At 45.7% G+C, this 251,044-nt stretch overlaps 1 protein-coding gene across 5 annotated transcripts; it reads left to right on the plus strand.

Moving 5' to 3' along the window:
- Positions 1-39,807: 39,807 nt before the first annotated feature.
- Positions 39,808-234,423, plus strand: GTF2IRD1 (GTF2I repeat domain containing 1). Of its 5 annotated transcripts, none has more exons than XM_075014086.1 (28): positions 39,808-40,036; positions 118,064-118,192; positions 123,849-123,990; positions 143,511-143,657; positions 154,055-154,238; positions 155,932-156,242; positions 157,839-157,928; positions 159,060-159,143; positions 160,478-160,661; positions 165,446-165,471; positions 168,561-168,678; positions 177,999-178,036; positions 179,731-179,811; positions 183,601-183,690; positions 185,173-185,226; positions 188,298-188,363; positions 190,504-190,687; positions 193,516-193,574; positions 193,834-193,896; positions 196,169-196,252; positions 197,927-198,110; positions 198,921-198,949; positions 214,138-214,185; positions 219,861-219,938; positions 225,770-225,962; positions 230,925-230,962; positions 232,066-232,202; positions 234,087-234,422. In XM_075014086.1, exons 2-28 carry the CDS (start codon positions 118,070-118,072, stop codon positions 234,153-234,155), a joined length of 2,904 nt encoding a protein of 967 aa, XP_074870187.1. In that variant the 5' UTR covers positions 39,808-40,036; positions 118,064-118,069; the 3' UTR covers positions 234,156-234,422. The 5 variants fall into 5 exon arrangements, with proteins under 5 accessions (XP_074870187.1, XP_074870190.1, XP_074870185.1 ...); XM_075014084.1 differs by lacking the exon at positions 39,808-40,036 and adding an exon at positions 105,037-105,338 and having other exon boundaries at positions 234,087-234,423; XM_075014089.1 differs by lacking the exon at positions 118,064-118,192.
- Positions 234,424-251,044: the final 16,621 nt, after the last annotated feature.

Below are 251,044 nucleotides of genomic sequence, written 5' to 3' on the forward strand. Positions count from 1 at the left end.
GAGCCCCTGATTGATTTTACCTGCATCTGCGCTGACTTGGGGAAAGGGCTGCTCAGCAGGGGAGTGAATATATGGGACAACTGGCTTTTTTGTAAAAGAAAAGGCCAAGAATACGGGACTTTCCCCCATGAAAACGGGAGCGCTGCTCGCTCTAGGGGTAGGTGATAAACGTGGAATGTTCTAGAACATGCATGGAGCAGAACCGTGCTTCCCTCACAGCTTCAACTGTCCCAAGCAGGCAGCGCTGAGGTGCCACATGAGGTCCCTTCAGACTGCAGCTTTGCCTGGAGCTCTGGGCGTCAAGAGGGCAATGGAAGGTGGGGTGGGGGGGGAGGCTCAGGCTTCTGGGGGGGACAAGCTGAAGAGGAGGCAGCAGCTTCCGTCTCTGGTGAGCCTGTCATTGCACCCCTTGTCAGCTCACCAGAGGGTTGCCACAGCCCCTGGTTGCAAGGGACAGTTTTTTGTTTTTTTGTTTTTTTTTGGTTAAATCTCTGTATCAGACTGGGAGGGGCTGAGTGCAGCAAAAGCACCAAGAAACTCCCCTGATGGCCTCAGGGGACACTGCTTCCTGTTGTTATTGATAATGATGCAATAGCACGAGGAGGGCATAGGGCAGAGTGCTCGGAAACATCCCTTATTTTTTAAATTCTGGGCTGGCAGCCCTGCCCCTCTGGTACCACTGCCGGCACTCAGCTGCTCCTGCAGGCATGTGGCGTGCTGCTCATGGTCTTTTCCTTTCCCTCTATCTTCTACCCATCCCTAGCAGCTGCTGACTCCTTCTAATGGATCTGATGCATCTGACGAAGCGGGTCTTTGCCCATGAAAGCTTATGCTCCAAAATATCTGTTAGTCTATAAGGTGCCACAGGACTTCTTGTTGTGACGCCCTCGAGTCTTCCCTCTGCTGCTGGAGCTTGCCAGCAGTTAGTGGGTAAATGTGGACATTCGCAGAGCTTTGGCTCTGGGTCACCTATGGATTTAAGCTGTCTCGCTGCAGAAAACACCAAAGCGGACTCAGTCAGAGTTGTGCGTGGGGTTTCCTGTGGAGGCTATACAGACTGAGGCTGGTCAGGCATCTGGGCTCCTGCTTTCTTGTCATAGGGTCTCGGCTGCATGGCATCTATGTGCCAGGAGATGTCAGGAAGGCAGGGGCAGCCAAAATATTTGCAGGGCCCAAGGCAGCATGCTGACAGTGGGGCTCAGCCAGTGGGTGCTGGATGCTATAGTTTAAATGAAACCCAGCTGAGGGGTTACAGAGACCAGGCCAGGCATCCCCTACCAACTGTCGATTACAATGGAGAACAATAGACCTGGGCAGCGAAAGAAATACTCTAAAATTTTTGCCAGTTGGAGCACTGGGCCCTGAATGTGTGGAGCCCAAGGAAACTGGCTGGGCCTGCAGGAAGGGTTGGTGTCTAGTAGTGAGGGAAGGTCAGTCCACCCAGGGCTCAGAAGGCCACTTCTGTGTCAGCACACTTAATTATGTCTTCTTGTGGCACCTAGGAGCCCTCATTCTAGACCAGGACCCCACCATGCTAGGCACTGTGCAGGGAACACAAAGATGGCTGCCGCTCTGAGACACTTCCTTCTAGCTTGAGCTGCTTATTCCATGGCCTGGCTTCCAGCCCCTCGGCGTCAAAGGTAACTGGCCCATTCACTTCAATGAGCTTTGCCTCTAGTCCCAGGTGAGGATCTTTACTGGCAGTGGGACCATCGGGGTCAGATTTTTAAAGGCAGATGGGTGTTTGGATGTTTTTTGAAAAATCTCCTAAAATGTCTAACTGCCATTGAAAATCCACCTGCTTCCCACCCCAGCCAGATGCGGTAAGGGCAGGGACAAATGCTCTGGGAAACATGCCCTAAACATTTTTAAAGCAACTTTGTTGTTTTCACGTTTGGTTTCACGTTCAATTTGATATTGGCTTTGAGTGACAGGTCAGAGGAGGCATGTACCACTTTTGAAACAGGTCTCTATTCCTGAACTGGGAGTTCCATGAGGTAAGAGCACATCTGATCGTTTTGTCAGGAGAGGCTCAGAATGGAGGTTCACATTCTGTTCCTGGCGGTGCCACAAATATGATGTGTAAATCCCCTTATGCCTCGGTTCCCCTGCTCTGTTATGGGGAGACAGTTCCCTTCATCTATGGGCCTGTTTGAGAAGCTTGCAGAGTTAATATTTGTGATGAAGCTTTAAATCTTCTGCTGCTGGTTTCTAGAAAAGGGTGAGTCATTGCTAAATGTCATTACCAATGCCTGTCATAACTCATGTCCTACCTTCTCTGCTAGCCTGAGGCTGTTGCTTCTCCACTGTAAACTGAGGTGTGAGCATTTTGTATTGGGATTGCTATTAGGGCTGTTGATTAATCACAGTTGACTCACACGATTAACTCAAAAATTTAATCATGATTTAAAAAAAACTAATCATGATTCATCACTGTTTTAATGGGACTGATAATAGAATACTGATTGATTACAAATATTTGCACTGTAAGAATGATAAACAATGAGGTATTTTTCAAGTCTCCATGTGCGAGGGCTGAGGTGTAATCTCCTTGTCGTGCAAGTGCAGTTCACAGAGGTGGATTTTGTTTTTGTTGCATAACTGCACTCAAAATCAAAAGCGTGTAAAACGGTGAGGCCTACAGGTCCGCTCTGTCCTCCTCCTCCAGCCCGTTGCTAAGAGAAATGGGTTTGTCTTTGCCTTTCAGAAGTGGGCAGCATCGTCCCCCATAAATGTACCATCACTGGAAAGTGAGAGCGAGTGCCCACTTGGGAGGTCTGTAGCCGACATTGAGACATTCTGTTTACAGCCAGGAGGGACAGTGGGTGAGGAGGGACACAGGCAGCACCAGCCACACAACTACCCCCCCAAGTGACTCTTTCCCGCACCACCGCTAGCCAGGGGGAGGGTCAGGACAAACCGCCTCACTCCTCCGGCTCTGCTTCTTCCTGCGCCTGCTCCATCCACTCCTCTCCAGCTACTTTGCCCCTCCTTCCCCCGCTTCCCCAAGTGACGTGGCCTGGGGGCGCAACTGGGGCTGAGGGGCTGATGCCTCAAGCAGTGGTCAGACCCTCCCGCCCTCACTGGCAGTCACCTGATCATGTCACTGCACTTCCTGCTGGTGAGTGTAGCGAGTGGTCCCATCGTCTCCCCCTAGGATCTGGGGGAGCAGAGTGAGCTAGGGCCACATAACTCCACATATCTCTGACAATGATGAGCGTGGAAGTGGGGCAACCCCTGCTGCTGGTGACAGGCCCCATCCCCCCCAGTAGCCCCCCAGGCTGGCCAGAGGCTCTGGTTCTGCTGGCCCTTGCACCCATGGCATCTGGGGGTTCACATACCCTCTTATGCCCCCCTCAAAGACACCCCTGCATGCCAGATATGCTAAACATGCTTATGCCCCATATGCTTCATCCACTATGCCAAAGAACACGCTTCCATTTTGATGGCGCTTGTTTAAAAATCATATGTACATTAAATGTGTGACGGCACTCCTTGGGGGAGCGGGGAGAACTGTCTTTTTCCAGCTCTGTGCTACCTGCATTCTGCCCTATATTTTCTGTTATTAAAATCTGGGATGATGACTCAGCACACCGAGCATTTGACAAAACACGAGGTGCCCGTGTGAGATTTCTAAAGATAACTGCAGCACTCAGCCCAAGGTTTAAGAAGCTGAAGTGCCTTTCAAAATCTTAGAGAGACGATTTCAGAAATCTTAAAAGACTCCAGTGTGGAAACTACCAAACCACCAAAAAAAGACAGCCAGCCTTCTGCTGGTGGCATCTAATTCAGATGATGAAAATGAATATGTGTCGGTCTGCTCTGCTTTGGATCATTATTGAACAGAACCTGTCCTCAGCATGGACGCTTGTCCTTTGGAATGGTGGTTGAAGCATCAAGGGAAATATGACTCTTTAGTGCAAGGGTGGCCGACAGGTGCCCCACCAGTCCAGAATCCAACCCCCCAAGCATTTTTATCCAGCCCAAAAAGCCTTTTCTTATGGCAGTGGTGCCATTTTACCTAAGCCAGCAAAGTAAGCGTGGGGTGTAGTCAGGCTGGGGCAGGGATTGGCAGCCTGTGGCTCCGGAGCCACATGTGGCTCTTTAAGGAGCCACTTATGGCTCCAGATGCTGCTGCCACTGACTCTGCTTGTAGCTCCAGACACTGCTGTGGCTGAAATAATGGACCTAAATTTAATTAGTTTAATGGTCGGCAGGGTGGCAGCAGGGATCCAGTCATTAATCCAATTTCCATTATTTCAGAGCAGCAGGGCAGGGAGCTACTCATGCTGCAGGTGGGGTAAGTGAGCAGGAGAGCTGGACAGAGGGTGACCAAGTCTGCTCTTGCTGGAGCCATGCAGCCCTACTGAGAAGGAGGCGGCAGCCACAGTGGAGCAGCAGCAGCGTGTGGGGTTCACTGTCAGAGGCAGGTTAATCCTGGGAATGGGGGGACGAGTTTGGGGCTGAGAGGGGTTAAGCCTGGGGACAGGGGGGCAGGTTTGAGGCTATGTTGTGCTTAGCCCCTGCAACATTTAAAAAATATCCATGTGGCCCCCGATACAAAAGGGTTGGCTGCACATGCTTTAGTGAATTTGGCCAGTAAATGTGTTGCAACATCAACTACAACAGTGTCGAATGAATTCCTGGTCTCACATTCAGGTGAGATTGCAGCAGGAGGCAGGCAGTATTATCTCCAGCAAAAGTAAACAGATATGTTTGAGCGATTGGTGAACAATAGGACTGAGTGGACTTACAGGTGCTAAAATTTTACATTGTTTTATTTTTGAATTCCATTTTCTGTACATGTTTATACATTTGTAAGTTTCGTGATAAAGTGATTTGGTTTATAGCACATGTGTTAAGTGAATTTAAGAACATTTTAAAAAAAATTTAGTGTACACCTTGTATTCTGTGTTGGAACTGAAATCAATATATTTGAAAATGTAAAAAAAATTTGAAAATATTTAAGTAAATTATATTTTATTATTGTTTAACAGTGCAATTAATCATGATTAATTTTAATTGTTTGATAGCTTTAATTGATATTATTGTATATTACTTCATTGGGTCCTTCAGGGAGTTAGCTGTCTTGATTATGAAATATTGAATAAACATAGACTCTGTTCCTTGGAATGACCTAATTCCTTTTTTTAAAACAGACCCTGTAGTGCAGTTATGAACCCAATATATCAATGAAAGAGAGTGGCTTCAGAGGGCAGGAAAAGGACCCAGATTCGATTCCTACGCTCCCAGTCTCCTGCAGGAATAAATGTTGGAAATAACTGGCAAAACAGATAGGGAGTTAAAGAGCAGGTGCTGCTCTTAATTGATTGCTACGATACAGAGTCTTAACAGGAGTTGTGCTCAGTGCAAAGGAACCTAAATACTTTTGACCATCTGGGCCCATCACTCTGTAATCAGGAGTCAAGACAGCTGGTTTCAGTTTTTGGTTTTCCTATTGAACCACCATATCACCTTATGTTTGCCACCTGGTGCCTCGGTTTCCCCAAGACTATTGATACCAACCTTCTTTTGAAAACTCCTTAGCAATCTGCGGATGAAAGCCCAGGGCATGTGCCAAATATTTGGTCAGACTTTAGCCTCTTCTAATCCCTTCCCTTCCCTCCCCACCCAGTGAATAGATAATGAACTGCTCATAATTCTAGTTCTCATGAAATCTCTGAACATATGTAGCAGGGGACAGTTAGCTAGTTTCCCCATGCCTGAAGACAAGAAATGTTGATGCCATTCTGATTGCTTACATTATACACACACACATACAAGGAGGGACTAAACTGAGCTTTGCTAAGTATGGCAAACTCTGTTCACACAGAGATTTTTTCACACTTTTGTCTTTGTATTGAGTTGTAGATTGTGAAGAGAAAGCCAGATCACACCATGTTGTGGGGAGGGTGTTGTAAGACACTTGTGTTGCTCTAGCCCCCAGAGTTGTAGAGGGTGAGCTTTGGGGTGAGTGAGGTTCAGTAGAACTTCGTTAGGGAAATAGCACAGATCTTGCATTTAAACCTTTGAAGTGTTAATTAAAAAGAATTATGCAAAGAAGTGAGGATTTGAAACATTAATTTGAATCTCAATAAGGCATCTATTAAAAATAGCAATGGGATCAGATGGAAATACAGCCATATTATAATAAAATAAAAACATGGGAAGCAGTGCCGTAATTAGGTAATTTTGCACCTGAGGCAAGAATATAAAATTGCACCCCCTCATATATTCATAGAAATTATTTTGTAGAAGAGGTGACTATACATAATAATGTTAATACATTGTTTATGGAAATCTTATTCAATAATAAATAAATCAATACATATGTATCTTAATACATATAATCTATACATATAATTATAAAATATCACCATGTCAGGTACTATTAGATATTTGTTTATAACTGTACATTGCATGCTTTTAATGAGGTGAACTCATGAATAATTGCACTGAAATGAATATTATTCGTTACTTTGGCCATGTCTATACGAGCCAAAAACTTCGAAATGGCCATGCAAATGGCCATTTCGAAGTTTACTAATAAAGTGCTGAAATACACATTCAGCGCCTCATTAGCATGCAGGCAGCTGCGGCACTTCGAAATTGATGCGGCTCACCGCCATGCGGCTCATCCAGACGGGGCTCCTTTTCGAAAGGATCCCAGCTACTTCGAAGTCCCCTTATTCCTATGAGCAGAAGGGAATAAGGGGACTTCAAAGTAGGTGGGGTCCTTTCGAAAAGGAGCCCTGTCTGGACGAGCCGCATCAATTTCGAAGTGCCGTGGCCGCCCGCATGCTAATAAGGTGCTGAATATGTATTCCAGTGCTTCATTAGTAAACTTCGAAATGGCCATTTGCATGGCCATTTCGAAGTTTTTGGCTAGTGTAGACGTAGCCCTTGTGTTCTATTGATAAAATGGACATATTTGGTCATCTCTCCTGACCCATGGATGCTCGAAGGTAGTTCTTAGTTTATTTTACTTTCCTAAAGCTTCTTTCACAAGAAGCCACAGTCACTGTCAAGCAGAGAAATCATCACAGGGCGATTTCCAAATTTGGATAAGATTTGGCCAGATTATATTCATGAATTAACTGTAGAAGGCCTAAACTAGTCACAGATGAAACATTTGGCAACAGTGCTCACGCCTGGTGTTTAAAACGCTGAATGTCTGATGATATTTCTAAGGCATTCAAATCACTGTCATATTTAAAACTTAAATGTACTGCTGCTTTTTGAAGATTAGCAGTATCCATTTTAACAAAAGACTTGCCCAAAAGAAAACAAAATTGGACAAAATCTTCATTGCAAAGCATATTATTTTACTATACCAGTTTAAAAAAGATATGCCCCCGAGGAAATGGCACCCCTAACGAGCAGCGGATGGTTGACCATCGTCGATGTGGATTAGGGTGACCATCCATCCCATATTGGGTGGGACAGTCCCGTATTTGGGATGCCAAAAAGATGTCTTGATTTTTTTTTTTAAATGGACTAATTGTCCTGTGTTTGCCGCCCAGCTCACAGCCTTGGGGGAGAATGGGCAGCTGCCCCTTTCCTGGGCTCCTGCGGAGCACCAGTGGCTGCCACCTCCTTCCCAGCCCCCCACGGCTTGGAGGAGCTGCCTCCCTTCCCCCCTCACCATATTCCCCTGTCCCATGTTTGGGACAGGGAGATATGGTTGCCCTAGCATGGGCAGAAGCGCTGACATGGTGCGAGGCATGAGCAAACACAGCTTAGCACAGGGGTGGCCAACCTTTTTTTCATTGGGGGGAGCCACATGGCAATTTCTTACATATGCCGGGGGGCCAAACACAAAATAGCCCCAAACTTGCCTCCACATCCCCAGGCTTAACCCCTCTCAGCCTGCAACTGCCCCCTGAGATTACTCACCAGAGTCATGTCGCACAAGCCGTGTCTGGAGCCACCGCCACACACAAGTGAGCGAGCCACGGCTAGAGCCACGGGGTGCACACAAAACAGCCGCCAAGTGGTAGGGCACGTGCGCAGAGCAGGCGGAAGGTGCTCCATTTCTCCACAACACAGTTTCCCATTTGCCAAGTGTATTGGACACTGCAGGCATAAAACATCAAACACGTCACTTTGCAATAACATCGGTGGATCTAATTTTCTCCACATGCATATTTTTCAAGCATCATTGTTCAATTAGTCATGTTCCACTTTGAAGACTAACAAAATAATTTATGAGGTGATGAGCTTTCATGGGGCAGACCCACTTCTTGAAGTCTGGAGATAGTTCTGTACTGGAAATAGGTACATCTCCAGACCTGAAGAAGTGGGTCTGCCCCACGAAAGTTCATCACCTAATAAATTATTTTGTTAGTCTTTAAAGTGCTACATGACTGCTTTTCTGTTTTAAGATACAGAGTAATATGGCTACCTCTCTGTTACTATTGTTCAATTTCAAAAGTAACACAAGTATTTCAAACCCCTACCTCCAAGCTTATCCCTCTCAGCCCCAAAGGGCCCCCCACCCCCAGGCTTAAAGCCCTTTCAACCCCCGCACCTAGCTCACACAAGCTCTGTGCTGCCACTGCTGCCCCCAGCTGCTCCTTCGCTGGGCTGCTGCCTCCACCTCCTCTGCGTGGCTCCCCCTAGCCCTCCTTCTCCTTTCTCCCACCTGCAGCGTGGGCAGTTCCTTGCCCTGCTGTGGTGAAATAATGGGACTCAATTTAATTGCTTTAATGTCTGGATCCTTCCTGATAGCCGTTAAACCAATTAAATTGAGTTCTGCTCTTTCTGCATGGTAGGGCAGGGAGCCGGAGGAGGAGTCAGGCGGCAGTGTCTGGAGCCGCAAATGGCTCCTTAAAGAGCCATAGGCAGCTCGGAGCGGCTTTTAAAAATATTGCTGCTGCCAGCTCCATGTGCTGGATTCTCCACACACGAGGGGAATAAAGTAGGAGCCAGACCAGAAAAAGAAACCCAGGTCAGTTCAGCCAGTTTTAGTAAGGTATAAAGGCAGGTCGTTCTACCCTCCAGTTGAAAGATCTTCATGTGTGTATGAGTGTAGTGGGGCAGAGAGAGAAGCAGTAAGGGAGCTGTCTTAACTGTGCCTCCTCAGCTGTGTGCCTGAGGCATGTGCCTCACTCACCTCACCCTTGTTACGCCTCTGGGAAGCAGTTTCTCTGTCTCCAATCAATATAATACACAAAGCTGGTGGTCTTCTTTAGAGCACCTGCAGCTAGGTTTTGAGTTTCTATTGCTGGTGCACATTCACATAAAAAGCTTATTCCGCACATGGATGGAAAAGATTAGAAGGACCATTGGTCAGGTGCCTCTCTTCTGTAGGTTAAAGTTTCAAATCTAGCAGAGGTAGTATCTCTGAAAGGCCATTGAATGGTCTATGTGAAGTGAATTGGTGACGTGTAGGAATTGGGCTGAGATCTAGGCCCTACACGCATGAGCTGCTGCATGCCCATAAAGTCAGGTTTCCACACAGAACCCTGCTGACCTGAGTATGACTCCGCTCACACAGAGAGGGGTGCAGGGTTGGGGTGCCCTTCTCAGCCCAGTTCCTCCAGGCCACCAGCTTATTGCACATAGGCTGTTCCTGGGTGTCCACGTCACAGCTGGCCATCTTCTCAGGACTGTGGAGACCCAGAATGACCCTTGAGGTGTCCCGCCAAAGCAAGGCTGAGGGACATGAGCAGGGAATTGTGGGTAAAGCGCATGGGTTTTTTCCATTGTCCAGTGCAAATGTCTCTGTGCAGTCTTACTGCTTTGAACAGGAGAGCCAAGAGCCTTGTTGGTCCCCTGGGCAGGGTGGTGGTGGTCGGTGGTGAGGTACTCCATGCTCCCAGAAGAGATGGGGCCTCAGCTGGAAGGGGCAAGGTCAGAGACCCCACCAGTTCTCAGTGCTCCCCCATCCCACCCCTCTGTAGTGGCAGCAGCACCTGGAAACCTTGAAGCCTTTTGAATTGCTCTGGGGCAATTGCCCCCTTGCACCTCCCCCTCCCTCAATCGGCAGCCTGGTTCTAAATAACTGTGGGGAAAAGATTCAGTCCATGAGTTTTGTTGTTTCAAAGAAACCTCAGTGTCTAAAGAGCTGCTGTCTGTGAAGGTGCCTGCTGGCTCCACAGAGACTGAGCTGGCTGCTTCTCCTCCACCTTCTCCCCTCCTCCCACCTCTGCCCCGTGCGGCTCTGCAGAAGGGGGCTTGATGTGCTTGCACAGGGCTAGCTACAATCTTAGACTGGATGCTTTTTAAGCTCATGCTCTCCGTAGTCAGCATATTCGCACATGCTGGTGGAGATGGCTGTTAATTTAAACCCCAGGCACGCCCTGGTCCCATGTCACTCGGCTGAAAAGCAACCAGGGTATTAATTGCCAGACTGAGCCAATATGGACATGAAGCTGACTTCTGGTATTATGAAGATCTAGTGGGAATAGCAATGTGCTGCTTTCAAACTTCGGTGGCTCAGTCCCTATCACTGTGGAAGAGCACAAGCAGGGATTTACATAGCCTCTGAAAGACTTCAAGCAGTTTTTGGAGGGCTGCATGAAAGCTAAGCAGCAGAAATGTCGCACTTTAAAGACTAACGAAACCGCTCCGGAACACGGCTGAAGTCTGCCGGGGCTGGAGGATCTGCCGCCGCCGCCGCCATCACGCGCTTGTTCCACCACATGGTGGGGCGTGTGCGCAGAGTAGCTGGAGGGGTACCCAACGTGTGCAGCTCTGCTGAGTTGCACTTTGCCACACTGCGCTGCCCTGTTCGCCACATGGGGCGAATGGGGAGTGTATTGGGCACCGCTGATATAGATGCAGTATGATATTTTCTTTCTTATCTATCCTTTTCCTAATGAGTCCCAGGTTCTGTTAGGTTGTTTTTTTAATTGTTAATGAAATAGATATGTTCACAATGAGTCCAAGAACTCTCTATTGAGGGGTTCAGTTAATTTAGACCCCATCATTTTGTGTGGATAGTTGGGCGTATATTTTGCCATGTGCATTACTCTGCATTTATCAACACTGAGTTTCAACTGCCATTCTGTTGCCCATGCACTCATTTTTGTGAAATCCCTTTGTAGTCTGCTTTGTGCTTAACCATCTTGAATAGATTTTATATCCTCAGCAAATGTTGCCAGCTCATTGCTTACATTTTTTGCCAACTCATTTATGAATGTGTTCCACACAGGGGTCCCACTATAGACCCCTGGGAGACACGACTCTTTACTTTTCTTTCCATTCTTAACATTTATTACATAAGAACATCCATACTGGGTCAGGCCAAAGGTCCATTTAGCCCAGTATCCTATCTTCCAACAGTGGCCAATGCCAGGTGTCCCAGAGGGAATAAATAGAGCAGGTGATCATGAAGGTTGCGTCTACGCTAGCAAGTCCTTTTGAAAGATTTTTTGAAGGAAGGGACTCTTTTGAAAGATCATGCGGAGCATCTACACACACAAAGCATTCTTTCAAAAGTAAATCAAAAGAATGTGGTGCTCCTTTCAAAATTGCTCTTCCTTTCCTGTTTCGGAAAGGGGTGTCCACTGTTGAAAGCCTCATTCAAAAGAATACATGTAGACGCTCTGCAGGCCCTTTTTTTCCGAAAGAGCAATCCTCATGGGGCCTGATTTTTCAATCCCTGGCCCATTCTTTTGAAAGAGCAGATTCCTCTTTTGATAAGCTTTTTATGTGAGTGGACGTTCTCTTTTGCAAGTAGTTCTTTTGGAAGATATCTTCTGGAAGGGCTTCTTTTGAAAGATCTCTGTAGTGTAGATGTAGCTCAAGTGATTACTTGTTTCCAATTCACAGCTTCTGACAAACAGAAGCTAGGGGCACTGTCCTTGCTCATCCTGGCAAATAGCCATTGTTGGCCTTATCCTCCATGAATGCATCTAGTTCTTTTTGAACCCTGTCATATTCTTGTCCTTCACAGTATCCTCCAGCAAGGAGTTCCACAGGTAGACTGTGCATTGTGTGAAGTACTTCCTCTATTTGTTTTAAAACTGACTTTAAAGGCTAGGTTACAAACCACAGTAATTCTGCAATTTCACCTTCAAATTCTTTCAGAACTCTTTGGTGAATACCATCTGGTCCTGGTGGTTTATGACTGGTTAGTTCATGAATGTGTTCTAAAACCATTTCTAATGACACCTCAGTCTGGACAGTTCCTCAGCTTTGTCATTAAAAAATAGCTCAGGTTTGGGAATCTCACTCACATCATTAGCCATGACAACTGATGCAAATAATTCATTTAGCTTCTCCACAATGTCCTTATCCTCCTTGAGTGCTCCTGTAGCATCTCCATTGTCCAGCAGCAGAGTGGGTTATTGAGCAGAGTTTCAGCTTCCCATGTACGTTAAAATGTCTATCACTTTTTGAGTTTTTGGCTAGCTGTTCTTTAAAGTCTTTTGTGGCCTGCCTAATTATATGTTTTACATTTCATTTGCCAGAGTGTATGCTACTCTCTGTTCTCCTTAGTAGGCTTTAATTTCCACTTTTTAAACTATGTCTTATTATCTCAGCTTTTTTTTTTAAATTGGTACTTGATTGTTAAGCTACAGTGGCACTTTTTTGGTCCTATTTCTTAATATGCGGGTATACATTTAAGTTGAGCCTCTGTTATGGCACCTTTTGAAAAGTTTCCATTCAGCTTACAGGGATTTCACTTTTGGCACTGTACCTTTTAATTTCTCTTCAGCTAACCTCCTCATTTTTGTGTATTTCCCCTTCCTGAAATAAAATATCACCATGTTGTGCTGCTGTTGTGTTTCTCTTCTGCCACAATGGTACTAAATTTAATTATATTATGTTCAAGTGGTCCAGCTAAATTCACCTCTTGGACCAGATCCTGTGTTCCACTTTGGACTAATTCAAAAACTTTCTCTCCTCTTGTGTGTTCCAGAACCAGCTTCTCCAAGAAGCAGGCGTTTACAGTGTCAAGAAACTTTATTTCTGCATCCTATACTGAGGTAACGTACTTCATCAATATGGGGATAGTTGAAATCCCCCATTATTACTGAGTTTTTTATAATTTCTCTCTAATCTCTATGAGCATTTCACAGTCATCATCCCAATATGTGATGTTACTGGATTTTTACAATAAATATAAAATAATTTCTGTAACTACTGTATTAAGTTTACACCAAGTTTTTTATGCCAAGTGGTCTAAGTAGGTGTCTGTTAAAAGCTGGTGATTTATTGAATCTGTTTATGCTGTTTATGACCATTTTTTGTAGGTCAGGTTATAAATATTGGCTCTGTACCTGTATTAGAAATGTTGAAGTGTTGGGATTCATAATAGAAACTGTGGTCACCTCTCAGCCAGGAATATGGGCTAAACAGAGACTCAGACTTCAATCCACATCTCAGGAATTTGTCTGAGACGTGTCATTTGGGAATCTGGCAATGGAAAAATGCCCCAAAAGCTAACCTTACCATGTGCTCCATCACTCAGTTACATGCTCAGGAACAGAGCTCTTCCTTCCGCACGGCAAATCTATAAAAAGAACTCTGGTAGTGGCCATCTTCTCCTTTAATCCTCAGACCACTGCTCTCAGCCTCCATCTTGGGAGCAGTTTGCAAGAACATCTCTGCTATGAACTAAGCCTGTATGGACTGGGGCTCTGTCCCTCAGAAGATGAATGTGCAGCGACTTTCAAGATAGCAGCTTTTACCATCAGCTGTAGCCTGCATCAAAAGCTTTGGTTGATGTATGTAACTTAACCAGTTTAACAATTTCTCTCTCTCAACTTGTTATTTCTATTTTTATTACTAAACTTTTAGATTGTAGATTCTAAAGGATTGGCACAACATGCTGTTTTGGGTAAGATCTAAGTATACATTGACCTGGGAATGTAGCTGGTCTCCTGGAAGCTGGAAGAATCTGTGTGGACTTGGTGAAACTGGTTTACATAATCTCTCACGTGAGCAAGGATTAGTACTGGTTTCTTCAATAAAGCTGCTGGAGAGTTGGTGGGGTTTGCTTGTGTAACTCTTTGCTGGCTAGGAAGGCAGCAAAGGCGCTTTATGTGGCTCTCTTGGTTTGCCTCACTGAGGAGGAAACTCCATTCTGGGCTGTAAGTGGCCTGGTTCTAAGCAATTTGCCCAGGTTAGGTTCTCTTAGCAAAGCCTGGGAAACCTCATGCATATTACACCACCCTGCTCCATGCCTCACCCTTTTCCCACCTCTCCCCTCCAACCTCTGCTGTCTCTGGGGGAGGAACAGGCCTCACACAAAAGAGCCCTTTGCAGAAGTCAAAGCAAGAAGAATGGGATCCTCGTTACCTGGCAGACTAGATAAAATTCTGCACAATTAACCTGAGCATGAATACCTGTCTTTAAAATAATTGCTCATGATAGAGTGACAGCATGAGTACTGTTTGCTTTATAAGTCCCTGGCCACCAAGCAGAGATAGACTTCTCTTTGCTCAGAACAGAAGGCTCCCCCTCCCCACCACCACCAGTGCCAGACCATGAGCGGTAGTCTCCAAATGATAGCAATTAAAAAAAATCTGAAATCTTACTGCTAATAGCATCTTTCTCCATAAATCTATCTTCCTAGGTGCCCTAAAGCTGGAGCATTGTTTCTGTAGGGACCTCATTAGCATGGAACTAATTCAGCCAAGTTAATGCAACCCATTGTGGAAGAGCACATGTATCCATAGGACTACACCAAACTAAATTTGCCTGGTACAGCATTCCAACAGCTGAGCAGCTGTGACAGGTGGCAGTGCAACCAGAAATGCCAAGAACTAAATGAAAGGCAGTGGAATTGAGGGACCTTTTCTGATCCCTTATTTCCCTGAACTCCCAGTGCATGCAAGAGTGAAGAGCTGTTCTGTTGCTGGGGAGGGTTTTCTTGCTAATTTCACTTGATTGCATTTTTTAAAATTGTTTGTCTCCCCCAGCCCCCAATTATTTTCCTTTGGTTGGGGTTATACATCACTGTAATGAGGAACCCGTACTGGAAGTGCTGACAGCATACAGAATACATTGCAGATGGAATTCTGGAAATAAATATATCCTATTGTCTTGACAGATTCCATGAGGTGCATCCAAGCACTTTCTTTATGGACAAGTGCCAAGGAGAAAGCAGACGTCACATCAACCACCATTCTGACCTCAGACCATATTCAAAGCATAACATGTATCTGTCTGAGGTCGCTCTGTATGGGAGGAGACCCCTTCATCCCATTACTTTGACCCCTTAATTGACATGCTGAGCTTCTAGAAAAGTGATGGAGGAGCAAGCTGTCAGCTCACATCCAAATGCAGCAAGCTAGAGTCACCTCTTTGAATGCCGATGGGATTTACTTTTCTTTGAACTTGTCAGAGGTTGCCAAACCATCTAACCATATCTCCTTTCTGCATGCACTCCCAGTCCCCTGTCCTGAAGAGGACAGGCTAGTGGTATGATCCAGCTGCAGAGGAAAGCCAGTTTCTGGATTAGAACATGGATCACTGGCGTCAATTAGTTTTTCAGACCCCTAAGTGTGGCCAGACCCCAATCTGCTCCTATTGGGCTCAGTAGGAGCTTTGCCAGTGACTTGAATGCAGCAGAAACAGGGCACAAAACAGGAAGAACCCTATCAGCTTTCCATTTTCCATGTGCAACAGACATCCTCCTTCCAGCTGCCCCTTGGTTTGAGCGTGCACCCTGGGAACCTCTTGAGGCAAGGGACATTCTGCAGCTGCATAGCATTAGCCAGTTAGGCTTTAGGCTTAAGCCAACAGGGCAAGTTTGATGTGTTTTCACTCTCCAGTAGCATCCACTATGATTGGGGGCCAGAGGCCCAGGAGAGTGAACAGGAAGGTAAGAGATGCTGGCCAAGTGCTGACTTTGCTGTAGTTAAAAGCAGCATCCCTGTCCTAAGATGCAGGCTTAGAATGGCAGATCCACTCTGTTCTGGTGGAAGTCAAAGCTTGAAGAGGAATGCTCATCAGTGGCCTCTCTTAGGAGGGTCTTTCTCCTGTCTCCAGCAGTGACTTCTAGTGCACCCAGTGTTCTACACAACTTCCTGCTACCTTGAGCAGCTCAGCTCCCAGGAATGGGCTCCCCTCCTCCAACAAGATGGATTCTCTTCCTGTTGGTACCTGTTGGTAGCCTCCCAGCATGACAGCTGCAAGCCGCATTCTGATGGAAGCAATAAGGTAAGCAGGAGGAGTGGCTTGAAGGACCTTTGCAGGGTTCTTCAAATGTCCTAAGTGTGCTAATGTGGTGGGGAGGGGAGAATTTCCTTGCAGCCACAAACCACAAATGGGAAAGACACCACACTCCCCAATGCAGTTAATCTGGCCTTCCTGTCTGGTGTTCAGTTGTAGCTCAAACACACATTGACCCAAGTTATTTTAGCCACAAAGATCAGGTCTGTTTTTTTTTCTTTTTGTGCAAAAGCAAATCAGCCACTACTGTACAAGCTAAGCTCTGCTAAGCCTAAGTGAACGTTACAGATTGCTGATCAGGGCCTAGTGCCAGCTGGCTGCTTTGTCTTGTGTTTATGTGTTAAGGAAGAAAACACCCTCAGGCCAAAGTGGGTGGGGCCAGGGAGGAAGAAATAATCTCCAACTTGGCATCTAAATCCTATTTTGGGGGCTATGTCCTTACCAACTCTCAACTCCAGATGTGCAGATAAAGCCAGATGTGCAGGCTTCTGACCGCAGCTCCCTCGATGACAAGTACCGCTGGAGGTGCCATTCTGGCTTTCCTTGTCTGGCATAGGGATTCCTGGAGCCATGACCTGACTAACCAGGTTACCCGGGCAAGTCAAGGACTGGGACTGTTGGGACAGTGGCAAACCAGCAAATGGAATTTGGCAGGTGCCCAGCTCTTCAAATGGCCTTTGTATCCAAAGGGAGCACAGCCAATTGATTAACGTAGCCAGGCAAACCAGCTGAGTCCAGGGAGGATCCTCAGCTGGACTGAACAGAGAATCTGACCCCATGGAGCAACAGAGGAGTGTATATCAACTCGAAGGTATTTTGGCTATTGGTGCTTTGTGTCTTGTCAAGAGAGAAGCCAGAGTTGGCAGAGCCAAATTGGAGCTTCTCCTGCACTCAGCTGGCTTCAGAGCCAAGGTTTTTTTCTGGCTCTCTCTCTAATCACATCCTCAGACAAACATTTGCCTTTGGGCCTCAGGCCAAATGCCTTTTGGGGTAACACCATGCAACAGCCGTCTGACGTTGATTAAGATATTTTAGGGTTTGTGAGTTATGGGGAAACTGATTTTCAAAGACACAGAGAAGAAGCAGCTATTCTGAAGGAGGACATTACTTCTGGACAACTTGATTCTCCTGAAGGATAAACCCTCAGTTATGTAGAATAATTGGAAAAAGTCCATTAATAAAAATAAACAAAAGAATACAATGTAGCCTGCGCGTAAAATTTCAGGGAATTTTAACTAGCATTTCAAGAGTGTGTTCTTTTATTAAGATCATCAGGGATAAAAAAGGATTGACACAGTTGCTCAATTTTTGTAAGGAGGTAATTTTTAATTTTAACTAATAAACGAATAGTTGTCCTACTTCATTTTTCAGAGAATTCACTCCATACTCGTAACAGCTAGAACCTGGGGCAGGATACACGTTTTTTCTTTTTTTTTTTTCCTTCACGTGTAACAAGAGGAGGGCTGAATCTCCTGCTTTCAATCATAGAATCCCGGGGCTGGACGAGACCACAAGAGGGCATCAAGTTCAGCCCCCTGCCCACAATGCAAAACTCATGTAAACTTCAGCTATGGAGCTACAACTCGTTCTCCTGTAATGAAACAACTGTGGCAACCTGCTAAGGTTATTCCTTTCAGCTCCAGCAATAGCAAGAACAGTGCTATCACTGCAAGGAGGCTATTTCCTACTGTCGTAAGATGAAAGCCTAAGCCCATGCAGCACAGGCCTGGTTTGAGGCCTAGCTAAGGCTACTCTACACTATGAGATAAATTTGAATGCATGAAATGCAAATTTGTAATGCTTGGTTTTATAAATTTGCATTGGAGCATTCTCACCTCCCTACAAATTACCCACAGTTCGAGTTAGTGCTGCCACACTAAATTACCAATGATCGACTGTTGCAGCAGTGCGTTGTGGGAACCCGTCCCACAGTTCCCTCTGCCCTGTAGCATTCTGGGTTTTTTTACTGGTGTAGTATGGGAAAAAATGCTCCTAAAGTCTCTTCAAAGGCTTTTTCTTGAGGGGGGGAGCCCTGAATGCCACGGACTGCCAGGGCCAGCCCCCCATTGCTGGATATCACAAGCTGTAATCTGGTCCTATTAGCAAGATTAGGCAGCACCCTAGAATACTCAAAGAGCTCATAGAGGATGGATGTGAGCCATTAGCTGTCATCTTTAAAAGTCTTCTCCCTGGTGACAGCCAGCCCCTGAAGTCTTTGCCACGTGGGGAAGAACATCAGAGATGCAACAAGCCAGAATGAACAACTGTGGAGCGTTGTGGAATACATGTGGGACTCCTCTGGAGGCAAATAAAAATGGTTTAATGGAACCTGTTTCCACACTACCGTTTATCCGAATGCTTACATTCAAACTTCCCATTAAGCCCACTCAGGTTGTTGGAGTGAGAATATCGGCCGTAGTGCCCCCTAAATTCAAAATAATGGTATTTGACTTGTGAACAGTCACAATTTAAAATTGAACTAAGTGCCTTAGATTTGAATTTATGTTGTAGTATAGACAGAGCCTAACAATGGACAAAACCAGGTTAATGTAAAGCAAAGCTAAGCTGTGAGCAAGAGACAGGCCCCTGCTAACAGAAATTGGCATAAACAGGAATGAGAGTGCAAAACACTGATTGGTAATTGGCTTAGGTGCAGGACAATAATTGGTACAGCTCATCAGTTGAAATCGCATGGTACCACCAGCTCATTAAAAAAACCCTTGGTACCAACTCCTCAAAGATACAGACCCAGGTTCAAGAAAAGGTCTAAAATGACAGCACGATGGATAGAGATGATCTACTCAAACCAAGAGGTACAGGGAGATGAGTTGTAACTTGACAACATTGGACGGTGGCAACCTGATACGTCAATAGTGAGGTGTGATTTGTTTGTACCTGTATATAGTATGATGTCCTGGGGGGACAGTCTTTGTATGACCTAGGATGCAATGGAAATATCCCAATGATTGAGTCATTCCAACATGGTGGGTACATATGTGCAGTCGTTTGGTCGAATCTACTGACAACTTTTAGTGTATTTTGCTCTACAATAACTCTGGCCTGGCACCTTCAATCCTTATCTGACCTGTGGTCTTTGCAGGTGCTCTCAGGGTCTGCTGTGGTCATCGGGCCCACATCATTGAACACATACGAAAGCAGCCTTCTGATTAAGAACATCGGTGAAGCTAAAGACCTGGGAGAACACCACAGTAGTAAATCCTCCTAACTATACCTACTGGTCTGTCCTCTTGCTTTTTAGGAATGAAGGACTTGGATTCCAACCCTGTGGCAGTCAAAATGGGGTCACATACGTGTAGGTGGGACTGGCACTTGCAGAAGTCCTGTATTTTAGCAGGGAGTGGGCTGGCAGGTTTGAGTGGCAGGAAGAGATTATATGAAAGGATCAGCTGTTCTCATACCAGCCTCCCACAGAGTTACAGTCTGCTGAGCTGCAACTGAGGATGCAGGTCCTAGGGGGTACTTTGACCCCTTTGGTAAAATGCTTGCAATCTTGCAAAAACCATGGGGCACTGCTTCCTTGAGTGGCCCACGAGAAGCACTGCCACTACAGGATTTCTGCTTCCTTCCATGCCCTGGGCAGGGATTTGTGAAGTGACTGGCTTAAAACCATTTGGCTCCACTGTGTGTCTTTCCACCTTGGCGTGGTTTGTTCTAAGAACACAGGTGTTGCTGCACTGCGACAGGCCAGTGGCCAAGCTTGCCTAGTGTCTTGGATTTGAGGAGACTGGCTGTTTAGAACATCTTCCAAAAGACCTCCTTTTGAGCATGCCTCTGTGCTACTGACTCATCCTCCCGTGCAGGGATCTAGGAACTCTCTAGTAGAAAGACTGGGAAATGCAGGCAGGGTAACTTGGCCAAAGAAGCAGGGTTGGTTTGTTTCAGAGCCAGATGATGAGCACATGAGCTCCTGGCTCTGGTTTCGAAACTGTGAATCATTTTGCATTTGCTGTTGATAGAGAGTCAATCCTTTCCCAGCTGGAGATCGGCCTGCCCTGAAGTAGGAGGATTGATAGCCCTGGGAATGTAATACCCTTACCAAGGAATAACTACACACTGTTCCTAGTTGCAGAGAGCCTGATATTTAAAAGGGCTGAGCAGCCAGCAGGTCCCCCTGTGATGGCTACGGATGCACTTTAAAAAGAGCTGAGTGAGTTTTTGACAATCTGTCCATATGGGTTGCAATGGCAGTTTGTATAACTGTGTTGTGGTATATGTTGACACTGGGCTGGGGTGATTTAACTGGGCTTGGTCCTGCTTTGGGAAGGGAGCTGGGCTCAGTGACCTCCTCAGCTGTCTTCCAGCCCTCGAATACTATGATTCTATGACATGGCAAAGAAAAAGACATAGCTGCAAGCGCCAGAGTCTGCATCTATTGTCTTGAGCTTAAGCTATGGGACTAACAGTGTAAGATGTTCCCATATGGGCTGGATCCCCAGCTTGGAGACCCTGCTCCCTACCTGGGTTCTGCCCCAGGCATGAATGGCTCTGCTACTGTTTTCAGCCCTGTAGCAGGAGCCCTGAAAGCCCAAGTCAGTTGTCATAAGCTCTGAGAATTGCTGTTGTGGGTCTTTTTTGGCAATGTAGATGTCCCCTGTGGGTTTTATCTGCTGCCTAGTATAGTGTCTGAGCCTCTTCTCTGAAAATGAGTAATAGCAAAGTCTGGTGAACTTTAGTGAAAACATGGCCTTGATCCAGGGTAGTGAGTTTTCTGGAACATAAAGGCTACATTGCAGATCTTCCTTTAAAACTATTTGCCTCAACAGTATCCAGTGTGGTGAGGTCCACAGGAGTTTTCAGAAAGGCTTTCATGAATTTGGTATGTAACACAGACTATGTCTACGCTACAGCATAAACTCGATTTTAAGGCACTTAGGTCAATTTTACAATGTGACTGTCTCCACTGCGAATACCATTAGGTTGAATTTAAGGAGCTGTAAGGTTGACATTCTTGCATTGATCATCTGACGCGGAGTAATAAAAAGTTCAAATTGAAAAGGTCAGATAAATGCTAGTGAGGAAACAGTGCTACTTTAAATCGATTTTATTGGCCTCCAGAGATGTCCCACAGGTATCTCACAATGCCCCACAGGTGTACATTCTGTCCGCTTTCACCTCCCCTGCTCTCTAGGTGAGGGGAAGTAGGAAACAGGAAGCCCAGCTTTTTGAATTTATTTCTTTATAATCAGCACAGTGATCTCATCTAGCCACTTGAGAGAACCCCAGCAGGGAGCCATCAGGAGAGTCAGGTTCTCAGTTCATCTAGCAGGTTAGTCCCCATTACTCCACACGGCAGTTGGGCTATGGGGGTCATGCTTGTAGGAGAGGCCAAGAAATTTCTTTTCTGTGTTGCACATTTTACAGGGTAGGCTTCCCACCCCCCTGCAGGTGCCATGTGGCTGGCAGGCTAGCCACCACCCCACCTGCCAGCTGTGCAGTGCAGCCATGCTTCCAGACAGCAGCATGTCCTGGCTTGCATGAACCGAAGGCTTCTGTGCCTCACATTTTCTGGGGCTCGCCAAGTGCGTAGGGGGCTGGTTCCCCCTGCAGCAAAGATTTTTCAGGGTCTGGTTGGCCCCGTAAGGCAACATGTGCCAGCAGTAGGCATGACTAATAAGAAACCCAAGTGACTGCACCATGCCAACAGGAGCATTAGCTGGCCTCTGCTTAAGTTTGGGGGCTGGCCCCCGGCCGCTCCTATTTTCATGGCTGTCCTCCCCACCTAGGCACACTGCTCCAGCACTCTCCCTTCCCAAAGCACGTGGCTTGTGGGAACCACAGTCTCAGTAGTGGCCTGCTTGCTGCAGTTTTACTGTGCGGGAGAACACTGAGGTGCCTGTTAACATGATTCCCACCCTACCTTTCTGCATGTGGTTTGGTTTTAATCCACTGTTGTTGTTTAAAAAAAAAAAAAAAAAAAGTGGGATTGAAGGTTCCCTGCCGTTTGAAAGTTGTTCTTTCACCTGGGGAAAACTGAGGTTCCTGTTGACATGCCACAGTCATCTATTGGCTCCCAGAACACATTTTTGAAGGGTGTTTCAGCTTCTGAAGCCCCCCACCTGTTTGGCTTTATTACCCTTGGGATTCCCTGCTTTCCTTCTCTGTGAATAATATTACTATTAACAGTAATTAATAAAAATGAACATTACTTAATATTAATTAATATATTCATAATATTAATGCTAATAATTGATGTTACTATTAATGTTAATATTGATATTCACATGGATCCAGATTCTTCCAGTGTTTGGTGTTCTTTAACTGGGGGAAATCTTGTTGAGCAACCTGTTGACGTGGTTCAGTTATGGTTTGCTTTCCCCTTGGATTCACTATCTTTCCTTCTGAAAAATGGCCTTTTGCTTTCAGCAGAAGGGGACTGAGGGCAATGCAGTCTGGGAAGATGACAGTGGGTGGTCTCAGGACACATTTGGTTAAAAGGTCCATAATGTGGATGACTCAAACAATTGCTTTCACTGGGGAAAGAAACTTCTGAAAAATGGCTGTTTTCAAACAGAATGAGGGCAATGCAGTGTGGGAAGATGACATCACATACCCACAATCACTTGCGGGGCATTTTCATCCTATGAAGCACCAGTGAAAAAACCCAGAATGCAACAGGGATGAGGGAAACATGGGATAGATTCCCACAATGCACTGTTGCAACAGTCGAACTTTGATGATTTAGTTTGGATGTGCTAAGATGACATTGTGAGGAGGTGCGGATACTCAACTTCAGCTTTATAAAACCCAGTGTTATAAAGTCGATTTCAATAAATTCAGTTTTATTTCATAGTGTAGATGTAGCCTTAGACACCAGTTGGTTTCAAGCTGATGACTTTGGTCAGCATCTGTCTGTAGAAAAAAGAACCTGCTGCCTTCTACAGAAGAATAAGACCTTGCTGTTCTAATTAAATTCCTCATGAATTTACTGAAACTTTTTCCTCTATTCCCTGTTCTAAAGAAGTGTCTCTTTTATGATCTCAAATTCCGCTGAGAGACGGAAGAAATCAGCATATCAGAGAAAACAACTATCCTTGTGATGCCAGCAGTCACTAATTAACAAATTATTTTAAAAAAATCTTCATGCAGATAGAATTGTTTTCTGGCTATGCTGCCTTTTGTGAGCATTGTGACAAGGAAATTGTTTAATTTTACAGATAGGTCAGATTAAGACAGCATTAGCAAGTAGGATTTTTCTGGTTCAATGGTTTTTGTACTGCTCTTTGTTTCAGACCCTAAATAAAAGCCCCAGCCCACTCCCTTTGTCTCACTGCATTAGGCAACCCTCTCTCCATAGACAGTAGAATTGCCACAGACTGCCTGAGTCCTCTAGCACATTCTCCTGGTATATTAATTACAAAACCAGTATTAAACAGATGGTGTTGTGGTTAGGATACCAGACTGAGGCTCAGGACCACAGCTGGGTGAAACTTGGGGGACACATAGTTTGTGAGCTGAAAAAATATGTAGGTTTGGTTGACTGAAAACTATGTGTGAATTGGACAGAAATTCATAAATAATCATTTAAAAAAAAAACAACCTAGGGACATGGGTGCCAGTCACAAAATGGCCGGCGGAAGAGGAAACAGTGGTCCTGTTTGCTCCAAAATGAATTCTTTATTGACTTGCTCAGTTCACTGGCAATTTTAAAAAGAAAAAAAAATTGGAGTTGGATCAGCCTAATTGTATGCTTTGTTTTCTATTACCTGGGCTGCCAGCAAATTGAAAAATTCACTGTTTCCCCAGCTCTGGGTTAAACTCCCAGTTCTGCTACAGGTGTCCTGCCTGATCTTCGCCAGGTTTCTTAATTTTGCTGGGCCTCAGTTCCAGAGGACTAGCACTTCCTGTCTACCTTCTCCTTTTAAATTGTTTGTTCTTTGAGGAAGGGACATTGTGTGCACGCGCGCACGCATGTGCAGGCAGAGCCTAGCAGAACAGGGCCCTGCAGGCCCACAAGGGGGGTGGCAGGACAAAGAGGGAAGTTGCCCTGGAGCCTGGCATTTCAAAGGGGCCTGGAGCTCCCAGGCCTCTTTTAAGTGCCACAGAAGAGCTTCTGTGCTGCTGTGTGTGGCTGTGAGGGGCGGCAGGGGCAGCGCTGCAGTCCGGGCAGTGCTGAGACCTGGCTGCCCTAGACTCTTTTCTACCTATTGGACCCACCCCTTTGGGGGTGTGAAGCTGCCCTCCCCTTCCACGTTGTCCTGCGACCTATGTGGTGGCTGTTGGCTCCCTGGTGGCCCTGATCTTGGTTAAAACTTCCAGCTTCTATAAATAATAAAGAATATTAAGGATGTTTTTAACATCTACTTCTATAGAGTACCAGTTATAACAAGGTTATTTAATGTAAGTAATGATTTCAGCGCAGCTCTGGGAACAGCGTTTGCATATTACTGTCTGTAGTAGAGCAATCAGTGAAAGCTAAAAGACCAGTGATTTCTTTATTGTGTATGGTTTCCACAGTGCGTGGTTATATTTATGATGAGAAGAGAATCCACTAAAGAGGTTCGTTATTAAAAATTTGTGTTGCTGTTGTGCCTGATACCTAGCTGTGATACTGCCCTTCTCAGACATGGAGCTCGAAGCACATTACAAAGGAGATCAATGTCATTATCACCATTCTATGGATGGGGAAACTGAGGCACGGAGCAGAAAGTGATTTGGCCAAGATCACCTAGTGGGACACCTCGGTATAATAGGATGGTCTCCTGAATGCAAGTCCAGTACTCTATTCACTAGGCTACGCTGTCTCCAAGAGGTGTCAGTCAGGCTCAAGGCCCTCTTTTGAACAGTGGTGGCAAATCCATCGGATGACCTGGCTCCTGCCCAAAGGAGCTTACAATCTAAGGCCTCAAGTCTGCAATGAGCTCACTGGGGCCCTGCAGAATCAGGGCACAAGAGGAATTCCCACTGCTGAACCGGACCAATTTGAAGGTGGGTCAAACCTTGATCCTGTGGCTAACGTATTTGGTAATGTGCCTTTGTAAACATTTGTGTTCTTAAAACAACTTCAGAAAAGTGTTGATGCTGCAGCATATTGACACTGATGATGACTCAAATACATGTGAGAGTTTGCTTAATAACAAAAATATTGGTACCTTCTTGTTTGTCTAATTAGTATGTAAATGTTTGCTTAGAAATATTTACCTCCTAAATGTTCTAGCAATGATGTCAATGTGAGTGGAGCAAATTTGCTGTTCAGAAGCAAGGGTAGTGCAAACCCACGATACGACCCAGCAGCTCTGTTTAAAAGTGAGGGGCAGACGCAGGAGCACCTTTCTCTTGCAGCCACTATGCCAAAAGAACTTTGTGAGTGTCTAAATAACACAACCACTATTTTGAAATAACTTCAAAATAGCAGATGCCTTCTTTTGAAATTGGTAAACCTCATTGTTCTAGGATTTGTGCCTATTTTGAACTAAGTATTTTACAATAGGGGCTGTGCAGGTAGGGAACAGAGCCTATTTCGAAATAAGCCATAGTGTGGCCAGTGGCTCTGTTTTGAAATAAGCTCTATTGTGTGTAGATGCTCTATTTTGAAATAGCTGAGTGCTATCTCAAAATGCTTTCTTCGTGTGCAGCTGCATTATTTTGGAATAAGCTATTCCAGAATACCTCTCCCAGAATAGCTTATTCAGGAATAATGCAGTTGTGAAGACGTAGCCTCAGAGGCATTTATGATAGGATCACCTCGTCCATAACAAAACGTGCCCTTGTAAAGCAGCTGTTTCTAGGATGCGGAAGAGCAGCCAATTAGCACGTGGTGCATTATATAGCTGTGGGTGGTGGTGGATTGGAAGTTTTTGCTAAGGACACACTGGGACAGATCCCTACTGTTTAAAGAAAAATGGACCTGAGTTCCTCAATGTCCATGAAAAACAAGGGTGGTTTTCAGAAGTGGTAAGCAACCACCAATCTGACTGACATACTTGGTTTATAAGCTCTTTGAGGCAGGGCCTGTCTTCTTACTGTTACACAGCACTTCACACCAATGAGTCATAGTTCATGTCTCAGGCACCCAGGGCCGTAACGCAAATAATGAACAGTTCTAGTTCTGCTTCAATGCTCTCTTCTCTTGGACCAACTTCAGTGTACCCTGCATTATTCACTTCTTATTGATCTTCTCCCAGAACAGTCTGCTCAATTGTCTCTCTCTTCTATCACCATGGCTTTCCTTTCAACTCTCTTATCTAGGTCTTTTTCTGTGGCCGCATGCTTAAGCTTTCTTCGAACACTGCTCTGTATGCATTCCCTATTTCTTCCTTGCCTAGCCTCACCAAGTCTATTATTTTCTTAAACTGCATCTTACACTGTTTATTGAATTTCATCTTGATGTTTGCGATCACTAGACTGCGGTCAGAGTCTATATCCTCTCCTTGGAAAGTTTGGCACTGCTGTACTGATGTTACCCATCTTCTTCTTACCAAGATCATATCTAGCATGTTCTTGGACTCCCTGTCATTCAATTGCCATTTCCACTTCCTACAGTCCTTTTGTTGGAATCTCATGTTATAGATCACCATCTTGTGCTTCATAGCAAACTCTAGTAGTTTTTCACCTCATTTGGTTCTTTCTCCATATCCAAACCTTCCCATGACTTTCTCCCCACCTGCATCATCTGTTCCAACCTTCGCATTCCAATATCCTTCAGTGAGTACAAAGCACAGTTTGACCTGAGTGTTTTAGAGAGACAGATTGAAGAACTGAAAGAGAGATCTCCCCAGAGCAGCAAGAGTGAGACTGATATTTTGAAGGAGGAAGTAGAAAAAGCAGTGAAATGACTAAAGAACCACAAGAGCCCTGGAAATGATAAGATCACAGGAGAAATGATTAAATATGGCAGAGAAAGTATGATTCAGGAAATACATTGATTATATACTATAGCTTGGAAAGAAGGGAAGGCACCTAAGTAATGGACAACATCCATGCTAGTGACAATACACAAGAAAGGAAGTGCACTGGAGTGCAAGAAGTACAAAACAATTGTCCTAAAGGGTCATCTAGGCAAGGTGCTGATGATGATACTGACGGAGGGACTAAGATCGCAGATAGAAGAACATCTAGAGGATGAGCAAGTGGGGTTGAGGAAATACAGAAGTTGCAAACAGCTGATATTGGCACTAAGACTGATAGCAGAGAAAGCTTGATGAATGAAAGAACAAGAACATCTACACTTTTCATTGATCTTCAGAAGGCTTTTGACAGTACAGATCAGAAAGTGACTTGGGCTGTGTTGTAGTTGTACAGAGTGGAGAGCAGACTGATGTGGCTGTTGAAAGATATAAATGACGATGTGGAGGCAGCAGTAAGAACATGTAGACAGTTGGGAAGTTGGTTTAGAATGAATAGAGGTACGAGACAAGGAGATCTGATATCACCGAGCATCTTCATCACTCATCTAGAGAGAGTGATGGACAAGATCAAGGAAGAGGCAGAAGGGATATCTGTGCATGGGATTAGAATTAACCTGAGGTTCGCAGATGATATAGTTATCATTGAAGAAGATGAGGAGAAGCTAGAAAAAACTGTGCTCATGCTAAACGAGGAAGGGAAGTAGTATGGACTGATTGTGAACATCAATAAAACAAAAAAATGTTATTTGGAGATAGGACATAGGAAGGAAGATCAGTGTAGATGGGATGGAACTAGAGAACATAGAGAAGTTCAGGTATCTGGGGAACAACATAACATATGATCTAGACTGTAAGAAGGAAATAGCAACTAGGATAGCGAAAGCAAGAGCGAGTTTGAAGGCAATGGATAAGATCTGGAAAAGCAAAGTAATTAGCTTAGGAATGAATCTGAGTGTCTTGAAAACGTGTATTCAGCAGCATGTTGTGTGGATGTGAGACATGGGTGATGACAAAAGATTCAAAGAGAAGAATATTGGCATTCAAGAGCAGTTGTTATAGAAAGATTCTGAGAATAGAATGGATACAGAAGCTTACCAATGAGGGATTATATAGGAAAATACAGCCGAAAGAGAACCTACTACTACAGAACCTACTCCCTGACTTTGCTCCTTGACTCTCTGATTTCCTCACCTTGATAATATTTTTCTGATTTGTCAACCTTGATTACTATTTTTGGTTCTCTGTGCCTTAAATATTGAGTCTGTTCTGGTATGGCTGTGATCTGAAGAAGTGGGTCTGTCCCACAAAAGCTCATCACCTAATAAATTATTTTGTTAGTCTTTAAAGTGCAGCTGGACTGTTTTTTTTGTTTTGCTACTACAGAAAGTTATACAATGCAAGTTACAGCTATTGGGGCATATTTGCAAAATGAACGATGAACAAAAAATTAAGACCCTGATATTTGCCATAAAGGATGGTCATATAGGAGAGGCAGACCCCACAGAGAATGGGTAGATGAAATAGCAGATTGGTGCAGAGGTAGTCTACGGAAACTAAGCCACTCTGCACTGGACAGGGAAAGATGGAAAGAAATAGTGAGAGAGGCATCAGACACCAATGGGCGCTGAGCCCATGGTTGTTGATGATGATGATGTTGATGACTAGCCCTGCCACCTCTGAGAGTCGGGGTCTCAGTTTTCAAGGCCTCCTTTGAAAGATGTAATCCAGCAAAGAGAAATCATCCAAATATTGTATCAGCACTATCGTTCCATGCAGCAGCCTTCCCTGGCCAAGTGCTTTTTTTCTTAGAGAGAACAACAATGGGACAATTTGGTCACACAAATTGCTAAGCAATGTGGCTCTCTGAAGTAGCTGAAGAATAGTAAAGGAATTAATGAAGGAAGACCAAAAAAGCAACAATGTAAACACAGCACATCTCTGAATATAAATGAGGAAAGCCCTTTGCAGATGTCTGTCTTGTTAGGCTCCCATGTTCAGATGACCTAATTAAATCAAACGTGGTGATTTTTTGCTCTAGCTTTAAGGTGATTAGTCAAAAAGAGGCCTTGGTTTCTTCCTTTTGAGTAAGATTTTCAATGTCATTATGCAGGCACTTGACTTTTCCACTTCATATTTTATTATATGTAAAACTTTTGGGTAGCAGCCATCTTTGTACTATTTAGTGTTAATCTCCCAACCTTATGCAGCTGGAACCTCTGTAGTCGGGCACCTTCAGGAATGGGCCAGAGCTGAACTGGAGAATTTGCTGAATTACAGGAGGTCAATTTTGTCTAGTACATTACCAACACTTCCACTGCTTACTGGGCTCTTAGAAGACATATAGGGGTAAATTACAGCTAAACAGCACGGAACATTGAGAGCCAGAATTGGTGGCTGGAAACAAACTTTGTGGGACCACTTCAGCTACCACACCTATGATAAGTGGACATCCAGCTAACTAAAATCATGCCATATCATGGATGTTACTGACCAGAGAGTGCCGGACTAGAGAGATTCAAGCTGTACATACATTCACACTCCTGACTTCAGATTCCTCATCCCAGTTTATATACTTCACTATAGTCCATTGAGTTGAATGACCCTACGCCAGCCATGAATTAGTCCCACTAGATGTGTTCTGTTGTTTCTTGCCCATTTTGGATGACCCTAAAGAGCATGCCAAATTGTGCTAAGAAACCTACTTGCTGATCTGATTGGGGCAGGGGGAATGAATTTTGGGGACACCCGTGCGCTGAAGCAGACTCCAGAAGCCTGATGCAGATCTATTCAGGGGTATGAGCCAACTGCAAGAGCCGAATAGGGCACAGTTCTTTGAGGTGACTCATGACTTTTTGGGGGGTGGGGAAGAGTCATTTCTACAGGCAGGTGCTTAGTCCTTTCAGAAATCCAGGCCCTTAATGATCTCTCAAGCTAGACACGCAAAATCACTAGGCACATGAAAAATCTTGACCTGAATTGTTTTGTCCCTTGAAATCTTGCAGATGTCTAGTAACTTGAATGAGTCTCTGAGCAGATCTAAAGGCCTGTCCAAATGGATACTGGTTACAAACATTGAATTTCCATCTTCTGAACAGCATGGCTGACAGCCACTGTGGGCCTCAGGGCCAAGTGGGAAGGGGGGCCTGGCTCTGTGCCCCCAGAAGGGGCAGGACCAATGGCAGTCACCCTTAGTGCCACCAGACTGTAGTACTGCGCCCCCCGCCCCCACCGACATTGGCTGGCCTGCTTCTGAACATGACTTATGGCGACCGTAGTGAACTAGACCTGTTGGATGCAGCTGGCAAGAGGTTACCTGTGGATGAGATATGTATTCAGAAGCAGCCATAGTGTAATGTTAAGGAATGGGAGCAACAGGATTTCCCTTCCTATGGGATCAGTGAGACAGAGAGATTTGAATTAGCTGTCATAATTGCCTCAGGAGCCTTAAACTTGCTTTTGGATATCTGTATCTTACTAGGGTCCAGGACCCCAGCAAAGTTTCTACTTGTGACGATGACTGGGTTTCCTCATGGCTTTCTAGCTGACTTGCCATGTCTTTGAAAGACATATGAACCATCAGATGGGATTTGGAAATGTCACCCATGAAAAAGTCCTCTGCCTTGTAGTTTCAGTGTGTACACTGCCTTTAGCGGAGCTGTGAATGAAAATCTAGGCCATTACAGCTAATACTGCTGATCTGAGGAGTGTAGATTTTGGCTGTGAGACTGGGAGAGCTGAACATACATTTTGATGGTAAGATAACACTCTAAATATTTTTTAGAAGAATTGTTACCTCCGCTCTCTTGCTTTCACAGATCCTTCTGAAGCCCAAGTAACGTTAGCTCACTTGTATCTAGAGAAATGAACATGGGATTAAAGGTCAGAGTTAACTACTGATCCTGACTCTACCACTGACTTACTGTTTGACTTCAGGCAAGTTTCTTAACCTCTCTGCTCCATATTTTTCTAATATGCAAAATAAAAATACTGGCTCCACTCCAACTTGTTATGGGACCCTAGGCAAATCACCACCAGTAGTAGCAAGAGTAACATGCATGGTGCTCTGGTGACAAGTCAATGAGTGAGCTCTCAAAGCCCAGATTCTTACAATCTAACCTAGGGAGTGAACTTCCTGAGGAAATACAACAGATCAGCAAGGTAGAAAAGTCAGCAAGAGAGCAAGGAAAAGTGCTTTTGTAAAGGGAATAAACTCCAATCTCTTGACTGCTTTTGTTGTTTGTGCTTGGGTGCTCTTTTTTTAAAAAAAAAACATGCTGAGGAAGATGATCCTTGGGCAGAGATTAGTGACGGAAAACAAGGCCAAAGGAGCAAGAGTTTTTAGGAGTGACTGGAAAGAGGCAAAAGGAGGAGTGACAGGGCCATCAGGAGGTGTGGAAAAGGCCACCCTCATGGACTAGCCACATGTGGACACCAACGCTGAAAACTCCCCCAATATAGTTGTTATTTCTTAACACAGCATCCACTGGAGAATCACATTTCCACCTGAAAACGTTGCCGCTGTTAAATGTGACCCCCTAAAAATTACTAAAGATGAGAGGAAAATAGATGTCCTCTTTTCAGGTTTTCTCTGAGCAATTGGCAGCGCCCTGGGAACAATCAATTTTGTTGATGATCAGTTGTGGTGTTTGTGGGTTGCCCAGGGCTCCTGTGGAGAACATGATGCTCAAGAGGCAACAGACAGGCATGTGCAGAGAGAAGAGGAGAAGCCTGGACCAGAACATGTTTGGCAATGGTTACCTAGCACTGAATTAGAAAGTTTGAACAAAAGTACGGGAGCAGATAATCCTCTAACTTTTTTTTAAGGAATAAAACCCTAGTGGGACATCCCGTTTAAAGGGTGTTGCATCAGAAGATTGGATCAGTCAGTATCCGTTGTGGCTGGGACTCTCCAGAGAGAGGTACAGTTGCTGCCTCAGAGCAGTTGCTATCTAAGGTCAGTTCTGTGCTACAAACCTATATGAGTGTAACTACGTGGCTTGGAGGTGAAAAATCCTCCCCTTTAAGCACTGAAGTTATATTGACCAAAGCCCCTGTACAGACACTTCCATGTTGAGGGAAGAATATCTCCCATCAACATAGCTATTGTTGCTTAGGGGGGTGGGTTAATTTTGCCAATGGGAGAAGCTCTCCTGCCAATGTAGGAACATCTTCGCCCAAGTGCTATGGCAGCGCATCTGCATGGGGGCAATGTTTTAAATGTATTCCTGCCCCAAGAAGATAAATGACATAAGATGATTTGTGGCGGTGGGAGGGGAGATGCCATCAGGTGGATAGACTTTCCATTTACATTTACTTTTCTTACAAAAAAAAATTGGAACGCTTTGCATTTTTCATCGCATTTTACAAAAGAGGGCAAGTATCACTGTTCTCCTTTTACAGAAGCAGCAGAGTGAGCTGCTGAAGGTAACAAAGACAACAAACAGCAGAACCCATGTCTTACGGGCTAAAGACCAGTACCTCACCCACTATACCAAACTGCATCTTTCACAAGTTGGCTCCTTTTTTTTTTCACTTGTATCCATATTTTCTCTGAAATCTCCCTCCTTCATGTACTGTTTCTTGATGGGCCTAAATTACCTGTTTCTGATTGCAAATGGTCTTCATTACTAGGTTGTCCTTGTCTCGGGCTTAGTCCTGCCTAGATGCTATCGCCCTTCTGAACATATTATTGATGCCTTGTTGGCCCAAAGGCATAACCTGCCGTGACAGCAGTAACAGGCATAGTTGTCACTGAAGTAATATAAAATAAGAGCTGGTACAGCAGGGTGGAATTTCACTTTATTGTTGCAGAGAGTGACAAAGAAACTCGTTTTTGCCAAGTCCCCAGGGAGAATTTGGCTGCAGTATTTGGCTGTCAGGTCCATCACACAAAACCTCTTAGGTACCGGGTACTGAAGAAGTACATGCCTCAGCTGAGATGAGGATGTTATAAAGGAAGGTTGCATGAGATCAGGATGAGGCAGTGATCTACTTTTTTCAATTCAAGGGTGGAATAGATTTTGTTATGTACATCAACACAGGCATCAATAGACACATGCTGCCAGCAGCTGTGCGCTCTGCTGATCAGCTGGGCAATATCTGAATCTCTCTTGGGTGGCCGCCCAAGTGCTGCTTACAGGGCATACTGCTACCAGAGAATGAGGCTTGTCCTTCAGGGCAAGATATTTCTATGGACATCGTGAGGTTGGGACATCCATTCCCCTTCTCCCACAATCCCTCCAAACCTTGTCCACCTGTGCCAGTGTCTTCCCTTTCCATAGTCTGACCTCCTTGAGAACATCTGCAAAGCCCCTGTCCTGTCTATTTTTAAAGAGTCACCTTTATTGCGCTGCTCGCAGTGAATCTGGTTTCATAAGATGACTATCCTTCTCCAGCCACTAACCTTTGGTCTATGTGTCTATCCTCTGCGTCTGAGTTCTTTAGTGCGGGGAGAGCACTGTTCTGCCTGCATGTGTGGGAAACACCTAGCATGTAGCCCATTGTGCTGTAAATAACTGATCATCCTATGGGGCCATTCAGGAAATGGTGCAATGGTTTGAATCATCTTCCTGTTTGAATGATTATTGTAATTCATGTATGTGGTACTAGAGGAGCAAACAGATTGTTTGTTTAAAAAATGGAAAAGACTGAGAACTATAAAACAGCAACCAGCAATCCACTATTTCTGACCCTGTCAAAACAAAGCAGCAGAAATATAGCACTTTAAAGACTGTCAGTGCTGAGCTTTTGTGGGACAGACCCACTTCTTCAGATCAATTTCATTTCCAATACAGACTGACATGTATAAGTACAGAGGCCCAAAAAGAAAAAAAATTGCAATAAAAATTGCCAAATCAAATAGGATAGAAGGAAGGGAGTGAGAGGTGGGGGGATGTTAATTGTCCTGTCTGAGATAATTATGAGCATCAAAGAAAGGGAAGTGGTCTGATCCTGTGTCTAGAGCAAACTTTACCTGGGAGGAGTCCTGTTAGTGTATATAGTGACAAGTCTCAGAGGGTTAGTCTCTGTCTGCAAAAATGAGGAGGGGTGCTGTGGCACCTTAATGACTAACAACTTTATTTGGGCATAAGCTTTCATGGGCAAAACCAATGCATCTGATAAAGTAGGCTTTACTCACAAAAGCTGATGCCCACATAAAGCTGGTAGTCTGTAAGGTGCCACAGGACTCCTTGCTGGTTTTGTATACAGTGAGAGAGCTCCCCACCTGCCACTGAAATGCAGCCATCTCTGGGGAGATTGTCACCAAGTGACTTCCACATGGGGCAAAGTGTGACATTATTGGATTTTAAAATGAACATGAGAACCATGATTGTAATCACTGCCCTAGGTTTGCACCAAATCTTGTGCCAAGGGGGCCAAGTGAGGTTTGTAATGAAGCTGGTGATTTGCTGAATCTGTTGATGCTGTTTATGTGGTGGTATCATTTTTGTATGTGAAGTTGTAAGTATTGGCTCTGTACTTGTAGTTGGATTTAGATCACAATAGGAGGTGTGGTAGCCTCCTAGCCAGGTGAAGCTGTACTCACCTACAGGTTTTTTTCTTCTTCTGAGCAACTGGAGGTCAGTGTTGTCTAGCAGCAGTCTCAACACTTCAGCTGCTTCCTGGACTCTTGTAAGATATTGGCTACATCTGCACTAGCCCCAAACTTCTAAATGGCCATTCAAATGGCCATTTTGAAGTTTACTAATGAAGCGCTGAAATGCATATTCAGCGCTTCATTAGCATGCGGGCGGCCGCGGCGCTTCAAAATTGACACGGCCCGCCTACTTCGAAGTCCCATGAGCAGATGGGAATAAGGGAACTTCGAAGTAGGCGGGGTCCTTTCGAAAAGGAGCCCCGTCAGGACGAGCCGCGCAGAGGTGAGCCGCGTCAATTTTGAAGCGCCGCGGCTGCCCTCATGCTAATGAAGCGCTGAATATGCATTTCAGCGCTTCATTAGTAAACTTCGAAATGGCCATTTGAATGGCCATTTCAAAGTTTGGGGCTAGTGTAGACATGGCCATTTAGGGGTAAATTACAGCTAAATAACAGCACAGAACACTGAGAGACAGGACTGGTGGCTGGAAACAAACTTCATAAGACCACAGGAAACTTGGCCGCACCCATGATAAGTGGTCATCTGGCTAATTAAAACGATACCTGATTACAGATGTTGCTGGATGAGAGAGTTCTGGACTAGAGAGGTTTAACCTCTAGGTAAGAATTGCAACTCTTTTTTCAAGTTTCTGGATCTCCTGGCTCCAGGGAGACATTTGAAATCCTGATCCTCAAGTGTCTTCGAAGGGCTCAAACCCCCACAGGCAAACTGAGAGTGCTGAATGTCTCTTTTTAATCTCACGATTTTCAAACGCTTGGACTTGAAGAACTGCAATCCCTTAAGCCTCTTCCTGAAACCTCCTGGCTGCTGAGGCAGGTGAAAGGCCTGATTAGCCACTACTCTGCACCCGGTGTCTACACCTGCACAAATGGTTGTTGCACAGCTCGCAATGAGAAAAATGCCAAGGGGTTTAGAATGGAAGGTGGTTGAGAACTGAAGCTCTGGTGTTGGCCACTTTTACGAAACCTCTGAAAGTCAGCAGGGCTGCTATGTTCTGTGCCAACATTGGGCTTGGAATGGATTTGAGTTGTGGCTCTGCCTTAAGTGTATCACTGTATCAAACATCTGTACCATGTCAGCAGTATTCCTCTCTTTTGCTGTCTCCCACTGTTCCCACAAGACAGTAACTTCCCTCCCATCTTATCCCACTTCAGACGCATCCTCTGCTGACTCCTCCTGGAGGAGGCTGCTTACTTGCTTGTCTTCACTTCCATGAAGATGTGGTAAATATGAGTGTAATCAATTTCTCTGGGGTCAAGATTTGACCCCAGATATTCCTCTGTATCATGAAAAGTAAGGGAGGTCGATGGGAGAAAGGCTCCCATCAATCTCCCTCAGTAAGGACAGATGTTGCAGTCTACTGCAGATGTGTCGATTTTAGCTATGCAACTGCCCTAACTAGAATTATGTATCTGCAGTTGACTGTAGGGTCTAGTGTAGACCAAGCCTAATAGAAAAACCTGTTGGGCATGTTCTGGAAAGTTGCAGTAGATTGGATCGCATCATGCCCCTCTGCCCTGCAGCTCTTGAAGAGTCCTGGTGAAAAGTCTTCCTGACTCACTGGGGTTTGCACAGCAAAGCTGTTTGCGTATTCTAGTTGGGTTTGTGCAGGCGAAGGGGATTGGATTGCTGGAGTACTTCTCTGAGCTGATGGAAATGCACTCTAGGCAGTATTGTTAACAGCTTGGTGGAGACTGAAAAACCTTGCATGCTTCAGAAACTTAAATTCATTTCTCTTAAAAAGCTTTTTTCCTCCCTTTGGCCCTGCAGCAGTAATAAATCATCGCATATTTAAAAAATCCAGCTAATGGAACAGCTGCATAATATATGTTTGGAAGGGGAAAAAAGTCAGCAGGTTTTAAACTTTAGAGGTTAAAATACTTTCAAGTTATTTTTAAATAGTTTATTTGTTTTAACTTCCCATCACTTAATACCCAGAGAAAATTGAAAATAATAATTTGCCTTCCTATAGAAAGACCCTTCCCATTTGGCAAACACTTATTTTTCTTAAAACAAAAAAGCAATCCTGTAGCACCTTAAAGACCACAGCGTCAGTGGTCTGAAGGAGCTGGGTACCAATCCTGCCAGTGTAAGGAAAGCTGATGTCTGTGAAGTGGCGGGCAGCAGCATGGCTAGCGTGTGTTTCAGTGCGTCTATTGCCACCTCTCAGTGCATTTACACGGTCTTTAAAATCACATAAGACACTTAGCCTGCCACAGCATCTCCCCACAGACTAGGGCCGTTCAAATGGTTAACCAGTTAAACGATAGTGCTTAACCAGCTAACCACTGTAACCGAGGTCTCACCACAGGGGAAAGGGGGAAAAACAGTTTCTGGGTCTTGTAAGTGGTCTACCTGGGTGCACTGCAAATATCAAAGCTGGGGAAATTGTCCTTGTAATGCATAAGGTAATCGATATCTTTGTTGAGTTCAAGGAGATAAGTACCAAACTTGAGAATAAATTCCAATTCAGATGTCTCCCTTGGTCACCTGACGCTAAAGTCTCTGGCTATGGCCACACTGCAAGTATACACAAACTGGGACTTGTCGATAGTATCTTGACAAAACCCAGCACGTTTGCCGATAACCTTCTGCCTTTCCCAGATGAAGAAGAGTGCCTTTTGTGGACAGGTTCAGTCGACAAAAATGCTGTTTGGATGCTCTGGGGAGCCTTCTCTCGACAGACAGGGCATTCAGAACAATGGGCAGCCCTATCTGCTGTAGACGTCAGAAATCAAACTATCTAGGGTTGGCAGTTGACCCCTGTACTCCACAATATCACAAGGGGTAAGGGAAGATGGCCAGGTAAACTGATTGCAGATAAGTCAATTCTAGCTACGCAATTGCCATAGCTTGAATAGCGTATCAACAGTTGATTTATCTGCCTCATGCAGACCTGCCCTTAGAATGCACTAGCTTCTGGGTACAACTCAGAGGCATGTGTTGGATCTCAAACACAGAACAGCTTTAAGCCCCATGTACCTGAAATACCAGTCGCACCTCCAGGTCCAGCTGAGATGAGTTGAATTGTTGCTAATGGCTCCTACTAATACTCCCATATTGGAGCAGCAGCTAGTCTAAGCTTCTTGACTTGACATTGTTTCTTGTGTTTGGGTGGTAGAGCCTGACTTTCTTCTGCAAAAACCATTTTGTTGACTTATTCTCTGTCCATTGGATATAGGAGGTTGTTTGCACCCACGGTGAGGTGTGGGTTTGTGGTAGTAATGTTAACCAGTAGCTATACCCATTAACTGGCCTTCAGCAGCTAACTCTGGTGTTTAGCCAGCTGCACCAGATGAGAGCCGCCCTAGCCCGGGCAAGACCTAGGTTAAAATGGTTAAGCACTATCGTTTAACTGGTTAACCATTTGAACAGCCCTAGTCTGTGGGGAGATGCTGCGACAGGCTAAGTTTCTTATGTGATTTTAAAGACTGTGTAAATGCACCGAGAGGTGGCGATAGACACACTGTGAACCACACTCTAGCTACGCTGCTGCCCATCACTTCACAGATATCAGCTTTCCCTGCACGGTCAGGATTGGTACCCAGCTCCTTCAGACCACTGGTGCTATACAAAGCCATGGCCATGATGTCTATGGTGGCTGGATTCTAGCGCAGGCTGAGTCCTCTGGGAAAGGGAGGGAAGAGCTGGGAGTATGGTGTTTTCTGGAACCACTCCGTGCCCATGCTCTGTACTCTGCAATTGAGGGAACGGTTGGTATGTTCCCTGTGCACTGTGTGGTTCCACAGTCTCTGACCTGGACATGGGAGAAGTGCAGGCAGAACTGCTCTTGGCTACAACAGTGTTTCTCTAGTCCAAGATGCCCATGAGGCCAACTGACGCTACAGAACAGCTCTCCTGCGTTCCAGACCATTCCTCAGCCTGACCCCCATTCCCAGGCATCAAAGCAAACTGACTGCTCCACTCCCCTGGGCTCAGGAGAGGAGGGGGCAGCCTGTAGTGTGAAGCTGTGTAACTCTCTCCCTGTTTTCAGGGCCAGCTGGGGCTTCCTGTTTGATCTGCAAGCCGCTACATCAGCAGAGCACCCGTTTGCCTGGGTGGCCAGCTGGTCTGTTGGCAGTGGCAAAAGATGAGCTGTAGTAAATGTGCCTCAAGCATCCCTGGCAGCCCCCACCAAGGAGTAAGCTGCCCAGGAAAACTAGGCAGCTCTAGAGATGGGCCTGCTCTAGGCTTATATGCAAAGCGTCACCCTGGCCCTCGTTTCTCTTTGCCAGCCTGCCTGAGTGTTCCCCTAACCTGGGCTGGGCAAGGGGGAGGAGGCAGGGAGAACAGCAAGCACCTTCCAACATGTCAAAGGCCACTGCAGCCCCACCTTGTGCTCGTGGCCTCCCAAGGGCCCCTCGTGCTCACATCTCTTGCCCCCACCTACCCAACCCTGGGAGCGCTCCTGGTTTTTCTCACCACGTTCCTCCAAATCTCAGGGCCTGTGCTGCTCTCCTGTTTCACCTCCCTTCCTCCCCAGCCCCCCGTTCCATCACTGCCGGTCCCCCAGTGCCCTGTTCCAGGGGTTTGCACACGGGGGCAGTGGCATGGCTGTCAGCCACCATCTGGAAACCGCGCTTCATTGCCAGAATTTATAGTAGTGTTCAGTGCAGGAACCCTGGGTCAGTACGTTGTAAAGGAGGGTGGCACAGGGAGGCTCGCTGGGCAAGTCTGAGACCCACAGCCCTGTTCTCTGCAGTGCTTCCTATGGGCTCCTCACCTCCCTATTCTCTGCCTCCCCAGCCTCCCCCCGCTGTCCCTATTCTCTGCCCCGTGTCCTCCCCCCGGGGTCCCTATTCTCTGTCCCCCCGTGTCCTCCCCCCGGGGTCCCTATTCTCTGCCCCACCCCGTGTCCTGCCCCTTGGGGTGCCTATTCTGTCCCCCCGTCCTCCCGCGGGGTCCCTATTCTCCGCCCCCCGTCTTCTCCCCCGGGGCCCCCATTCTCTGTCCCCCGTGTCCTGCCCCTTGGGGCGCCTATTCTGCCCCCCCCGCGTCCTCCCCATTCTCTGCCCCCGCCCCCAATGCTCCCATTCTCCGCCACGCCCGTCTCTGCCCCCCTCCAGCGCGGGCCGCCTCCCGTGGCTGGGCCCCCGGGGCTCGGCCGTCCCTCCCCGCCAGTGGCGCCGGGCCATGCCCAGCCCCCCCCTGCGGGCTGGCTAAGCCTGTATGTAAATGGCAGCCAATGGATGCGGCTGTTGCGCGGGGCTGGGATTAGCGCCGGGGCGAATGGCTGGCACTCTTACTGGGATTACCGAACAAAGAGCCTCTCTCGGCAGCCCCCGGGAGCAGGGGCCCGGCCGGCCCGGCACTCACCCCTCCCCCGCTCCCCTTCCTCCTTCCTCCGCGCAGCGCAGCGCGACCCGGCGCCGGCGGGAGCCCGGCCAGCCGGCGGGAGCAGCGGGCGAGGCTGAGCCCTGCGGTAAGAGACCCCGCTCCCCCGCCGCCCCGCGGCTACGCTGGATCGGGCAGGGAGGGCGTGTTGGTGGGGCGCCCGCGGACTGGCGTCGGAGTGGGGTGGGGGTTTGCGGGTCCTCCCTCCCTCCCGGGGCAGCGCCCCGGCTCTGTGCATCGCCTGCGCCCCCTCCCCCCGCGGGGCCTGGGGTGTGTGGGGGTTGGAGGGGCCAGGGGTTGACCCCCTGTGATTGGTCGCGCACAGACCTGTCTCCCCTTCCGTTTGATGTCACCTTTGGGGGTACGCGATCCGGGGGGGTTGGCTTTAAGGGGGGTGTGTCTTTGCTTCTGTCCACTTCGACCTGAGGTCTACACTGGCGGCCTGGGGGATTGGCATCTGTCACATCTGGGCCTCAAGCAGGAGTACTAATACAACCCCCACCCCCCCAGGTAGCAGCCGGTGGCAGAAAGATGCTCAGCTCCTCTGTTCTGGGTGACCCCTTCCTTCTGTCTCTTCACCCCCAGTCTCTCTCTGCTTGAAGCGGGTGGCTCATTAGCACTCGGGCATCTCCTGCCCCAGCTAGGTTTGGCCTCCGAGGAGGTGGCAGGGGTGGCTGGGCTTGCCAAGAGAGGAAGGGGAAAAAATGGGCTAGCCACCAGCGCAGCAAGGCATTTCCCACTCTCTGTGCTGTGAAAGGCACTGGCACAGTTTAACATCGAAATTCCCCCAGGGTCACCTGGCTAGAGACTCCAGGCTTTGGGAAAACTGGTTACCAAATGCAGCTATAGGAATCCAAGAGGCTTTAACCATTTCTAAGTGAAATGGCCAGTGCACTCCCTTGGCACTGGTGCATAGGGAAGAGTGGAAAGTTCTCTGTGCGCGTGCTGGAGAAAGTATTGCATTTTTGGTAGTCGTGCTCCCTTCTCCTTCCTTTCCATGTTTATTATAATCTAGGCGCAGCCGAATGGTCCTATCGATTCATCTTGCTCTGGAGCTGGCTTCACTTGTGCATTGTGTGACTCTTGCTGGTGCTGTAAGACTCCTGAGTATTTCCCTCTCAGGACTGAATTGTTTTTTGTGTGGGCAGTGGACTTGCGATTGGGAAGCACCAAGGTGGCCTTTCTCTGTGGCTGAAAGTCAGGTGTGACCCGAAGATCCAGGAACTGAATGGCAAGGTGGATTCAGTGTGCAACCGAGCGTGTGTGTTGGAGAGGCAGTGTGCTCTAGTAGAGCAGGGACCGGATCAAGAGGCAGGAGACCTGGATTCTGTTCTTAGCTCTGTGACTGACCTGCTGCATGACCTTAGCTGAGTCCCATCCTCTCTGTGTTTCTTCCTCCTCCATCCTTTGTCTGTCATCATGTATTTCCAAAATAAGCTGTACTTCCTCTTGAGGTGTATGTGCAGTGGGGCCTCTGATCTTGTCTGGAGCCTCTAGGTGTGACTTATACTCCTACTAAATAGTAACAGATGAACCACATGTAAGTACTCTAGGGGGAACAGACATGTTATTGTATATCATGCCTTTCACCAAGAAGAGTCCCAGAACTTTAAAATCTGACTGCTGCTGCTGTTGTTGAGCCAGTTAGGTAGGCCAGGCACATCTTTGACTCATCAAGGGCCGGGGTACTCCATAGCACAGTGAAATTTGCTGTGGCATGTGCCTTTTGCTATAGAATTGTGCTCCAGATTCTTATTTTCCATTTTTAAAAGATTTAGAGCCTAATCTAGTCGGGAAGGAGACCTTCCAGAGGAGAGCAAAGTGTCAGATGATGTGATCTGGTCTTGATGAGTTTTCAGAAAGCCTGAAACAATAGCTCTGAGAGTCAGGATTGGTCCTGATCATATTGGTGATATGCTAATGTTGAAGCCTAATGATGTCAACAGTGTTACTTATTTCACTGATAGATTCCTCAGTGACATAAGTAACAGCGTGGACATCATTAGCAAAAACTCTGCTAATGTGTTTATCCCACAATATCAAATTACCTGCCATTTCTCTTCAGTTTCTGAAATTCCTAACTGTCACTGTCAAAACTAACAGAGTCTGCTCCTAATAATGTCTGTGATACAGTTCTGCAGGATGAGTACAATTACCTCATTAGGGACAATGCAAAGGAAACTTTGTTAAGATAAAATGTAATGCAAGGCATAATGTATGGATTGCGTTACTGATTCAGAGTTAATTCCAAGAGAATCTCAATTTTTAAAACTTTGTCTAAACATGCCACAGCTTTTCTTGCATGTTGCCTCAGTTTACTATGGAATACCCATGAGAACTGGGAAATTGCTACGGAAAGCTCACCAAGAGTTCTGCGCGATATATGGGATTGTAGCTACTGTACATATTACCTGCTACCATTTTTCCCTCTTTCCCTAAAACACTTATTGTTTGGGTCCTAATCCTATAAAGACCAAGTGTGAGTGTAAATGTGTACATTGACTTCAGTGAGGCTACTTGTGCCCATAGTTGTCTAAGGGCTTTGCTTATCTGTAGCTTCCTCCCACCAGGAGGCAGGGTTGAGCCAATAGTGCAAGGTTTTCCAGGTGAAATTTGGCCATGTGGTATTTCCAGGAAGTCTGAGGTACTGGTCCCTGAGACAGGCTTGCCCTGCTTATTTACACATGACAGGAGCTGCTGCGATGCCCAGCCCACGGAGACTCCTAGTGGAACCAGGGTACCGAGTTCCACTTTCAGCTGCTGCTTCCACTTACTGTTGATTAAAGTGGGAAAGTCTACAGTGGGGTGATACTCAGCCTTGGGAGCAGCAGACTCAATCCCACAATGCTTATCAATAGGGTTCTCACTTAGGGCTGTTGTCTGGGGAGAGTGAGGCAAATAAGAATTGTGCCTTTAGCTTCTGTTGGACCTGCCATGTCCTGATAATCAGTGGTATGACTGGTTCTCTCTCCTGGCTCTGAGAGCTGCTGGGGCCAGTTGCTCTAGACATAGCGATGTCCAATAGGAATTCAAAGGTCACCACACTTGTGGTTGTCGTCTTTCCATATTCGCCACATATACAAAACTTTATTAAATAATATTAGAAGAAAATACCTTCGGGCCTTTGAATTCTCGTGAAACTGTGAGATGATGTAATAATCACAGACACAAGTTCGGCAACATGACTCATTGCATCAAAGAGTGGCTAACTATGGAAAGGCTTCGAACCCTGCGTAGCCTGTAACAGCCACCCCTGACGCGGCTGGGAGTGGTGCAGCTCCAGCTGTTCCCCAGAAGTAGCAGGCAGACAGCAGCACAGTCCCCACACATTAGATGACATCATACCAAACCCCCATCCTTGCCATGCCCTGCAGTGCTCCCTTTCAGCATGGGGGGGTGTCAGTGCCCGCAAGGGCTCCCCGCTAGCTGGCAGGCTGCCTGGCCTAGGTGAGTTCAGGGACGAATCAGGCTACTTTGGGGGCAGGGCAAGGTGCAAGTGTGGGTCAGTGTCTGCAAATGCACACAGGTACTTGCAGGAGCGTGCCCGACTGTCTGACTTTGGCAGGAGCACGTCTAAGGGTTGGGAGTGGCCAGGCTGCTGGAGCTGTCTGCCTGTGGCTGGATGGCTCCAGGTGATGGGAGAGCATCCAGAACCAGAGTCGCTCTGTATTGCTGCGTTTCCACTGCATACCGTTCGCCTTGTTAGTTCCGAGTAAAGAAGAGGAGGTGTGTGCTTCAATATGTGTGTTACTCCTGAGTGTGTATCTCTGTGTCTTTAGTATGCACAATGTATGCAGTTTCCTGAAGCTGAAATTATCTCTTTTGTAGCTACTAACGACTGATTGTGTCACAACTCATGTCAGTCACAATAGTCGCGCCTGTGAGTTGCCACGCCTGCTGTGTTGCACTTGTGCTAATTGTCTTGAGCATGTGTGACAAATTTGAAGAATTATTGTTTCTTATAAGTTAGATATGTCCTTATTCACCACAGTGCAGTGTCCTATTCGCCACATGTGGCGAGTAACTAATGTATTAGATACTGCAGCTCTAGAGCAGTGATTCTCAATCTTTTCCCTACAGGAGTTGGGGGCACCCTGCTAACTAGGATTCTTCTCCATTTAATGCTATTGGAAGGATGCTATGCCTAGGAGATGCAAGAAAACTTTCCTGCTGTGAGCTAGGCGTTGGCTTCTCAGGGACAGAACTTCTGGGTTCATTGTACAAGCAGAAATCCTTATCCCTTGTAGTTAGACTCCATAGTAGAACCATATATGGTCTCCTGTTGTCTTTCAGCTTGTTAGTCTCCTAATTTTTTTTAAAATGACTTGTAGCCTATTTAATACAGTGGAAAATCACTGTCCTACACCGGTTGCATCCCAAGGCTGGAAGAGCTGTAACCCTACTTGAGCCTACTGTGGTTTAAGTAAAGAATGGAATATTTCAATAAAGCACCCACCACCTCTAGACTGCCATCAGCCAGAAAGCTTGACCAAGTTTCCACACAAGATAAGACTAGATGTCATTGTGGGTGCAATCTCATCCCCTGGATTCTTGTAATGCCTTTGGATGCCAGCACTTGTTCCTGGGAATAGAGTCTTGTGTTTTTTGCCTATTCTTTCATCCCCTTCACTGCAGTCTTCCCTGGTAGGGTTTACCTCCAGTTCAGAGATCTCATGTACTTCTTCACTTAGATTGGTTTAGATGACAGGGGGTACAGGAGTGACTCATCTCATGGGTATGGAGAAACAGTGAACTCTGTATTAGTACAGCTTAATGAAATCATACAGGCTCACCTATGTACAGCTTCTTGCATGACTGGTCCATATGATCATGTAGTTGGCCCCTAGAAATAGCTTTGCCATCCTATCTCCCAGCAGTGCCTTTGTTGTATTTTTAAAAAAAAAAAGAGAGGAGCTGATACTAGGCTGGCTCAATCCCTCCCCCACACACTAGACCATCCTGGAGCTGCGATGGTGGTGGTACTCAGTACCCGCAAGTGCCAGCCCAAAGAAAGCACTGCTCTCAAGTATCGCTGTTTGGTTTAATTAGAATCCATACATATTCTTGACTGCTGAAGCATGCAGCTCTGTTATGGGTCAAGAAGCATGAACCAGATAGGGCTTCGAGGAAAGTATTTCTGTGTTCCCCCACTTATAAGGAATGTGTTTGTTGCTTAGTGCATAGGACTGGCTTGTGTGTTACAGCACTAATGTGTAAAATCCCTCTTCCAGCAGAAGAGAGGTAGCTCTGTTTAGTCTGTAGCTTTGAGAACAACAAGAAGTCTTGTGGCACCTTATAGACTGACAGATATTTTGGAGCATAAGCTTTGGTGGCAAAGACCCGCTTCATCAGATTTATGAGTGGGGGGGTGGTTTCAGAGGGGTATTTAAAGAGTAGGGTCCCAGTAAAAGGGAGGGCCAGCCTTGACAAGGTCTATTCAGCAAGGTGGAAATGGCCCATTATCAATAGTACTTATCAAAAGAGGAAAAAACAAGTTAGATCAGACAGGGGGATGTGAGCCTCTGTCAGAGCCTAATGGGGAGATGTTAACGCCCAGGGCAGAGAAGCTGGTTTAGTAAACTGTGAGCCACTCCCAGTCTCTGTTTAATCCTTGGATAATAGAGTCAAATTTGCAAATGAATTGCAGCTCAGAGATTTCTCTCTCCATTTGATTTTTTGAAATTTCTTGTTTTAAATTTCAAAAATCAAATGGAGAGAGAGATCTCTGAGCTGCAATTCATTTGCAAATTTGACTCCATTAACCAAGGATTAAACAGAGACTGGGAGTGGCTCACAGTTTACTAAACTAGCTTCTCTGCCCTGGGCGTTAACATCTCCCCATTAGGCTCTGACAGAGGCTCACATCCCCCTGTCTGATCTAACTTGTTTTTTCCTCTTTTGATAAGTACTATTGATAATGGGCCATTTCCACCTTGCTGAATAGACCTTGTCAACTCTGGCCCTCCCTTTTACTGGCACCCTACTCTTTAAATACCCCTCTGAAACCACCTCCCCACTCATAAATCTGATGAAGTGGGTCTTTGCCACCAAAGCTTATGCTCCAAAATATCTTAGTCTATAAGGTGCCACAAGACTTCTTGTTGTTCCAGTAGAAGTTATTTTCAGGTCTCATGTGCGTGCGCACGCGCACACACACACACACACACACACACACACACACACACACACACACACAACTCAAGATTAGAATATTTTTGGAGCCAGATGCTTATCCATGAAAGCATCCTATAATGCAGCATGTGTTTAAATCTCTTGCAAAGGAGCTGAGGAAAAATACTGATCAATCTTGCCTCACCTCCGTCTGCCATTTCATTTGAGCTCTCTGACAGTACGATTTAATTTTTGAAGACTTCACTTGTGCCCTACTGACTTGGAAACTTCAGTTTGTCTGGGGTAATGGTCCAGTACAGAGGCTTCTGAACATTTATAGCTAATAAATTGCATTGTCCAGGCTGAACTTTGTCTTTGAAGGGGAAGAATTCTTTGATGCTGTGCTAAACAATGGTAGCATGATTCAGATCCAAAGTTTAGTTTTTCATGCTCATACTGATGAGGCAAAGGTTTTTATTTTACATTTCCACCTGTTTTTCGGCACTGAAAAGACACAGGTCTAGGATCACCCCTGAATTAACTGCTTCTGTTCATCTAAATCTAAATGCCAATGCTGCAAAAAAAGTGTTTGTTTCTGGAGCTAATGGAGGTTTTCTCCGTAGCCCAATATACTGGGATGTGTAAATGCTCTTAAGAATTAAAGTATGCATCCATCTTGACTCTAGGTACCACCATGATGGCCATAAGTAGCTAGATGAAATTTATGGACAGCGTTTTTTCCCTAGTTTCTTTGTCTTCATTACCTGACATATGAGCTTCATCTGCTGGATTCTGTTTGCTTGGAGCCTCAAAGGTGAATTCTGAGTGTTAGATGTCAGGGCTGTGTCTTGCAGAACATCCTGAGGTTCTGATCTTTCCTATATTTTACCACCTTGGGCCTGCTCCAAAGCCTTCCCAAGCTCACACTGGCTTTGCTGAGCTTTGGAGCTGATCTCTCTTCTCTGGACCAAAGAAATGGTATTTTTGGAAGGGTTTATTTGACACCACACCCACGCACACAACTGTGCTCTAAAAATCTATCCCTGCCCTACTGACATGCCCACATATTGCAGCCTGTGACTGGTTCAGTGTAGTTTGTATTAGAACATCCTCTTAGTACCACTCCACATGGTCAAAGTTACAGGTTGTATGTTTTGTGTGAGGGGAAAGGGAAAAGTTGGTGAGATAATGTGGAGAAGAAAAAAACTGATGTTGGTTGTTAATTGCAAGAGATAGGCGAGGACTTCCTGGCTTTGTGGTTGTTGCATTGGGCAGATATTCCACAAGGATGAAGCCCTGAGGACCCTCTCCTTGGAGGGCAGAAACCCATAGACCTACCATTCTGTGGAAGGGCAGAAGCCCTGAACTCACCATGCCCCAGTTTGGTAGGTGGAGAATGGCATGGGGCATGGTGGGCTCTGTGAGCCACAGATTAAAAGAGCCACACATGGCTTGTAAGCCATGGTATGGCCACTCCTGGTAGATGCCCTTGAGCAATCTTGGTGGTTTAAATGGGGGCATTGTGTGTGTCTTGGAAAACCTCTTACTTTAATTGTTCATCTCTAGCTATGTTTAATTAGAGGTATTTCTGACCTTACCCACTGCATTTCCTCTGATGCCACAAGCCATTCATGTTTTTACTGTTTAGTGACCAAATCCTTCTGTCACGTGGAAGACTTGCATTGTGATGCTGTACGAGTGAACAGTCAGTCACTTGTTTGTGGCATCAAAGCTGGTCATTGTAGCATTTAAGGAGTGGCCCTATAAGCCTTGTCCTCACTGGTGAGTGTCAGAGTCCATAACTCAGGAAACACTCTGTACTGTTCCCTGTGTGGGAAGATGATTTATGAGAGGGGCCAAACGTGAGCGTATTTTAGGACAGTCAAAGGAGTGCTGATTGTGGCTGGTTTGAGTACTGGTGCAGAGATATGCACACAGGGCCAGTCCTAGTGAATTTGCAGCCCTGGGCAGGGGCTGGTCTAGGAGCAGAGTGCCCGCCCGGGAGTGGGGGGCCACTGGGAGCACGGGCAGCACAGGGCTTTTTGGTGGCCCCTTGAAAGTGGCGGCTCTGGGCGACCGTCTGGTGTGCCCGCCCATAGGACTGGCTCTGTATGCACAGATAATTAAAAATAAGGCCTTGTTTGCATCTTTTAACGGTAGCCCTGGACTTTGAAATTAGACCCCTCCAGATATTACAGTCCCATGTGGATTCCAGGTTACGTAAGGTCCCTAAGTCCAGAAATGTCTAAAGTCTTGAGAGACTGTTGATGCCTGCGTATAGAAACAGTGTTTCCCATCCCCTGGTTCACAACTTGAGGTCTCCTCTCTTCACTCTCCCCATTTTCTAAAGTACCTAACACAATGATTTCTTGAGTCTATGGAAACCCTCCAGTTCACTCTACTAGGCCCCAAAGGCTCTTTGTTGATGAGGTCTCGCATCATCAATACAATCTAGAAATTGCATGGCAGTGGGAAGAAATGCAGCTTAAACTGTGTGTTTTACTATTGGTGGGGTGGAACACAGGTCTTATAGTGGAAATTAACAACGTATGCGCAGCTTTGATTTGGTGGTGACCAAACTAAGTTCTAACTTGACCTGTGTAAATGACATCTATTATTTAGTTAATTATTACTCCTGTTAGAGGAGCGGTCAGAGAACTCAACTGAGCTCTGGGCCTCACTGAGCTAGGTATTTTACATACAGATTAGAGACAGTCTTTGCCCTAAAAAGCTTACATGATAGATAGACAAAGTGTGAAGGAGAAATAGAAGGAGCATGAATTAGATGCCAGTCCTGCAAAATCTTGTGCATGTACAATACTTTCTTGTAAGTGTCCGAGTGGTACCAAAGAAACCTATAGGAGTACATGGGAGTTTGAAGTCAAGCTTGTGTACAAGTCTGTGCTGTGGAAGGTTGGAGTGTATCCTTAAGTACTTGAAGCAGCAGCTTTCTCTTTCTTTATGTACAGTTTCCACCAGTGTAATTACTTGAATAACACTGCAACCTAGTGCCATTTAAATGCCCGATTCTCCAGTCCAGGCACAAAGTGGACCGGCCTGTCCTACTGCTACAATAGAATAAGTAATATTTTACACACTTGTCAAAGAAAATTACTTATCCTGAGTGAACAGGTAGACAGAATTTTGGTAAGTGTAATGGGCTTAAACTGCAGCAAGGTAGGTTTAGATTGGACTTTAGGAAAAACTTTGTCAGTGTGGTTAAACATTGGAGTAAATTGCCTTGGGAGGTTGTGGAATCTCCATCACTGGTGATATTTAAGAGCAGGTTAGACAGACATCTGTCAGGGATGGTCTAGATGGTACTTGGTCCTGCCGTGAGGGTGGAGAACTGGACTCGATGACCTCTCAAGATTCCTTCCAGTTCTAGTGTTCTGTGATTCTATGATGGTTGTTATACGGTTCTGTGGTAAATAACTGGGCAAGATGGGGGGCAGTTTCAGGGGTGGCAGTGGGTGAAGACAATGAAAGATTACATTTCTCCACTGAATTTCTAAAGGGCTGATTCTCCTTTACATGGCCGGATCAGCATGAAGGGGCTTTCTACTGTAAACTTAACGCAATGTGGCCTTTGGAGTTTGTGGAAATTGTACCTCTTCCTGGTATTGCCAGCCATGAATTGGGATTTCGCTGCACCATGGTACTACATTGGCACAGAACGGAAAGATAGTCAGTCCCTCCCTCAAAGATCTCAGAGTCAGTCTAATGCGCCTACGCCAGGGCCCAGGCCTCGGATAGTCAGATATGTATTTATAGCAGACTGGTCGCCATGCTGTGTCTGACTTGCAGCCTTCTGTGTTTTAGGGCTTAACGGAGAATAAGTATAAATGTAGGCCTGACCGGTCCCAAATGACAGAATTTGCCAGACCAGGGTAGGCCCAGGGCTTCTGCCTCAGGTGGCCCCCTAGCTGCCTGCTCCTCAGGGGTTCCAGGATCCTTGGCTGCCATGGGGCTCCTTTCCCCTCCCCCATTCTCTTGGGCCCACCACAGGGCTCCAGGAGGTTGGGGCTTCAGCTCCTACACTGCCATGGAGGTGGCAGGGCCACGAGTTTCAAACCCTGTCCTGCAGTTGGGCAGATGGGGTCTCTATCTCCAGACCTCACCATGCTGCTGGCCACTGCTCTGACTCCAGCCCCGGGACTTTCTGGTCCTGCTACATGTTGCTGGAGAAGAGAGTACTGGGTTTAAGAGTTTCAACCTACAGTAGAATACAATGAAAAAATCTTGCTGGGTAAATAATGACACTATCCTATCCACTAAAGCGCTCCAGATGCAGAGTTAATACAACCTGTGCACTGAATGACAGTGATTTGGCTCTGTGACACCATTTGCCAGTAACGGTTTTCTTTGTGCTAATGAAAAGTAACCAAAGCTGCTGAGCCATGTTCTCAAACCTGGGACTCCTGCCGCTTACTGCGTAAGCCTCTACAGCCTGAGCTCAAAGCCAGCTGTAGGTCAGCTAAGGCTGAAGAGGAGACTCATTCTTCCTGTGTAAGTGGTCTAAGTGTCACTACATGGAACACTCAAACGCACCCAGTATGTGTGTGGGTTAAAAAAGTAGTCAGGAGCCTGAAGCCCTTTTAAATTGCCAGGCCCTGGGACAGCTGCTCCTCTTGCCCTGCCTGCCATTGGGGCGATAGTCTTCTGTCACCCTTGAAGGTAATCCACATCCTTGAGAGTTGAGAGGTACTTCTTCTGTCTACCCAACTGCGTCACTTAGGGGTGTGAATTTTTCACAGCTCTGAGTGACATTGTTAAACTGACCTAGTTTTCTAGTGCAAACAGGCCTATGTCCTGATTATCACTGGCAGCAGGAGCAGGAGAGAGTTACACCTCCTTCATTCTGTGGGACAGATGAATCTACCGCTGGTTTAGCAGATTCTTTCCAGAAGAAATCGCAGTGTAGCAGGGGCCATCTTACGATACTAAGAGCCAAGGATTTCAAAGCTCCTTTTGTGCATTAATGAATGGAGCGTTACAAGCTCCCTGTGATGCAGAAAAGTGATGTGATTCCCATTATACGTAAGGGGAAACGGGCATGGGGATTTACCAGTCCCTCTGAGCACCAACAGAAGTCAATGGGAGCGGCAGAGGCTCAGTCTCTCTGCAAATCAGGCCCCAAATGACATGCCAAAATCAGAGTGACTCCGTGGCAGAGCTGGGGGTAGAATCCAGAGAGGATGACTCAGCTCTCCCCATCAATTCACTCTCCATCCTGTACATTTGTTTGTTCCTGCATGTGCTCTAGTGTAACATTATTAATCCGTTTGTTAACAGGCCGGCATCAGCTTGTATTATAACCTAGGGTGTGATTCCTCCTGTATTTCACTTGGAGCTGGGTTGCACCCATTTGGTAAAGTCTTCTGAGATGGCGCGTATGGTGGATGGCGTAGTTGGGAGAGGCTCATGGAACAATAGGGTTGGAAGGGACCATGAGGGTCATCTTGTTCCCCACTCCCAACCCCTGCAGGATGCAGGATTTGTCGTCAACACTTCAGCCATCCCAGAGAGATGGCTTTCCAGCATCTTTCTGAATATCTCCAGGAAAGGAGCTTCCCCAGGAAGCTTGTTCCATTTCCTGCAGTTCTTATAGTTAGGAAGTTTTTTTTCCCTGCAATTTAACCTCAACCTACTATGCTGTAATTTGAACCCACTGCATCTTGCCCCTGTGGGGAGAAGGAACAATTTTTCTCCTGCTGCTGTTTGGCAACCATTCAAGTATTAGAAGACTGCTGTCGTAGTCCCCCTTGTTGCTACATTAAACATACCCAGTTCACTCAGCCTTTGATTACATTCCATCCCGTGGGTCATCTTTTGTCATTCACCTTTGGAACCTATCCAGTTTCACTACATCCTTCCTATACAGTGGTGACCAAAATTGGGTCCAACAGTTGTTTCTCCTTCCCCCATCTTTGTAGGCATTCCCACAGGGTGCTGTCAGATGGACGGTTTTCTGTTGCACAGTTTCTAGTGAAGCAGAGCAGGGCTGATTTTCAAACTCCATTTTGCCAGCCCTTCTGTTCAGGTTCTGCCCTGAGTTTGGAAATGGGTCTCCCATAATTGGGTCCAGCTGGGCCCCATGCATGCTGGGACCTTCATGGTGTACTGAAAATTGAAGTCACTCTGGACAAGGGACTTCTGGCAGGACTGGCTGCATACCAGCATGTGGGAGCTGTTCCGAGGAATTCGTCCTTTGTGCAGATAAGACCGTCGGACCATAAGCGTGGAAGGAAAGGAGAGAGCCCAATCAGAGGGTTTGTGTTTGCTTCCGTGAAGATCATCGGGTCAGGGTCACTCTTCCGGAGTTCAATTTTGTGTGTCTGGTAAATCGATCTCTCTGGGGTCATCAGTCGCCCCTGTACTCCTCGCTATCATTCCCATTGACCTCCCTCAGTGAGGCCAGACCTTACAGTTGACTGCAGATACATCAATAGCTAGAATGGCATATCTGCAGTCTACTGTAAGGTCTAGTGTAGACCAAGCTTGAGACAATCAGGCACTTTGCTTCAGCCAGGGAAGAGAAGCAAATGCCATGCTCTGCAGAAAGGGCTCTGTTAGAAGCCCATGTGCAATCACTGGGGGGGAATGGCCTTTCAGTTTGTAAAATATGGTAGGAACTGTAAGGTACCTTTCTGGCACGGAGACTTAAGTAAACATCCTTACTGGGGTGTGAGCTTTGCAGTCAGCACAAGCTGACAAGGTTTTAGACGAGCTTCATCAGAGGAGGCTTGCTGAAAACCAATTACTTTGTACCCTTTAGGGCTCTCCCAAGCTGTAATTTCATCTTGAGTTTCTGGGGACGGATGCCTAGAAAACCCTCTGGATGAAGTTACATCCATCTAGCAGCCCCCAAAGGGAGCATTTTGTTTTGATGTCTATTTTATTATTACGATCCAGTTGTAACTGCTATATAAAAGGAGTGGGTTACAGGAATTGGTAGATGCTACAGTGGTGTTAAAACTGCTGTGTAAACTGTTATGTTAAAAGCAGGATTAATTTGGATTTATTGCCAGTTTCCACTAAGATTCTGTACGGACTTATTAACTTTCCAATGTGTGCACCAAACAGTCCAATTTTTTTCTGTATCTGTGTTAATCTGTATGTTTCCCCTGCCATTGCGCTAGCTGGCTGTTTGCCACTGTTCTCCTTGACGGTTTATTATGTAGTGCATTGTGTGTTTCTTCTTTAAATACATCACTTGGGAGAAGTGTATGCCAAACATTTGAAATCCTGATGAAACAACACAGTTAAAACCAAGTGGCCCATGTGCTATTAATACAAATCTGTACTGAGAACAGTAGGCGGGCGACCTTTAACAAGACATTAAACATTTATTAAAACCATTAGAATTAGTGTCAGGTTGTATTTATTTAAAAAAATCTACTCCACTAGCACAGAAATGTGAGTGTGAAGTGAAAGGTGCTTGAATTGGTGTAGGTTATTTTCATGTCCTATGCACACAGCCAGTGTGGTGACCTGCCAGTCTCAAGTGGGTAAATTGGCACAGTGCTGGATGGCTTCTCATTAACGACTGGCTCTATCCATCTGAGCACTTCATAAAGATGGCTGAGTTCTCGCTGAAACAAGTGGGTGCTCAGCACCTCCTCACAGGATGAGCTCTGTGATATCTAATCTGGATGTTGGGGCTTTCCCCTCCAGATCCCCCATTATATTTGCAGAAGGAACATGGTTTTTCAGGTGCTGCAACTTCTCAGTGGGAAGGCATGATGGGAAAATGCCCCTGAGCTTTGTAAGCAACACCCTCTCTATCCTGCTCTATTGCAAAACATTGTTGGCAGTTGGAAGGACTTCCCTGTGGTCTCGACTGGGGAGGAGAAAATGCCCCAGAACACCGGTTGTAGGAAACAGCTTTTCCCTGCTCGAGTGGGGATAGATTTGAAGATGAAAAAGGGCTTTTCCGGCTCTGACTTTTGTGTCTGTGCACAAAACATTGGGCATAACTAGAATAGCTAAAGAAGCCTCAGACCCACTGCTGGCTGTGCTAGGGCCCAGAGAGCTGAAAAACTTCTTGCCCCTAAGGTCAGATGTAGTAACCAAAGCTTCTATTTGCTGAGTGCAGTGGCTGGCTTTGCGGTCTGCCCTATCCCAGCTCACTAGGGACCAGTCAGAGTTCCTCAGAGCCAGAGGCTGGCCAGTGCTGTTTGATAAGCCCTGTACTAATAACACCTGACTGGTCTGGATGCAATAATACCAAAGAATAGACACTGCCAATTTAAGGTGACCACAGGCTTTAAGGGAATGAATAACACAGGGGGCGAGATGTTCTGAAAAGCCTGATGCATTAACCCACTGTGCTTTCATAGGGGAGGTAAATCCTATCCCCTGCACTAAACCTGACCATGTGGGCATTAGTGCTACAAGGTGTGAATGTGTCAGGGGGAATCTTTCTTCCTGGGTACCCCGTGGCTATTGCTCCATCTTCAGAGAGGCTCCACTTGTGCCACAGCTCTCCTCCACGGGAAGGAAGGGCCATGGATCCTCTGGCTTGGCCACACCTGGAAGCTCTGCTCTAGCTGCAGACTTTTAGGAGACAGTGTTGCCTAGTGGGTAGAGTGTGGTGACCGCTCTGATTCCGGTCTGCTGGGTGACCTTGGGCAAGTCATTTTCCCTCTGTGCTTCAGGCTCAGTCCGCACTGAGGAGGAATTTGGCATAGCTACTCATGTCAGGGATGTGGGGAAAAACCAGACCCCTGACTACCACAGTATGCTGACAGAACCCCCATGTAGGTGTGGCAGTGTTGATGGAAGAGGGCTTCCATTGACATAGCTAATGTCTTTCAGGCAGATGGTGTTCCCACACCAACAGACTCCTTTGGTCAGAGTAGGCTGCCTCTGTGCTAGGGAACTGCATAGCTGTAGTCTCAGTAGTGTAAGCATAATGTCAGCGATTTCCCATCTATGAAATGGGGATGATAATGACCTACTTTTTGAGACCTACTGGTGAAAAGCGCTCCCTAAGTGCTAGGGCATGGTGTTATACTAAATGCCAGTCACCCAGCTTGTAGCATTCAGGGCCCCTGTTGTGTGCTGGAAGACAGGAGTTCTTAATAAATTAAGCAGCAATAAGATCTTCCATAGTATCCTCAGCCAGTGTTCCCTGTAAGCTGCATGCTGGGGTGGCCTTGCATGAGAGATTCAGGTACGACCTAGCTGATTACCAGAGTGCTCCCAGCCAGCACCAGGTGTTTTCTATTGGTGGTGGACAACTGCACATGCCTCGATGCACAGAACAAAAATGTATTCTGTCCATGGATGGAAAAAATGAGAGAGAACACTTTGCTCAGTCCTTTACTAGGTGTCTCTTTGTTCTTTCTAGCAACCCTCTCCATGTGGCCTCAGCTCATGATTGTTGTCGAGATATTTGCAGATTTCTCGAAAGCCCTAGTCTCGGGAGTCCTGTGAATATGTGACACCTCAGCTTGCTTGTGTTTCATTTTGCTTTCTAGCTTTGTGGTTGCAGAGAAAAGCTTGACAGGGTGATATGAGGTCCCCTGAAAGGCTCAGAAACCCTTATGTAAAAGAGCAAATAACAAAAATCCAAAACATATTGTGTGTGTGTGTGTGTGTGTGTGTGTGTGTGTGTGTTTTTTTTTCTTTCAAAATAACCTCTCAGGATTTTTAATCTCTCTCTCTCTCCTAAGTTCTGGAGACAGGACTCCAAACTGATTTTTGAATTCTTGGGATTGGCATCTGCATGTGCTTGCCAGGCTGTTGTGATAAACCCGTCCCTTCGCTGTTAGCACTGCGGCTCTTAGGGCAGAACTGCACTGTAACTTTCTAGTGCAGCCAGCCACAAATCTCTGAGCCTACAGCTTTAGACATAGGCTTGTGCTATGATGCTATAACTGGCCAAGCAGACCTTTCTGCTTGGGCTAGGAGACTCCCCCCACCGCCCCAACCCCCCACCTCCTTTACTGGGTTTCAGAAACTCAGTGGGAATATCCATACCTCTGTGTTGAGCACCAGAGCTTGAGTCTGAAGGTCCAGGCTATGGGATTTGCTGCTGTGGGTGTATTGTTGCCTGCGGCTTGTGTAGCTATTCTGAGCTAGCTTGAATCTGTTGGGCTTGGGTACTAGAGTAGCGCCCCCGTGGCAGCACAAGTTCCTTGCCCAGGTTACCCAGTGGAGTTACGCGGCCCACCCATGGTTCTCTGAAGTCTCTATTCCTGTACCCTAGCCAGCTGGATTAAAGCTTGTTGAGATGTCTTCTGGGGTTCTGGCGTAATGGGGACGTGCAACATTGAACTCTTGGGGCTCAACAGACATCCCTGCTACTCCACAGTCTGGCGAGGAGTAAGGGAGGTTAAAGGGAGAGTTTCTCCCGCGGACCTCCCTCAGTGAGGACAGCCGGGTAAGTCGACTGTAGATAGTCAATTCCAGCTGTGCAGTTGACCTGGCTGTGCATCCCCCATGTTACATAGGTTGAGAACCACCAATTCAGCCCCATTTCCGTTTGTGGGCACTGAGCCTTTTTCACGATTCTGGCCATAAAGGCTCCAGCTGGCTCTCCTTTTTAAACTCTGCTCCTTTCCCTTGGCCATGGGGAAGGTGCTTTGCCTCTTGGCCCAGCTGTGCGCAGCTCTTTGTGGGCAGCCTCATCCGGGAGCCAAGTACGGTTATTATCTAGGCAGGAATCCCTGCACTCGAGCAGCAGCGCGAGCATCTGTCAGCCATCGGAGGGAGTCATTTGAGGATGTTAAAAGTCGCAGCAGAGAAGGTGCAGATGAGAGGAAAAAGAAAGAAGACATCTCTGTGATGGCAGCCACTGAGAGCAGGGGTTGGATGTGGGAAGCCCCTTCCCCCTCCCAGAGGTCTTGCAGCTGGGAGGAGAGGGGTGGAGGCTGGGGTTGGTGTGCCTAAGCACAGAAGTTAGCATAAGGGGAAACAAGATAGCCTGGCTTCTGGCTCTGTTTCCCCTGTATCTAATCAGTCATGGCTGTACCCCTTTCAGAAGGGAATGGCGAGACATACTGAGGCTGTCCATGACAGATGTGCAGTGTGTTGAAGCCCCTGCTGGTTCCTAGGCTGTAAATTCTTAGCTAGAGCTCTGAAAAGCATAACAGCAAAAGCCTTTCTTAATCTGCCATGTGGTGTGGTTTTGTGGTTTTTGCCCCTCCCCTGCCCAGCTGGCTCTTAGCTAGCAATGGTCCAGAAAGCCAGAATGTTCATTCTGGGTGTTTGGTGCTTTCCCCCTCTGGCTTGAACGTGTTGCCTTCCCTCTTCTGCGTGCATTTGAAAAGTAGATGGAGAGGACTAGGCTTTTATGGGGTTGAGGTGCTTCTATATCCGCTGAATCTTGCTGGACTCTGTATGATGCTGTCCGGAACGGAGGCTTAGTTCTTTGGTTAATCTTGACAGTTAGCGCTTGGAGCCAGATGTACAAAGAAGCTCAGGAGTTAGATAGTCCAGGGTTCTGCACCCATCATGAGGGTCAAATGTTTCCGAAATGCTCAGCAGTGTCTACCATTGTGACTTGTGGCCAGAAGATTTTTGGAAGAGCTGGGCAGTCAATCTGCTGATATTTTTTTGGAAAGTCCTGCTGCTTACTTTGGGACCTAAATGGGAACTGAGATGGCTTGAAAATCAAGCTCTAAGTGTGCCTCATTCCTAATACAGATTGAACCTCTCTCATCCAGCAACATCTGTAATCCAGCATGATTTTAGTTAGCTGGATGACCACATTTCATGGGTGTGGCCAACTTTTCCCTGGTCCCATAATGTTTGTTTACAGCCATGAGTCCTGGCTCTCTGAGTTCTGTGTTGTTATTTAGAAGACATTTAGGGGTACCTTACAGCTAAGAGTCTAGGAAACAGGGGAAGTGTTGGTAATGTGCTAGACAATATTGACCTCCTGTGATCTGGCAAATTCTCTTGTCTGGCACTGGTCAGGTCCCAAGGGTGCTGGACTAGAGGTTCAATCAGTCTGGTGTTGTCAGCGACTGTTGCTTGTGGAGTGGGGGGCAGAGAGGTTGTTAGGATGATGGCTGTTGCTGGAGAAGTTGTGTTTAGGTGTTGCTCTGCTGTGAAGGGAAGAAGGGGAAAGGGAAACCAAAAAGTTTTTTTGTAAGAGCAAGATAAATAAGACCCTAAAGAGAGCTCGTCCCTCATCTTTTCCCCCACTTCCGGACGAAGTAGGTAGGGGGGAATATAACAGAATGTAGACTGAAATTAAACCAAGGAAAGTTTAGCCTGACTATGGGAGAAGGACTGGTCACAATGACCTCTTTCAGTTGCAGTGGTCCTCTGAGAAACACCGTCACCCTGTCACTTGGGCCATTTGAAATTGGGCTGCAGGGAACACCCTTCACTGGCAGGGGGATCTTGTGCATCTATTCAATCAGTCCCTAACAAACTAATATATTGTTAGTAATAAATCCTAACCTCCTGCAGATTGGACTCAAGTCAGTTCCTGATCTCTACTTGGTTTTCTGTCCTCTGCCACTATGGAGAGCCTGGGTCTGACCCTTCCTAGGGCAGGGACCGGTGTTGCCCATAAGCTGAGTGTTTGGGCAGCCTCCTAGGAGAATTCAGATGCCGCCCAGCTGATTAGCACAACACTCACTGTGCCCACCGCTGGCGGCCTGTGTTGCTCCTGGTGATGCCCATCTGCACAGGCCTTGGTGTATGCTTATTCTGCACATGGATGGGAAAAATTACAGGGAACGTTGGCAACGACCCTCCCCACAGAGCACTGACCTGAAATAACTCTGGGCTAGACTACTTGTTTAAAGGTGCTTTGGTTATGCTTGCGTTTTGGGCCGCTCCCTCACCTCCATCCCTCCAAGTTCAAGTTGGTTTACCTAATTACAACTATACCAAGTCTGACCAAAGGTCCATCGAGCCCAGTGCTCTGTCTTCTGACCATGGCTGGTGCCAGCTGCGCCAGAGGGAATGAACAGACCAGGTAGCCATCAAGTGATCCATTCCCAGCTTCAGACAAACAGAGGCTAGGTATGCCATCCCTGCCCATCCTGGCTGACAGCCATGGCTGGATCAGGCCAGGTTGTTAAATATTGTACTAACAAATACCTGAGGTGCAACTCATGAGGTGATGCATGAACACAAGCCCATGTGGGTTTTCATGCAGAACGCACAATTGCAAGACAGCCAGTCAGCTCCCTTGCCTGCTTGCCAGGTTTTTGAAGAGGGCAAGGTGTTGCAGCAGAGCAGATGAAATAAACGACTCTTTAAATATTTACTTTTACATTATAAAGTAGCTCTGTGTTTACCCACTTTGAGGCTCTGTGTTGTGTGTGAAGAGCTTAGGAAAGAGCTCTCTAGCTTCCTTCCGAATGACTCCCTGAGGCGCCCACTGCAGTTTCTTGGGTTTGAAAGCAGATTGGCAACATTGCTGACGGGGGAATTGCTCAGATTACCTAATTGCTTGCAACCCATTTAAGGGGAGCTGATTAAGAAATTAATTCACAATCTTAGGCTACATAGATCCAGATCTGAATACTTTGATCACAGCAGAATAGGAAGGGATACAGGCAAACGTGTCACTTTCCATCCATCTGTCGGAGGCGGGGGATAATTAAGGTGCTTCTGATGTTTGGATGATCAAGGCTCTAGAGTGCAGATTTGCATAGATTAGGGGTCTGTAACCAAAATAGCGAGAAGAGCCTTTTTTTCAAATTCAGTTATAAAATCAATACTTCGCAAGCCGCAATGCATGTAAACACGAGACAATCCTTAACGTCAGACCACACTTTTTGTAGCCCCTCTTTTGAGAACAGCACCTATGTAATGATTTGTACTCCTTAGAAAGTTTGTTGCTTTCATCCCTGGATTGGTGAGCAAATGAGGGCAAGGAAAACGCTGCGCCCGGGGACAGGTTTTTAAGGAGGATGGAGCAATGTTCGCATCAACCCTCCGTGCTCCCCCTTGGCCCACAAATCCACCCTCCATCTCTAAGCTTTACCCTGCATCCCGCAAACCTGTCCCCGCCCCCTGACTTTCCACACTTAACCCACCTAAGCCCCAACACCTCCACCCCCATGATTAACCTGCCTCAGCCAACAAACTCCTCCAGCTGAATGTGCTGCCACAGCTCCTCTGCAGCCACTGCTTCCTCCTCAGTAGGGCTGCGTGGCTCCGGCAGGGGCAGACTCGGCCACTCCTCTCGCCGGCTCTGTGGGCTTGGTGCTTCACCCATCTCTGGCACCAGCAGTTCCCTGCCCTGCCACTGCTGAAATAATGGAACTCAGTTCAGTTGGTTTAATGGCGGGATTCCTCCTGCCGGCCGTTAAACCAATTACACTGAGTTTCGTTATTTCAGCGCCGGCAGGGCAGGGAGTCGCAAGAGGAACAGCAGCATCTGGAGCCACAAATGACTACTTAAAGAGCTGCAGGTTGCTGACTCCTGGCTTAGATAGAGACAGGTGCATTTACATTTAGGGTATCCCTCTTGGACTGGACTCCCAGTCTAGAAATATATCAGAGACACCTTCAGTTCTAGGTCAGGTAAGTCCTCAGCTCTTCTCTTAGTGACAGATACTATCTGCCAGGGTATCTCTGCTCTCCCCTCCGCAGCAGCTGTTACATTTCTTGCCCGAGGCTCAAATCTGATTAAAGGTAGAGAACGTTCTAGGCTTCGTGGTGCTGTCACTGATGATATTTTTCAGGGACTCCTCATGGTTTTGGAGCCTTCAGGCAAGGTCTTTTCTTTCAGCTCATTGTATCCCACCTAATCTGTCTGATTTCGTGCTCCTCACCACAGCAGCTGAGTACCTAACGAAGTTTTCATTGCCACCACATAAAGGCCCAAATATATGTGCCCGCACAGATCTTCAGAATTTAATAGAAACTGATCACCTGACTGTAGAGCTTTGTACTGTCCTGCATGTTTAACAGAGAGTTACAGCCATCCTGTAGAATTCTAGGGAGGATCCTAAAAACACTATGGAAAGGGTCCCATCAATTTCTATAATGTGTGGTAGGTTTTTGGAGTAATTTATATAAAGAAGCCATAAATAATTTCTGTAGAATGCTATCTGTTCCATCTCTCTAAGATTCTCTAGGACTTTTCCCATAGGGCTGCTCATGAATAGCCAGTGTTGTGTTTTCTCTGGGACTATTATTTGTATTACTGAAATCCCTCACAGTGTACAGAGGGACTTATTGAGACTACACCCCATTGTGCTAGGTGCTGTACAGACTCATAATAAGAGTGTTGATGATCTTAAAATCAAAATAAATGAGACAGAGAGTAGGGAAACGGAGAGCTGGGAGGTGAAGTGAGTTGTCTGGGATCATTTAGCAGGTCAGTAGCAGAGCCAGTAGTAAAATCCAGGTCTCTGGAGTCCCACTCCAGTGCCTTGCAGTTAAGACAGTGCTGGCTGTCAACACAGCATGTGTGCATGCGCACAGTCCAAATGTACCATCCCCTTCTCTCCCCCCTCAGCTGAGATTTACCTTTATTGTCACCTTTGGCAAAACTCACCCTAAGCTTGACCGAAATACCATGTGCAAGTCTCTCCTCAATGTCAGGTGTTTATTGTCTTGGGTATTGCTTTTTTAAACCTTTCTGCTTCTGCTGACAGCGATGTAGTTACCCACAAACAAACTGTGGACATCCAGCAAGTTCAGAATTAAGACTAAAGCAAGAAGAAACTTAAACGTTTAGAGAGGATGGAAGTGTGCAGTGCAGGCACCCAGTCCTCCTGGACTCTAGTCCTGTTGGGAGGCATTGAAGGCAAACCAGTGTGACAGGTCCATTGCAAACAGTGTGATCTCCACAGCACTACAAACACTTGAATAGCTGCTCCTATCAGTCAGCCATTGAGCAAACACCAGTCTTGGGTACACTGGGGTTCTGCGGATTGACAGGTGCTAGATACTCAGCCTCCCAGCTTTCTACCTGATCATTGGTTTAGTGCCACTTGCTAAAAAGGGAAGTAAAATGGGCTTACTCGTGATTTACATGGGAGATGGAGGAAGGAAGATTAAATAGACAAAAAGAATCAGGCTTTCTTTTTCTTTTCTATTCTAGCCCTGTCATGTGTACAAAAATAATAAGGCCAGATTTTGAAAAAGACTGTGTCTCCTGACTGTAATGTTGGCACTTGTTTTTTGCATCATAACTAGTCTCAGAAGTTAGTCTGTAGCCTCACAAACACACAAGCAGTCCTACAGCACTTTAAAGACTAACAGGTTTATTTATTAGGTAATGAGCTTTCCTGGGAAAGCGTGTTACCTAATGAATAAAATTGTTAGTCTTTAAGGTACAGTCTCATTCACAAGTGAGTTACAGGTATAAATTTGGTAGTTGCTGAGCACTTGAATCTCTTATCTAAGAGTTCATTTTCCTCTTCCAGTGTATCTGCCCCAAAGGTGGGGAAGCCCCCCCCCATCTGCAAGTTTATTTGCTTGCATGAGACGCCTCTTTTCTTTTTCTATTTTTGCTTCTTGGAAATAACAAAGTAAGAGTAAAATGGTGAAAACAAACCAAAGGAGAGTTGATAGTGTGACAATACAATGAGAGGCAGTTCCAGACGTGAATAGTTTGCTGACCCTGCACCTAGGTGATTATTTCAACTGAATTAACTCTGATCATTCATTGAATGCTCCATTATTTACCTCTCTTATTAGATGGGGAAATGTGCATAGGTGTGAAATACCTAATCTAATATAATACTTGTAAAGTGCTTTTCAGCACTAGTTCTCAAAGCACTTTGTAAAGGAGGTTGGTATCGTTACCCCCTTTTTGGGATGGGGAAACAGGAACGGGCCTCACCCAAGGTCACCTTGCAGTCTAGCGACAGAGCAGGAATGAGAAACCAGTCGGGATGTCAAAGGTTAACCACTTAACAGGTTACCCCATAAGCATTGTGGTTATCAGAATGCTTCCCAGGTTACTGGCAGAGCTTGTCCAAACCCTGGTGGACAGATAGCTGTGCCAAGCTGGAGCTGTCCCAGAATGTCCAGCTGGATCCCAGCTGTGTTGGGACAGCAGGCAGGGCTGCATCTGCATCAGGCAGGTGGGGTCCCAGTCCTGCAGCAAGCAGGGCATGACTGGCCACCACCACACCAGCTGGCAGGACCTCTGCCTCAAAGGAGCCCTGGCTGCATGATGAGCAGGCAGGGCCACAGTTGTGCCAGAGTGCCCACCATAAGTGGGACTGGGGCCAGGTTGGCCAGGAACAGCTCCTGCCACACTGGGTAGGTGGGATCCTTGCTCCTCAGTCCCAGCAGGACCACTGCCCCATTGGGATGCCAGCCCACCAGCCACTAACCAGTATAAAAGTCATCGTCTAACTGGCTAACTGTTTAACAATTCTATCTCTAGAACTCAGGTTCCCGAGTCTCGATCCTGTGCCGTGTCCAGTTTCCTTCCTTTCTGTGACACATTTTAATCATCTCGGTCTCATTTCTCAAGCATACCTGGGAGATGTAGGCCTGGAATAACTTATTAGGAATTGGATCATTCCTCCATTCTCTCTGCTTTGCATTTACCAAGAAACAATGTTATGTGCAGTTCTTCATGCCTGCTTATTCAACATGGGGAGAGCGGTGTATATATGGAAGTAGTTAGAGACCCCATTTGCTAATCATGTGTGTGCATGTACATGCAATAAGAGACGGCCCCTGCCACAAAGATCTTACTGTGTAAACATGCGATAAAGGTTAAAACAGAGGCAAAACCATGTGCCCAACGTCATCCAGCAGAAAAGTGGCAGAGCCAGAAACAGCACCTAGGACTCTTGCATCCCAGTTCAGCGCCTTGCCTTGCCCTGCCTTGTCTATTTTTAGCAGGCTCTGTCTAATATACAGTAGTGGGTGCAAGTCTGCAATTGACCTGATCTCATCCTTCCCCCTTAAGGAGGAACTGAATTTGAGATGCCATTTTTGCTTTCACTTTGCCAGAGCCCGAAATGCCTGATTAAAACTGTGCAGTTAGTGCTTGAAGAGAAATGTGCCACAAAGCAGGGCTGCAGGATTAAAAGCAAATAAATATTTATACAGTATGCAAATCAGTGGATAAAATATGCATATCATAGAGAATTTGAAGTGGTTTAGTTTCAGGGCAAAGATTAGGGTGTGTTTGTGGGAGCACATTATGTAGTTTTAAAGTAATGTTTGGTTCCCAAAACCAAACCTAATCAGTTTTGCTTATTGAACTACTCTGGTTTGAGGTTTCCCGACTTATGTGCTCCCTCTATCGAGGAATGATAACCTAGATGGATTGATTGGATGGAAAAAGTCAGAGAGAGGGTAACACAAGGTGTGTTTCTTATGCAACTTGAGACTTGTGCAGCTCCTACTATTCAGCAGGTTTACACTTAAGTGCGAACAACTGCTGGCTTGGTTTCAACAGATAGTGTGTTTCAGAACACAGTGAGGATTTTATCCGGTCTGGAGTTGATCTCAACATACATACATGTAGGCAGGACCTGAGGCTGGGCATCAACCCATCACCTGCCTACAACTCCCTCTGCTGCTGTTGGCTAGCAGAGGAATTCTTCGAATGTGAATCTCTCTATTGTCCTGTGCCATCATTCACACTGGTGTGTAGTGCTACCAAGTCAGAGCCCAAGCACAGGCACGTGGTGCAGAGAGAGCCCATGTCCACTGGGTAGTTTCCCATCCTCCAACTATGTTTGCAGTAGTCACAATAGAAGCTCATTTAATTATGTGAACAATGTACTGCTGTTATCAGCTCAGAGTAGGTCTGACTTTGGGGTTCTGCAATCTGTTACCAGACCTCTTTGCCCGTCATTTGGCCCTTCTTACTCAGGTTTAAGTGCTAGCCTTTGTCTTTTGAAGAAACAAATTGCAAAACCATGGAGGAAAGATTTAAAACAGAAATACTGGTCTTGAATGTTTTGTTGCTCAACCTGGGGTATGTGTACCATTGGGGGTACACTGAGGTCTACCATCAACTCCTCTAGATAGTTGTCTAGTTTTACATCAGGCAACACAAAAACCACCAGTAAAGTCAGCACAGTCTAAAAGTTCATTCAGACAACGACTTGTTTCAACTTTCAAATGCCTTATGTTGAAATGTAAGTACAATATTTCTATTCCAATTCATTTATTTGGTAATAAGATGGTAGAAAGTCCAGTGAGTTTTCAGTAGTAGTCTTCTGGGATATTTTGCATGTGTTTTTATAAATAAGTAGTTTTCAAGTGAAGTGTAACTTGGTGGTTTGCAAAACAAATCTGACTCCCGCAAATGGTACAGTTATCTGGAAAGGTTTCTGGCACTTGTTTCAAGACCTCAGATTACTTTAGGATTATGTTTCTCAGCTGGCTGTGTGTGTACACTTAGGGTGTGTGAGAAAAATTTAGATATATATATTTTTAAACAGGTACTTTATGGGGGGAAAAAAAGAGTTTAGAAACCACTGTTCAGGACAACTCAAATTAGGTTCCAGAGTTTGACTTCCTGAAGCTCCAGCATTTTCCTCCCTGGGTGTTGTATGAGTGTGATTTTTTTTTTTTTTTTTAATTCATATTCTGGATGATGCTTATAATGGGCCAAGAATGCTGTTCTTTTGCACCATGTGGAGTTGCCCAGGGCCTGATCTGAAAGCCCATTGGATTCAGTAGCAGCAACGAAGGGTCCTGTGACACCTTATAGACTAACAGAAAAGTTTAGAGCATGAGCTTTCGTGAGTTAACTCACTTCTTCAGCATCTGAAGAAGTGAGTTAACTCATGAAAGCTCATGCTCTAAACTTTTCTGTTAGTCTATAAGGTGCCACAGGACCCTTCGTTGCTGCTACAGATCCAGACTAACACAGCTACCCCTCTGACATTGGATTCAGTGAGAGTCTTTATGATCACTCAGTTGGGCTTTGGGTCAGAGTTGAGGCTGGGTGGGAAAGAACGACAATCCAGGGAACTGTAGACCTGTCATCTTACCTTTAGTCCCTAGAAAAATCATGGAGGGGATCCTCAAGGAATCCATTTTGAAGCACTTGGAAGAGGGGAAAGTGTTCAGGCGTAGTCAATATGGATTCACCAAGGGCAAGTCATGTCTGACCAGTCTGATTAGTTTCTCTGATGAGGTAACTGGCTCTGTGGACATGAGGAAGTCAATGGATGTGGTATACCTTGACTTTTGTGAAGCATTTGATACAGTCTCCCATAGTATTCTTGCCCACAAGTTAAGGGAGTATGGATTGGATAGATGGACTATAAGGTGGATAGAAAGCTGACTAGATGGTTGAGCCCAATGGGCTCAATGTCTGGTTGGTGATCGGTTTCAAGTGAAGTGCCCCAAGGATCAGTTCTAGGCCTAGTATTGGTCAACGTCTTTATTAATGACCTGGATGAGGGAATGGATTGCACCCTCAGCATAAGGTAGGGAGACAGGTAGATACATTGAAGGGTTGGGATAGGGTCCAGGGTGACCTAGATAAATTGGAAGTTTGGGCCAAAAGTAATCTTATGAGGTTCAACAAGGACAAGTGCAGAATCGTGCACTTGGGATGGAAGAATCCCAAGCACTGTTCACAGGCTGGGGACCGACTGGCTAAGTAGCAGAGTAGCAAAAAAGGACCTGGGAATTACAGTGGATGAGAGGCTGGATATGAGTCGACAGTGTGCCCTTGTAGCCAAGAGGGCTAATGGCATATTGGGATGCATTAGGAGGAGCAGATCTAGAGAAGTTATTGTTCCTCTCTATTTGGCACTGGTGAGGCCACCTCTGGAGTATTGTGTCCTGTTCTGGGTTCCCCAATATAGAAAGGATGTGGATGAATTGGAGCAGGCCCAGTGGAGGGCAATGAAGATGATTAGGCTGGAGCATATGACCTATGAGGAGAGGATTTGGGCTTATTTAGTTTGCAGAAGAGAAGACTGAGGGGCAGTTTGATAGCAGCCTTCATCTATTTGAAGGGGAGCTCTAAAGATGTTGGAGAGAGGCTGTTCTCAGTCGTGACAGATGGCAGAACAAGGTGTGGGTTGGATATTAGGAAAAACTGTTTTACCAGGAAGGTGGTGAAGCACTGGAATGCGTTACCTAGAGAGGTGATGCAATGTCCATCCCTAGAGGTTTTTAAGTCTTGACTTCACAAAGTTCTGCCTGGGATGATTTAGTTGGGGTTGACCCTGCTTTAGGCAGGGGCTGGACTCGATGACCTCCAGAGGCCCTTTCCTGCCCTGGGATTGTATGATTCTTACGCCATATTCGGTTAGCTGCCATTTGTTTCTCTGTGTGGGATCCAGGGCTGTGGTGTTTGGTGATGTCTTGTGAGACTGAAACGTTTCCAAATGCAGCGTACGACAGCACCAATCCCTAGTGAGCTTGGAATGGTACTATCATCTGAGTCAGGATTTGGGCACATTGCATCTGCTTGGGGACAGGCAGGCCATGAGGGTAGCGAGATCAGCCTGTGTGGACAGGGGGTCGCTGTGGTCTGAAGGATTCAAGCTGTTCTATTCAGCTTTCTCTGGGCAAAGGAGGATACTGGGTTGGCCTGGCACACAGGAATCTGAGAGGGGAAGCTGAGGCACAGCAGCGCTCCAGTGATGCCCCAGCTCTGCATCCTCAACAAGAATAAAAGCTTGTGTCTGCAGGAGGAGGGTGCTTTCTTTGGCAGCTGTGCTGTACACTCCTGTTGCTATCCTCCCTTCAACAGGCGGACAAGAGGCTGCAGCACAGAGTCCTGTGCCTCTTGGGAACGGGTGAGAGCAGAATTGCTGGGGCACAGGGCTGAATTCCGTTTTAGGGATGAACTATGGGCTTTGGCCTACACAATTCCCTGAATTCAAAGCAGGTCTCTCAGCACCATCAGTGTGAGATCAAGCACGGAGCAGGGCTTGACACAGGAAGATGGCTGAGAAAGATCAAAGCTGGATCTGGATGTCCCTTTTCCACCGTCAAACTCCTGAGTTGGCTTTGAACATCTCAGCCTAAACAATTACTTTCTATTGTTGTTTCTGTCATTGTTTATTATGTACATACCTTATTGTTTCATTGAGTATTGGGATAACACACTAGCATTTACTGCCGCTATTTCTTTGATTCAGGTTTTGCCCTAACCTCCATACTGTTTCTCTCCCTTGGAGTTTCTTCTCCTTTCATCCCTTTTGCAATAACCCCACCCCCACTTGGACTTCCCAGTTTCCCATGTCTGAACTTTCCTCCCATCTCTTTGTTCTTCCCGCCTGCTCAAATGATCAGCAGCCAAATAATCCAGGTGGATATTTGAGATGTCGTCCTCCAGCTCTTAGAGCTGCTATTTCAGGCAGACTGTCTGTGCAGACTCAGGCAGGTTGCCTCGGTATCTGTTGTTGTTCACTTTGCACATGGAAGATTTTCTTCAAAGTCACCGGGGCTAGAACCACAATTTTTAATGAGGTGAAAGCTGAGATTCTGTGACTGGGGGGGTCTGATTTAAAAACAGCAAGGAGGCTGGACCTGACCTGTACAGGTCATCTAAAGCAAGTTCTTGAGCAGTGCTACCATACAGCCGTCCTGTACGGGCTTGCAAAGCAGGCAATTAAGTCTAGGATCACGAGGAAAGGGGAAGGAGGAAATTTTTCCTAACTGCACTTCTGATTTCAGATGAGACAGTGCTGCTGCATATGTGTTTGTGTCTGATAGACAAGGGGTGATAGAGAGCTCAATACAGGGCAACAAAGGCTGTGTGTTTTCATGTGGAATAAAGAACTATGAGATGGGGCTGTGTCCATAAACTGCCTGTGACCTAGCGTGGCTGGTTAGAACTCTTCTCCATGTTACAGGAAACTTGAGAGACCAAGTATGAGACTGCAAAACCTTGTCTGCAGTTTGAGTGTGTCCCACTGTTATTGATGCAGTCTCAGTGGTGCCCATGTCAGGAAAGCTGTGAGGCCCTAGTGCAGTGTTTTAAACACTTGGTCAGTTTGCTTTGTTCTGGGTAGGGCTGGATGACAGGTCTTGGGCTTTCTACCCATTGATTCCAGCAGTGGAGCGGAACCTGCATTAGCAGCTGAAGAGGATGTTTGCAAATGTGCAGACAAGCCTTTAGGATGGGACTTTCAAACCACCTTAAAGGAGTTAGGTGCTCAAATCCCTTTGACATTCCAGCGGGTTTGGGCTCCTAACTCCCTTATTGCTTTCGGGTTTCCAGTCTTGTAGTGTGCACAAAAGAGGCTCTCACATCCTCATTTTGATGCATCTGGGGACAGATGTGTGTATTACTTCAGCTCACTGGTATTCCCAAAATATCACTCCCCTTTTGGCCATCGGGGGCAGATCTCAGCCTCATAGCAGGAGCTGGCTGGTGCTCTTGAACCTGGGACCTCTGAAGCTTACTGCAGGAGCCTCTACAGTTTGAGCTAAAAGCCAGCGGCATCTCAGCTAAGGCTATTGGGGAGAGTCATTTTGTCTCTTTGTAATTGGTAGAAGTGTCACTACATGAGACAGTGAACCACACCCAGTAGGTGTGTGGGTTACACTTGCTGCATAGCTCAGAGTAAGGCCCTTCTTCTCTGACTTCCCCTGGGCACATGGCATTCAGATACTTAAGAACAGCTGACGTTGCAATCAGCAAGGTGTGTAGCTTGCCTGCCCCCCAAATTTTGCCACAATCCCCCTACCAGCCCATTTTGAAGTGGTGAACAACTTTCAGCTACGCTGTTTGCTTGTGGGGAGACTTTCAATGATATGAAGATCAGGGAGGTAGGCACCTGACTCTCCTTTTGAGTCTTTGAAAATCTCTGGCTTTTTGGAGGTGCTTGGATTTCTTAGGCCACTGTTTTCCCAAGTTTATTTGGCCATGGAATCCTTTTAAACTTGGAAGAATTTTGCCAAACCCCATCCCAGGCTCTACGCCCCCCCAGCCCCCAAACTTAACCCCATCTCCAGGCTTTTCCCCCAATCCTGTAAAACATCCTCCCATCCCCAGGCTTAACCCCTCTCAGTTCCAACCTCCCCTCCTCCCCCTATCCCCAGGATTAACTCACCTCAGCCCCAAACTGGCGCCTGGGACTAACCCATCTGTGGCACTGGTGGAGCCTAAGCTGGGCAGCCAAGTGCACCCGGTGGAAGGAAGGCTGGCATGGAGGTGTTCCACTGGCAGAGTGGAGCCTCGCCTCGCCCACTGAGGGTGTTGCTGCTCAGGTAGGGGGGGTGAGTGAGGGGGTCTCTGGGGCTCCCTGCCCTGTCACCACTGAAATAATGGAACTAAATTCAGTGGTTTAACGTCCGGATCTCTCTCGCCGCCCGGCTGGCCACTAAACCAATTAAATTTAGTTCTACTGTTTCAACAGCGGCAGGGTAGGGAGATGCAGAGGAGTCAGTGGTGGCAGTGTCTGGACCTGCAAATGACTCCTTAGAGAGCTGAATGGGAACTTTCTCGTGGAACCCTTACTTCACTTTGCAGAATGCCACTTGGGAAACACTGTCGTAAGCACAGGCACTGATGGATCATAGCCTAAGCCGTTCGCTGGTTGTGAGCCTCAGAGGTAGCACAGCTGCATCCAGTTCTGTGTGTCTTGTGACTTTTAAGCCCTGTCATGTTTCTAAACGCCTTGGTGGTGATTTCTGGGTTGAGTTGAGTGACTTGTTGCAAAGGGGCTGCATCTTTCTCCCATGTTTCTCTCAGTTTGCATAGCCTGTCTTTTGGCCATCTTAGCAATTTGCTTTGCTGCCACATACGTTTCCACTAGTCCATGCTGGCGCATTGTTGATGCATTTACTTTTCTATCTTGCCCCTTTAAATGAACAGAGCAGAGAAATGTAGTGGAAATAAACAGAGGGTCAGAGAGAGCAAATAAATATTGCTGTACTTAATTCACAACCCTTCTGCCAGTTGATATTGGTGGCCAGTTTCCATGTGTTGGGAAGGGCAAAAAATGGCAGCTCCAGCCTCACTGAGACAGTGAGTGAGAAATCTGTCCTTTTCTTAGGATGTGGTGTTGAGTGCCTCCTAGATTAATAGGCTCAGTCATGCAAGGAGTGGAGTACTTAAACTTGTGCTTGATTAAAGCGTCTGAATAGTCCCATTGATTTCATACTTGCGTGGCTCGTGCCCTTGGGGGCCATGAGGCCTAGTGGTCAGGCTGTGGCCAAACAGCTTCTGTGCCTTGAGGTGTTTCTCTTTGGCAATTTGGGGGCCTGGCAGACAGATCATTGTGTGTTTCATCCCCAGCCCTGGCGTCCCCCAGGTCTCTCAGACAGCTGAGGGAAGGATAATAGGTACCAGGCCTTTCTTCTCTCCCCTGTGGGCTGGGCAGGACCTGGTGGAGAGACAAGTCGTGGTTCAGTCCCTTCTTGCTGCTCCTACATGTCTGCTTCCCTGGGAGTGCTTCCTGCCTGGCCTTTGGCCAGCCAACTGCTGATAGTCTTGGTAGTTCAAGGCTTCAGCTGTATGTGTGCGGGGGGGGGGGCAGGCATTCCCAGCTCACATTCAGAGTCCAGTTGTCCCCTCCATAATCAGGGGATCCTGAGTTAGTAGTTCTGCAAGTTTTGTGTATAAGTTCGAAAAGAACTCATGAGTGAATGCCGTCTGGTTCTGGTGACTGATCACTGTTCACTATATCAGTTTGTTCCAAAACTTCCTCTTATGACATCTCCCTCTTAGACAATTTCTCAGATTTGTCATCTAAAAAGAGAGGGAGATTCCCAAACCTGAGCCAAATACTCACAGCTGCAAACTCTGACACAAAGAATTCATTTAGTTTCTCCACAATGACCTTATTGTCCTGGTGTGCTCCTTGACAATCTTGATTATTCCATGGTCCCACTGGCTGCATCTAATGTATTTTTACTTTTTGAGTTTTGGATTAGCTCTTCTTCAGGATGCTCTCCTGAACTGAGGCCTACAATACTAGACTAATGAGACAATTCAGAAAAATCTCTAATATGGCTGATTAAATGGAAGTGCAATAATGGTGTTGAGTGTAATATTGCCAATGTCGTATTTCAAAAACAGTCGTCTGTTTTTTAGCATCTCTGCCCCACCTCTCCTCCTGATATTGATTATTAAGCAGTACTCAGCTGTGTTCACTGTGGTATTTCTTTCTGCTTTTTGCAGCACTCAGTAACTCTGTCTTGTTGTACAGCGATGACGTACATGAACGGCAGTTTTCTATTTAAATAAGGGACAACTCTTGTGTTACAGGACTGTTGGCAGCTCTAGCTGACAGTAATATAATTATCGAAAGACCTGACTTTGCCACTCATACCGGTACCCTGTCTTCCTATTGATTTCAGTATGAATAATGGTCCACAACCAATGAGAATGAAGAGTAAACATTCTGTCCCTAAATGGGACCTGATTCTGCCATCCGTGTTCAGATAAAACATATGTTGGCTTTGTCTGAAGAAAGACTGCAGGATTGAGCCTTAGAGAATTAAATCAGAGTAGGTGAAGAGAGAAACACTTTACTGCATCACACCACATGCAGTGCGCTGGTGGGAGATCATCCTTGAGAGGGATATCAGCCTGGTGGAAAAAAAGACTATAAAAGAGGCTGCATCTACCCTTAGCAAGTTTTTTCGGAAAAGCTGGGCCTTTTTTGAAAGAACCCGCAGAGTATCTACACACACAATGCACTCTTTCAATCTGAAATCAAAATCACCCTTTCTCTGGCAGTCCTCTTCATTTCACGGATGAAAGAGAGCACCTTTTTCCAAAGGATTCTTTCAAAAAACAAAAAAAACGTGTAGACACCATGGGCCCTTCTTTCAAAAGAGCAGTCCTCATGGTGCTGGATTGTTCTATCCCTGGCCCGTTCTTTTGAAAGAGGAGGGGCTGTGTGGATGTTCTCTATCAAAAGAGCAGATTTTTATCTGCTTTTTTGTGTGTGGACACGATTCTTTCGGAAGAAGCTTTTTCAGAAGATCTCTTCTGGGAGAGCTTCTTTCGAAGGATTGCTGTAGTGTAGACACAGCCAGACAGAGGTGATAAGGGGCGAAAATGCTCAGGAGGGGACAGCAGCTGCGGGGAAGAAGGGACTTGTGCCAGTTGTGTGAATGAAAGAAGCAGGGCCAGGAAGAGAGGAGTAGAGAGAGGGGGTCTGTATACAGTGGAGAATTGTTTCCAACACCTTTCCAGTCCCCTGATGCATCTCCAGTCACACACACAAGTGAATTATGGCTTTTTTACTTTATGTCAAGTTTAAGTCTTTTCAGCGAAATGATGTTCTGACAAAAGTAGGGGTGTAATGCTGGTAGAGGCTGGTTGGCAGGGAAGGCCTCCTGCTTCAGCCTCTGCTTTTGAAGCAGTTGTGGTTTTGAAAGGAGACACAGTTGTACCAGGGTGCCCAGTACATGGACTTAGGTCAGCATGCCTAGCAGAGGGGAGTGATGAAGCGCTAGGGAATACAGTCAGTGATTTTTAACCCCCAAAAGTGAGACGTACATATTGATTTTCACCAGTGAAGAAAATTCTCCATTCACTGCACCTGGTACCCTTTTACGCCGTCCCTAAATCCATCCATCCATCCATATGACCAGTGTACTCTCAGAAGTTACCCAGGACCAAAAAACCCTGCCAAGTGGTGCGGTGCAAAGGCTCTGGTTTGCACCTCAGAAAACACCTTTGTGATATGGCTCTGACTCTGGAGTCGCCAGAGAGGGGCTGAATTTCTTTAAGAGCAGAGAACTATCCCTACCCTGAACCCCTCCAATCAATTTGAATGGGATGAACAGAATTTTCAGTCCAGGAGGCTGTTGCTTCTCTCCCTACACCCACCTTCCCCTTCCCCTATCCTGGTTCCTCGCATACCCAGTTGAACATGGCAGAAAACAGAATTTTCATCTCAGTGGAAATTCTAACACTTCATAGACTCACAGAAATGGAGGGCTGGAAGGGACCTCCAGGTCCTCTACTCCATCCCCTACACACGCCTATGCTGAGGGAAGTTTCATTTCACTTAGACTATCCATGACAGGGTTTGTCTAACTTGTTCTTAAACCAGGCATGCCAGGGATTCCGGACCCTCCTCAGAAACCAGTTCCAGTGTTTAATTATCCTCATGGTTAGAATGTTTTTTCCCCCAATATCTTACCTGCTTCTCCCATGCTGCAAATGAAGGTAATTTATTTCTCATCCTTCCCTTGGTGGTCATGGAGAACAGTTGATCACCATCGTCTTTACAACAAAGATTTTTTACAAATTGGAAAACCATTGTCCTGTTCCTCCTCAGCCTTCTCTTCTGTAGCGTAAACATGCCCAATTTGGTCAACCTTTCCTTCAGACATTGTCATCCAATGAAAGAACTCACAAGGCAACATGTGACAACACTGACCAACCATTGCACATGGTGCATTGAGGTCATATTTTTACATCAAGTCAAAATGAAATCAAATGTGTTGCTTCGTTGTCAGTTGTTTCCTTCTCTAAACTTTCTTGTTTGAGATTTTTGTTGTTGTTGAAATTGACATATTGCCATGAAAACCTTTTAGATTTTAACAAGACAGCGTTTTCAACTGAAAAGTGTTCTGCTGAAAATATCATGTCTGGCCTTTAACTGTCCAATATTGTCTAGTAAAGAATGACAGAGTATAAAGGTGTCCTTTGGACTGGACTGGACTGTCCTAGGTTTTACAGTCCTGAGGATTGCTTTGGGAATATGAACAGCAACAGCAATAATAATACATAATAATAATTCCTCAGGGAATCTTAATGAACTTTATATCTGAAGTCCATAATATTATGTCTCCATTTTACAGCTGGTGAAACTGAGGCACAGAGTGGAAACAAAACGTCTGTGGTGGAGCTGGGCATAGAACCAGAGCGGTCAGAATCCCAGTTTAGTGCTCTATCCGCTAGGCCACAATGCTCTCTCTCACAGCAGCTCCCCTGGCTGACTGTTTCAGTTCAGAGCATAGAGGAGCTGTGGCAGGCTGGAAGCAAAGCTGAGTGTAACCTCTTCTCTTGCTAAAGCGAGAGGGATGGCAACAGGCCTGATGAGGTCCCAGTGCTGCGTGCGGGGTGGTGGGGAAGAGAGCAGCAGAAAGAAACTTCAGTTGTGAGAGGAGGTTAGTGATAGAAGGCTGATGTGGCTACCGAGCTCACGGGCAGGTGAGCCTATTTTACCCTGGCATCTTCTCTGCGCTTGCTCATGTGAGTCACGTCCCTGTCCCCTGACAGGAAACAGTGTCCTCTGGAATGCATGTCCTCCTACATCATGAGAGCAGTGCTGATGTGTCACGAGCAATCTCTGTACGTATCCAGGGTCACTGTAGGACTCCACCCATGCAGCAGCCTGTGCTGTTAAATGTACACTACTATCGTTGCGCTGCTGCTTTGCAGGGGTGCACCTGCATGTGCTGCAAACTCCCGTTCCATTTCAGTGGAGACCTAGCTGAAGAGACAAGACTCCCGGGTCCCCTTCCCATTTCTGATGCAAAGTGACTAGGAGGAAGGTTTCTTACTTTCAGTGTGTTAGTTTCCGCAGCTGTGAAATGAGGCTAGTCCAACCATACCTGCTGGTATGTGACTTGGCTAGTGTGACCTATTAGTATCTGTAGGGAGAGACTTGAAAGGTGCTATGCAAAGTCAGAGCTAACCCCTAACATTATTTCCTTATTTGTTGTTGTGAACTGGTAAAACCCCACTGCTAGACAACAATGTACAATGTCAGGAAGCGTCAGAGCTAGTGCTTCTTTGGAACCCCTCTAAGCTTGTCTAGCAACAATGTTTTCCACCCCTCTGCCAGTCCCTATGGCGACTGTGTTATGATTTCCCAGTAACACTGAGATCTGATACAGCTTCTTCGTTCATAATGCTAGTCACGCTGCAGCATGCAAAATACCTTTCCCTTTTTCTCTTCTAATAGCTTTTGATTGAGTTTGGGATGCAGTTTATAAACCAGTGACTGGTAATTTTTTCCTGCCAATTCTACTGAGAAACCTATTTTAAACTGGTGAGTTTGTGTCCGGTGCAGCTGTCTCATGTCACGTCAGGGTGTAAAAGGGCAAGGGCCGACCACGTAGGCTCTGAGGCCGTGGGACAGATGATGATTTGTATGATGCCTGGCTTGATGATTTGGATCAGGCAAAAAAGCACGTCTGCTTGCTAGACTTGTTCTTACCGAGCTGATATTACAGATGGAGATACCCCTCGTGTTTTTTTTTTTTTCTGAGGGTTTGGGGAATGGATGTATCTTTTTTTCTTTCCATCTGGCTGAAAATGCTTGGTCGGTAATTGCCAGAGTTCTTCATGCCTCAGGAACAAATTCTTAAGTTATCTGAAGCGTGAGTAATTATTTACCTGTAGGGCTCTTGAACACAAGACCCCCCCTTTTTAAATGAAAGTGTGTGTAATAGAAAATTGCAGTTTGGTTCTCCCTAACTGCATAGAAAACAACAATCTTTTTATGTTGGCTCTTCTGGTGCTAGAAAAGCAGGCTAGAATAAAGATTTACAGTGTTTGGGAGGTTAAAGGCCCTTGTTACATTGTTCAAATACCACGAGATTAGTTTCCAAGGAGACAGATACCAGTTGTCATAGGCACCAGGGGGCCAGGAATTAGGATTGCGATTTTTTTTTATCCTGATCATGCAAACAGTAGCTGAAGGCTGTTGAAACTCCGGCTTTAAATAACATGAGTGTTGGCTTACCAAGAAACCAGATTCTGGAAACTGTCTCCCCTCTTCCCTCCCCTTGACCTGGTTTCTTTTTGAAGAGTCTTGGCTTGATCTCTGCTCCACGAATGTAGTAGATCAACGTTTTAAAAATAAAACTAGTCTCCTTTCCCTATGCCACTGAGGGTTAATTTCCCTTCTCAGACCCTATGGCCCCTGTGAGAGGTGGCTTCCCTTTCCCCTCTTCCTTCTTTCCTTGGTAAATTAAGAAATACAGCTTTATTTCAGAGCTAAAACTCTCCAGATCCCCCAACCAGCTGGCCCTTGCTCTGTGAACAAGAGGTTACACAGATAGCAGAGGGGTCACCCCTGGGGCATTTCTGTTTCATTCATCAATATGGGGGATGTGGGCTGGCAAAGAACTTGAGTCTGAGCCATTAGCCAGCATCAGGCTGCCATGCAGCAAAGAGCAGAGGTTTTATTTTTCTAGCCCTGCAAAGAGGAGCTGAAATTCCTGTGACTGATACAGACACTTGGTACATTTTAATGGGGGACTTTATCCTAAGGGGGATATAAACTAGAACAAGAGCTGTCAATCTCATCTAGGACCTCCCATCAAGAAAGGACATTTCTAGGAGCTCCTTCCTGTTCAGAAATATGAGGAAGGCAGAGGGATGTTCATTGTCAATTTGAGAACCCCTGAACGAGAAGCTTTAGATCCCAATCCCATAAAGTGCTGAATAGCACCTTAACCCTGACATCAGTGGGAGTTGAAGGCATTTTATTTGTGGGCAGTTTCCACCAGGATCAACCTGACCTTATTTACAGTCAACATGTTTTGTAATGGTGAAAAATGAGGGCTGTTGTCAGTCCTGGTGAATTTAGTACCTGGGGGAGAAGTTGTTGTTTCCAAGTACAGTAGCAGGGTCTTTGTACTCTTATATACATTGTATGGGTTGACCCTCTCTAGTCCAGCACCCTCGAGATCTGATCAGTGGTAGATCACATAGATAATTTTCTGGACCACAGGAGGTCAATATTGTACTAACATTCCACTGCTTCCTGGGCTCTTAGAAGACATTTAGGGATAAATTGCAGCCAAATAACAGTACAGAACACAGAGCAAAGATTGGTGGCTGTAAACAAACTTCAGGGAAACTGGGTCACACCGACAATAAGTTGTCATCTGGCTAACTAAAATCATGCTTAATTATGGATATTGCCAGACAAGAGAGTTCTGGACTACAAAGGTTCAACCTGTACTACAGACTTTATGTGCAGGATATTGTTCGCTGCATCGCTAGTCCAAAAGCAGATTTCCCTGTAACCCACACACAATGGATCAAATTCTGCTTTCATTTTACACTAGTGTTAATCTGTGTGATACAGTTGAAGCCAGTGCATTATTTGGGGATTACTTACATGCACTTACATTGGGCCTGATAGGTCTTGAAAATACCTTTCTTTAAAAATTCCCCTTTCGGGAACATGTGGCTAATAGAAGCTTATCCGTAATGCCTACAATCCGCTGTTTTGAGCTGATTCTTTTGTTGATCTTGTGCCTACACAAAGCTGAAATACTTACTGCTATGGGCACCCCGAAAGAATCCTGTGATTTCTGAAGGTAACTTCCCCCCCCATTGTAGCTTTTTTATCATCTGTTGAGATAGCTAATGAGAAATGTTCCTCATTTAGTGATCAGAATGATACAGAGCAGGGCAGCAAATGGGATTAGTCACTTAACACATGCTACTAATTTTATTCTTCTGGACCCTGGGCTTCTGAGAAGAGTGATTGGAGTCCGTTCATCACTATATTTTTATTGCTCCCGTGGTGGAGGAGGCTATAATACTGGCCTTTGGTATTGCTGGCATTCGGTCTCTGTTACTGGGAAATGGGAAGTGCCATGTTGTTTCCACCCCTCTGAGAATGACAGAAGAAACATATCGCCATGTGTATGATCACGTCTTGTGCTGACACGCTCGATGGATTCATTGTCCCCCTCCCTGCGGGGGGGGTGCATGGGATGGTTTAGAAGGGTATGTGTCTGTAGGGGGAGCTTTGTCGTTATTGAACTTGAAGGTATGTGTTTATGATCTGAACCCTCCACTTTGACAAAGAGAGGCAAAACTTGGGGGCAACAAGAAGTCCTGTGGCACCTTATAGACTTAACAGATATTTTGGAGCATAAGCTTTGGTGGGCAAAGACCCACTTCATCAGATGCATCTGCCCACGAAAGCTTGTGCTCCAAAAATCTGTTAGTCTATAAGGTGTCACAGGAGTTCTTGTTCTTCTTGAAGATACAGACTAACTTGGCTACCTCTCTGATACATGAAACTCGGAGGGGGGGGATTTTCCCTTTGAAATAAAAGGCTTGTGTGAACTCTCTACATCGGCCAAAAATACAACCAGAGCTTTGCCGTTGCAGTGTCTGCCTTTGGGTTTGGAGGAGGTGACAAAACTGAGGAGTGAGGGAGAGCTGCAGTAGGAAAGGGCAGGCACTTGCATAAGGAGTGGGGAGTTGACTCGTGAGGGCGAGTGCACTGTCTGTGCATCTCTTTCTGTTTGCATTGTAAGGCAGAATGATCCATCGTGAGGGACAGAGTTCATCACCGGGGCAGAGAATGATGCATTGAATGCTTTGCCCTGTTAAACAAGTGCTTAAGGGCTCCAGCTGATGAGCTGAAGGGGTATTTTCCCCCTTGCCAGGTGGAACACCAGCAGGATTTGTATTTGGTACAAAATCCTTGTCTCTATTGCCCTTGTTATGAGCCAGATCGTTGGGGAGGTAGGGGGAAAAGAGACCATGCAAAAGGGCAGCTAGGAGCCAGAGACGGTCTATTTGTAGGATGACATGTCTGAACCAGTGGTGTCAGCCAAAGCACACCCTGTACTAGATTTGCTTTTATGCAGGACTGTACTGACAGAACTGGCGACAGCAATGTAAGTAAAGGTACATTGAGATATTGAGATTCCCGTTCTGCTGTGTATCCAGGTCATGGGATCTCATGAATAGTGGCAGGACTTGGAACTGGGAGACTGGGTTTCTTTTCCTGTCTCTGCTTCTGACCTGCTGTGTATGGTCTCAGGCAAGTGATTTCACTTCTCTTTGTGCATGCAGTCTGTTTGGACTGTAAAGTTTCTGGGGGCAAGAGGTGTCACAGACTATGTGTATGTACAGCACCTAGCTCGACAGAGTCCTGTTAGCGCCTCTGGGCACTGTGACATGTAAATAAGTCTCTTGTTTCCTTCTCAGAAATATCTTCTTGTAGGTCTAAGCTAGAACTGCAGAGATCCTCCTGTTCTGGCCACGGGGGGTGAGTCAGAAGAATGGTTCTAGAGCATCCTATAGTTCAACACCTGGAAACATTACAGTATCCTTATGTGCATTGTGAAGGGAGAGGTGAGAATGGCATCCATACGTGTTGATTGACTACACACCAGTGATTGGCCTGGTTCATTTGACTTAATGCTTTAGTTCTTGAGACAGACATTTTAAGTTCAAATGTAAAATTGCAAACAAATTTGATTTTTATCCATCCGGCTATGTCTGCTTCAGGCAGTAATTAGTATTATTAATAAAGGTAGCATCTAGCAGGGCCCCACTGTGTCACCTTCCTGCAGGCACATACTAAGAGACAGTCTATGCCTCAAGGAGATTCTAAAGGAGCAACACAGACAAAAAGAGGCTCAGAGGAGATGTGATGTGCCCAGGGACATTCATTAGGGCAATGGCAGAGCCAGGATTAGCGCCTAGGTCTCCTGGCTCCTAGACCAATGCAATGTCCCAAGAGCTGTGGTACCTTCTCCCTGTAGATTGAAGGGAAGTGCTCTATTCTCTCCTAAATTCTGCTCTCTGGAGAAGGTGGGGATGATTAGGACTCCAAGCTGGGTTGCCTGCTTGACTTCACTCTGCATGCTGTAAATATCAGCTCTTGTCACTTTCACTAGGGCATTGTTTTTGAAGCAAACACTTAAAAGCAATAGCAAAGTAATTCAGAATGTTTTTTTTTTTCCAAAGTGAAAATGTTGCTTCCTCCCTGTGAGCTGTCATTATTTTAATTTTACATGTTCTACTGGCAACGTAGCATGAAAACATACTGGGCAAATGCAACTCCCACCGTGTCTTGTGTGATTGTAATAGTTCTGGGTGAAGGGTTATAATCTTCTGTGTAACATGCAGCCCAAATGGCCTGCAAATAGTTAGTAGCTCCTTTACAACCATATTTTAAAATCCTCTCTGATTACATACACTAATAGGGGTCCAATTTTCAAGCAAACACCAGACAACAAGAAAGCTCAGCTCCCATTTCTAGGTACCAAAATAAAATAAATGGCTGGATTTTTCAGAGGGTTTGTTTTTTTGAAGACCTGGCTCTAAGTGCCTGAATGGGAGCTGTTGGGTGCCGCATACCTTTGAAATCTGTCCCTTACCTAAAAGCTTAAATGGGGGCGGAAGCTTTTCTGATCTGAAAATCTGGCCCCGATTGTATTAGGTGAGCATGTGGAAGTCAGACTGAGCTCTGTGGAAAATCTGGCATTAGGTCCTATTCACTTGCAATAGAGTTTAGGGAACTGACTATCTTGCTGGTCTGTCCTGTCATGGGTACAATGCTGTTACAAGTGGTGGAGTAGGTGGTTATTCTTCCAGGCTGTTTGCAGGCTCATGCAGACCACACTGCATTGCTGTATAGTCACTGTGTAGAGGTTTTGAAGGATATTTTCCTGAAATCAGAGGGCTAGAGTATCTCGGGCTTTTCTAAAATGAAGATTATAGGTCTGGAATAGAAGAGATGGTCAGTAGGGAAAAGTGATGACTCACTTAGCTGCCTTTGGCTGGCACAATTCAACCCTGATTCATCCTCAGCTGCTTCATACACTGGTGAGGGGGCGGGATACATCGTATAAATGGAACACTTCTTGGGAGCCAACAGAATTGCCAGGTAAAGTAGCAGGCTCTGCACTTCCTTAAGGGGCGGGGCCTTGGGCAGAAGGGGTTGGCCTCAGCCAAAAGGGGTGGGGCTAGAGACTAGCCTCACCTCTTCAGACCTTCAGCACCATCCAGAGAGTGTGACATGGGACTCTGAAGCAGCAGTAGGGGCAGCTGGGATCCATGGGCCCTTTTGAATTGCTGGGCCCCGGTGGAGTTGTCTACCTCCCCTCACTGTCACCCCTTTGCTGGTGGGCCTGATTACCTCACTCACATTTTGCAACCCTGTTACTTCAAGGAAGAATGACTCAAAGTGGTTGAGGGATTGAGTGTCAGGTATCTCTGTTATCTATTTGAGCTACTAATGCTGTGATGTCCAACCAGTTCTGAAGCACTAGCTGCTACAGCAAACTAGCTACATTATTCTGAAAATATATTTATTGTTTTGGCCAAATAGCCACACATGGCTAGTGTTTTGGACATCATGGTACTAACGTCTCAGCATTTTTAGGTGAATCAGATCTGTAATATTCCTTCAGGTTGCTTTTTATGTAGCTGATCTTCTATTGTACTTTTTATAACAACTGTGTAACATGTTTTTACAGGTGAATAAAATTTGCACATTTGTGCTTCATTAAAAAGCAGCTGTTTGCACATCCACTCAATGTTCAGCAGCAGTCAGAAAAGCAAACAATGTTAGGAAGCATTACAAAAGGGATGGAGAATAAGACAGAATATTTTATTGCCTCTGTATAAATCCATGGACCACCTACATTGTGAATACTGTGAACAGATGTGGTTGCTTCATCTCAAAAAAGATATATTGGCATTGGAAAAGGTTCAGAAAAAGACAGCAAAAATGATTAGGGGTTTGGAATGGGTTCCACATGAAGAAAGATTAAAAAGACTGGAACTTTTCAGCTTAGAGAAGAAGAAACTAAAGCGGGGAAAAGATAGAGGTCTATAAAATCATGATAGGTATGGAGAAATTGAAGAAGGAAAAGTTATTTTCTTTTTCTCATAACATAAGTACTAGGGGTCACCAAATGAAATTAGTGGGTAGCAGGTTTAAAACTAACAAAAGGACGTTTTTCTTTCATGCAGCGCACGGTAGGTCTGTGGAACTCCTTGCTGGAGGATGTTGTGAAGACCAGGACTTTAACAGGATTCAAAAAAGAACTAGACAAATTCAGGGGGTTTAGGTCCATGACTGGCTAATAGCCAGGATGGGTTGGGATGGTGTCCCTAGCCTCAGTTTGTTGGAGGCTGGACATGGATGACAGGAGAGGGGTCACTCAATGACTACCTGTTCTGTTCACTCCCTTTGAGGCGTTGGCTACTGTTGGAAGACAGGATACTGGGCTAGATGGACCTTTGGTCTGACCCACTATGGCCATTCTTATGTTATGTTCTTTTTTGTAATAGGAATTTCCATGTATTCCCCAGGTCATGTCTTTCTCTCCATCCTTGTGCAGTTATTTTCCAGTTTACCCACACAAATATGCCTGGGGCTTTTAGGAGTGCAGTCTTCCTCCTTAGCTGTAAACCATTCTAAACCAGCAGGTCCTTATTCCTATGCCAATGAAAGATACGTTTGCAAGTAGCACAGCGAAGCACTTCAGCACGTGCTTAACGTGAAGTATGTGACTGCTCCCATTGGTGAAGGTTAACCATGTGCGTAAGTGCTTTTATGGACTGGGCAGATATTTCATTGGTGACAATAAGGAATCTAGGGGCTTCTGTACCCTTCAAACAAAATGAGACCTTGCTCATGCTACACAATTTAATACTGGGTCAAGGCCAATGGTAATGGTCAGATTTTACAGTGTGTTGCTTATGAAGGGTTTTTACCTTGATTTCTTGCATTGCTCACTCCACTGGCAAAACATTTCTTTGAGGCAGGGAGAAGTGGGAGGGGAAGGAGTTTTCCTTTGCTGTTGTTTCATATATCAGTGGCTTCAGAGCTCTCTTCCTCTCTCTCTCCTTTTTCTTTTTTCCCCCATGTGAACTTTTTGGAGAGGAGCGGGGGTAGAGATGAAGGGTGTGTGTGTATGTGGGGGGGGGTCCCTAGAATGGCTTTCCTCCCTCCTCCTGTGTGTCTTCACCTTCCAGCAGACCCGAGCAATGGCATCCTCTCTTGCCCCACACTGACTGTCCCCCAGGTACCTGTGTGGTTCCCAGCAACATGAAGTGGTTTGAGACCAGGCTGTTGGCAAGCTGCTGGGTTTCTTCAATCTCAGTTCTGCCAGAGAACTTAAGGTTGGGTGGTCAGGCACTGGGTTTTCAAAGGGATTCTGGCAGCTCCAGTTAGTGCCATTACAAGTCCGGTAAGCTCTGGACTGGGTGCCCAAGATTAGGGCTGGCTCCCTACTTGCCATGGGTCAGTGCAGCTCCAGGGAAACATCCAGCAGGTTCCTACAGCTCCTAGGTATAAGGAGTGTGGGGATAGGGAGGCCCTCACCTGGAGCTCTGGCTTCACAGCTCCCATTGGCCAGAAGCAGCAACCAATGGGAATTGTAGGATCATTTGTGAATAAGTTGAGGAGGATTGGTCCCAGGACTGACTCTTGGGGAATACCACTAGGTACTAATTACAGGGGGAAAGCCTGCTTAGCCCAGGGTTGTGCGTTCAATCCCTGAAGGGGCTATTTAGGAATCTGGGGCAAATAGATTAAAAAAAATCTTTGTAGGATGGTTATAGGTCCTCCTGAGAGGGCAGGGGACTGGACTCTGACCTCTGAAGGTCCCTTCCAGTTCTATGAGATAGGTGTAGGAATACCCCTTTCCATTCTGAAAATTTACCATTTATTCCTACCATTTGTTTTCTGTCTTTTAACCAATTCTCAATCCATGAAAGGATCTTCCCTCTTATCCCATAACTTAATTTATGTAAGAGCCTTTGGTGAAGGACCTTGTCAAAGACTTTCTGAAAAATCTTAGTACACTATATCTACTGGATCCCCCTTGGTCCACATGTTTGTTCACCCCTTCAGAGAACTCTAACACCTCAGTCTTGGACAGTTCCTCAGTTTTGTCGCCTACAAAGGATGGCTCAGGTTTGGGAATCTCCCTAACATCCTCAGCCAAGAAGACTGAAGCAAAGAGTTAATTTAGTTTCTCTGCAATGACTTTATTATCTTTGAGTGCGCCTTTTTGTCTGGGTTGTCTAGGGGTCCCACTGGTTGTTTAGCAGGCTTCCTGCTTCTGATGTACTTCAAAAACATTTTGTTATTGCTTTTTGAGTTTTTGGCTAGCTGTTCTTCAAGCTCCTTTTTGGCTTTTCTTGCCTCTCTAATCTCCCTTAGGATTTCTTAGTTACTACCACTGTCCTGGTCAGGTGGTCAATAATATATCCCTACTGCTATCTTCTTATTTGAACATGGAATTTCTGTCCATAGATATTCTATGGAACATTTTGATTAATTTGAGATTTTTTTACTTCATTTGATTGTACATTTTCTTTCATGTGTAGTCCTACTTCCCCACTTGCACAACTTGTCTTGTCCTTCCGATGTATTTTGTATCCTGATATGATTGTATCCTATGATTGTCCTCATTCCACCAGGTTTCTATGATGCCTGTTATATCAATATCCTCCTCTAATGCAAGGCACTCTAATTCACCCATCTTATTATTTAGACTTCTAGCATTTGTGTAAAAGCACTTTAAAAATGTGTCACTATTTGTCTGCCCTTTCCTGATGCGTTAGATTCTTTTTCTTGTGATTGTTTCTTTTCTGATCTGGCCCATACTTTATCCTCTTCCATCCTTCCTCCTGACTAAAACCTAGAAAATCTCTACCAATAGACTCTCCTCCAAGAGAAGTCTCTGTCTGATCCATGTGGTCCTCTGCACCAATCAGCTTTCCCCCATCTCTTAGTTTAAAAACTGCTCTACGACCTTTTTATTCGTAAGTGCTAGTAGTCTGGCTCCACTTTGGTTTACGTGGAGCCCATCCGTTCTATATAGGCTTTCTCTATCCTAATAGTTTCTTTGGTTCCTAGTAAATCTAAACACCTCTCCCTGACACCATCATCTCATCCACGCATGGAGACTCTGAATTTCTGCCTGCTTACCTGGCTCTGCATGTGGAACTGGAAGCATTTCTGAGAATGCCACCATAGAGGTCCTGAATTTCCTCTTTCCTAGCAACCTAAATTTGGCCTACAGGATGTCTTCCCTACCCTTCCCTATGTCTTTGGTACCTACATGTACCACAACCATCACTATACATACATCTATCTAGATGCCTTGAGAGATCCACAACCTTTGCACCTGGCAGGCTAATCATATGGTTTTCCCGATCATCGCAAACCTAGGTATCTGTATTTCTAATGATCGAATCTCGCATTACTAACACCTACCTTTTCCTATGGACTGGAGTTCCCTCCCCTAGAGAGACATTCTCAGTGTGAGAGGATATCGCATCATCATCTGGAAGGAGGGACCCTGCTATAGGGTGGTTTCACTCTGCTTCTGTTGACTGCTCTCCTTCCCTGAGCCTTTCACCCTCCTTAACAGCACTGGGACTATCTGACTGGAGGTGGGACAATTCTACAGTGTCCTGGAAAGCCTCATCAACATACCTCTCTGACTCCCTTAACACCTCCACCCACCCTGGCCTCCAAAGCCCACACTTGGTCTCAAAGGGCCAGGTGGTCCTTACACTGATGCACACACAGGCTACCGGACCATGGGGTAGGTAATCATACATGTTACTTTTGGGCTTACCATCAGCCTAAAGAAGACAAACGCACTCGGTCAGGATGTTGCTGAATCCCCATCAATCAGCATTGACAACTATACGTTAGAGGTCGTCCACAAGTTCGTTTACCTCGGGTCCGCCATCACTGACACCCTGTTGTTGGACACTGAGCTAAATAGGAGGATCGGAAAAGCAGCCACAACTCTGTCCAGACTCAGCAAGAGAGTGTGGAATAACAACAAGCTGTACACCCACACCAAAATGCAAGTCTACAGAGCCTGCATCCTCAGCACCCTCCTTTACGGCAGCTAGACTTGGACCCTGTATGCCCGCCAGGAAAAGAGGCTGAACGTCTTCCTCTTGCGCTGCCTCAGGCGCATCCTTGGAATATCATGGAAGGACAGAGTGACCAACACCGCTGTCCTCGAGCAAGCTGGAATCCCAACCATGCACACCCTCCTCAGGCAGCGTCGACTCCGCTGGCTTGGCCACGTCCACAGGATGAATGATGGAAGGATTCCAAAAGACATCCTGTATGGTGAGCTAGCCTCTGGCAAAAGACCTCCTGGATGCCCCCAGCTGTGTTACAAAGATGTCTGTAAGAGAGACCTCAGAGAGGTAGACATCGAGCTGGACAGTTGGGAAGAACTAGCAGACAACCACAGCAGATGGAGGCAGGGGTAACACAAGGGCCTTCAGAAGGGCGAGTTGAAGATCAGACAGCTAGCAGAGGAGAAGTGAGCGCACAGAAAGCACAATAAGGACTTGCCAGACACCCACTACATCTGCAAGAGATGCAGCAAGGACTGTCACTCTCATGTGGGTCTTTATAGTCACAATAGACGCTGTAAATGAAGTCCTCAATTGAAACTTTAAAAGGTGCGATCCATAGTCTATGCAGACTGAAGGATGCCTACCTACGTTGGATTCCTTGGTGACTCCAGTTTCTTGTCCAGGATATTCAGGGTATCCTTTCACTGTGGTAATGGTATATTACGTAACGTACGGTTCCCTATTTTCAGTTAAAGCCCTGTGATTATGTTAACTATCCGGACATGGCGGTGGTCGTTCAGCCTTGTTGACACTGGAGGTTTTACTGTTGTGGTAGTATCTGAGAACAATCATATTGGTAAAAAAGCAGACCCCTAACCAATACAACTGCTGAGCGTAGAACAGACTTTAGGAAAAAAGGGCAGACCCAGCCTCAGGGTAAGGTGAATGAGGCAGTTGCCTTGGGCTCGGTGCCTTGAGGGCCCCTCCAATTGATCTTAGCATCCACTGCCCCCTGGCCAGGCCCCACACACTTTTTGGCCAGGCCTGAAGAAGGCTAGCAAAAGAATCTGAAGTGGAAATGTCATCTGAACTGAGACATCCATGGAGTGCTGGGGATCTGTTGATCTTAGAGAAATAGAGCAGGATATGGTGAGGATTTCATCTTTTGTAGGAGCGCCTGGTTTATAGGGATGCTTATCTTAAATGGATAAGGTTTACTGGTTTAGGGCTTGGAACAGCCCCCTAACTGGCTCCCGTGCAGCCAGACCAGACGTGCTCCTGGGAGTGCTGGGGGATGGGGCTCTCCAGCCCAGATGGAGCATCCCCCCCTCCTGTCTCCCTTCCCCCCATTTAATCCATTAATGGGTTAAGCTTGCTGTTTAACCAGATAATTAATTAAACAGGATTTTACATTCCTACTTGTTTGCCCTTTACTGATCCTATAGGTGGTACTAAACTGTTGAGTGATGTTTGAAATAAATTATCTGGCAAAGCAGGACTCTCTTGCTTATGGATATATTTATTTTCTCACTAGCATGTCTGTGAGGAGCTTTCCAAGAGGACTTTAGGTTTTGTTAGTGCTGTCAATAAGCAATAACAAGAAAAGGTGCCTTGCAGTGTGAACCTGTTCTGTTGAATATTACCCAGCCTAAAAACAACAGGATTGGAGTGAGATGAGAAGTGAAGAGCCACAAATTCTGTGATTCATTTTGGTCATTGATAAATACTTTGAATTAGGCAAAAAATGGATTTTAACAGGAACATTCCAGGAAGATTCTGGGAGCTTTTCGAGCTACCAAGCCATGGCAGGGATTTTATCTAATTAGTTTGCAAGTCAGCCTGTGTGGGATTTATAACGTTTCATGTCTTGAAGTCCTTTCACCACAGTCACTGTTTAAAACTGTTGTTTGGCCCCTGGTATTCTGCCATGTACTCAGAAGAATCCATGCTCTTTCTTCCTTTGCTGGGCTGTGGAGTAGTAACAGCAAGGAGGGGCCAGTTATTTGGTTACCACACAGCTCTATCAGTGGTATGCCACCAACCAACCATCCAGTAACGAATTTCTGTGGCTTGTCTGAGTTGTGGTGTTTCTGCACTTGTTAAAAGAATCGGCTTCAGCTGCATCCGTCAGCTTCCCTGATACACACGTTTGCTTAAATGATTAGAAAAGCCACAGTTTGAAATTCAAGTCTGGTCACCAATACTTAGCTTCTTAGTTTGGCCAGTTTTATGAGGTATCCAGGCTTTTTTCTCTCAGGAGACTCCATTTTGTGTGATGCCTCATTTTTGTTATGTTAGCAAGCCAGTCGCTATACATAGTGTGTGAAGAGTGTACATCACAACTTCCAAAGATCAGCAGGTGACCTAGAATTAATTTAAGACAAAGGAATAAATTCTGATCTCTGGTTTTATCTTAGCTGCAGTGTTAACTCAAGGTGTGGCTTGAGTGTTGCCCTTCACTTTGCTCCCATTGACGCACAAATCTGTTGCTCAACATAAGTGCTACTTTAAACTCCAGCTAGCTGGCCCGTCACAGGGTATGAATTTGAAGCCCCACTGTTCCTGAGGAGGCTTGAGCTAGTGCTGCGGCGGGGAGGCAGCTAATCTGTGTTGCTAATACAAATGCTCTGTGCAGTTTTAGTGTTACTCTGTAGTGCAGGTGCTGGAGCTTGGCTGACTCCATGGGGTTTAACTGAAGCATAGGGAACTCAAGGTAACTGCAGTGGCCATGTAGTCCGAGAAATAAAAAGAACTCAGAGTATTGTTTTCATTTTATTTTTTTAAGTGCTATGATTTTTTTTTTTTTAAAGTAGGCCTCCACGACATGCTTCAGGACTTTGAACACCTGAAGGTGGCAGTACCGCAGTTACCCAGTCGGGGGCCGACAATGTGGAAAGTTCTAAAGGATTGCAAATTATTAGAATCTCCATTGAAATCCCCTGTAAGGCAGGGCTGGATTTAGGGGCAAGAGGGGTGCTGGGCATGGGGGGTGCTGGGTAGCTGTTGTTAGTATTCATAAATATGGTTTTACAGATCCTAGCATGCAAATGTATCGTCTTATGAAAGGGAAATAAATCGTGTGTGAATCATACATCTAAACTGTGAAATGGGCTAGAAATGCAATAGACAATGTGTTCACAAGTTTAATGAATGGAAGACACTCTTCTTGTGGGGTTGCATTTGGTGTAAGGCTGGCCTTGCTTCAAGGGCTTGGGAGTTTGCATTGTCTGTTAGATCACTAAGTGCAGGTCTACACTAGACATGAAGGTCAATTGTAGAATATGCAATTCTATTTACAGCAATTGCAGAGCTAGAATTGACTTATCTACAATTGGCTTCCCTGGCCGTCCTCCCAGAGAGAGGTTGACAGGAGAAACCTTCCCATCGACCTCACTTATTCTTCGCGATATTGAGGAGTACGGGGTTGTCTGCTGACCCCCAGTAGTCCAATTTCACACGTCCCGACTAGGCAGGTGAAATCGTACCCTGGAATATTAACCCTGACTGGGTTGATCTTCTGCATAGTGAAGTCATACCCTAAGAAAATGGGATGTGCAAGTGAAACAGTAGAGTGCGGAAGCCTTTACTATAGCCAGAGGGATGCTTTTACCCATCCCCTTCAAGAATCCACCACCAAGAGAGGCATGAGGGTCTCTCTGCTGGAAGGCAAGCCTCTCTGCACTGCGTTACTTGTGGGCCCCTACTAGGTGTCAAGCGTGTTGGTGGGAATGGTTTTGGGGCAAAGCTTGTTGCCAGGAATGGCTTTGACTTGTCTGTTGAGCAACAGAAACAACTAAAAATGGGACTGGATGAGAGCACCAAGAGACATATGTACACATGTGCCCACATGCCCAATATTTGTGCTTTGCTCTGTTTTTGGGATGTGGCTTGTGGGCCTCCACCCTTTGTATACCATCATGAGCAGTAACTAACCCCATCATTGGAGAGGAAAGGAGTGGTCCTGTTTTTCTTTCTGAGCCTCCATCCTGACTCCTCCTTCCTCATCTGCTGTCACCACTGCAGGAATTGTGTGGCACAGGGGATTAAAACTCACAAAAATGGCCATAATGGGTCACACCAATGGATCGCGTAACCTAGCATCCTATCTTTGAGTCATCCATTTCCTGTCATCCTGTCCTAGCTTTTATCAGTAAGAAGCTTAGGAACACGGAGATCATGAACCTACATCATCTTCATCATCATTAGCATTAGCTGCCTATCTTCCATAAGCTTACCTGACTGTTTGTTTGTGTTTTTTGAATCCAGTTGTAGTTTTTGGCCTTGACAACATCCCCAGCAACAAGTTCCACTGGTTGACTGTGCATTGCATGGAGCATTGCTTCCTTTTGTTTCTTTAAACCAGCTCTCTCTTAATTTCATTGGTGCCCCTAGGTTCTTGTGTTCTGTGAAGATGTAAATAACACGTCTCTCTTCACTTTCTCCATGATTTTATGGACCTCTTCATATTCCCCTTAGTCATCTCTTTTCCATGCTGGAAACATGAAGGGCCAAGTTAAGGCTGCTTTGCCTGTGCAGCTGCCTAAGGAAAATGAAATAGCTTAATGAGGTATCAGAGGGGTAGCCGTGTTAGTCTGGATCTGTAGCAGCAACAAAGGGTCCTGTGGCACCTTATAGACTAACAGAAAAGTTTAGAGCATGAGCTTTCGTGAGTTAACTCACTTCTTCAGATGCTGGTCCTGGAAATCTTCAAGGCCAGGTATAAATAGGCCAGAGCAAGGCTGGGGATAACGAGGTTAGCTCAGTCAGGCAGGCTGAGTTGTATTGTCATCAGTAGATCTGGAGGTGTGAACTCCAAGAGAGGGGAAGCTGTTTTTGTATTTAGCCAGCCATTCACAGTCTTTGTTTAATCCTGAGCTGAGGGTATTGAATTTGCAGATGAATTGTAGCTCAGCAATTTCTCTTTGGAGTCTGGTCTTGAAATTTCTTTGCTGCAGGATAGCTACTTTTAAATCTGCTAGTGTGTGTCCTGGGAGATTGAAGTGCTCTCCTATGGGTTTTTGTATATTGCCATTTCTGATGTCTGATTTGTGTGCATTTATTCTTTTACATAAAGACTGTCCAGTTTGTCCGATGTATATGGCAGAGGGGCATTGCTGGCACATGATGGCATAAATTACATTGGTAGATGTGCAGCTGAATGAGCCCACGATGGTGTGGCTGATGCGGTTAGGTCCTGTAATGATGTTGCTGGTGTGTATATGTGGGCAGAGCTACATCAGGGATCTACAACCCATCCTGGACAATGATCCCACACTTTCACAGACCTTGGGAGGCAGACCTATCATTGCTCACAGACAACCTGCCAACCTAAAACAAATCCTAACAAGCAACTATACACCGCACCACAGTCACTCTATCTCAGGGACCCATCCATGCAACAAACCTCGTTGCGAGCTCTGCCCACATATACACACCAGCAACATCATTACAGGACCTAACTGGATCAGCCACACCATCGTGGGCTCATTCAGCTGCACATCTACCAATGTAATTTATGCCATCATGTGCCAGCAATGCCCCTCTGCCATATACATCGGACAAACTGGACAGTCTCTATGTAAAAGAATAAATGCACACAAATCAGACATCAGAAATGGCAATATACAAAAACCCATAGGAGAGCACTTCAATCTCCCAGGACACACACTAGCAGATTTAAAAGTAGCTATCCTGCAGCAAAGAAATTTCAAGACCAGACTCCAAAGAGAAATTGCTGAGCTACAATTCATCTGCAAATTCAATACCCTCAGCTCAGGATTAAACAAAGACTGTGAATGGCTGGCTAAATACAAAAACAGCTTCCCCTCTCTTGGAGTTCACACCTCCAGATCTACTGATGACAATACAACTCAGCCTGCCTGACTGAGCTAACCTCGTTATCCCCAGCCTTGCTCTGGCCTTTTTATACCTGGCCTTGCAGATTTCCAGGACCAGCATCTGAAGAAGTGAGTTAACTCACGAAAGCTCATGCTCTAAACTTTTCTGTTAGTCTATAAGGTGCCACAGGACCCTTCATTGCTGCTTAATGAGGTATGTTCCTGAGAATTTCCAGAGCTGGAGCTGCTGGTGGTTCATTCAAGAGGGGGAGGGGGCTTGTGGCTAGGGCTGTGCTCAGCACTTCTTTATAAGTGCAGTGCCTGAGCCAGCTGTCCTATTTTTCTTGGGGCCTGCTGCCACATGCACTGAAGTCAATGGAACGATTTCCTTTGACGTCAGTGGATTTTGGATCAGGGTCTTGTAGAGTGCACCTATTCTTGGTAGGAATAATCCGGCCTACATTAGCATGCTACCTGGATGTATTATTATCTCTACAGCCTCCCACCTCCTTCCACCACCAGTATTCAGTTGTTTCTGAACGTGATCCATGGTTTCCATTATGGCTGAAGGCAACCAGCTTTCAGTCGTGCCAAAGGAAGGTTAGAAGACAGTGGGGAAACTGGTAGGAAGTAAAGTAGTTTTAAGTGAAGCCTGTGGTCTCAAGTTACAGAGCAGGAGGAGTAGGTTGGATATTAGGCAACTCTTTCACCGGGAGGGTGGTGAAGTGTACTGGAATGCGTTATCTAGAGACGTGGCAGAATCTCCATCCCTAGAGGTTTTTGAGTCGCGGCTTGACAAAGTTCTGGCTGGGATACTTCAATTGGGGTTGATCCTGCTTTAGGCAGGGGGCTGGATTTGATGACCTCCTGAGGTCCCTTCCAGCCCTAGAATTCTATGTTTCTGTGCAGTAAATCCTAATATATTTTATGTAACAACAGGTGCCACTTAAAAATGCAGCCACAGTGTTGCCTGTTTGAACAATATTTGGAGCTCTGCTTAAAGTTCCAGCTTCTGGAGGCATGTGATTGGGGAGAAGCTCAGCTTTCATTTTGTTAAGAGGTTTCTAGCCCTGGGCATTGGGGAGGGAAGCTTGAAAATGTGACTCAAGTTTCTCTGCAGGACTCAGAAAACAAAAGCAAACAGAAAAAGCCCACCATTTAGTGTATATTTAAAATTCCATGATTTCTAAGACAACTTCAATATCTTATGCAACCAAACGTGCAATTTATTTATTTATTTTTTCTGGCAAGACTATAGGTGCTTACAGGAGGAAACTTTTTAAAATTTCATACCAAAAAGTTACCCATCCAAGAGTTCATCTTGTCTGTGGATATATTAGAGTTGGTGGAAAAATGGAAGCAATTTTCACAGTACATTTGATATTTGGAAAATTTGAAGCTACTCAGCTCAATAAAGAGAGAGAGAGAGAGAGAGAAATCAGGGTAGTCTGCTTTTCAGAAGTGCTGAGCACCCGCAGCTTGGCTTAACTGCAAATCAGGCTCTTACGGTTTACAGAGCCCCATTTAGTTAGACTTCTGAGCTCCACCTCTTGGATGCATCCCAAGGTAGGGCTCAGTCCAGCAAAAGACTAGGCTTTTGGACTCCTGGCTGTGGAACTGCTTCCCTTTTGTAACCTTGGGTAAGTCACTTCGCTTCTCTGTGCTACTTCTGTTTGCCATCCTGCCACACACTGTCTTGTCTGATCAGACTGCAAGCTGTTTAGGCAGGGGCCATCCCTTGTTATCTATCTGCACAGCACCTTGCATTTTACAGAGCCTCAGAGCATAGCAGGCAAAGTGCCTTTCTGGGCACTACAACATTATAAGTAATCATTGTCCATTGTCTTTCTCCTCTCTCCTCTGATGGCTGCTTGTCTTTTGAATTTCCCTGCTCCTGATCCAACAGCCGCTCCCTCCTTTACCTCACAAGCCCTTTACTTTTGCTGATAAGCCCTACACAAAGTCTCTTGTGGTCACTTGTTCAACACACACCTTCCCAGAGGAGGGTTGGGGTGGGACAGAGGTGTTCTGGCATGCATTGCCTGCTGCTGATCTGAGAGATGGGCACCTCTGAACATGTGTGACTTTTTTTTTTAACTAGAAAGCGCAGGTGTGATGTTGTTATATGGGGCTCTGGGAGCTGTATGAATGAAGTTCCCAAGCACGCCTCTGTACTGCTGCTTTGTGTGAGCATTCTTGCACGTGGCTGTTTCACGCAGGCATTGCACATGTGTAACTTTCTAGCATGGGAGTAGTTCCACTCAATTCAATGAACTCGTGTATTGTCAAATGTGCCACCATCATTGCTTGGAGACCACAGTTCCGGATGCCACGTGGGAGCCTGAATAGATGGGCGTGTGCCAAGCTTTAGGCACAACGACGTTATTTCCTAGAACTTAGGTGCTAATTAGTGAGCTATGCAGTAACTGAAATCTTGACTTGTCAACCAATTTGTAAACAATTAAATGACCGTGCAAAAAAGGAGATGGAGAACGTAGAGTTCCCCCATGCACTGCACATGTGTTCCCAGTCTGGAAGTCTGAGTTTGTTCTGAAAGGTAACTTGATTGCAACATGATGTGAATTTGTATATAGACACAGAGCTAAGCATATAGTTGTAGTATATGCTGGTATGAGAGTTAATTGCTTGCTAGCCATAAACATGTGCCATTTTGTGGCAACAACGGGATGACTGTTCAAAATGGTGGCAACTGCATGTTACTTCCACAGCTCTCAGCAGCTATGGATTGAGGATCGGTTTCTGGTCTCATTGAAATCAGTGGGCATTTTTCTACTGATTCTGGCCAGCCCAAGATTTGGCCTTTAATTGCTGCCTTCTTCAGGGTTCAAAGGCAGCCTTTGTAATAAGATTTCCATCATCACTTTCTAAATCTTGGTTGAAATTGATTTTTTCCCCTTTTTGGATTAACCAGCAACTGGAGCATGATTTTTAACACTGAATTTGCATCTGGGCTTGCTCTGTCTGTCTGTGCACTCACCTGAGCTATCCTCGTTAGAGCCTTTCACAGGCTAATGAACAGAAAGGACCAGTGATTTTCCTGTAGGAATATTTCAGAGAAGTCTGTTTTTGTATTAGTGTTAGAAAAGATCCTTAATGCTGTTAAAATTCCCAGGCAAAATGTTTGGGATGCAGTTGAATTGGCAAATGGATATCAATTCAGTTAAAAAAGGTATTGTAGCGACAGCATTTGAAAGAAAAAAAGGTGAATTTAGAGTAAACTTCCTGCAAAAGGTCCTAGCACGCTCTTGTGCTAGGTAGGTGAGATCTCGACTTTCTAGATGTGTGGTATACATGAATATCTCTATCTTTTTATATTTTGGAGGGTATGTCTCCTTGGTACCAGCGTGGCCCTGAGTGCCTTGAATTCATTACTGGCTTTATAATCACAGCACTCCTTTGTGGTAGGGCAGTACAGATGGGAATGAGGTACGACTGTCTGGCAATGTGGTGTTTGGCTTTATAGCTGGGTTCTGGTTGTTTACTTTGAATTTGTTGCTTTTCAGGTATTTGTATAACCCCAGAGGTTTACCAATTCTGTTGTAATTTAATGGCTGTCTGTGTACAGGTCTAATTGTATCTTTAAAGAAGTTTTTGGGCTGGGACTTTTTTGCTTTGTTTTTGTTTCTAAATTATGTAAAATATTGACACAATACTCATGAAAACTTTGCTTATGTCTGAGAGCAACAGTGGTGTTCTGTAATTATACACCTGCTGTAAAGATGATGCATACTGTTCAATGAAATGTCAGACTCTGCATTATTCAAATCATCTGGCAGAATTTGTAACTTTAATGAGCTGGTGAAGTTCAGGCTTTACAAACTTGGGAGTGAAATTAACCAGAACAAGGCTCTCAGTCTAGGATGTAAGTGGTGATTAATTGGTGACAGCATAGCCCTTACACTGTCTCACTTCATGGAATGGTTTTCATTCTCTGTGACCACAACATTTCATGAGTGTAGCTTTGCAACTCCACCAGGTCAGGGGCCAAGTTTATAATCCTTTCCAGACTTTATAAAGTCAGGTGACAAGAGACTGTTTTATAGGCTGAAACATCTGTAAGGGGTGGACTCCTCACATCTGTACCTTAGCTTCAGAAAAAACACTCCAACAGAATTTACTGGATCTGGTTTAGGATGCAGGAATGCAGCAAGGTATCGTCTTCTAGCCCAAATGATTTCAGAAGGATAGTGGGGGGTGAGGAGTGGGGGTGGGGGTGGGACTTTTTCAAAAATAAAATGACCAAATTTTCAAAGCCCCGTGTTTCCAAAATGACTGGTCTGGTCAACCTCTAACTTTATTTTTCAGAAACAGGGAAAATAAAATCTGCCCTTGCTAGATTCAGGGCATGTCTACACTGGTGGAGAAAATTGACCTGTTGTCTCCAGAGTGGGAGGTCAACGGGAAAAACTCTCTCGTTGACTTCCCTTACTCCTCACAACTGGTACACAACTGTGAGGAGTACTGGTATCGACGGGGACAATATGAATGTTCAGTTTAGTGTGTTCCTACTGAGCATCAGTCTTCCTGTAAGAAGAGATGTGCCCTAACACTTGGCAAACTTAAGGCAGAGATTTCCTCCCCCACCCCCGTCTTTGGACAGTGAGGAAATGGGGGTGGTCTCTTTCAGGCTAAGAATGGAAACTAATCTGTTGCTATTTATTATTTGCAATAGCCCCATTGCACTAGACCAGGGGTCTGCAACCTGTGGTTCTGGAGCTGCGTGTGACTCTTTGAGGACTTCTTTGTGGCTCCCGACACTATAATGGCAAAGTATAAAAAACCCATCCTGATTTATTTTTGATAAATGGCGAACATCTAAAAGCCCACCAGTGTACAGCTCATGTCTAAATAGCAAACAATATGTGATTGCAAAACGTTGGATAACTCCCCCTTGATATGTGCACTGTGTTGTGGGATATGATACTGTATCTGTGGTTTGATCAAGTTGCTAATGAAGTCTTGGTTTTGAAAAGGACAAGAAAGCTCCTGACATTCCTGCTGTGAAGGGCAACATGCATTTTAAGGAAGAAAACAGAAATTAAACGTGCGATAAAATCGGCATAATTAAAATAGGTTCGGGAGTGGAAGTTGCCAGGGTAGTGGTACAAATACATACATGTAAAGTGTGAGGAAATAGAGTATGTAAAAAGTTTGTGAACATCCTTTTGTACGCACGTATCACATTACAAATTGTGTGGGCGCTGTTCTTAAAATTGGGGTTACAAAAAGTATGGTTTGACGTTACTTGTTAAGGACTGTCTCATATTCACACGAGTTCCGGCTCTTGAATTACCAAACGTTTTGCTGAATTTTTTACTTCTTGCTATTTTGGTTGCCAACCCCTGCACTAGGCGAAGTATGAACCCAGAGCAAAATGGCTTCTGTCCCCAGTCTAAGTAAGTGTGACACTTTGCACCGCTTCACCAATGATAGTGTACGGTTTTAAGCCTTAACAATGGAGGGACGGATTCATTGTTGCTCCGTTACCCCCTTGGACCCATGTGAGCAGGTGAGAGAGTGCATCTATACTAGGAGCAGAGCCAGCACCACATCACTCTTGCAGGAGCCTCCAGTGCAGAGGATGTTGTAGGGTGCGGGGTGGGGATGGGAACAGGCGTGGCTTGGGTGCTCTTTTGCCCTTACAAGGGCCACTGCAGCCAGTGTAAAAGTGGGGTAGCTGTTTGGCTGCCCAAATCTGTGTTGGGCTCCAGATCTGCCTTCCAAAATCCTTTTAAAGTGAGGATGCAAAAAACCCATCTTCCCCTTCCCAGCTCTGGGGCCACTGCCAGCACAGGGATGACTTCTAAATAGTGTGGATAAAATGAACAGGGAAGGAGTGGAGTTCTTTGTGCATGTCTGCTTGTTTGACTAACTGATGAGTTTTAGGCAAAATCTGGAGGATGTGACTCCGTGTGGTTTTGGACGCTGCTGGCCAGAATATCTCACTTGGGCTACGTCTACACGTGAAGCCTACATCGAAGTAGCCTATTTCGATGTGGTGACATCGAAATAGGCTATTTCGATGAATAACGTCTACACGTCCTCCAGGACTGGCAACGTCGATGTTCAACATCGACGTTGCGCAGCACCACATCGAAATAGGCGCTGCGAGGGAACGTCTACACACCAAAGTAGCACACATCGAAATAAGGGTGTCAGGCACAGCTGCAGACAGGGTCACAGGGCGGACTCAACAGCAAGCCGCTCCCTTAAAGGGCCCCTCCCAGACACAGTTGCACTAAACAACACAAGATCCACAGAGCCGACAACTGGTTGCAGACCCTGTGCATGCAGCATGGATCCCCAGCTGCAGCAGCAGCAGCCAGAAGCCCTGGGCTAAGGGCTGCTGCACACGGTGACCATAGAGCCCCGCAGGGGCTGGAGAGAGAGCGTCTGTCAACCCCTCAGCTGATGGCCGCCATGGCGGACCCCGCAATTTCGAAGTTGCGGGACGCGCAACGACTACACGGTCCCTACTTCGATGTTCAACGTCGAAGTAGGGCACTATTCCCATCCCCTCATGGGGTTAGCGGCTTCGACGTCTCGCCGCCTAACGTCGATGTTAACATCAAAATAGCGCCCAACACATGTAGCTGTGACGGGCGCTATTTCGAAGTTAGTGCCGCTACTTTGAAGTAGCGTGCACGTGTAGACATGGCTTTGGTAAGACAAGACTGCCAGGGTTATGAAAGAAATACCCAAGCTCCATAATGGAAAGGCTCATTCCAGTGCTGTGAGGTCTGTGGAATGATGGTTCTTTGCTGTCTCCTCCATGTTGGGTGTGGAGGGAAGAGGGGGTAAATTGATCTGGAAAGCCTCATTTATTGCCTAGAGTAGGGTGAGCAAACTTTTTGCATTGGGACCCACTTTTTGTCCCTGCAATGAATGAGGCCCCCAAAACCCATGTAATGTAATCCAAACCAATGGATATTTCTGTCACGGTCATATATTTGAAAAAAAACAAACAGAAAAAAAAAGCTTTCGGCACGTGTAAGAAAATAAGTAGGTAGCAGTACACGTTTTATTAATAGATATATAAATATGAATACACAGACATAAAAACTGTAAAATATTTCAACATTTTGAATGAAATGGGTGACCTGAGACCCAGCAGCTGACTGTGCTGCACTCCCCTTATGAAATTTCAAGCCCCTCCCCAACTTTGCACACCCCTGGCTTAGAAGTCCCAAGGCAAAAAGCAGACTTGACAACAGATCTAGGGAAATGCTTTTGGCAAGTATGTGATGGCAACGTAAACCTTTCTCTGGAAAACTCTGTTCTTATCTGGTTTTGCTTATAAACACTTGCAAATCATTAGCTGCTGGCAAAGCTGTCTGGAAGGATGGGTGGGTTAAGAGAATAGTGTTTTGTGTGTGTGTATTTCTGCTTATCAATTTCCTGGGGCAGGGCAGGTAGTGGCATTTTTTTTATTTAACTCTTTCCCGCTGTCCTGGTGAAGCGAGGCTCAGCAGGCTGCAAGAGGACAGTAGGGTGGAGCCGAGCGGGCATCTGGATTACTCTGGCTTACGCTGCTTCTGGGAGTGGGGGACTCCCGACCCCTCCTGCTGCTCTGTGCCAGGCACCCCAAGAATCCTGCAGGTCCCATCCACAGGATGGATGAAGTGGCCACTATGCGCATCCTCCTGCCAAACTGTGGGGTCTGGGGCAGCTGCCCTGAGTCACCCTCTGGGTGGGACCACTCTGCATGTAGGCCGAAGCTCAGTTGTGCTAAAATCACCAGTCAGGTCTTGTAGCCACTTCTGCAATGGAAACCACAAACAACAACGACCACCTCTGTAGGAGCAGCAGTGACTCAGCACCTGTGGAAAGCCAGGGTGCTTGTGTAAGGAGTGCTCTGAATCCAACAGAAAGGCGGGGGTGGGGTGGGGAGGGGTTAGGAAATCTTAGGGACCAGGGGCAACCCCCATTATGCCACGGCTCTGTTCTTACCCACGCCCTGCCCCAAACAACATTGCCCAGGGGGTTATGGGACCTGGCACTATGGCAGCTGGGGTTGCTATCCCTGCCCCCCCCCGCCACGCTCACCACATGGGCAGTAGGAGCCAGAGTAGCGCTCTGCCTTGCCACGGCCCTCCTGGCCTGTCGCCTTCTGTTTCTCCACAGTGGTGAGAAGCAGAGTTCCCTGGTGCTGGGGCACTCTGCTTCCTGCCGCTGTAGAGAAGCTGCGTGCAGTGGGCCAGGAGGGCGGCACAGCCGAGCTTCCGTCACCCAAGTGCTGAGGGGGAAGGAGGTGACCCCTGCTCTCTCAGTGCCAGCCCCCCCGCCCAATAACTCTTGGTCCCTCTTGTCCATAAGATAGTTGGAACAACAGCTCTGGGGCCCCCAAAAGCACGGGGTCTGGGGCTGCCATCCCACTTGGCCCTATGGATGAGATGGCTCTGCCTAGGGACGTCAGGGAAAGCCATGTTTTCCACAACAAAACAGGCCTGGGGAGATAACGACTTAATCAGTGTGCTCTTGGTTGTGTTTGTATGGCAGCCACACAAGATATTTTTCAGGGGCAGCAGGTTTGGCAACACCTGGCTAAAGGGGATAGTGTTAAACAGCTTTGGGGGTATTTGGTTATCAATTCCTGCCTGCAAATGCTGCGTTCCCTTAGAGCCTGCCTGAAAGAGTGTAAGAATGGTTTACCCCAGTTTTTCTACAGATTAGTTTCCCTTTGATTAGACAAACAACATCAAGCTGCAAGTCTTAATTTGATTTGAATAAGCCTATCACCTGCCAGAATTTTTTTTTTATTTTTATTTCTGAATCTGCTGCTAGTGTTATATGTGACCATTCACAATTAAAAGCTTCATGGAGAAATAATATTTTTATTCAGTATTGGCTGGCTGCACTACTTCAGTCATGTTATGATCTTGTTTGTGTCATTTCCCATTAATTAACTAGTCAGGTGAAGGGAATTCTCTTTTGTACATCTCCCTTAGAACCACAACAACTGAACAATGGTTCAGCAGCTGAGGCTCTGAGTCTGCTGCCCATGATCATAGAGGCGTAGAAGATAATGGTTGACCAAGTCAAATCCCCTGCTCAAAGTAGGACCAACCCCAGCTAAATCATTACCTTTGTCAAGCTTCTCCTTTTAAATCTCTAAGGATGGAGATTCTGCCACCGCCCTAGACAAACCATTCCAGTCTTCACCATCCTCCTAGTGACATAGTTTTCCCAGTATCGAAATTGTGATCTCTCACATTGTAATTTAAGACCATTGCTTTTTGTTCTGTCATCTGCCATCACTGAGAACAGCCTGGCTCCATCCTCTTTGGAAAGGCTGCTATCAAATCCCCCCTCACTTTTCTGCAGACTGAATAAGCCCAGTTCCCTCAATCTTTCCTTATATAAATCATGTTGCTCAGCCCCTAGTCATTTTTGTCACCCCCAGCTGGCCTCTCTCCAATTTGTCCACATCCTTTCTATAGCAGGGGTCCAAAACTGAACACAATACTCCAGGTATGGCCTCACCAGTGCCGAATAGCTTGGAATAATCACTTCCCTTGATCTTCTGGCAGTGGTCCTACTAATGCAGCCCAATATGCTTTCTTGACACTAGTGCACACTATTGAATCATATCTAGCTTTTTGTCTACTTCAATTCCTGCGTAGATCTCTGCACTTGTCCTTGTTGAACCTCATCAAATGTCTTTTGGTCCAATCCTCCACTATGTCTAGGTTACTTTGGACCTTGTCCTTGTCTTCCAGCGTATCTATCTCTCCCTACAGCTTAATGTCATCCACAATCTTGCTGAGAGTGCACACCAATCCATCATCCAGATTGTTAACAAAGATGGTGAACAAAACTGGCCCTAGGACTGAGTCTGAATGCACGCCACTTGATACCTGCTGCCAACTAGACATGGAGCTGGTGATTGCTACTTGTCGAGCCTGATGATCTAGTCAGTTTTCTGTCCTCCTTGTAGTCCATTCACCCAAGCCACCTATAATATTTTACCTTGCCAGCAAGAACGCTATGGCAAACCATATCCAAAGGTTTGCTAAAGGCAAGGCATATCATATGAACTGCTTTCCCCATATCCACAGAGCTGGTCTATCATCATAGGCTATGTTTACACTAGACATAGTAGCTGACGGCTGATGCGTGATTTTAGCTACGTCAGTTGTGTAGCTAAATTTGGCTTGGCAGCTGTCAACTTCCATCTCTGTCTTTATGGAGGAAGGGCCACAGGAGCGCTCCTCCCGTCAACCTTCCTTAATCCTCATGGGTCGCGAGGAGTTATGAGGTTGATGTTGACAGCACCCCAGATGATCGACCCTAAGTGTGTTGATCTTCCGAGGTAAAGTAGACATAGCCATAGAAAGCAATTAGGTTGATCAAGTATCTCTTGCCCTTGGTGAATCCACGCTGACTATTGCTGATCACTTTCCTATCCTTCAGGTGTTTCAAAATGGTTTCCCTGAGAACGTGCTCCATGATTTGTCTGGGTACTGAGGTCAGGCTGTCCAGTCTCTAGTTCCCCAGATCCTCCTCCTTCCCCTTTTTGAAGATGGGTACAACATCTGCCTTTTTCCAATTGTCTAGGCCCTCCCCCAATTGTCATGAGTTTTCAAAGATAAAGGCCAGTGGCTCTGCAAGCACACCAGCCAACTCTCTCAACACCCCCAGATGCATTATATCTGGTTTCATGGACTTGTGCATGTTCAGCTTTTCTAAATATGTTTTTATACTCCTTAGACGTCTGTGCAAGTTAAACTTACTTTCTCTGTTTAAGTTCACTGGAAAATTTCTCTGTTGAACCAAGCTGGTCATCTACCATATTTGCTGTTCCTTCTGCACATTGGGATGGCTTGTTCCTGTACCTGAAATAAGAGCTTCTTTAAAATACAACCAGGTCTCCTGGACTCCTTTCTCCCTCACATTAGCCTCCCAAGGGAGCCTGACCATTTTTCTGAAGTCTAGGGTCCATATCTTGCTGCTCGCCTTTTGTCAGGATCCTGAACTCAACCATCTCATACCAGGTTGGTGCCTATTTCAACTTCCCCTACCATTTCTTCCCTGTTTGTGAGCAGCAAGTTGAGCTGAACATGGCTCCTATTCAGTTTCTCCCAGCACTTTCACCAGGAAATTTGTCCTCAACACTCTCAAAAACACTTCCTGGATTGTCTGTGTGCTGCTGTGTTGGTCTCACAGCAAATGTCAATGTGATTGCAGTCCTCAGTCAGAATCAGGGCCTATGATCTGGAAACTTCTGTTTAGTTGTCCGAATAAGGCCAAGTTTATCTCATCTTCCTGGTGTAGTGCTCCGTAGTGGATGCCCACCACCACGTCACTCTTGTTGCTCTTGCCTCTAATCTTAACCCAGCGACTCTCAACAGGCTTTTCTCCAGTTCCCTATGGGAGCTCTGAGCAATCATGCTGCTCTCTTAGATACAGTGCAGCTCTTTGTTATTCCATTCACATCATAGTTCCTTGACTGTGCCAGGACTTCCAATTCTTCCTGTTTTGTTTCCCAAGCTTCTTGTGTTTGTGTACAGTAGACCCCCGACTCATGCGGGGTTGCGTTCCCGCAACCCCTTCGTAAATCAGATCATGGTGGGGTCCTGGGAGCTCAAAAAATACAAATAAATCACCATTCTTGTCCACCTCATAGGCTGTTCTCCATCTGTGTGAGAAGAAAGGTGAGAAGTTAAGGCCCTTACGAAAATTTGACTGTGTAGGAAAACACTCAAGTGGGTGCTTAACTTCGAAGAGGTGCTTAAATCCTTTCGAATATATCCTTTCCTGAATTTCAGGCTTACTGTGTGGGGTGGTTGAGTGCACCAGAGGGATGTGATTTGCACCAGCAGCCAAACGCCTGTCAAGTATGGGCTGATAATACATAGTCCTACCATGAGTATAGGGGGCCCCTTCCAGTCCACTGACACTTTACCACAGCAAGTTAGTGTGCTTTATGTATCACAGCCATCTGGCATTCTGTTCCTTGTGCACAAGTCCAGTATTTCTAATGTTAGGGAACCTGCTCTTAATGGTGAAACTCTCATTAGCTTCAGTGGTGTAGTGCCAGACCCCCAATGTGCAGCCCATCATGACTAGAGTTGTGAATCGTCTGGAAAACCAGACAGTCTTGAGTTTTCTTACCCTTTTGAAATAGGAAGTGGCACATGCTAAGTCTGAAGTGGGTGTTGCCCATGACAGCACATTACCTAATAAATAAATTTGTTAGCTTTTTAGGCGCTACAAGACTGTTTTGTTGTTTGTGAAGCTACAGACTAACACAGCCACCTCTCTGAGTCTGCTCATGAAGATGGTTTGACCCTGCAGTCAGGTGCCCTGTGTTGATATGTTTTGGGAAACAGCAGACTTCCTTAAGATCACTAGTAATCTCTGGTCCTGAGCCAAATGTCTGGTATGTGTGCTTTGCTAACCTGGGTCATGGAGATCCTCGGCACTGCTGCAGCAGCAGCAGCACGAAGGTAGGGTGTGTGTGTGTGTGGGGGGGTGTATGTGTGTGCGTGTGCATGTGCGTGCATGTGTGTGGTTTTCCTGATTTATTTTACGACGTCATGGAGCCTAATAAGCTCTTTTCCCAGAACATCCTGGGAAAAAGAGAATCCAGCCCTTGGCTTACACTGGGCACTCAGCACTGATAAGAAATGTCAGATGGTTTTAAGTGGATTTTTCTGGGTCAAGCTTGGCATAGCACAGCAGAGCTGCTGGAGCAGGCATGATGACTGCTTTGCCTTCCGAAGTGAAGAAGGAAGTTTTGTCCATCTGCCTCGTGTCAGAAAGTCACCATCCCTGTGCCGTGCTGTTTGTGGGCATTTCTTCTCTCTCCCTCTGCTGGAAAATCCTTTGTGATCTTTCAAATGGGATCTTTCATCCATGTTCTGGTCCAGTTTCAAGCTGAGCACAGCTGGCCTCGTAAAACCCAAAGAAAATGTTTTGCTATATGAGAGAGTGATTCCAAGATACAGTGTTTAATGTTTTCCTTTCCTGGCAACCAGAACAAACGTCTGGCTCTGGCAAGAAAGGTGAGTACCCTAATATTTAACTGCAGCGCTCCTGAGAAGGACAAAGTCAGAGCTGATTTCCAAGAGAGGAACAGGGTGTAACAGGGTGTCACCAGTGAGCTCAGCCCATCAGCACTGAAGAATAAACGGATAGTTAAGGGTTGAATAGAGAGGGAGTTTAAAAGCTCCAGTGGTCCAGTGTGATCTGTACAGCAGCTGCTTGTGCTATGGTGGATGTGATCCCAGCTGGTCGAGTTGCTGCCTCTGTGTGGAATGGATTTGCCATTGCTTCAGCTAGCTTCAAAGAATCCGGGCCTGGGGGCTTTTAGCTACTGGGACTGCAGTACTGGCAAACAGCCTTGGAGAAAAGAGAAGGATTTCCTGGATGCCTCTGCAGAGTGTAGTAGAGATAACATTAACAGTCTGCTTATGGGAAGAGCTGGCATGGAGGTCTCTGCAACAGAATGCAGATGTAATTCATGAAAGGCAGTCATTATCTTTTATCTAATAAAGAATTGCTTCCACCCTCATTAAATTATTTCATGTACAAATAACAGCCAGCTTCTGCAGGACTGAGTGTGCCTGCATCCTTCCTGCTTACTTGGGATCTTCAGTGACAGAGTAATCCTCCTCCACCAGAGTACAAATTTGTATTTGCACTTAATCATTAGAAGAGTCACAGGTGTCAGTAACCTGAGCTCTGAAGCCAAACTCTGCTTGTGGCTGCCTGCTTGCGAATCTACAAGCTATGCTGTGGCTGCAGTGAGTGTCCTTTGCCTTCGGCTAGTGTAAATGAGAATAGAACCTGTATGAGGACAGGAAGGAGACACCCTCTTCTAAAGCTGTGAAAAGCCAGTGCAGACCCTGGCCCAGGCTCACTTGCACCCCAACTTTCGTGCTGCCTATGGACCAGGTGGGGACAGAGTGATGGATGCTGAGGTGTACGAGTGCCTTGGCTGGAGCATACGTCCACCAGTGTTGCACTCCTGCCCCTAGGGCTGCTGGTGAGGCAAAGCTGAGTTGGTGGAGTGGGACCGATCCCTGGTCGTGGCCCAGGGACTCAGGAGTGGCTGGCGCCTGGTGTACCCATAGCATGACTCTGAGTTGGGCCCTGGGGCTCCCATCCTTGAGGAGAGCTTTTTAGGGGATGATTTGGTATTGATAGGATCTGTGCTGCCCTTTAGCCTCACTTGTCCTTTCACGTCTTTGTAAAGGCCTAGTGCTGGTCAGCCGGCTTCCAGGGGTCGCTGCCGGTCCCCCAGCACAGCCATTGCTTGGCTGCAGCTGTGACCTTGTGCGGTGAAAACAGGTCTTCATCTCCTTGCTGGCTTGGATGTGGTCAGTGACTGAGAAGTGGGTCACGTGGAGACAGGACAATGGGGGTTGGTCCGTTCTAAGGCCACTGAATGCCTTTCTTGTGCTGTCGGAAACACCATTCTAGCAACAAGAAGTTCCTGCTTCACTCACCCCCGTCCAAGTTCAAACTCCCAACCCCCAGACAATCCTCCTTTTTTGTTGTGTCTTTTCTGTTCCCTTTACGTATGAGATTGATCCCAGGCCCTGCAGGGAAACAGTCAAGTTTCTGCTCTGCCTCCTCCCCTGAGTTCCTGCCTTCTGCGGTCATTGTCTGGGTAGCAAATCGAGTTAAGTACAGCTAGCTTCATTCTTATTCTTCAGGCGGGCGCTCTGAGGCTCAGCTGGTTTTCTAATCTTGCTTCATTAAAAATTCTCGGCGCCCCCCTCCCCTTTTATCTACTTGCAATTTCAAGCACATGATTTACAATCAGGTTTGAATGGCTGGGAATCATGACTGTCTCATTTGCCACCCTTTATTTGCAAAATCAAAGCCTGGAAGCGTCTTGCTGCCCCTTTGGAACGATTTGGTTGGTAGAAGGGCCATTGCTGACTGCATGCTTCCACCACAGCCAGCGTTCACCACTGTCTGCGATGGCTCTTTAACAGTGCAGAGGTGGCTGTGCACAGATAAGCCAGCCTTTGACTCTTGCTGTGTGAATGAACAGGGGATGCGTAGAGGTCCCCTGACATTTATTTTTGTTAAGGAGATAAAATCCTGCACTTGGCTTTTCTGTGCCACTGCTTGATCCTAAGCCTCAGGATTCGTTACCGGAGTTGCGCTGACCACAGCCGACTGGTAGGAGACACACACAGTGACTTGCGAGTGGGAGGTCAGGGGGTGGGAACTAACTCCATATTGACCATTAAGGGGAGTGGCTGGGGCTGGTAAGGACACTGGGAAGACAGGATGACTTGGTTTAGATCTGATGCCGTTTTGTGTGATGTGGACATGGTAACAGTGAGGGGTTCAGTTCCTTGCAAAGGACTTTGAGTTCCTCATACAAAAGACACCACTGACAGGTGCGGCACTGCACTTAGGGTCTGCAGGCGATTGCTGCAGACCATGCAGGAGTGGAAAACAGCTGGCTCTGGTGGCAGCAGAACCCAGTCCAGAGCATGGCTGGTAGAGATGGAATGGGGGATGTGCAGGGCTGAGTGGGCTTCTGGCTCCGTGTTGGGGGGGTGCACGTGGAGGAAAAAGGGGAAGGTTTGCTGTAAAGAGCTCTACGGTTTCCAGCAAGTTAGCCTGGAGAGCAAATCCATCAGTAGTATTGGATGCGGCTCCTTTTGCCTAGGCATAAGCGTGGGAGGAGAAGGGGGAGGAAGCACGGGAAGATGGAGCGGACAACAAGGCAGAGCTGAGCTTTTAAAGCAGCGCGGATGCACGTGTGGTAAATATTCCAGCGAACGAAGCAGAGCAAGGGGTGGAACAGGGGAACGTTGTTCAGTGTCACTTGTAATTGATCTATTGATGCGTTTAAGCAGCGTTTTCATAAATCAGCAAGCCATTGTGCCCTCTCAACAGGTAACTCCTCCTGTTCTGAGCTGCTGCTTTCCAGATAGGAGGAGATCCGCTAAAGGAAATCACTTGTGTTTGGCAAAAAACTGACGCAGGCTGAGAAGGGCCTAAAGTTTGTGTGCGCCCAGGGTGGGAACTTTGCCTCGCTCTGCCCTTGCAAGTGTTTGACCATCGACTCCGGGTGGGGAGCAGCTGCTGAATGCATTTGAACATCCTGTCTCCATTACTGTTATTGATGTATTGCATTGGCACCTAAGGACCCCATATGAGTTCTCTATCCAGTCTCCAGACGTATGGCAAGTCCTTGCCCAGTGGCACTTAAGGTATAAATAGACAAGGTTGAAAAGTGTTGGGATAAGGAAGGATTGTCGTACATCCCTTTTGATTTTATTATGACCTATTTTGTCTGCTCTTTCTGTAAGTTGTGAAGAGAGTATTATTTATATCATGTTGGCAGCTGGGATTCTCAGTCACAGCCTAGGATCCCACTGCGCTCCATACTGTACAAATACATGACAAAAAGAGGGTACCTGCCCCACTCCTGCAGGGAAGGGATTTATGCAGGCTGGATGAAGCCTGCGCAGCACCCCAGCCAATGACGTAAGGGCTCCTAGAAGAGCCAGTCAGACAGCAGCTTGTTGGAGTAGCCCTGTATATATGGAGCTGCTCAGCAGAAGAGAGTCGGTTGGGTCCTGGCCAGGGAAGGTGCAGGAACAGCTCCCAGCAAGAGAGGACGCACCTGGCTAAAGCAGTGCTGGGCAGGCTCAGAGGAGCATGAGAGAGGCTCCACTCTGACACCTGCCGGACTGCTGGCCCTGATGCAAAAGTCAGGAAGGTGCTAGGGGAACTGGCCCAGGGATTGAAAGGCAGTTAAGGGAGAGAGGAGGGCATGACAAGGCTGCTGCCAGAGGGTCCCTGGACCGGGGCTCAGAGTAGTGGACGGGCCTGAGTTCCTCCTCTTTCCCCTTTTACTGCACTGAGCCACCCCTAAGCATGTCCTGTATGTGCTGTGGCTTGCCCCTGAGGTGAGGGGCTAGAGGGAACCTGCAGTTGGCCACACCATGGAAGCAGGACTGCTGAGATCCCCGGAAAGGGGTGAGAGGCTGTAATGGGTGCTGCTGGAGGACAGTGTCTTGAAGAGGACACTGCGATCCAGAGACCAGAGCGTGCTTAGAGCTGTGAGTGCCAACAGATGACACACCCGCCAGGCAAAGTCGCCCTGCTGAAGGTCAAGCTAATTCACAGGGTTGCCAGCAGAAGGTGTCATGGTACTGAGTCACTGCCCCCAAAGAGCTTACAATGGCAATTTCATTCAAGAGACAATAGGTGGCTAAAGTCAGACAGATAAAGCAGTGTAGAGGATGGGGTATGTGCTGAAACAGAAGAAGACAATGCAATTCTTATGTATGGGACCAAATTTTCTGCTGATACAAATTGATTCAGTTCAATTGTTTGCATAGTGCTGGGCTGCCTTACGTCAGCAGAGACTGGAGGCCATAAGTCTTACAGGTCATTAATAGCAATTTAGTAGGGACTGAAACAGTCTCTCATGGCAGAGGGGGTCATGAGGCATATCCTGCCTTCTTCCTGTGATCGCGTCCACATGCTGACCCCAAGAAAACTGGCTTCGGTAGCACTGCATTGACAATGCAATAGTAGAAAGGAGCTCATAATAGGCTTATAATCACCAGGAGCCTGTTCAGTACTGAAGAGGTAACGAGGAGCCAGGATGAAACGAGGAGACTTAACAAAGGAAGAAGAAAAGGTACACGAGGCCGCTTTCATGATGCCCCTTTTGGGAAGATAAATGGCTTTTCAAATTTTAAACTGTCGGGCCATTGAGAGAATGCAGGGAGGCATGGCAGCCCAGCTGCAATTAAAGTGTGTTCCAGCCATGTCAGTACTGAAGGTTTAGCAGTGTTTCCCCTAGAGCTGCACTTTAATTTTGACAACCGTATGTGCTGGGATCACGTGGGTTCAGAAGTGCATGGGGCGGGGGAGTGCTGAAGGGGAGTAGAGGAGGATATGAGGTGTGAGACCATGTAAAACCAGGCACAACTTTCAGGTGTGCCACAAGCATCTGACACATTATCTTATGCGGATGGTGTATCTTTTCTGTTATTAAAAAAATGGATACAATGTCACTACTTCATTGCTAAGGTACCTGATTAAGTTACTTCATTTTGCTTTTGCTGTATATATTGCCATTTGGTGTTTTGTTTTGTTTTTTTTTGGTCTGATGGTTTGGTGTCCTGTGGTCTCAAAAAGTTTAAAAAACACTGACTTAAGGTACATCTTCAGTACAGAGAAGATTGACACTGCCACAATCACTTTTTTTTTTTTTTTTTTTTTTTTTTTTTTAAAAAAAGAGTTCAACTTGGCGTTCTTGGTAGGGATGCGCTAAATCAATCCTCACAGGATGCCCCTGTCAGCCCCGGTACTCCTGCTTCTCGCTTGGAGTAGGGGAAGTCAACGGGCGTGTTCGCTCCTGTTAAGCTCCCGCAGTGGAGACTGCATGGAAGCTCGAATTAACCTATGGCAAGTCCAGCTGCGTAATTAACATAGCTGGAATTGTGTATCTGAATTTGGCCATCTCCTTTAGCGTAGATCTGGCCTTAATCTTAGGGGTTTGGTGACAGGGCAAAAACACTCCAGTTTGTTTCCTTCTGATTTTTGTGTTACCGCTTCAGTCTCCCTTCCTGCTCTAAGAGCTCTGAGTGGATTTGCATTTTAAATATGGTGGCGTGGGTTTGAATTGCAGAGCTCAAACTCTGTCTGGGATTTTGGTCTTGTGATGTGTTATTACATGTTGCCTAAAGCCCAATAGGGAATTATTGCCCATCTGCATTTTGTATTCAGACATGGCTCAGAGTTCCAAATCTGTCCACTGCTGGGGGCTTCTCGCTGACTCTTGTTCTCCTTCCTTTTCCTACTGCTACTTTCTTCTTTCCCCTTCCTGTCTCCAGCAGTGCCCTCTGAACCTTTTGTATCCATCTATTACGGGTTCACTATTCCTTTTGCTCTATAACCTTGGGGTGCAACAGATCTGGAAATGAGCATGACACAGCAAAGAGGTGAAGGAGCATCTTCATGGTCTTAGTCTTGGACTTCAAACTAGTTTTGTTTCTGAAAAACACCCAACAATATCAGCTCTTAGGTTTACATATATAGACTGTGAGTGAAGATCTCTCTCATGAGTTCTGGTTCCTCCTGCTTTCAGCTGTGCCAGAATGACACTCCCGACCCCCCTCAGCCCCAAAGCAGTCTGTGCATGTGGGCATGGTATTTCAGCACTTCTGCTTGTGGGCCTAGCTATTATTTCAGAAGTGTTTAACCACACACCAAACCAGAGACTAATGAAAAGAGTTAATGTTTCCATACCCCAGAGAGTCTCATTTGCTTTGGCTCTGGTGTGAGGTGGACGCACAGCAGCGAGTCAGGGAAGCCAGCTTTCTCGTGACAGAGCCTCCTGAGGAATTGTGAATTGCGGTGCAAAGGATTCACCTAGGCCTCACTGACTGGGAGATAGGAACAGGGGAGTTGTTATTGCACCTCGAACTGGGGAAGGGAGGGTGTTTTGGTCTGGGCAGCATGTGAAGGTTGGTGGTCCCTAGCCCCACCCCTTCCACCATAGGCTCCGCCCCTCCCAGGCATACACAGCAGGCTCCTGACTCTCTCCTGGGTGGCCGCCCAAGTGCTCAGCTTACAGGGAACACATTCTGTGGTGCACATAACAAAATTTATTCTGCCTGTAAATGGAAAAAATTAGAGGAATCCTTGCCTGCATCCCAACCCCCTGCCCCAGCCTGGTGAACATGAGCGAGAATGGAGAGTGAGCAACAGCAGGAGGGAGGATGGAGTGGGTGGGGCAAGGCCTTGGAGAAGAGGTGGAGCCTTGAGAGGGGGTTTTGGCAAGGGTGTGTGGCTTCGTGTAATTAGACCTTTGGCAACCCTACGTATGGAGCCTATGGAGAGTGTTGCATCTGTAACTCTGAGCTCATTGCCTCCAGGAGCTTGTTTGTTAACTTGTTTGTTAAATAGCAATAAGTACCAAGAAGCACCAGTCATCGTCCAGGACCTTGGTGTGCTGGGTGCTGTACAAACACAGAACAAAAAGCCTGTCCCTGCCCCCAAGAGCTCGTAATTGAAACCTAAGGCAAGAGGTGATAGATGAAGAACTACAACGCAGTAATGAATGACAGCATACTGCTCAGCATGACAGGCAGTGGGCTCTGCACACCAGTGACCTAACTGCTGGCACGTTTTTTGTAGGTAGCATTGACAAGGACTGTGGCTGAACATGTTAATGAAGTAGCTTCAGGGATGCCTTGGGGAGCTCCTCTCAAGCAGGTGGGGCAGCACAGGAGACAGCATGAAGCTCTTGTTGGAGCAGGGCCGTCCTGAGGGGGAGTGTGGGACCCTGGGCATGCCCCCCCACATGCCTCATACCCCACCCCTTCCCTGCTTCACCTCCACCCTGACCCCTGGACTGGGATTACTCAGGGCACGGGGCAGGCAGTGGATGGCGGTGGCAGCCGCAGCCAAAGGCCCCCAGCCTCTCTCCACGCTACACTCTGGCTCTTGGCCAGCTGAGCTGCACTTCCCTGTGCGCAGAGAAGCAGGGCTCAACAGGCCAGGGAGCAGCAGCAGCGTAGAGCCAGCTGCCACTTGATCCACAGGGCAAGTGTGGAGCAGGGTGTGGTGATCTCCTGTGGCTGTTGCTGCCTCTGGTTGTCCCCTGTGCCCTACCCTCAGTAATCCCTCCTCCGATCCATAGGACAGCCGTGATGGCTGCCATGGGGCCCCCAAAAGTATGGGGCTTGGGGCATCCACCCCACCTTGTCCAAGGGATGGGATGGGTCTGTGTTGGAGAACAGTCTGAGGGGGATAGTTGAGTTAGTCTGTAGCTTCATAAACAGCAAGCAGTCTTGTGGCACCTAAGAGACTAACACATTTATTTGATCATGAGCTTCTGGGGGAACCGATGGAAGATCATGACCTAATAAAGGTGTTAGTCTCTAAGGTGCCACAGGACTGCTTGTTGTTGTTGGAGAACATTAACAGGTGGTTGGTGGAGGTCTGCATCATGGGCTAACCTGGAGGCAAGAGTTGACATATGGATAGCAAGCGAGAGATATGGTGGAGAGAGGCCATGCAGCTATGTGACCCTATTCTGTTGAAATGGGTCTAGGGCTCACGATTGAGTGCAATTCAATGTGGATTTTAATAAAAAATGTGGTATCATGAAAATGTAGTGCAAAAGGGCTTTAAAGTAACTTAATCCCTTTTCCCTGTAGCAAAACCTCATTGCATCTCTCACCTGGTGGAGTTGAAAGAGGGAGGTTAAAATTAGATGTCTGGGCGCTTCTATGTCTGATTTTCAGGGCTGGTTTTACTGAAGCTTACCAAGATGAGGTGGATGTTATTTGGCTGTGGTTTTATTTGAATAACTCGCATTAATATCACTGAAATTTCTGTGAAGGAAGCATTATGCTCTAGCTGCCTGGCGGTCAGCAAACTTGCTGAGGCACAGTGCCGAAATTTGACCTTTTGATCTCCATGTACAGTGCCAGTAATACTTCTTAAAGTCACCAGTAGTCCTACTTAAAACAGCTTTATTAATAAATAGAGCTGTGGAGTGTTACCTTTAAGGTGGTGGTTGGTAGCATTAGCTGGTCTTTTGTTAATCCACAGGCAGCCTGGCTTTGAGCAGGCTCCCAGCTGCATGAGGGAGAAGGGGCTGAGCTCCCGCCTCACATGCTGTTGAAAATAGGCTCGTGTGCCGCTCTTGGCACCTGTGCCATGGGGTTGTTGACCTCTGATCTACAACCAACAGGGTTCTAGGCCTAACTCTGCCACTGAACTCTTAGCCAGGTTGCTGCTTTTCAGTTTGTGCCTCTGTTAAATGGAAATACAGGGGCCATGCAGCCACCTACCCATGTTGTGGGGTCAAGCTGATGAATGTTAGCAAAGCAGTGGTTTGGGAGGCTGTATGGAACTAAGGAGCATTAGTGGAGCTTGCTAGGAATCTTTTACAGAGTAGGATTTTCTGTTTTCATCTGCTTTATAAGCTACCTTTTGTCTGACTGGAAGGGGGATTCTGATGGTGAGTCTGATGAAGAAAGGACTTCCTTTTTTCTTAACCCCTCTTTGCAGCTCAAGATGCACTGTCAAGGGCTCTGACTACCACAGTACAGTAGACCCTTGACTTACACATAGATTGCATTCCTGGGCAACCACCCGTAAGTCAAATTTCGTGTCAGTGGAGACCAGGTGGGGGAGGGGCCCTGCCTCCTTCAGGTCTCCCAATCCTGGCTGTGCCTGGTTCCCAGCTCCCGTGAGTGACAGGGAGCCCAGAGCCAGGTGCAGCAGCAGTGGTCAGTTTCCTGGCTCCCACAAGCGGAGGGGAGCTGGGAGCCTGGCTGCCGCCTGGTTCCCGGCTCCTCACCACTCACGATTTCGACCTGCTTTATTGCAAGAAATATGTACGTGAAAATTGTGTAAGTCGGGGGTCTACTGTATGTGGCAGATTTCACCACTGACATTGCTTTCCTTTTAGGGACCCATAAAAGGGTCAGATCTTCCGAAGTGCTCAGCTGAGGGCAAGTTGTCAGAAGTTCCAAGCACCAAATGTGCTGGAAATCCAGGCACTTCCTATGGGGCTTAAAGAGAAGTTGACCTCTTTTGCTCCCCATAGCGCCGGTCAGGTAACCAACCCCCCAATCTCTGTGTCATCATGTTAGCTAATGCAAGCAAAAATAACTGCCCCTATTGCAGCTGAAAAGCTAAGCCCGGGACCTCCCTGACAGGTAGAACTGGCACCGTGTTCCTTTTCCCACTGTGACTGGAGGAGGAGTTCTGGTCTTATCACCCATCAGAATATACCCTCCTGCTTTGCTTGTTGCTCATGCTGTCATGGCACTTTTGTGGAGGAAGAAATTCAATAGAAGTCTGTTCTGATCAAAGCTTTTCACAGTAAAGTCCCATTTTAAGGTGGTGTCTCTCTTAAGATGGCTGTTTAAAAAAAAATTCCTTTCTTTTTGCGCATTCCAGCTGTATTTCGAAGTATGATCGTAATTACCTTTTATTCCCTGTCTAATCATGAAAGTCTCTTGTATATGGAAATTGGTCTGGTAGTGTGTAATTATTTCATTGCTAAGACTCTCACTATAAGAGCCTTCTTTGTTTGGGAGCAAATGTCACAGAGACCCACTGCTAGGACCCTCCTCAGGAAAAGTTTATCACGTGATGAAGGCAACAGCAGGAAGGAGAAATCAAGTAGCAGCCCAATTCCTACAGGAAGATTCACTCCCGCTGAGAAGCCTGATGCTCTCCTCTTGGTGCTAAAATTCAAACTGCTTCATGGTTGTGTTTGCCATTATATTTTTATTTTCAGAGCTGTGTTTTACCTAATGATTCATGGACGGGTTCTCTCAGTTCCATAATTCAATATGGTAATAGTGACTCACATAGTTAGAAGGATATGTGGGAGGCAATGGTTTGCTCCTTAAATTGATACAAGAAGGATGATGGCTAAAAGCAAAGTCGAGTGAAAAGATCAGTCCCTCTTTCTCTTTCATGTATGTTCCCATCATACTGTTTCAATAGCCCTGCATGTTTATCGAGGAATATTTGGTTAAATGGATCAAAGCATCTATCCTGGTCTCGGTTGTTACATTTTGCATATGTGGAGCTGGCAGAAAGAGAGATTTTCTACAGCAGATCCTCTGCACCTTTCTCCCCTTGTTTTGTGCACCTTGGCCACGGAAAGAGAGTGGAGAGTTGCTGCATTCTCCTGTCTGGGACTCCTCCCACTGAGTGCTGGAGCCCCTGGTAGAAATGAGCTGGCATAGCTAGCTATATATGCAATGCCCTGGTGTAGAAAGTGGAGAGAACCAGAGAAGTTCCTGGTGCATAATGTTCTCTGACTATGCTCAGTTGGGGGACTTGCTAGTAGGCAAATGTTAGAGCGCCCCCTAGGTTGTTCTAACCTCCACTGTGGGCTGAGAGGAGAAGCCATGAGCTGTAATGCTTCCCGATAGCCAACGTGCTCTGCTGCAGCAAGGGTAAACTTGAAGCAAAGAACCTGGCCCTGTGATGCTGCATTGAGCAGATAATGCAGCATTTGATGGGAGGTTTTCTCAGCAGCTAAGGTTGGTAATCCTCCATGCCTAGAGGATGCACCATGTGGGTGCAGGGGATTGGATTATAGCTGCAAAATTCTGTGATGATTGGGGTTTATTTTTGTTTTTTTTTTAATCTCTGATGGAGTTAAAATAATTTGCATGGGGGCATCTTGCTCCGTGGCTTGGATTTTCTAATTGCTTCTCCTTTCGTTTTTCTTGCTTACATGCTGTGGTGGCTGAAACAGTTTCTCACCATATGAAAGTGAGTTTTACGTTTACTGTAAAATATAGGCTGGTACAGTAAGGTTGGCATGCAGGAAAATAAAGACACCAACCTGGGTTTTAGCAGATGAACAAACTCGCGAGGAGTACGGATATGATTGCCTGACACATTGTATTTCAGCAAAGGAGTTAAGGTGACCCAGTTTTGCTTGGTTTGAACTGACTCATTCAGTTTCATCTGGCAGCCTGCATCTCGAACTGCTAACCGAACTGCTTGCTAACGCTTTGCACTGGAGGAGATCTGCATTTCTCGGTCGAAGTCAGGCTTCTGGATCACCAATGCTGACATTCTGTGTTTTCTTTTCTCCCCCTCTCTCCTCCAGCCCAGATAACCAGTTCTCGCCTGTTCTTGATTCAGGCAATGTGGCCTTTCCTTTCTCGCTTGTGCTTTTTGTCACATGCACTGAGAGGTTCCTTGTGACTCTGTGAGAATAGCAAAAAAAAAAAAAGCAAAAAGCACATTATTGTAATTTTTATGAATTTAAGTAACCAGATTTACAGTGAAAATGTGCACCCAGAAGGCGGGGGGAGGGGAGGAGGGGCAAACATACAAGGGCACAGCATGACAGCGGCTGGAGCTCTGGGCCCCTTTGAAATGCCACAGGAGCACCACTCAGCTGCTCTGAGGGCTGGGAGGGAGGGTCCAGGGCTGTGCTCTATATGGTGTTAATGGCTGACTGCTTTCAGCCCTGCCCCATCCGTCCAAGGCTCCATCCCTTCTGAGAGCCTGGAGTGCTTCCCCACTCCCTGTCCGCACATCTTGCCCCTGGGCATGTGGTGGCTGTTGACCCCACTGCACCCAGCTGGCTAATTTCTCACTGCCAGGCAGTGTGGCCCATCAGAGAGTGCATTGGATTGGGACTCGGGAGACCTGGGTTTCTAGTGCTAAGTCTGCCACTAATCTGCTGTTTGATTTTGGGCAAGCCCCTTTCCTTCTCTGTGCTTCTTTCTACCCTGTCTGTCAATGCAGCCTGTAAGCTTCTCTGGCCAGCATGTCTCTTGCAGTGGGTCATCTCAGCACCTGGCTCACTTCATAGATTATAACGCCAAAAAGGAGCATTGTTTTCAGCCAGTGTGATCTCTGGCTTAACACAGGACAGTGGGGCCCTGAGCTTGGTTCAGGCCTCCAAGTGCTACTGGAAACCAAAGGGGGTGTATTAACAGCCAGTGTCTTTATTCACTGAGGGTAAAATTCACCCCACAAAATAAGACTGAAGGGATGCGTAGCCCCTGTGCTGGGCATCTGTACCTGAGGCGCTGTGTAACCCACTGACCATATCCCCCTCTGTGTCCAAACCCCTGAGACGGTGAGTGTCTCACAGCACTCTACTTCTTCCGCCACTTGTACTTTTAGCTCTGGAGATTCCTGGTTCAATCCTGGTGTCCACCAAGTTGGTGCAGCTGTATTTGCAGTGGTAGCGGATGAGGTATACATTTTGTTTTGTCATTTTTATTTTTTTCAGGTGAATATGGCACTGACGGGGAAGCCCTCCAATGGGCCCCCCAACAGCTCCAGACCTGACCAATGGAACACAATTTTTCCTCAGAAAAATGAAATCATCACCAGTTTAGTTTCTGCCTTAGATTCAATGGTGAGTGAGGCTGCTTGCAATAGAGATGGGTGGGCGGGGTGGGTCTGTGTGTATATAGCAGTTAAACACTTGTAAGGCATTGTTCATCATTCAGAGGAAATCAGGGGATACACATTCAGGGTAGGCCACAGTGACCCAAATATGAAACCCAGGACTTATACCTAAACAAATGGGGCATATCTGTTTCCAGTGATGATTAACAATATCACAACAACCTGAGAGTGTCTGGCAGCCCCTGAGGAATGGCAGAAGACGTGGATATAAAAGCTTTTGCAAGACCATTCTGCCACACAGAAGCTCATTTTGCATTAGGTTAATTGGGTTGAATCAGAGCTGGATTTAAGTGGAAGGGATATTGAGTTACTCAAATTTTACTCTACTGCAGTAAAGCCCATTGAGCTGTTCAAGCTGGGGAATGAAAATTATCTCCCCATTCTGCAAGTCAGCAGGGCCATAAAATCAGCTCAAGTTAATCTCACGATATGTTTTACTCTTTTCTTATTAATATTTATGTTGGTACCACTGACTTTATTTTTCTTGATGCGTTACCGCTGTTGTTGTGAGCTTTTACACAACAAGGGAACAATGGCTTTTATCTCTGAGAACAAAGAAAATAACTTTCATGCCTGATGTAAAATGCTCAGGAGAAATCTTGCACAAATCAGTTTTGCTTACATAAACAAGATAACTGTCTGAATAAATTTCTTGGACCAGAGCTAATCTTATTTTTAACTGCAAATTGTACGTGTAAGTATTTGCTGGCCCCGCCCCACAGAGTAAAATGTGTTGAATTAAATAACATTTCCATCTAAATCTGACTATTGTTAATTTTCTGTAAATTTGATAGTATGTTTGATATACACAGACAATTTATTTCCCTCCAGAAAATTCTAACCATCTACCTCAAGGCTCCATTAAGGTGTCTGCACCCCAAAATCCAAGGCACTCAAAATCATGAATCACTTATGCACAGCTTGGCCATTTTTATGTGGTGTCAGGTGTCTGTAACTTTCAGCGGTGCCCAAAGTGGGTCCAAGTCCCTTGACCCCTGCCCCACGTGTCTTGTAAGAGTGTTTGGGGAAGTGAGAAATCTGGCTCTGGGGTGGGGCTCGGGATGAGGAGTTTGGGGTGTGGGAGTGGCTCAGGGCTGGGGCAGAGGGCCGAGGTGCAGATGAGGGGTTTGGGGTGTGGGAGGGCCTGGGGCTATGATCCCCATCTTCCCATTCTGTCTCCTCCCCCAACTCCAGACACCCCACACACTCACATGAGCCCCAGGCAAGAGGGACTCACTCAGAGTTGGATGGAGAGGGGAAGGAGGGAGTGCCATGTGTCTTCTTCCCTGTTCTCTCAGCAGACAGCAGTCAGTCTTCTGCCAGAGCTGCTCCCTGTAGACAGGCTGCAATAGCAGCCAGTAAGAGCACTCCCAAGTCAGGTCTCTGAGGACAGGCAGCCAGCAGGGATGCTTGGGGGAGGTGTACAGAAGGAGGTACGCTGCGTCAGGAGAGAGCCTCCGCCTGACGTTGATGGAGCCCATACCACTCGCCACTTAAGCATGTTCTTAGATCACAAAAACCTATGCCACCTTATTTTAGCCTCTGTGTGCATAGGCTGTTGTCTTATATTACATGATCACATATGTTCAGGCATTGCACAAGTAGCGACAATTCTGCCATTTATAACTTTTAAGCGCTTGACTTTGGAACCTTAATGATGGTTTTAACATAGGCATTCGGGTGTGATTCTATATATGTTTCATTTGAAATTTTTAAAAAGATTTTGGAGTTAATTATTATTTGAAGTCTTTGTTCAGATGTATCCCTCCCACTCGTTACTGGGTTTTTTTATTTTTCTTGAGTGTTCAGGTTAGTTGACTGAATTAATTAATGTACCTCTTGCTGTTCTCAGGGAAGGGATTTTTTTTTCAACTGTACTGTCTCTAGTTTACAGGTGGTAAATTGTTATCCAACCCTCTTCATGTCTTCTCCTAAAGAACAATTCTTTCCCATAACTCGGGATCAATGTTCCCTCTAATCTTTTTCATCTGTGTGTGGATTTTTCCATCCATGTGCAAAATAATTTTTTCAGTGTGCACCAAGGCAAGTGCAAATGTGCATCACTAGTAGAAACCAAAGTTCTAGCAATGGGCACTTTGCTAATCATCTGGGTGGCATCTAAATCTCTCCTGAGTGGCCACACAAACACACAGCTTACAGGGAACACTGCCTGGGATCCAGCCACTTTTTGAGGACCAAGTGTAGAGGTGACATAGAAGGCAATGTATGCTGGAAAGGGATAAATGGCTATATGACTAATTGTACAAGTCTCATGACTTTGGTGAGTCTCCTGGCTTGTCTGCACTGCCACTGGACTGTGCTGTAACTTTCTAGCTCAGGTACTCACCTGAACACAGCAAGTGGTGGTTTACCTAGAGCAGCAGTGTTCAATAGCCCACACTTGTGGTGGTTGTTTTCCCATATTCACCACATTTCTTCCCCCACATAAGTGCCCTCCTTCTTCCCCAGAGCCAGGCACTCCCAGCCCCCCACTCTAAGTAAATGCCCTCCTCCAACTCCACTTCACTCTAGCTGAATGCCCTCCCCTAGAGCCAGGCACTTCCACTTCCTCCGTTCTAATTTAATGCTGGCAACTCACCAGTGCCACTTCAGGATCCACTGCCGAAGCCACTCCGGGGGCTGCTGCTGCTGCTACCATGCACTTCTCCCACCAATGGTGGGATGCAAGCCTGGAGCTGGTGCATGGCATTTCCTGCATGCAGCTCTGAGGAGGAGCCGCATTTAAATGCTCCATGAGCTGCATGCGGCTCAAGAGTCGTGTTGGCCACACCGTGGTGTCCTGTTTGCCACTTGTGGTGAGTGGTGAATGTATTGGACACCGTGGGCCTAGAATGCCAAGAGAGCTCTCTTCTAGTGCTGATGCCTTGACCACACTGCCATGTTAAAGTGCAGCTGCTTTGAAGTGTAAGCAAAGCTTCAGAGAATCTGAGCTCTTGCCTGGTTACTTGCTGAGGAACTGGAACTTGTCAGTTGCAATCAGCTTCAGCTTGCTTCCAGTTGTTTTCCTACTACAGCCCTGTCTTCCGGCCACTTAGCATGTCAGTTCTTCAGTCTATGAAATTTCCTAACTTGGGGCCAAATTCAGAGCGAGTGTGTTACGGGATTTAATTGGGTGAGTGTATCGTCTGTACTTTAAACATTAAGAGAAAGTATGGCCTCTCTCCCCTCTATGTAAACCTCTTAAATGAGGAGGCGGCCAGTGCTGGGAGGTTGTTTACACTGGCACTTTACAGCCCTGTAACTTGCTGCACTCTGGGTGTTTTTCTTTTGTTCACACCCCAAGTGAGAAAGTTGCAGCACAGTAAAGTGGCAGTGTAGACATGGCCTAAGAGAGTCTAAATGTGTGCAGCATAAATGCTGAGGAGGAAGGAAAAATGGGTAACCCATTTGTTCCTTGTATGACACTCCCAGGCATGATAGCAAGTCAAAGACCAGGGTCATGGCTGTAGGTGTTGTGCAGATGCTTGAGAATAAACAATCTTGGTCCCTCATTGTTTACAGTATGGGTTATATAATGCAGGATGGGGAGGGAAGGAGTAGGATGAGGCAGCAGTAAAGCATTCAAGTTATGGTTACTTTAAAGAAGAGTTCTTGGTCACCACCTGCCTACCCACTGCCAGTGTAAGACAGTGGTTTCCCGATTGTATTTGGCCAGGAAACTCTCTTTTTTTTTAAACTCAAAAGAATTTTGTGGAACCCCATTCCCAGGCTGTACCCCTCTTGGCCCCCAACCCTCCCCATCTCCAGGATTCACCCACCTCAGCCCCCAAATCTCCTACCTATCCCCAGGCTTTAGTCCCCGTTCCACAAACCTGCCCTCCCCCATCCCCAGGCTTAATCCCTCTGAGCCCCAGACCTGCCACCATTTCCAGAAGGAAGGCTGGCATGGAGGTTTTCTTCTGGCTGGCGTGAGCTGAGCCATGTCCACCGGAGGAGTGTGACCGCTTGGGGAGTGGGGAGAGTGAGGGCTCCCTGCCCTGCCATTACTGAAATAATGGAACTAAATTCAGTTGGTTTAATGGCTGGATCGCTCCCGCTGCCCTGCTGGCCATTAAACCAATTAAATTTAGTTCTACTATTTCAGCGGCCAGCAGGGCAGCAGGAGCGATCCAGCCATTAAACCAACTGAATGAAACCAGTCTCTTGGGCCATTAGCAATCCACTGGGGTTTTGAGTTTTACATTTAGAATAAATGTCCTTTTGATGGAAATGGTGGAAGCCCTTCAATTTGAGTCACTTAAGCCATGGGTGTCCAGAGTAGGGCAGTGGGCCCCCTCCAAGGGGCATGAAATTTTGTAAGGAGGCCACAGCACGATTGTAAGGAGGCCGAGGGCTCATCCATCTCATTAAAAGTGTTGAAGTATGTTACTCTTTTGTGTACGTGTAGTCATATTAATATACCAATTTAATAAAGTTTTACATTCCACATACTTATTTTCTTACATAAGTGAAATTTCTGTCAGTTTGGATTATATTAGATCAATTGGCAGTGGGGTGGGGGAAGGCAGCTAATTGCAGGGTTGAAAAGTGAGGCCCAGCATAAAACGTTTGCTCACCTCTGACTTAAGCTTTGCCTACACTGCTAAGCTGAAAGCACAGCCATGGCACTTCAAGGGCAGTAGCTAACAGTGCTGGGAGCTTGTTTACACTAATGCTTTACAGTACTGTGTCTTGCTGCTCTGGGTGGGTATTTTTTCATGCCCCGAGAGAGAATGTTACGGCGCAGTACAGGGGCAATGTAGACAAGCCCTTAGGAGTCCAGTAGAGAGTTGTCATGGGGAAAGAATTTGCAAGAGGAGGGTTCAGTTTCTGGTCCTGCCACAAACTATCCTGTGTGAACTCGAGTGAGTCACTTAATCTTTCTGTACCCCAGTCCCTCACATGTCAACTGAGGAAAATAAAATTTCTTGTCATCCCCTCTTTGTCTATTTTTAGATTATAAGCTCTTTGGGGCAGGGACCATTTGTTGCTATGGGTTTACATAACACCTAGCACAACACGATTCTGCTATCAAATGGGGTCACTAGGTGCCACAAAAATACAAACAATAACCCTAAAAGCCCATAATTGATGTTTTGATTAAACAGACAAGGACAATCTCTTGACTGATGAAGACTTTGATTGCTAGCCAGCAAATATGTTGCTGAGATAAAGTTCCCTGCAATTCTTTTTTTTTAAATTAGAGCTGATTACGAATCCTAATAATTTTCACAGGTAATTTTACCAAATATTTTGGTCTGTTTTTTGACGTTGCCATTCTTGGTAAACATATACAGCATTGTTGTTTTTGTTTATTTTTTTAAAAGTCAAAACTGAAAATTGTTGCCAAAACAGTGTTTTACTGGGGTTTTACGAAAACAAAAAAAAGGAAATTAGAATGTTTTGTTTTACTTAAACAAATGTTTGTTTTTTGCTTAAAAATGTTTCATGGAAAAAGTGAAGTGCAGATATATTTGCAATGTGTATATGGAATAGAAATAACTCCATAAATGCACACTGTATTGGTAGATGACAAAGTAAAAAAAATTAGATGCTTTAATTTTATTCCTTTTCTAACTCCTCTGCTTTTCCCACCTCCCCAGTGTTCTGCACTTTCCAAACTAAATGCCGAGGTAGCCTGCATTGCCGTTCATGATGAAAGTACCTATGTGGTTGGAACAGAGAAGGGGCGAATCTTTATGAACACAAGGAAAGAACTGCAAATGGATTTTCACAAGTTCTGCAGTAAGTACCGTCCTGGTCTGGGTTGCAATCCAAGTCCATAGTTGGTACCAAAGAGTGCTGTTTACCTGCTGCTGTGGTGAATGTAGAATGCTAATGGCAAATGGCTAACGGCAAACTGACATGCTCTGTTTGGTTTCTTGCTGCTTGATCATGTGACATTCATTTACCATGTGGCAGGCAGTGCTGCTGGTGAATGGCCTATGCCCTTTCTCTGTAGTCAGCAGAGGTGGACGTTACCATAGGCCAAGGCCTGCCTTTTGCTATTGGTAGCTGCAGTGTGGGAATGTCATTAGTCTTAGCTCTGTGGGAGCCTGATTCTGTTTTACACAAGGGTCTCTGTGCTGTGCTGTGTAAAGAATCTTTGAAATGGCTGTAGATTGCATTCACACTGAACTGGTTTCTTGCATCATCCATTGACTCCTTGGGAGGAACAATCTGTCCCACCTTGTGTTTAGCTGTGATACTCTGCTTACCATCCCAGATCTGAGGGAGAGTTCTGTAAAGAGAAGTTAGGTTAAGTCTACACTTGGCATTATACTGTGCTGTAACTTTCTGGCTCAGGAGTGTGAAAAATCATTCCCTCCCTCCCGTGTAGCAAGTTACCTTGCTGTAAAGAGCTCATGTAAACCAGGCCACAGTACGGGGAGCATGGCTCCCAGGCCAGGTAGCTTGTCCCCTTGTGGAGGTGGTAGTCTTGGAGAGCTTGCTTCCCCCACTCTTGCTGTGGCCACACTGCTGAGTTGTATTGGTGCCAGTAAGTGTAGACAAAGCCTTAGTCCAGTAAGAGAGATTCCCTCACCTGTTTTGTCTTTGAATCATTTAGTCCTACATGTTGCACCTGCAAAAACTGGCATTTTCTTGTCTGGCAACATTCCTTGTCCAGATGGATGAGGGATGTTCCTGGAACAGAGAGCTGGGGCAGGAAGGCAACCAGCTGGCAGTCCTGCAGAGGGGCAGTGAGGCTGGCTGGAGCGCTGGGATCCCCTGGCAGCCCCAGGTGGGGCCAGGGGGACTGGCTGTGGTGGTGAGCTGCAGGTGGGGAGCTGTGGACAGAGGGTCAGCAAGGGTAGACAGGGACCAGGACTTTAATTTCTCCTGGTCCCGGCAAAATCTCTTGTTTGGGACCACTGAGGTCCCGAGGGTGCTGGAGCAGGAGTTACAACTTGTAGTAGCTATCTGGGCTAGGAGACATTTTGGGGCTAGCTGCCATATTGATCACAAAGCAATTCTGCTCTTGTCATTTCAACAAAGACTGAGGACCACCTCACTCCCGGGCCTTACTTGCACCAAAGGTGACGTTGCTGAATCAGAGAATTTTTCTCTTTTGCTTCGTTCTACTTCCTCCCAATACAAGTGAAGGGTAAAACTGGATGTAAATGCCCTAAAGTTGTGCCAGAATTGGACCAGAGAATTCAGCAAACCAAACTCCATTTGCTCTCACGAGTTGGAGGGGACAAATACTCAAAGATTTCACAGCTTGAAGCTCAGCAGCTGCTTTCTTGGAATCTTGCCAGGCAGCAAATTTTACAGTTGGAAGCCTTGAGAGCTACAGTCCAGTGGCCTCAACCTGGATGATGGTAATTTTGCTCCATCAGATGCAGCTTCTGGAGGTGTGAGCTGTGTGTTCTGGTTCAGGAATGGACTCCTGCGAAGAAGCTAGAATGGCATTATGCTGTATCATGATTAACTTCTTCCTAGTGGAATTTCCTTTTCCACTAGTCACATCCCCACCGTGCCAGCTCAGTGGCATGTCTTCAATCAGAGAGGAAAATTTCCTTACCAATTTATCTGCTCCGGGACTGTAAGTCTGCCAGTCCAGATCCTCAGATTCAGTTTTGGGGTCTTGGCCTCTCTGATCAGACTCACGTTATTAGTTGCGTGCCTGCTTAACTGTGAAACTTCAACTAATTCATGTTATGATCAGTATTTTGGTTTTTGGAAGACTCTGGTAAACAGGAAGTGGGCATGAAGTGGGAAGCTCATGACGGACAGCCTGCAGGCAATGGACCCAGTCTATCAATGGCAGATCAGTGGTGTTACAGTCTCTTAGAAAATAAATTGACAGGAAAGAGGCATTAACCAGAAAGAAGATGGAATTGCACTGCCGGGCAGTATTGGGAAAGGAGCAAGGTCAAAGCTTTCCATTCTCAAGTCAGTGGAACCCAAGTGTATTGTCAGGGCCAGCTTGCTCACTGATTGACTGCCCATTTCTTCAAGGAGTGTCCCCCTGGGTGCTCCACTCTGGGTGTCAGTGCACTGACACCCAGAGACTCTTCTAAGGAGCAGTAGCAGTAGAGGTAGCGCCTCCTCAACCTATCTGGCATGTATGCCATGTGGACTCATCTACTGTCTGTGGCTGTAGATGGAACTTCATCCTCTCTGCAAACAACAGAGTTATATAGTGTTAGTGGTTTTCTGTAGTTTCTCTTTCTCCAAGTTACTTTCCCAGTTTTGTTTCACTGCTTTACAAGAAAAGAGCTAGGTAGTTGGTGAAGATTTTTTTTTTCATTGCTGTGTCACTGCCACGCTGGGCTCCCTGGGTATTAAGTGGTACTAGTCTTCCAGGGAGGCCATGCTGGTCTCTGATGGCCATGCTTTTTGCATCAAGTGCTTGGGCATGGGTAATCAGACTCAGTCCTGCATGTACTGCTCCAGCTGGACTGCATGGTCTCGAAAGGATCTCGCCAATAGACTTAAGCCCTACCTCTGTGAAAAGTCTCTCCAGCCAGCAGCCCCTGAGCAACCGCTTGCTAAAGACTCAATGCAAAAAGCCAGAGCACAGACTCTAAGTGTCCCTCTACCTTGACCAGCACTCCTCCTGTGCCAGACCTGTGCCCAGGACCCTCCTGGCCTCTGCCATCGTCATGGGCCGCGCCAGTGAAGAAATCTTCCAATGCCTCACTGGCACTGTGCTCCTCATTATCCGCCAGAAAAGGTGCCTTTGGAGCAGAGCTGCAAGCATTCAGTGCCTCTGACGCTGTGGCACTACCAGTTCTACAAGCCTTGACTGCAGCAACACCAGGGCACAAATGGTCTTCTGTCACCACGACCCAGCCCTTTGCACCAGGCTCAGAGAGCAAACAGCAACGCTGCAGGTCACCACATTCCCCCACCAGCTGCAGGCTTCAGCACTGCGGAAAAGCAGGGCTGTGACATAGCCCCGCTCCCGTGTGGAGTCAGTCACGGCACTGGGGCACTCCACTGGGTCCAAAAGGAGACAGACTGACTCATCAGGAAAGATGACTTCTGTGCCAGACCCGACGCTACCCCGCTCTGAGTGCCATTCTTCCCTGGTGCCGCCTACCACCCTGCACCTGTCTCAATGATCGTGGTCATTGCGTGCATCAGATGCTACACTTCTCACACCAGGAAGAAGTAGTTCCAACTCCCCAAGTGTGTTCTCCTCCCAGCATTTGAGCTCAACGCACTCCACATGGCAGGACATACCACCTGCTATGGAGTATCCTATTCTACCTCCCCCGTGATTCACGCATCACTCTTCTCGCCACCACAGTGGTCCTCCTGGCAAACGCAGTCTCCCTGCTTTTACACCCAATAGGCATCATCCAGAGTGTCAGGAGACTGTTTCCCATTGCCACTGCCATCAACTTTGGCACCATACCAGCCGTCTCAGGATTCACGCACCAAGGACTATCTTTTGGAACGGGGTCAGAACTCCCCACTTCACCCTTCCTCATCCTCACTTGATGATGCGGTGCTTTCAGTGTTGCCTCCTCCCAAGGATGATGCCAGGCTTTTCAGGACCTTTTTTGAAGAGAAGCCCAGGCCCAGAAAAAGGATTTGCAGGAGCTGCCTATTAAACAATACCAGCTTCTTCACTCGTTGCAACCCCCTCCTCCTCCGGAGTGGCATTGTCAGTGGATGAAGCCGTAATAGACCCTGCCTATCTCATCTGGAAAACACTGGCCTCCATATCTCCCACAAACAAAAGGGCCAATAAAAAGTACTTTGCGGCCTCCAAGGAAGCGGAGTTTGTATTCGCACATGTGCACCCTTGCTCGCTCGTGGTAGCTGTGGTCTGCAGCAAAGCCAGTAAACAATAGGACATAATGGGGCTTAAGGTGTACTTGTCTGGCATGCTTCTGCTGGGGCAGCCAATTGTACAGCCATGTTGGCTGGCTACAACCACCAAAATTAGTCCACACTCCAAGATCTTGTCCTGGCCCTACCAGAACACCAATGCCAGGCCCTTGTCAGCATCATTTGAGACGGACACACCATCACCAGTATGGCGGTAGAGTCTGCAATGGAGATGGCGGACACAGTGGACCAGAGTATGGTGTCTGCTGTAGTCATGCCATTTATGTCTTGGCTTCAGTCTTCAGGGTCCCCAAAGAGCTACAGTAGAAAAGATTGATGAGGTCCTTCACTCCATGGAGGATTCCTGGACCGTGCTGCACACGCTTGGCATGTATACCCCTGCAGTTAAGTGGGCCTGCTTTTCTTCCTACCAGAGGCCATGGGAACACTTTCAACAGCAGCAGCAGTGCTTTGAGCCACCCCAGAAACACAGACTGCAGAGACAACAATCTGGTAGACAGCATCACCAGCAGCCCTCGACATCACACCTGCAGCCACTCAAACAACAATTTTGAGGCTGTGGTTGAGAGTCTGAGAAATTGTTTTGGTCTGGCCAATACACTGTTTACAACCCACCTCTTCCATCACTGACTCTGCCCCTTTCTCCATCTCTGGAGGGCCATTACCACTGACAAGTTCTGGAACTGGTGGCTCAGGGGTATTCTATCCTTTTCATCTCCACCCCACCCACCCACCTCCTACCCTGTCCTCCTTCAGGGACTCTTCTCATGAGCATCTGCTTGAACAGGAGGTTCAGCACCTCCGCCGCTTGAGGGCATCAAAGAGGTCCCCACAGAGTTTCAGGGCAGGGGTTTTACTCCGTCTACTTTCTCCCTCGGAAGAAAGATGGAGGTTGGAGAGCTATCCTAGACCTAAGGAGGCTCAACAAATATGTCCTCTGTCGACACCTCAGGATGGTGACCCTCGCTACCATTATTCTGGCCTTGGACAGAAACAACTGTCTCTCAGATCTCGACCAACAAGATGCTTGTTTTCATATCACCATCCACCTGGCACACAGATGTTTCCTTTGATTCATGGTGGGGCCTCTCCATTATCAGTACTGGGTCCTTCCATTTGGCCTCTGCACTGCACCCAGGGTATTCTCCAATATTGTGGTGATGATGGTGGCCACCCAGTTGCAGCAACGAGGGGTCGTTATTTTCCCCTATCTGGATGATTGCTTTCTGAAAGGCCTGTTGCTTACTGAAGCTCTAAATGTGGTGCATGTCACCGAGGAACTTTTATTCAGTCTTGGCTTCCACATCAACGACGAGAAATCCACACTTCAACCTGCGCAGTGTCTGGAGTTCATAGGAATGCACATAAACACCATGACGGCCAAGGCCACACTGCCCATCCAGCAGCTTCAGACCATTGTGCGACCTAATTCAGGTAACAGTAACGGTGCGTGTTTGCCTTATCCTGGTGGCACACATGGCTGTTACCATCCATGTGGTCCGGCTGGCCAGACTCTGCATGCACTGCCTCCAGGTGTGGCTCCTGCTGTCCCCTGGTCAGGGACCCTCTCTGAGACTGTGGCTATTTCGTTGCATGTCCTTGCATCGCTCCAGTGGTGGATGTGCCCGGGCAATGTTCTTACCATCATGCCTTTTCACCAACTGCCACCATCCATTACCCTTACTACGGACACCTCTCTTCTGGGGTCGCGGGCCCATCTGAGTTCCCACAGAGTGCAGGGTGAATGGTCGTTCAGTGAATGGATGCTCCATATTGACCTTTTGGACCTCCAGGCAGTTTGTTATGCATGCAAGCACTTCCAGCAGTTCCTGGTGCACAGGTCGGTCAACATTCTTACTGACAACACCACCTGCATATACTACATCAACTGTCAAGGGGGAGTCTGGTCCCCATCCCTAAACGCAGAAGCCATAAAGCTGTGGACATGGTGCATTCGGCATCGGGTCACCCCTGTCGCCATGTATCTCCCTGGCATACTGAATGTGATGGCGGATGCCTTCAGCTGCTTATTCAGTGACCATCACGAATGGGAAATGAATACATCTTTCCTTAACCAAGTGTTTTGCCTCTGGGGCCAGCCTTACATAGACTGTTTGTTTGCAACCTGACTCAATAGGAAGTGCCACCAGTACTGCTCCAGGGTGGGGACTTAGGAGATGCTCCTTAGGGATGCCTTCGGGATGTGCCCCTTCTTTATATGTTCCCTCCCATTCCCCTGATCGTCAGTTCGTGAATCAAGGTAAGACATGACCGGGCCCACCTCATCCTGGTAACTCCAGCATGGCCCAGACAGACTTGGCACCATGGCCTCTTTCAGATGTCAGTAGTGGCTCCTTACCCCTTTCCTTCTGGGCCTGACCTTCTGTCTTGGAACTTTTGGCTGCACTCTCAATCCCAACCCCTCAAGCTACACTTTCACGCGTGGCTCCTTCATGGCTCCAAAATGCTGAAACCTTATGCTTTGAGGGGCTAAAGAAAATTCTTATCAACAGTAGGTGGGAGTCAACACGCAAGTCCTACCTCTACAAAGGGAGGAGTTTTTGTCACTGGATGAACACGCATCATCCCATGCTTCCTCATACTGTGCTCCTTCCCGTCCTCTGGGACTATCTACTGCACCCGCATGAGTTAGGCTTAAGCCTTAGCACTGTCCAAGTGCATGCGGCAGTACTGGCAGTGTTCCACCAGACGGAGCATGGATTCTTGGTCCTCGCTCATCCTATTACCAAACATTTTTTGACAGGTCTCCAAAGCACCTTCCTGTCAGTTCGTTCCCTGGTCCCCATTTGGAACTTTAACCACATACTTCATTGCCTTATGAAACCGCCACACTTAACATCCTTCATCCCTCTGCCACCTGCTTCAGTCCTACGTACATGATTTGTCAGTTTTTATTGCAATTTTTTTTCGTTAGTCCTCTGTACTTATAGATGTCAGTCTGTATTGGAAACGAGATTGATCTGATGAAGTGGGTCTGGCCCACAAAAGCTCATCACCAGATAAATCGTTTTGTTAGGCTTTAAAGTGCTACATTTGTGCTGTTTTTTTTTTTGTTAGGGTAGATAAATGTAAGAAAACAGGCTGTTGATCTGTATGCCACATGTCTTTTTATTCAGAGAGCCAGGCCTTGGGCTCCCTGGGTGGTTTGAGAACACTTCTTAGAGAATCCTTCACTTATCCTCTCCTGCAGTTACAGAAAGATGCCCGCACCCATGCTGAATGTTCCAACCCAAACCTGAGACCAGTCATTCCCTCCTGGCTTTCGGTGGCTCAAGGCACAGTTGTATCCGGTTGTCCATCTCCAGATCCCATGATGCTGCAAGCCGCACCAGTGCTACTTCTGATGCACCAAAACCTGATGCTGCCATGTCCTGACCTGGTGTGATGCTCTGCTCCCTGTGACTCTTATGCAAGCTTGAGTGTTGGGGCCAGGAAGGTAGGGCTCGAAACATGAAGATGTCTCTACCCGCCATCAACACACACAGCGGCTAAATTCAAACCCTTTGTCCCTCTGCAGCTGGCTTTTGAAGCAGGGCGTGTCCTGCGTGGGTCTAGAATGAGCTTCGCTGTCATATGGCTAGTAATGGTGGTTCCAGAGGGACAGGGGAAGTCAGACACAAATGGAGAGCAGATTTTTTTGGTGCATGCTGGTTGCACTAAATAGAAAAGTCTGGTGTAATAGAAATTAGATGGCAAAAATAAACTCTGTGTGTGCGTGCATGCGTGTGCCCGGTGTTGATGGAAACCATATTTGTACTTAATCTGTTGGAGAAATTGCTTTAGAACAGTTCATTCTAGTGACAATACTAGCCTTATTAAGTTGCCAAGACCAGAGTCTGCTTGGATTATTCACTGCATCTGTGCCAGCTGTACCAACTTCTATTGGTATTTTTCTCTTTTTGGTTGGGCAGGCTGAGAACGGCTTCACCCTGGTTTATTGTAATCGGAGAAATCCACCTTTTGATATTTATCAGTCTCAAGTCTTTTAATTGTGCAAGGAAACTTTCACCGGGCATGAGGCATTTAAGAGTTGCAGGTGTTTACATCCCATTCATACCACATATGTGGACCAATACAGAAACAGAAGTAGTAGGAGTGCAGTAGAAGTTATAAAAATAGGATGGTCTGGCATAGGAAACTAAGTATTACATATTAAAACCAAATGAGTCATTCTACAGTTCCCATTACCTGAAGTCTGCCAGTGAATCTATCAATCCTAGATAATAAGCTACTGTTGTATTAGGTCAAAACTAAATCTACCCTACAGAGGCAGGCCAAAGCATCTAAATTTCAGTCTAAGCTCTTTCCTGCCTTGGGTTAAATTTCTGCTGTTGCAAGGATGGAACCATAGCAATTGGTATGAAATACAAAGTTTTGATGATGGGTATCTGACTGTGCAGCAGATGGGTGAGATAGGGTGAAGTCTGATAACTGCCTTGAATTTTAAAGGTCCAGGGCTTTTTGCCACTAGGGAAAGAGCTCTTCCAGCTGGCATGCATTGTAAAGCAACCCTGAAAATGCCTCTGATTTATAATCTAGTTGCCCCTTTAGAAGGGATCTAAAATAATCTAAAGCAGACATTGCTGAAAGATAGAAGAAGCCTCTTATCTACGGAGCAATGGTTTTCAGCACACAGACCTTGCCTGGGCGCACTCATTTACAGCAGCCTTTCCTGAAATACTAAGGCAAATTGGCAATTATAAAAAATGAATGTCAATAAAAGAGAATGTGTGTCTAGTGGGGAGGAGAGAGCCTTAAACGGATGTGAACTTTAAATGGCTTTAAGGCCTTAGCAAAAGAGCAGAAAACTTTTTTTCAAGGCAGCATCTCCCCCTACATCCTTCCCTATCCTAATGAGCAGCTGTCTAGAAGGCATTGTAAACAAATTTTTTTTTTGTGTCTACAGGAAAACTTGAGGTCAACAATCGTTTTGATCATCCAGGGGCACTGTCAGGGTCCCTTCTGTTCCCTCCCATTGTCTCCCATTGTTTCTCATTTCCTCTGCCCTCCAGGGTTCCCCATTGTTCTCTTGCCTGCTGAATGCAGACTATGACTATGTCTACATAGCAGCATTATTCCAGAATAAGTTATTCTGGAACAGCTATTTTGGAATAGCTTAATTCAAAATAACGCTGCTACAAAGAAAATGTATATTGAAATAGAACTCAGCTATTTCAAAATAGCATCCAGGCACAATAGAGCTATTTTGGATTATGGCCCCTGGATGCACTGTAGCCTATTTCGAGTAGTCCATATTCCCTGTCTACACAGCCCCTATTTCAAAATATCTGTCTCACAATAGGTGCTATTCCTCGTAAAATGAGGTTTAACAAATTGGAAATAATTTAAAAATCGTGACTTATTTCAGAATAACAGTTGTGGTGTGTAAATGCTCGCAGTTATTTCGGAATAGCAGCTGTTACTCTGAAATAACTTTCCTGTGTAAACACACCCTAAGGTTGTTCAATGCATGCAGATTGAGTGGAAAATATTGCTGTGGCTGTGAGACGTTGACAGCACTTCCTGCTGCCCGGACCAAATGCTCCAAACTGTCTTCAACTCCCATTCAAGTCAGCACCTGGAAGAAGGTGCTCATCACCATCTAGCGTGGGACCCATTGTTTTGCAGTGTGGGGCAGCTGGGTTTACCTGTCACACCAACACCACCCAGTGCCACTTTGGGGTAAAATTGCAGAACTGTTAATGAAAGGCAAATTCCCATTGAACAATCAGACGACCACTACAGAGGCCAAAAGTGTTTGTGAGCAATATTGCTGGAAGCAGTGCTTCAAGGGGCCAGTTCTTGTCTTGCACCAGTGGAAGCCAGGACTAAAGCAGGCGGGGAACCTTTTTGGATCAGGGGCCACTGACCCACAGAGCAATTAGGGGTCACACAAGTGAGAAGCAGTGCGCCCCCGGCACACAACCCCAACTGAAAAAACAAAAAAAGAGAGACTCCCTCATTCCCCTCATACACCAGCCCTAGAGTGGGGGGTCGGGCGGGGCAGGGCTAGTAAATTTTTGTGGGGACTTCCCATGCTCTGGGATGGAGCCAAAAATGAGGTGTTTGATGTGCAAGAGTGGACTGGGGGTGAGGGGCAGGAGTGGGGTGTGTGGAGTCTGGGCAATGGGTAGGGTGCTTACCTGGTGCAGCTCCCCGGAGGCACACGTGGTTCCCGCCACGCTCAGGCACCGCTTTCTGCTGCTCTAATGCAATTCCAGCCAATCAGAGTGCCGAGGGAAAAGTCTCTACAGGCAGTGCTTCTCGGCACTGCCATTCCCTCAGCTGGGGGAAGCGGGAAGGAGGGAGCAGCCCCAACGTGCCTGACTCTGTCCTGCAAGGCTCAGAGCTCCTCACTCTCCAGTCTGGAGTGGAAGCCCCAGCCTTGGGGTGCAGATCCAGGCAAGCTGTGGGCCAGATCTGGACTGGGGCTGGGGTTCCCCAATCCTGGACTACGTACTGGTGAGATCAGAATCAGTCTCCTGAGTGAGTCACTCTCCACTGACTCAGACATGGCCCTTTGCTTTGGGCTTTGCATATGCAATGGGCATATAGCCACTCACTTGCAGGAGGAAGACTTTTTAGGGTACTTGGCTTTGGCCTGATGGTAACCCTGGCCTCAACCCTCTAGAGCAGAGCTGGTGGAGGTCAGAGGAGAGGTGAGGGTAAGTCCATGCGACCTGATGTGCAGCTCCAGTAAGGGCCGGCTGAGGCACTGAGCTGCAGGAGGAGGGACAGCGCACTTCCAGCCTGGCTCCTGGGGCTCTCCTGCAGCCTGTTGTGCTAAGCATTGGACAGGTGAAAGATGCTGGCTGGGGTGGCCCCACACTGGTCCCCAGCTGCCCCACTTCCCCCTTTGGGCGCCATTAGGGTTGACAGGGGAGCCCCTCCGTATTCCCACCGATGTTGCCTGCTTGTCACAGTCAGGGAGCGAGAGGAAAGTACGCAGCTCACCTGCCTTCCTCACTCTACTGGCTGCTGAGGCCAGGGAGCAGAGCAGTGAGCGACTCATTCTGTGAGCTTTCCCCTCACTCCCTGACAGTGATGGAAGGGGAAGAGCAAGTTAGAGTTCTGGGGCTCAGAGAGGTGCCTTCTTTCCCTGTTTTGCTGTCACTCTTCTATTTGAGTTTGAGTTTCTTGCACCTGCAGCAAGGGAAGTCTTTCCATGGACTTCGCTGGGAGTTTGGCCAAGGCTATCTTAGCGAATTGCCTAGGTGGGGCTCCTTGGATCACATCCTCACCTGCAGAAACCTGGGAGGACTCCACTCGGGTCAAAGAGAAACATGTTGATTTATACCAGCTGAGGGCTGCGGCCCATGTCTTCTGGTTGGCCTGCGATGAGATAGGTGCCATGTGAGTTCCTAGCTGGCGGAAAGAAGAATTTTAGGGGGTGGGGAGAGCAGCCGTGTTTTTGTGAGGGGGAGCTCAGCCTGTGCAAAGAGTGCGTATCCCATGGATTCCTACGCTGCGCTTCTGTCTGACAGATTTCTCCTGTCAGAAGTTCCTCTGGCAGACAAAAGCTGTACCAGGAGCATTGGGAACAGCAGAAAAGACTCTGATGTCCCCTGAGTGGCCCATTCCAAATCCTGGCATGGAATTCAGGAGCCCAGCATGGATTCTGCAGTTGCTTTTGATGATGCAGCTGTCAGCCTGGGGTCTTGGAGCTGCACCACCCTTTGAAGTCACAGGTGCCTATCTAAAAGAAAAAAAGGGCACAGAGGAGAGAACCTCCTCTCCAGTTTCTGATGAGCAGCTGGGACATTTCGTTGCAATTCAGCAGGTGCAGTATTCACCAGCAAAGAAAGGGCAGGCCATGCCTCCCAGGACAAAACACTCGGAGGCTATGTCTACACTACGAGATAATATCAATTTTAAGTCAATTAGCCTGATTTTTCCAAGTGCCTGTCCTCACTGTAAACTGCATTAGCTCAATTTATGGAGCACTAAAATTGACATAATATCGATATCATAATGGCGTAGTAACCCGATGGGTGTAGTGTTCAGTTCGAATTTAAAATTCCGAATGAAGGGTGCTGAGGAAGCTCTGTGTCTTTAAATCATATTCATCAGCCTACAGACATGTCCCATATGTGCCCCACAATGCCCCACAGTTCTCCGCTGTGGTCTCTTCCATCTCCACTACTCTCAGGAGTGGAGGAATTAGGCAACAGGGAGACGGTTGCAATTGGCACCTGGGAGCCCGTGGCTGTAGGGTCATGAGAGGCTGAAAAATCTTCTTTTTGTTTGCTGCTAGCGTGGCTGTGGGATCTGTGAGTCTGTGTTTTCCCTCTGCTAGCTGCCTTTTTTTCTGCACTTCTGGGGCCCAGCCACTGTTCCTCCGCACCATGTGGCAGCTAGGGTGTGGGTGCGGGTTGTGCTTGTCTGATAGGAAAAGAAACTTCTTTTCAGCCATTTACATGTTGTCCCGCCCTGCACATCCCCACCCTTGCCTCCCTGAGAGGCACCATGCATTTTTGAACTTTCCCTCGCCTGCATTACGTGGCAGCTAGTCTGTGGCTGGGGGTCATGCTTGGATGAGAAACTTTTCAGTCACTTACATGTTGTCCTGACCCTCACATCCCCTCCCTTCCCTCCACCCAGAGGCACCATGCAGTCTGTAACTTTCCTGCACCCAGCTGCATCATGTGGCTTGACCCCAAACCAATAAAAGGATGTTCTGTGCAAGGTGCCAGGCAGCTTGCATGTGGTAAGGGTCATGATTTTTGGGTGCTGGCTGTAGTCTGGGGTCTTTCAGCTGCCCGGGGGGTGTCTCTCTTGGCGGTCGTGATTTTCGGGTGCAGGCTGTAGTAGGGAGTCTCTCAGCCACCCGGGGAAAGTTTCCCTCAGCAGTCACAATTTTTGGGTGCTGGCTGTAGTCGGGAGTCTTTCAGCCACCCAGGGGAAGCCTCCCTTGGTGGTCATGATTTTCAAGTGCTGGTTGTAGTCTGGGGTCTTTTAGCTGCCCCAAGCCATAACAGTTTCAATGATTCATTGCAGTTTCATTGTAGTACCCGTGTCTACTTAAACATATTCTTCTTTTAAGGGTCTTCTTTGCCAGGAGGTCTAAATCCAGATTCAAGCCTGCAAAGATCCAGTGCTTTTGCATCCCATTTTCAAAAACATGGTGGTTGGGACAGGTTTACTACCTTCCTCTTCCCTCAGTTGTAAAAAGGCACGTCTTTTATGAAGGCAAGCTAGACTCCTGTGTGGAAAAAGGGATATTTGTTTAACACGGCAGGGGAAAGAGGGGAATGAAATGTGGGAAGATGTCATCAGATATCTACATCTATTTGCGGGGCATTTTTTACCCATCCTGCACCAGTGAAAACAGCTAGAATGTTATGGGGGTCAGGGAACTGTGGGATAGGTTCCCACAATACGTTGCTGCAGCACTTGATTTAAGCTACTTGTGTGTGGCAGCAGTAAGTTGATTTCGTTGGGAGCATGTGGGAAGGTGAGGATGCTCAAAATCAAATGGCTAAAATCCAGCATTAATAAATCGATTTTAATAAATTCAATTTTAGCTTGTAGTGTAGACGCAGCCAGAGTTGCTACAAATGCTCGCTGAGCTCAGAGAAACAGAAGACACCAGGGTGGACAATGCAAACAAAGCTCGCAGGAGCTTGACTAGAGGAGCTGGTCTTCCAACGCACTTCACTGAGGGACTTTCCCTGGGATTACTTGGGAATTGTGCTATGCTTCTGCAGAATATTTTAAGTCTTGGCACAGCTTGATTGGAGAGATAGCAGCCAGCTTGAGAGAGCCCTGAAATGCAGCTGGAAACATTAAAGCCTGTTCTAAGTTACCTTCATGAAAAGCTTTTTAAAACATTTTTTTTAAACTGTAAAGGCTCGAACATCAAATACTGAGGAAGACGTGAAAAGGCACTGCTGTCTGTCTTTCTCCCCCATAGAGCTTCATATTAACCCCCTCTCCCCCTTCACACGCACTTCCTATGTTCTAGTATCTTCTGAGAAGATGCAAAATGACCTTTTCCCTTTTGACAAATATTGAGTCCTTCCAGGCGTGTGGATGGAGATGTATGCATTCTGGGTGCTTTTAGGGGAGCAGAGACGTTTCTTGTGTCACCTCTCTCTTCATGCATCCACCTCCTGGGTGACGGCCACGGAGAAGGTACTGTACCATTAGCAGTGCTTTTTTTGTGCCAGTACTGAGTACCAGACGAAGCATCCCCAGCCATGGGACTGGCTGGGGGTTGAGGGCTGGGTAGCTGGCTGATTACCAGCTCTTCCTCCTTTTTTTTTTTTTTTTTTTTAAAAACAAAAAAGACACTGTCTATCAGTACTGTATATTATTTATAATACTGTAGTGCACCCAGACCTCCACTGAGATCAGGGCTCCATTGTACTGGGGCTCTGTAAGCATATAGTAAGAAACGGTCCCAGCCCCCAAGAGCTTCCCTAAGATAAAACATTAAAAAAAAAGGGTGGGAGAATGGAGTGCAGGAACTGCGGGATGGGCAAATGAAATGACTTGTCCGGGCTCACACCCAAGTGAACACAGGTCTCTTGAGTCCTTATTTAGCTTATTTTGGAATAAGGCTCCGGTGTATACATACCCTCAGATTGCCACTTTGGTTAGAATCACAGTCCACAACTGGCAGCACAGAACGTCTTGTAGGGAATAACGTGATGGAGAATCGGTGGTGTTCAGCAAGCCTGATGTCTGCTCTCAGGGGAATCTGAGTCCTTTGTTCTCTCTGCGTTCATCAGTGCGAGGGCTCTCTCTCTCTCTCGCTGGACCGGTCATCGCCAGGCCAGCTGGTGATAAACAATGGTGCGAGCCGTAGTGAAGTCTGGACTCCAGTGGAGTGTTCTGTGGCCTGTTTCTGCCAGCGTTGTCCCGACCTGCCTGGGGCCCGTCTCCATTACTTCACCCTCAGTTCTTGCCATCAGTGGAGCTGCGCTGGGGTTGTTAATCAGCAGATTCTTCCCAAAGCGCAGGCACAACGGAAGTGTCTTAGTGCTCACCATGCCCATGCTGCTTTGTTCCCAGGAGGTTGCAAGGATTATGTAATGTGTCCAAAGTGCTTTGAAATCCTCAAATCAAGAGGCATCGTATTAGGCCTGGTCTGCACATGGAAGTTATGACAGGTCTGTTTAAATCCGGGGTGGTCAAGTGTTGGGAAATTGGGAAGGTTGGAGGAGGCTGTGCCTTCCCAAACAGCCATCGTGGCCCAGATCCTGCCCCATCCAGCCCTCCTTGTTCTGCACCCACTGACCACCCCTAAAACTCCCTGCCTCCTTTTCAAACCCCACCCCCACTTCCCATTCCATGATTGCTCTCCTGGGACTCCCTGCCCCCCGACCACGCATCCGGAGCATTGCGACAGATGCAGCGGTGGGGGAGGGGACTATACTGACCATGCTGCCCAGGAGTTGGGCTTGGTCCTTCAGGCAAAGCTGTCCCAACCCCTGCCCAGCAGGAGCTTGGGGTTTGGACTGTGGGGTCTGACAGGCTGGATGTGGCTGGCAGACTGTCATCTACTCTCCTCTGACTTAAATGGTTTAAAAACCAATTTAGTTCACTTATATCAGCATAAGCATCCTGTGGACAGATGTGTATTGGCTGGCTATGTCCCCGTAACTTGTACTGATGCAAGATAAACCTGTGTAATCCTGGTTTAAATTGTTAGGAGAGTGGCTCTGGACCAATTTAAGTACATCAATTTAAAATCACACCTTCAATTCAACCACTACAGCTTGTGTGTGTTCAAATGTGATATTATCGTTTGTGATCAATAACAAAGCAGCATCTCAGGTGCTGAGAAGAGCCTTCTTCTCTGTTACAGGGATTGTTGTGTTTCTCTTGGTCTGTTCTCTCTGCCTGCCCCACACCCCCAGACTGTTTGTGCTTTGTCTTGAATCGGAAGCAGCACACTGTAACTGGAGTTTCAGTTATCCCCATGCATTCTGGTTATTGCCTTACTGCATTATGTGGCTGGTGTTTAACCACAGCTGGGTTTAAAAAGCTGTAACTCAGTTTCCTATTTACATAGAAGATTGCTTCAGACAAAAGCAGAAGGGATCTATCAGTTTTACCTTAATGAAACCCTGGCAGATCACTGTCAAGAGTCTGCATAGTGTGATGAAAGAATTAGTACTTTGCCACCAAAAATCCCTTGTGAATAGGTTTAGAAGGATAGCAGTAATTTACTTGTAGTGTTTAATTTTCTGTGTGTTTAGAGATGGAAGGAGATTGTTGCAGAATATATGCTTCAGCTGAGCTTTAATGAGGGAAATTAGCAGGGTATAGCTGGTATTACAGAGCTAAGCAACACTGAAGAGTAAGAAAGCCTTCAAGAAAGGAGAATTTGCTTTTCAGAGACACAGAGGGCTAAGCAGATTTAACCCAAAGAAAAGAAGCACACTGGCCAATTAATGACAACAGTTTCAATGGAGCTGAGCGTGTGAAACTGGGGAGAGGGGTTGGCATATCCGGAACTGGCACTGGGTGGGTGAGTTTGGGCTCTTTTATGGTCGAACGTTGGAGAACACTGCGGTTATGAACCTTGCTCCGTCCTCTGGCGGCAGCTGGAATCTTTTCAGGCCTTCTGCATAGAGCGTGATGGGTGGGGATAGAGAATGGCTGCAGCAGGGATGCGGGAGCTGATTAATGTTTGTATTGGGTAAGGTATTTTTAAACCAATGGTGCTGAGAGTCTCTTCTGGGTGTTGGAGTTGCTTTGCATGGCTTCTCTTGCTCTGGTAACTCCTCTGTGGCTTTTCTGTTTAAAAGGAAAAAAAAAAAAACACCACTAAACTGATACCACGGGGAGGGAAAATTTATTTAAAGAAAATCTTAATGCAGTAAATGAAAGGGGGAAGGGGTGCAGTCTCCGGGAGGTAGACAGAGGTATTTCTGGTGCCTTCTTGCAGCGCCACTTCAAAGGTGCAATGCTACTGAGCAGTTATGCTGTCTTGGTGATGTGCAAGGCCTAGTCTAGACACTGGTGGGACTGGGGCACAGATGAAGCCTGCAGGGTACTCTTCCCCCCGCCCACCCCCCAGCCCTTCCCTGCAGGAGCAGCTGCTGACCGTGTGCAGCAGCAGGCTGGGGGCTGTCCTCTCCAGTGCCTTCATTTTTGAAAAATGCTATCTTTGGGGGAAAAAAGCACACACATTTTTCATTTATTTTCAAGGAAGTTACTTCAATTAAAGACCTGAGCAATGCCGGGTACTTCTGCTAGTGCATACATTGTTTTTGAGTAATGTGCATACATGCAGCGAAGGTAAATAGGGTGAAATTCAGCAAGAACAAATGCAAAGTACTTTACTTATGATGGAACCATCAGTTGCACACATACAAAATGGGAAGTGCCTGCCTAGGAAGCAGTAATGCAGAATGGGATTTAGGGATCAAAGTGGACCCCAACCTAAATATGAGTCAACCCTGAATGGGTCAATCTCCTAGTAAGTGTAGACATACCCCGAGATGTATTAACAGGGGCATTGTAAGACAGACATAAGAAGTAATTATTCTGGTCTACTTTGCACTGATTAGGCCTAAACTGGTTTATTATGTCCAGTTCTGGGTATCAATTCTCAGGAAAGGCATGGACAAATTGTGAAAAGTCCAGAGAAAAGCAACAAAAATAATGTAAGTTCTAGAAAACATGATTTATCATGGAAGGTTAAAGGAATGGGATTTATTTAGTGCAAAAAAGAGAAGACTGAGAGGGGACGTGACAATAGTTTACAAGTATCTGCAAGTTTGGTACAGGGAAGCAGGAGAAAAATTATTCTTCTTAACCTCTGAGGATAGGCCTTAAAAGAAGCGGTGGAATTAAACTGCAGCGAGGGAGGTTTAGGTTGGAGTTTAGGAAAAAACATCCTATCAGGGTGGTTAACCATTGAAATAAATTGCATAGGGAGCTTGTGCGACCTCCATCATTGGAGATTTTTATGAGCAGTTAGAGAATGGTCTAAATGGTGCTCGATCTGCCATGAGTGCCGTGGACTGGACTTGATGACCTCAAGACCAACGTTCCCGCTAATTTTTTTCCAGACGTGTGGAATAAATTTTGTTGTGTGCAGCAAGGCACATGCAGATCTATACCACTAGTAGAAGAAACAAATGCTGCTGGCTATGGGCGCTCTGCTAATCAGCTGGGCAGCACCTGAATCTCTCCTGGGTGGCTGCTGCTCTTGAGTTTCCTTCCAGTTCTGATTCTATGCTTATAGTGGCCAGTAGGAGAGAAACTTTCGACCCCCACATGACACTGTTTTGGGATAAATACTATGCCAGATACAATAGGATTTGCTATTATATGCTAGCGAGCCTTTCGTCAGTGGGCACTGAGAGGCTCTCAGCATCTTAAATGTCCACAAAAGTATGCCACCATAGCTACCACCAGCTAGTACCTGTAGTGCAATGGTGAGAAATTTCCCCAAAGCTGTTGTAGGGATTTCACTAGGCAGGTGGTGAAGCCCTGGAATCTGTTACCTGGGGAGGTGGTGGAATCTGCATCCTGAGTGGTTTTTAAGTTCTGACTTGATAAAGTCCTGGCTGGGGTGATTACAGTAGGGCTGATCCTGCTTTGGGCAGGGAGCTGGACTTGATGATCTTCCATGGTCTCTTCCAGTCCTCGGATTCTAGGAATCTAGGATCTGGATATGCAATTCTCATTACCTTCCAATGCAAACTAGATCTCTAAATCCCCTAGGCCCGTGGTTCCCAATCTGGCATCCAGAGGGTATTGCAAGGGATCTTTGAAAAGAGTAAAAGATAAAAATGATAATAGAAAATAAGTTTTAGGTAAATAGCAAAGTTACAATAATTTATTTTAAAATGAAATATCTTCCAATAATGTTGTTAATTGCTGTCTGAAAATCTATGTCGTGTTTTCCTTTTTCATTTAATGAAGTGTACATAGCAGTATAGAATTGGCTTTGATGCGGGTGCATGAACAGTTTGGGGGTGTGATTTTGGGTCCGCACTAGTGAAAAGGTTGGGAACCACTGCCCTAGGCAGATGGGAAGATCTGACCCTTTATAGGTAACTCATTGTCACCTAATAGCTGTGCTCATGAAGCAGTAACATAGTGCGTTGATGTACTATCCTTCTGCCCATGGATGGATGTGATTTGCTCATGGTGGGTTTAAGTGGGGTGTCAAGTCCCCCCTGGACTGAGATGAATTTCATCCCAAGGAACACATTATGGTGCTGAAAGTCTGGAGAGCTGAGTGGCTGCGGCTGTCATTGACTTTTGCTGGAGTTATGGGCACTCTGAACTTTTGAAACCTAGGCCCTTGTTGTTTTAAAGTGGTGTTATTTGGGCACTCGCTCCAGAATGCGTGACAACCACCTTGAATCCAATGTACATTACAGTCAGGTAAGAGGGATGCGGGGGGTGCATCATGACTAAAACCCTCCTCTTTCTCCAGGCACTCTCATTTTCTCTCTCTTTCCCTGCAGGGGGTCAGCAGAGGAAGGAGCAGGAGGCAGACTTCCAGAAAAAAGTCAAGGACTGTAGCCGGAGTATCCCGAGGGTCTCCCCGCATCAGGGATCAGACGTTTACCTACTCAGGAAGATGGTAGAGGAAGTGTTTGATGTGCTTTATAGTAAGAATCTCCACAATTCCATCTGGGGTTTTGATCACAGTGAGCATGAAGGGCCTGGTCCCACCAAAGACCATTATTTCCCTGGTATGCTGAGAAAATGGGCCCATAGATCCTTGTTTCTACGTCAACTTTTAACCCTGCTCTGATTTTAGCCATTGCTTCGTGGTTCCTGTTTAGGACTCTTGGCTCAATTCAGCACAATGCTTAGCACATGCTTCACTTTAAGTGCGTGCTTAAGTCCATCCCTGCTTAGCAAAGCCCTGACTCATACCTTTAGAAATCTGCCCCTTTAAGCAGTTATGGAAGTCTCATTGACTTATGTGCTGGGGAGAACAGAGAGAGATTAAAATATCTCCACGTGCTTTATTGCAGTTGGCTTTTAGAGCCAAGTCCTGCGCCCCACTGAAATCAGTGGCCCTTTTGTAACTGGGTGAGTATAGGGTCATGCACTTGAGAGATCATTACACATGATGAGGGGAATTTGTATAGTCTTGTGGACATGAAGCGTACATGATATTGACTCCATTGCTGCGGTGCATTGAAATCAATGAGCCTGTTACATTTTCCTCTGCAGAAAGGCCCTAGAAGAATATTCCATGGCTCGCTAACTAAATGTGCCAGTGAATAAATTAATAAGTGTGGGGGAACATCTTTAGAAATGCTCTCCCTGCAGCATTCTCAAACCAATGCTATGTTCCTAGCACGTTTTTAAAATGTGCTTTTCATCCCTAATATGCCAAAATTAACTTTTTAAAAAGTCCTAAGAGCCAAACCTGCTGCAACCTGGTCTCTGAGATGCAGGCTAGTTTTGTTCCAGCTCATATATCTTATTGGCATTCGAGAGGAGTTTTTATAGAAGGATCCTGAGAATAGGATGAATGTAGAAGGTCACCAACGAGGAATTATATAGGAAGAAACAGCCAAAAGGGAGCCTACTGCAGAAAGTTATACAGTGCAAGTTACAGCTATTCAGGCATATCTGCAGAATGAACAATGAATGAAAAATCAAGACGCTGGTATTCAGCATAATGGATGGCTTGAATAGGAGAGGCAGACCCACAGAGAATGATGCGGAGGTAGTGTAAAGAAACTAAGCCACTCTGCACTGGACAGGGAAAGATGGAAGGAAATAGTGAGGGAGGCATTGGACACCAATGACGCTGACCCCATGGCTGCTGCTGCTGCTGCTGATCATATATCTTGCCCAGTCATAAAGATGCTGCCATTAAAAATGTAGCCAACACACTGGTGCTGATGTAACCCACCAATGGCTGTGTCTTAAAGGTATTGCACTGTTGCAGATCTACAGAGGATAGGCATTGTTACAGCCCTAGTTGGGGAGCTTTAGGTCAAGCTGGGGGCCGTTGTACCTGTGCAAAATCAGACCAGCTTCCATTTTACCTGTGTATTGTCTGGATTGGGCAAACAGTAGTGAAAACCTGTTTGTGTTAGCAAAATGAGTAAGATGCACCAAGATATTCCCCACAGAGTGAAATTTAACTATGCAAGGGGGTCACACCACTTTAGTTCCATTTAAAGCCTCAGTCAGGTTGAAACAGTCCCTAGACACTGTGTTGGCCTTCTGCACAGCAGCAAATTAGACCTGCTGAAAAATTGCTGTCTTCATGGTTATGATCTTGGGTTTGAAAACTCTGATCTTTGGGGCTCATAGGGCAGTGACGGCACAGACAGGGTTAAACAGAAGTTGATTGCTTTCCAGGGGAGTGCATGTATTGCCCAAGTGTGTATGTCAGTTTTGAGATGTGAACTGCCTTATTGGAAACTGGTCCCAACTCAATGAGAGCTTGCAGTGGACTCCACTAAATTTTTGGAGAAAGACAGTAGTCCCTAATCCATTGGCTCAGTCTGCCACTCCCCTGTCTTTGAATCTTGTTTTAAAAAGAAAATGCATTATTGCTAAGGACGAACAAGGAAGTGATTACTCAGACTCGTAGATAAGGGAGAAGCAGTGGATGTGGTATACTTAGACTTTAGTAAAGCATTTGATACTGTCTCGCATAATATTCTGATCGACAAACTAGGCAAGTCCAACTTAAATCGCGCTGCAATAAGGTGGGTGCATAACTGGCTGGCTAATCGCACCCAGAGAGTAGTTGTTAATGGTGCTCAATCCAGCTGGAAAAGCACAACAAGTGGGGTTCCGCAGGGGTCTGTTTTGGGACCAGTTCTGTACAATATCTTCATTAATGATTTGGATATTGGCATAGAAAGTACGCTTATTAAGTTTGCAGATGATACCAAGCTGGGAGGGGTTGCAACTACCTTGGAGGATAGGGTCATAATTCAGAATGATCTAGATAAATTAGAGAAATGGTCTGAAGTAAACAGGATGAAGTTTAATAAAGATAAATGTAAGGTGCTGCACTTAGGAAGGAATAATCTGTTTCACACATACAGAATGGGAAAAGACTGTTTAGGAAGGAGTACAGCAGAAAGGGACCTTGGGGTTCTAGTAGATCACTAGTTAAATATGAGTTAAATATGAGTCAACAGTGTGATGCTGTTGCAAAAAAAGCAAACATGATTCTGGGATGCATTAGCAGGTGTGTTGTGAACAAGACACGAGAAATCATTCTTCCGCTCTACTCTGCGCTGGTTAGGCCTCAGCTGGAATATTGTGTCCAGTTCTGGGCACCCCAATTCAAGAAAGATGTGGAGAAATTAGAGAAGGTCCAGAGAAGAGCAACTAGAATGATAAAAGGTCTGGAGAACATGACTTACGAAGAAAGGCTGAAAGAATTGGGCTTGTTTAGCTTGGAAAAAAGAAGATTGAGGGGGGACATGATAGCGGTTTTCAGATATCTTAAAGGGTGTCATAAGGAGGAAGGAGAAAACTTGTTCTTCTTGGCCTCTGAGGAGAGAACAAGAGGCAATGGACTTAAACTGCAGCAAGGGAAGTTTAGGTTGGACATTAGGAAAAAGTTCCTAACTGTCAGGGTGGTCAAGTACTGGAATAAGTTGCCAAGGGAGGTTGTGGAATCTCCCTCGCTGGAGATATTTAAGAACAGATTAGATAGATGTCTATCAGGGATGGTGTCGATAGTGGTCGGTCCTGCCATTGGGGCAGGGGACTGGACTCGATGGCCTCTCGAGGCCCCTTCTGGTCCTAGTGTTCTATGATTCTATGACCCTTAGCAGGGATGGTCAGATTTACTATTGGTTTATAACTTGACATTTTGACAGTGATTTTGCAGTTTGCTACCAAAGATCAATTCTATCTTGTTATTATTTGTTGTTGTGTAGCACCCAAAGAGTAATAAGCGCTCCGTAACCACATAGAGACAAGCTTTCTGGGGATCCAGAGACTTGGGGTCTGGTCGTGGCTCTGCCACTGTTCTGCCTGGGTGATCTTGGGCAAGTCATTTTATTTTTCTCTGCCCTATGATTAGTGGTCAAGATTTCAGAAAGCCTCTTCATGTATTTGGATACCGTTTCCCATTAAAATGAGTGTTCAGATCCTTGCTCCATGGCTTTGGAAGTTGGAGCCCACGTAGACACTGTAGGAAGAAGAATGCAACAAAGCCAAGTTGAATGAGCAGTGAAGTTAAGCGCTAATCTGGTTAGTTCTACAGGGAAGGCGTAGTTTTGTTATTGGTCTGTGAGAGGGTATCTGGAGTTTATATGATTCCTGGCAATACTGAAAATAAGTTTTGGGGGGGCCGGTATGTAATAAAATGTACCTGTTTGGTGATGAGTTTTGCATTTTCAATCCATCACCCATGATGCAGGTACACCTCTTTTTCGAGACTTAATGGGCATGGAGTGTGGCCTGATATCAGAAGGGTACTGGACTGGGATTCTAGATACCTGGGTTCTATTCCTGTCACTGGCCTGCTGGGATAACCCTGGACAAGTCATTTCATTGCTGTGTAACTTAGTTTTCCTACCTGTAGAATGGGGATAGTGAGAAGTGCTTAGTGATCTACTGGTGCAAAGCAGTATAGGAGAGCTACCTGTTATTATTTTATTTATTAATGGCTATGGCACTGGATTGGATGATTCAGATTTGATTCCTGGCTCTGCCACTGTCATGCTGTGTCATTTGGGGAAGTTACTTCCCCCTCTCTACCTTCTGCCCCCCTTGCCACGTGGAGGTACAGCACCTAGCACAAGGAGGGTGTGCTACTATAATGCACATAAAAATTTTGGCCTGATCTTTTAGCAGTGTGGTGCTCCAGCAATGTACATTATTTTCAATCACAACCAAGACTGCTTTGAAAATCAAGCTGCAGATTTGTGTGTGTCTCTGGTGCATGGCTATCTTGCCTGCTAATCTTCATGCCCCGTGTTAATGTCTCTTTCTTCAGACTATGTCTAGGGTGAGTCCAGTTCCATGTTGACTACAGCAAGGTATAGTGAGGATGGATGCAGAACCTCAGGCTGGCTCTGTATCTTATATCTAGAGGTCTGTTTGAAATTAGCAATTCTCTCCCATTTTTAGCCTTTAAAAGAAAGTTGTCTCTCATTAATGAGGATGAAAAATCACAGAAAACACTCAAAAAAAATCTTAAATTCCCTCTAGAGCCCAGTAATCTCTGCCCCAACAGAATGACTGATTAGCAAGGAGTTCTATTAATCAGACATTAATGATTTTTATTGTCTCTCGTTACTTAAAGCATGAGCTGAAGGTCACTTGGAAGGTAACACATTCCCCTTGAAAACTCATCTAGGCACCTGCAAGCATCTTGCAGATAATTGGTTGCTATCAATGTTATTTGCTTCTTTACCTCTGTTCTGGGCAAGGATGGGGGTGATAGGGAGAAGTAAAAAGCTGCTACAGTTGGTGCATTGAGGCAAGGAAACAATTAGTATCTTTCAAGCTAGCAGAGTATACTCAGAATGCTGTGGTTCAAAGATTTGTTTTGAAACTTCTGTTAGGGAGTTAATTAAAACGTTACCCATCCAAGCTAGAAGGAGCAGGGATTGTTTGGGCAAGTCACACATCATTAGCTGTGTTCTCTGAAAGCAATGCTCTGTGTTGAAGAAATTTCTTTTAATAAGGACTTGTTGACAGTGCCACACATTTACCAGGATTTTGTGTAATAGAAAAAAAAAGTTACAGGTTAAAAAATGGCTTAAATGAAATAGATCACATAAAATCCCACTGCTAATTACAGATCCCTTATTGAGCATTTCCTCTGCACTAGTGCAGGGATGTGGATTGAAATACCACCAAGAACGATGTCTAAATGTGCTACTGGGCCTTACAGCCAGATATACTGTCCTTGCGCATGCATCTGGATGCTGAGTCACCGGCTTGTTCACATCCATCCACTGTTGGTTTTTTGCTCCTGCTACCTGCAATGAGTGCTGGATTTATTGGTGTCTGTGGTTCTGGCTCTGAATTTTGAGAAGTGTTAAATGATTTTTGGGTGCATCCATTTTTGGCTGCCCAGCATGAGACCCTTTTAAAAGGCTCCTTGTCTCCTAACAGTGCTGGGCACTCATCCTTCGATGTCAGGCCTGTGGACATTGGTCACCTAGAATCACTCATAACTTTTGAACATCTTGGTCAGGTCACCTAAGGTGACTCTTGTGGCAGTAGTTGTTTTCCACTGCTGAGGAAAAGGCATGGATATGACCATTAATTCTTCCCAGCCGCAGCACCCCAGGTGGGAGTCCCTCCAACTCACGGCATGGAAGCTCCATGGTTGAATCCATTGGCATGCCAGTGTTTGGACTCAGTGAGGGCAGTTCTGTTGGGAAGTAGGAAATCCTCCACTCACGTTATGAATCTGGTGAAGTCGAAGATATTTTCCATGTAATACCCGCAGAAAGGCACCCTACCACAGCAAGCATCAATTCCCTTTATTTTGGATTACCTAGTGTGCCTGAAGCAGCACAGGTTATCAGTATTATCTATCAGAGTGCACCTGGCCACCATCTTGGCCTTCCTTCAGGGGCAGAGGATAAATTAGACTTCGGAAGTCCCATGTTGGGCCAATTTCTCAAGGGCTTGGACTGGCAGCCTGTTCTTCATTGGGACCTCAACCTTGTCTTGTCCAGACTTATGGGTCCTCCATTCAAGCCTATAGCCACTTGTCCTCTGTCCTACCTGTCTTGTAATGTGGACTTTCTGGTGGCCATAACCTTCACCATAAGGGTTTCTGAGGTCAAAGATCTTATGCTGAACCCCCTACACAATCTTTTATTAAGATGAGATGCAGCTATGACCTCACCCTATGTTTTCGAGTTCCATATGAACCAGGACATATTTTTACCTGTGTTCTTCCCTAAGCCACTTCTCCATAACGGAGAGCGAATGCTTCATTCCCTGGATGTCTGGTGTACCCTGGTTTTCTACACTGAGCTCACAAAACAATTTTGTAAGTCACCACAGCTCATTATTGCAGGCGTGGAGAGAACAAGTGGGCTTCCCATCTTGTCCCATTTTGTCATGGATCACAATCCGCAACCAGTTCAACTTTGGTCCCTCCTCCAAAGAAACTGCTTGGGTGAGATTTGGAATGGACATGAGCAAGCATTTGAAGAAGGAAAAACATTTAGGTGACTTTTGTAACTGCTCTCTTCAAGTTGTGTTGCTCATGTCCATTCCAAATTTCACCCTCCTTCCTTCTTCTGGTAAGAGGGAACTAAGCAAGTGGCAGGTCAGCAGGCACCTATATTCACCCCTATGAAGGTGCTGCTCCAGCAGGTTCCACAGCAAAACCAGATGGGCAAATATGTGCATGCGCACACGCCTGTTGGAATGAACATGAGCAGCCCATCTTGAAGAACAACAGGTATGAGAGGTAGGTCACCATTTCTTCCAGTCCCAGGTCTGCTGCTAATTTGAAAGTTAGTTAACCCTTCTGGGCCTACCTGCAAAATGGAGATAATAGTATTTCCTTATGGCACCAGAGATATTGTACAGCTCAGTGCGTTGATATATGTAAAACACATTAATTGTGGAGAGGAAGGAGCTACTCTTGGAATTTTTTCACATGAGAAGTTAATATACAACATAGTGTTAGGCCAAAGACACCCTTTCCTTTTTCCAGAAGGTGAAGTGTGAGAAAACATTGAGACAAAAACTAATGCTAGGGTAAAAATAAGTGCAGATCTTTAGTCCCATGATCAGATCTTATCCTTTTTCTTCTAACAAAGCAGAAGTTACTATGAGCCAGGAGCTCAGCTTGTGTAAATGTTGTGCAGTGTAAGTGGTAGTGCTGTTGAAATTAGTGGAGTTTTATCAGATTACACCAGATCATAGAATTACAGGGCTAGAAGGGTCCTCTGGAGACTATCCCTGTGCTGAGGAAGGACCAAGTGAAGCAAAGGTAACACCGACAGATCCTGGTCATCAGGGGATGGGACTGAACCTAGCGGCTCTGGAGCTTAATTCATGAGCTTTTACCACCTGAGTTAAAAGTCAAATGCCTGTTAGCTAAGGCTGTAGAGGAGGCTCATGTTGTCTTTCTAACTGGTCTCAGTGCTGCTAGATGAGACAGAACACCACAACCAGGAGACGTGTGGGTTCTGAGAAGCTTTATGAGAACACGTTGGCCAATGATGGGGATTCCATGGTCTCCCTTGGAAACCTATTCCACAATTTAATTTAGGAATGTTTTGTATCTAGCCTCAATTTTCTTTGCTGCACAGTAAGCTTATTTGTTTCTCTTGCCTATAACAGACATGGAGAAAATTTGTTCAGAATCCTCTTTACAACAGCCCTTGGTATACTAGCAGACTGTTAGCAGGTCCCCCCTTGATTCTTCTTTTCTCAAGACTAATCATCACCAGCTTTTTTAAAATTGTTCCTCAGAAAGAACCTAAATCTTTCATCATTTTTTATTGCTCTCCTTTGGATTTTATCTACATCTCTTGTGAAGTGTGGCACCCAGAATTGGACACACTATTCAAGCTGAGACCTCAGCAATACCAAGTAAATGTGACAAGTACCTCTGCGTTTTACATATAACTCTAGTGAACCTATCCCACAATGGTGTGAACCTTTTTAGCAAGTGCATCACGCTGCTGAGTCATTTAATCTGAGATCTACGATAATATTCAGATCCTTTTCAGCAATAATATTGCATAACTAGTTATTCCCCATTTTGTAGTTCTGCATTTGAACTTTCCTTCCTGAGTGCTGTACTTAGTGTATATCTAGTTGATTTCAGACCAATTTTTCAACATAATTTTGAATTCGTATCCTGCCCTCCAAATTGCTGGCAGCCTCTTCCAGGTTGGTGTCAACCACAGATTTTATAAGCATATGCCACTCTCTGTTATCCAAGTCATTAATGAAAATGTTGAATACTATTGGACTCAGAACTAACCCTTGCTCACAAGGAATACTCTCCCAGATTGACCACAAACTGTTGAGAATTACTTTTTTGAGCATTGTCTTTCATTCAGTTGTGTGTCCATCTTATAGTAATTTCATCTAGACCACATTTCCATAGTTCACTTTTGAGCATGTTATGGGTCAAAAGCCTCACTAAAATCAAAATATGTCACATCTACTGCTTTTTCCCCATTGAGTGGGACAGTAACCCCATCAGAAAAGGAAATTAGATTGGTGTGGCTTGATTCGTTCTTGGCAAATCCATTCAGACTATTCCTCTAAGTGCTTAAAATTGATTGTTCAGATGTCTTTCCAGGTACCAAAGTCAGGTTGACTGGTCTGTAATTCCCTGGATCCTCTTTGTTCCTCTTTTTCGCTCTTTTCAAGTCCTCTGAGACCTCATGTGTCCTGTGAGTGCTCTGAGATAATTGCTAACGGTTCCAAGATTCCTTCAGATAGTTCCTTGAGTATCCTAGGATGAATTCAGACCCTTCTGACTTAAATGCACCTAATTGATATAAATGTTTTCCTTATTTTGTCTTGCATTCTTCTCCTCTGGTTAATATTGTGTTGAGTACCTGATCACCATTAACCTTTTTAGTGAAGACTGAAGCAAAAGAGATATTAAACACCTCAGCCTTCTTTGTGTCATTAGTTATTAGCTCTCCTTTTCCCCCTAAGTAGAGGATCTACAAGTTTTTTTTCCTTTATCTCTTTTTTTTCTTAATGTCTGTAAATGCCTTTTCTTAACTCTTGCTTTTTATGTCCCTTGTGACTTGTAACTCATTTTCTGGCTTAGCCTATCAGATTTTGTCCCTACATATTTGTGCTGTTCTTTTGTACTGATCCTTAGCAATTTCATAGAATCATAGAATGCTAGGACTGGAAGGGACCATGAGAGGTCATTGTGTCCAGCCCCCTTCCCTCATGGCAGGACCAAATACTGTCTAGACCATCCCTGATAGACACTTATCTAACCTGTTCTTAAATATCTCCATCTCTGGAGATTCCACAACCTCCCTAGGCAATTTATTCCAGCATTTGTTTCCATTTTTTGTAAGATTTCATTTTGATTTTTCTAGTAATTAAAAGCTCCTGATGGAGTGTTTGACTTTGTACTTTTCTCTCTTTATTTACTTATCTTTGGAATAGTTGCCATGTGCCTTTCGTATTGTTTCATTGAGTAACAACCCACTCTTCTGAACTCCTCCCTTACATTTTCTTCCCATGGGAGCTCACTTCTCTGAGTTCATTAGTCTTTTTTTTTTTTTTTTTTTAAATTCCTTGTTCTTATTCTGCTGTTCTCTCTCCTTCCTTCCCTTAGTATCGTGAAAGCTATCATTTCATGGTCACTTTCACCCAAATAGCTTTCTGCCTTGAGGTTCACAACCCCAACTGCTGTTGTTGGTCAGAATGAAATCTAAAATGGGTGTTCCCTAGTTCCTTCCTCCATGTTTTTTTAAATGAAATGTTGCCCTCAATACATTTCAAGAATTTTTGTGTTTTGCCATAACACTGTTTCACATGGTGATCTAACTGCAAAACCAAATAAATGCCTCCTTTTCATTGGGGTTTTGTGAGACATCATTAATGTAAGTTTGAAAAGTGCTTGAAGAACCTTAAATAATAGATACTGCCATAGATAATTGCCAAGGCTGTGTATACACTACAAAAATGACTTCGAAGTTGCTTACTTTGAAGTACAACTTTGAAGTTAGCAACTTTGGAGTTGAGCATCTACAGTTAAACTTCAAACTAGGGCACTATGCTATTCCCGGGAATGGAGTAAGGACTTCGAAGTTGGGCTCCCTACTTTGAAGTTAACGTCAAAGTAAGGAAGAATGTGCGTAGACTCCCTGCTGGCCACTTCCAAGTAGTGCCTAACTTAGAAGTTAACTTCAAAGTTAGTTCCTAGTGCAGAGGCACCCCAAGTTTTGTTATAACAGTATTATGGATGAGAAGAATTTTTCTGACCAGTTCACATTGGTACCTGCAGTAGCAATCTTGCACTGCTCGAGCCCCACTCAACTGCAGTTGTGGAAAAGCCAGTGACTTTATCCAACGTGTAATTGTGCCTGTTTCCCAGGTGAAGCCATAGGGAAGAGCAGCGTGGTGCCCTTACCCTATGAAAAGCTGATGAAAGAGCCAGGATTGCTTGCGGTGGCTGGCTTGCCTGAGGGACTTGGCTTCCGGAAGCCCATGGAATACGACATGAAATCCCTGATGGCCATTTTGGAGCACAGCCACAGTATCCGGTTCAGGCTAAAAAGGTAACTTCACAACTCTTCAGAGAGTGAGAGTCTTTGCTTCTTGTCCATGCCGACCAAAACTAGGGAAGGAGCCTACGCGTTGAAGTCAGCAAGCTCTGAACCAGGCCTTTGCAGGGATTGTGTGGCAACAGGATTGTGTGAGAGGAGGGTTCTGTAGAGCCTGGTGCCTTTTGTCTCATTAAAAGGCTGCCCTGGCTGAGTTAATTAACGGCTTGATACCGTTGCTAATAATCGTATGCCATCATTTTCCACTCATCTACGATAGGCAGATGTTCGTTTAATAAGATGTGTTGCTCCTAGCACTGGCTTCTCTAGTGAACCTTGAAATGTAGGTGCAGCCATATTAAATGATGACATACGAAGACTCAGAGTGCGCAAGGTTAATTTATTACTGTCTGGGAGGTCGCAGAGTCATTCCTTAGTTATTTAATATTGTATGAAGACAGTATCCGAGCGTTCCTAAACAGACAAGGTTAACCACATTCTTCTCTGTGTCATTACATAGGAATGGTAGGTGTGATGATCAGAATGCTCTAACCTCACCAGACAGTTCAAGGGTAAACATATGAAATGCCTTTTCCAGTCTAGAGAGTAGTATACTGTGCTTGTGGTGAAGGGGTGATAAGGAGGTCGGGCACCCTCTGTGCTATTACAGCCAGGTTTCCAAAAGTGGCCTCTAATTCTGGGTGCTTACATTTGTGGGACTGCCAAGCTTGTGGCACTGTGAGCCTGACTTTAACAAGTGCCAAGCTCTTTTTGCTTCCAGTCTGAAGCAAGATACACCTGGGGGAGCAGCTTTGAAATAAGTTGGTATCTCCATTTGGGCACATAAAATTAGAGGCCACTCTGGGAAATGAGCACATCTCTTCTGAAGTGTGTGTAGCTATGTGACGTGAAATTCACCCTGTTCAGCTTTACAGTGTGAGGTATTTATATACCACCTGAGAACCACCAATGCTTCATTTTGAATAGGACTAAGTGGTGTTTTATCCAGTGCACAATAGTGAATTCCATCCATAAATTCATCCCTACAGATTGCACTGAGTTATCCAATTCCTCTCCCCCACCTTTGGGACATGGAACTAGGCCAGTTTTCACCAGCTGTGGCTCTGGCTCACAAGTCTTATTGCAAACATTGACTTGCCCTTCTTGAGAGAGGAGAAAAGAGAAGAAAATAGGGAGCCACTTGAGGGAGAAGTTGGGGAAGGTTTACAGTACCTTTGACAGTTTGCCCCAGGTTGGGAATGGTCAACAGAGAAGTAGCTAGGCCAGTCACTAGGGTAGGGAAGAGCCTGTACTTTCTACCCTGCTAGAGTGTTGTGCAAGGATTGCTTAGAAGCGGTCCTTTCCCTTTCTTTGTCACTGCTGTTTCAGCTTGCTCTCCATGACATGCGCCATTAAGAGCTGTAAAGTGAACAGCTTTGGCACAAGCCCACCCGTGCCGCTCTAAAGGTGTTGCAAACCGCTTTGTCCACGTGGGCTTTTTGAGCAAGGCTGTCTCCCTTGCTGCAGGAATCTTCTTGCCCCTGACCAGTTGGGCTGATTCACCAGACGTTTTAATATGCAATGAGGCTGAGAGTGGCAGTTCTTGTACTGATGATGTTTGCTGTATGCAGGCTCCTACATCAGATGCCATACGATGGACCTTGAAAGTACCTGTGTTTTCCTCTTCTTTCTTTTTTTTTCCATTCAGGCCAGCAGATGACCCCAGCAGAGAGGCGAACCCTAATGTAGAGTTGAATTGTACCTCCCTAGCGTCCAAGGGCAGTCGGGATTCCGGTCCAAATAACCAGATCACTAAGCCAGCCAGTCAAGACACTCCATCCACTGTAGCCATGACCAATTTCTTATATGGTGTCTCGCTGCCTACGCAGATTGCAACGGACCTAAAGCAGGAGGTGTCTGCCAGTCTGCACGGGGGGAATGCAGCCAGCGAGATGCTGATGGCCAGGCCCTCAGGAGAGCTGAAGGTGCCTTCCTCACAGGAGTACAGCGACTGCTGTGGTAATAGCCCTGCGTTTTCTCTCATGTGAGGGCCTGGCCTAAAGCCCATTGAAGTCGACGGAGAGACTCCCATTGACTTTGGTGGGTTTTGGGTCTGGCCTAAAGAGACAAGGAGTGGTGTTGGGGGCTGTCTCAGTTACTTCAGTTTCCTCTGGGTCCACCTCAGGGAGTCTAAAATTTCACTGCACACTCAATCACTTTGGGTACCTTTTAACCTTTGGAGAGGGGGGCCATTTGTATTGTGACAGAGTGTTTGGGCTAGATTGTCAGGTGGATTGTCAGAGTATAACTGAGGAAAAGCTGCTTCCTGAGATGGGGTCGGGTGGTGATCCATTGTTGTCCAGTTGATTGCAGTGGGCTTGGGATCAGCCAGCCAACATTATGAAATCCACAGCATCACAAAGCACTTCAAACATGGGCCATTGTGGCTTTTTAATGGGCAATCTACTACCTTCCTGAGTGTGTATTGTGGGAGAGGGCTGAACATCAGAATGTGGATTTGGGCATCACCTTTGTTCTCTGGGACAACAAAGACTTGGCATTTCCCACCTATGCACACACTTTTCTGTGGTGATTTAGGCTATCTCTACACTGGGCAAAGTAAGTCACACAGATATACAACTCTAGCTATGGCAGCTGCGTTACTAAAATCAGCCTATCTGTACTCTGCTAACTTGGCCATCCCTAGTGGGGAAGGTATATGGGAGAAACTCTCCCATTGACCCTCCCTTACTCCTCAAGTCTCGCAAGGAGTACGGGGGTTGACTGTGACCCCTGAGAGGTCGGTTTCACGTGTCCCTACTAGATGTGCAAAATCGAACCCTGGAAGATTGACCCTGACTGGGTATATCTTCTGGGGTAATGTTGCTGTTGCCTTAGAGTTGTATTGTCTTCTCCAAGATGGGGCTGCTCTGTGGCAGCTCCAGTGGTACAGACCTCAGCCGTTTAAGGAAAAAGAGCAGCTTTTGTATGTGCTAGACGGAGCTAAAGTATGGCACGTGGGTTTTTTGGGTTGCAATAAGTGATACACTGCCTCTTATACCTGAGGGGCCAGAGAATCTGCTGAAGGTTTTAAAGAGAATTTAAGTTTTTGTTTTGTTTTGTTTTTCTCCATTTTGTGTGGCTCTGCTCTGAAGGTGACTCTCTGGACTTGCCTTCGAATAGTAGCAATATAGGGTACATTGGCCACCAATGGCTTTTTAATCCTGTGTTATCCGCACCTACTCTGACCAGGATCAGGTGATGTGGTGACTGTAGCGCCAGCGGCCAGTCTATGCCAGATCACCTGCCCACGCAGCCACATGTGTAAAGTGTCCCCTGCATTTTGGGATTACACCTCGCCTGCGCCAGTGCCTCACTCTCTCATGGATGAATATTGCCCAGAGAAAGGTTCAGTGACTGGCCCAAAGCCACATGACAAGTCAGGGCCCAAGCTGGCAGTTAGAATGCAGGAGTCCCTGTCTCCCAGTGTTATATCTGACAGAGTCTAGGCTATGGCTAAGCTGCTGTGCATGCTAGGGCAGGCCTCTTCCTCCTGCTTGCATTAGGCTATTGGGTTCTTATAGTTCCTTTCACCTTGTATTTCCTTGTGTCCAGGACAGAAATCTGCAGTCCCTGGTGGTCCACTCATCCAGAATGTGCATTCATCAAAGCGTATCCTCTTCTCCATCGTCCATGACAAAACAGGTGTGATACTTGCTGGGCAGGGAGGGCACTGTGAGAAAGAGACATGGGAAGGGAATAGCTACTGGCAACAGGTCCCAGCTCCTGGCTGCATCTGCTGTTCTCCCATGGCTCAGCACAGCTGCTGAAATATTCGGCTTGCAGTGGTTAGTGTGATCCTCTGTGGCTGGTTTAACATCAGAAAACTTTGGGCTCATTTTCCATGAGCAGCTGCTAGGACTTTTATCCCCTTCTGCCTCCTGAAGCAGGCTCCAGAGAGAGTTCGGACTCTGCATGTGCTGTAACACAAGTGGGAGCTAGCTCTGTTGAGGAGGCAAGGCAGGATTTCCCCTTACCAGGTTTCAGTGTCTCAGCAGAGCAGCTGAGACCTCTCTGTCCCTAGCTACGCACACCACCTTCCCTGCCTCATTCTTCTCGCATCCGAGTGCATCAGAGTCATTTGCTGCATACAACACCCCCTAGTGAAGTAGAGAACCAGTCACCTAAAACTGAGGGAATTGAGGAACAATGTGTATTAAATACAGCCAAAGTCTGTGGCTGACCATCCTTCCTGCCCGGCCTGGTTTTGCAAACCAGAAGGACAGACTACAGTCTCCATGTGATTGCCAAATACTAAAACACAACAGTTCTCTGGTTCTCAGTCTCACATGGTGGTAAGCCAGGGTGTGCATGGCAATTTCCAAATGCAGAGGAAGATACTGTCTTCTGCCCTGGGTAATACGCAGGATGATAAACAGTTAAGCGTTACTCTCCTAGATTTTCAGTAAGTGGGAGGGAAGGGGAGGTAAATACAAGATTTTAAAATGTCATGTAATGATTTTTAAAGGTTGGCTTATGATTAGGCATGTTCTGTTCTGAAGGTTCTTTCATTTGGAAGTTGAAATATAGGGTCATTTCCTTAGGTGTCCTTTTCACACGTGCACAGTTGCGGAGGAGCATACCTCAAGAAGAAGAAGAAGGGGGAAGCCTAGACCTTATCATCCAAGCTGACGATGCTTTCTCAGGAAGGAGAAATAACTGTTTATAATTCAGCCAAACCTTGTCCCCGATTTCTAACACCTCGCAAGCAAAAAGTGCATCTGCTGTCTGTGTGCCATATGGAAGTTCCTTATTTTGTGTATTTTGTTTTGATAGATAAATGGGACAGTTTTATAAAAGAAACTGAAGATATCAACACCCTTAGGGAGTGTGTGCAAATTCTGTTTAACAGTAGATATGGTGAGTAGGAGTTAGAATTCTATTATGCATCTCCTGTGCTTGTGATTTGCATAACATTATGTAGCAATCGCTTTTGTTCCCTAACACGGTAGCAGAAGCCATATGCTAGAGCTCTCTTCTCTTCTTAACACTCCTAGCATGACATTTTCTAGGCTCATGGCTTCTGTTTAAGGTTATGACAATATTTCCATTCTGAATCCCCCATATCGAAGAATTATTGTTCAGCTGTGAAGTGGCCCCTGTCTGAAGCGTTCTGCATGGGTTCTCAGCTTGGAAGTATCTCTTATGTAACTTCAGCAAAGTTTTAGGGGGAACAAGTGAGCCAACACTATGTGAAAACAAACATGGTGCAAAAATATGGATATGGGTTGTTCCAGCTGCTTTTAACATCCTTGGAGCTCATAAATGGTTTTGTTTGTGCAGTTAAATTATGAGTTCCTCTTTTGTGAGCAGTCATGTAGGTCTATTTGCCTTAGTCTTTTAGCCAGGCGAGCACATAGAAGCAAAATAAGTCGATTGTGAATGACATAGACTAAATGGCCTCAGCTGATGGAGAATGAGTTATGGTTTTTTTTTGTTTGTTTGTTTTTTTTGAGAACAGGGTTGCTATATTTATACCCTGTTGTACTGTGGGCTTGTCATATCTCTCAAGCTAAGCAGGCTTGGGCTTGGTCTGTAACAGTGTTCCCTGTATGCCGAGAACTTGGGCAGCTTGGCCAGGAGAGATTCAGTTGCTGCCCAGCTGATTAGCAGAGCGCCCACGGCCAGCAGCTTGTGTTTCTCTTGGGGGTGCACATTTGCACATGCCTTAGTGTCATAACAAAATTTATTCTGCCCACGGACGGACACAATTAGAGGATACACTGATCAGTAGTGATGTGGAAGATCTCCAGAGAAAAGCTGTTGGTGATATGGGTATTACTGAGGCATCTCCCATTGTCTATATCTTGATTTAAGTTGTCATAGCACCTACCCAACTGTGTACGTCACTTTGTAAGACTGCCCAGGTTTCTCCTAGGTAGCTGTTTACGGTAACTCTGTCACCCGATTTGAGTTACGTGAGGTGTATCTCAGCATAAAAAATGAATTGAAATTTTGTTTGTCTTTTTCTTTATTTCTCTCTTTAAATTTTCCCTTAGGAGTAACTTGGCAGTGACAAGGGGTAAGCTAAGCTTTAAGCCTGAGGCTCCATTGCAGAGGGAAATAGGAGGAAAGTGCCAGTTTTGCAGATCTACTTGAATTATGTTGTCTTTGCCTTGTCTTTTGACTTCTTTAAAAAAAAAAACCCTCAAAAAAGTTCACTTGCAGATGAAAGCCATCTATTAACCTTTCAGCTGAAGCTTTGGGTTTGGACCACATGGTTCCCGTACCCTACCGGAAGATTGCCTGTGACCCAGAGGCAGTGGAAATCATTGGGATCCCTGACAAAATACCATTCAAACGACCCTGTACCTATGGGGTCCCCAAGCTCAAACGTATCCTGGAGGAAAGGCACAGCATCCACTTTGTCATTAAAAGGTACACAGCTAATCAGAGATGCTTGAAATGGGAGATGGATGACATTGTGGTCTACCAGTTTTGTGTGAGCATGCAGGATATGTTCCATTCTGAATTTAGTACCTAAACAGCAACCAGAAAATTATATTCAGATTTTTAAAAAAATATGTCATGACGGGGAACATTAGATCTGTTTTACTGTTTGCTCACGCAGCATTTCAGACAAACTTCCACACAGAAGTGTAGCCAAAAGAGCAGCTGAGCTTCTTTCAGGGATGCTTCCCCTGGAGGCAGAGAGAACAGTTCCCCTTGAATCAGTAGGGGAATGAAACAGGATTTAGCACATTAGGCAGATTCAATAGGTAGAAAATGATTTTTTTTTGCCAGTATGGTTTTACAGAGGGTTTTTTTTTTTTTCAATTAACTGTGATGGCTAATAAGCCTAAACCTTGTCTTACCATAACAATGAGAAGTCCTGTGGAACTTTATAGACTAATGTAAGAACATAAGAACAGCCATACTGGATCAACCAAAATGTCCATCTAGCCCATTATCCTGTCTTCCAACAATGGCCAATGCCAGGTATCACAGAGGAATGAACAGAACAGGTAATCATCAAAGGATCCTTCCCCTCTCACTCATTTCCAGTCTCTGACAAACACAGGCTAGGCTCACCATTCCTACATATGGAGGCTAATTAGCAGGGCTTTTTTTATACCTGACTTCCCAGTACTGAGTACCGGCACATCAGTATCTCCAGATGTGGGACTGGCTTTGGGGTAAGGGGGGGAAGCTGTCTGAGTACCAGCTCTTTTATTGTTTAAACAAACAAACAAACAAAAAACCAAAAACAAAACAACAGCAATAAAAAAACAGTGCCAACATGTATTGATAGACACATCCTCCATGAATTTATCTAGTTCTTTTTTGAGCCCTGTTGTAGTTCTGGTCTTCACAACATCCTCTGGCAAGGAGTTCCACAGGTTGACTGGGTGCTGTATTAAGAAAATTTTCCTTTTGGCTATGTCTACACTAGCCAAAAACTTCAAAATGGCCATGCAAATGGCCATTTCGAAGTTTACTAATGAAGCGCTGAAATACATATTCAGCACCTCATTAGCATGCGGGCGGCTGCGGCACTTCGAAATTGATGCGGCTCGCCGCTGTGTGGCTTGTCCAGACGGGGCTTCTTTTCGAAAGGACCCCGCCTACTTCGAAGTCCCCTTATTCCTATGAGCAGATGGGAATAAGGGGACTTCAAAGTAGGCGGGGTCCTTTCGAAAAGGAGCTCCGTCTGGATGAGCCGTGCGGCAGCGAGCTGTGTCAATTTCGAAGTGCCGCGGCTGCCTGCATGCGAATGAGGTGCTGAATATGTATTTCAGTGCTTCATTAGTAAACTTCGAAATGGCCATCTGCATGCCATTTTGAAATTTTGGGCTACTGTAGGCACGGACTTTGTTTGGTATACACCTGCTACCTATTAATTTAATTTGGTGACCCCTAGTTCTTATGTTATAGAAATGAGTAAATAATTTCACTTTCTCCATAACCTGTCATGATTTTATAGACCTCTATCATATCCCCCCTTAGTTTCCTCTTTTCTAAGATGTAAATTCCCAGTCTTTTTAATTTCTCATCATATGGCACCTGTTTGAAACACGTAGTCATTTTGATGTCCCTTTTCCGAACCTTTTCCAGTGCTGAACAGATTTATTTAGGCATAAGATTATGGACAAACATTTATTTGAACATAAGCTCTCATGGGCAAAAAACACTTTGTCAGATCTATGTGTTTTTTACCCAGGAATGTTTATGCCCAAATAAATCTGTTAGTCTATACAATGCCACAGGATTTCTCCTTGTTTTTGCAGGTACAGACTAACATGGCTACCCCTTCTGAAATGTCACTTACTGTGTGCTATATAAATAATTAATTCTTGCCCCCCAATTCACTATTTTTCCAGCTCTCTCCAATTTTGTTACTTGTTAACAAAACCAAATCAAAGCCAGTTGGCCAGTGTTTGTAATTATCCTTACAATAACAGACCATGAATGTTATGTCACAAGGGCCTCAGTGACAATAGGTCTAGATTATCCTGAACATTCCAAGAGTTTTATCTGTCTGCATGTGAAGTGTGCTGGCAAAACAATACATGGCAACTTCAAATTGTGCCAGCTGAGCGCGCTCGCATGTGTGTGTTTGTGTACACTTATGTCCTCCTACCTCTATTTGCCTGATAGCCACAGTTATGTTGTGTTTTTATCATAATTTCTACTTTTGCACTAGAATAGAAAAGAGGTGCAAAACTGCACAATTATTTCTTCATTTTCTATGTACGTAACCCTCCTCAGTCTCTCCAGCAGGGACGGACACATTGCCTAGCAAGCTCTGTCAGCTTATGTGGCCCCCATCACCATAGTATGCAGAACATTGGAATCATTATGTGTTTATCCTAACATCACACCTGTGGGTCAGGACAGTGCTGTTATCTTCATTGTCCTGATGAGGACTTGAGGTGCAGTGTTATCAGCTCAAGGTTTATGGCAGAAGTCATCTCAGGCTGACGCCCTAACCATCCTTCCTCTTATCATTTTGTAGATCCACTGGATTCCTCCTGTCCACTTGCTTATTGACCACCTCAAAGAATCTAGCAGATTAGTAAGACATTTCCCCAACAAATGATGTTTGTCTACATTTCTGACAATTTTATCCTTTACTACATACAATTCAACTGATTTGCCTGCTACTGATGTTAGATTTACTGGACTGTAATTGCCAGGATCTCTTCTAGAGTCCTTTCTAAATATTGAGGTCACATTAGCTATCTTCCAGTCAATAGATACAGAAGCTGATTTAAAGGATAAATTACAAACCATAGTTAATAGTTCCGTGATTTCACATCTGAGTTCTTTCAGAACGCTTGGGCGAATGCCATCTGGTCCCAGTGACTTGTTACTATTAAGTTTATCAATTTGTTCTAAAACCTCCTCTAATGACACCTCAATCTTGGACAGTTCCTCAGATGTGGCACCTAAAACAATTACATTACTGTTCTTACTAGTGTTCAAAGCACCATGGTGCTAGGGCTATAAAAACACAGATGAGGTAGGACATCAGTGCAAGATCTGAATTTCTGGACACCTGCAGTCACTCAGTTTCCGACTGAAAAATCAGTGAACCCAGTCATGAATTCTCCACTTTCCCTAGGGCATTCAAAGTTTAACTTTGAGGTAGGGTGTGTGTAGATGCTCGGTTTCGAAGTCTGTTACTTCAAAGTAAGCAACTTTGAAGTTGTTCTTGTAGTGTAGACTTGGCCCTGGTGGAGCATAGCTCATCTACATGTCTCCTCCACTTCATTCTGTCTCGGGACAAAACTTCTGACTGACCCCAGAGTTATCCCAGTTATTGTCATGGAAAATTGTTCTCAGATAGGATGAGAAGGTGTAGATAAGGTAAGATTAATCTTTTTTTTTTTTTTTTTTCAGAAATGGGTCTTATGCCAACCCCTCTGTAAAAACCACATGTGAAGTATACAGTTTAGATTTATCCACAGTTCTTTTGCAACGCCCATAGCAGTTTATTAATCTTGTGGCCCATTGTGTTTGTTTCCTGTATAAAACTGATAAACTACGCCCATGCACTGGCTTTCTCCCTAGGAATAGATACAGTGAATAATGGTGCCCCAGTTTAGTGCATTGCACTCTGTAACTTGAGCTGTGTGGAGGACCAAAGTTCTGTTCCATTACAGATGTTTAGATTCCAAGATATGGCTTTGTTCTGAAGCAGAATGAGGACTGAAAATTTTGGTAATTCTCCCTGTAGAAAAATCCAGACAACATTTTTGTTTCGTTCAGGATGTTTGATAAAATTTTAATTTTCAGTTTCGACCTCTTTTACTCTTCATTATACAACATACAAAATTTCAAAACTGCAAGTCTCAATGTTTCCTTCTGAAAATATCCAAATGGAATATTTTTCAATTTTCTCCCAACACAAAATCTCAAGGAAATAGAACTGATTGTGCCATGTTTTGATTTCAATGGATCTGCATATTCCGATAAGGTTACAACAAAGTTTGTCCATTCAGGTCTAATCATAATACTTTCTTTCTGCTCCTGTAAAAGCTGTTGGACTGAACAGCTTAGTGAATGCTTTCTTAAGATAGCTGTAAAGATGACTTTTTATAGGAAACTTAACAATGGTGCCACAATTGCATATTTACAAAATATTGCCAAGATTGGGCATATTCCTGCCTTGATGGAAAAAGGAGTGGGTTAACTGAATAGCAGAAAGCAGCAACGAAGGGTCCTGTGGCACCTTATAGACTAACAGAAAAGTTTAGAGCATGAGCTTTCGTGAGTTAACTCACTTCTTCAGATGCTGCTTCAGCAGCATCTGAAGAAGTGAGTTAACTCACGAAAGCTCATGCTCTAAACTTTACTGTTAGTCTGTAAGGTGCCACAGGACCCTTCGTTGCTGCTACAGATCCAGACTAACACGGCTACCCCTCTGATACTTGAATAGCAGAAAATCATCTTGGCCACATAGTCTTCTGCTAATGCAAGAAAATAACAGGTTTATTTCATATAGTTAATGAAATGGAGAGTATGATTTAGAAGCAGATGTTAAGGTGCTTCAGATGAAAGACCCGTTAGTCATTGAATTTATGCAAAAAATACAGTTTTTTTTTTTTTAAAAGGGAATGAACAAATGCAACATGATTCTTACTCAGTATATCATTAACAAACAATATCTGAAATCCATTCATTAGATGCTCCTCTTTCTTTCTTTTCCCCCCTTACAGGATGTTTGATGAGAGAATTTTTACAGGTACGTTAATAACATTCTTTGACTTATTGTCTGTGAAGAGATTGCAGAGGAGTTAAGATAATGTTGTCAAACGTCAAATGTAATCTATAAACAGCTATAAGTGAAGGACAAATGTAGTTGTGCTCACCAACAATAAAACTTTATTTACATACTATACTCCATGCAAAGGATCAGCTCATTGAACTGTGCATCATGTAAGTCTCATTTTAGCCTGTGAAATAGGGCTGAAGTGAAATGTGAGTGGTGCATAGGCCGTAAACTGGCTTTGTGCACAGGATAAATTTCACCTTCCAAAATCTGTGATGTACTTACGAAGGCAAAAACACACCTTGGATTCCACTTTGTAAATTGTTCTTTCTCCTTTGCATATGAAGTGCTAACTCCACTCTGATTTTCTGTTGGTTTAACAAAAAAAAAAAAACAAAAATCCCCAAGTACTTCAGTGTAGCTGCTTGGCTTTGTCTTCTGTGTCTTGTTACTTGTGTTGCAAACAGAGTAACATGAGGAGTTTCTCTTTAAAACAACTTCTAACACAGAAAATGGGGCATATTATAGTAAGAGCTGAGCATCCCTTTCAAGTGCTGTGAGACCATATCAAGAAGATTGCCCTAGTGGCTTCTTCCTGTCTTAACCTGATGTAGGTCTGAACAGTTACTGTAAAAATGGCACCACCTGGTCATATGTTTTGTGTCTGCCAACAATTTGAGACCCACTGGGCTCAGTTTACAAGCAAATACTTCTAGAACTTTGCAAACTTTTGTTGGGATGTGAGGGTCAAACTGGGTGTCTTCATCGCCACTTATAAAGGTCCTACAAGCCACATGAACCCTTCAATAGCAGCTGTACAACCTTGTTCTATTCCTGGTAAGCCCTCGCTAACACCCATGTGGCCCCTTTGCCTACAATAAGGTTTATGCAAGTGTAATTGACTAGAAATGAGGCAACAATTTTGTTGTTGCATAGGATTGGAATGCGTTCCAGCTCATTCCCTCCTAGCTGTTTTGGTCTCTGCAGGGCTAACAGAAGCAAGAAGCCGTTAAAACTCAAGTCAGCAGATATGCATACACAAAAGAACTAGATCTGCTGAGGAGGGCCATGCCACTTTAAGATTACACTTTGCCAGAGTGGAGCTGCACTTTAAGTTTTCATCTACAAAGTATCCCAAGATTTCCACTTCAGTTTTGCACAACATTTAATTAAGACCCCACCATGGCTAGGAAACCTATTTTTGCTGTTCCCCTGGGCAGGTGCTTACATCAGGCTTCATTGTTGCAAGAGCAAGGTTTTGGTATGTGGGAAAAGGTAAATTAAAAGGACCCAGTTGAACTGTTCGAAGATAAATAGCATCTTTAACGCTGCTCCATGCTGCTTGGTGTTCCCATTACAAAGCCCTTCACATGCCAGAGCCAAAAGAAAAGGGACTTTACCTTGCCATAGATTAGACGTACTTCAAAAGCAGGTAGCTGCAAGGTGGCTGAGAGCAGAGTATAGTTCAGGTATTATGAATAATAATGAGGCGCCTCCCTAATTTGTGCATCTTGGCAGCATCGTTCTGCTCCCTCTTCCCCAGATCTAGTTAATCCTTCAACTCTCCATTCACCTTCTCTCCATAGTCCCTGATTCCGTTTCCTATGCTGACTTCATAGTACTCTTTTCATCTCCAGGATCATTGCTGGAGCTTGATTACAGCTACATGTGGGTTGCTGAGGAGCAGGGGAAGAGCAAAGAGACTGTCTTCATGGCAGCCTAATGCTTGTTCTTCCCCATGTCTCAAGCTGTCAAGCACTTCTCTCACTCACATGGACATATTTTATATGCTCAGGTGTTGCTGCTGGCTCCGGCCTCTTCCCCCACTGAATACAGAAAGGAAATTGCTTGCATCTGCAGTGCAGTGTGATGCCTTTGGCTCAGCAGCCGCCTACCCATTCCGCCTGGTTTCTAGCCTCTCTGTGGGGCTGACGGTTGCTCATTGCCTTGCCTCCCTACCTCAAATGGCCCTGTTCCTGTGCATCACCCAGGGTTCCCACTACTATCAGTGCTGAGTTCTGAATTGGATGTTTCAAATATTCGAGCCCCCTCCAACTTACCTCAGGAATTTGGGCTGCCTGAGGCAGTGCTAATATCAAACCACTCACCAGGAAGGTGAACAGGGTGGAGTCTGCGTACTGGTACCCAGCAACCAAATTCATCTTTGAGCTGTGTCCCCTACCCCACCCCCCGAGAAGTGAGGAAACATGGTGAATTGAGAGAGGAGACAGGGAAGATCAAAAACAAGAGGCAGGCTTGGTAGAAGATCCATCCAGAGAGGCATGTGTAAATGACAGTCATCTTCATTACAATCCCTTGCCCTGCCCCCCACCAAACCCCTCCTGGTGCCTACCTCCCTGGCCCACACATGTGAAACTGGTCCCTTAACCTGTTTTTTGAGGAATTTTCCCCCTGCAGCCCACCTTGTGACACGCTTTTGCTGTGTTCAGTCATGTTATTCTGACTAGCCATCCCTGTGCTAGGAGGTCCGGCTCAATACAAAGGCTTCCATGTCCCAGGGGGTTCTGCATCTCTTCCTGCTAGAAGGGCGTTAAGGTGATTACCAAGCAGAATTTCCTGTGCTAGATCATGCAGGTGTTACGATGTCCCCTTATCTTTGGGCTGTCCATACTGCAGTCATGGCTGCTTGAGGAGACCTAACCCTGAGCTCATTTTAATCTAGTCAGCTCAGGAGCAGGGCAGCCCCAGCAGCACTTGCTTCAGTGCAGATTATCCCTGGGAGTAATTACCCAGAGTTCCAGGCAGGCTTGAACCACCCATGCGGAAGTGCGCCCCCTGCTCTGGGGCCTGAGTTACCTTTAAGTTCACTTGGTGTCTCTGCTGAGCTGCAGTCACACCATCAGATTGCTGGATTGACATGGTCTCGTAAGTGTAACACAGACACCCACTTTTCATGCGTCATAAGCTTCTGACTGGCTTCATAAGTCCAGGAGGGAAACACTACATCGTCTCATGAGCTATGCTGCTAGCGTGAGGATTCTTCTGTGGTTAATTCTGGTTTTGCTTTTCATTATGCAACCTTGCTGTGGAACTGGGACCAGGGAGTAAATTTACCAAAGATCCAACCAAGCTGGAGCCCTCCAGCCCATCCGGGGAAATCTCACCAGAACCGCACAGAATGGCTGTGCTGGACCTAGCAGGGACTTCTCAGACTAATAGGTATGTGGCTCCAACTAAGTGGTTTACTCCGTATTGGCTCGTGACCAGATTGTGGCATGCTCAGCCCATGGGCAGCTCAGCTGAGGGCCACTTGAGTTGCTGGTGGAGTGAAGTTCTCTGTGGAAGTATCGAACCTCACTGAACTGTCCTATGTCTTTCATTGGTTACAGTTGCAGTGCAGTAGGGCAGCTGGAAACATTCCTCTTTCAGTTCCGTATGGTTTTCATTTTTTTAACGTGGTACAGTAGGTTGAAGTGACTAGTAAAGCTGTAAGGGACAGCGTGTCTAATCAGCCTTCGTTTGTGAGACTTTTAATGCAGGAGACTGTTGAGGAACTAGCCGTTAGTTACAGCAAGGCTGGGAGATCTTGGGCAGAGGGAGGAGGGGGAAGAATACGAAAAACAAAAAATGAAAAGTATGCCCTCAGCCCAAATATATTTGTCTACGTACGTGTGTGTGTGCGTGTGACCATGTGTAAGAGTGATGTTTTAATATCAGTACTGTCTGAAGACCAGATGTGGGAGTCAAAGAAGCAGGTTTTTTGCCAGAGTGCAAATTGAATAAGAACTTCAGGATGGAGAGAGGCAGTTCTCAGTAGTGATGGGTGGCAGAACAAGCAGCACTGGTCTTGAGTTACAGTGGGGGAAGTCTAGACTGAATATTAGGGACAAACTATTTCACTAGGGCTAGAGCCACACTACCTCAGAAGGGTTGATCTTCTTTGTGCATGTGTGAAATGGTGCTTTCCAGGGTCAAAGTCAACCCCAGAACTCCTCACAAGCGGTGAGGATTAAGGGAGGTTGATGGGAGAAATTCTCCCATTGACCATCCTCCAGGTAGACAGACGTGGAAGTTGACTGCTGATAAGTCAATTTTAGCTATGCAATTGGCATAGCTAAAATTGCGTATTGGCGATTGACTGCTATGTCTAGTGCAGCCATTACCTGGCAGGGTGGTGAATCACTGGAATGGGTTATCTATAGAGGTGATGGAATCTCCATCCTTAGAGCAGCGGTGTCCGATAGGAATTCAGAGCTCACCACGCTTGTGGGTGTCATCTTTCCATATTCTCCACTTATATTATACAAAACTTTATTTAAAAAAAATACCTTTTGGCCTTTGAATTTGCACAAAACTGTGAGATGATGTATTACTCACAGACACCAGTACAGCAACACGACTCATTGCAGTAAAGGGAAACTAACTATGGAAACAAAAAGCAGTCAAGTAGCACTTTAAAGACTAGCAAAAGAGTTTATTAGGTGAGCTTTCGTGGGACAGACCCACTTCTTCAGACCATATCCAGACCAGAACAGACTCAATATTTAAGACACAGAGAACAAAAAACAGTAAGCAAGAAGGACAAATCAGAAAAAGATAATCAAGGTGAGCAAATCAGAGAGTGGAGGGGTGGGGGGGAAGGTCAAGAATTAGATTGAGCCAAGTATGCAGACGAGCCCCTATAAGCCGTGTCTACACGTGCACGCTACTTTGAAGTAGCGGCACTAACTTTGAAATAGCGCCCGTCACGGCTACACGTGTTGGGCACTATTTCGATGTTAACATCGACGTTAAGCAGCGAGACGTCAAAGCCGCTAACCCCATGAGGGGATAGGAATAGCGCCCTACTTCGACGTTCAGTGTCGAAATAGGGACCGTGTAGTCATTACGCGTCCCGCAACATCGAAATTATGGGGTCCTCCATGGCGGCCATCAGCTGAGGGGTTGACAGACGCTCTCTCTCCAGCCCCTGCGGGGCTTTATGGTCACCGTGTGCAGCAGCCCTTAGCCCAGGGCTTCTGGCTGCTGCTGCTGCAGCTGGGGATCCATGCTGCATGCACATGGTCTGCAACCAGTTGTCGGCTCTGTGGATCTTGTGTTGTTTAGTGCAAGTGTGTCTGGGAGGGGCCCTTTAAGGGAGCGGCTTGCTGTTGAGTCTGCCCTGTGACCCTGTCTGCAGCTGTGCCTGGCACCCTTATTTCGATGTGTGCTACTGTGGCGTGTAGACGTTCCCTCGCAGCGCCTATTTCGATGTGGTGCTGCGCAACGTCGATGTTGAACGTCGACGTTGCCAGCCCTGGAGGACGTGTAGACGTTATTCATCGAAATAGCCTATTTCGATGTCACTACATCTGGAGTGTTTTGATGTCTGTTTTGTGCCCATTGACCCTTTGTCTAAGGGAGTTAGAAGTCTGTCCAATATACAAAGCATCTCCAGATCCACAAACCAGTTAGTCAACATTTTAATGGAATGGGGCATTCTGTCAATGACCTAAAGGTATGTGTGTTGTTGAAGAAGAATTATTGCACTGTTCTGGAAAGGGAAACAGCCGAGCTGGCTTTTATATTCAAATTCGGCATATTAACACATGGTTTAAATCGTGACGGGAACTTTCTGAGTCACCATAGGGGCTCGTCTGCATACTTGGCTCAATCTAATTCTTGACCATCCCCCCCACCCCTCCACTCTCTGATTTGCTCACCTTGATTATCTTTTTCTGATTTGTCCTCCTTGCTTACTGTTTTTGATTGTCTGTGCCTTAAATATTGAGTCTGTTCTGGTCTGGCTATGGTCTGAAGAAGTGGGTCTGTCCCACGAAAACTCACCTAATAAACTCTTATGCTAGTCTTTAAAGTGCTACTTGACTGCTTTTTGTTTTGATAGTGTATAGACTAGCACGGCTTCCTCTCTGTTACTATTAACTGTGGAAAGGCTTTGAACCCCACGTAGCCTGTAACAACCACCCCTGGCATGGCTGGGAGTGGTGCAGCTCCATCTGTTCCCACAAGTAGTGCACAGACAGTGGCACAGCCCCCACGCATTAGAGGGCATGATATCAAACCCCCATCCTTGCCATGCCCTGCAGTGCTCCCTTTGAACATGGGCAGTGTCAATGCCCGCAGGGGTTCCCCGCTGGCTGGCACACTTTCTCTCCTGGGTGAGTGCAGGGACGAATCAGGCTGCTTCCTGGACAGGGCAAGGTGCGAGTGTGAGTCAGTGTGTGCAAATGCACACGGGCATGTGCAGGAGCATGCCCGACTGTCTGACTTCGGCAGGAGCATGTGTAAGGGTTGGGAGCGGCCAGGCTGCTGGAGCTGTCTGCCTGTGGCTGGATGGCTCCAGGCCATGGGAAAGCATCCAGAACCAGAGTCGCTCTGTATTGCTACGTTTCCACTGCATACCGTTCGCCTTGTTAGTTTCGAGTAAAGAAGAGGAGATGTCTGCATGTCTGTCTGATACACACAATGTATGCAGTTTCCTGAAGCTGAAATGATCTATTTTGTAGCTGCTAATGACTGATTGTGTCACAACTTGTGTCAGTCGCAGTAGCATTGTGATGCCCTCTGCATTGCGCCTGTGCTAATTGCTTTAAGCATGTGTGACGAATTCGAAGCATTATTAGTATTTGCCGCAAGGCAGTGTCCTATTCGCCACATGTGTTGAGTAGCGAATGGATGAGACACCGCAGCTCTAGAGGTTTTTAAGTCCCAGCTTAACCAGGTCTTGGCTGGGATGGTATAGTTAGGGTTGATCCTACTATGGGCAGTAGGGTTGAACTTGATGACATCCTGGGGTCTCTTCCAGACCTAGGATTCTGTTGAGTCTATGATTTGCCCCAAGTTAGGTCCATGTCTGAGCCTTACAGTGTGGTATTGTGGCCGGTTTTTGCATTCTGTCTTTTGAGATTGCAGGCTCCTCAGAACAGGGACTGTATGCTCTTTTGTCACTTGAGCAGTGCTGGGTACACTGTTGGCACTGGGATATTAAAGACAAAGTTGCTGCCAAGTGTAGGGAGGCAATATTTTTTTTCATCATCTTGGGAGTTTCGAGCACGCTCTTAACAAATCTCCACTGGCAGCCATCTGAAATCAGGAAAGCACATGACTAATGCTACGTCTACACTATGAGATAAATTTGAATTTATGAAATTTGAGTTTGTAATGCTGGGATTTATAAATTGAAATTTGAGTACCTTCACCTCCCCACAAATTCAAGTTAGTGCTCTCACACTGAATTGTCAAAGATAGACTGTTGCAGAAGTGCATTATGGAAACCTATCCCGCGGTTCCCTTAGCACTGTAGCATTTTGGGGTTTTTTTTTTTTTTTTTTTTGCTGCTTCAGTATGGGGAAGAAATGCCCCCGCAAGTGGTTGTGGGTATGTGATGTCATCTTCCCACATCGCATTGCCCTCATTCCCCCCATTGACAGCCACCCCCCGAAATCTTTTCTGCAATGGGGAGACTTTCCCATCAATAGTCAGCCCTCAAAATTTTTGTTGCGGGAGTGGAAACTGATCAGAAAGAAAATGAATTTGCATTCTTGATACCATTCAAATTTGCGGGCTTCCTGTTACTTTACTTCCTGTGTACCTGAAGAGCATCAGAGATGCAACTGCCCAGAATGGACAACTGTGGGGCACTATGCGATACATGGGACTCCTCTGGAGGCAAGTAAAACCGGTTTAAATGGAAGCTGTTTCCACACTACTATTAATCTGAATGTTTACATTCAAACTTCCCATTAATCCCACTCGGGTGGTCAGAATAAGAATATTGGCTGTAGTGCCCCCTGAATTGGAAATAATGGCATTTGATGTGTGACCAGTCATAATTTAAAATTGACCTAAGTGCCTTAGATTTGAACTTATGCTGTAGTGTAGACATAGCCTAAGGAGGGGTGAAATGGAAGGGACCTAGTGCTGTTGCTGATAACGTAATGCCTCTAAGTGCTTTGTTATAGCACAATAATGAAGACCAGCTGTGCTCATTTTTCACCATTTTATTGTGTTCCCATCCTTGCTGCCATTATCAATCCACTAGAGAAATCCAATCATCCTGATCAAAACCACCGAGTTTGACCAGAAGGGGTCAGATTGCTACTTGTGCAGACAAGCTAGGGGAAGATTTCGTCCTGAATTATTTGAGATGCATAAAATAGGTTTATAAAGTGATTCTCAGGCTGCAGTGTAACAGGCCGTGCTTTATAAGAAGCGTACAGGTTGAACCTCTCTCGTCTGACAACCTTGGGACCTGACCGGTACCAAACCAGAGAATTTGCTGAACCACAGGAGGTCAATGTTGTCTAGCACATTACCAACACTTCCACTGCATACGGGGCTCTGAGAACACATTTATAGGCAAATTACAGCTAAATAACAGCACAGAACACTGAGAGTCAGGACTGGTGGGTGTGAACAAACTTTGAGACCACGGGAAACCTGGAAACTCCCAAGGTAAGTGGACATCCAGCTAACTAAAGTCATGCCAGACCATGGGTAGTATTGGAGTAGAGAGGGTCAGCCTGTACATTCATAACTGATTGATAGCTGTTTGACAGATGTGTAATCAAACTCCTAGGCTGTGTCTACACTTGCATTCTTCTTTCGAAAGAATGCAAGGCGTAGGAGCTATTCTGTGACATCCCTTTTGGAGGCTCAGTCTACACTTCCCTTCACCCACATGCCCAGTCAGCTCTGCCAGGAGAAATCCTGGTGCCAGTGAGGCCCAGGGCAAAACTTTCCTGTTGCTTTGTGGCTGTGATGGGAGACTTTTGTGGGGTTACATTGAGTGTGTCTAGATGGCCTGGTAACTCCAGTTTGTGGGACCTGGGCTGGTGGACTCAGTGTTTCCAGCTGCACTGAGTTTACAGTTGGGAGACCCAGGTCTCACAGCCATGCCAGTGCGTTCATAGTTCATTACACAGACCATCTGGCTTGGGTCTGCAGCTTAAAATGCATCCACACTGCAAAATGATAAGGCTTGGACCTAAGTCTCAGCAAGGCTGGGGCTCTGCTGCCCTGCTCCCTCAAGCAAGGCTGTAGAACAAGGCCCAAGACCAATTGATTTGTATATGCCTGGAAGGGGCATTAGACCAGAGCTTAAGTGTGCAGTGTAGACTTGCCCACTGAGGTTGTTCACAGTCTAGCTCGAAAGGCCTCAGATTATTTGGCACCAATTTCAATATCCTCTAACTTTGTGATGATGGATGGTGAATCCCTCTGGGGAAAAAAGTCTTCACAAATATCCTGAGATGGTTACTGTTGAGGGCAGGTACTGGTTACAAGTAACAGTGATTGCTCTGCTTGTGCATAGCTGTGTCACAAGTGGCTGCAATGATGTCCTGTATAAGACAGGCACAGCTCAACTAACGAGTGCTGTTGGCTGTACTTAGGGCACATGGAGTTGCTCCAGTTTAACTGAGGTGGGATTTTTAAAATTAAATTCACTTAAAATGCCCCAAAGTCTATGTGCACATTCTTCTTTTAGTTTTAACCAGTCTTATTTAAACACAAGAACCAGGTATTATTCTACTGTATTTGATTAGGAGCAGATGAAAGCTAAACCTCTCTTAAAACAGTGGTCTTTTGCACTAGGTTAACTAAACTGTGTGTATGTGACCCACTCACTTTTATATGTTAAAGATTCATAAATAATGTGCCACTTCCAGCCCCCTGTTGTAGAGCTCGTTAGCTCAATCAGTTTCAGTTTATGCTTGTAGCCATGCAGATCCTGTTTAGTCACTGATGCCTTGGTCAAGCAGACAAGGCTATGCTTTCCAAGAATGGGGGGACCAGTTGCTTTGGGGAGGGTCTAAAGGGGCAGTAAGTAAACATGTAGAACACATGCCTGAATTGGTGTTGAATCAATTCCTCTTTGTCCGGAGCTTTTTGTCACATGCAAGCGCTGAACAGTTCCAAAGTATTTTAGCACAAGGAATGCATTGAACTAGAATTCTAAACACCTGACAGTCACGTTCTTTGGCATCTGAGACCAGAAGGAACTTTGTGTGATGGGAGCTGTCAGAGCTTAGGGTGGAATTTGGATCGGGCTCCGTTTCTTCCCCTTTTACAAATATTTGTGAGATGGAGACTGTTGCGCTAGTCTCAGCCAAGTGAGAAACTCGGGAAATAGTCTCTGGAGCAAGAGGAGGTCTTCAAAAACTACAGGGTGTCAGGTTCTTCCTTCTGAGCAAGCATCAGAACTTGCAAAGGGATCTCTCTTGAGTGCTGCCCTGTGTTTAAGGAATGTTTCCCAGGGAGAGGTTGTCTTTTACAAGCAGAATCCAACCTCTTGGTCTCCCAGTGCTTTGGCAAGGATTTATCAAGGTACAGAAACATACGCTGAACCTTTATTATGGGAGCTCTTGTGTTCCTCTTAAGTAAACCATTTATATATACGCTTAAGAAGTGTTCTGCTGAATCGAATCTTAGAGGAAGAGTTGCAGCTGGGGAATCTGTATTTCAAATGTAGGATTGGATTGCACAATATGTGCTGCTGAAGGAAGTGATTATACTGGTAATATGTTGTTGAAATGTAAGAATTGCTGTATAAATGGGGGGTCAGACCCTATACTCATCAAAGTCGGTGAAAGGGTTGATTTCAGTGGGCATTGGGATGGGTGTTTCTTTATATGGGTATAATATATAGGAAGATGTGTTGCATAGATGGAAAAGCTCTATTGTCTACTTGACTATGCATAATCTTTGCTAAATGAGTGCATAATGGGTACTGCAGATTAGGACTTCATCCTGCACTGCTGATGGTAATCAGTGTTTTGCTGTTCTGCCTAGATGGATACTTACACAGCCCTAATTACTATAGTACATGGACTTCATTACTGTGTTAATTTTCACCGGATTCAGCTCTCAGTTAGTTACACTACCGTGAGTTCAGGGAAGTCAGAGGGTCGGTGTGCATTTACCGTGATCGAACCAACTAACCCATTAACTTCAACTGGTCTAAGTGAGAATGTAATCAGCCCATGTATGTGGAATTCACATGCTACATGAATTATAGCCTATTTGAGTTAATTCAGTATGTTACAGAGGAAATGCTAAATTGCAGTGGCAATGCAAAATGTGCCTTGATCGTACATGACTCCAGATTGCTCCCCGCCATGTTTCAGTGATGATTTCTAAATGAAATATATATATTTTTAGAAAAAAAAGTCCATGTCCATATGTAGCATACAAGCAAAGACTTGGGCTCCCCTGTTAAGGACACAGAAATTGCCAGACTAGTCATCCAGCTAATTCAGGAAAGTTTCTCTGGCATTTGATAACCCAAATGTTTCAGAGGAAGGTCCCCCGAACAGGACAATTATGGGATAATGTGCCCCAGGGAAAATTTCCTCCTAAGCCCCGTTAGCCCCAGGTTGGCTAATGCCCAGATCATGCAGGTTTACATCTCTTAAAAAACTCATTTACTCTTTTTTTTTTTCTTTTTTTAAATATTTAGTAAGAGCTGCGTATAGCCTGGCTCTCCGTATGAACCCTTACATTCTTAGAGAGGGATTTTCCAAAGCACACCTGGTTGGCTTAGCTGTTGAAGTCTGAGCTACAGCTCCCATCAACTTTGGTGGTTGCAAATTCAGCTGAACAATGAGTCCTGGGCTGGAGAAATAACAAACACTCCCATCAGCTTAAAGCATTTCCACCAGAAGTGCTAATTGGAACAGCTGCACCGATGAAAGCTTGCAGCATTGACCTGAAGTTTGTTGGTAAAATTCGGTGAGGTTCTACTCTGCTGATGCCTGTAGGTTTACACCTGGTTTGCACTGATGTGACTGAGTGGGGACTTGGAACCCAGTGAGCTTACTTACTAAAAATCCCAGGACAACTCATGGTTTAGCCTCCATTCAGACAGCATGCAGAAGATTTATCTCATTCATGGCAATGCTTGAAAGACTTGCAGGGTTTCAGATACACAGGATGTCGAGTTCTGAATCCTCCCAGGAGTTCAGATATATAACAACACTGGGAAACTGAGTTTGATTTGAGACCTGTTTATCTGAAGAACATTTTCAAAAATTTCCTTTGCACGAGCAACGCCAAGGTAATTATCCCCATGCAAACCGCTACCACAGACACTTCATGCTGATGTAAAGCAAGGTTTATGCTGGTAAGCTAAAATACTATTTGCCTATCTGTAGCTCATGCAAGAGAAACCCTTTGTGCTATGCCATGCCGTCCTGTAATACTTACGAAAATATGTTATCATTATCTGATTTGCTGACAAGTTGTATAAACCGTAAAGAAGGGAGTATGCAGTGGTTTACTGACATGAGAAGCCCTGGGAGTTGTCATGAATTCTTTCAACTAGAGAGCTCTGCTTCTAGCATCATTAGTGTCTAAGGGGATCTTTATTTTTAAATTATGCAAAGGAAGTATTGAATTTGGAGCTAGTTTCCTCCCCGCATTCCCCGGTCCCTTGAAAATGCCTCTTTTGTCTATTTACTGCACTGTACATAAATTTCAATATTTTAAGCTAGCCATTCATAGTTCCTTTACTATGTCTCACATCTGCTTCTCCTTATCAGGTCTGAAAAGAGTAGTATTTCTGAAGACTGTGAACCAGGTGAGCAAGAAATAATTGCTGCTTTCTGCTGAAAAAAGAGTAACAGTGAGGGACCAAAAAAAAAAAAAATCCTAGGTTCCTTCTAATAAATATCTGATTTCCTTAGGAAGCAGATAAACTCTCCAGTTCTTTAGCTGAGATGGCACATGAAAACACATTTGCAGAGTACACACGCACTTTGCAAGAGCTGCAGTTTGGCTATTGTGGTGAAACCTTTCAGTACAAATGACAAAAATGTAGCAAACAGTGCTGCCTATCAGAGCTCCCTGTGGTGTACTCTGCCTTCTATTGTGTGAGGCTTGGGCTCTGAATGCTCCTATTGACTAGCTTATAGGAAGAGAGATGTCAGGGTGAGGACAATGCCTTCTATGAGGGGCGATAAAGCATTCTGTGATTTTCTGTATGAGGGAAGGGTGTGTGTGTGGGCGGGGGGTATACAGAGAGAGAGAGATGGAGACACACTCCCTATCTAAAATGAGCCCATCTGAGCAAGAACTCAAGTTAAGAACAAGAATAACTACCCAGAAGAGGAAGCTGAATAATGGTGGTCGAAAGTCTGTGGAAAATCTAATGGACTACAGACTGTGGCACTGTAGTACCATAGATTGAACCTTTCTCATCCGGCACCATTGGGACCTGACTGGTGACGGATGAGAAAATTTGTCAGATGATGGGAGGTAAGTATTTTCTAGCACATTACGAACACTTCCACTGTTTCCTGGGCTCTTAGAAAATATTTAGAGGTAAATTACAGCTAAATAACTGCACAGAATACTGAGAGCCAGGACTGGTGTCTGGAAAAAAAATTTATAGGACCACGGGAAACATGGCCACACACATAAGTAGTCATCATCCAGCTAACTAAATTCATATTGGATTATGGTGTTTGCCGGACAAGAGAGTTCTGGATTAGAGAAGTTCAACTTGTAGTGGCAAGAGTGAAGTACAATCAATGATCCTTTCTAGAGAAGCTTCCTTTAGAAATATCTTTGAAACCTTTGTGACCTGAATTGATCATCACAAAATCCTTAGGAGGCGGATGAGTATTCTCCCCATTTCACAGACAGGGAAGTAGAGATATTTATCCCATGGCCTTTTGGTAGGCCTTTTTGCAACAGAACACTTTGAAAATATTCGCACTTAGATGCATGCTTAAATGTAGTGTGAATTAGAGCAGTTTTTACTGAGGCCTTTTCTGCCAGAAGAAGTTGATGTGATTTAACTGCCAGTTGAATTTCAAGCAGAATAGGTAAGCTGGTGCAAAAGGCTGTGAGCACTCTTCTTATTCTGGTTTTAACCAGGCTTCAGTTTGGCTTAAATTGATTAGAAATCCATTTCAGATGAAGTGACATAAGCTAGTCTTAAAGTGAAATAAGAGCATTCATACAGGGCTTGACTGTGTTAACTAAATCAGTTTAGGTAATTATTTAAATTAAACCCATGCTGTTTTCTCAGATTAGCAAAGCCTTATTTGTTCCCTGCCTCAGTTTTTCTATCTGTCCGTTGTTAGTGCTGGTTATCTATATGTGCAGTGTGCTTTGAAATCTATGAGTGCAGTGATAGAAGTTATTAGTAACAGGTCACTATCTAGAATCTAATATACAGGCAGTGAAGATTTTTCTTTCCCACTTGCTGATAATTAAGCAGCCAGTTCTAGTGTTCCATGCCTCTAATTATTTTTGTTTCCCTGCTAGGTACGTCTGCAGAGCTGAGTGGGCTCAGACATATCAAAATAGAGCCAGATGAGCTGGACATCATTCAAATCACGGTTCCAGGTAAACGCTGAAACTTTCAAATAACTTAGAAATAGCTTGGTAGAGAATTTAGACTGCCCTGAATGAAGGTTTTGATTTGTAAAAGCACAAAGGCACATTGCGGGAACTTGGGATGTCTCCTCATCACACTTTCTCTTAGGGATTTGGCGTGAAATTCATCCTTTCTCTTTTAAAAGTCAAGTTCCAGCTGCACATTGGAAGTTAGCTGATTTCCTATGAAGACCTCTGGAATGATACCTAGTTTTGCTTTTTGCCATTTTCTGTGTCAGCTCATTTTATGCCTTTTGCACTGTCCCTGTCTGACCTCTAGCCAGGCAGGCTGGGAGGAGACACTTCTGGAGCAAATACTAATGCTGCTCTTTCAGTGATAAGCAAGAAGTGCTGAAATAGTAGGTGACCATTGCCTTCCTCTGTTCCTGAACATGTGTTCTCCATTCGAACCTCAGTCAGTATCATTGTTCCCACTTTACAAAGGTGGAAAGTGAGACACAGAAAGTTAAAGTACTTGTCCCATGTCACATACCAAATCTCATGGCAGGATTCAATATAGAACCCAGATTTTCTGGTGTCCAACTATAGACGTTCTTGCTTTCAGAAGGAGCAGATTGGAAACGGTGGTGGACTGAGGAGGAATGGTATGGAGGGGGTCTGGAAGAGATTTTAAAGAGATCTCGCTTTAAGTTGTATCTGTCCGTTTATTCTGGAGATGAACACCAATAATGTGGGTGCACCAGTGTGTGTGTGGAGCGGGGAGTTGTTTTAGGCTGGTCCCTTTAAATTGTGTCCTCTGTTTTTCTGTAGCACCCAAAGGGTCTAACTGGGTCATGGGTTTGCCAAAAGATGGTGTTACATCACTTCTTTCTCTGATTAGTTGATATGCCCCCCCTAGGGCCGCTGTGACTTCTCTGGAGACTTCATGTGGCTAGGGCTTATCGTCGTACAAGGGAATAAATAGTAGCTTCAAGCAACCAGTTTTCAGGCTACCAGGTTGTGAGTGAGCAATCAGTGATGCACATGTGCTAGATAGTCTTGTTGTGATCTGTAAAGTTCATGTGCTGCTCGCTCGCGCGCACACACACGCACACACACGACTGAAGTTGGTCTCGGTCACAGGGGTAGAATGGATCACACATTAGCTGCCTCCTATCTTGGCACGACCCATCCTAAGAAGATGCCCTGTTGGAGGGAGAAGCAGTGACTTCAGATCTTCAAGCATTGCCTAGTGGGTTCCCAGCATGAGGTGCAGGCAGAGCCAAACAGACTTTGGAGCAGGGCTGGGACCTGGCTGAGGTCAATGGAGGGCACGCAGGAATGATAAAATAAAGCCTCATGGCTTCTATGAGAGGCCAGGTCTGGATGAAGCTCAGGACCAGGAAGGCTCACACTCCCTGCCCTAACCCAAGTAAGCTGGCCCTATCAGGCTCCTTACCTCAACAGGATTAGGTTTGAATCTCTGTGAAGATATTGTCATGATTTAACACCTAAGGGGCTACTTGGAGTTTAGATGTAGCTTCTTTGCTGTTCGTGCCAGAAGGGGACTAGAGATATATCTGATCTGGCCAGAGGGCCAACCCACAGAACTGCCTCATCACTGGGGTACTAGAGAGGCAGAACTTCTAAAAACCTTTGCTTGGACCCAAGGGGGCAACCTGGCACATGAATGTAATCCCAGAGTAACCCCATTGGCTTTATGGAGGTTGCCACAGAGTTACTGCAGTCCAGCTGAGAGCAGAATAGAGTCCACCACCTTTTCTTTAGTCCTGGTGTTTGGCTATCCCAGCCTTATTTTGGGGAAAATTTGCATGAATGAATTAGATTGATCAGCTGGGTCAGGGAAGGGGCAGGCAGACAATGCAAGTTGGGTGAGGTGTCAGCCAACAGAATCAGCCTATGGTTTTAGAGGAGACAGTGGAGATGGAGCTACAGGGAGACATGGAGGATTGGAATCAGCGTGCATTTGTGAGCCACTTACCCTTGGGTAGATGATCACCCTGAAAGGTTGCTGGGCGGATATGCAGCACTGGGATCCTGTACAGCCAAATGGGCAAATAGTTTCTGAAGGCAAAACCAAAAAAATCCCCTAGTTTGTTCCTTGTGTGTTGTATAAGGTTGAAAGATATCACACCTAAAGTTCCGGACCAGGGGGCCAGTTCAGGAAGGCATCCCTGGTTCAGAGGGGCAGCTAAGCATGTGTTGAGCTTCAAATCAGTGAGACCTTAAGCACTTGCCTGGGGCCCAGATCCAAGGTGCCGAACACAGTTTAATTTCAGTGGAAGACATGCACCTGTATGAGCCCAAGTGGGATCCTGGACAAGCCCGGTCATCCTGCTTTGGGAGGGAGCTGCACTCCATGACCTCTTGAGGTCTCTTCCAGCCCTAGGATTCTATGATTCTATGAATGTTTTCTTGAGTCCTAGAGTCATTGAGGTCACAGGCCGTAATGTGGACAGCAGCATTGAGAACACTAGTTTCTGGAGAGTAAAGATGAGGGATCAGGTGCTTCCCTTAGAATACTATACTTTGGGCTGGTATTTATTGAATATTTACCTTAGCTAGACACGGCACCAAACGGTAGGAAAACCATTAAGCGATAATTAGCAAGGTGCATTTTCAGTGTGCTTTACAAGTATTAACTAAAGTGTAACATTGATAGAAGTAGATCATAAGCATGACATTGAACATGTCCCTTCGGGAGGTAATGCTCTTGGGTAGAAATAGCACCCAAGTTAGCTGTAGTTCAGGTAGTTCTGAATTAGAGTTACCTGTGCCCATGTGGCTCAAATCCATTGAAGTCTGTGAAGTCACTCTGGAATTTGTATCAGCTCAAGGAGACTGGACTCTCTCCCATAGTTAATATAGAGGAAGGAAAAAGGATCCTGATATATTGCTAGATGAAACATTGCCCCGGTTATGTGACACTTGGAGTTCAGAGTCCACATAAGTAGTAAAAATCAGAGGCTGGTTTAGTTATATTGGAGGGAATACAGCTTAGGGGAAAAAAGATGATTAATAAACTGGAGGTGCTCACATGTGAGGGGGAATGGATTAAACGCAGGATATTTATCCTAAGACAAAGTGACTAAATAGTGACCTGACTGAAGTATTGAAAGGAGTTAAAGGTGTACTTTGAAATTAAATTTGGAGATCTCTTTGAGGGCACTGGAGAGACCAGTGCTGGAGGAGGCATGTTTAAATTGAGGACATATATGCAAGGAAGCATTCTTTTAGGGAGCAAGGCAGTTAGTTGGTGGAGTATTCTTCCTAAGGAGCAGGCAGTGAAGTCAGTCAACATTAATGTATTAAGCCAGAATTGCATGTCTAGGTATTTAGTCATCATGAAGCCATTTTTGTTGACACGAGGAAACTTTTGCAGACTATTTTTCAGGGAAACTATTTTCCCTGGTTTGGGAAGGTGGGGAAGAGGTGTTCATAGACATGTTCTCATATCCTTTCGCAAGGATTAAAGTGTGTAGGAGAAGGATAGCAGCGTTGCCATCAAAACATTCCAAATACAGGGGCCCAGACGCTCAAGGACACTTAGGTACATAACTCCCATTTCTATGGGAATTAGATGCCGAAGTACCTTTGAGGATGTGTGATTAGTCCTGATTCAGGTTGTACGTGCCTTCCTGACTGTGTAACTGCAACCTTTATCCATGTCGCTTGCAAGGCATATATTGATTAGGTTAGTTTTTCATAAATTCTTGTGGATGGACCAGAAAGCTCCGACATCTGCTTCTAGGGACAGTAGCAGGGCTGTCAGAACTGTCTTTGGTGCTTTGTTCGCAGACCGATCCCCCAGTTCTGATGGAATGCATGAGCCAGTGGCCAGCCGCATGAGTTCAGAGGAGTCCAACTACATGCTAGAAACAGTAACAGGTAATAAAGATAAATAAATACAATGCTTGGAATAAGAAAGCTCCAGAATTCTACAACATAAAAAACGGAGTACAAATTTCAGGCCAAAGTTTTCAGTAAAAGGAACCTAAAATTATGGTCCTCATTCTGCAGTTTACACGTCAGTAAGTGTTCCAACCTTTCAAAGTCGCCAAACATGCAGCAGGTGCTAATGACCACTGAGAACTGGTGGGTGGTCAGCGCTACTGAAATCAGTAGAGCCCTGTCTGGATACAAATGTCTACCACTGGAATCAGATAGCCCTGGGTAGACATTGCTATACGCTGATCTGCATGGCTACTCCCAAGCGATGCTGCAGCCAAAGGAGACAAGCACAGTGCTACTGCACCCAGGGGGCCAGCGCCTCATGATGGCAGTGCCTCCCAGCTGTGCACCCATACAGCTTCCATCCTTGCCACTAGCTGCATCTCCTCTCTGGAGTGGTACTGCCTTGCTGGGTGCAGTATAAGCTCAAGGCCAGCCGTGTCTCCTGGTAATAGAGCCCCTTGGATCAGCGGATACCAGTGTCTATCTCCGGATCTCCACCTCCGTGGGTAGACATTTGTATCTGCGCAGGGCTGTAAAAATTGGGTTACTCATTGGGGAACACAAATACGGAGATAGGAGCCTAACAGGCTCCTGTCATTGAGAGTCTTCTCCAAAATGTGTATCCTTGTTGCTCTGAAGCCTCCTTAACTTTGCCCCGTAGAAAACATGTTTGAAGATCCAGAGGCAAAGTGTGTCAGATACTTGTGTATCTTTTCCCCATCTTTTTCCCTGAGCCGCTGGGAGCTGCTGACCCCCAACGGGGAGTGCAGAGGGGGCTGTGCAGGGGAAGGCCACGCTCCGGGGGCTGCACTGCCAAGGGCTTCAGGGAGGGGAGTGGTGCTGTAGTGCAGTCCCCCAGGCGGCAAAGGGATCCTTTCTATTATCCGCAGTATTTAAATATCCAGTGACCTCCCTGTCCGGAGGCTGCCAGATACGGAAGAGTTTACTGTAAATAAAAGTGATCAAAGAGAAAAGGTTGTTGCTTGAGTTCAACGTAGTCCTAATCTGATCTTCTCCAAACGCTGCTCCCTTCCCTGCTATAGCCTACATAGCCCTCTGCAGGGGAACGTGAATTTGAGCTGAGGGCCGGGTGGTAACCTTACAACCTGTCAGGGGGACCAGAAGGCGCATCCTGTGTCACTCCATTTTGTACTGCGTTGACTGAAGCAGGAGGGGGCAGTCCCCAGATCTCTCTGTTTAGTGCTCTTCTGATACCTGGGAAATGCGTGCGATGCACTCAGCTGTTTTCCCCAGCACAGTACGAGTACACTTGGCTTAGCTAGCTAGCACATCTGGCTGTGTATTCATCCCTTATTCTAGCCCAGTGCAAACTCTCATGCCTGCTGCTGGAGATGGCTTGTAGGCACATTGGCTGATTATGCAGGAAAAGTTGCTGAACCTTTGCTTTTCTTACAGTTTCAGATAAAGCGCTCAGCCAGGACTTACGACATGAAGAAAAGCCATCTGAAGGTGAGAATGAGTTTCTACTAAGAGCAGGCCATTTTATTCTCTGATAATCTCAGGTTTGTTTAAAGCCTGATTCAAACAGCTGTACTTTATTGTATTATTTGTTATTGGTTTGTATTAGTGGAAGGCCCAGTCAAGGACACAGAACAAAGAGACATTCCCTGCCCCAGTGAACTCCCAGTCGGAGTATAAAACTAGAGGGAGCAGGTGGCTATACAGACTGCAGTGGGTAGGCCTTCTAAATCTTCGCAAGGTACTTAGCTTCCTAGCCATCCTCATCAGACGTGCATCTCTGTATTTCTGTGACCAGATATTCAGATGTTGTATCAACGTCGCTCCTGTTTGTACTAGCCAAGAATCAACCCCAGTAAATTTACTTGTCACAACAGTGGTACCAGCTTCAGTTTTCAAGTATAAATGGCAGTCACATACTCTCCAATTAAATTCCTTTTCAGCTGTGTCACCAAGAGCTTGATCGTGAGCTTGCTGAGGTCAGTAGCAAAGCTCCCATTGACTTAAATGATGGAGGAGCAAGCCCTGAATTATCAGAGGCTGTACAGCTCCCCAGAGGGAGAAATACTGGCCAGCCCAGGCAGTATGCCCACTTGGTCATGCAGTAGTGTGGAGGTTGGTAGGAATACATTCAGGAATACATTCCTGACTGCCCCTAGTCCCAGAGGGTGTATCCACACAGCAAAGTTATTTTAGAATAATGGCCACTAATCCAAAATAAGTTTCCAAACATCTACACAGCAAAACTGCTATTTTAAAATAATTTCAAAATAGTGGACAGCTTATTTTGAATTCTGTAAACCTCATTCTACAAGGAATAGTGCCTGTTCCAGAAAAGAATCTGTATAGACAGGGAATAGGGGCTATTTTGCAATAAACCTTTCCTAAATAGCCTTTTCTGAAATAACACTGCTGTGTAGACATAGCCTATTTCTGATTAAAGTCCCTGGAAACACTTCAATCTGAAAGAGGCTCTGTTGTGTGGGGGGACACTACTTCAGAGTATGTTTTGATTATTTTGGGGCTTCCCTGTACTGTGGACTCATTATTTTGGCAATCTTATTTTGGAATAATAACTCAGGAATAAGCTGTTCCAGAATAACTCTGTAGTGTAGACATATTCAGAGACTAAATGAACAACAGAAGAAGAAACAGCTCTTCAGTATTTGAAGCACTACTTCTGGGTGTTATTTGTGTTATTGGCTTGGTTATCTCTGAATGGCAAGAGGGAAGTCTTCGGGCTTGGAATATGAGTCATGTGCTGTGTTGTGGGGAAGAGAGTGAGATTGAAAAGTGAGAGATTACAGAACAACATGAGAATGTTGTGAGCTTTGATTCAGGTCCCATGTGCCTTGTATTGAAGGTCATGCCTTTTTATTTTCCTGAAGATGATGAAGTTTAATTCTTGAAGGCTTGAATTCATGCCTATTTCATATAATTAGCCATACAGTTTATTCTAGTCTATATAATATTCTCCTTCTTCAGAAAGGGTGTGTGGTCTTTTAGGTACCACACTAGTGTGAGAGTCAGGAGACTTGTGTTCTGCTCCAGATCTGCTCTGATGTGTTGGGCAAACCACTCTACCTCTGTTTCTCTACCTTCTTCCCCAGTGTGTCTTTGTCTATTTAGATAGTAAAGATTCTGGGACAGAGACTGTATCTGCTCTGGGTATGTATGACAGCTAGCAGCACAATGATGCCCTGAGTTCATTTGGGCTCTTTAATACAGATTAGAATAATATATGTTTACAACATCTTCCTGACTAGGTTGATTTTGATTCCGTGGTTTTTTTTCTAATTATCTCCAAAACTGATGGTTTTTCTGCATCAGACCAGACAGACGGGATCTGACCATCTTGCCCAGTCTCCTGTGTTCCAACAGAGGCCTGTCACAGATGCTTCAGAGGGAATGAAGAGAACAGGGCAATTTTTGAGTGATCCATCCCCTGCTTCTGGTAGTTAGAGATTTAGGGGCACCTGGAGCATATGGTTCCGTCCCTGGCCATCTTGACTAATAGCCATTGGTGGAGCTAGCCTTCATGAGCTTGTCTAATTTTTTTAACCCAGTTGTGCTTTTCATCCCATGGGAATGAGTGTCATAGGCTTACTGTGTGGACTATATGGCTAAAAATTAAAGGACAGAATCCACCTTTTGATCTCGTTTGAACAGTTAAATTGTTGGTTATTTTTTTTAACTCTAATTGTTTATTTTTAACCTGCTGCTCTATGTATGAGGCACTTTTAAACAGTTAACAGAGTCGGTGTTTGATCTTATGCTGCTTTTGTTCCCATTAATCCAAACAGGGACTCAGATGAACCAACGGTATTGTGGTGGGTGGGTAATAACAGCCAGAAATCCCTTTGCCATAAATGTGATGAGGTTGTCTCATAGCATGTAGGGAAGTAAACAAGCTTTTTCGGGAAACAACACACCTGTGATAATAGATTATCTGGATGAAAATCATGATGCCTCCCCCGGCTATGACACAGTCCTGCAGTTTAACTGGGAGATAAAAGGAGGTAGATATACGTTCACCTGTGGATAAATAAAGCATAGCATGGGAAAAAAGAAGTCACCCAATCCTCAAAACAATGTAATTGAGGAATCCTGCTGACCCCTCTGTGATTCCGTTCACAGCAAACCTGTCTCACTGTGATCTGACCCAGTGCTGCTGCTTCTGAAAAAAACATGCTGGTTCTTCAACCCATCGTGCCTTGTCAGGAATCTCCAACATTACCACAGGGCTGAAGGGGACTGGGAAAGCCAGTCTTGCCTGGGAGCTGAGATTCGCTTCACTGGTCACAAGAGCCATTTGACCTTTTGTCAATTGTGGGGCCTTGTCTGTGATTCTCCTTGATGTCGTGCCCCCATTCCTGGTGCAGATAGAATTTGATGGTAGCTGCTGCAAGGAATGGCACTAGCTTTAAAGGAAGAGAGAGAGAGAGAGAGAGAGGTTAAAAGTGCCTCCCCAGGTCCAGGGAGAACAGGGCTTTCGCAAAAGCTTTATTGTACACATCTGACATTAGAGACACTTTTTTCAGTGTATTTCTCTTGTGTTCCAGATGGCCGTGGTGACGTTTTAAGTCATTTGAGGAAACAAGTTGAAACTTTGTTCAACACGCGATATGGTAAGATGCTCATTAACTATCATTTTTATGAGGGCTGGGGTCTGCCTCAGGGAGCTAAGGATTCAGCTAATTGTTTGTAGCTGTCACCCACTATTCCAAACCAATTATTGACTGATTGTGAAGTCTAATTTGTTTGTTTGTTACCTGCTGGGTTTACAAATGTATTGGGATTCTTAATGGACCTTGTTATAGCAACTCATCCTCTTGATTTCCTGGAAAACTCTTGAGCTGGCTACTGCCTGCCCATGTTGCCTGAGTGACCCACAAACTTTCCACCACCAGGGAAAAGGGCTGGAGTACTTTCCTTTTCTGGTGGTTGAAAATTTAAGAAGACCTTTTCAATAAAATTGCTCTGGAGTCTGCTAAGGTATTGGAGGGATGGTAATAGGTCAACAGTGGTGTAGAGTGGTGTGATCCAGTGTGTAGCATGCTGCACTGGGTGCTAGGGGACCTGAGTTCTGTTCTTACACTGTATGTCTTTGGGAAACTCATGTGAGTCCAGATTTTTAAGTGTTTACTATTCCTCCAGGGAAAACAGCCTCCTCTTGGTGTTCCCCTCGGTAAATAGGGCTCTGATCTGACCATTTTAACAAAGCACATGGAGATCTCTGGGTGGAAAGCCTGATACTATATAACTGCTGAGCACTGTTGTGTGTTTTTATTACCATTCAGCAGTTTGTAGCAGATTCTGGTTGAGTTCCGGTTGAACATGCAGCACGCTGTGTGTGAACTGAAATATACTTAAAAACTAAGTAAATACATGCAGACAGACAGCCAACCACTGAATAGAATACAAGGAACATGGAAAATTACAAGTACATTTTAAAAGTAAACAAAGTTTTCTGGGCCTGTCACAACAGGAATTCAAGGCTCCGTTTCTCTCCCACAAGGGCTGATGTCACAAAACACCAGAAGCAGAGCAGGGGAGCTTCAACCCTTAAGCTGCTTTAGCTGATATGGGCAAGTTTTGCTGGAAGAACACCCTCTACTGAGCTGAGGCCTTGACAGTTAAAAGAAAGAGGAAATGGGTTTTCAAGTGGGTTCAAAAATGTCCTTATTTGTCATGTTAAGGTTAAACCTTCCAGTCGGTGGCTTGACTTAGGCTCTTACACTGGGGTTTTGGGGAGCTGGAGTTATTTGTGGTGAGGTTATGGAATAGTACTACACATTTAAAAAGCGTTCCTGTTTCATGTTAAGTGTGGGCAACTTCAGATCAGAAAATCTTTAAAACAGGAAGAGCCTTCTAGGATGTTTGGGGGACAAAAAGGCTTGCCTTTGTTCTTCAAGACTGAAGTGATACGTCGAGAGAGCCAAGTGCGTTTGTGGCTTGTGCCATGTGTGGCGCGTGGCTGGAGCATGAGCTACTCTCTTGCCTTTGAAAGTTGTCTCCCCACTTCAAAGTGAAGACATGCTGGTAGGGCAAGTTTAAGAGACATGGAAGATTCCCGTCATCAGGCCTATCAGTCCAGTGTCTGCCCCTAACATTAAGTTCTCCCAAACCACTTCTGTAGCAATAGAAAGTTTCCTAAGCTTGTGTGAGGGCATATTATCTAGTCAGCTCTGTGTTGCTCTGCAGAGGACAGGGGTCTGTGACAGCACTAGGTGAGGAACCTGAGCTCTTTAGCTCAAGTAGTAGCAGTTAATGCACTTAGCAGGGGAGAGCCCCAGTGCAATAACTGCTGGTGTGTCAGTTGAGGGGGCCCAGCAGCGGCCTGTAATACATTCACCAAGCAGTACAGAGCTATCACAATATGGCAAGTCTGTGCAGTTCCCAGAAATCAGGCAACTGCTGAGAAAGAGAGAGAGAGGTCTGCGGGGATACAGATATGGGGGTCTTTCTTTCTTTAAGAGAGCATCTCCCAAGGCTTTCGGGAAATGTCTTTTGACAAGCACGTTGCTGAGAGGCAGGTTGCATGTTACTTTAAACAAGTGAATTCAGACGACAGCCAAGGATCATTTAGTAGCTTTCTCTCTTGTTTCCATAGTGCACGCTACAATCTGAGTCAGGTTCATGAAGACACTCCCATGCTGAAGTGTATGTGTGCAAAAAACCTCACGCTAAAACATAGGCTGTCATGTCTGTTGTACGTGAGCCCCCCTTGAAGGCCTGATGAACTAACGAGACTTGATTCTTACTCAGCTAAAGCCATGGGAATTTCAGAGCCTGTCAAAGTCCCCTACGCCAAGTTCCTGATGTACCCAGATGACTTATTTGTGGTGGGTTTGCCTGAAGGCATCTTACTGCGGCGTCCTAACTGCTTTGGAATTGCAAAGCTGAAAAAGATCCTGCAAGCTAGCAACAGCATCCAGTTTGTCATTAAGAGGTAAGGCAAGTCTGGTAACCTTTTATTGGTAGAGCTCTACAAATCTTCGGATATCTGCTTGCTATCCCTGGGCATCCACCTCTGCAGGTATGGATGCATATAACCACAGCTTGTTTTTGCAGATGCGGATACAAATTTTGTGTCCAGGCAGGGCTCTACTTGTTGGTGTCTGTAAATCTTTCGGGAAGGCAGAACCTTTATTTGTGCTAGTTTTGTTTTTCTCACATTTGTGCTTTTAAAGAGACCTGTGTCCCACAAATTACCTGGAACACGTCCTGCTTCAGTAAATGTTCCCTAGGAAAGCAATCAAATGGTTGCTTCGGTCGCTCAAAGGAAGAGGTGATATTGTTGATCTCCTCATGTGCTTGGCAGGAGAGAGGGGTAATACTGAATGACCTGAAGGATTTGTAATACGATACAAAACCTGTCATGGTGGTGTCTCTGGTTTGAGGGCTAATTAGGCCATTGCTAGTGGAGTCCAAAGTTTTTGCCGGAGAGAAGAGCTCATTGCAGAACTTCCCTGGAAGCATGAATTGATGCATTTGAATGTGCAGGATGTGAGGCTAGGACATAGTCTTGTGTTTGTGCAAGGCCTTTCTTCCAGAAAAGGAATGAAGCCAGGTGTGGACTGATTGTCTAAAACTATGTGTACATAACCTGCTGTCTGAGTAGGTTAGGTTTCCAACAAGTGGCTGGTGAATACAGAGGATAAAGGCCTAGTGCCGCTGCTAGCTGATGGAGCTGTTTCCTTGGATCCAACAGCAGAAGACCATGTTTTTAGGGCTGAACATTCCAGATTCTATCTCCACTAGTAACAAGGATGTGTTTGAGGGTCAGGGGGACTATAACATGGACCTGTTTCAAGCCACAACTAAAATAGAACAGCTGCTAAAGCCCCTAACAGCAACACGACACAGCAGTGTAGGCCATGAGGAGAAAAGAATCCTGTACCCAGCAGAAACTGCAATTATAATTTATCCGTAGACACTGAGGTCAGTCCTGAGGAAAGCCCCACAGGATAGTCCATGACCGCAAATGGTTAGAAAGTTGTTTTAACATCTGCCATGAAAAGCCCAACTCCATTAATTGAATGATCCGTAACACAATGCTGGGACATTGTAGCACCATGGAATTAGATGGAGGAAGTCAGTTTACTGCATCACCAGCTCAACTTCGTGTATTGTGTAAGATGTTCAAAGCTACTCCAGGAGGATTAGAGTTTATAACCCCCATTAATTTCAATGTCAGGCTGGCATCTCATTCCCCTAGCTGGAGGTCTCCCATCCAAATCCTGGGAAGTTTCCCTTCCAAATGCCTGGCCTAGCTCTGCTTGGTTTTGATGACCCGATTTAAGCACAGTTGTAGGAGGTGTAATTGTGGCCTTAGCTTTGAAGAAATCCAGTTTAAGGCTGTATTTTATTTCACCAACCACATGAAATAAATTGATAGAGGGGGCAGAGAGGAGATGTTGGAACTCCTCTGGTCCTACCCAGTTACAGGCTTTTAGGGTCAGAGTTCAAGAGACCACTGGTATTTATGTCTCAAATACCTTTTACTGACTCTTGGAATAATTCCAAACTCTGGATCATCTGGCTTGCTAAAGAAGTGATATTAGTACTTGAGTTCTAGTGGCTAGAGATGTGCTAATTTGCTCCTGGGACAACCTCTCACGGATGAGAGGACTAGCCAAGGCAAAGGTAGATGACAGCTGAAATGAAAAATAAAAGTTGGATGCAGAATTTGATCATCACGCAACCAGTACTTGATCTACAAATTGATGGGGGCAGGTCTGGAATTTGCTGTTTGTTATATGACCTGTACTACTACTGTGTAGTATGTATCTAACCACCTGTATGCAGAGTTTCTAACAGGTACCAGTGTGATATCCTGATTCACTTTTAACACAAGTAAAACTCTCTCCTTTGTATATGGAGAGGCACTGCATTGTATCTGTGTTCTCACTCTGTGGATGTGTGTGTTCCTGTAACAAGCAACATCTTGTTGGCATTATTGAACCAGTACGCTCCCCTTTGGGCAGTGCCCTCCAGGAGCAATTCATTCCATCATGGGAAGCATTGCTTCTCCAAGAAGTTCATAGCCTGCAATACAGGTTGAGTCTCTCTAGTTTGGCATGCTCAGGAGTTGTCTGGTGCTGAGCCGGGGAATTTGCCAAACCACAGGAGGTCAGTATTATCTAGCAACATTACCAACACTTCCACTGCTTGCTGGGCTCTTAGAAGACATTTAAGAGTAAATAGAGCAAAATAAAAGCACAGAGCATTGAGAGCCAGAGTTAGTAGCTGGAGACAAACTTTATGGTACTGTGGGAAACTTGGCCACAACCATAATAAGTAAACATCCAGCTAATTAAAATCATGCCAGACTTCAGATGTTGATGGATGTCAGACCAGAGAGGCTCAAACTGTATAAAATGCTCAGCAGCTCTTTGCTTAGTCCTATGCCATCGGGTGTTACGCTGGGTCTCTGAAGACTCTTCTGGCATGAAAAAGATTTGTTAGTGTAACCAAGAGGTATTGAAATCGCTGTCAAGGGAGAGTGAAGTCTGTTCTACACCTTAGCTGAAAGCAGATTGGCTTTTAGCTCATGCAGTAGAGGCACATGATAATAGCCTTATAAGGTTGTAGGTTCAATCCCACGAGCTTACCCTGTTGTATTGCAAGAGGTTTAAAACTCATTAGCCAGGTGGGTGTATTTGGATCATGGGCAAGGAAGTGTTATCCTAGGTGACAGATTATGGTAGTTAAAGCTTGAAGGTTTTCATGAATGGATCCTCACTCACTCGTCTTCTGATTTTCAATGTTTTACAGACCAGAGCTGCTTGCTGAGGGGGTGAAGGAGACTACCTCAGACAGCCCAGGAGCTATAGGTAGGATTCTGAAATTTACAGATATCCCAGGCATCCATAATGAAGTGTGGAAGGAATCAAAACTGTTTCCAAAGCACTGCCTTCCTTCCCCTGCTTCTGCATCTTTAGGGCCTGACTTCCCAGAGCGCTGTGAACACGCACACATGGTGCATTAGGAGCTATGGCTGCCCAGCAGCTCTGAAAATGAGACCCTTGTTTATTATTGGTCCTGTTGTCCAGGGAGTCCTAACACTTCCTGCTGTGTCCCTTGCCTTTGCAGCCAGTGAGAGAGAATCCAGTGACTCCCTGGTTGATGACGCTGGGAAGAGACAGAGCTTTCAAGGTCAGCATGGGCAGCATCTGGAGAGATCTCCTACGAGTCTGAAGTGCACATAAAAGAGCTTTTGGATGCCAGTGTTCTGTAAAACTGGGGGGGTTGGGCTACGATAGGAGAGGGGAAATGAGGGAAGTACCATACCGCTCATTCAGCTCTTGTTAATATATATTTGTATAGTGGCATTTACAGCACAAGAGCCAATCTCTGTCTGTTTAGATACCATATGGCCCCTGTCAGCACAGTATTGGGGTATGCTACAGTCACTAATGTAATACTTCTGCACAGCACTGCCAGGAAGGAGGGAAACATAATCAGCCCATTTCTCAGATGTGGAAAATGAGGCCCAGACAGAACAGTGACTTGTCAGCATGGCAGAGAACTGAATGGAAGTATCCTCAGTCCCAGGGTAGTGTCTTCCCCATGAGAGAATTCTTCTCCGTGGCTGCCCTAGTGAGTGCTAGGGGACAGAGCACGCAGTGCTTGTAATGGCTTGCAAGGATCATTGTTGAGACCAATGGAACAAAGGCTCCAGGCAGCAGTGTGATTTGAAAGCTTGGCAGGCAGGTAGAGGCAGGGTCCAAACCTGAAGCAGTATGGAGGCAGAACAGGAGTGAACAAAAGGAAGGCAGAGGCAAAGTCTGGGCAGGACAGTCGCATAGCTCTGAGTGCAGAGGGCTTGAGAAGCATTCAGGAATATGCCATAAATGGAGGTGTAACCATGTGTGACTCACTCGGGGATTAGCTCAATCCAACCTTTGGAGCACCCTCTTCTCGACAGCGTCTAGGGCGATGTCCACACTAGGAAAATACGTCAACTGCAGATACACAGTTCTAGCTATGGCGATTGCATAGCTAAAATTGACATATCTGTAATCGACTCACCTGGCCATCCTCACTGAAGAAGGTCAACGGGAGAGTTTCTCCCATCATCCTCCCTTACTCCTCATGATACACGAGGAGTAAAGGGTCGACTGCTGACCCCTGATAGGGACAGGCAAAAATCGACCTACCAGACGTGCAAAATCAAGCCCCAGAAGATTGACCCTGAGCAGATCAGTGTTCTGGGGTCGTGTAGACATGGCCTAGGCTGCTGTTACCCACTGTCTATCCTCCACCACCTTGCATCGGGACCAGGGTAACATTCTGCCACAATGGCACATAAAGGATGACTAAGAAGGGTAACATCCCTGCCTCTTTGATTATCTGACTCCTCAGTGCCATGGCTGACTGCAGTAATCATGTCCCTGACCTCCTCTGCAGAATTGTCCCCTTAGAGCACCGAATCAGAATGCTCCCTGCCTCTGGCAGAGCATGGCTTTAGGGATGTGTTACTTTGGCTACGTCTACACGTGAAGCCTACATCAAAGGAGCTTATTTCGATGAATAATGTGTACACGTCCTCCAGGGCTGGCAACGTCGACGTTCAACATCGATGTTGCGCAGCACCACATCGAAATAGGCGCTGCGAGGGAACGTCTACACACCAAAGTAGCACACATTGAAATAAGGGTGCCAGGCACAGCTGCAGACAGGATCACAGGGCGGACTCAACAGCAAGCCGCTCCCTTAAAGGGCCCCTCCCAGACACAGTTGCACTAAACAACACAAGATCCACAGAGCCGACAACTGGTTGCAGACCCTGTGCATGCAGCATGGATCCCCAGCTGCAGCAGCAGCAGCCAGAAGCCCTGGGCTAAGGGCTGCTGCCCACGGTGACCATAGAGCCCTGCAGGGGCTGGAGAGAGAGCGTCTCTCAACCCCTCAGCTGATGGCCGCCATGGCGGACCCCGCTATTTCGATGTTGCAGGACGCGGATCGGCTACACGTGTCCTACTTCGATGTTCAACTTCGAAGTAGGGCGCTATTCCCATCCCCTCATGGGGTTAGTGGCTTTGACGTCTCGCCACCTAACGTCGATGTTAACATCGAAATAGCGCCCAACACGTGTAGCCGTGACGGGCGCTATTTCGAAGTTAGTGCTGCTACTTCGAAGTAGCGTGCACGTGTAGACACGGCTTTTGTGTAATGTCAGTAATTACATTGATTGAATCTCAGCTTTAACGCAGCTCTTGCTCTGCATTCTTGGGGAACAGGAGAAAAATGTATATTTCTGTTGAAACTCTTTTGGTTTTTAAGGAGTGTGACTGGCCTGTTCTAGAGGCTGGTTAATTGCTAGATGAGGACTTTCCTATAATTAGAAAATTGTGTTATTTAAAAGTCTGAGTGCCTTTTAACTGAACAGCCAAAGTCCATCCATAACTGTTTCTTTACTTTACAGAAAATTATGACACCAGGCTTTCAAGAATAGATATTGCTAACACGCTAAGGGAGCAAGTTCAAGATCTTTTCAATAAGAAATACGGTGAGAGATCAGGCTGTATTTTCCCTTCCCCCAACTCCCTGGAATCTTTCCCTTCTCTGTGTTTTCTCCCTTTTCTCTGAACTTATGTTTTGATTTGGTTTCATCCATCTTTCCCCTTTTCATTTAGAACAGTTGTTGTTCTGAGGTCACACTTGGGACATGGTGCTCCAGCATGGATTAAAACAGAATGGTGTTTCTGTTCTCTGAGCAGTGAAATAAGTGGCTTTTGTTGAGGGCTTTGGTAGTGTAGGTGGCTCTTACTCAGTATGCAAGATTCTTGCAAAAGGGAGGCTGCACCACTTGGCTGCTGCTATACTACCATCCTGTCCTCAGAGGTGGCATGGTAATGAGGCAATTCAAAGCAGGCTAATGAGGTGCTAACTTGCATATTCAGTGCCTCATTAGCATAATGGCATCCGCGCAAATTTCAAAGTGTAGACAGTGAAGATGGGAGCAGCTTCACAATCAACGCCTCCCACTTTGACATGCCCTTACTCTGATCTAGTTCTGTGGGAGTAAGGGAAAGTCGAAGTGAGGTGCTTATTTCGAAGCTGTCCCCATCTACACTGTCAGTCTGCAATTCAGAGTCTGTTTGTGCAGCCACCATTATGCTAATGAGGCACTGAAAATGCACTTCAGCGCCTCATTAGCGTGCTTTGAATTGCCTCGTTACCATGCCACCTCCAACAGGAGAGTGGCAGTGTAGCAGCAGCTTTTGTTAGTGCTACTTGCAGTTCCTAGATAGATTTCCCTTCCTCTCCCAGCCTTGAAGGATGAAGAGGGTAATTTCATTAACTGAGCATTGCAGAGCCAGGAAATGCATTTGAAGTCGTGGTGATAGAAGTGAAGGGGGAAAAGTGCATAATGGAGGGGAAACCTGGAAAGAGAATAAACAAACTGTACCAGCCACTGAGCAGGGCACTTCAGAGGCAGGTTATTTCTGTCTACCTGTGTGTTTTCTAAAGGACCTGTTCTGGGGCATGTGTATGACACTTGGCCTCCATTGCTAGACTATCTGAGCACTGCATGCAACACCCCATACATGGAAGTCAGAGGAGTAAGTCATTGCCGAGGTCACGCAGGAGCTTGGGAGAGGAGCAAGGACCTGAACTGAAGTCTCGCAAGTGGTAGGTAGTGTCCTAACCTTTGGACCTGCCTTCCTCCCTAATGTAGGGAGCCTACTCCAAGTCCGCTGGATGAAGACACACCAGGGCTTTTTCTCGGGGAAAGCTTCTGGCCTTGCTCCTGCAGATGGGCATTGGTGACAGGGGAATGGAAGGGAAATTGCCTCAAATGACATTCCAAACTGAAGACCTCTTACCTTTCTGTCCTTCCTGCAGGACTTGCATGATCACCAGATTGGAATGCCATTTTTTTAAAATATAGCTTCAGCTCCCTAATTGTCTCTCCTCTGCTTCATCAGCTCTTCACCGCAGTTCGCATGTTCACTCTTTGCCTCGGGACCATTCCATTCTGATCGTCCCCATGGTGATGGCTTTAAAATGTTGGTCCTTGATCTAATGATTGACGTGCTCCATTAAGCAGCTTGAACATTGGGTGCTGTACTGCGCAGGAGGCGGGACGGATTTTGTGCGCATGTGTGAGAAATAACCAGCCCTGCTAGCTGAAATCAAGCCTGAATGTTAAACAGACGATGTTTTGTTTTTGTTCTAGGTGAGGCCTTGGGAATCAAGTACCCAGTGCAAGTGCCATACAAGCGGATTAAAAGCAACCCAGGATCTGTGATCATAGAAGGGCTCCCCCCTGGAATTCCATTCAGGAAACCGTGCACTTTTGGCTCTCAGAACCTGGAGAGGATATTGGCCGTGGCTGACAAAATCAAGTTCACAGTAACAAGGTGTTTCCCTAAGGACTGTTTGCCATGTGGTCTGGGTGGGGGAAAAAACACCACTTTGTCCCCGTGCCAGGGACTGCTTCCTGTGCCTGAACTTAAAATCTCTGAGGCTAAATCTGTCACGTGCTGCCAGACCCCCTCAGGGGAAAGGCTATAAATACTTCCTAATGGCACAGGCTTCCATCCTGCTGCGAGACAACAATTAAGCTGGCAGTTAACAACCTGATGGAGAGAAGTGAACTATAAAATATAGGTTTCCCTTTCCTCCTCTTTCTTTGGGTTCAGCTGCCTGCCAGAGGGGGCTAAATAATATTAAAATAGGTACCCAGATGTAAATACCACAGGAATGAAAAGGTTCCTCTTTGTCTCTCATCAGTACATGGTGCTCCAGCTGAGATACCAGGCTCTGGTTTTGCTAGGTGCTGCATGCACACACACGGAGAGAGAAGATCCTTGCGCTGAGGAGTTCACTGTCAGGATAGACAGAAGGAGTGGGGAAACCAAAACAGGAAGCAACTTGTTTGCAGTCACACAGTACATTCAGGGAACCCAGTGAGGAATAGCCCTCAACCTCCTGAATCCCAACGCAGGGCTTTTTCCATTAGACCACACTGCCTCTTAGGTGGTTCAGATGAAGTAGAAACTCATCAGAGCAGGGACCATGTCTTCATGTGTTTGTAGCGTATCTGTTGGGATAGGGCCTTGACCCTGATGGGCCCTCTTGTCACTAACAAATAGCAAGTAACAGTCTTGGCTTGCCTGCTTTCTGCTTGAGTTTCATTCTAAGCATTCTTTTCTCCCTCTATTTTCCAGGCCTTTTCAAGGACTCATCCCCAAACCTGGTAAGAGGAGATGCCTGTTTGCCTAAGCAGTGCAATGACTAAGTGCATATTGTCAGTCAGGAAGTGACATGGCTCTAATGATGCCCTCACTTCAGCAGTGTGGGGGAAATGGCCGTTGACCTAACTCTGAACGTGATCCAAGCCTCATTTGTCTGGTGAATCTGGTACAGTTCCAGGGCACCCTGAGGAGGACAATTGGCCCCTACTTCTCCCCCCTGGTGCTGGCAGTATTTCCTTAAAATGTCCTGCATTTTTAAAATGCTAACCTGGGACCCTCTTGAATATCTGTTACAGTTAGCTAGCAGATCCAGTAGAGAAGGTTCTTCGAGGGGAGTGAATGGTCATTGCTGCTTGATAAACACAGGGTCGGTCATAGAAACAAAAGAAAGTCGTGGGTTCTTCTGAAAGACTGCTATGTACATGCATGAAATGTTAAGCAGCCAAAAAGAAATGGAGCACCCCTGTTCATGGACACACTGATGGAGTAACAGTGTGTACGGTGGAGGAAAACCACAAAATACTGGACCTCAGTACAATGAGTACTGCCCCGAGCTCCAGTTTCTCCCCCTCTTACTGTTAAAGGAACGAACTCTTGGCTGGTAGCCAGCGGTAGGTTTACACTGCCGTTAGACAGGTGCAGCTGGCCTGTGCCAGCTGACTTGGGCTTGGGCTAAGGTGCTGTTCAGTTGCAGCATAGATGTTTAGGCTCAGGCTGGTGCCCAGACTTGAGGACTATTCAAGATGGGAGGATCCCAGAGCCAAAATGGCTACTTAAAACTAAACAGCCTCTTGGTTCCCTGAGCCTGAATCCTCTGGCACAGGCCAACCACAGGTGTCTAAGTGCAGTGTAGACATACCGTAAGTGGTGCTGGACTGGCAGAATGCAGCTCTTCTAAGCTGCGTCTACACGTGCACGCTACTTCGAAGTAGCGGCACCAACTTCGACGTTAGGCGGCGAGACGTCGAAGTCGCTAACCTCATGAGGAGATAGGAATAGCGCCCTACTTCGACGTTCAACGTCGAAGTAGGGACTGTGTAGACGATCCGCATCCCGCAACGTCGAAATTGCTGGGTCCTCCATGGCGGCCATCAGCTGGGGGGTTGAGAGATGCTCTCTCTCCAGCCCCTGCAGGGCTCTATGGTCACCGTGGGCAGCAGCCCTTAGCCCAGGGCTTCTGGCTGCTTCTGCGGCAGCTGCGGATCTATGCTGCAGGCACAGGGTCTGCAACCAGTTGTCAGCTCTGTGGATCTTGTGTTGTTTAGTGCAACTGTGTCTGGGAGGGGCCCTTTAAGGGAGCGGCTTGCTGTTGAGTCCGCCCTGTGACCCTGTCTGCAGCTGTGCCTGGCATCCCTATTTCGATGTGTGCTACTTTGACGTGTAGACGTTCCCTCACTGCGCCTATTTCGATGTTGGGCTGAGCAACGTCGAAGTTGAACATCGACGTTGCCGGCCCTGGAGGACGTGTAGACGTTATTCATCGAAATAGTCTATTTCGATGTTGGCTGCACGTGTAGACGTAGCCCTAGTGTGATAAAATGGTATGGAGTTTAACAAGGAGATGCTACTACATCACAAAGAGCTTGTTTGTTTATGTCAGTTATTTCTTCTATTATGCATGAAACTTTAAAGGAAAAATACAAACAAAAAGGCCACAGAAAAACCTGTGAGGAAAGGATCACTAAACTTGGAAGCCAGGCTTATTCCTCCCTTTCTGTGCTCACGTTACACAAATCCCTGGGTGCCCGTGATGGAAAGCAGGTGAGGGATTTGAACCTCTAAAGCAAGCACCACCTGTCAGGAATGGAGCAAAATCCTGGGGCAGATCTGCCCCTTGCTCCAGTTGTCAGTCTGAACGAGTGTAGCAGGGGTGTGTCACTCTATCACCAGACTCTTCAACACATCTGTACTCTGTCTTTTCTTTTTTTAAAAAAAACAACAGCATTTAAAAGTACAAGTTCCACCTTCAAAATGGCCCCTCTGTTTCATTTGAGTTGTTCTTCCACCACAGGAGTCTGCAACCTGTGGCTCCAGAGCCACGTGTGTCTCTTTAAGGACTGCTTTGCAATTCCCAATGCTGTAAATGCAAAGTAAAAAGAATATGTTTTGGTGAATGTCTACAAGCCAAAAAATGAACAACTCATAACTAAATGGCAAAGTATAGGTGATCGCAAAATGTTGGGTAACTATCCCTTTAAGATGTATAGTGCTTTGTGGGATATGTGTGCACTGTTTTTAAAATAGGGGTTACGAAAAGTGTGGTTTGATGTTATTTATTAAGGACTGTGTCATATTCACATGCATTGCGGCTCTTGAATTGCTGAGTTTTTTTACCGAATTCTATAAAAATGGCTGTTCTTGCTCTTTGGTTGCTGACCCCTGTCCCGTAACAATGGTTATTGTTCTCTCCAGGGTGGCACATGTCTATCCCCCCAGCTAGGCCCAGTTGGAAACTATTAATTTGTGCTTGTGATGTACTTCTGGTCCTTTAAGTTCTCTTAGAGACTTTTTGCAAACTATAGGGTTTTTTCTATGCATGGCATCAGCCCCAATTTAGCCATTGTTGGCCAGCAACTGGGATAATCAGTGGTTGGGGAGAAAAAAAACTAAGTGTAGAGAAGAAAAGTTGCACGTTGTAGTTTTTGAGCTTCAGCAAGCAGCTGGAGCGAAATAGGAGTTTCCACACCTGCGCTTGCGAATTGGTGTATGTGCATTGCTTCAACTGCAGGCCATCATTTGCTAAAACCTAAGCGCAGACAAGACCATCCAGCATTCATGGAAGAGCTCTGTAATTTTTGCCTCTCAGCCTACTCCCTCCTTTGCCGTCCATAGGACTTCTTTACAGTGGTAGGGGAAATGGAGGAATGCAAAGCAATCAGTGGGTAGTTCAAACATCCTGGAATTAGTGTTTTAATTAGAGTGAGATCCAGCTAGGGGGATTACAAACTGAATAATGTGTTGGTGCTTTTCCTCTATGAAGCTGTTTTATAAGTAGCTAGAATGTGTCAAAGGGAAATATAGACAGACATCAAACTGTGTACTTGAAGAACAGAAAGAGGTGAGATTTGTTTTGCTGTGTGTGCAATTAAATATCCTGTGGAGCCCTATTTGGCAATCAGTTGCTTTTGATAACATAGAGATTATGCTTTATTGATTTTTTTATGTCATCAGTCACCATTTGTACAGAGTCTTTTAGAATTTAGTCCACCTACCTGAAGAAGGTTTGTTTTTCTCTATTTGAGCCTATTCTGAATTAATACCCATTTCTCAGCTTTAACTTAGCTTGATTTGGAACAAGTTGGCTTTCCATCCTCTTATCTTTTCAAGGCCAGGCTTGGACTTCCCTCTGAGCTGAATCTCTGGTGTCAACACCTACTGGTGGTGAAGTGGGAAGTATTGTAGCCTCTTGGCCAGAGATGGGTCCATCAGGATCAGCTTTGTTTTAGTCATGACAAACTTCCACAGATCAAAGCCCCCACGTAAAAGCAGTTGGGATGTGGTATCACAGACAACGTCTTGCCGAGATTTCTCCCAGTCCTTTCCTTTACACTTATTACAATAGCTCAAGTCTCCTGACCAGTTTGTAAACTCTCCACAGTTCAGAGAAGCAGGAGAAACAGTTTGGGGTTAAAAATAGTTACTTCATCTTTTAGAAAGTATTTACAACTGTTGGTAGGCCGTGCATGGAAATAAAATGCTGCCTGCTTTATTGACTGCTTCTGTCCGCTTGGCCAGCATTGTTTGCAGCTGGCATGCATTAGGGATGGCAAATACAACTGATAGGAAAACAGATAGGACCCTTAATGGGACTGACAAGGAGGTGAGACGTGGGGAGCTGACAGACTCTGTGGGCTGTTGGGCAAGGTGGGGAGCACCTGGTTTCGTTCACCCAGAAGGGGCCTGGCCTCTGATGGCAGGGACAGGGCTGGGGCAGCCAGTCCTCAGGCTGCCCACAGCACAACACATTGGCCTCCCAGGCAGCCCTGAATGCCACCAGAGCTCAGTGCCCTCTCCCCACATCCTGCCCTCAGAGCCACACGGCGTGTATGGTACAACGCACTGGCGGCAATTTAAAGAGTCAAGGGTAGCGGAGCCCTTTGGAATCATGGGGCCCTAAGGCAGCTGCCTTCTCTCCTTTTCCCCCACCCCTGTCTCCAAATCTGTTGGTGGGCCTGGGTGAGACACTTGGAGATGTGAGTTTCATGACTGATGGAGCTGAATGAAATACACGTGGACAGAGAACAAGCAAAATGCTTGTACAAAATGTACGACCTTAATCCTATAGCCAAATCAGTTGCTCATTTAAGTCAAAGGAAAGACTATATTGACTTCCTTGGGCTTTCAGTTAGGCCTTAGATTAACTGAAAAGTGTGTTGCTTACAACAGCACCAAATTCATAGACAGGTCATTTAGCTGGTTCTGGTCTTTACAAGCCTCAGGGGAAATGCAAGAGTGGCACAGAACTTAAATCTATGTGTTTAAAGTCAGGTGAACTAGCTCTGACTTCAACCAGCCCATCACTGTGGCACGGATCAGAGCTCAAGTATTACCAGTGCAGCCTGCCAGCTGAGTGGGAAAAGCTACATAATCGTTGGGGGTGGGGGGGAGACTGTTTCGTGGAACAACACTTTTAATTATTGTCTGACTTTGTCATAGAACATTTTGTGTTTTTTGTCAAAAACACGGAGCAAAAAATCTCTTTATTTCAACAAGCTGGAAATTTTTGACAAAATGCAGGTTTCCTCACTAAAATATCTCTCTCATCAAAAAGGGCATTTTTCATTTTAAAAAATTGTATTTTCTCACCAGCTGTAATCTATATTGTTATCCTTTTTATGACACATCCTGCCACATTTGCATAGGTATTGCTTTTGCTTTAATTATGTTTCATCTGCCATCATAGCATCAGAAAGTTTTAAAAAAGAGACCCCAGAAAAAAAAAAAGACTATGCTGTCATGTTCATTTAAATCCAGCTGCTTGTAAAAAACAAACAAACAAAAACAGGTTTTAGTAAAAGCTGAGAACAATAGAAAGGTTCCTTGACTTTTTTTAAAAAGTCAAAATCAGTTTTTCTTAAATATTTGCTTGCTGTCCAAATACAACAGCACTGGAGACGTTCACAAAAGTTAGGAAGTTCCATGAAACTGTCTTTAAACAGGAGTAAAACTGAGTAACTTGTTTTCAACAATCAGCTGAGATGAAGAGCATAAATTAAACTAAGGCTATAAATAACTGGGGAAAACCGATAGCTAAAATGCAGTGTTGGTGGTGGGGTTTTTTTGTTCTGTTTTTATTTTGTGTTACGAAAAAGGAAGAGAAGCTGGTACTCAGAGGGCTCCCCACTCCAGCCAATCCTGCAGCTAGAGCTTCCAAGGTGCCTGTACTCAGTACTGGCACGTACCAGCACAAAAAAAGCACTGCTTAAAATTCGTTTCTTTATTGAATAGTTTCCAGTGACAATAGTAACAGGATGCAGAGAGATAAATTATAGATAGTATAAAGGACTGCTGCTTGGAGCGGCTAGTTCTGGAACCCACAAGGGGAGAAGAAATTCTTGATTTAGTCCTTTGTGGAGCACAGGATTTGGTCCACGAGATGAATATTGCTGAAATGCTCAGTGACAGAAACCAAAATTCAATTAAATTTAACAACTTTGGAGGAAAATATCAAAGAAACACAGCACAGTAGTATTTAACTTCATTATGCAAAACTGAGGAGGCTAGTAAAGTGGAAATTTAAAAAGAACAGTTGCAAGAGTGAAATGCCCACACACTCCATGGAAACTATTTAAAAATGCCATACAAGAGGTGCAAACTAAATATATAAGACAAATTAAAATGGACCAAAAAGGACCAAAAATTGCTGCTATATCTAAACAACACAATAAAAGAGGTGGATTATAGACAAAAAAGGCATCCTTTAAAAATTGAAAACCAAATCCTCCTGAGGAAAATAGAATGGAGCATAAACTCAGGCAAGTCAAGTGTAACAGTGTAATTAGGCAAGCCAAAAAAGAGTTGGAAGACACCTGGCACAAGACACAAACTGACAGCAGTTTTGTTTTTTTAAGAAACAGGAAGCCTGCCAAACAATCAGTGGGGCTGCTGTATGATCAAAGTGCTGAGGGAGTACTCAAGGAAGATGAGGTTCTGGAGAAGCTTAGTTAATACTTTTCATTGTAAAGGAGATTCCCATGCCTGAGCCATTCTTTTGGGTGACACATCTGAGGAACTGTCACTGACAGGTGTGAACAGAAGAGGCTTTAGTACAAATTGATAAATTAGTGGTGGTATTCACCAAAAGGTATTCACCCAAGAATTCTGAAGGAACTCAGCTATGATTACTATTAACCATGATGGTTAACAACAAGAAGTCTTGTGGCACCTTATAGACTAACAGATATTTTGGAGCATAAACTTTCGTGGGCAAAGACTCGCTTCATCAGATGCGTGAGTGGAGGGGTGGTTGCAGAGGGGTATTTAAAGAGTGGTGTCCCAGTAAAAGGGAGGGCCACACTGACAAGGTCTATTTGGCAAGGTGGAAATGGCCCATCTGATACATGATGGTTAAGGATGCACACCCATGCTCTATTTATTCCTAAACCTCTGAAAGCCAAAAGCTGGGACTGGACAGCAGCGGGTGGATCACTTGACAGTTGCCCTGTTCTGTTCATTCCCTCTGATGCATCTGACACTAATTACTTTAGAAACTTGATCCTGGACTAGATGGACTTTTCGTCTGACCCAGTTTGGCCATTCTTATGTACTGACTAGGACTAAGTCACCCTGACACTTATAAAGAAGTGTGAATTCATTGCGGATCCAGCAGCATCCTTGTGATCCAAGAGTGGGATTTTCAAATAGGCACAGGGTTGGACAGGTGGCCCAGTCACTGGAGAACCAGCCACGGACTTGGGGAAGACCTAGGTTCAATTCTCTGCTCTACTACAGAGTCTGTGTTACCTTCACATCATAAGAGCCCTAGTCCTGCCCTGCCCACGAGGGTATGAAAATAAATGCATGGGAGATTTGGAGGTACTCAGGTAATGTGGTAATGGGGGTCAGAAGTGCTGTAGCTGGACTGGCCTAACTCTGCTCCCCCTTGAGATCATTGAGAATTTTACAACAAATGCTGTGGGAATAAAGCTAGACCAGCTCATTGGAAAAATCTTTCCTCCAAAAGCATGAAACCTGCCACAGCCACTGAGGTACACAGAAACCATGTGAGTCTCTATGTCCTTAATTCTAACTACATGTCTGCACAAATCTTTTATACACACTTAACTCTCAAGAGACCCATCGACAAGGGGCTTCAGTGTCAGCTGTAGGCTGTGGCACGTCAGTGGGTACTCCAGAAAGGAATGCCAGCTCTCTGAATATAGCCCATTGGCACCTCAGAATTATTGTTTAATAACCAACTTTACTCTCAGGTTTTGCCATTTTAATTTTCTGATTTCTTTTCAATCTGCTGATGTTATCTGTTTAGAGAAAAGGCCTTTGAAATCCTTTTAAGAATGGAGTGATTTTTCAGTCTTAAACTAAAAGGAGATGGAAGAGGTGGTAGCTGAAGTTCCAGTATTATAAATACTATGAATTGTCTTTCCTTTCCTTTCCTTTCCTTTCCTTTCCTTTCCTTTCCTGAGGCACAAAGATACAAAACAGGCTTAATTCAAGCCTTTGAAAAAATATCGAGCATAATCATCAAGCAAAAAAAAACAAACCAACTTTCTGTATGTTAATTTTTGTGTGCTTTGATTGAAAATGCATACCGGCCCCATCTGTCCTATTCCCAAAACTCCCTACGACACTGACATATTATTTCCCATATTCCAATTAATAAAGTAGGGCAGGCAGTGTTCTTTAATTTGAAAAGCCACACATCTAGGAATCCTTTTTTTATATAATCACAAGAACACCATCCTTCACCAGACTTTGATGTGAGACATCTCCCAGCTGAAACTCCTAACAAACACTTGATCTCGCACTGATATGACCATAACACGTTTCAGTGACATTTATTTCTCTTCCCCTCCTTTGCTTTCTGAAGTTGAGACTCAAGTGTTCTCTGCCTTACCAAGTCAGTCCTGGCACCAAACAGGAAGAATAGCAGCAGAATGATTCTTCTTTAACTCCTTTTTTTTCTCTCTCCCCGCCCCCTAGCCCCGACAAGTTTTTATATGTAATATAGTTAATATTAAAGCTATTGTGATCTGAAAGTGGTAAATCAAACAGAAATCAATGTAAATTTGCTATGCAACTTCAAAAACGTTTTTTAAACACTGAGTCTTCATTCCAGCCAGTTGAATCCTGAACTGAACTTTTCTTTTGCCTTTGTTCTCTTTCCTGTTCTTCACTTGCATGGGCAGTGGCCTCACAAGTATCAGAAGGTAATAATATAATTTACCTGCTAACTCCTTCTGTTAATTCTTATATTCAGTCTTATTTCAATGATCATGTCCCTTTTCCTTATCAAGAATCTGGTATTCTGTCATGTTCTTCAGAGAACACAAATCCTCCAATGATTTCCAGAGTGACAGCTTTATCACTGGTCACCCCACAGCAAGTATTATTTCACCAGGTCCCAGTGCTGGGAGCATTTACACTCATGCTTACCTTTAAGTAACCAAGGGTATATGCAATGCAAAGAATGAAGAGCTTGCTAAAGGACAATGTTGGCACAAGTATAAAGGGGCATGAATTGGTCCCGAGTAAGTTCAGGCTGCAAATTAGAAGACAGTTTCTAAGCATGAGAGGAGTGAGGTTCTGCAACAGCCTTCCATTAAGAGTAGGGGGTCAAACATACCTACCTAGTTTTAAGAAAGAGTTTGATAAATTTTATGAATGGGATTATATAATGGGATTCCCTGCAGCAAGAGTAGGCTGGACTTGATGCGCCAGAGGATCCCCTTTGGATTTTATGTTCATGTGTTTAAGAGCAGCTGCATAGACTTCAGTGACATTACTCAAATGCTTGAAGTTCAGCATATGTGTTTGTAGGACTGGGACCTTAATTACCCTACTTCTTCTATTTGAATCAAATTTTCAAAACACAAAAGCGAAATGTTGGAAATGCCTTGGGCTGATTTCCTTTCCACTAAAAAACAAACACTTCCTCCTTTTATGTTTCTTTGCAATCAGTACTCCTAAAAAGCTGGATACTTGCAGAGTCCCTGCTACATTCTCTGAGTAACATGCATTAAATGGTTTCCGTAAACGTCACTTCCCAGGTGGCATTGCCATATCATTGGAATATTATATTAGTCTGCTCATCCAATGCCTTCTAGCTTATCCTTATGCCCAGTGTTGCTAGCTACTCAGCAGGTGTTACAATGCCCCACAGATGAATTCCACCATGGTAAGATTATTGGCATTATTCATTAAGTATTCATGTTGTCCCCGATGCTATATGAGGTAAGAGACAGTCACCACCCTAAAGGAATTTACAGTCTCTGCAGATGGACAATGTGGAAAACGGATCTGCTTTGGAGCTCCAAGACCTGATCTGGAAAGGGCCTTCCCTTTTGTGACATATAATAGCTATGGGCAGAGAGGAGGATCTGTAGACCTCCAGCTGCTCTCTTGTGGGCATAGTCATGTAGCTGGACTGCATACCTCTATATAGAGTCCAAATTCGCTGCCTTTCTGGGGGTTTGATTTGTTAATGAAAGAATTCAGCAAAAAAACCAAAGTTTGGCTCAAGACTTTTCACCAGGGCTGGCTGCTCTTACAGGTTTCTCCCTCAGAAGTGTTCAGCCCATACCCTGCGTCCTTCCTTTCCCCAAATGTCACTCCCAGCAACCTTTACATGCAGGTGGGCTAGTGAGTCATCTTCCTTGTTTAGTCAGTAACACCCACATAATAGTTTTGGCTGAAGATCTGCTAACAGGTTTCAGGTGTTTCAGACAGATACTCCCAGCCTGCTAGAGGCGCTCACTTATGCTTGTAAATTTGCACCAGAGGGCAAAAACATAAGGCTGGCTTGTAGACGGGTGACTTTTGTAGGACCTGGCACAAACGAGGGGCAAATCAGATATGTAACTGTTCAAAAACCATTGGTGGGCAAAGAATAATTAACATTCTGCACTGGCTTATCAAATGGACTGGGAGCATTAATCAAGGAACCACTCCTTTGTTTCCAAGGCAGATCATTAGCTGATCATGAGTAAGTGTCTTAGTTGTAACTTTCATGCTTTGGTGGCTTATACGAATTGTTGAATTGAGATTTAGTGCTTGGAACTGCTAGGCCCATTTCCTTTGGTATCCATGTTGTACTTCCCTGTTTTATTGAAATTGGGGGTTGCTTTGCTCCCCTGATGCAGGGCTGCTGTCTCAAGCAAGTGTAGTGAGGTAGGGTATCTATTAATATCCAAACTGGAGATACACTGTTGTGTATTTAGCTCCTATCCACATGTGCAGCTATCAGCTTCCCTTAGTTCCAAAACACCAATGCACCCTGCAAGTTCGATTTAGCATGTCCTACTAGGCTCGCTAATCGAACTCTGAAGGATGACTGCAGCAGACTCGACCTTCCCTGTAGTGAAAATGTACCCTCAGCGCAGTTAAGCACTGCAAGGAATTGCCTAGTAAGTTTGTGGAATCTCTGCCATTGGTGATTTTTAAGAGCAGGTTAGACAAACACCTGTCAGGGATGGTATGGAGATGGTGCTTGGTTCTGCCATGAGTACAGAGGACTGGACTAGATGATGTCTTAAGGTCGCTTTGGCTATATCTACACATCAGCCCTATTTTGAAATAAGTTGTTCCGAATAGAATAGATCTTCCAGAAGGACTTCTTTTGAAAGATCACCGTAGTGTAGGCGCAGCTAAAGGGAATAGCATTTATTTTGAAATGTTAATGTTATTCTGAAGTGTTATCCTGCATCTTAACAGCACCTCTGTCAAAATAGTTATTTCAAAATAGGTGTTATTCCTCCTGCAATGAGGTTTACAGGTTTCAAAATAACAACCCCACTATTTTGAATTTATTTTGAAATAGCATGTGTGTAGTGTAGACAGCACCAAAGTTATTTCAAAATAACACCTGTTATTTCAAAACAATTTGGCTATGTGGCCATCACCTTTCAGTCCTGTGACATAAGAACATGAAAATGGCCCCACTAGGTCAGACCAAAGTTCATCTAGCCCAGTATCCTGTCTTCTGACAGTGGCCAATGCCAAGCGTCCCAGAGGGAGTGAACAGAACAGGTAATCATCAAGAGATCCCTCCTCTGTTACCCCTTTCCAGCCTCTGAAAGACAGAGGCAGGACACCATTCCTACCCATACTGGCTAATAAATATCTATGGACCTAACCTCCCTGAATTTAACTAGTTCTTCTCTGAATCCTGTTAAAGTCCTGGTCTTCACAACATCCTCTGGCAAGGAGTTCCACAGGTTGACTGTGCACTGCGTGAAGAAAGACTTCGGAAGAAATGTAATGTCACTCTTCATATTTACGATTGACAGCAGCAATGAGGAGTCAGTTCAAACTTCTCAACAGAACAAAACACTAAGTAGTAGTTTGGAAATAAAATGGGGGACAAAATGAAGGGCCAGAGTTGAAGCCATTATTTACATGAAGCAGCAGCATCTTACTTCTTCATGTACAGCACCTGGCACCATTAACACAGGTACTAGTGGAGGAGCCCCAGTTATACCTTGACTACTACACACAATAAGGGTTGCACAATTTTTGGCAGTGTTATAGTTTGTCAAGGGAGCAAATGAGAGAGGAGGCAAAGGACTGGCCACAGACTTCACTGGGCAATGGTGACGGGAGGGGCTCGGCTAGCCCTTAGCACTGCCCAGACTGGGCTATGCTTCCCCCAGCCAGCTCTCAGAGCCACCTGAACCACACTGTAGGTGGCAGCAGCCCAGAGCCTTAGATTCTTTTAAATTACCAGGTACAGAATTGGTGCATAGAAGCCAAATCCTCAGCTGGTGTGTCATAGCGCCATTGAATTCAGCTGAGCGACAACCATTTACACTAAATTAGAATTTTACCCTCAGAATATTGGTACCAGTGCCAGGTCATGGATGACAGACCTCAGAGAACCACAGTCATCGGTAATTCTGGGGTGGTGCAGTTTATTGCTTTTTAGTTCCCGCATGGCTAGCAAGAAACTTTTTCTGCTGCCTCAGGCGTCTTTGTCAGAAACTCTATCTGGTTGCAGGGTGGTAAATGACAGCCCTGTAGTGAACATGTAAATTGCAATACTTTAACCTCTGCACGCCCCAGACAACAGCATCCAATTTCTCAATAATCGACACAGGTGAAAACAGAGTCCACTACTTCAGGTCCAGGTGAAACATTCTGCAAAGAAATGTGATTTGCATTGGGAGGTTACAAAGTCCAAGCTTGTTTTTGATTTGATTCCACTGAGCTAAATAAGAGTTTGTACTGCAAGTGGCTGGGCAGAAGATTATATGTATTCAGTATGACGAATATAAACATGTTTGTTTTATGTCATTTATTTCAGTTCAGGCTCTCCTAAGAGTGAGTTTGAAATATTTGCTTTTATGTATAACTCGAGAAACTTAACCAACAATTCGTATCTCTGCTTACTGAATTCTTTCTCTTTCTGTCTCCCTCCCTCTTCCCACCATTCTTCAATGCCCCAAATGTTGCTCTTTCTCTATTCATTCTGGGTGCTTTTCTGTCTCATCTCCAATCACCATAACCTCTATCACTGTCATACCTTGCTCAGACTTTCCTCCTCGTTAGCTTGTTTGTTTGCCACAGCACCTTGCATTCCTCTCCCCATGGAACTATCAGTTGTATCATAATGATCGTTTTTTTTTGTTTTGTTTTGTTTTTTACCATAATGCAAGTTCTGGTCCTAGGTCTGCTGCTTTTGACTTTCCCCAGGAAATTCATTTCTTTTTGATATTGCTTGTCATTTCATAGCTGGCAACTACAGCCAGCCTCTCCTTAGGGGTGCCCTTCTCTCTGTTTCCCTCTCCATTGCTACAGAACTAGCACAATTACCCTGTTTATTTTTCATCTGCTTTTGCCTTAGAATTTTCCTCTCTGCAGTCTCCACTGCTTTTAAGTACAGTAAGGTCTCAGAGAACGCGAACTCAGAGTACGCAACGCCGCTCTTACACCATTGACCCCCAATTCCTACAGTAAACCCTGGAAATGCGTGATTTCCAGTTGCACTTAACTGGCTCCCCCTCCTGCCCTGGCTCAACTCCTCTCCCCCAGCTCCGCTCACCACATGCACATAACTCCTGCTCACCCCCCCCGACCCCCGCCTCTGGCTCTAGCTCGCCACCCCTCAGGCGTGACTCCGGCTCACCCTTCTTGGCCCCAGTTCAACCCCCCTGCCGGCTCACCCTGCATGCCCAGCTCTGCCTCCAGCTCACCACCCCTCACATGTGGCTCCAGTTCAACCCCCCACCACCACCCTGGTTTAAACCCTCCACGTGCTGCCCTGGTTCAACACCCCCCCATTCAAGCCCCCCCTTCCCCCCCACGCAGCTGTAGTTCAACACCCCTGCACTGGTTCAAATCCCCCTCCCCCCCACTCCGGTTCAAACCCCCCATGGCCCAGCTCACCGGCCCCGTGCACAGCTCTGGCTCAATTCCACACCTTGCCCCCTCCTGCAGCCCTAACTCACTCCAGGCTTAGCCCCCTCCTGCCTCCCATAACCCCAACTCACTGCCAGGCTTAACCCTCCCCACTCCAGGACTTACCTTTCTGCTGCTTCCCCAGCTGCAGAACATGTGTTCCTCCAGGGAAAAAGCCAGACCCCACTTATGTGAAATCCGGGTTACGCGAGGGTGCATGGAACAGAACCCTCGCGTAACTCAAGGGTCTACTGTCGTCAACATCGGGTGTCTTTCTCTTGCACTCTTGCCTCACAAATGCACAGCAGAGTCTCTTTTCTATAGCAAGTTGCAACTTTTGCCCCATCCTGCTCTTTTCTCCCCACTGAGACACAGAAGCTGACTCTGGCAGGGAATCAAAGCTGAGGCAGGACTGTAATTTCTGTGATATTCTTCCCAGTCCTGGCTAAAAGAGGCAGTTCTCAGCCTTTCATCCCTTGCCTGTGACATTTACTGTCTTTTTTGGGTAAATATACATTTAATGACATCAGGCATTCTGCTGCCCATATGGGGGAGATTTGTGTTCCTCTGTGTATGAGTTTCACTTCATGTCACATATACCTCAGAGGTGATTATGTGGCATGTTTGCTGGTGATTGAATGGTTGCAGTATTTCCCCTGTGGCAGACTTCCCTGGAAGATAATGAATCCTCCCATCTTGGTTTAGCTTGGAAAGAGAATGAGCAAATATGGCTTCTGTGCACTCAGTGTGTAATTCAGCCTGTTCCGTTCTCTGCACCATTTCTCACCCCTGACCACAAGTCAAGGTGAAAATATAGGTGAAAATTTCACTCCATGCATATTCAGCATAATAAATAAGGTGCTTAATATTAAAGTTAACTGTGTCCTGGCTTAAAGGACTTCTCCCTTCAACAGAAACAGCAGCACAGCAGAATGGAAACCTGCTGAGAAAGGTGTCCTTTCTCAGCCCAAAATTCCAACAGTGCCATTAAGAATGTGCTTAGCTGCATGCATTTGAATAGTTCTATGGGAGTGAATGGACCTAGTCGTGGCTATAGTCTGAACAAGTGGGTCTATCCCACGAAAGCTCACCACCTAATAAATTATTTTGTTAGTCTTTAAAATGCTCACCCACCACATCTGCACCCACCCACCACATCTGCAAGAGATGCAGCAAGGACTGTCACTCTCGTGTGGGTCTTCATAGTCACAGTAGACGCTGTAAATGAAGTCCTCAATTGAAACTATAAAGGGCGCAATCCATAGTCTATGCAGACTGAAGGATGCCTACTACTACTTTAAAATGCTACTGGACTGCTTTTTTGTTTTGGACCTAGTCCTGTGCTTCAAGTTCAGCATGTGCCTGAATACTGTGCTGAACTGGGGCCTGTTTTATGGTATCTGGTCATGCTTATGAAGTTCTCACAGCATATTTATCTGCTGATGAGATCTTTCTGCCAGTGAGATTAAAGGCCAGATAAGATTCGTGTTGTAATTTATAATACAATGCAAATTTGCAATAATGAGATTGGCGCTGTATTTGAATATTGTGCAAAGGAACTAATGAGAAACAGCACTCACTGCTCTCTTTCTTTCTCTCCTTTTAACTTGTGCTGTAGCCCCTAGACGGATAACATCACTGGAAAAAGCTTACGCTGCTTTGAATGGTACGTAGCTTAGTTGATGCATCGTAGATGGTAGCAGACAAGAAATGTATCAGTGTGTTTTTAATAGGGATTGACACTTCAAAAACCCCAGATTTGCAGGTGTTTTTACCTCTCTTGCATGGCACCAGCAGCTGAATGATGTATTTAACCATGTCTTGTAATTATGATATGCATTTCCAAGCACCGGTTCCTGTCATTTCTAGGTATTGATGCCAGTTCAGCTCTAGCCAAACTGGCCGATCTATGCTTAGCTCATTGATACCATCCAAGTAATCAATTACTGATAAGCTATATTATTCAGTTCACACAAATTATGTTTGTTTATTTACTTACATTATTATTGAATAGGCTGGGCCATATGCTCAGCTGGTGTACATGGTGTAGCTCCATTGACTTAATGTAGGTAATAGTTGGCTAATATAAACAAGAACATGTATAACTTTTGCATTTTACGCAGTAAGGCATTTCTCAGTGAGCATCAGTGGAGCTACGTTTATTTACACCTAATGGGAATGTGGTCCCATGAAGCTACATGCTAATTACATACAACAACATATTTTTAATTACACTTAGGAAACATAGGTAGAGCCAGAATCTAATCTCATTTTAATCTGTGTAATTAGCTCATTCATCAGTGGATTTATTCCATGTTTACACTGATGTAATTGAGATCAGAATCAGGCCATTATGCCACACTCTGATGAGAAGAGGCATGTACTTCTTTATAGTTTGGGGGTCAGATTCTGATATCCTTGTGTATGCTGATGGTCTACATTGCGTATTGTTCCTTTGAAATTAATAGGATAGTTGTCCAAGTAAAATACTGCTTGCTGTAAGGCTGTCAGAATGTGGTAGGAGGTATTTTGTAGTGAAACAGCTGACAGCTATTCAGTAACCATAAAGTAACAACAGTACATCAAATATGTGCACTCTATAATCTGTTATCCAACCTTTTAAGTACCAGGGTTTGTTAATTTGAGCCCAGTGAAGTCTGCCAGCAGATTCCAGCTTCCCTGGTGGTATTGAGTTTATAATTGACTCAGTCGTGTACATATTCTTTGCATTCTAGACTTCTTCCCCTTCCCTTTTTTGGGTGCATGCAGTGGAGATATAAGATATCAGATTAAGACCACTTCACAGAAAGTCCAGTTTCTCCACAGACAGAGAAGCAGCAGCTGGGCAAGCTTCTCTCTTGGCTCCCCACCCGAAAAGAGCACCCGTAGGCAAGTGAAAGGAAACTAATTCTCCCAGCCTAGTCCTGACCTCAACTCAGCCCACGAAGCAGAGTGTTCATTTGTCAATAACATAGGAACTGGATCAGACCCAACCAACTCACTTTATGTAGGGCACCAAACAACCCTTTGGTGGTACTGACTGCTGACCTGGATTGAATTCAAGTCAAGTGGACGTGAAAGGCTCCCTCAGGTATTGCATTGCCATTCCCTGAGCTACTCTATACAGTCGGCTTAACTAGAACTCTACCATAGGACATTGGACTCTCCATGTCTGCACGTGGGCCAAATCAACAAAGCATCGTGAAGCTGGATAATCTTTTTATTTCAGTGCCTGCCTGTAGATTAGGAATCCTTACCGTAGGCAGCCCCTTGAGGTATGACCTATTATGGCCACCATTTTTAATCGCTTTCTTTAAAAAAAAAAAAAAAAAAAAAAGTCCATTAAAAATGATAGCATGGCACTGTGGCAGGAAGGTTTCTATAAAGATACTTTGTTTTATAGGATCAGCACATCAGAGTGCAATGCTAGTGTATTGTGTGAGTCAATTATATTAAAATATCCAATATATAAAAAGCCAAATACAGTTCTCTCCTGCCTAGTTGCACCTAGAGAATGAACATTGGGCCCTGAAAAATGTCTGGCTAGAGCCATCTGCAGACAAAAGAGAAATAGAGTGATTACTTTGAAGCCCTGTACCCGTGACTCTATGTTGTCAAAAGAAGTTTTACAAGAAGAAAGCACAGTTTAGTGAAATTACTGCATTCTTCTGTACTTCCTCTCCAGCTTCTCTGTTGTGTGTGTTCACTTGGAATTTCCCTCTACTTCTCATAACCTAGTTTGAGTCACCTGGTAACAAGCTAGGAGCCTCACACCATCACCAGAACCACCCCAGGATAGACAAGTTCAGATCTTTTTCCTTTGACAGTCACTTGGAGGACTAGTGAGAGGGCAAAAGCTTCTGCCTTTTAAATCCCAGAGAAATCAAACTGATATAAAGTTAGCCACCAAGAACAAACACAAACAAACTAAACACTTCATTTTTATATCCTCTTTCTTTGTCTGCTACCATCTATACATGTGTATGCCCAGGAAACAGAAGAAATGACAGGAAAGCCACAAAAGGAGTAGAAACTGAGATGCATGTGTTAGAGTTGATAAGCCAACTGCAGCCCTGGCTAAAAGACTTCCCACTGTAATTGGAGAGCAAAAGAGAAAATCTTGTTATTGGCTTTCTTGAAATGGGTTACCTGTGGCCAATTTTTGGCATGATCCTTTCAAGCTTCTTCTGTGGTCGCTGAATACAAGCTGCTGCTTGGCCTCACACTTATTTTAAAATGAGCTCCTTTCTGAGTTGTGTGTCTGGCATACAGAGCTATTGTCTTCCAGCTTCACCAGCTCAGAGGAGAACCTTTTATGAGGCAGTGCCCTGATGTTTCAGGTTCCATGCATGAAGTAGTCAGGGATGAAGAAGCTCTATTGCCAACTCTTACGTTTCTTTTGCAAATCTCACTCTCTTTGATGTTTTGCTTAAAGCCACAGCTCCTGGAGGCATGAGATGCTCCGTTTTCATTAAAAGAGAAATTTCTAACCAGTGTTCTCTTGAATTATTTTCCATCACTGGGCAGAATAAATTTTGTTATGTACCCTGGCATGTGCGGATATCCTGCACCAGAAGAACCACATACTGCCCAGTGTGGGTGGCTGTGGGCACTCTGTTAATCAGCTGGACGGAACCTGAATCTCTCCTGGGCAGTTGCCCAAGTGCTCAGTTTACAGGGAAGACTGTTTCTCTGGTTTTATAGAAAGCCTTGGAAATATGACCTGAGAGGAGTGCAGAAACTGAAGACCAAATTAAGACAATCTCATGAATATTGGCACCTTGACCAATAGTTCTACAAGAACAAAACCCAGGGATCCAAAGGTGATACTAAATCAATTCAGGCCCTGATTCAGTAACACCCTTCAGCATGTGCTGAAATGCTTTGTTCAACTGAGGCTGCGCGTATTGCCGTTGATGTTAAACAGCAGTGATCAAAGAACTGCCAGTCTGTATGAACCATGGCTGTGGAGTCAGATGAATGTGTAAGCTGCCAATGTACATCTGCAATATGCTTTCCTTTCAGTACTGTATTTTTCTCCTACCAGAGTATTCAGTCTTCCAGCTACTAACTGGAAGCTGCCTCTCCACACTTGCATGTTAAGGCCAATTCCCAATCTTAATGGATAACTAGGAAGAGTGTGTCTGTTTCACAAAGATGATGTTAGAAGGAACTAACAGAAAACAGAGGTTCTCTGACAGTGTTCTCTTCCCTGCGTTAGCCAGAAAGGGCAGCTTGAGAAGACCACTTTTTAAGAAGCTTCATTCTCGGACCCTAGAAACACCATTTCTGCAGGCCAGGGAAATAAAGGATTGAGCTTTGTTGCAAAATCCAATCACTCTTTGTAACAACAGGCCCCTGGGCTTCTCCTGCACCTCAGGGTCAGCCCAGAATTTATTTGCAAGTGTAACTGTTTCTCTTTGGATATTAGTGACAGGCCCTGAATTGACAGGCTGTCAATTTCAACAACAAAAATCTCAAACAAGAAAGTTTAGAGAAGGAAACAACTGTATATCCACCCTAGACAAACACAGCTTTGTGGAAAGTAATGGGACAAAAAAGCATCTTTTACAGTCCAGTAACGAGGCTACAAAGTATATTACATCTTACCTCAGCTTGAAAAAACAGGACGCAGGGGCAGTTTGGTTTTGCCATGAGTGCAAGGGACTAAACTTGATGACCTGTCAAAGATCCTTCCTGTCCTATGAGTCTATGTTTATTGTGGAGGGAGATATGAAAGTGGCCCTGTGGCCACTCCTGTGCTCACACAGTATCTCCCTTATTGGTTTTTTGAAACAATCTCTGCTTCCACTTCAGCTCCCCAGATCCATTGGTTCTTCCTGTGCCCAGATCACTGTAACCTGCTCTGAATTGGCAACCGTGTTGGAAACAGAAAGGATGGAGGGCTCTTATATCAGATGGCTTTTTTGGTGGGGGGGAGGGTAAGGGAAAGGGGGACAAGAAGGGGGAGGCTGTGCAACTGATCCATGTTCATCTCGTCCATGATTCCCAACCTCCCTCCCCTCCAGTTCCTCACTTGTCACACCGGCAAATGTCTTCCAGGAGTAAAGTAATTGTAGACATACAAAGAAGTTAATTTGGAGAGGATAACTCTCTCAATGAAGAATACTGGAGTATGCTTTTCACTGGCTATGTCTACACTTGTCTCCTTCTTCGAAGGGGGCATGGTAATCAGGGTGGTGGGAGATTACTAATGAAGTGCTGAGATGCATATGCAGTACGTCAGTAGGCAAATTCTCCCCTGTGGCAACTTCAAAGTGTCAAACTTGGAAGTGCTGGCGTGCATGTAACCACGGGCACTTTGACGTGCCCTTGATAATTTGAAGTGCCTTAACTCCCCAAAATTGTGGGGAGTAAAGGCACTTTGAAGTGCCCGTGGTTACACATATGCCCGCACTTCCAAGTTTGATACTTCGAAGTTGCTGCGGGGAAGAATTTGCCTAGTGAAGTGCTCCATATGCATCACAGCACTTCATTAGTAATCTCCCATCACCCTGATTACCATGCCCCCTTCTGTAGATAATAGCCACTAGGTAGCCAGCAAGTATGCAGCTGGAGTAAATAATAATATATTCTTAACAGATATTCAGCCCACTTCATTGGTCTAGGTTTTGTAGCTGCAAGAACTGTCTTTTGATTTTGTGACAGAGGGTGTGTGTGTGTGTGTGTGTGTCTGTGTGTACATGCACAACTACACTGTTTGAACTGCAGAGAAGGGAGAAAGCTGTTTGTTGATTTATCATCACAACCTGTAAGTTTTGGGGGGCGGGGGGGGAAGATTGATGAGATCCTATTTTGGATACAATTATGTTTCTTTAAACCACCCTAAGGATTCTGACGGGTGACAAAAGGTCTAAATAAGTGACTATAAAATGAAAAATAAAAGAACAATGAAGTTGGGCATCATAAGGCTAATTTACAAAGGCTAGGAAGGCCAGCCTGATTTTATGGCACGTTATAAAACAAGCCCAGACTTAGGAAACTTGCTGTCAAAGTGCGCTCTCAGTCTTATATATGGGAATTCTAAAAGCCTGCATCTCCCTTGCTTTGCTTAATGTGTTGCAAAGCATGTGTGAAATGCTGCTGTCCATGTAAGTGAGTGGCAAAAGCAGGTTTGGCAGCTTCTTATACCCCTCTGCAGAGGTACAAAAGGTAATAGAAGGTACAAGGCAAGGAACAGTGCAGTCTGCAATCTGTTAGGTTTTGGATGCAGTGGATGCATGGCTGCGAAATTCTGTGTTCTCTAGACTTTTCCTTCTTACTGATTGTGCTGCTGGGAAACAAAGTGGGCTACTTGATCCCTGTATGCTCTCTTTACAGATGAGGACGATGCAAACAGGCTTGGAGAAAAGGTGATTCTCCGAGAGCAAGTGAAAGAACTTTTCAATGAAAAATACGGTGAGTTACCTCTTCGCCATTGCTTACTGAGAGCAGCTATAGTTAAAATTAATTAGGCTGAAGTGTGTTATTTATGGGCTGAGCACATGGCAGGTTGTTGGTACCCAGGTTTCTTCTCACTGCCCCGTATTTCAGCTCATTTCTGGAAATGTTCCTTGTCTCACCAGTGACTGACAGCTGGGGACTGTGACCTTCTTTGTCTACATCTCAGTCTCTAAGTGGGGGAAAGAAACATGTCCAGGCAATAGAACATCTTGTATCTTGCATCAGCTGGGGGATGCGTTTTTAAGATGTGACAAGGTGGAAGAAAATAGTGATATGCTAAGCAAATGCACCTGCCTCCTAACTTCCAGGGGCAGGACGTGCACCCCACCTCTGCCTGTTCTTTGATGCACAGCAAGACTCAGTCAGGATGTGCCAAAACTCCGGACACGTTTTGGGAAGACGTGCATGGAACCATAGCAGAGAAGTAGGTCAGGGAACTGAAGGAAGGTGGTGTTTGGGAACTGGGTTTGCAGTCTATCTGTGTGTCCATCATTCATGTACTTCTACTCTGTCCCACGCAAACATGCAGCACCAATGCAAAAAAACCATTTTTTTTACAACATTCAGCAGTGTAATTTTCTCAGAGCAGGGATGTAGTACAGCGACCAGCGCTTAACTGTGAAGAGCTGTTCCCTCAGTGTGGTTCTGGGTGTCTGATTTGCATAACTGCTCCACAGTTATTTCCCAAATACCATGCAAGTCCCTGTACACTGTATAGTGTGACAACTATTAGCCTGTAAGAGAACAGGGTTTTGCAGACAAGCACTATGGTGATTTCTCAACTACCGTGGTGTGATCAAACAAACAATCTCCTCCTGGCTGTCTGCTATAACCTGTCTGCTCGGAGAGCTTGAAAATTCTGCCCGCAACAAAAATGCTACTTCAGCCTTTTGCTCTGGAGTAGAACATTCCACCCCCCGAAGGAGCATCAAAAGTAACAGCAGCAGTGCCGAGAACATACCAAGTGCCAGCCATCAGAACAGACCTGGGTTAATCTGAAACCCCCACTGCACTCTTTTCAGGCTCTTGTTCCTGCCCCATAAATCTTGAAAGCCAGAGCTCTGCAGTGGTTGGCTTTACTTTGTGAACGCCCTGACTCCACCCTTCCCCTGTAGTTCTGAAGTTCAATGTAGCAAATACCCAGTCCAGATAATGAGAGAGGAAATCTGCAGACCCTTAAGAGGGAACCAAAGAGGCCTTCAGGTTTCCTAGAACAATCTGACTCATAGCAGTCAGATACCAGTCACATAGCTGGCTTGTTTAATTAAAATTTTCAGCATTACCTGTGTCACAGCCTTGATCATGCTCCCCCTAGTGGGCACTTACCAGGCTGCTGCGTTTGGGCCCATGTGCTTCTGAGGACACCTTTGTCACTGGCTAAACTTCAGGCATAAACGCTGCCCCCAGCTCTCTGGCAGGCTCCCTATGGGCAGACTCTCTGTCTGATACACCTGGAAAGGGACCTTGTGACCTAGCTGTGATCCCCAGGACAAGTGCTGACATCCCTTCCCTGTAACTGGATGTTCCTTTTCTCACATCTCCACTCTTGTGAGCGTTCTGGTTTACCCCTCTGGAGGCACAGAATAGTTGAAGCAAACAGGCATGGGCTTGGCATAGATTTCTAAAAAACCAGTCGCTGTTGCACAGGAGAAGCCGATCTCAATTCAGGAATTCTGTCCGTGCCTGACTTTCCTCCCCATGCGGCATTCTTTGGGATTTGGTCAGTCCCTTCTCTTGGACGACCCTCCTCCACCCCATGCACGTCCCAAATCCAGTACTCTCGTCCAGCAACATCCGTCATCTGGCAGAACCAGGGGCAGGTGCAGAAGCCCGAGATGGGAGCCAGAGCCCCCTGCTTGCCTTGCAGCAGTGGGGGCTGGAATGCTGCCAGAGTGCTTGGGACCCAGAGCATCTGCCTTCCCTGCTTGGCTGGGACCCAGAGCCCCCTGCTTTCCCAGCAGGGTGGGGTCAGGATGCTGCCACAGGGCTCAGAGCCAGAGCCCTGCCCCATGGCAGTGGGAGCTGGGAGGCTGCTGCAGGGCTGGGACCTGGAGTCCCTGCCTGCTCTGCGGGAGATCAGGACACTGTCACAGGGCTGGGAGACAGAGACTCTGCCTGCCCTGTGCTAGCGGGGAGCTAAGAGGCTTCTAGGGGACTGGGACCCGGAGCCCCCACCTGCCCCACAGGTCTGGGACCCAGAGCCCCCTGCTTTCCGAGCAGCAGCGGGGTTGGGACACTGCCACAGGGCTGGGAGACAGAGCCCCTGCCGGCCCTGTGGCACGGAGCCAGGGAGAGCAGGGGCTGGCTGGAGCCATGTGGAGGAGCCTGGGCTGGGGCCAGACTCCACTTTCACTCGTCCAGCAAATACTCTTGTTTGGACCCGTGAGGTCCCAAGCATTCCGGCTAAGGGAGGTGCAACCTGTGTTTCCATTCTTGTTGGGGAGAGAAAGCTCCTGCCTCTCGCTTAGCAGACCTATTCTTTTCATAATTTCCTGCCTCGTTTTCCATGTGAACCTCTGGTCAGCTGCACTCCCCCCTTAGCTTTTGAACTCAGTTGATCTTCTGTAAATATGTAGAACTGACTGTTGACTTTCAGTGGGGCTTGTGATCCTAGCCCTTTTAGGCAATTCTGGTAATTGCACCCTCTCTGTCCATTAGCCTCGACCTGTATTCAATCCTGGAAGTGATTATTGGGAGTAATTATAAGAATATTTTTATGCATAAGAAAGAAATATAACAAGATGTATAGCTGTGTAATAGATGTGGACACAAAGCAGTTTGGAAAAGCCACATTGCCTTGCGCTGCACTCCAGGGTAGCTATCAAACTGCCAGATCCACAGCTGGAATCCGCCAGCAAAGCTAGTGACCACGTCTGCTTTAATTGTTGGGTTCCTGAATGCAACTGGTATGCTGCCCCATCCCCACCCCAACTAAAAACCCAAGTGCACAAGTTACGTAGGTCGTTCGCCTGCTCTGGAATTGTAGCATGGTAATGACATATTTGCAAGGGCTTCATCTGCCATTCTGCAAACTACTCAACATGGAGCTCAGAAGCTGTTCTATTCCAGGCTTAGAATAAAGAACCTATGGCAGATGTTCCATGCAGAGGAAAATATTAGGTTTACTGAGTCCGTCTGTTGGTTGCTAGCAGGAAGAGCCAGCCATTGAACGACAGCTGCATGAAAGGGTTGGGAAAACATGATCCGAGTCATGGGAGGGAGACTGGGAGCATAGTGTTTCCTGTGACAAATGCTCCAGCCTCCTATGAAAAAGAGAATGCAAGGGGAACTCTTCTCTCACTGCAGTAGCTGTGGGTGATCCCCTGCTGCACACTTTCCCTCTCTCTCTCTCAGGCACACACCATCTGGCTGTTGCTGGATAAGTTTCAGATGCATAACCAGCACCTGTTTGCGAAGTACATACTGTTCTACTGTGTAGCCAGGGTGCTGAGAGCCACTGAACCAGGAAGGAAACCCTATCTATAAGGGAAACCCCTTCAAACCCAGGGGAACAGCAGCATCCCCTCTGTCCTAGTTTCCAGGACATATGTTATATAGTTACTGCTCCTCTTCCAATTGTGTGATAAGCTTATTGCATGAGTTAGACTGAGAGACAGAGACCTGGTGTATTATTGTGGCATATGGGATCAGAATCAAAGATTGAAAATCCAAGGTCCGGCTTTGGTTTGGATTATGCAGTTCCAGCCACACAGCCGTGTACAACCCTACATTGCCATCTTATTCCATTGCTGTCCACCCTGGTGTTCCTTTCACCTTCCTCTGACATATCAGGGACAGAACACTACACGGTGGACCTTGGTTCTGAGCCAGTGTAACTGAGTCCCTTTGATAGAGGAGCTTGAAAAGGAGCCATGTATTCCCCAAATAGGCCTTATCCAGCAGAGGATGTCAGGTCAGACTTGGAAGAGTTGGAAAAGATGATCTCCATGAAAAGAACACAAGAAAACTTTAACCTGCAGCACTCGCATGCTCCAAGCGCAGCCTTGGGAATTTTCACTTGCACTGCTTCTCTCTGACCTCTTGTCTCTGAGATGGAGAAGGTATAACAGGGATTATCAGTAAATGCTGAGGACCTGGAATGTATTGCAGCCTTGGGCTGTCACTTTTCACATAACTTGATCACAGACGGAACACCCTTATCCACATTCTTGAGGGGTGTGTGGTGTGTCATGTTATGTTTTGATAGAGCATATTTACATGACACCTACAGATACAGCTATAGGATTTGATCACATGCATTCTGTAAGAGCCTTCAACTGCAGCTAATAGGAAGACAGCTTAACAGGGTCCAGGTACCAATGAAAATGATAACTAGGGCAGACAGACAGGAACTTCACTAGGGCTGGTCTAGTGAAAAGAAAAGGCAGTTTTTAACTCCATCTGACAGAGCCTAGAAATGTTCGTTTTCTCTCCTTTCAAGAATTTTGAGTGCATATATTCAGTAGTATGGCTTATCCAAGAACTGATTTAAAGCAATGTCTCAGTAATGCTGAAATCTTATAGCGAAGCCAGCCTTCTTAACTTCTGAAACTCTAGACATCAAGTACCCCGATACTTAAACCTGCAACTGATTGACTTGGCCAACGAACCCTAAAAAAGGCCTTGGGGTATATTTTCCTTGTGAATTCCTGACTTCTACAGGAAGGAGCTGGGACATCAGTGCAGTTGCAAAGATTTGATTTTTATCAGTAAACCTTGATTTCATCACATGGAAGAAAAAATATTTCCATCAGTAATGATCAAAATTGACAAATATGCAAAGTAAGAAAAAAGTGCTTCAGAACTTGTTCAGGTTTGATGGAAGAATGTTTACTTTGTCGTTTTGATATGTGACAATTTGTTTTTTAATGGGTAGAAAGCTTTAACCTTTTGAATCGCAGCAGATACGGTCATGAATCATAGAATTACAGAATACTAGAACTGGAAGGGACCTCGAGAAGTTATTGAGTCCAGTCCCCTGACCTCACAGCAGGACCAAGCACCAGCTAGACTATCCCTGATACATGGCTGTCTAACCTGCTTTTAAATATCTTCAGTGATGGAGATTCCACAGCCTCCCTAGGCATTTTATTCCAGTGTTTAACCACCCTGACAGTTAGGAAGTTTTTCCCAGCATTCAACATAAACCTCCCTTGCTGTAGTTTAAGCCCATTGTTCCTTGTCCTATCCTCAGGCCAAGGAGAAAAAATTTTCTCCCTCCTTCTTGTAACCCTCTTTTAGGTACTTGAAAACAGCTATCATGTCCCCTCTAAGTCTTCTCTTTTCTAAACTAAACAAGCCCAGTTCTTTCAGTCTTTCCGCATAGCTCACGTTCTCTAGACTTTTAATCATTCCTGTTGCTCTTCTCTGGGCCATCTCCAATTTCTCTATAACTTTCTTGAAATCTGGTGCCCAGAACTGGACGCAATACTCCAGTTGTGTCTAATACACATATACATTGATAAAAATCTTTAAAACTTTTAAAGATGAACATTGCTGTTATCCATCAAACTATAAAAATGGAATTCTGCCAATCCTAGACATTGGAAAGCTTTCAAAATTCCCTAATTGGATGTCTTATCCTTCTTTGAGTAGCAAATCCATTCTCTTAAGCAAGTGGCTTGGTATTTACACTTTGAAGGAAGTTCATTAAATATGATATGTCTAGGCAAATTACACTGAATACAGTGAAATTCTGTAATTCTGCTATTGAAATACTACTTGGGGGTTTAAAGGCCTCCACTTAATGTTAACTTCTCACATCGGTCTCTATACTGTTGTTGCAGGAGAAGCTTTGGGATTGAACCGGCCAGTCCTTGTGCCGTATAAATTGATCAGGGATAGTCCTGATGCTGTTGAAGTTACCGGTCTGCCAGATGATATCCCTTTTAGAAACCCCAACACCTATGACATCCACCGACTGGAGAAGATCCTGAAAGCACGAGAGCACATCCGGATGGTGATTATAAACCAACTCCAGTAAGTAGTTCCTATACCTCTGGGGTGTTTGCTAAACACATGCAGCTGGCTCTCCATCTGGTGTCAATTGGCTGTATTCCAAGGACTGCAGTGGAGCTGTGCTAGTTTACGCTGGCTGATGATCTTCTGGTTTACATTTCTGAGAAAGCTCTGGTCTCTCAGCTACCTGAGGAACACTGCCAGGTAATGGGATGGTGGGGGTCCTATACATATTCTTAGGAAACAAGATAAGGCAGAATGTCCTCATCTCTAGGAAACAATAACTGGCTGAATGTCTGGGGAGCAATGCAGGTTATCACCAGCTGGCTCAATGAACGTCCTGCTAATGTTTTCATAAAGCCATTGATCATGTTGCTAAGGAACTTTCAACTGACAAATACTGTGGGGTTGATGCCCCCTAGCAATGAGACAGCTGTAATGTATAAAAAACACTTTAACTAAAAGATTTATTGCAGGGGTATGGTCTCTCTGCACTCAAGAAGCCAGATGCTTCCCAGGGATACTCAGTCTGAGAAGGATACCAAGTTGGGAGGAGTTGTAAGTGCTTTGGAGGGTGGAATTATAGTTCACAGTGATCTAGACAAACTGGAGAAATGGTCTGAAATAAGTAGGATGAAATTCAATTAGGGTAAATGCAAAGTACTCTGCTTAATAAGGAACAAACAGTTGTGCACATACAAAATGGGAAATGACAGCTTAGGACGGAGAAATGCAGAAAGGGATCTAGAGGCCATCATGTACCACAAGTTAAATATGAGTCGACAGTGTAGGGAGAAAAAAAAAAAGGCAAGCATCTTTCTGAGGTGTATCAGCAGAAGTGTTACAAGCAAGATGAGAAGTAATTCTTCTGCTCAACTCTGTGCTGATTAGGCCTCAATTGGAGTATTGTGTCCAGTTCTGGGTGCCACATTACAGGAAAGATGTGGACAAATTGGAGAAAGTCCAGAGAAGAGCAAAAAAAAAATTATGAAAGGTCTAGAAACCATGACCTATGAGGAAACATTGAAAGAACTGGGATTAGAACATAAGAACGGCCATACTGGGTCAGACTAAAGGTCCGTCTAAGCCCAGTATCCTGTCTTTCAGCAGTGGCCAATGCCAGATGCCCCAGAGGGAGTGATCAGAACAGGTAAATCACCTCTCTTGTCATCCATTTCCAGCCTCTGACAAACAGAGCCTAGGTGCTCCATTCCTACCCATTCTGGCTAATAGCCTTAATGGCCCTAACCTCCATGAATGCGTCTAGCTCTTTTTTGAAAACTGTTAGTCCTGATCTTCCCAACATCCTCTGGCAAGCTGTTCCACAGGCCGACTGTATGCTGCGTGAAGATTGTTTAGTCTGGAAAAGAGAAGACTGAGAGGGAACATAAAAGCTTTTGAGTACCTAAAAATTTTGTTACAAAGAGGAGGGAAAAATTATTCTGCTTAACTTCTCAGGGAAGGATAAGAAGCAATTGGCTTAACTTGCAGCAAGGGACGTTTTGGTTGGACATTAGGAAAAGCTTCCTAACAGTCAGGGTGGTAATGCACTGGAATAAATTGGCTAGGGAGTTTGGAGGTTTTTAAGAGTAGGGTAGTCCAGCACGTTTCAAGGATGGTCCAGATGGTGCCTAGCTCTTCTGTGAGGGCCAGGGACTGAACTTGATGACCTCCAGAGGTCCCTTCCAGTTCTGTGATTCTGTGCAAACCTCTGAGTCCTCAGCATCTCTCCCTCGGTATAGATGTTCAGTGCCATTCTCCTGAAATCTCACAGAACTCTGACTTACCACGCCTAAAGGACTAGCAAACACCAGTTGTAAGAGTCAGATCAGGGTTACCCTCTAGTTAACACACGACTCTGTTTGTTACTGATTGTGAAAACCAAAATAAGTTGATGATCAAACGAGAGATTCAAATGATAAAGGATGAGATTACTAGGAAGAACTGGTTACACATAAAACAAAATCGTGACCTGCTTTCTAGCACCTTCACTTACCTCTCAAGGCATTCCACTGTCTCCTGCAAGATGCCTTATCTCAAGTCTTTTCCCAGTGTTTTCCACCAGTCCAACCGAGATCCCTTCTAATAAGATGTAGCCCACTGGTGGGCTGTCAGACAGGGTGAAGGAATTCCTGAGGTTCAGCTGCATCCCAGATAGAGTTTCAAAACTTCGTGGTCTTATTACTACAAAACAGGATAACTCCTGCTGGTTTTGGTTTTGCCGCCAGTCTCCTCTGTGGTTTGATTAGCGTTTTCCCCACCAAATGTGAACCATACAGTAGTCAAATTGCCTGTGACCAGCCAGAATTAGATAGGCATCTCTTTCCCCCTGTCCGCCAGGAGTACATGGATCACCTTTTGGCAACCTATGTAAAATATTTTGTATGTACATCTCACTATGATTATGATGACCAGCACAGCACAGCACAGCATTTCATTAGAGATGTTACGTGGCCTCTTTCGGTGAACTCAGAATCCCTGTGTCCCTGTTAAATGGCATAAAGAGGTCTTGGGTCAAAGCAAGCTGATGGGGGAATTTTTTTGTCCTGTAGCTAAAGGTTGTCAGAGGCATCCAAAATGCTTTGGGCTGGTCCATTTAGAATCAGCTGATATTGCATACAAATTTCAGATTTGCAGCTCTACCGTGTATCTACAACTCAAAAGAACTCAGCATGCCAATGTTGCAGTTTTGCTCAGAGCAGTTGTAGAGGATTTTTATTCTGATCAACCATTTGATGTGTGGTCTGTACTAAATGTGCCAAAAGTGGAGCCCTGCTGGTCTACATGAAGTATATATCCTGGAGGAGCTTTATCACCTGTTTCTAATATGTTTATAAATTGTTACTTGCTAATTTCCTTTCTTGAGCCTTTCAAGCCCAATATTCTTGCAGTGAATTTTGCTTTGTCTTTGTGGTGTTCAGGAGGCATGCCACACCTTGGACTCTGAGACCCCAAAGACTTCTGTTGGTCTCTGGTTCTGGTGCAGTTTCTTTCAGGTTGGAGGTGTGCTTTACGAAGCTTTCTCTTTAATACCGTATTGAACAGGAGAAGTGGGTAATCAGACATTTGTGTATCTCCTCTTCTGGTTGCCCTGCTTTGAGCACTGAAAGCTCCTTTGGAGGAGCTGGGTGGAAAAAATGGCTTGTTCCTCATCCCTTTCATTGGTGGAATTGAGGGGGGTGTTACGATGATCCAAAGAGGACTGAGCCCAAGTCGTGTGGGAATCTGGGTTAAGGAGCATTTTGGCCTGCACTTAGCTCCAGTTGTCTAATGAGAAATCAGATTGGGCTTCTAAAATGTTTGTTTGTGCCTGGTGTTTTTCAGAGACTGAGTGTCTTTCTTAGGGAGATGACATTATAATATATGGAGATCTACCTATCTCATAGAGCTGGAAGGGACCTTCAGACGTCAGTCCCCTGCATTCACAGCAGGGCCTATTACCATCCCTGGTAGATATTTGCCCCCAGATGCTTAAACAGCCCCCTCAAGCATTGAGCTCACAACGCTGGGTTTAGCAGGCCAGTGCTCAAGCTACTGAGGTATCACTCCCCCTGAGCTTTAGGTTCCACCAAGATTTGAACTCAGATCACTGTATTCAGAGGCTAATGTGCAAACCATTACACCATGGAACCACCTGTTGTGAGTAGCAGCTGCCCAGGGTGCTGTTGAAGAACTCCTGCTCAGAGAGGCAATCTCTGAGAAGTGGCCATTGGTACATGTATGGGATGGGGTAGGATTCCATGGGGTATTCTGCTTGTCTCCCCGGAGAAGCTTAGCACCACGTTAGGGCTGGGGGCACAAAACCTGTGAAGCTGAATACATGAGAGTGGAAAGCATGCTGAAGGGTCTGCTTTGTGCGCATTCGTTGTTGGAAGCCCTCGGCCAGCTGAAAACTGGATCTGCACAGCTTGTTTGCAATGGGTCTGAAGTCGAGGAGAGCTGGCCTGTACAGTGTGTGTCAGTCTGACTCCTCTCCTACCTACTGTTCCAAAGGGCAAAGGGAGGGATTCAGAGTCTGTGCTCTGCTCACCACACTTGGGCAGGAGCATGCCTCAAAAGTACAGTGGAACCTGAGTTAGGAACACCAGTTTCAAATTGGTCAGTCAAGTGCACGCCTCCTTTGGAAGTGGAAGTATGTAATCAACCAAGAAAAAAATGCTGTGCAGTACCGTACTGTGTTCAGTGTAAACTACTTTAAAAAAGGGGGGGAAGATTTAAAGAAATATATAAGGTGTCTGTTTCATTTTAATTCAGATGGCTAAAAGCAGCATTCTTCTTCTGCAGAGTAAAGCGTCAGAGTTGTGTTAAATCAATACTCAGTTGTAAACTTCTGAAACTACAACAATGACATTCTGTTCAGGGAGATCTGAATATTTAAGCGTTATAATAACCTCCATTCCAAAGGTGATTTGTAACTCTGAGGTTCTGCTGTCTGGCCTGGGCAGACAGTCTTCTCCCATGGACTCTGCTTCTTCATCCCAGTGCTGCTTGCAAAAGAGGCAGGTGTCTGCTCCTCTGCAAGGTTGGAGGGAACAAGAGAAGGAATACGCTCTCTGGCCCTGACCTTTCACGCCTTCTCTTTGCCCCCCACCCCCCCCCGCCCCACCCAGTGGTCACTGAGAAGATGAGTACCCAAGGAGACAACACCAAGCTGCCGTGGGGTCCTGGACCCTACAAGGAGCCAAGCAAAGAATTACTTAGATGTCAAGATGAGCAACGTTCAGGTCATTTCGCTAAAGCTAATAACACTGTACACAGAGCACTAGGTCTGCTATGTGCTCTGCCCTAGATGGAGAGCATTCTGGGCAGGCTGCCAGAGGAGACCGTTTTGTGCCTTAGTACAGTCTCAAAGGCCTGGTCTGCTTCCAAACACCTGTGAGGTGGAGGAAAACCCACTAGGAGAAGGTTAGCTATGTGAAGGATAAAGAACAGCTGTGCCCTAACCATCCACAATCTCTAACCTCCATCTTGTTTCTTTCACAGACCATTCGCTGAAATATGCACTGAGGCCAAACAAGCAGGTAAGCTACACGTTAAAGCGCTCTTTCCATGGGAGCAAACTGCAAAGCGAAACCTGCAGATGGTGGATCAAAATACACAGGAAGCCAAAACCAGGGTTCAAAAGAAAGTAGAGCAGGCATGTTCAGTAGATGTTCATCTTCCTAGTTCAGTTCTCTCTGTCTCATCATCCACTGGGGCCTAAGGCAGAGTCTGGGATCTAACCAGGAAGGACAACTCACAGGCTTGTCTTCTCTTCAGCTGTGTGGGAAAGGGAAGGGGGATGTAGTTTTAAATGAAGATTTTCAAAGTCACTGAGGGGATTTGGATGTCCTTCCCATTCAGCTTAATGGCTGTTGTTGACTAAATCTCTCAAGATGGCTTTGAAAATGGCAGCGCTAACACTGGCTTTTACTTTGCGAAGGTGGAATCGTGTGCTGTGCTTGAGAGGGAGTCTGTGCTCTCAATTCCAGTCCTGTTGCGCATGGTTCCATTTCACTAAAGCCACCCACTTCACTGGCTCTCATTAGAAAAGAGTCAGAACTGGAAGGGACCTCAAGAGGCCAAGTCCAGTCCCCTGCCCTCACAGCAGGACCTAGCACCAGATGAATCAGGCCTGACAGATGTTTATCTAACCTGGCCCTCAGCACTTCTTATTACGAAATACATATGAAGCCCCACCAAGGACTGAATTCACAACCCCTGATTTACAAGGCCAGTGTGCTAACCAGAGTTATTAGGGCGATGTCTCAGCAGACAGGTGGTTGATCAGAGGGGCATGGGGACATAAATGACCTCTAATGTCCCAAAAAGTGTCCTGTGAATAGAGAGCTCAAGTCCGACCATGACGAGGTGAAGCAGTGGCATGGAAAGGGTTGTGGGTCACTGTCTGTCACAGGGCCGAGAAGGATGTATGAGAGGAAGCTAGGCCCATGGGGCAGAAAGAAGGGTTGTGATTTCTTTTATGTTGCTGATTCTCTCTTAGAGATGCAAAATAAAAAGTAGCCTGAAACCTGTGCGCCCTACACCCAGAGTCTTGAAAGGGATGGGTGTGGTGTTTGCTGCTTTCCTAAGCTGGAGAAACAGCCATTCAGATAAGCAATTTCTTTCCCATCCTCCTCTTCAGAGAAAGAAAGCACTGCTCCCAAAAGAAAGCGGAAGAGGATCTCCGAAGGCAACTCCATCTCCTCCTCCTCATCATCGTCCTCTTCCTCTTCTTCCAATATGGAGTCCGCATCCTCAACCAATCAGATCTCACTTGTGGTAAAGCCTTCTAAACGTCAGCCAAGTTACTGCCTCTCTGTCTAGCTCGGGCTTCTTCCTCTGCTGCTCACCGTCCCTTTCCTTCACTGGCCTTGGGAATGCTAGAAACCCCTAACTCAGAATAGAGGCACCAGGCCTGGTAAAGAAGGGGAGCTCTCGCTTTTGGGACACAGCCATTCTCTTGCCTCTGGGAAGAGCTGGTTCATCAACAGAGCAAGGAGGCCAGTCAGCATCTCTCCTACACCAGTTCCACCTGCCCTGCAGGGCTGCCCGTCTGTGATACGCTAATGCTGCTGGGGGGAAGGGAGCGGTGCCAGGGCAAGGGTGACTTAGAGAACAGCCATTCCAGCTCCTGGCCCTCCTCACAACTACATGGAGCTCTGTTCTGGCATTGTGACACTTACTGCCCTTTCAGAGCCAGTGGCAGCACTGCGCAGGATCTGCCTCTGGGAGAGGCAAGTTACAATAGCATCACCTTTCCCCCAGTGTGTGCCTCACTCCCTTGTTCTCCCAGCAGCACTATGCAAGGAGCACTGTGTGCAGGGCTGTCCTTAGGGTGCATGGGGCCCTGCCCAGGACTACTAAAGTGGTGCCTCTGTGCCTGATGGCAACCGGCGTGGTGGTAGGGGAGGAGAGAGGATGGCTTTGTCGAGATGTGATGAGCTGATTTTATAATCTTCAGCAACATGCAAATAAAATGTTTTTAAAACAAATTCTAAAGGACGCTCCTGTCAACTAATACAGCAAGTTGAGAAACTGCCAGGGCTTGGCACGTGCCTGTTCAGAGGCTTCATTACCACTTGAATGGCTCTTTCACAGCTTTTTCTAATAGGTCTGACAGGCCAGAGGCCACCCCTTTTGGGGATTCTGGAGACGCACAGGCCATGTGCCCCTCCTCTGTCTCTTCCCTGCTGGTGCCCCTCCCACTCCCATCTCTGCTCTTCCCATGTCCCACCCCGCCAGCTGCACCCTTCTCCCACCATTTCCAGTTGGGGGAGGGGTGGGACCGCCACCCGGCTCATCAGAAGCTGACTCAACACCGATGGTGAATGCGGGGTGGATGGCAATGCTGGTGGACTGAATGTGGCCCCCTGTGCGCCCTCACACATGGCCTGTGTGAGCAGCTTTTTCATTTGTTAATTAGATCCTCTTCTGAGGAAGCAGAGCCACAGAGCAGGCATAAGAAGAGGCGGGCAGGTTGTCATTAAGACCCAATGGTGCTCCTAGATTTCCCCTGTAGCCTGTGCAACTGCATATTCTGCATATGGATAAAGACGCCTCTGACTGTGTGGCAAGGGAGAAGTTACGGAGGTGCAGGGTTCTCAGCCTGTGGAGATCACTTCACAGGTTCCAGATTCAAACTGGAAGGCTCTGAAAAGTCCCCAGCTCATAACTAGTTGCATTCTTTCATAAACCAGCCCTGTCAAACTCAGGGAGGTGCTGTTAACATGCTCTGGCTTTCAATGTGCTTGGGCCATTATGTTGCATGGCTCTTGGTTTTGTTTTTATATGTATTAAAAGGTAACTAGTTTGGAAGCAGTGTGAGGCTAAAATCTCTGAGAAGTAGATACTCAAAGATGTAAAAAATCAAGAACTGACTTCAGTGGAGATTCATGGATCTCTCGGAGCTAAGAAACTGGCCTTGGTTATCATTAATCATTATATCAAGTACAATTTTAAAAAAGAAAGCAAAAAATATGCATACATTTAGAAGTTATTTCAGTGGGTTTTATGGTGTTTTATTTTCTTATTTAAAAAAAAATAGTACCTGGAAGTGGGAACACTTCCCTTTGCATGAGCTTGACAGAAACTTGATCAATGTGTGTTTTTGCAGAGAATTGTGTTCTAACAGCAGTTTGCTTTCTCTCTCTCTCTCTCTTTCAGCAATGGCCCATGTACATGTTAGACTATGGTGGTCTAAATGTTCAGATTCCAGGACCTATTAACTATTAGACCTCAAAACTGACTCAGAACCTCAGATGACAGAATAAATAAATAAATGTAATTTATGTAAAAAGTGTATATTCTAATATGTATCAATGCCTTTTAGTTTTTCCAATGATTTTTACACTATATTCCTGCCATCAAGGCCTTTTTAAATAAAAATAAAAAGTGTTGCCTTGCTCTTAACAGTACTTATTTTAATATTTGTATTATTGATGAATCCATTCCAGGTAAAAATAAATACTGAAGAGCACTTTCTGATGTACAGCAGCATACCTCCCTGTGCTTTACCTCCAAAATACAGTGTTTGAACCTCAGATTGTTGACACATGGTCGTCATGCTTCATTTGCCAGTGCTGTCTTCAGAATACAGTCAACAGTTTTAAAAGAACATTTTTTGATATTGAAACAGTTGCCCAAAAATTATGACATAAAGTATGGATGAATACAGGCTTCACACAAACAAAGAACAGGGCCTGGATTCCCTTTATGCTCAGTCTTGTTAACACCAATCTAGTAGCATGTAGGGGCTGACATGTGAGTAGAAGATTACATACAACAAGGAATCCTCGGATGAACAGAGTGGGGAAAAAAGAATCCAGGATTTATATAGCAGAGAGGAAAGGGGAAAAAAGGCTACATTTGTCGCTTTGCTACTAGGACCAGTTAATGAAGTTAATTAAGTAGAATGTGCCCCATTTCTCCAAATATCAAAAGTGGTGGAATTATCCCTATAATGCATAAGAAAGCTGAGATCTTTAAGACTGAAGTTAAGAACATTAGAATGGCCATACTGGGTTAGACCAAAGGTCCATCTAACCCAGTATCCTGTGTTCTGACAGTGGCCAATGCCGGAAGTTGCGGAGGGAGTGAACAGAACCAAAGCGATCCCTCTCCTGACATCCATTTCTGGTCTCTGACAGAGGCTAGTGACACCATTTCTACCTATCCTGGCTCATAGCCATTGATGGACCTACCCTCCATGAATTTATCTCGTTCTTTTTTGAACCCTGTTAAAGTCTTGGTCTTCACAACATCCTCTGGCAAAGAGTTCCACAGGCCGACTATGTTAATTTGAAACTTAGTACCCTTTAATTTCATCTGGTGACCCCTAGTTCTTTTGTTATCAAAACCTTTCCTTATTCACTTTTTCGACAGCAGTCATGATTTTATAGACCTCTATCACATCGCCACCTTAATCTCCTCTTTTCTAACCTAAAAAGTTGTAGTCTTTTTAATCTTTCTTCATACGGCACCTGTTCCAACCCCCTAATTACCCTTTTCTGAATTTTTTCCAGTGCCTATATATGTACAAATTTGAATATATTTGTGTATGCAGCATTCAAGATGTGGGCGTACCATGGATTTATATAGAGGCAATAAGATATTCTCTGTCTTATTCTCTATCCCTTTTTGAATGCTTCCTAGTATTCTGTTTGCTTTTGTGACTGCTGCAGCACATTTAGTGGATGTTTTCAGAGACACGACGCCTCCAAGATCTGTCTCTCCTTCCAGCCCTTTGTGTTTATTCCTAACCAGAGGTGAAAGTAACAAATTGCTTACAGGTCGCGCGCTATCGCAACCTACCGCTCTTGGGCGGTGGGCACTGTGACAAAACAGTGCGTGTAAATGTTGGCTGAAGAGTGGAGGGTGGGGTTCAGAGCAGAGAGGAGGGGAGTGAGGGAGGGTGCAGGAGGCAGAGAGATGGGATGTGGGGCACAGTTTCCTCTGAAATATTTCATCCGTGAGTGGAATAGATTTGGCTTGTGCACCAATGCTGATGTTATGTGCTTGTTCACATGTGTGCCACCCTGGCACCGCACCCATTAGTTACTAACGGATGCATTTGTAAAGCAGGTATGGGCAGAACCCAGTCACACAGGCACACACACCCCAAAGGGCAAAGGGGAACCTAGCCCCCGACGCACACAGGGAAGGGGACAGCCTAGCTCTCCACACACACCTCACAGGATGGGGGTAGAATCCAGCCACACACACATCCTAGATGGAAGAGAGGAAGCGCAGCCCCACCCCCACATGCATACATGTCACTCGCCAGCTTGAGAGGGGACCTGACCTCAGCCCTGCCCCTTCTGACCTCAGCCCCATCCACGGCCATGCAGCTGGGCCTCCTCCCACTTTGCCCTGGGGCCCAGCATGTCTGTCAGCCCCCCTGCCACCAAACCTGTAATGAGACCCCTGAGCCCATGTTCTCCCCACGTTCAGACGTGCAGCGTGCATTTATCCTGTCTTGTATTATTCAGATGCTGAAAAGCTGACAATGAAGTGGCTGTCCTCTCTCAGCATCCTTTCACAACTGCTTCTTATGGAAGTGTCTCTCTCTCTGAAGGGATTATTTGTATTAAGCACATTTTAAATGAGCAGTTCCTTTTTTAGCTCCACCAACATTTCTTTTCCCCCGTTACTCTCTCTTTCAGCTCCCTTCCACTGGATTAGGTTGAAGGAGATACAGGAATAACACAGGTATGCATTTAGAGGCTGTTGAGCCAATAAATTTTAACTGTACACCAAGACTGGGTGCCCGATTCCTAATTTAGGAACCTAAATAAAAGTGGCTTGCTGGAAGGATGGATGGTCGTGTTACAGCACTGGACTGGGATTTGGGGGAGGTCTGCATTCAGTTCTGTGACCCTGCACAACTTCCTCTGTGGCCCTGGTCGTGCCACTTAATCTTTCTCAGTCTCAATTCCTGGTCTAAAATGAGAATAGTGTGAGAATATCTGTCATGTCTATTTAGATTGTAGTCTGTTTGGAACACAATTGTCTTACTATGTGTACAGCTCACCCAGTGTAATGAGGTCTTGATCTGGGTTGAAGCTTATTAGCTGCTACCGCAATGCTACTTCTAATTTTATTTTTAGAAGCAATGAACACCAGGAATTTCCAATGATGTCTCCAGGATCTCCATCTCACTGAAAATGTGCCTAACTTAGAAAATCTCTACCATCACACATTGTGTTGTTTAGGGAAATTAAGATATTTGAAAATTGAATTCTAACCTTTCCCACTTTTGGAAGAACTATGATTACTTGCTTTATTGGTATTTACAGTCAGATATAATTCCAACAGTTTCCTTCATCTTGCTCTTTTCATTTGTGGTATATTTTTACACACAGCTGTTGTGTGTACATGATTACACATCAAATGGAGTCTCTTCCATTGCAATTAGAACACTGAAGATGCAGATCCTAACACTTCAGCCATGTTTCTCATTTATTACATTTGTAAGGGTTTGGTGGTTTGTGTATGTCTACAAATCCAATAACAATCCTCATTAAGAGTTGCAAAACATGAAACCATTTTGATCTCAGACAGATGGCAGCTAAATGAAGTTTAATTAAAGAATGAGAGCTTTGATTCAGATCATTTTTTAAAATACAGCATTGCGAGATGCTGGAGAAGCAGCATAAAGAGCATCTGGGCTTTTATACAAAATCCAGAATCTATTTGTGAGGAAACACTTGACAAACTCATTTCACTGAAATGTTTTGCAAACAATCTCTTGAGAGACTCAAGCTGCAGGCAAGTTATAGCACAGAAATCTTGCTTTCTTTCTCTCTGGGATAATATGGTAACAGTGCTTAGGAAACTGGTAAGGAACCAATGAGAATTTTCAGTCAGTTGGATTATTAGAACTGAATGTCTTGTTCCTTCAGTTTTCTTGAAGAATTATAGTCAGAGTAAGGCTTGATTTAAGTCACAAATGCAGTCAAAATCTGTTCTGCATATGTTCTTATATAAATAGTATCTGAGTGCCTTCCAGTAGCTTATTAAGCGAGGGAATTAACATCTGTCTCATGTTACTTAATAGCATGTGAGTTCTAACCAGGGCTATGCCAGGTGAAGCTGAAACCTAGGTTTTAACTCAATCAGGTGAACACAGGTTCAAGGCAGTGTGTCTGGTCTACACTGAACTGCTGGAAGGTGTTAGTTAGCATGTGCAGCTGGCACATCAGTATATGACACCTTAGACCGTTATCCAGACCGGGCTTCAGGACAAATTGCTGGCCTGGGGCAGCCTGCAGCTCGCTCTGTGCAAAAGTCTGTGTGTAAAGTCAGAATCTAGCCAGTTATTTCCACAGCAACCACCAGTGTTATTGTAATATAGAGGTTTGCAACTTCAGGTGTATGTGGCAGTTACAGGTGAGTCATTAGGAAATATAGGGCAGGTCCTGAAAGGTATGTAGGCATGTAACTCCAAATGATTGCTGTGGGAGTTAGGAACCTCGCACTAGTGAGGATCTGGATCATATTTTGTGACTGTTTAAACTAGTACCAATCGAGTGTAAATTGCTCCCATTCTGATCTGATAGTATTTTGTCCAGGTTTGCCATGGCATTAATGACTGCACAGCAGCAGAGCAATGGAAGCTGAGGCCCAGGGATTTTTTGTCAGACAAGGGAATCTACTAATAATGACTGAAGAAAGGGAAATACAGAAGTAATTGCTTGCGTGCTGACTTTCCCCCTTTCTCACAGACCAAATGACTGTCATGTGGTGACAGCTGACCAGCACAGTTTTCAGGTAGGTTGTGTTGAAGTCTCACGTATTTTACAAATTCTAAGAGCTGTGTGTGGTGTTCAGAACCAGACACTTCTTTTTTCTCAGCTGGTGAAGATTGGCACATATCCTATGACTCCACTGGAGCTCCACCAGTTTACACTAGTTGAGGAGCTGTCTCCATAAACTGGAGTTTAAAATATCCAGGCTATCTTGAAGGCATGCATTGTCCTTGAGGCTAGTGATCCATTGCTTTGCACCTGGCATGAACTGTTTTTAAAATGCTGAGTCTCTAACTGAGTCATGACATTTTACACACATGCTACCCCAACGCAAATGCTGTGGAAGAGATTGGAGAATTGGGCAACTTGTTTTCCTATCTCAGGTGAGTTGTCCCTATGATTAACCTGGAGATTAATTTACCATTAATTTACCTTCTGGAGAACATCATGAAGTAGAAGTGGCTGCTATTCCCATGCTGAAACTTTGAGTTATGGTCCCCAGTTAGTATATATATTTACTTACCTTTTATGTTAATGGGAGGGGTGGGGGAAATAGGGGTAGAGGTTACATACATACGTGCATACATATGGTTGTATCTGTACAGCAAAGAGAGTAGAGAAGAATTCTTCTGCAAAGAACGAGCATGAAGATAACGTAAATGTGTTGCTCTAGGTTCTACCATTTTCCTTTAGCTCGTCAGCCTAGCATTATATCAAGGGAAGGTTGGACTTTACATCTCACTTTTGCTAAATCACCTGAGAAAATGGCTTCAGCAGTAAAACTAGTTCTAATTGTGGCAGGGTGAGACCAGGGGAGAAAATACAAGAGAGAAAAACTGGGCTACCTTGAGCTGGCAATCAGAGTGGGAGCAGCTGGGGAGGAGGCTGCCCTAAATCAATTAGGGCCAGCTGGTCTCACTTAAGGCTACTTTTTAAAACTCTAGCTGAAGGAGGGCAAGCTGGGGGAGAGGAGTGGAAAAAGGACAGTTTGAGAGGGCTAAAAGAGAATTTGAGGAACAACAAAGGCGGTGGGGGTGGAAGTTCTAGCTCTGGTAACCCCTAGGATCAACTGTAGGCTGGGAAGAATTGATCATCTAGCTGGCACAGACCCAGGAGGAGGACGACTCGCTTCTGTGACCTGGAAGAGGGGAATTGTCTGGGGAAGTGGTCTAGGGAAAAGAGCTGTGGTATTAAGGGCTAAGGGAGTCAGTACTCCCCAGTAGCAGCCACATAGGGTCTTTGGGCTGGAACCTGGAATGAGTGGGTGGGGACTGGGTTCCCCCCAGATCACCCCTCATGTCAAGTGCTTGTGTCTTCAAACTCTCTGTGGTGGCTCTTTGGTGACTTGGCCCTCCAGCTGTGTCACACACAGTCTATCTGCGAAATAAAACAGAGAAAACCCTTTCTGAGAATGTACAAGTTCAATGGGGGCCTCTCTCAGTACCCTTTGTGACATTTCTCTTTTTTTATCCTTGCACTAGACTGGAACGGTGCCCTGGGACTTTTTCCCTGGAGGCAATGTCTTTGCCCTTGGGAGTTTTTCTAGACCCAGCTCTTCACTTGCATCGTCATAATTCAGTTCCCCCTCTGCGGTGCCTCACTGGCCAGCCTACTTCCCCCCCAGTGACTAATGGGAAGGTTGGGAAGGACCCAGGCCTACCTTTTACTTTGGGTCCCAGCCCAGGGACCTTAGTAGCTAGCAGATGGCTGCAATGTCCCTTTTAAATAACTGTCTGGCTGCTATAATTCCCTGGGCCACGTCCCTATGGTTCCAGCAGTCTCACTGATTTTACAGGCCTGTAGGGAACATAAGAAAGTCTCTCACATTCAAATGCCAGCTTTTGCATCCAGATCTCTGAATTCACAGAAAGATGTATACAAGCATTCATTTAGCTAACCCATTCCGTAATGGCTGTATGGCTGAGAAGGCTCAAGAGCAGGAATTAGTCAAGAAATTAAAAGAATAAAACAGAGTTCATGAAATTTGCTCCTGGTTCTCCCATCTCAGATGCCATAATAGGAAGAATTGGTGTATAACGCTAAAGGCTCCAACATGGCAGATTGTTATGGGTCTGTCTTCACACACTATTAAGAAAAAAAGGCAGAGGTTGCTGGGGTAACTGCTTTGCCTCAAAGATTATCTCATTTTTGGTGATAATGGACACATGGCTCCGAGTCTGTAGTGGTGGCAGAGCTGTGTTGGTACCTAAAATAACATGGAGCTGAGGGCAAAATCAAGCTAATGAAGCTCTTGGTCTGTCCTCATTCAAATCTCTCCATTTGAGGTCTATCAGTGAAAAGTTCCTATTCTGAAGTGCTGTACTCTTCTTCTTCTTTTTTTTTTTTTAAACAAAAAGCTTTAGAATAATAAAACACACATCCATCTCAGCAAAGTCACTGTTCTAGTACATGGTCACATGGTACTTTTTTTTTTTTTTTTTTTTTTTAAGACGTTGGTCCAGATTTTTAAAGGTAGGTAGGAATTGCAACACAAAACTGAATTAGAAGCCTAAGAATGTATTTACATGAATAATTAGTCTGTGGCAAACTTGGGTGTGACTCTATCTTGCACTAGCCTGCTGCGCCCTAAGGGGCTGTCTAAACAGTAAAGTTGCACATATTGCATAGTACTGGAAGGGCTCTCAAGAGATCATCAGGTTCAGTCCCCTGCCTTCTCAGCAGGACCTAGCACCAGCCCTGACAGATTATTTTTTAAATCTATTTTATTTTTTAAAGCTATTTGCCCCGGAATCCTAAATTGCCTCCTCAACGAGAACTCACAACCCTGAAGCTAATTAAATGCATTGTGTCCCATTCCTCCAAATCTCAAAGGTGGGGGAGTTGTCCTTGTAATGCATAAGAAAGCTGAGATCCTAGTTAAGACTGAGGTTAAGAACATCAAAATTGCCATACTGAGTCAGACCAAAGGTCCATCTAGCCCAGTGTCCTGTGTTCCAACAGTGGCCAATGCCAGATGCCCAAGAGGGAGTGAACAGAACGAGTAATCATCAAGTGATCCTGTCTGTCACTCATTTCCAGCTTCTGACAAACAGGCTAGGGACATCATCCCCACCCATCCTGGCTAAAAGTATTGATGGACCTAACCTCCATAAAGTTATCTAGGTCTTTTTTTGAACACCGATAAAGTGGGGTCATCACAACATCCTCTGGCAAGGAGGGCCACAGGTTGACTGGGCGCTGCATGAAGAAAAACTTCCTTTTGTTTGTTTTAAACCTGCTACTTATTAATTTCATTTGGTGACCCCTAGTTCTTATGTTATGGAAACAAATAACTTTTCCTTATTCACTTTCTTAATACCTATCATGATTTTATAGACCTCTCATCGCCCTTTTGTCTCCTCTTTTCTTAAATGAAAAGTTCCAGTCTTTTAATCTCTCTTTATATGGTCCCATTCCAATCCCCTGATCATATTTGTTGCCCTTTTCTGGACCTTTTCCAATGCCAAGATATCTCTTTGAGCTGAGGCAACCACCTCTGTACTCTCAATATTCAAGATGTGGGTGTACCATGCATTTATACAGACAATAAGATTCTTTATGTTATTCTCTGTCCCATTTATAATGATTCCTAACATTGTTTGGTTTTTTTGAATGCTGCTGACAGAGTAGTAGTTTAGCTCTGGAACAAGCTTCCAAGGGAGGTTGTGGAGCCTTCCTCACTGGAGTTTTTTAAGCAAAGGCTAGACACAGATCTGTCAGGGCTGCTCTACGTTTACTTGGCTCTGGTCTGGTGCAGGGGCTGAATTAGATGCATGGGTGACAGGGAATAGAGGCAAGGAAAGGCATTGTCTTCTAAAAAATATCAAGGTGGCCCTATCCACTGTACTCTCCCCAGCTGGAAAGGCTGGGGCTCTGGCTGCGGTGGGGCTGCCAGGCTGGCCAGCTGGAGCCATGCAGCTGCCCAGCTGCTGTTGGGGACAGGGCCATGTCTGAGACTGGGGCCAGGGTGGGCCAAGGCCACGTGGCTGCTTGGCAGGGGCCAGGTCAAGGACACAGTTGCGAGGCTGCCTGGCTGGAGTTGGGCTTACATGGCTACTGGGTCACCAGGTGGAGCTTGGGGCCACATGGCTGCCAGACTGGAGTCAGGGCTGTGTGGCTGCCAAGCTGCCAGGACCACATAGCTACTGAGGCAAGGATGAGATTGCCTGCTGCTTGTGGGACTGGAGCTACCTGGCTGCTCCTGGGACTGCAGGGGCAGGAGGAAACTAGAGTTTCCTGATGCTGGGGCTGGGGAGGGGAAGCAGGACCAGGGCCAGTGGGCATAGAAGGGGTGGGGCTGGGGCTTGGCTCTCCAAGCCCAGCCTTCACCCATCACATCTGACTAGATGGCCTTTCAAGGTCCCCTCCAGGCCTACATATCTATGATTCTATAAATGACAAAACACTCTCCAGGCCAGGAGTATCTGAAAACTGGTGAATCTTCTCTGGAGAATGGTAGATATACTCCTCCACCAGATAAGCATATATCCACCCCACACTTCCTTTAATTAATCATCTCTGCCAACCTGCATCACCTTTGCCTTCCCTGAGCTGAGTTTCTGCCCCATTCTCAGCCAGCACTGGTAAGGGAAGGAAAATGCAGTTTTCAGCAAGATTTGATTTTTTTAAATGACTTAGTACATTTGATTTCTTAGTAACATACAATTTGTTTTTAATATTTAAAAGTTTTTTTCCTCAACCAGATGAAATAATCACAGATTGATGCTAGTCTGTTTTACTAATGTTGTTGCTTTAGAATAAACCCATTTTTAGATTTCAGTATCTGCTGAAACAGTCCTCTAGTGAACATCATGTAAAATATTTCCTCTAGAACAGGGGTGGGCAATAAACAGCACACAAGTGGGAGGCGATTCACCATGGCTGGCCCCTGGCAGGTGTCAAAAGCTTTATTTGCTTATGCGCCTGCCGGTACAGGCACTCACTGCTTCCATTGCCTGTGGATTGCCACGCACAGCCAATGGGAGCCACAGGGAACAGGGCCCTGTTCCTGTCGACATCACTTCCCACAGCTGCCATTGGCATGGAACAGCAATCCAAGGGGAGCTGTGAGTGTCCATACCTGGGGCTGACAGGAACTAAGCCTGGCAAACTGCATCCAGCTCATGGGACATAAGTGGGACTGTTTCCTCATAGAGAGATCCACAGAGTGGCAAAAAACATCTTGGATGGTGTTACAGAGAACTAGCTGGATCTCACTTCTGCATTTCAAGAATGTTTTGTAGCTTGCTGGCAGTTGTATGTGCATACAGGGAAGCAGGTGTTGGCAGTGACCATGAACTTTGTATTGTGCAACTGATGAGCCAGTTAAAAAGGATGAAAAAAGTTATAACAAGCCATGCACCACCAGCATTCAAGTAAGAGCCCTAAAACAAAAGTGCATTTCAGCTTCAGCTGCAGAATAGAATCATAGAACACTAGGACTGGAAGGGACCTCAAGAGGCCATCGAGTCCAGCCCCCTGCCCCAATGGCAGGACCAAGTACTATCTAAACCATCCCTGATAGACATCTATCTAACCTGTTCTTAAATATCTCCAGCGATGGAGGTTCCACAACCTGCCTTGGCAATTTATTCCACTGTTTGACCGCCCTGACAGTTAGGAACTTTTTCCTAATGTCCAACGTAAACCTCCCTTGCTGCAGTTTAAGCCCGTTGCCTCTTGTTCTATCCTCAGAGGCCAAGAAGAACAAGTTTTCTCCTTCCTCCTTATGACTCCCTTTTAGATACCTGAAAACCGCTATCATGTCTCCCCTCAATCTTCTCTTTTCCAAACTAAACAAGCCCAATTCTTTCAACCTTTTTTCATAGGTCACATTCTCTAGACCTTTAATCATTCTTGTTGCACTTTTCTGGACCCTCTCTAGTTTCTCCACATCTTTTTTGAACTGTGGTGCCCAGAACTGGACACAATACTCCAGCTGAGGCCTAACCAGCGCAGAGCAGAGCGGAAGAATGACTTCTCGTGTCTTGTTCACAACACACCTGTTAATGCATCCCAGAATCATGTTTGCTTTTTTTGCAACAGCATCACACTGTTGACTCATATTTAGCTTGTGGTCCACTATAATCCCTAGATCCCTTTCTGCTGTAGTCGTTCCTAGACAGATTCAGTGCTCTAACCAGGGTAACTGAAGAAAATCAAGACATCGATACTCTGTAGGCAAACATCAGAGAGTGCTACCTAGAAAATTAAAAGACAGTCCTAATAACAAAATCAAAATGGTAAAAATGGATTTGCAATGCTACATTTGACAAATTGGAGAAGAGAAAAAGCTTAGTGCAAAAACACCTGAATGCTAAGATGTGAAGAGACAAGCAAGTGACAAGAAGAATACAGAGCTTGAGACAGAGGTAAAAGAAAGTACTTGAAGAGATAAAAGGAGCTGTATTAATAAAAAAAAAATGTCCAGGGGGGTGAAGCTGCTAGCCAAAAAAAGTGACCATGCAAACTTGTATGAGATAATCAGATATCTAACGGGGCATTTCAGCAGTATGTATTAACAGTGCATTGGAAAGACTCTTAATACAGAAGAAGATTGGCTTAGCACAACACGTCATTTAATGGAAGAAAATACACAATTCTTGGCAGATACAGCAAAACAAGTTGGCTTGTTCATCAACAAGGGAAAGAAAAAAAAATATGGCTGCCAATATCCAAAGAGTCACTGTCAGGATGTACAAACTCTAGAGGCAAGTCATTTTATTTAACCAGGGAGTCAATGTGCAATGATGCTGACACTAAGCTAAATGTCAAGCCAGAAACATCAAAGCGGCAAACAGCTTTCATGAACTTGAACAGATTTGGAAAAGTAGCATGATTGGAACTCACATAAATATGGATTTATAACACCAGAATTATGGCTGTTGTCTTCTATGCAACAGAGACCTAAGCTACATCTTCACTAGCATTGAAAATTGAAATAACTGGCACTATTTTGAAAAAGTGCATGTGTCGTCCATGCATATAACACGCTCCTTTGAAATTAAATCGGAGGAACGCAGGTCAGATTTTGATTTTTCTCCTCTGATCCTGTAATAGGAAGAAGGCCCCCTTTCAAAAGAGAATGTGTGTGGACGTTCTACGTTTTGCTCTTTCGAATGAGCAGTTCTTCATGGCAGCGGCCATGAAGGACAGCGGAGACGCCCTGCCCTGCTGCTGCAGGACTCTATAATGTGTGCATCCAGCCATGCTTAAAGCACCAGGCTCCCAGAAGGCCCTTTGCAGGAAGCTGAGAGCATGCTTGCAGCAGCTTAAGCATGAGCAGCTCCAGCCACATGCCTGATGCGCAGTGTATTTGAAGAAAAAAAAAAAAAAGTGGAGGGGAGCAGCCAGCCTCTGGATAAACCCAAGGGCCCCCCACCTGAAGCCTCCTTAGGACTCCTGCCAGCCCCCGAAGAAAAGGACAGAGCCCAACCTACAGGACCTGCTTGGGCTGTGAAAGGAGGAGGAGAAGGTAATAAAAGAAATGGGGGGCAAGAGTTGGAATGCAGCCACATTTGCCTGTCTCTCCAAACAACTGGCCACCAGAGGCCACTCTGCTGACACCCCCAACCAGGTGCAAAGCAAAGAACTATGGCAGGGGTATGCCAAAGCCAGGGGTGCCGCCGGGTGACTGGGTGCAGGTCCTGTGACCTGTCCCTATTATAGGGAGCTACACTGTCTACTGGGGCCCAGGGAAAGCTCCCCCTTCCCCATCCGCAACCCAGCAGCCTTACTGGATACGGCATCTGAAGATAATTTAGCCGCCTGACAGAGCTTGGGACAGAACCAGCCACCACGGTCTCCAGTGACAAAGAGGACCTCATTATAGACAGCCAGTCACGCTCGTCCAGCCAGGCAAAGGCCAGCTGTGGAGGGTCCCTCTGCTAAGTACCCAGTAGGGGGCACACCCATGTGCATTGGGCAGTGGCACACCAGCTGCCAGCAGGCCACAACCAGTGCACCTATGCTGCATACAGAACAGGGCCCCCTGGGACAACACCACAAGCCACAAGCGTGAGGAGTTGGGTGTGGTGCTGGACCGTGAAGAAATGGCTGGGAACCCCTACAGAATATTTCATACACCAACTATGCCTGTTGCTGGGGCATTTGGTTGGTGCCAGCAGGGGAGGGCCTCCAGCCACCAACCACAGACTGACGGTCTTCCTATCTATCCTTGCACATGTGCTTCCTGCCTAAGGTCCTGAATTCCCCCCCATCCCAGTTGATGGTGACTCCCCCCATGTTTTGGTTCCCCACTCTCCTGTATGATTTGATTTCCCCCTCCCCTATTTCCACCAACCCTGCCTACTCAGGTCAACCTTGTATATTGTAATTCCCCTGTTTTATTTAAAAAAAAAAAAAAAGTTTGTACGATTGTAAATCTAACAGTTTTTATTGAAACATAAATCGTTATTTTTCAAACACATTGTCCCTTATGCTGGTCGGAGGATAGTGCGGGGTTGTGTGGTGTGGTTATTGTGGGGGAATGGAGAGTGTTTCATGCATGAGGAGGCCTCCATGGGTTGACCGTAAGTGAGGGTCACTTAGGCTCTCAGGCAAAGATCTACCAAAGAGCAGCTTGAATGTGGACACCCTCACATTGAGCCTGTTGGCTCAGGGCAGGGACTGACTGTTTGAGGCCAGGACCATACTCTGCTGCCCACCACAGGGGAAACACCTCACCCTTGCCCTCCACAATATTGTGAAAGACACAACAGGCACCCACCACCTGGGGGACGTTCTGTAGCCCCACCTCCAGGTGTATTAGGAGGCACTGCCATTATCTCTTCAGGCCCCCGAAGGCCCGTTCCACCACATTTTAGGCCCCGTTGAAGCAAGTGTTAAATACCTCCTAGGAAGGGTTGGGGTGGCTGATATAGGAGGGCATCAGCCCAGGTAGCAGGGGGTAGGTGGCATCCACCGCCAGACAGAGGAGCATGCTCACGTCCCCAACCCTGATCTCCCTATGGGGGACAAATGTCCTGGCCTTGATGCAGCAGCAGAGCCTGGAATTATGGAACACACGGGGATCGTGTGTCCATCCTGCCCAGTCCACATAAATGTCCATGAAGCATCCCTTGTTGTCCACCAACACCTGGAGCACTACCGAGTGGTAGCCTTTTCTACTGATGTATGTTCCTGTGCTGTATTCTGGCGAACAGATGGGGATGTGCACACCAAACGAACTAAAGCAGTTTGGAAAGCCAAGTGCTGGGAATCCCGCGGCAGCTGCATTCGCATCCCCCACGTGGATGATCCTGTGCAGCAACATTGCTTTGATAACACACAACCTGCCTGGGAGGAAAGGTGCGCGATGTAATGAGGGATTCAGGGGGCATTCACGGTACCCCCCACATATCCCTGCCGCCTCCTGCCAAGGTTCACCCTTTCCTAGGTTATGACTCCACACTCCCAGTGGCACGTGCGTGAGCTGAGCATGCCTAACCTCCATGACAACAGCCCTAATGGTGGCTTTGCCCACTCCAAACTGGTGATCCAGCTTCTAGATGGTGATTGCTACCCATTTTTGAAGGGAGAGGGTGGACCTCATATGGGTGTCCTTGTGAGCCAAGCGGTGGGGGAGGGAGGGCAAGCCAGTGACAGAGGTCCTGGAAAGTCTGCTTGGAAGTTTTGCAGCCAGAGAGCATCATCACAGTCCCCCAGCACCAGCTGCTCCCATCAGTTGCTGCTGCTTTAGAGGCTCCAGAGGAGCTGGGGTACTCGGGGAGAACGCTGGCACCATCCTGGGTCAAGCAGCTCCAAGCCACAAGCACAGAAGGAGTTGGAGGGCAGAAGTGACCATCATGGACAGGTGGCCAGCCATGGCATGGAGGATGTCCAGCTCCAAAAGAAGGAGCTGCTGCTGAGGATACATTAGGGACAGGCTACCAAGCACTGTGAGGTCTGAGTAGAGGCTGTGAGGGCTTGAGAAACCTCTGTCAGCCAGAGCAACTGCAGGGTGTGAGAAATTGGGAGGGGCCCTTTAAGGGAGCGGCTGACTGCAAGCCCCAGAAGGGCTTGTCAGCCATGCAACCCCATCAGTGCTGTTTCCCACTCAGCTCTTTCAAAAGAGCACATGTGCATGTGTGGACACTACCTTTCGAAAGAGCTGACCCCTCTTTAGAAAAAGTTTTCTCTGTGCATGTGGACAATCTCTTTTGAAAGACTGACTTTCAAAAGCGACAATGGAAAAAATCTGTTTTTAGCTTTCTGAAAGCAATGTCTAGTGTAGACATCGCTAAAGTCATCTACAACAAATTGATAAGATCAGCTCATTCCAAAGTAAATGTCAGCATCCACTGGAAAAAAGTTTCTTGAAACGTCTCAATTTCTAAGTGGAACAAACCAATCAAAAGCATCAAATATAGTAAGAAGATGACAATGGACATATTTAGGACATACTTTATAGATGCCACCAACATGACTGTTAGAATTCCTATGTCCTTGAGGCTGTGGGAAGATAAAGAAGAAAAAAATCTTTAGTGAGTACTGCAGCCAAACCACGAAGAAAAACAAGAGGCCACATTTAGCCAAGTCCCCTTGATGAAGACAAGGCCACAACAGGAAAATACTTCTCAACAAGTATTAGGATCTAGTGAAGTGTGGAGCAATGGCCAATGAAGCATGAAGTCCTGCAGGAAGAACTCCTCAAGTCATAGTTCCAAAGGAATTAACTGGAACATGGAGAGGGGAGCATTTATATCAGTAATGGGTCTGGTTGCATTGTGTCCAGTCTTCAAGCATAACTCATTTCCTCCCATAGACCTGAAATAACTCCTACCCCAAAAAACCCTTAAGAACATCAGAAGTTTTTTTAGTCCTATTCTAAATAGCTAAGAATCAGAAGTGTGATGTCTACGCAGATGGTGTATTTGGGTGTACCTAGAGAAAATCAAAGTACAGTGTTTGTGATGGCTTTATGAAAATTGCTTATGAATATAAATATGCATAACTCAGGGATATTTTGGACAGAATCCCATGTAATTTATCAGTTTTAATCCTACAATCTGCTGGATTTATGTATTCTATTTTGGTGCATTTTTCTTTCTTCTATGTGAAGTCAGAAATACGAAATGTAAGTGTTTATAGTTATAAGAGTGCTAATGAGAGCCATTACTACTGCCCCGGAAACCCCAGTTACTGGGTGATCAGCTTAAGAGCCTTGTTTGTCCCCTGCAAGTCTGGAAGGTGGTTGATGATAGAAAGACAGGAGACCATACCAGTAAGTGTTGATGGAAACATAGAGCAAAGATTTATTGCCTTATGGGAACATTTATTTAAGAAATGGAAAGTTATCAGGCCTTCAGCCTACTTTGTTTTTTCTCAGTGTGTGTCAGATAGATTCCAAAGAACTATGAAAGGCTGTTGACCGAAATCAGAAAAAAAGAACAACTCTGGCTTGAAGATGTTACCTGATCAGAGAACAGCTCTTTAGGTTAAGAGTCTGTGTGCAACAAGTCTCTCAGGGAAGTTAGAACTAGCTATGCATTTTCTTTGCACTTCAGTTTAGTAACTTAACTTTGATCTGTTTACATTTAAAACCACTGAAATCCCGCTTGATAAAAAATTCTTTTGTTAATGATCAAGCCCAGTGTAAGTAATTATTACTTGGGGATGGGGGCACCACTGTGCAGATCTCCCTTTCCTTGATAAAGAGGCCTGACCTGACGAGCCCTCTCTGTACAGAACATTTGCACAGACACAGATTGATTTGGGGTTTTGATCCCTTTTGGGGGTTGATTTTCTGTGTGCTGTGCCCTAAAGCTGCATCCTCCCAGAGCTTAGGTGGATCAGTGTCTGCATTGCTCTGTCCTAGTGATGGGGAAAGGGAGGGTGATTACCCCAACTCTGTGCATTGGCTGGGGGAGAGATCAGTGGATCTAGCTGACCAGGACAGGGTAGTGGAGAGCCCCAGTGGCATGAACAGCACACCAAGGAACAATCCCAAGGGGTATTCTGGGACCACGCCTCATCACAATGTTGGTAATAATAATTAATCACTATTAATGGCCCCATTTGTCTTTACATATGTTTGGTTATTGCAGACGTGAGGTCATGGTTGGCTTTTGCAGCTTTTTTGATGACATTAAAAGCCAGTACTGGGCAGACTTTTATCACATCAAATGCAACAAATGTTGCTTTCTGGCTGATCATGGCTAATCACTCATGTTTTGTTTTTGAGTGTAGAGAACCACTGTTTAGCATGTTTTTGCAATGCCTATCTCCAGATTGGATCACCAGCTTGAACGATCTTTCCCTTGGGCTTCCTGAGGTGGTGGTTTATTTCATTCGGTTCTCTCTTGCAGGTGTCTTGAAACCTAAGTTTTGGGTTTCTTCTCTCTTTGACCTCCTTCAGCTCTCCATATGATGTCC

Source organism: Carettochelys insculpta, chromosome 19 (assembly GCF_033958435.1).
Source record: "Carettochelys insculpta isolate YL-2023 chromosome 19, ASM3395843v1, whole genome shotgun sequence".
Taxonomy (NCBI): Eukaryota; Metazoa; Chordata; order Testudines; family Carettochelyidae; genus Carettochelys; species Carettochelys insculpta.

Excerpts from the sequence above, each read along its gene's own strand:
- GTF2IRD1 (XM_075014084.1), top strand. The coding sequence starts at position 105,288 with ATGTTTTCCTTTCCTGGCAACCAGAACAAACGTCTGGCTCTGGCAAGA. Across the intron at positions 160,662-165,445 it reads ATCCACTTTGTCATTAAAAG|GATGTTTGATGAGAGAATTT; the intron begins GTACACAGCTAA and ends CCCCCCTTACAG. Across the intron at positions 183,691-185,172 it reads CATGCTAGAAACAGTAACAG|TTTCAGATAAAGCGCTCAGC; the intron begins GTAATAAAGATA and ends CTTTTCTTACAG.